The following is a 288,358-nucleotide window of genomic DNA, read 5'->3' as shown; positions in this document are numbered from 1 at the left end:
ATAGCAACATAAAGTGAAAAAAACTACCATTGGATTACTAATTATAGCATTAAATAGCAATGTACAGCACATTAAAGACAGAGAACCTACATAATTTTTTTTTCAAATTAATTAATTTTCTATGCCATTTCCATTTTAACACCAGGTTGTTTTTTTTTTTTTTTCATTTCCAATTCTCTTTGTATACAGAAGATCACTTCAATATATAATTAGTAAAGACCTCATCAGTTTGTGCCCACACAGAAACACAAAGTGTAAAAATACTGTTTCAGTACTAGTTATAGCATCACTTCGCTTTAGACGACACATTAGGGACAGATCCCACATGGGGTGTAAGTACACAGTGACTCCTGTTGCTGATTTAACAATTTGACACTCCTGTTCATGGCGTCAGTAATCTCCCTAGGCTCTAGTCATGAGTTGCCAGGGCTATGGAAGCCTTTAGAGTTCGCTGACTTTGATCTTATTCCAATAGGGTCATAGTCAAAGTGGAAGTTCTCTCCTCCCTTTGGAGAAGGGTACCTCCTTCTTTGATGGCCCCGTTCTTTCCACTGGGATCTCACTCACAGAGATCATTCATTTAGGTCTTTTTTTTTTTTTTTCCATGATATCTTGGCTTTCCATACCTGCTATACTCTCATGGGCTCTTCCGCCAGATCCGAATGCCTTGAGGGCTGATTCTGAGGCCAGAATGTTGTTTAGGACATCTGCCATCCTATGAGTCTGCTGTGTATCCCACTTCCCATGTTGGATCTTTCTCTCCCTTTTTGATTCTATCAGTTAGTATTAGCAGATACTTGTCTTGTTTGTGTGATCTCTTTGACTCTTAGACCTATCAGAGCTATCAATTGTGAGCTGAAATTGATCACTTGGACTAGTGCGATGGCATTGGTACATGCCATCTTGATGGGATTGTGTTGGAATCCCCTGGCACATTTCTAACTCGACCATTTGCGGCCAGTATTCTACATTTCTATATCCAGTCATAAGTTGATAGATGTCTTGGTTGATTCCATATCTTTGCTTTTGTGAATTGGCTGCTATAAACTTGGGAGTGAGACATATATTTCATATGCTGACTTCATTTCCTTTGGATGTATTTCCAGAAATGGGATATGTGGGCCTTGTAGAATTTTCAAAAACAAATTTGGTATACACAAAGATGTCCAGCAGTCAGAACAGAGAACATCAGTTGATCCATTATAAAAAAATAAGGGGTGCCAAGTAAATGAAAAGAAACTCAAAGAAGCATTAAAATTTGCCAGAATTTTTTGTGTGCACAAATATACAGAATATTATTGGTTTTTAAAATCTATTATAAGAGTATCATGTTTTAAAAATCAATCCTTACTGTGTGTATATTAGCCATTAATAGCTATTTTTGTTTTTTCATAATCAAGAAAAATAAAGAATAAACTAATTTTTCCTTAGTGGCTAGGGTGAAAGGAGAATCAAATTACACTTTCATGTCTTTCAAACTTCTCTGTGTGCCGCTGAATGCTTAGCTTTCCATGGAAATCATTTTTAAATGCACAAAAGGAAAAGTTCATGAAGAAAATTACTATAATGTACAATGAAAATGGGAAAAGAAGAAGTAAAACTAGTAAGAGTTAAAATACCAAATGTGATTTTCTTGGCTTAATCATCTCAAATTTCAGATTAAAGCCTGAGATTTATTTAAGTCTCTTTTGTTGAGGCATAAGGATGAAGATCTTGTCAGAAATTTGTTCACTTTTCTTGGCTGTAGTAAAATTATAAATGCCGTACAAATACTGTTTTTTTTTTCCAGAGTCTGCCAAAAAAAGTGGAAATAAAGAGTTAACTAAATATATCCACATTTCAAAAACTTTTTAATTTGAATTTTAGAATAAGAATATGGCTAATTCACTTTTAAATGCTGCAAGCTTTCCTAATTGTAAGAAGTAAAAAAGGAATTTATATCTGAAAACTTCATGGTTTGTTAGAGAGAGAGAGCTCTGACAAGAGAGAAAAATACAGACTCCAGCATTATTGGTAATCTTTTTTTAATCTACTCAAAGGCTAAAGGTGATTTTAAGGATGAAAACCATTGCTGGTTCCATGTTTTGCACTCTACTTTATGCAAACACAAAGGGCAAAAGCAGTGGAATGATCATCATCATCATACTATTCTCTCATGTCATACCATGGTTTGAATTCCAATGACAAATCACATTTGTTGCAACAAAAAAAATACTTCTTGTAATGCCAGTGTTTTTATCTCAAGGAAATATAATTCCTGAACATATACTATTTTTCAGGGAATCAGAATTGTAAATATATAGGCCTATATATAATATTTTATATATTTGCAACATTTCTAAAGTGTCTCTATTCTTCAAAATAGACTTTCAAAGGATCATACAGTAGGTACTCTTTTTCCTAGTTGAAGAACATAGGAGAATATTGAGGAACAATAAAAATGAATGTAATTTTAATTTTTTTTATTTTTTATTTTTTTTTTTATTTTTGACAGGCAGAGTGGACAGAGAGAGAGAGAGACAGAGAGAAAGATCTTCCCTTTGCCGTTGGTTCACCCTCCAATGGCCGCCGTGGTAGCGCGCTGCGGCCGGCGCACCGCGCTGATCCGATGGCAGGAGCCAGGTGCTTCTCCTAGGCTCCCATGGGGTGCAGGGCCCAAGGACTTAGGCCATCCTCCACTGCACTCCCTGGCCACAGCAGAGAGCTGGCCTGGAAGAGGGGCAACCGGGACAGGATCGGTGCCCCGACCGGGACTAGAACCCGGTGTGCCGGCGCCGCAAGGCGGAGGATTAGCCTAGTGAGCCGCGGCGCCGGCCAAAATGAATGTAATTTTAATGTTTGAGAATTAAAAAGTCTAATGATCTTGTGTTACTAGACATGATAGTTGTCTTAATGAGAAAGCCCCAGAGGCCTAAATGGTTAAATACTTGTAAAATCCTACAGGTGCTTTCAAAAATACTGTGAAGTAAGCAAGTGCCTCTTGTTGGTTGATGAGTTTATAATTTTAAACATGGCAACTTAAAGTCTTTTGTCATCCACAGTTAGATATGATTTGCTGCTCATAAAACTAAAGCGTTGTTGGTTCTGTGTTTAGCTCTCCTCCTCTAGGTTCCTATGGACTTTTTCCAGCCACTTCTATTGTATTCAGTACTTTGGGATGGCTCTGTAAACAGATGAAGCCAATAATGTATTAACAGTACCAACTGAGAGAAAGTATGGTTAACTGAGGTTACTAAAAACAAAAAGCAATTCAAATCAATTGGCAATCTACAAAAAGAGTTAAAGATTTTAAAAGCTATTATTAAAATTGCTATATTGGTCTATTATGCTATGTTATATGTGTGTACATATTGTATGTCCACATGGGGAAATTTTATTAAGAGTTTTATTTTAAATGGCTTATAGATAAGATTGTCCATAAATTTAAGCTGCTAAAATTAATCAAAGATACATTTTAATTCGTGTGACCTGAATCTCTGCATCATATGTTTTATACTTGTTGGTAGAAAGAAATAAAAACATTTTATATGTTTGTGCTCAAGTTTACTGGTTAAACAAACTACACCATGTTAGATATTTAAGAGGTGTTTCCAAATACATGATTCTTAAAATTTGTGGAAGGCATTGGACCTTCTGGCAAATGTTTTCTTAAGTTGTTATCTAATGGTTGAAACTATTTGCTAAGTATTCATGTGATATTGCTATTGTCAGCAAGCGATCTAGGACTTGCTCCCTCATTTCTCTATTCTAAGCCCAACTCGTTCTTTCATTTCTCTATTCTCTTCAAGGTAGGAAACTAATTCTATTATGAAGGAATCTGTAGGACGTACAATTTAATCTTTAGACATTATAAAAGAGATGGCTAACATTTTTCTGTAATAGCATAGCCAAAATAAGAGCTTAAATTATAATCTCATAGCTAGATTTACTTTGCCATCAGTGAAGTAAACAGTAAGTAGAAAAAAACCTCCCTTTCAAACCAAAGGGAAAGAAAGTTTTAAAGTGAGAATATAATTTTCCTCATGGGCATTGTCTACCTTAGAAAAACTACTACACCCGGTTGCTCCTCTTCCAGGCCAGCTCTCTGCTGTGGCCAGGGAGTGCAGTGGAGGATGGCCCAAGTGCTTGGGCACTGCACCCCATGGGAGACCAGGAGAAGCACCTGGCTCCTGCCATCGGATCGGCATGGTGCGCCGGCAGCAGTGCACCTACCGCGGCGGCCATTGGAGGGTGAACCAATGGCAAAAAGGAAGACCTTTCTCTCTCTATCTCTCTCTCACTGTCCACTCTGCCTATCAAAAAAAAAAAAAAAAAAAGGGAAAAAAGAAAAACTACTACAGAACATGCATGTGACTATAGACTTGTAGTTCAGGCCACCAAAGATTAGAGATGGGACTTGGGCACTCCCTTAACTTGCATCCTCTGGTCTGCTTTAACAAAAACCAGGAAGAAAAGAAAGCTAGGCATCAGAAACAATGGGTGGCAGGCCTATTAATGGCTGATCTGTACAGTGATCTGCCCTCAAGGAGACCCAACAGGCCAGTCCACTGCAGTGGCTTTCAATGTGGTAAGCCTGGGCTTCAGCAGAAGTCAGCTTGTGAAGAGCCCTGGCAGCTCTGCCAAGAGTTGGATCACTGGAAATGGACCTGCTCTGGAGTCGAAGGATGCCCAGGTCAGAGCCACAGATCTTATTGGCTCTAAGCTGAAAAGCCCTTCACTCAGCCCAACTTCCAAAGTGACCACTGCAGCTGAGGGTATGGCCAAGTAGGGTCAGCAACATTGCAGGCAGAACTGTAAATTTCTTGTTAGAGATGCCCCCTGCCTTTACCTGGTCAGCTCTCCTCCCAGGCCAGCTAAGTAATGAAAGTCAACAGGGTGCCTTCCCCTAGGAGGTTCACACCTCCCTTAGAATGTACCCCATGTGAAGAGATAGATAGGTCTGGGCCTCTTAATTTACAAGGCCTAAAGCCCACCAGATTATTATCAAGCCCCTTCTGTCAGGTTCTATTTGCCTCTGTCAGAAAACTTAATTGTAGCTTAGACAGCACCTTTCTTAGCTCCTCTAATAATGACTCTGTCCTTTGTTCTAGACCCTGTCTAGCACACTTGGGCCTCATTCCTTTGTAATTATAACCTCTACTCTACCACCAATGGCTCTACTCCCAACCTGTGTGTACTGATGGTCCTCTTCCCCACTTAATGCTGTAGAATTGTTCAGACCTGGTTAATGCCACACTTAGGATCATTGGTTACTATCCTCACCCTGTCTTTTATGACCTTGTCTAAATATGATCAGAGTCGGCAAACTTGGAAGGCTTCCATAGCCTTGGCAACTCATGAGAGAGCCTAGGGTGGTTACTGGCGCCATAAACTAGAGTGTCAATTTGTTGGGTCAACAACAGGAGTCACTGTGCACTTGCTCCTCATGTGGGAACTCTGTCCTTAATGTGCTGTACATTGTGATTTAATGCTATAACTAGTACTCAAACAGTATGTTTCACTTTGTGTTGCTATGTGGGTGCAAACTGTTGAACTCTTTACTTAATATATACTAAATTGATCTTCTGTATATAAAGAGAATTTAAAATGAATCTTGATGTGAATGGAAGGGGAGAGGGAGCAGGAGAGGGAAGGGTTGCAGGTGGGAGGGAAGTTATGGGAGGGGGAAACCATTGTAATCCATAAGCTGTACATTGGAAATTTATATTCATTAAATACAAGTTTAAAAAAAAAGAAAATTAAAAAGAAAAAAATGTAATTTTGCCAACTTTGTTGATGTGTAATTGACATAAAATAAAATCCATATACCTTAAAATTTATTTGTGCAATTCAATGAGTTTCAAAAATGTGTATGATTGTGTAACCCATACCACAATAAGTATATAGTCAATTTGTATACTCTACCCACCAACTCCTTGTAGCAATTGATTTGACTTCCATCTGTCTTTTCCAGGATTTCATATAAATAGTATCACAGAGTATGCATTCTTTTGTTTCTGGCTTGTTTTCATTTAGCAAAATGCTTTTGAAATTCAGCTATGTTGTTATGTGTAAATTTTTCTTTTTGTTGTTGAACTCTATCCCATTGTATGAAACAAAATATTCACCAATTGATGGATACTCTCATCTTGAATATTACTAACAAGGCTTTATGAAAGTTTGAAATCAGTCTTATGTGTAAACATATAAGTATACTTCAAAAAGTTCATGGGAATGGCCTTGAAATATGAGTTTATTTTAGTACAAAAGTTTGAAAGTCTGTGTATAGTGTTTCTAGAACACATTTTCCATGATTTTTTTGAAACCTATGGAAATACTTGCACACATGGATTTCAATTTTTTTTGCAATAAGATAAATATCTTTTAAGTTCCATTTCCATGAAGGTTCTTTTGTATGATTTATTTTTCCAGCTGAAAGGCAGAATTTCAGATGGGGACAGACAGATTCTCCATTTGCTGAGCCACTCTCTATAGGGCCACAAGGGCCAGGTTGGGCTGGGCTGAAGCCAGGTGCCAATAGCCCCATCCGGGTCTCCTGTGTGTGCAGCAGGGGCCCAAGCACTTGAGACATCCTCCACTACCCATCCCAGTTCATCAGCAGGGAGCTGGATTGGAAGTAGAGTAGCCATGATGAATTGGCGCCCTTAGGTGGATGCAGCATCCCAAGTGGTGGTCCCACCCACCACACCACAACACTGTCTCCCATGAAGTTTGCAGTAATCTGACATGTTTTCATTTTTCTTGGAGAAATACCTGGAAGGGGTATCACAAACTAAATCACAAAATAAATGTGTGTTTAACATTATATGAGATTCCTGAGTTATTTCCAACATTGTCTTTTACCATTTTGCATTCTCACAATCAATGTAATAGTTTCAGTTGCTCCATATTCTCAACAACACTTGGTATGGTCAGTATCTTTAACATTAGTAATTTGTTGTTGTCCTGCCTTCCATATGATGGGATTGGAAGGTAGGAACTTTGGGAATTAATTAGCTTTTGATGCACTCATGAGAGTAGAGCCTTTGTGACTGATTCATGGACTTACAAGATTAGGAAATGGTGCGGCACTGCAGTGTAGAAGCTTAAGCCTCTGCCTACAATGCCGGCATTCCATATGCATGCCGTTCAAGTCCTGCTGCTCCTCTTCCAATACAGATCCCTGCTGATGCACCTGAGGAAGCAGCAAAACATGCCCCAAGTGCTTGGGTCCTTGCACCCACAGTATGAGGATGGTTCCTGGTGTTGGCCTGGTGCAGCCTCAGCAGTTGCAGCAATCTGAGAAGTGAACCAGCAGATGGACGATTCATTCCCTTTCCCTCCTTCTTTCTCTGTACCTCTGCCTTTCACATAAAAACATAAATCTTTTTTTAAAAAAGTGAAGAGGAAAGGGCTCTCGAGCTTCATCTATCTGTCTTTCATGTCAGGAAAAGGTCCCCTAACCAAGAACTGGACCAACTTGCCTTGGACTTCCTAACCTCTAAAACCGTGAGAAATAAGTGTCTGTTGTCTAAGCCATCTGGTGTATGGTACTTTGTTACAGCAGCCTGCGTTGACCGAGACAGTGCTTATGTAGGAGTGTGATACTGTGATTTGAATTTGCATTTTCCTAATTAACTATGACATTTTATGTGTTTGTTTGTAATCAATTAAATATCAATTTAAATCTTTTGCTCATTTCACTAATTTTTACAGTGATGTTGGCTGTGTTACTATTAGGTTATAAGAATGTTTCACATATTGTGGATCCAGGTTTTCCTTTTTATAAAAAACGTATTTTTTATTTACTTGAAAATGGAGACAGTTCCCATCCATTGGTTTACTCCAAAAACAAATACAATACTTGGAATTGGGTTGGGCAGAAGCTTGGAGTCAACAACTCAACCCAGTTCTTGCACATGAGTGGCAGACACTCAACCATCCAAGTGCTGCTGCTATCTCCCAAGCTCTGCATTAGCAAGGAGCTGGAATCAGGAGCTGCAGCCAGGAATCTAACTTGGGCTCTCTCTTGTGGGACAACAATGTGTCAACCTGAGTTCCAGTTGCTAGGCCAAAAACCACACTATTTTCTCTTTGTGTTAAGAGAGTTAAAGTTTTTCATTGCAAGTGAAGTCCAATGTACCAACTTTTTAATAGATTTAGCTTTTGGAATAAAATGGAAGAAATCTTTGGTTATCCAAAGACCACAAAGTATGTTTATATTTGTGATCTATTTTAAGTGTTTTATGTATTCATTTGAAAGAGAGTGAGAGAAAGAAAGAGAGAGAGGGAGAGAGAGAGAGAGAGAGTCCTTTATCCACTGGTTCTCTCCAAAGCAGCCACAATGGCCAGGCCTGAGCCAGGCCGAAGACAGGAGCCTGCAGCTTCACCAGGTTTTCCCATGTGGGTGGCAGGGACCCAAGCATTGGGATCGTCTTCTGTTACTTTACCCTAGCTATTTGCAGGGAGCTGAATCAGAAGTGGAGCATCCAGGACATGAACCTATACCCATATGGAATGCTGCCATCACAGGTGGCAGCTTTACCCACTATACCACAAAGCTGGCTCCCTGTTATCCATTTTGAACTAAGTTTTGCATTGGTAAGGATCAATATTATTTTTATGTCTTTTTGTGTACAGATATCCACCTGTTCCAAAGCTATTTTTGAAAATATTGATTTTTCCCATTGAGTTACTCCTGACATGTTTCTCAAAGATTAGTTTATAGTACACATTTAGTTATATTTCTGAACACTCTATTCTATTCTATTGTTTTAAATGTCCGGATTTTGCGAAAGCAATAATGTTTTTGTTACTAGAGCTTTATAGTAATTTTTGAAATGACAGTGTAATTCCTCTAATTTTATTCTTATTTTTATATTTTGTTTATTTTTGTCTGCATTTTACATGAACTTTAGAATCAATTTGCAACTTCTACAAAATGTGCTTACTTGGATTTTCAGTGAGGCTGAATAGATAAAAAATTTCCAGCCTTAATATTCTCTCTCTCTCTCTCTCTCACACACACACACACACACACCACACAGCTCCTAGGCTAAGAAGTGAAAATGTTTCTTTATGTCTCTTTATAAGAGGTTTACCAAATACTATCTCTTATTATGGATTATGCATGAGAATTCCATTGTATACCTGTTATTTTTTAATTTTTAAAAAATTTATTTGAGAGTCAGACAGAAAGCTCCCATCCACTGTTTCACTCTCTAAAAGCCCACAATGACTGGAGCTGACCAAGCTAAAGGCAAGAACAAGGAACTTAGTTCAGGTCTCCTATGTGTGTAGCAGGTATTGAATCACTTAAGCCATCACCACCATCTCACAGGGTCAGCATTAGCAGGGAATTGAAGTCAGGAGCTTGATTTGGGGTGTAGACATTTTAAACAGAATCCTACCTACTGGGCCAAATGTTTATCTTAACATGCCTGATCTTAAACAGTCATGGCAAAGGATTCCAGATTGTCTGTTACTAGCCGCCAATTATCCCGACTACCCATTGGGTCAGTGAAATGTTCAGCCTCCTCTTCAGCATGTGATTGCCCTATATTCAACAAACTCGATTCTTTTCACAAGGAACAAATGGGGTGAATGGCTAATGGGAATCAAAAAGTACATTCTACAGAACTCTAGTAATTGTAGGGATGTTTTTATATGCTTTTATTTATATGACAATAGAAGAATGCAATCATTTTAAATTTAACTTATATATATCAGTGCTAGGTGGCAGGGTATTTTACACTATGCATATCAATCATGATAGTCCTAAATCAAATCTTAATAGACAACATAATGGAAGAGCAAATACAAGGTTATAATTTATGCACAGAAGATTTTAGAAAAGCATTTACTTATTTGAAGTTCCTTACATTTAGAAACTTAAGTTTGGTCTTATTTTAGTGAAAAAATGGCAAAGGGAGAATGTCTTGCTCATGTTATTTTGGGGCATTGTAAATAATGGCGAAAATGACCAAGATTATATCTGTAATCTTAAAAAAGGAAAGACATTAAGGTAATCAAAAAGAATCTGGCCAAGTAACACACAGGATGAGACTATAAAATAACAAAGCATAATGTTGAAAAAATGTTCATTCATCTCTTAAAATAGATATTCATATATGAAAATGCTTGAGAAGCCAAAAGGGCCTGCTTAATTAAACATAAATTCAGAATAAGCATTGAGGTGAGAGTCTAGACAGTTCTTTTAGTTATTTTCTTACTAAAATGCACAATATTTTTAGTATATGTGAGCCTACTCATTTAGCCTCCTCTCTCTTAAAAATATCTTATGTCTGAATACTTTTAATATAACTCTGGAGATTTAAAGGTTAAAACTTTAAATTTGAAGGCTAAAAGCATAATATCATTGTTAACAAATTATATCATTCTGCATTCAACTGGCAAATTCTTACAATTGTGCCCAATAACATCTTTAGAGAATCATATTTTCTGATATATATATATATACGTATATACAACACACACACACATATATATATATATATACTATATATACTATACTATATATAGTATAGTTTATATATACTATATATATAAACTATATGCATATAAACTATATATATAGTATATGTACTATATATATAAACAAAATATAAAAATAAGAATAAAATTAGAGTACTTACACTGTCATTTCAAAAATTACTATAAAGCTCTAGTAACTAGTGTATATATATATATATATATACACACACACACATGTATATACCTATAGATACATATTATGTGTATGTGTGTGTGTTTGTGTGTGCATGTGGTGTGTGTATCATTCTGTGACTCCAGCAAACATGTAGGATTTGGCACCAAGGAAAGTAAACATGGATTTGAAAATACCTTATTTTCATAGAATTTGAGAGATTAAAGGAGAGTCTAGATACATTCAATCATGGTTTCTGGGGCAAAACAGCCAATGGAAATCTCAATGCTGCCAGGGTCTGTGGAGGGCCACTATTGCATAAGCAAGGGGACATTTGTTCATTGGAATGTGTATACTGGCACACCCCTTCATCATCTCAGTCTTTTTTGAGGGCTGGTTCTCTGGGTCTAAAAGGCATGGCCACGCATTGGGGTCCCAAGGGTCGCCTGTAGAACTTGTAGAATTTATAGGTGCCAGATACTCTTTTTCAAGAAAGGAAGGTGAGAAGTGGTGATATTAACCAGAACATTGTGTGGTTAGCCATCATTTAAGCCTTTCTCAAATCCTTAGCCATATGTAGTATTTCAATTTTCAGAATGAAACATATCAACCATTAAATACAAACTTGGAAGAGTGAAATTCTTCTGAAAACAACTTGTGCTTATTCTCCAGATCACAGAATTCAGGAAGTGAAGTATCTATCTTGTATGAATTTCTGTGGAAGATGCCAGCCAGAGACACAATGATGAGCAGGACAGGTTTTTATCATCTGCAATCTCTATACTATTAGCCTGCCTCATTTTCTTCAGCTTGTAAGTATACTCTATTACTTCTCCTTTGTAAAGTAAAATAAAATCACACAAAACAATGAGCATAATACCACACTGGCCCTGCAATCACCTTGAACTACCAACCTCTGTCCTTTGTTAGCTAATTCTATAAAAACATTTTCTACCTTCTATCAGTTTATTTACCTCTTTGTTAATTGTTCTGGCAAAAAAAAATGCAAAATGATTTTCCAATTGCAACATCCATTGCTATCTTTTTATATTTGTTTAATTTGCCTCTGAACTGATGGGAATTATTGACTGCTCTCTTCTTCATAGAAATTCCAAGTCTTTTGGCTTCTGTTATTCCATTTTTTTTTTCTTATTTGGCTTGTTTTCTGACTACTTCTTTTCAGTCTTTTCCTTGTCTTCTATGCACTTTTATATGACATCACCAAGTGATCTGATGTTTCCCTCTCACAGAAGGCTTTTACTACCTTAAGGATACTGTTCTCAATTCTGTATGTCCAGACCTGAGATCTCTCGTTTGCTGCTTTGCCTACTGGACGTAAGCAGTCTTAAAGCCCAAATGTGTTTTTGGATGTAACTAATCTATTTACCTAATTTAGATGGCAAGTCTTTTCTGTTGAGACCAATATGTTTTTATAGTACTCCCTTGCCCAAAATGGAACTTGGGGGTCAACTTTAACTTTTACCTCACTTCATTCATGCAGTGACTACCAATTCTAACAGAAGCAGTCTTTCTGGATAGTGATTTTGATGTTAGTTTGATGTAAACTGCCTTTGTTTAGACACTGGCTCTGTTTCCTGCTAGGTCTGTGATGTTCGCAAGTTACCAAATCTCTGTGCTGGCCTTATGGTCTCCAAAACGGGAATGACACACCATGAAGAAAGTCAGGCAAAAGCAAATAACTGTCTGATTTTATTGATTAGCTCAAGGGTGGATGGAAATGAAGCGGTGACGGGATTTTTTCTTTATATACTACTTTCAATATTGAAAAGAGAATGTTTTTCCAGTTTAAGCAATAGATGAAGAAAAAAATTGAAAAAATCCATTTAACTAAAAGACCTTAAATCCAATAGTCATCATTTAAGTAACCAGGACCACTATTCTGATGGAAGTTTTCACAGTGCTACCCTTTCCTAATTTCCTCATGATTACTGATAACTATTATCAGTAATAAGAGCTTCCTAAATCTCTCTTTGGTGCACATTTCTCCTATTTATTTTAGCTCAGTTCTCCTGGAATTGGGAATGGCTTAAAGGTTTGGCAATATTTGAAATCTATCTGCAGCAGACTACTTGCTAAATATAGTGGGAAATGAAATTTTTCTACTAATTTTGGTTTCAGAGAATACCATGAAATACCATGGATCTCAGAAATTGATAGAAGATAATATTTCTTCAGGTTTAATCATTTTAGATTTTCTTCCTATACATATTTATTCTTGAAATTACACAGCATATATAAGATAACTTTGAAAGCTACCAAACAAGAAGATAACAACAGAAATAGAGAAGTAGAAATAACAGTTACAATAGCTCAAGTGAATAAAATAATGATTACACTGTCCCACAGTAGATTTTTCCCTGACAGCAATGTATATCATATTCAGATGGAGCTTTCTTCTGCTCTGACCCTTTTTATAGCTTTATTACAGAAAGTGTTAGCCTATATTAACCACTTACTATATAAATATAGGAAAACTGCCTGTCACTTATCAGTTTATCCATTGTCATCTCAAATAGGGCTGAATAGTCTGATTTCAAAGTGACAGCTGGTGGTGTCTCTTCCTGATACATGCTAATCCAGTTTTTATTATGGAAAAACTGCCTGTGCTTTCAGACAGTGAAAGGAGTTACTAAATGTAATCACTAAGGAGGAACCTTGGGATCGCAAACATAAAAGACTAAAATGAACAGTTTTCTCATTACAGAATGGTTTCCTGATTAAATACAGATTAGGGCAGGGAAAAATCATTTAGAGAGCTCAACAGCATTCTCTATTGTGTATATACACACATCAGCATAAATACACACATATTTAAACAGATATAAGTATGGAAGTTAAATGCACAGAGACATGAAACAGTCGAAGCATGGACTCTTAAGATGGTCATAAAAATAGTTTTAAGTGGATTAATCTTCTAATTACAGGCTTAATTTTGGGGGGATGTAGTATAGAAGAAGTTGTTTAAATCTAGTATGCCTTTTGCATAGGTCATTGCTGTGCTTTTGTAGTCACACTCTAGTGTAGACTGATTTGTATCTGGGAATGGAGAATTGCCCACTCTCTTTTCCTCACAAGAAATAAAAACCTAAGGTAAATCTATCAAAAAGCACTTGGTGGCTGGTGAGTTGTAACTACATGAGAATCACCAGAAATGGCAGCATTTAGTGTGTATAAAGGCAAACCTTCTCCGTACTGTACTTTGGAAGTCTGATGCCATTTGCACTATGTAATAAACAGCTCTCTCGAATTTTAACACCTAGCTGTCAATTCAAAAGGCCACCTAACTATTTCATTATACCTTAATTAATAATATGCTTCAATAAAAATAATTTCTTTTCTCTATAATTGATCAGCATGTTGAATACCTTGCTCACTACTTATTGCTAGAAGAAAACAAGCGTCCTGTGTGGGAGAAGCCAGGGAGACTGTTTAACTGACAAAAAGAAGAGATGTTGAGGCAAATCTAAAAGGAACTGTTCTCTGTCATTGGTCTCTGCAGTTGTTGTGGCCTTAATCATTTTGGACTTCAAATCAGAAATACAAATAACTATGTTGGAGTTAGGTAGTCATGCCAACAGATACCCCATTGCCAGCCCAATTAGCCATCTGACCCCTTTTTCAAAGTATAAGTGCTCACAGTTTCTGTATCCTTGGGATGATTTGTGCCCACTCATAATTCTGGGTGCTGAACTCGTTGGCACAAACAGCATATGTCAAAGGTCTAGTGGAAACGTCTTTCAAAATCTAGCTGTCAGTGTCAACAAACTCTTCCTCAGCCAGTCTGTGAACACGAAAAGCAAAAGATATTCATGTCCAGAAACCAAAATTAATTTAAGAGAAGAGATCTAATGCTACTCCTATTTATAGGAAGCTAGGGGATTAAAACCCAAAGTTGACAGAAATCACAGTCAGTCTAATGGCACACAGTGGAATCCACAAATGGGGCATTTATTTTATATATTAAGATGCCTTCTCATCATCTATAACTAGGGAGAGTCCTTGGAGATCAATGGTATGGCATAATTGATCATATTATTGCTATGGAGGCAATGCTATGATCAAAATCATCACATGATTTCAAATATTTTTGCCTTTATCTCTTCATATAAGGAAGACTGACAACAAATCTGTTCATTAGTATACTCATAGGCTCTGTTGCCACTTACAAAATGGGCATTTTCAATGTGAGTTTTTCTAGTAATAAAACGGCTTAGTTTTTGTTCGAATTTTGCAGTATTGTCCCCTGAAGTGATCAATACTTTTAAATACTATTAAGAAATCAAGGAAATTTTATTTCAAATATTTTAAGTACTGTCAGAAATAGAGGAAAGGGAAAACATATAAAATGGATAAAATTATTTACCTACCACTTTACACTTACTCAATTATGCTGTTGTGAAATAGACTTGAGAATGTTAATGTTTCTGTTTTAAGAATGTTGATACTACGCTCAGGGCAATAATATAGGAAATAATAAAACATAAAAATGTTGAGATTTTCCTTTCCAAAATCACATATTTTTCTTTCACAATTTATGAATAATTTTCAGAGTAAATAAATTAGCCAAGAATTGAAAACTTTGTAAGAGTTAAATTTATATTTTGAAATAGGAAAGAGAAAAATCAATTGCACATGGTTTGAAATAGAAAATTGATTTAAAAGATGAAAGTAACCATTCACAGAGAGTCTTAATTAAAATCTATGTGCAGATATCATTCATTTGGAAAATACTTTATTTGGATAGACTTGACGTAACTTTACAGGGATATCACACACAATTCTGGACAGAGTCAGATACCTGAATTCCAGTACTCAAGGACTTTATTGAACTTCAGTTTCCCTACTGGTAAAATAGATCTTACAATAACATCTTCTTCTGTATAGTATGCATAAGATGATATGTAATACATTTGTATGTAACTTGCCAATCCTTGATTTCAGTTTTGTTCCTGCTGATTTACCACTAAATTTAAGGCTGTAGAAGTTCTATAGAGCCTTGAAATTCAAACAACTGCTTATTAGCACTCTTGGAGGTTCTACTTAAAATTTATTTTTAACACAACATAAAACTAGCTGGACATTTCTATTTCATATCTTTTTATCACTTTAAACTCAAATGTCTTTTTCTCTTCCACTTAATTTGCTTGTCTCTGTTAATAACTAATATTTGCTCAGGCCTGACTTCAGAATCCTCTAAATCTTTTTTCCCTTTGTTTGCCAATATTCAAAGCTAAAAATTCCTACTGATACTTATTTTTAAACCTCTTTTATATGTGTCATTTCTTTCCCAATTTTACATACTGCTCAGACACATGATTATAATAGCAATACCATTAAAAGTATTTTTTTCTTCCTGGAGTTTTAATGTGTGTATCCAATATGAAACATTTAAAGATTCAGGAAAAGGAAATGAAAGAATATCAATCATTTTTTCACCTAAAGTACATTATATTAATAAATTTGTACACATTTTTCAATGCATGATTCTTATATCATTGGCATCCTAACAGTTTTTCAGAAAAGACTTATACAAATTGCAGACTGTCACATTTCATTTAATAAGTGTATTTCGCAGGTCAATTTTAATTATTTTAATAAGTAAAACATGAAGTTTGCTCAAAATCAACACAAGTTATGCTATACATGTCAACTTCCCTCTAAAGTATATCTCCCAGCCACCTAGTGTGCCAAGGAGCAATGGTTTTTGCCAGCTTCTTGTATATTTGTTCAGAGACATCCAGTACATATGTGAATATACATAATGCTATGTTTAAGACTATATTCATCAACTTACTTTAAAAATGTATATTTTTAAATGACACAAAATCACTCAAAAAGTTAATCTATAGTACTATTCTGTTCCTTGCTTTAAAACAAAACAAAACAAAAAAACAAATTTAGCAAAACTAAAGTGAATCGTGAGTGTCACAAGTTTATTCTTATTTTTAATATTTTACACGAGAATTAGTGAAACATCCTCATGATGCTTTTCAGCCTACAGAGTGCTATCTAGGGGTCAGGACTGTGGTGTAAAAGCTAAGACTCTGCCTAAAGCTCCAGCGTCTATATGGGCCCTGTTGATGTCCCAGCTGCTCCTCTTCTGATCCAGCTCTCTGTTTATGGCCTAGGAAAGCAGTGGAAGATGGTCCAAATGCTTGGGACTCTGCATCCATGTGGGAGACCTGGAAGAGGCTCCTGGCTCCCGGCTTCAGATCAGCCTAGCTCCTGCCAGCCCTTGCAGCCGTTTGGGGTTTGAACCAGCAGATGGAAGAAATTTCTCACTGCTTCTCCCTCTGTCATTTTACAAAACAAAATGGACATTTTGAGATTCACTGTTTGTTTATAGCCCTTGTCTCTTCCATTGAGGAACTGTTTTTTTTCTTCATGCTATTTGTTGAACTCTTTTTATTTAGTGTACGGTTAACTATATGATCATTAAAGTAAACTGAAAATAGATCTTTGTAAAAATTAAGAGTGGTAATGTGAGAGGGAGGAGGAGTAGGGTTGGAGCATGGGTGGGAGGGAGGGAAGGGGAGGGAAGTATCACTGTGATCCTAAATCTGTATATATGGAATACATGAAAGTTGTATAACTTAAAATAAAATTAAAAAAAAAATAAAGAGTCCTGACAGTCCTCCAATGAATAATTGGTTAAGCTAAAGTATACCAAGTAAAACTCCAGAAAACATAATGGAGCAATTATTAGATAAAAAGCATTGTAATTGAGCTGTTTTTTGTCAGTGAAAGCTACAGCATATCATGTTTCCTTGTCCACAAATAGGTCATATTTCCAGAATTTTTTGCACCTTCACTGGTATTCTCTTTCGCAACTCTCTAGTTATTATGGAGTTGCACAAACTTTTGTGCATTTTTTTCTGCTCATGTGACTGGTCCTGAAAGTTGTAAGCTAAGTGATTGTGTGCTTCAGAATCTGGTAATAGTTTTTTCTTACATATGTTGAGGCTATGTTTTTATGCTCAAACAGGTTTAGGATTATTATCTTTCTGATGAATTGTTCTTTTATTATAATTTACTGATCATTTTTCTCTAGTCATTTTTTACCTTAAAACCCAATTTGTGACACAAGTGATACCATACCAACTGTTTTTATTATCTTTTGTTATCTGATTGATTTTGGGTCTTATGAAGAACATGTGGAGAGAATTTTATAATTCAATAGAAGCTTTGTTTTAAATAGAAAATGGTATCTTTTTACATTCATTAGGATTATCAATATAATTGGATTATGATTCCATTATCTTATTTTGTGAGTTTTCTTTACAATATTCTTACTTTTCTGTTGTTTTTTTTCATATTTATTGACTTAAAATTTTTATTTTATTCACTTCAGAGGGGAGAGAGAGACAGAGAATGAGCTTGCAGGTTCCCATCTGCTGGTTCACTCCCCAAGTACCTGCAATGACCCAGGTTGATGGAATTAGTGGCAGTGTCAGGCCTTATCTATCCCCAGAACTCCTAGGTATAAAATAAAAAAAAAGACTGTCTGTGAAAGAAAATAAAAATCATAAGCCTGCAATAAAACATGGGTGTGGATTCAAAAATTTTCCCACATTTGTTCCCTCAATAAATATGTATAATATAAAAATAAACAATTGTAATAATGATAGCCATTTTTCAGTTAAAATTTAAACACCTAAGAATAATTGTGTGTTAATTACAGAGTTCAACCAATAGTACTAGAACAAAACAAAACAAAAAAATACTAAAATAGATAAAGTATTGCATTGTACATCAACAGTCAGCACAGGAGCGGATCAGGTCACTGTTTCTCATAGTTTCCATTTCACTTCAACAGGTTTCCCCTTTGGTGCTCAGTTAGTTGTCGACGATCAGGGAGAACATATGATATTTGTCCCTTTGGGACTGGCTTAATTCACTCAGCATGATGTTTTCCAGATTCCTCCATCTTGTTGCAAATGACCGAATTTCATTGTTTTTGACTGCCGTATAGTATTCTACGGAGTACATGTCCCATAATTTCTTTATCCAGTCTACTGTTGATGGGCATTTGGGTTGGTTCCAGGTCTTAGCTATTGTGAATTGAGCTGCAATAAACATTAATGTGCAGACAGCTTTTTTGTTTGCCAATTTAATTTCCTTTGGGTAAATTCCAAGGAGTGGGATGGCTGGGTTGTATGGTAGGGTTATATTCAGGTTTCTTAGGAATCTCCAGACTGACTTCCATAGTGGCCGTACCAGTTTGCATTCCCACCAACAGTGGGTTAGTGTCCCTTTTTCCCCACATCCTCTCCAGCATCTATTGTTGATAGATTTCTGAATGTGAGCCATTCTCACCGGGGTGAGGTGAAACCTCATTGTGGTTTTGATTTGCATTTCTCTGATTGCTAGTGATCCTGAATATTTTTCATGTGTCTGTTGGCCATTTGGATTTCCTCTCTTTTTTTTTTTAAATTAAACTTTTATTTAATGAATATAAATTTCCAAAGTACAGCTTATGGGTTACAATGGCTTCCCCCTCCCAAAACTTCCCTCCCACCCACAACCCTCCCCTTTCCCGTTCCCTCTCCCCTTCCAATCACATCATGATTCATTTTCCATTCTCTTTATATACAGAAGATCAGTTTAGTATATATTAGGTAACGATTTCAACAGTTTGCCGCCATATAGCAACAAATAGTGAAAAAAAAATACTGTCGGAGTACTAGTTATAGCATTAAATAAGAGTGTACAGCACATTAAAGACAGAGATCCTACATAATATTTTTTTAAAAAAATTAATTAATTTTCTATGCCATTTCCAATTTAACACCAGGGTTTTTTTTTTTTCATTTTCAATTATCTTTATATACAGAAGATCGATTCAGTATATAATTAGTAAAGATCACATCAGTTTGTACCCACGCAGAAACACAAAGTGTAAAAATACTGTTTCAGTACTAGTTATAGCATCACTGCACATTAGATAACACATTAAGGACAGATCCCACATGGGATGTAAGGTCCTTGGCCCATCTCTTAAGTGGGTTGTTTGTTTTGTTGTTGTGGATTTTCTTGATTTCTTTGTAGATTCTGGTTATCAACCCTTTATCTGTTGCATAGTTTGCAAATATTTTTTCCCATTCTGTCGGTTGCCTCTTCACTCTCCTGACTGTTTCTTTTGAAGTACAGAAACTTCTCAATTTGATGCAATCCCAATACTTAATTTTGGCTTTGACTGCCTGTGCCTCCAGGGTCTTTTCTAGGATGTCTTTGCCAGTACCTGTATCTTGCAGGGTTTCTCCAATGTTCTCTAATAATTTGATGGTGTCAGGTCATAAATTTAAGTCTTTAATCCATGTTGAGTGAATTTTTGTGTAAGGTGAAAGGTAGGGGTCTTGCTTCATGATTATGCACGTGGAAATCCAATTTTCCCAGCACCATTTATTGAATAGACTGTCCTTACTCCAGGGATTGGTTTTAGATCCTTGATCAAATATAAGTTGGCTGTAGATGTTTGGATTGATTTCTGGTGTTTCTATTCTGTTCCATTGTTCTATGCATCTGTTTCTGTACCAGTACCATGCTGTTTTGATAACAACTGCCCTGTAGTATGTCCTGAAATCTGGTATTGTGATGCCTCTGGCTTTGTTTTTGTTGTACAAGATTGCTTTAGCTATTAGAGGTCTCCAGTGTCTCCATATGAATTTCAGCATCATTTTTTCCAGATCTGAGAAGAATGTCTTCGGTATTTTGATTGGTATTACATTGAATCTATAAATTGCTGGCTCTGGGCAAGGCCAAAGCAAGGAGCCAGGAGTTTCTCCCAGGTATCCCATGTGGATAGAAGGGGCCCAGGTAGTTGGGCCATCTTCATCTGCTTTCCCAGGCCATTATCTGGGATCTGGATTGGAAGTGGAGCAGCCGGGATTCAAACAGGTGCCCACATAGGATGCTGGTGTCACAGGTGGTGGCCTAACCCATTATGTGACAATGTCAGCCCCTATATTTTATTTCCTTATAATAGTTGCTAAAAATGGAATTTAAGGCACAGAACACAGTCATTGTAATGGGATTTTGAAATACATTTCCAAATGCTTAATTTTATATTAATGCTTTCTCTCAATTCCATTGTTTCCCAATGCATTTATTCGTGTGTCTCGCTTCACTTCCCTGCAGTCTTCCTGATGTGGCTTTAGGTGTGCTCAAGGGTGCCTCTTTCCATCTGTACCCGAGGGCTTTTTCTAGTTATCCCAGGGTACTCTGAAAACGCTGCAAGTGAACACCAGCATGAGCGCCTTTCAATCATAAAGTGTGCGAGCAAATAGAGTACCGGCATATTTATGGGAGACTCCATGAGTGGAATGCGATTATTTATGGGAGAAATATGAGATGTGTTCCCAGCTTCTCACAGTCTACTCCATGATGTTGAGCCCTTGTGGCCTGCAGCGACGGACTACTCAATAATGGAACTGCAATGCATTTCTTCCTTCCCTGTCCCACGTCCTCTTCCCATCATTTGCTCTTCCTGGGATTTCTTTCACATAAACAACCAAGCCTTAGTCCCAGCATTTGCTTTTGAGGGACTAGACTAAGATTATGTCTTACATAAACTTCTTCTTCCTAAACTTCTTTAACAGTTAACTCAACAGACTTCCATTGTTCTCACACAACAAGGCACACACAAACTCTCAGGTTTGGAAATGAAGACTCACTATGAACTGTCATTTTTTTGTGGCCTTCATGTTCCCATTCAAAACCATGTTCTTATCTGAATGATTCACTCGTCATTGAAACAAAGTCAACTGTTGTCTTATTCCGTATGTCATTTGTTCACCTCACTGTGTCTGCCCCGAAGGGTATCTCTGGTAAAATCACATTTTCTCCAAGACTTCCTCTTCTCTGTGAAAGTTCTGATTCTGCCCATATCAGGGAGCTATTTGAGCATCTTTCTGAAGCCCAGGCTGCAGTAACTGTTTTCCCAGGTCACTTGATTGGAATGGCCAATATTGGAATGGCGCAAGTTTATGTAATGTCCTAAGTTTAGTCATCTAAGAGATTCTGATTTTAGGTGTCTATGGTGCATATTTATTACAGAAAAAAATAGATCATATTGGAAAGGAAGAAAAAAAGCCTCCTGTTTAAAAATAATCAGTGTCAAGATTTTGGAATTTTTTTTAAGTGTTTGTTCTGTGTCATTTAAATGCTATTTTGAAACATAGTTCTTGCTCCTAACATTTATTGTGAGGAGACACTGTATGCCAGGCATTTTAGTAAATGCTTTATATATACTATGCTGGAAAACAGTGTGAAGCATACTTATAATTGATTATTTTATATATGAGGGGCTTGAGATTTGGGTAGTTTAAACAATTCTTATATCAACACTATTAAGCAGCTAAGTTGAGATTCAAACTCAAAGCTGTCTGGTTGAAAATTGTATGCTCCAACTCAGATGCAGTTCCAGACTCCTGGCTTTTGCCTGGCCCTGCATCTGTATTGTGGTCATTTGTGAGGTGAACCAGTGGATGGAAGATTTCTTTCTCACTCTGTCTCTCCCTCTCTCTCTCTGTCACTCTGTCTTTCAAATAAATAAAATAAAAATGTCAAGAATGAGAGAAAATTTTATGTTCCTAACCACTACAATGTAGAGCCCTTTTCATTTTCACATTCTGTCCCAAGAATTTGGTCCATGAAAGTAGATTATTATAATCTTCAGTAATGCATCCTGTTATTTGCCTCTTATTTTTCTATCCTTTATCTACCTATATCTATCTATCTATTTATCTATCCTATATTTATTTATCATCTTTACCATCTGTCATCTTCATCTTTGTGATCAATCTATGTTACTTAAAAACCCATGAATCTACCACAAAATTAGAAATTTCACAGAATCATTTATCTATGTTTTTCTACATCCTATTATATTGAATTACACATTAATAATGTTTCCTTTTCACATGCTTTTGTTGCATTTGTATGTGGTTTGTGTGTGTGAATCTTAGCTATTTTTAATACAATATAAAGGGTATCGTATTGAACCTAATTATTTCAGTCTTTCTTGCTTAATAGATGTTGAGATTCAAATACATTATTTCACGTCACTGTAAAATGTTTTGACTACTAAATCATGCTAAACTATACCTCTTCTGATAAACATTTGGACCGTTGCCAATGATTCTTTAGTGACGCCCTTAGATATGTCTTTCATTATTTATCATAACTTTGAATTTAATTTTGAAGTTTACCCTAAAACCAAAGCATTTATAACCTTATTAAATAAACATAAAAGTGTTATTTTTGTATTTATATCATTAACTATTAGTGTATTAACTGGATATAGTATGTATTTCACTTATTTAGCTCACCTTTGTGATTTGTATATACTTCCAGTTTATTATCTATTATAAATAATTTTATGGTGAACATCTTTGTACTTAGATTTTCACATGTAGCAAAATCCATTAGCTATTCGATGTGAATTGCTGGTATCTTAATGAAGACAATGGGTGAGAATTTGGTGCAGTGGTTAAGAGTTCTGTTTCTACTCTAGATTCCAGCTTCCTGCTCATGTGTACCTGAGGAAGCAGCAGATGATGGCTCAAGTAGTTGGATCCCTGACACATGTGGGAAACTGGAATTCAGCTCTTGGCTCCTGGGTTTAGCCAGGCTCAACCTCAGCTCTTGTAGGAATTTGGACAATGAACCAGTGGATATGAGAACACTCTAGTCTACCTTTGTCTTTCTCCCTGTCTCTGTCTATAAAAAAGCACAATTTTTTAAAAAATGAAGACAGTAAATAATCCATAAATGATAATACTCTTGAATATGTTATATAAACTTCAGTGTCACAATTAGAATATCATTTGCACAGTTAGAATACCCTTTTGTCAACTGTTGTGATGAAACACACTATGATATTGCAATCATGACAACTAGTACAGCACAATTACAATAATTTGCTTTTAATAAAATATAGATTAAGTTCTGATATCAAAAAGTCCTTTTGACATGATGCTTTTTAAGATGATTTATTTAGTTATTTATTTGAAAGACAGAATACCAGAGAGAGGTACAGATATATTCCATTTGTGAGTTCTCTTCCCAAATGCCCACAACAGTCCAATCCAGTCCAGTCTAGTCAAAGCCCAAAGCCATTAACTCCATCACGGTCTTCCACATAGATGCAGGGTTCCAGGTACTTGGATCATCTTCTGCTGCATTCTTAGTGCATTATCCAGAAGCCACATAGAAAGTAGAGTATCTGGGACTCAAACTAGCACTTTGATGTGGTATACCAGTGTTGCACGAGGTGGCTTAACCCACCACAAAACCAACCCCTAACACAACATTTGATGCAACTCAGTTTGAAAAGCAAAGTTTCCTCCTGTGAAAAAAAAATATAATTTGTTATTTGCAATACATCAAATTTTATGGAGTAGACCTAGTTTAAATGATTATTCAACATGAGATTTGTGTTTGCCTAGGAGGCATAGTAGACAATTTGAAATCAAATAAAATGACATAACTGAATAATTGTTATTGAATAAATATCGTGATAAGTGCCTTTTTGCTAAATTTCAGAGACTTTTCTGCCATTTTTAGGCTGCATATAATGATGTATTGCCATAAAAATGAACATTTATCATAGATCCTCTTACAGATAAACAGTTTGTTTTATTCATTTGACTCTCTTTAAAAGCTAGAGAGATAATCTTTTTCTAAACTTTAAGAGTAGCTTTGTGGATTCCACAAGAAAATGGAGCAAAATGAAGTTGCTCAGAGCAGAAATACTGATCTAATTTACAAAGTTTTCTTAGGAGGGTTTGGTTATTTCTAGATTGCTCCATGTCATTTCTGGTCAAAAGCCATTGGGTGGCTAACAGAGTTAAGCTCTAAAATACCTGGAAAACGTTCTTTAATTAAGGATAAATACCATTTGGTGTAAAAAATTTTAGTGATAAACTGCAATGATGTAATTAAGTAGGCATATTATACTCAAATCACTGAATATCAGAATTCTTATAAATCTGGAAATTGTCTAGTGAAGAACAAACTGTTTGAAATCTATCACCATGTAATAAAGCATATAATCGCATATGAATCAAAACCACAAAGTATTGCAGCAACTGTTTTTTCTTCTATTAAAAATCAAATGTAGATTTTTGTGCTAGAAAGGAATGTTCAAATTTCCATAAGATAATTTTAAAATCACATATTTTAGTGTATTCCAATGTGGAAAAAATAAGTAAATAGAAAACAAGAATTCCAAAACATTCATGATTCTATATAAATTATTTGATTGAGATAATTATTGATAATTATTTAGAATTTTACTGAGAAGGAACCAAATTATAGCACTCAGTTTACAAAAAATAAAGAAAATTATTAACATAAATAAAATTAGGAACAATGTGTCACATAAACATAGAGATGGAAGCTAAAGTTAAGTGCTTTCAATATCTGCAACTATTTTAAAAATGATGAAAATTTAAAGTTACAAGCAATTTTATAAAATCTGAATATAATCCAAAGTTTAAGATTAATTAAAAAGATGTGTTGCCAGTATCTTTGTTTTCAAGGTAAAAATATTTTCTACTTTTTGAAAGAAAGTTGAAATGTTTTAAAGTCATTCAAATATGAAAATAATAGAAAGTGAGAAATTGAGACAGGGAGCCCCTTCATTGTTCATACAGCTCCCGATATGCACACTTGTTCTTACTAGTGTGCTGAGAAATCATGCCATTTCAACTATTCCTAATAATATTCTCATTTTGTGGATTTAAATCAATACCGTAATATTATTTGAGCATAATTTTTGTGGTTATAATACAAAATGATTTTAGGTTAGATTTTGGTAGAAAATAGCCAGGGTCCATTTGGCTGCTACTTTTCTTGGAAGAGAAAAAAATAAAAGCTTTATCTTAATTAAAGTTTAATTAAGGATCACGTTTGGCAGTACTTTTCACACCGATCTACACCAGCAGATTTTCTAGGGCTTAACTTTATCGTGCAGAAAATCCTCTTTTATTACTCCCAACCTGTTGTAAAAGCTGTTGGCACAGAGCGTGGTTGCTTCATTCAGACGCGTTGTTTGCCACTGGAAATATCCCAAGTCTCTAGAGATAGCACCACAGTGGTTCAATTTAATATCTGTCCTATCACTACAAGACTCCAGCTCATTATTAATGATACTATTCATTAATTTCTTGTTGGGCTGATGTTGTTATTTATTAAAATATTAAAGAATACCCCTGAGACACATGCATAATGAGGGACACCTCGGTTTCATGAGCTGAAGGAATGAATGAACACACCACAGATTTACCCACCCTGTGCTGCCCGGTTCCTCCCTCATTAGTCCTGCAACATCTCTGAGTGACACTGTAAATTCATTTTGTGCTCTGTCCAATCAGAGATTAATACAAATGCAGGGCCCCCCTTTTTTTTAATGAGCCATTCCTATGCAAAATGAATTGACTACTGTCTAACTCATCTAACCCGCCTGTATTTTGGGGAAGAACTAAATTGCCTGTGTTTATATAGGAAATAAATAAAAGTTGACAGATTTTTTTTTCCTTTTCAGTCTTGCATTTGGAAAATTTCAACATAATAAATTCTCCATCTTAAGAACCTGCCATCTTAGTTAACTAAATCCCAGCATGACATTTAAACGTGTGATCGTTGTATTTAAAAAAGCCTAAACAAGCAGTTTGTACATGGCAGTGGTCATTTGATGTGTGTTTGCACATGCATTCAGGTGCAGGCTACAGAAATTCTGAGGATGCTTGATGTATTTGCTCACCCTTTTAATACATGACTGTTTAAGGACATTCTTTGAGTGTGCTCAAATGTATATGATAGTATAAAAGAGGAAATATGTGAAGTGCTATTAACCATACTAACTATTTGGGGAATAAGTGATACGAAAATATTTATTAGAAAAGAAATATCTTTCTTATTTTTTATTATCTTGTCATTGCACAAAATTAAATCTGCATAACAATTGAGGTAGCATCTGAAGAAAAGTTTTAATTTGTTCTATATGGTTGTTATTTTCTCTCCCATGCAAATAATTACTCTGATAAAGAAATACCACACTGTTTTGAGGGGATTAACTGGGCATAATTGCAGCCTGTTTTGATCCCTCTTTTAATAATGGATTCTTTCAGTCTATATCTGGTAGAACAGCTTTGTATGGACAGTTTAAAAGTTTTTATAAATGCCTACACAATCTTTATACTGTGAACTTATACCTGCTTGTTTGTGAATGAAAAAAAGGCATTGTATTTATACGCTATCAAAGACACATGACAAAGCTTAACCCACCTTTAATCAAAATCATGAATTGTGGTTATTTTAATCTTTCTATCGGTTTGTATTTCAATGCATATCCCCTATAGATTATAGTCTGTTAAAAGTAGAGTTCACAGAATGGTTTGCTTTGAAATTTATTGACTCATTTCAGGAAGTAACTTTTTCTTACCAGTGTATGGATGTCCAAAAGTCATTTGCAAAAATAGTTTGCTAGATAGGCTACAAAATCTTTCTTTTGTTTAGATTTGCAAATAACAAACTATTAATGATCTGATTTCAATATTTGATTGTTTTTGTTTCACAACAGTGGCTTAGAATGGTACAGTTTTAGGCTATATTTTCTTGAAGTCTTGATTAAGATAGATGATATCATCCTATTTTAATTTATTAGTATTAGCTGCATTCAAAAAGGGCATGAGAGTTTATTTTCTTCAAAGCAACTGGAACCATAATGACCAAATGCTGTTTTAGATCCCCACGACAGTGTATCAAAAATTGTTTAATGAAATTTCAGTTCTAAAAAAATTGAATCATTTTAAAGCAAATATGTAAATATATAGAACACAAGCTGGAAAGATGAAGGCTGAAAAGATAATAATGAAAATATTTTAGCAAAATCATGAGCATACAGGAAGAGGGGATGATTATTTTAAGAGTCTCTGGAGATTAAAACATCCTTTAGAAAGATATTTTCTGTCAAATCAAATGTTTATTACTGTAATTATTCTCAGGAAGTAAGCTATATTCTTTTTGGAAACAAATTTCTTGATACTTTTATACTTGTCCTAAGATCTTGGAACGGAAGGCTGAAAAAAATAGGACCTTCAGTAAGTTGAGAAATGTTTAGTGTGATATTGGGTTGAGGGATGGCCAGTGGTGGGGGCAGGAACAAATATGTGTGTGTGTGTGTGTGTGTGTTTGGAGAGAGAGCAGGTGGGGAAAATATCATGAAAAAGGGGGCTGCAGATGGCTATGCCTTGAACCCTTCCTCCCAAGGTCACTGAAACCTACTATCACCAAATACTTAGTGTAAGATTTGGAGTGGAAATCTGTGAAAAGCTAATACTTGGACAAAGGTACAATGGTTTTTGCAGATATACTGAAATAGAGAGAAACCATGAAATAGGGGGTTGGATCCAAAGCAATAAACTTTTTTTGGAAGGGAAATCCCTAGCCTAAAGCAGAATCACACAGAAATTCTGATAGGTAGAGATGGAAAGACCCATTCCCATAGATAATTTTCTGTCCAAAAAGCCCTCTTATTTACAGATAATGAAAAAGACATTAAGAGATTAAATGCCATACTAATTGGTGTAATTATCTACTATATGATCTTTACATAGAATGTTTACAAGCTCTTAATGTTAAATAGTATAGAAAATTGCAAGATAATTCTGAGCAATAAAGTTACAGATTTGTTTAACAGGTAGGATTAACATGGCAAGTTAGACATGACAAAATTTTCCCTGACTCATCAGCACAGACAAATGTTTTTATACTCTGAGCAGGAGTATGAATGCTTATATTCTTATGTCATTTTGATTATATGCGAAAATATTCATTTACTGCAGCATTTAATTAAATGGTAGCAGAGTTAATAACAGAGGCAAGGTTCTTCCTGAGTTATGAAAAAAAGAATCATAATTTCTCATTGAGATTATTTTGGAAATTTCACATTCAAGTATCTGTTTAGTGGTGTATTATCAACATCAAATGACTGTAGTTAGATGTTGACAGTCATGTCTTAAGATTCACAAATGTGAAATATTTTGAGATTTCTTTTGCAAGACTATAAAACAAGAGACGAATACACTAATTGTTTATGTCAACTAGTCACTAACTTTGGTAATTTTGATAGAATCAATTTAAGTATCTGAGGTTTAAAATATAATACAGAAAGGTAGCATCTTACATGCAATTATTTAATATTATTTTCAATGCAGAGTATGGATAAAACCATTCCTTTTCTCATCAACTTTTATCTTATCTGAAAAGTAGTTTTTGACAACAAATCACTATTGTTTTATTATTGTTCAAGTACTAACTTAATAATTAGAATCTCCAAAATGAATAAGGAATAAGAGCTTAAAATAAAGTGTATTTTTCAGAACTGTTTTTCTAAATTAGTGTTTTTTTTAAATTAAACTTTTATTTAATGAATATAAATTTCCAAAGTACTGCTTATGAGTTACAATGGCTTCCCCCTCCCAAAACTTCCCTCCCACCCGCAACCCTCCCCTTTCCCGCTCCCTCTCCCCTTCCAATCACATCATGATTCATTTTCAATTCTCTTTATATACAGAAGATCAGTTTAGTATATATTAGGTAACGATTTCAACAGTTTCCCACCATATAGCATCACATAGTGAAAAAAAAATACTGTTGGAGTACTAGTTATAGCATTAAATAACAGTGTACAGCACATTAAAGACAGAGATCCTACATAATAGATTTTTTAAAAAAAATTAATTTTCTATGCCATTTCCAATTTAACACTGGGTTTTTTTTTCATTTCCAATTATCTTTATATACAGAAGATCACTTCAGTATATAATTAGTAAAGATCACATCAGTTTGTACCCACGCAGAAACACAAAGTGTAAAAATACTGTTTCAGTACTAGTTATAGCGTCACTGCACATTAGATAACACATTAAGGACAGATCCCACATGGGATGTAAGTACACAGTGACTCCTGTTGCTGACTTAACAATTTGACACTCCTGTTCATGGCGTCAGTAATCTCCCGAGGCTCTAGTCATGAGTTGCCAGGGCTATGGAAGCCTTTAGAGTTCGCTGACTTTGATCTTATTCTGATAGGGTCATAGTCAAAGTGAAAGTTCTCTCCTCCCTTCAGAGAAAGGTACCTCCTTCTTTGATGGCCCCGTTCTTTCCACTGGGATCTCACTCACAGAGATCTTTCATTTAGGTCTTCTTCTTTTTTTTTCTTTTCCATGGTGTCTTGGCTTTCCATGCCTACAATACTCTCATGGGCTCTTTAGCCAGATCCGAATGCCTTAAGGGCTGATTCTGAGGCCAGAGTGTTGTTTAGGACGTCTGCCATTCTATGAGTCTGCTGTGTATCCCATTTCCCATGTTGGATCTTTCTCTCCCTTTTTGATTCTATCAGTTAGTATTAGCAGACACTTGTCTTCTTTGGGTGATCCCTTTGATTCTTAGACCTATCAGAGCCATCGGTTGTGAACTGAAATTAATCACTTGGACTAGTGAGATGGCATTGGTACGTGCCACCTTGATGGGATTGTATTGGAATCCCCTGGTACATTTCTAACTCCATCATTTGCGGCAAGTCAGATTGTGCATGTCCCAAATTGTACATCTCCTCCCTCTCTTATTCCCACTCTTATATTTAAAAGGGATCACTTTTCAGTTAAAATTAAAACACCTAAGAATAATTGTGTGTTAATTACAGAGTTCAACCACTAGTACTAGAACAACAACAACAACAACAACAACAAATACTAAAAAGGATAAAGTATTACATTGTACATCTAGAGCCAGGACAAGAGCTGATCAGGTCATAGTTTCTTATATTGTCCATTTCACTTAACAGGTTTCCCCTTTGGTGCTCAGTTGTCGCCGATCAGGGAAAACAAATGAAATTTGTCTCTTCGGGATTGGCTTAATTCACTCAGCATGATGTTTTCCAGATTCCTCCATCTTGTTGCAAATGACTGGGTTTCATTGTTTCTTACTGCTGTATAGTATTCTATGGAGTACATGTCCCATAATTTCTTTATCCAGTCTACTGTTAATGGGCATTTGGGTTGGTTCCAGGTCTTAGATATTGTGAATTGAGCTGCAATAAACATTAATGTGCAGATGGCTTTTTTATTAGCCAAATTAATTTCCTTTGGGTAAATTCCAAGGAGTGGGATGGCTGGGTTGTATGGTAGGGTTATGTTCAGGTTTCTTAGGAATCTCCAGACTGACTTCCATAGTGGCTTAACCAGTTTGCATTCCCACCAACAGTGGGTTAGTGTCCCTTTTTCCCCACATCCTCTCCAGCATCTGTTGTTGGTTGATTTCTGAATGTGAGCCATTCTCACCGGGGTGAGGTAAAACCTCATTGTGGTTTTGATTTGCATTTCTCTGATTGCTAGTGATCTTGAACATTTTTTCATGTGTCTGTTGGCCATTTGGATTTACTCTTTCAAAAAATGTCTATTGAGGTCCTTGGCCCATCTCTTAAGTGGGTTGTTTGTTTAATTGTTGTGGAGTTTCTTGATTTCTTTGTAGATTCTGGTTATCAACCCTTCATCTGTAGTATAGTTTGCAAATATTTTTTCCCATTCTGTCGGTTGCCTCTTCACTTTCCTGACTGTTTCTTTTGAAGTACAGAAACTTCTCAATTTGATGCAATCCCAATACTTAATTTTGGCTTTGACTGCCTGTGCTCCTGGGGTCTTTTCCAAGAAGTCTTTGCCTGTGCCTATATCTTTCAGGGTTTCTCCAATGCTCTCTAATAATTTGATGGTTTCAGTTCGTAGATTTAAGTCTTTAATCCATGTTGAGTGAATTTTTGTGTAAGGTGAAAGGTAGGGGTCTTGCTTCAAGCTTCTGCACGTGGAAATCCAATTTTCCCAGCACCATTTATTGAATAGACTGTCCTTATTCCATGGATTAGTTTTGAATCTTTGATCAAATATAAGTTGGCTGTAGATGTTTGGGTTGATTTCTGGTGTTTCTATTCTGTTCCATTGGTCTATCCTTCTGTTTCTGTACCAGTACCATGCTGTTTTGATAACAACTGCCCTGTAGTATGTCCTGAAATCTGGTATTGTGATGCCTCCGGCTTTGTTTTTGTTGTACAAGATTGCTTTAGCTATTAGAGGTCTCCAGTGTCTCCATATGAATTTCAGCATCATTTTTTCCAGATCTGAGAAGAAGGTCTTTGGTATCTTGATTGGTATTGCATTGAATGTATAAATTGCTTTTGGGAGAATAGACATTTTGATGACATTGATTCTTCCAATCCATGAGCATGGAAGATTTCTCCATTTTTTGGTATCCTCTTCTATTTCTTTCTGTAAGGTTTTGTAATTTTCATCGTAGAGATCTTTAACATCCTTGGTTAAGTTTATTCCAAGGTATTTGATTGTTTTTGTAGCTATTGTGAATTGGATTGATCTTAGAAGTTCTTCCTCAGCCGTGGCATTGCCTGTGTATACAAAGGCTGTTGATTTTTGTGCATTGATTTTATATCCTGCTACTTTGCCAAACTCTTCGATGGGTTCCAGTAGTCTCTTAGTAGAGTTCTTTGGGTCCCCTAGATAAAGAATCATATCATCTGTAAATTAGTGTTTTGAGTTACATAGTTGATTTTTCAAGTACTGATGTTAAGCTTTCAAAATAATCTTTTTTCCTAGTGATATTTTACCATGCACATTTATAAATGATCTACTATTTCACTATATTTTGTATATATTTCTTATCCAAGCTGAAGAGTTTTTAAAACTTCAATGAAAATTGGTATCTAAAAGTTCTGAATGATAAAGATAACTTATAATACATAATATATATGGAAATATAAATATATAATATAGAATATAAATGAAAAAGAGAAGGAATCTCAGACTGCAAGCTTAGTTATACTTTTCCAACAATTATATTGAATTGAATGATAACTTAAAAGAAAATTTACTTTTAAAATGATCCAAACAATAATTTGTCATAGCCATTTGGAAAAATGTTTTGTTCTTTGGAATACAGAATGGAGAATAACATTTTATAATCCTTTGTCTAGAAAAAGTAAGTGCCTTTGTATGAATACAATGAAAATAATAATTCATCACTAGGCCGGCACCACGGCTCAACAGGCTAATCCTCCAACTTGTGGCGCCGGCACATCGGGTTCTAGTCCCGGTCGGGGCACCGGATTCTGTCCCGGTTGCCTCTCTTCCAGGCCAGCTCTCTGCTATGGCGTGGGAGTGCAGTGGAGGATGGCCCAAGTGCTTGGGCCCTGCACCCGCATGGGAGACCAGGAGGAAGCACCTGGCTCCTGCCATCGGATCAGCGCGGTGTGCCGGTCGCAGCGCGCTGGCCGTGGCAGCCATTGGAGGGTGAGCCAACGGCAAAGGAAGACCTTTCTCTCTGTCTGTCTCTGTCTCTCACTGTCCACTCTGCCTGTCAAAAAATAAAAAATAAAAAAAAAATTCATCACTAACCTACTCATTTGAGGAACTGGAGTTTTCTTGAAAAGTAGATATACATGTACACATACGACTTAGAAAAGAGGTACCCTTCTCCGAAGGGAGGAGAGAACTTCCACTTTGACTATGACCCTATCGGAATAAGATCAAAGTCAGCGAACTCTAAAGGCTTCCATAGCCCTGGCAACTCATGACTAGAGCCTAGGGAGATTACTGACACCATGAACAGGAGTGTCAAATTGTTAAATCAGCAACAGGAGTCACTGTGTACTTACACCCCATGTGGGATCTGTCCCTAATGTGTCGTCTAAAGCCAAGTGATGCTATAACTAGTACTGAAACAGTATTTTTATACTTTGCGTTTCTGTGTGGGCACAAACTGATGAGGTCTTTACTAATTATATACTGAAGTGATCTTCTGTATATAAAGAGAATTGGAAATGAAAAAAAAAAAAAACAACCTGGTGTTAAAATGGAAATGGCATAGAAAATTAATTAATTTGAAAAAAAAAATTATGTAGGATCTCTGTCTTTAATGTGCTGTACATTGCTATTTAATGCTATAATTAGTAATCCAATGGTAGTTTTTTCACTTTATGTTGCTATATGGGCAAAATGTTGAAATCTTTATCTAATATATACTAAACTGATCTTCTGTATACAAAGAGAATTGAAAATGAATCTTTACATGAATGGAAGGGGAAAGGGAGCGGGAAAGGGGAGGGTTGCGGGCGGGAGGGAAGTTATGGGAGGGGGGAAGCCATTGTAACCCATAAGCTATACTTTGGAAATTTATATTCATTAAATAAAAGTTTAATAAAAAAAAAAGAAAGTACAAAACACTGATAAAAGAAATTCAAGAGGACAGCAAAATGGGAAAACATCCTATTTTCATGGACTGGAAGAATAAAAGTTATTAAGATGTCCAAAGTACCCAAACCAATATACAGTATCATAATGTAATACCGCTGTCAAAATGCCAATGACATTCTTTAGAAAACCAGTAAAACACTCGTAAAATCTGTGTGGGACCAAAAAAAAAAAAAAAAAAAAAAGAAAGCAGAAGTCCAACTTTTAGCCTCCAATTAGCATCTAGAGAAGACTTATTTCTTTTTTTTTTTTGAAGATACATTTTTTATTTATTTGAAAGAAAGAGTTATAGAGAGAGGTATAGACAGAGAGAGAGGTCTTCCATCTGCTGGTTCATTCTCCAGATGGCCACAAAGGCCAGAGCTGCACCAATCCGAAGACAGGAGCTTCTTCCAGGTCTCCCACGTGGGTGCAGAGGCCCAAGGACTTGGGCCATCTTCCACTGCTATCTCAGGCCATAGCACAGAGCTGGATTGGAAGAGGAGCAGCCAGGACTAGAACCTGCACCCATATGGGATGCCGGTGCTTCAGGCTGGGGTGTTAACCCGCTGAGCCCCAGAGAAGACTTTTTTCTTTTCTTTTTTTTTTTTTTTTGACAGGCAGAGTTAGACAGCGAGAGAGAGACAGACAGACAGACAGAAAGGTCTTCCTTCCATTGGTTCACCCCCTAAATGGCTGCTACGGCTGGTACTGCGTCGATCCGAAGGCAGGAGCCAGGTGCTTCTCCTGGTCTCCCATGGGGTGCAGGGCCCAAGCACTTGGGCCATCCTCCACTGCACTCCCAGGCCACAGCAGAGAACTGGACTGGAAAAGCAGCAACGGGGACAGAATTTGGCGCCCAGACCGGGACTAGAACCTAGGGTGCCGGGGCCGCAGGCAAGGATTAGCCAAGTGAGCCGCGGTGCCTGCCTACTTATTTCTAAGATTTGTAATTGTAATACTATGTTTCCAGTTTTTAAAAGATTTAATTTATTTATTTGAAATGCAGAGTTAAGGGAGGGGGGAGACAGACAGAAAGGGGGGAGAGAGCGAGCGAGCGAGAGATACTCCCCAAATGGCTTCAAAGTCTTGGGTCGGACCATGCCAAAGCCAAGAGCCAGGAACTACATCAAGTCTCCCACATGCATGGCAGAGGCCCAAGAACTTGGGTCATGTTCTGTTGTTTTTCCAGGCACATTAACATGGAGCCAGACTGGAAGCAGAGCAAAACTGGCCCTTGAATTTGGGATGCTGGCATTTCGAGTGGCTTAACCTGCTGTGCCATGACACATGTCTTATTTTTCCGGTTTTAAAAGAAAATATTTTACTTGGCAATAATTCTGAAATCTTACTGATAAATATTCCTATGTCAATCTCTGTCTACTAAGTCTACTAAGCTAATTCTTATTAGTCTTCTATACAGCTGATTAATTTATTAATTACTTCTGTTTATTTGACTTGCACAGAGGCACACCCAGAAAAATAGAGACAGATAGAGCTATATCTTCTATCTGCTGACTCAATCCTGAAATCCCATCCAGATCTCCCACAAAGTTGCAGGGACACACATACTTGAGCCATCACCTGTTGCCTCCCAGAATGTTCCTTAGTAGGAAGCTGGAATTAGAGGTGGTGCCAGGACTTGATACCAGGCACTCTGAAATGAGAACATGGACATCCCAAGCAATATCTTCATCTATGCACCAAACATTCATCCCTGATTAATTATTCTTGACTTACCTGGGAAAAAGTGAAAAAACTACTTTAAAATTGAAGCTGTATAGTTGCTTTTGAAAAAAATGAAGCGTTATCTTTGCAAATATCAACCGGTAGCAAATATTATTTCTACCATTCAGAAGGACACACATCAACATAAATTGCTGGTTTTAGCATAGAATGGAAGAAGTGTGTTGCCACGCTAAGGTCTGAGTTCCACGTGGGGGTCCAGACAATGCCTGAATGTGATCATTAGAAGGCATGGCTGCCCATGAGCAGGACTTGGTATGTTGCTCTTTTTGTAACTCCACCATTTCCTATAATCTGTTAATTATATTTTCTTTATGATGTATGGGGGTAGACAGGGCACAAATACTGAACTTCTTAAACAATGTAAAGACATGTTTTTGTAAATTTACATCTACAAATGTTAAGGATTTGTATAGCAGCCTGTAACCAGGCTTGTTTTGGCAATATCCATTCAATTTACTGCCTATTCTTCTTCATATTTCATAAGAAACATTAACCTTCTGCGAGTCTCTGAGATGAATGGACACATTATATACAGCAGCCCTGCCCCACCTCCCTCTGCACAGAAAACATCCCAAGATCCTCAGTGGATGCTTGGAATCACTAGTAACACTGAACCATATACATCCTACATTTTTCCCTATTTAACATACCTCTCTTAAAGTTTAATTGATAAATTAGGCATAGTAAGAGTTTAACAGCAATAATCAATAAACAAACAAGACAATTATAATGATGTACTCTAATCAAAGTTGTTTGAGTGTGGTCTCTGTTTTGAAATAAAGACAAATACATTTTTTGATCACAGGTAACTGATGTCATGGGAAATGAAACCGCTTTTATGCAAACAGGCAAGCATCCACATACACATGTATACACACTCACTTACATTTACATATGCTTACTCATTTTGAACTCCTAAAATTATGTTTTAATTATAAGCAAAAATTAAGTCAATTTTTTAGGGTACAGAAAATTTCAGAAAACTTGGATTTTAACAACTAGGAATAAAAAGCATGAGCTGCAATATCACTTATGTTAAAAGGCATAAGAAAGTTCTTATGTGACTCTAAGAAATCTAAGAGAACTAAATTCCATAGAAGGAGTTTTTCCTATATAAATGGTACTGGCAGCTACTGTTTTTGCTACTTAGATTTGTCATGTTAGACACAAATGGCATAAATGGGCAGAAGAAAGGCTTCTCCTTCATGGAGTGTTTATGTATTAGGAGAAACCTGTGAAAGTGGAAATGCAGATCAGGATTACTTACTGGAATCTTAAGAATCCTAAACTCATTGATGGTTACTCCAGGCTTAATCCTCAGTTTCCCCATAAGGACTCTATTGGGGTAAAACACTAAGGAGCTGGGCTGGAAAAACAGAAATAAAAAAAGAAGTCCCACAAATGTCATGATGGTTGGAAGAGAGCTCTTTAAAAAAAATGATGTATGCTATGTATTTGAAAGGCAGTTATAGAGAAAAAGAGAGGGAGTGAGGAAGGGAGAGAGAGAGAGAGAGAGAGAGAGAGAGAGAGAGAGAGAGAGAGAGAGAGAGAGAGAGAGAAACGTGTTAATTTTCATCTGCTGATTCACCCCCAAATGGTCACAATGGCCACAGCTAGGCCAGGCTGATGCCGGGAGCCTGAAATTCTATCCTGGTGTCCCACATGGGTGGCAGGGGCCCAAGTACTTGGGCCACCTTCCCTTCCTTTCCCAGGCACATTAGCAGACAGCTGGATGGGAAGTGGAGTAGCAGGGACTCGAACCAGCACTCATGGGATGCCTGTGTTGCAGGTTGAGGCTTAACCACTGCACCATAAGGCCAGCCCTTGGAAAAGAGTTCTTTTGATGAAGGTGATCAGCAATAAATACAGGAATGTTATTGCCCCAAAGATATTTTTTAATGTTTGTGTATGTGCATATTTATCTATTCTAATTTGAATGGGAGAGAGAGCGAGAGCGAGAGAGAGAGCGAGAGAGAGAGCGAGAGAGAGAGAGAGAGAAAGAGAGCTGGTTTATTTCCAAATACCTGGAAGAGCCAGGCCTGGACCAGCTCCAAGCTGTGAACCCAGAACTCCATCTAGAGCTTCCATACGGTTGGCAGGAACTGAAATAGTACTAGAGCCAGCATCTGTTGCCTTGCAAGGTGCACATTAACACAAACTGGATAAATAATGGAGGCCAGCATTGAATTCCAACATTCCAGTATGGGATGTGAAGATCCCAAGCTACAAGTTGGGTTAGGAAACAAGTGTCAGATCATTTGCTGAGCATGAAAATGCTCCTTACATGTAGTAGGAGCAGGGCCCTGGGAGGAGGCGCATTCACTGTCCAGCCATCTCCATCGTCTCTGGGGATCCCGCGGCTGTCACATGGCACGAGGTGGTTCCCGTAGGTTTCATTACGGACTCCTTCTTCACAGCCCTCACCAAACAGATTCTCTAGGACTGTGAAAGGGCCAGGTGCCATCTCACCCTTAGGTGTTTGTGACATTCACAGACTCACTTTCTTCCCTTTGCTGCCAGAGAAATTTGTTCTTATTTTTGAAGACACAACTATAATTCCTCATTCATTGGGACTATTTCATTATCACCCAAAGTTGTGATAACCTTCTGTGTGTTTTCAAAACACTTCATGCTTACCATAATTCTTATTACTTTATGTTTTATTTTTACCCCGAGTTAAAGCAAACCTTTAAGTTTCGTCTTACCTTGAAAACAGAATGTATATTTGCTGCATTGTAAGTACAAATTCTGTTACAATAAATGCTTTTTGAGTAAACAAAGTGATTAAGAATAATTAAAATCATTTATGAGTATTAACATACACAGGCACTGTTATGAGAAATGAATTTTTATTCTATGTTTTTAGTTAAATCTCTTTGTTATCTTGAGCAGCAATACATTTTCTTTGAAATAATAGAAGGACTTTTTTAAATAAATGATTATGCAGAATACACATACATTCTGGCTCATTTTTATTTGTAGTAGAATGATACTGAAAAATGTAACCCTCCTTCCTTCCATTTGGTCCAGTGTTGATCGAGTGCCTGATGTGTACTAAACGTAGAAGAGTCTGAGGATTAAAAATAAATGAGAGGGGCCAGCACTGTGGCATAGTGGGTAAAGCTACCACCTGCAGTGTCAGGATCCCATATAGGTGTCAATTTGAGACCAAGCTGCTCCACTTCTGATCCTGCTCTCTGCTATTGCCTGAGAAAACAGTAGAATATAGTCTAAGGGCTTGGGCCCCTGCACCCACAGGAAGAACCTCCTGGCTTCTGGCTTTGGATCAGTGCAACTCCAGCCATTGTGGCTATTTGGGGAATAAACTAGCAGATGGAAAACCTCTCTCTCTCTCTCTCTCTCTCTCTCTCTCTCTCTCTCTCCCTTTCTGTCTCCTTCTCTGCCTCTGGCTTGCTTCACTCTATCATCCAAGCAACAGAAAGCTTCCCTTTCACACATCTTGCTTTATCATCTCAGTGCCTTTGCTCAAACAGTTCATCTGCCTTGAAGGTCCTTCCTCCTTATTTCACTGTGCCTAAATCCTTCTCCGCAACAATCACGTGAAATTCATGTGCCTTCACGATACTTTTCCTTGATCACTGAGCACTGAGTAATTGATTATATTGTTCCTTCATTGGAATCCTTTAGCACTTCATGTATACTTAATAGCTCTTAATTATTTTGACATTACTATAAATTTTTATATCCATTATTTTACTATAATCTCTTTCAGGGCACCTAAAATTATTTATTTTTTAAAGATTTATTTAATTTGAAAAGGAGAGTTACAGAAACACAGAGCGAGAGGGAGGTGGGAAGGAGAGAGAGAGAGAGATACAGAGAGAGAGATCTTCCATCCATTGGTTTGTTCCCCAAATGGCTGCAAAATCAGGGGCTGCACCAGGCTGAAGCCAGGAGCCTGGAACTCCACCCGGGTCTCCTTTGTGGGTAGCAAGGGCTCAGACACTTGGGCCATATTGCCCTGCTTTGCCAGATGCATTAGCAGGGAGCTGGCTAGGAATGGGGGCAGCCAGGTCAAGAAGCAGTGTCCATAGGGAATGCCAGTGTCACAGGTGGCATTTTAACACACTGGCTACAATGCTGGACCTAATAGTCTGCATTTTCTAAAACCAAATGCTTTACTTCAGCTTCTTGCATGTTAGAAGAGGAACTGTGGAGACTGATCGTTGCTTCTCTGTAGCATAAAGTTGCCCAGAATAAGCTCCCAAAAGTTCAAACATCAAATTTAAAAACATAACCTTCCAATGAAAGTAATCTGGGGGAGTTGTTTTGAAAGAACGGCACTGGCCTTCTGGGGAGGCATTTCTTCCACTATTCCTGTATGAATTCTGTATGGTATTCTGAGAACATTTCTAGGATCACACTCTTTAAATTCTGAAGTGTACCTTGTAAAAACATTTCCTGAGGGTGGATGTGTACTCCACAGTGTCAATAAAGTAGCAATTTCACATTAAAAACTAGGCAGCTGCAAACTGAATAAATTGTTAATGCTTTTTGACCTGAGTTTGTTTTGCTATGTAAAATCTGGAGGAACTAGTTATATAAGAGAAATAAAGAATGTGATTATTATAATTGAATGTTTTTGAACTGCTACTGTTAAGGTCTCAGGAAATCTGTTGTGAGGGTTAATAACTCTTGGAGAGGGGAAAATTTTTATATCCCCAGCAACCTGCAGAACTGTGAAATGTTTCTCGATGGTAATTTTCTTGAAGTTAAAGTTGGGGTTATTAAGGTTCACTTAGCAGATAAAGTTTGCTACAATTTCCTGGGACTCTATGATAAGATGACAAAATTTCTCATTTATAAAACCAGGACAGAATACTAGAGGGCCATGAACCACAGTCTGGAGACATTTCCAGATTTCTCCTCTTCACACAGAGTTGATTGACAAAGAAATTTGAGACTGCTCAAACTGAATTTTATACAAGTTACACTCTTGGTGTCCTTATTTATTTATTTTTTCTTTGCACATACTTAGATTTTGTTGAGCTCTGTGACACTCATGAAAATGGTGAGATGTGATTAGTAAGTAATTGGCTTATAATTTATATTTATCAAGGTTAATGTTAAGTGATGTACGAATGTTTGGATTAATTATCTACTGTTTTAAAAATCTGCCAAAGCAAATTTGTTTCTTAAAGAACAAAGCTTATTTTTAAAATTTAAAAGAAAATTTAGAAGAAACTTTTCAAAAATTGCTTAAATACGATAATTTTTCAGTTGTTGAAGATTCTTAATGTATGACTAAATTTCTAAAATCTCACTAACTTGCCAACAAAATCAAGATTGGATTTAGAAAGTTTTGTTGAGTTATCTTAATAAAGTGACATATTTTCTCATGAATGGAATAGTGTGCAAGGTAAATGGTTTGCAGTTTCTTATTTCACTTTGACCATTAAAATCATATTAAATGGACAACCACAATATTCTGATGAGCAAACTCACCTTATAAAAGATACATATTATGGCCGGCGCCGCGGCTCAATAGGCTAATCCTCCGCCTTGCGGCGCCGGCACACTGGGTTGTAGTCCCGGTTGGGGTGCCAGATTTGTCCCGGTTGCCCCTCTTTCAGGCCAGCTCTCTGCTGTGGCCCAGGAGTGCAGTGGAGGATGGCCCAAGTGCTTGGGCCCTGCACCCCATGGGAGACCAGGAGAAGCACCTGACTCCTGCCTTCGGATCAGCGCAGTGCGCCGGCCACAGCGTGCTGGCTGCGGCGGCCATTGGAGGGTGAACCAATGGCAAAAGGAAAACCTTTCTCTCTGTCTCTGTCTCTCACTGTCCATTCTGCCTGTCAAAAAAAAAAAAGATACATATTATGTTTTATTCATTTTTATTAAGATATAATTTAAACACAGTAAAATTCACCCTTTGAATAAATAATTTTGTGGTTTTGACAAGCACATAATTTTGTAACCATAAGCATATTAATAAATAGAAGAATTGTATAACCCTGAAAATGTCCCTCACATATTTTAGTCAGTGCTCTCCACTCCCATTCAATCCAATTTCTGACAACCATTGTCTGCTTTTTATCCAATATCATATGGATGAATCACGTTGAATGCAGCTTTTCATTCTGACTTTTTTCATTTAGTGTGAATTATTTGAGATTCACAATATTGTTGTGTGTGTCAATGATTTTTACTTTGTCACTGTTGAGCAATATTCCATTGTTTATTACTTACCTAGTCCTCACTGAAGCATTTTAGTTTTTGGTGCTCATGAAAAAGCCACTATCAATATTTACATTCAAATATTTTTGCGATACATAAAAGAACTCTGTGAGTGAGATCCCAGTGGAAAGAACGGGCCATCAAAGAAGGAGGTACCTTTCTCTGAAGGGAGGAGAGAACTTCCACTTTGACTATGACCTTGTCTAAATAAGATCGGAGTTGGTGACTCAAGAGGCAGCTCATGACAAGAGCCTTCGGTGATTACTGACGCCATAAACAAGAGTGTCAATTATTAAATCAACAACAGGAATCACTGTGCACTTACTCCCCATGTAGGATCTTTTTCCTTAATGTGTTGTACCGTGTGAGTTAACGGTATAACTAGTACTCAAACAGTACTTTACACTTTGTGTTTCTGTGTGGGTGCAAACTGTTGAAATTTTTACTTAGTATATACTAAATTGACCTTCCATATATAAAGATAATTGAAAATGAATCTTCATGAAGAATGGGCTGGGAGAGGGAGTGGGAGATAGGATGGTTACAGGTGGGAGGGAGGTTATGAGGGGGAAAAAGCCGCTAAAATCCAAAAGTTGTACTTTGGAAATTTACATTTATTAAATAAAATTTTTTAAAAAAGCAAAAAAAAATTGTGCAAAGTTTAATTTTTATTTTATTGAGCTAATACCTAGGAATGGAATGACTGGGTGATAAGGTACGAATATGTTCAACTTTATGATAAACTATACTTGATTTCCAAAAAACTCTTCATAAACCTGGACAATACTTCTATATGTGATTGATTTGCCAAGCAAAGTATTGTTCTGTTATTCTGTGAATCCAGTCTGCCCATAGTCCTCTGCCCTCTTGATACTTGGACTTCATTGTAGAAGTAAATTAAGATTATCATTTCCAAGGAGAAATTAGTAACCTATCTAAATGATGGATTATATATATGAATATATTTTCTCTTCCTATTCATAATCTTAACATCTGCTTACTATGCCACTGATTCTTTTTTACTTTCTCAGAGAAACAGGAAGTTTGTACATTTTTTTTCTTTTGAGAAATCCTAGTTCTAAGATAAAATGGTGTGAGAACATCATTACTTATGCCAAGTTGGAACAAAATGGTGTGAAAATATCAGAAGTGTTGAAAGTAAAACAAACTTCTGGAGAACAAATTGACAGTCACAAAAATAGGTCACTTGCAGCTCAGGACTGCAGAAGTAAATAATCAAGATTGAAGAAATTTGGCTGAATATAACAACTAGGAAAATATTTTAAGGGTTTTAAAACATTTTTCCTTCTCATAGAAGATAAAAAAACATATTTTTTCATATTTATATGAACTGAAATCATTATATATTATTTTTCTCTGGAATTAAAACACAAAATAAGTCATATATTTTAAGTAGTACTCTGAAATCCACAATATGATACCCAAAATGCTACTTAAATGTGAAATTTTATATGTTGCCAATAAAACATTTTTCTGTAAAGAAATTTTGTTATATGTCCTTAGAGTATGAATAAATCCACTTACACTCAGGAACAAGTCTTGTATTTCTGGCAAGAAAAACAGCATTAGTTCCTTGTCTTGTACCAGTTTTACCTTAATTTATAATGAAAAATCCTACAAAGAAGTGGGAAGGCTTTTTTTCCCCAAAAAAATGTTGAGTTCTCTAGGTATTTCTTATTGCTTGATGCTTTGAGTTCTACAAGAATTCTTTTAATTTTATTGAAAACTCATCTTCATTTTATTTTAATTTGAGAAGCAGAGGAACAAACAAACAGAAGGATCAAAGTTCCTATCAATGGCAGTGAAGCATGTAGAGGAGAGCTCCTGGAAAGGTGGAAGCCACAGACCCACAAGGGTCAGGCCATGCCTTTTGACAAATAGTGTTCTACATTGGTCCACTTAAAGGACTTGGGGGTGGGGCGGCTGGTTCTGTGTCAAAGCAGGTATAGCCGCCACCTGCAGTACTGGCATCCCAAATGGGCACTGTTTGGAGTCCAGGCTGCTCCACTTCTGATCCAACTCTCTGCTCATGAACATGGGAAAGCAATAGAAGATGGCCCAAGTCCTTGGACCCCTGTTCTAATGTGGGAGACCCAGCTAAAGCTCCTGACTACTAGCTTAGGCCTGGCACAGACCTGGCTGTTGCAGCCATGTGGGGAGTGAACCGGTGTATGGAAAACTTCTCTCTCTCTGCCTCTGCCTCTCTCTCTCTGTAACTCTGAACTTCAAATCAATAAATGCATCTTTAAAAAATTTTTGGGGGATTTTTACATGCTATTTTATTTTCTTCTTTTTAGTTAGTATGGGATAATTGTACATATTATAGACATATATTTGTGGGGTACAATGTGATATTTTAATATTTGTGTATAACTTGTAACACTCAAATAATGTTATTTAGAATTTCTACTTCCTTATCATTGCTTAGTAGTTGGAGACTTGGAGTTCCTCTCTTCTATTTTTTTCATAAAATATATAATTGTTTATTTTGAACTGTAGTCACCCTGGTATGGCATAAAGCATTAGGAAGTTTTTCTCCTATCTAACTATGCATAGAAAACTGTTCTCCAACCTTTGTCTAACCCTCACCTCTCTACCCTTCCTAGACAATAATGATTATTATTCTACTTTCTTCTACTTTAAGATCAACTTCTAAGCTTCCACACATAAGAAAAAAAAATCTAACATAAAAATGGTATTCTAAAAGTAAATACATGCTTTTAAAAGATTGATGTCTGGTTGGCGCCATTGCCTGCAGTGCAAGCATCCCATATTGGTGCCAACATGAGTCCTTGCTGCTTCCACTTCAGATCCACCTGCCTGCTGATGTGCCTGGGAAAGCAGCAGAGGGTGGCCCAAGTGCTTGTATCCCTGTACTTACGTATGAGACCTGGATGAAACTCTTGACTCCTGACTTTGGTCAGGCCCAGCTCTGGCTGTTGCAGCCATTTAGAGAGTGAACCAGTGGATGGGAGATCTCCCTCTACTTCTCCCTTTTTCTCTGTAGCTCTGCCTTTCAATTAAATGAATATATCTTTAAAAAAAGAGAGGAAGAAAGGCTGATGTATGAAGATAGATTTGTAACTCAATTTAAGTTGATTTCAAGTATCCAACTCAGAACAAAATTTCTCTGTAGGGTTTCATCTACCATTCACTTTGCAACACTTTCTAACACAATAACAAACATAAATCAAGGAACTTGTTTCTAAAGATAAAAGATGTGTAACTATATATTTTAAAAGTCATAAATATGTCATTACTTTATTGTACTAGAAAAATATGCATTCCATTAGTGGAATAACATTGGTTTTTACATCAAATTTTACTAGCACTGGGCAGATTACTGAAGCACGGAGGCCTATCCCAATAATTCTAGAAATAATTGCATCAGAGATTTTAAAGGTGAAAGCTTGAAATCACTCCATGATTCTGTTCTAAGAGGCAGAATGAGAAGAGTTTGCAGCTTTTTGGCCCAAGTGTGCTGTCTAATCCTCAAGACTATGGCTGAGGAAAACAGCCTTAGGGAGTCAGAAATTACACTCAGAAACCCACAGATTTACTAAGTAAAGGTGTCAGATTCAGGTACAGAAAAAAAACTTTAAGGGGAAATCCCTAAAAGTGGAAGAACAAAGTGCTGCATCCCTTCAAAAAACGAATCCTTCATGCCCGTGGCTGGCAGATGAGGTTTGTATGTGTAAAAGCAAACACAGGGGACACAATAAAAGGAAGGCAAGATCAGAGAGAAGTCTTAAAATTTGAGTGATATGGAATCAGAAATGTGAATCTCATTTTTTCTTAATTGAATACATTCTCCATTTAAAATATCTTGTCCTACAGTAAACCTGAAGTTGAAGATAAACAGAGTAGCTAGAAATTAGTTGTCTTTAAAGAAAATTTGTCATATTTTATAAGTGAAAGATAATCCCATAGGTAACATATCAAATACAAATGCAGTGATGGGAGAGTGTAAGATCTAACCAGAGCTATAACTAGCTGCAGAACTTGGGATGGAACAAGCTGAGATTTGATTCTAGGCAACATGACTGACAACTGAAATATAGGCTTAATAATTCTCAGAAGAATATGACAGCATTTTTTGCCACTACAGTAAATTATCTAATATATGCAAATATCAAACCAATATCACAAAATGTGACCTAAATCCAGGCAAACTTAAAAAAATTATAAAGGCTGTCAAGGGTCCTGGCACTGTGGTGAAGAAGGTTAAGCCTCTGCCTGTGGCGTTAGCATCTCATATGAGCACCAGATGGAGCTGTGGCTGCTCCACTTCTTATCCAGATCCCTGCTAATGGCCTTGGAGAACAGTGGAAGATGGCCCAAGTGCTAGGGCCCCTGCATCCACATGGGAGACTCAGAAGAACTCTTGGCTTCTGACTTCAGATTAACCTAGCTCTGGCCGTTGTGGCCATTTGGGGAGTGAATAAGTGGATGGAAGACCTCTCTGTTTGTCTCTCCTTCACTCTATCTGTAACTCTGCTTCTCAAATAAATAAATCTTTGAAAAACAGAATGGGCAGTCAATATGGGCCTACTAAGGGTTGTTCCAAGTAATTATTAGAGAAATATTTCAAAGCAGATATTCTCTGCATGTTTTACATAATGGAATATTTGAAGGGTAGATGTTATTTCACACTTTTCAAAAATTTATAGACAATACAACAACAAGAGTGAGCACAAATGTACGTGGCTGACTGTCAGAGATAATACCTCAACGACGGACATATCAATTTCAATGAGTGTACTACTTTGGTGAGGGCTGCTAATAGTGGGTAAGGCTGTGTATGTGAGGGGAAAGAAGATACAGGAGACCTTTTTGTACATTCTGCTCACCTTTTTTGTGAACTAAAAATACTCTTAGAAGGTCTATTAAAGTTATTTCCGATTTCTCATTGCCTAAGTTGCTGGTATTCTTTATAAAGATTTACCACTACATGTGATAATTTAACTCACTTATATTTATTGTTGTTATGTACTTGGTAATATTGGTGTTACTATAATTTACATTTTCTTATTTACTCCTTTTTAGAGCTTACATATCCTTTATTATTAAAAATGAAAAAAAATTGTCTCAGAAACTGGGACAATATAGTATCTTTTGCATCTATAAGCCACAATATACAAAGAAGTAACATCCATATTATTCAACAATTATTTTTGGTGGGAAGGAGCAAAACAATTCAAACAGAGTTATGTTATAATTTGGACACTGTGTTGTTGTTTTCACATGACATTTTTTTAAAAAGATTTATTTATTTATTTATTTGAAAGAGTTACAGAGAGAGAGAGAAAGAGAGATCTTCCATCTGCTGGTTCACTCCCTAAATGACCACAATGGCTGGAGCTTGGCTGATCTGAAGCCAGGAGCCAGGACCTTCTTCCAGGTTCTTTCATTTGTCCTTTCTTCTCTTTTGTTTCATTGGATGCTTTTGACTTCTTTTTTTCTAATTTATTTTTGTAGAAGTTTTGCATTATACTTCCATTCTGTTAGAAGTAGACTTTAGTTTAATAGACATATTAACAATGATCATATATACTTTCTTATTTTTAATATTTTATGTCATTTTAATAGAGTTGGAAAATACTTTGTGATAAATATTTGAGTAATATTTCTTCATTTTTATGTATGCTGAGATGTAGTTACACATGTTTTTATGTAGTACAGTTTACACATTTTTATCATTTTTAAAATTTTCTTCAGTGTGGAGGTTATAATGCATATTGAATATCATGTTTCTTCATGGAAGAAGATTATCATTAAAAGTTGGGAAAACCATAGAAATATGAGTAATATATTACTCACAATTAAAGATACTTCATTATTTGCCTTTGTAATTTAGTAATAGATAGCAATATGGTCAACATTATTGAATTAAAAATAAGCTTTCGACCAAAGTCCCTTAAAAATAAGTAGTTGTGGGACCAGCACTGTGGCATAGTGGGTAAAGCCACCACTTCCAGTGCTGGCATCCCATATTGGCATCTCTTCAAGTCCCAGCTGTTCCACTTCCAATCCAGCTCCCTGCTAATACACTTGGGAATTCAACAGAGGAGGGCCTAAGTTCCTGGGCCCCTGTACCCATATGGGAGACCTGGATGAAGCTTCTGGCTCTTGACTTTGGGCTGACCCAGCTCAGACTACTGTGGTCATTTGGGGAGTGAACCAGAGGATGGAAGACTCTCTCTTTCTCTCTCTCTCTCTCTCTTCTAACTCTCCCTTTCAAATAAGTAAATAAATATAAAAAAGTGGTTGAAAAATGGCATAGAACATTTAATAATTTGTGATATAAATTTGAGTGGAAGGAAATGTGGATTACCATAATATTTTAGAGGCAGTAGTAGAAACATACTCAACTTACAACATAGGGGAAAAGAAAAGGCAATCCATTACAAGACAAAGATAAATGAATGATCTTACTGGCAGTCTTATCTAGTAGGTAGGCATATTGAGACACTATATAATTATAATGATAACTAATTCTACAAAATTAAATGTACATATATATAGTACACAACTTTCTGTAAAATAGCTAACATTCATACATTGCTTTCACAATGGCAGGCATTTTCTTAGCTTTCCACATGTATTATTTTGATAAAATTATTGCTAATCTATAAGGTAGGTACTCTTACTATACAGACCTTTGGAAAAGAAATGTAAACACAAAGACGGCAAATAACTTGCCCAAGACTATGCAGTTGCAGAGCACCCTAGACAAAGCTCCAGATTAAGCCTGATCACTGTATCCTATGCTGTTTCTACTGTGCTTGGCTGGTGTAAGTTGCTCCCAAATTTGAAATTACAGGAAGAAAAGATCATTATCTCCATCACTAAGTGATATAAAACTGGAAAGAAATGCTACAGTCTGTTTCAGAATGACATGTTGGCCAAAGCTGCATGTGATCTAAAGCTAATGAGTATTTCCAAGAACCCTAAGCTTGTTAATTCCATTTATATAGACCTTAAACTGCAGTGAAACAGCAGAGCACAAATTTCTTCATCTTCCTTTTACCAAGCCGCCTGTCAGCATGCATCTATCCCCATATACTTTTAAATGTTGTTATATGGAAATAAATATTCATGACGCTATCCAATGTCAAATTATTTTATTTTCTATTTTGTTCTGTTGTCTATTAAGATCCTATATTTCCATTTAACTGTCTTTCCCTCTACATCCCTTTATAATGGGCTCTCTAACTACCCATCCAAACGTTCTACTTAGAGAAACAGGAGAAACTTTGATAATAATATGTTTAACAACTTTTTTTTTCCATATCTACCTCCCCAGTCCTTTTTTCAGCTAGTGACATTCAACTGATTGTCCCAAATATGTATTTTCTCTCTATCTCATATAAAAGAAAAACCTATCGGTTAGATTTTCAAAATATTCTATCACTCACATTTTTATGCCCTATGTTTTTTTTTAATAGTAGTATTTAAAAATTATAACCCATTGGATAATCTTTCCATTACTATAAAACTACATTCAAACTACTAATTCTCATAATTTTATGTGTTTGCAAGTTTATTGTAAGTCTGCTTTTGAATATAAAATACATTCAATGGGGCAGAGGCTCTAGTACCCTGGTATAGTTTATAATAGCCCTGCACTGAGCAGGAACAAACATTTGTTGAGAAAATAAATAATTGCTGACTTTAAAATCCTTATTGTGCATTGCATACATAGCACCTGTGAGTATAATTACTGAAAGCATCCTTAAAGACCAGCCAATAGAGTTATTAATCTGAGCTACATGGACCTTCAAAGAGAACTGGCTTCCTTTTATATCTACATATATTATTTTATACTGTTAATATTAGACTAAGAAAGGTCTATAAGATGTGAAGGCATCTACAGCACAACATGATTAAGCACACATTCTTGTTGTTTAATTTGCAATTTCATCTATACTTTTATTATTTTCCCCTGAAGCTATCAATGTGGGGGCATTAAATAATCAAACATACTTGTTTTCACCTATTTTGTATATTGTGATTCCAAATAGTAAAACTTGAAAGAATGGGTTCAGTTGTTAAATGAAATTTTGAAAACTGTGGGTGTTATCTAACCCCTTTACTATGCGTTTAAGGAAATGAGAACTCAGGGAGTGTGAATTACCTCTCCTACTGGACTGGGAACTACTGAGGAAAAGCCGTTAAAAACAGAGTGGAGAACCAGCACTCAGGTTTCACTTCAATTCAGTAAAATAAGAATTTATTGAAGGTATTCTATATAAATAGGAAAATTAAAGGGAAAAGCAGTAAAAGATAACCCAGTTTGGGCCCCTGCTACCCATGTGGGAGACCAGGATGAGGCTCTTGACTTTGGGCTTCGACCTGGCCCAGCCTGGCTGTTGTAGCCATCCAGGGAATGAATTAGCAGATGGAAGATAACTCTTTCTATCTCTCTCTCACTCTGTAATCTTTCGAATAAATAAATGAATAAATCTTTTTTAAAAAGAGTAGAATTAAAAGGGAACACACATCTCTGTCCTTTTGTGTTTTACTATGAAACTTAAAAACATTACTGGTCGAACAATACCCTATACCTTGTGCGGTTGTGTGAGTGCAGCCTGTTGAAATCCTTGCTTAGTATATACTAAGTTGATCTTCAGTATATGAAGGTAATTGAAAATGAAACTCAATAAAGGGCGGGATGGGAGAGGGAGAGGGAGAGGGGAGGGCCATGGGAGGGAGGAAGGTTGGGAGGGGAAGCCACAACAATACAAAAGTTGCACTTTGTAAATTCACATTTATGAACTAAAAACTAAAAAAAATTTAAAAAAAATTTAAAAAGAGAGTTCATAACTCAGTGGGCAGATTGTATTTGCAAAGAACAGAGGAAATAGGGTAATTACACCTTATGTGAAAGGAGAAAATTATGCAAGATGCATTGTGTGGTGGTAACAAAGCTACCCATCAGACCAAGTAGACATGAGTTTAAAGCCACGTGTTAGCATTTAATAAGGGAGTGAATTCAGCCTTTTACTTAACCTCTCTAAACCTTGATTGTTGATGTTCTAATCAATAAAATGAGGATAATAATACCCAATATATAGAGGTTTATTTTTTTTATTGGTTGTTTGTTAAGGTTATAGGGGAAATGTTACACACCTTAATGTCTGGCAAATACACTCTGGACATTTAACAGATTATTTCCATCTCATCGCTTTTATCAGTCACAATGAATGAGTTGGCCTACCTTGTGGGACAATACCAAAGAGAATCAAAGAGTTTGGTCTTGACTTTGACAACCTAAAAATGGTGGAGGTGAGAGGGAAAAACAAATCACTTTCATACTTAAATTACCCAATGATGTAATAAATACGACTTAAGAAATAAATCAAATAGTTGACTTATTCTCCAAGCATTAACATTTTATGAAGATATTGCCTCAGTGTTAACTTGCTTTAGGTTGAGTGCCAAACCTTTATTTCATGATTTTTGATAGCATTTCATATTAGATATTTTCAGAAACTTCAAAACAGATTTAGTATTAAAATGTGAATGAGTTTACATAATGTTTCATGTAATCAGTCATTGCTAAACTTTGGGTATATGTTCTAAGAAATGCTTTGTGCTATCATCATTGTGCAGACTTCAGAGTACACCTACATAAGCTAAGTGGGCTGTGATTATTATAAAATTATTGAAAAATATGAGGTCCATCATTGACCAAATGTTACAGAGCAGATTGTTGTTTGTCAATTTAGCCATCTACTGAACAATACTCATAAATATTGCAGAAATTATTTGGAAATGTTATTTAATCTTTGATTAGATAATAAAATCATTAGTGTTTATAAATTTTTAAGTCATCCTTATGGTTTCGTTTTATAACCTGTCCATAATTATGTCAGATACTAAACATAATGTGGATATAAAACTACTGCATTGTGGCTAATCTTAACAAAATAAGGTTTTATTTTTATTAATTTTTTTAACTTTTATTTAACAAATATAAATTTCCAAAGTATAGCTTTTGGATTACAGTGGCTTTTGCTCCCCTATTACTTCCCTCCTACCTACAACCCTCCCATCTCCCCCTCCCTCTCTCATTCCATTCTCATCAAATTTATTTTCAATTACCTTTATTTATCTTAAAGAAGATAAATTTAGTGTATATTAAGTAGATTTCAATAGTTTGCACCCACACAGAAACACAAAGTGTAAAGTACTGTTTGAGTACTAGTTATAGCATTAATTCACATTGGACAACACATTAAGGACAGAAATCCTACATGGGGAGTAAGTGCACAGTGACTCCTATTGTTGATTTAATAATTGACACTCTTGTTTATGGCGTCAGTAATCACCGAAGGCTCTTGTCATGAGTTGCCAAGGCTATGGAAGCCTTTTGAGTTCGCCGACTCCGATCTTCGTTAGACAAGGTCATAGTCAAAGTGGAAGTTCTCTCCTCCCTTCAGAGAAAGGTACCTCCTTCTTTGATGGCCCATTCTTTCCACTGGGATCTCACTTGCAGAGATCTTTCATTTAGGTCTTTTTTTTTTGGCTTTCCATGCCTACAATACTCTCATGGGCTCTTCAGCCAGATCTGAATGCCTTAAGGGCTGATTCCGAGGCCAGAGTGCTATTTAGGACATCTGCCATTCTATGAGTCTGCTGTGTATCCTGCTTCCCATGTTGGATCGTTCTCTCTCTTTTTTATTCTATCGGTTAGTATTAGTAGACACTAGTCTTGTTTATGTGATCTCTTTGACTCTTAGACCTATCAGAGCTATCAATTGTGAACTGAAACTGATCACTTGGACTAGTGAGATGGCATTGGTACATGCCACCTTGATGGCATTGTATTGGAATCCCCTGGCACATTTCTAACTCTACCATTTGAGGAAAGTCCAACTGAGCATGTGCCAAACTGTACATCTCCTCCCTCTCTTATTCCCACTCTTATATTTAACAGGGATCACTTTTCAGTTAAATTTAAACACCTAAGAATAAATGTGTGTTAATTACAGAGTTCAACCAATAGTATTAGGTAGAACAAATAAAATACTAAAAGGAATAAAGTATTAAATTGTTCATCAACAGTCAGGACAAAGGCTGATCAAGTCATTGTTTCTCATAGTGTCCACTTCACTTCAACAGGTTTCCTTTTTGGTGCTCAGTTAGTTGTCACTGATCAGGGGGAACATATGATATTTGTCCCTTTGGGACTGGCTTATTTCACTCAGCATGATGTTTTCCAGATTCCTCCATTTTGTTGCAAATGACCGAATTTCATTTTTTTAAACTGCTATATAGTATTCTATAGAGTACATGTCCCATAATTTCTTTATCCAGTCTACTTTGATGGGCATTTAGGTTGATTCCAGGTCCTAGCTATTGTGAATTGAGCTGCAATAAACATTAATGTGCAGACAGCTTTTTTGTTTGCCAATTTAATTTCCTTTGGGTAAATTCTAAGGAGTGGTATGGCTGGGATGTATGGTAGGGTTATATTCAGGTTTCTGAGGAATCTCCAGACTGATTTACATAGTGGCTTTACCAATTTGCATTTCGACCATCAGTGGGTTAGTGTCCCTTTTTCCCCACATCCTCTCCAGCATCTGTTGTTGGTAGATTTCTAGTGGCCCTGAACATTTTTTCATGTGTGTGTTGGCCATTTGGATTTCCTCTTTTGAAAAATGTCTATTGAGGTCCTTTTAAAAACTGGTCATTCAGTTGGATTATTGAAAAACTCAGAAATGTTTGAAAATTAGTTTACATGAATCAACTTTTTCAACTGTAAATTCTATGAAATCTTAATACAGATTATGTGCTTCCAATGAATATTTAGTGCTCAAATCAGGATATATTTATAAAGTATACACTGAACTTCTAGATTTTATATAAAAAATAAAATATTTCATCAAGCATTTTATATTCATGATATGATGAAATATTTCCATATATACTGGGATATGTAAAACTTTTAAATTAATTTCACATTTTCTTTTACTTTTAAAAATGACTACAAGAAAATTTAAAAGTATACACATATTTTCCTTTATATTGTATTTGTATTAGTTAATGCTTCTCTTCATAGATGATAAGTTACTTTTATTTTAATTTGATTAAATTTTCATCTTTATGCTTTTGGGTAAATATTTGACAATTAAAAATAAAAGTATATTATTTTTATGAATTCCACTTACTCAAAATTCCCATTGTATTCATCAGAACATTTTTTTGGGTGGGAAAAAGTGTTACTTGCTAAAAATAAAACCGTTTTCAGTCTTGAAATTCTATTCAACATTAGCTACTTAATGTTCCTGCAACATCTTGTGAGTAAAAAACAAATAGTTTAGAATCTGATATTTAGTGAATACCTGAGTGAGACTAGAACCATCAGAACTATTTAAAAAAAAAGGTGTGCATTATTTGATTTTGGCTATTTTCCCTTTCTGAAGACTTTCATATATTTTTCTCACTTGGTAGAAGGAATTAAATTGAACTTCTCGCTGAACTGTAATCTTCTGTAGTTGCTCATGACCCAGAGAACACTGCCCTGCTTTTTAGAATATAATAATTCAACCAAAATAGTGTTCTGCATGCTTCTCTTATTTTAATTTGGGGTATATTAAGGTATGAGATTTTGCTTGTGTTAGGTTCATGCAAAAAATGCATGACTACCTCAGGTTTTAAAAGGATGCCAATATATTTGTGTTTTGTTGAATTTGTAGTACTTGCCAGTCATCTAGCATATTTGTATATTATTAAAAAGGATACTGAAAAGGAGAAGTAAATATCATCAAACTTAAGTTTTACTATAGACTTATTGGGTTAATTTTTAAAGTTTGAAGGTTTTAACTCAAATAAAAAGTTGTTAGTGAAGGATTTGCATGCTACATCTTTAATCACTTTTTTCTTTGATGCTAAAGTGAAAGAAAATATACGAGTATATTTTCAAGTTGCTATGTGAGCAGTTATGTGAAATTTATGCTGTGTAATGGATTATGGAAAGTAGCTTTGAACAAACTAAATGCCCATTTCATTTGATCAAAGCATGTTTTTACAAATCCAATAATTATACAAGGTACTGTGTGTTTTTTTTTAAAGTTTTCCAAAGTATGGTAAACAAGCAGTAGGTTTTCCTCATTTGCACAGTAAAATGGACTTGTAGGCTAAGGGTGATTTATGTACTACAGTAATTTAAATTCCATACTTTCAAAGTCACAATGCATATGTTACATGCCCATAATTATGCTCCTCCGGGTGTGCAAGCCAAGAAGGTGGCAGAGTCAGACACAGCAAAGAAAGGAGATTGATGATATGGTATTTTGTTAATACAATGCAAAGGCACTAACAGATTATGAACCCCATTGTTGCCTTTCCAACTAGTACCTTCTAAATTACATTTTCAAACTGATGTCTTCACTGATTTCTGTCATTTACAGAAATCGCCTTCATTATAAAGAAGATTTCTTGGAAAAATTAAAAATAGACAAGCAATAGCATTTTCAATATTGTAATTCAAATCTCTTTAGTTTATAGATAAAAGATTTCCCCATGCCTCCATCACCATCACCAGACACACACTCTGATTTATTAAATTTGAGATACATATGCTTAAGTTTCAAACATTTTCTTTTCTAAATTTGAACTTCTCTGAGGTAGATAAACTGGTTCATTGCAACCAAGATAGTGCATTGTTATCCTAAAAAAAGTTGTGACAAAGGAAGATATGATTATTTTAGATAGCATTAATCATTTCACAACTTTTATTTCACAAATCTTACATACTGCTGTTTCAAAAGGAGTAAAATTGTGGATTTTCTTAGGTTTCTCACAGGTCGCAGGCCTAATTATGCCAATTGAACATTTATAAACAATACAATAAGATAAAGTAAGAAAATTTACGCTAAATCATAATCCTAATTCTTTTTTTTTAAAGAGTTATTTATTTACTTGCAAGTCAGAATTACACAAAGAGAGAAGGAGAGGTAAAGAGAGAGAGGTCTTCCATCCACTGGTTTACTCCCCAGATTGCCGCAACGCCAATCCAATGCCAGGAGCCAGGAGCTTCTTCCAGGTCGCCCACGCGGGTGCAGGGGCCCAAGGACTTGGGCTATCTTCTACTACTTTCCCAGGCCACAGTAGAGAGCTGAGTTGGGAGTGGAGCAGCCAGATTTTGAACCAGTGCCCATAGGGGATGCCGGCACCGCAGGTGGCAGATTTACCTGCTACGTCACAGCACCGGTCCCCATAATCCTAATTATTTTATGCTGATGCCATGATATTTAAGGGCCACTAACAAAAGGGTCTGCTCCACTTTAGGATCTAAAGAGTCCATTTTTTTCTTCAAGCCATTGATGGAATTCAAGGTTTTAAATACATGCTTCTATATTTTCCCCTTAAAAATATGTCATCTCATTGATAGAAAAATACAATGACATACTGTGCCTGTTCAAAAACAGAAGACACAAGTGCTGCTATATATTTGGGGGACAGGGAATGGAGCTATATTTTGTTGCCAAATGCAATATCAGTTTGATTTTGTCTTATTTTTAATCCATTTTTGAAAATTTGAGGTCATGTTTTCCATAGGCCTCTTTTGTACATATGATGGGATGATGAGAAAATGAGACAGACACACACACAAATGTTTGTAGATATGTGTTCTATCTGAAAGAAGGTAACAAATTAAAAATACAGAAAACTTGTTAAACCCTTTAGAAGAAAGAAAATTCTTTTGGGTAATTTGTTAATATTTTCATACGAACATGACTGTTGAGATTGCAAGCTTCTTTTCCAGTGTTCTGAGAACTACAACAGATGTATACAGCTGCCATTTTTTTAAGGTAACCTTCTTTTTTAGCAGATATTCTTTTGATATAGCAGTTAAAAAACAAAATTATAAAGACATCAGATAACCATTAGGGAAGATTACTAATTATTTTGTGTTCTAAGGAGTAGTGGCTATGCAAACAAGTCTTATATGAAATCTTGTGGATTTTTTTTTTTTTTTGACAGGCAGAGTGGACAGTGAGAGAGAGAGACAGAGAGAAAGGTCTTCCTTTTTGCCGTTGGTCCACCCTCCAATGGCCGCTGCGGCCAGCGCATCTCGCTGATCCAAAGCCAGGAGTCAGGTGCTTCTCCTGGTCTCCCATGGGGTGCAGGGCCCAAGCACTTGGGCCGTCCTCCACTGCACTCCCTGGCCACAGCAGAGAGCTGGCCTGGAAGAGGGGCAACCGGGACAGGATCGGTGCCCCAACCGGGACTAGAACCGGTGTGCCTGCGCTGCAAGGCGGAGGATTAGCCTAGTGAGCCGCGGCGCCGGCCTAACTTGTGGATTTTTTTAAAGATTTGTTTATTTATTTGGAATGGGGAGAGACAGAGAGAGAGAAAGAGAGAGATAACCTCCATCTGCAACAGCGGGGGCTAGGCCAGACTGAAACCAGGAAACAGGAACTCCATCTGGGTTTCCCACATGGGTAGCAAGAATCCAAGTACTTGAGCCATTATCTGCTTTATCCCAGGTGCAGTAATAGGAAGTTGGATCAGAAGCACAGAGTGCCTGGGATTCCAACATGGAATGCAGATGTCCCAAGTAGTGGCTTAACCACTGAGCCACAACACCTGCTACTGAAAATTTATCTTAATGCAATCGAGTGTTGCCTTTCTGATCTTTGTGCTATATTCGCATACTGAAGTCAGTGAGACCCATGGAGACCAACAGTGTAGCATTAAGACATATGGTCTATTGCATACATTTAAGAACTAAATCAGGGACAATTTTGGAAAATAATTATTGTATAAGGCTTCTGAGTTATATTCTGGGAATTTAAAATCAGAATACTCTTCACCCACACCATAATGACCACTAAATATGACATTCTTAAAGATAAACAATGATAGTTAAAATTTAGAATTTAATGCACAAATCATTTCCATGAAGCAAAATAAATTCATAAGCTGTTACCTTTTCCTAATAATTTTTATGCCTAAAAATTCTTCAAAAAGTAAAAATATTCTAAGTTAGCACAAATATAGAAGATCATCTAGTACAAAAATGTCTCTTGCATAAAACAATGACTGTTTGGAGTCCATGTTGTAACATAGCGGGGTCAAGTTGCCAGGTGCAATGCTGACATTATGTATCAGTGCTGGATCAGGTACCCGCTGTTCTCTTCTGATCCAGCTGCCTGATAATATGCTTGGGAAAGCAGCAGAGAATGGAGACCCAGATGAAGCTCTTGGCTACTGGCTTTTGCCTGGCCTAGGCCTGATCGTTGCAGCCACTGGTGAGTGAACTGGAGGATGGAAGATTCTCTCTCTCTCTCTCTCCCTCTGTAAGTCTACCTTTCAAATAAAGTAAAATAAATCTTTAAAATAAATAAAAAACAATGAATGCTTAACTATTTTTCCTAAAGACAAAAAATCATGTATTATATATTATTACTATTATGCATTTTATTAAGTAATACTTATTAATTTTCTACTAGTTGATAATTTTTCAACTCACAAATATTATGTGTGATATACTGTTTTATAGAAATAACCACAAAACTAGGATACTTTCTATGCATGAAAAAAATAAAAGTGCAAGCACAATGGGTTAAGCCACTACCAGCTATGTCAGCATTCCATATTGGAATGCCAATTCAACTCCTGTCTGCTCCGCTTCCCCTCTAGCTCCCTGCTAATGTGCCTGGTAAAGCAGCAGATTGTGGCCCAAGTGCTTGAGTCCCTGCCACTGATGTGGCACTCCCTGATGGAGTTTCAAGCTCCCGGCTTCAGCCTGACTCAATCCTGGCCATTGCCACCATTTGGGGTGTGAAACAGAGCACGGAAGTTCTCTGTCTTACCCTCTCTTTGTGTGTCACTCTGCCTTTCAAATAAAATAAAATTAATTTAAAAAATAAGTGGGAACTCAAAACCAGAATCAAGAAAAAAGGTTTACAATATTAGAAGATTTTTAGAGACTGGATAACTAGGTATTTTATAATTTTATTTAAAGGATAAGTTCATCTTAAAATGGATATAAACATTTTGAATTAAGTAAAAAGGAGTACTGTTCTGATAAAGCAATAGGGAAGTGAGATTTGACCACTCTGAAGCTAGGAAAGTACCTGAGAGTGGTATGTTATAGCCAGCTCTTACCAGCTTATGAGACTCATATTGTGTGCATCTCTCTCCAACACTGCATTCAATGGTGGGTAGGTGGTAGTCTGTTAACTTGAGACTTTTTACACCATGGAAACTGAAAAGTGCTACAAAACAAGGATTCTTTTCTATCTGCCAGAAACCCACTGTGCGTATCTCCCAGTCAATCACTGATGACACCATGGTATATGAAAACAATCGAACAAGATAAAACCATCTATTTAGTGCAATACCTTTGTTACACTGTGGGACTCAGAAAAATGTATTCTACAATGGACACTTTGGATCTACCACAAGTGATGCTATTGTGGACTGAATTGTGTCCCCAGCCCCAAAACAGATGTGGAAGCCCTAACCTCTGATACTTCACTATGTGAATCTATTTGCAGACAGGGCCTTTAAAATGTTGAATAAATTAAAATCAAACCACTAAATTGGACCTAATTCAATATGACTGCTGTGGCTATATGAAGAGGAAATTGGGGCACACAAAGAGACAGGAGAAATGTGCCTGCACAGAAAAAGTCAGTGAGACGTCACGGAGGAAAGCAGCTGTCTCCCAGCCAAAGACAGGGCTCAAGGATAAATCAAGGGTGCCTTGATCTTCGACTTCCAGCTTTCACAACTTGAAGAAATAAATGTCTGTGGTTTAAGCCATCCAGTCTGTGGTAGTGTGTTAGGCACAGTAATGAACAGGCAGAGCAGTCATGGAAGATGATAGCGTAGTTTACCCACTGTGTGTCTAGTCACCATTACTCCAATGCCGCTGAAGTTGTGCGAGTCTTGTCTTCATCTGTGTGAGCAGAAAGAATGCTGCTGATATGGAATTGCTAGGTTTAAAATTATTGCACTTCTCCCTGGAATTAATGTATGAAAACAGCTGCTTCTATTGCTTAGCTTTAAGAAAAAAGCCTTCCACTTAAGAAACGTCTCTCTTTTCCAAAATGTTCTTTTATTTACAGATCTAAGTTGTATATCAGAAAATTTTAAAAGATTTATTTTATTTATGTGAAAGTCAGAGTTATGGGGCAGGGGGAGGTGGAGAGAGAAAAAGAGGCCGGGCACTCTCCCATCTGCTGATTCACTCTTCAAATGGCAGCACCAGGTGGGGCTGGGCAAGGCCAAAGTCAGGAACCAAAAACTCCAAGCAGGTCTCCCACAAAGGTGGCAGGAGCCCAAGTCCCTGGGCCATCTTCAGGTGCTTTTCCAGCAGCATTAGCATGGAACTGAATCGGAAGTGGAGCAACCGGGCCTCAAACTGGTATTTACGTGGGTTGCTGGCTTTGCAGGTAGAAGTTTAAACAGCCGTGCCACAACACAAAGCCAGTCCTGAGAAATTTTTGCTTTTTAAATATTTAATGAGTATTCAGATTTTTAACATAATGCCTCTTGTTTTGTTGCTAAATAATAATTTTATAAAAAGTAATATGATTTATATTAAAATTTTCAAAAATTTAAGCTAAAACAATTAGATCAGCATATAACTCAAAAATTAATGTTCTGATACTCTGTGCACTAAATAAGCAATTCTGTGGATTTTCAAATGTAGTATTTATAAAATGTCTTCTTTTGTGGAGTTCCAAGTTACTAACACATGTGATCTTACTAAATCCACACGGGATTACATTATTTTTATTCCAAGAATACATTATGTATGTGGAAAACTGAGGAGATAAAATATTACATGATGAGATTTCATGATATAGTCATTGATGTTTGCAAATTCCTGATTTGTCTTGTCTTTTGAAAATTTTAACTAATATTCTTGGAAGTGAATAAAAGAATTGCAAAAAATCAAAATCAAACACCACTCATCCCCAACACCCAAAAACAAACCAACAAAAATTCTTAATTGTTTTCTTCCATTTTAGTCATTTTGCTGCATAAAATAGCCTTGTGTTAATTAAAGTAAAAACAGAATAATCTTTTCTTGCTATTTGCTAAAAATGCAAAATTCCATAACTTATTTTATGATCATACTCCTATTGAAGAATAAATGGCAAATGTTTAGGGATATGCAAGTATTAAAAAATCTCTAAACACTTTTTTTTACCAAAAAATGCATGCACTTTACAAATTTGACAAGAATTTAGAAGAAAACTAGCAGAATTTTTCTTTATAGATAGCACATAGGTTTGTAAAAAATCGACTTTATTTTTTGCAATTTCTTTAGTTTTACCTTTTAGTTTTGAAATGCATACAATTAAAACAACTCTACAGGGATTTAAAAATTTTTGCACCAAAATAAATGTATCATTTTATTTCATGTTTCAAACTTTTTGAAGTACCCTATTTCATCTCTGTTCTTAAAATCAATCAGGTCACCAGAAATAATGCGTAATGAAATTCTGCCTCCCATCCACGCTTTCTGCACTCTTGGGTTTCCACAATCAAAATTTTGATGTGAATGATGTGAGACATTCTTTCCTCCCATAACCAAATAAAGAATTGAAAAAAAATCACTCTATAAATATTTTTACTGTTTACATTTGAAAAATATAACCATAGATAATACATGTTTTCATTCTATCATATGAAGAGTTACTTCATTCTCTGAAATGACAAACAAACTTCATAATATGAAGTTCATCATTTAATGAACTAAAATCCCTATGATATATGTTTAGGCTTAAACATTTACAATTTTTTTCTCTCTCTAGGAAAGGTTGTAAAATGTGTGCTTTAAATATAAAGCAGAGATTGGGGTCGGTGCTGTGTTGTGATGGGCGCCGGTTTGAGACCTGGCTGCTCCACTTTCAATCCAGCTCTCTGCTGTGGCTTGGGAAAGCAGTAGAAGATGGCCCAGGTCCTTGGGCCCTGCACCTGCATGGGAGACCTGGAGGAAGCTCCTGGCTCCTGGCTACGGCCATTGAGGCCAATTGGGGAGTGAACCATTGGTTGGAAGACCTCTGTCTCTCTCTGCTTCTCCTCTATCTGTGTAACTCTGACATTCAAATAAATAAATAAATCTAAAAAATAAATAAATAAATAAATAAAAAGCAGAGAATTGGTGATTTAAATGAAAACTACTACATCAGCAAATTCTAACTGACTGAACTTAGGATCTAAATATTACTGTTATATTTTTGTCGGTCACTCATCAACTACATGATTACTGTAAAGAGCTATAGGTTTACAGCCAAGACCTGTGTCTTATTTGAACTCTGTCACTTAAACATCATATGACATTAGGCTAAACTGTCTAACTTCTTTGAGCATTGTTTTCCATTTACAAAGCAGTAAGTATGAAGTGAAGTGTCTAGCGTGCATTTGTGAAGAATTTTGAAGTTACCACTGACTAGAGGATGTGAGAATTTCAGAAAATAACAGTTATGGGGCCAGAGCAGTGCTGTGATGTACCAGGTCAAGCTGCTGCTTGCAATGCAGTCATCTCTTATGGGTACTGGTTTCAAGTCCTAGCTGTTCCACTTCTGATCCAGCTCCCTGCTAATGTCCCTGCTAATGAAAATAGCTGTTCAATTCAAGCCTGAGTAGATTTTCCTAATCCTTGGTCAGTCTTGGATTAATCAAGTTCTCTCAAAGTCTTGCTTTTCTGGGTAGATTTATAGTGTTAGAACTGAGTAAGGACTGTTTAGAGGAGCAGTCTGGAGATTCTGTGCATAAGATTACCCTGAGTTGATTCAGGACCCCTAGATATTTAGCTATCTCTCTGTAGCTCAGACATGATTCAAAGACTTACTATTTACTCTGGCCTCCATTACTGGTTTACTGAATGATTTGTTATTGGCTCTGAGTAGTTACATGAATAACAGATAAATCAATCATCTAAAACAGTAACATGGAGGGTGGGCTTTTGGCCTTGCAGTTAAGATGCCACTCATATATGGAGTCTAAAAAAAGATGAACTCATAGACGTTCACTTAGTGGTAACCAGAGGCTGGGGAGGGGAGGGGATGAGGAGGAAAGGTTGATTAATGGGTACTGGGCTATCACTAGATAGGAGTAAGGTCTGAGTGTCTGTTGCACACTAGGGTGACCACAGATAATGTACTCTGTTTTTCTCTGTTAAATGAAAGCCAAGTAGAAGATAGGATTTTGGATATTTTCACCATAAAGAAATAGTAAATGTTTGATGAGATAGATGCATTTACCCTGATTAGAAATTATAAAATATAGGCCGGCGCCGCGGCTCACTAGGCTAATCCTCCGCCTAGCGGCGCCGGCACACCAGGTTCTAGTCCCGGTCGGGGCACGGATCCTGTCCCGGTTGCCCCTCTTCCAGGCCAGCTCTCTGCTGTGGCCAGGGAGTGCAGTGGAGGATGGCCCAAGCCCTTGGGCCCTGCACCCCATGGGAGACCAGGAGAAGCACCTGGCTCCTGGCTTTTGATCAGCTCGGTGCGCCGGCCACAGCGCGCTACTGCGGCGGCCATTGGAGGGTGAACCAACGGCAAAAGGAAGACCTTTCTCTCTGTCTCTCTCTCACTGTCCACTCTGCCTGTCAAAAATTTAAAAAAAAAAAAAGTAAGAAATTATAAAATATATACAGGTAATAACACAGTATATAGCATCCAATTAACATGTATAATTTTTGTATTTCTGTTATTTCTTTTAAAATTAACAGTTAAAAACATCCATCCCCATTCATATTGCAGCCCCTGGTTGGATACCTGGATCTGGCTCCTGATTCTAGTTTCCTCCTAACAGTCACCATGCTAGGCAGTGACAGATGGCTGAAGTTGTTGGGTTCCTGCCATCTACGTGGGGGACCTGTATTGATTGATCTTTTGGTTCCTGGTTCTAGTCCCAGCTATCACGGACATTTGGGGAGTGAACAAGCGGATGGGAATGTTCCCTGTCTCTTAAATAAATATATTTTTTAAATGATAATATAAGAGAGATTCTGATCATTCTGTCGTTTGTCATTTCATTTGATTAAAATTAAAATAGACTTCTTTTGGGGAGTTATTTGGTCATATATCAGACACAACTGAATGGTCTCTGTGTCTCTGTAATAACAAGAAACGTATCAAGAATTTCCTAGACATGTGTGCAAAACACTTGGATGTATGTTATGGCAAGGTTGTACAATTATTAATTATTGTGCCTTTGTTTTTCATTAAATCCAAAATGACTACCTGAGACTAGGCAAAGATGTGAACTGAAGAATGTTCTTTTTTAGCAGTAGACAGGCCACCTACACAAATTTTAAGCACCCAGTGCCCAAGACTATTATTTATGTCCTGAATGGTCTGTGCTTTTATTTGCTTTATGTTGCATTTCCCAACAAAACATACATGAAAACCAATTTTCTTAATGGCAATTCTTACGCAGTGTATTAAATAATGTCATTAATCGCTCTGCTACTAATTATTTCATTACCTTTCTCCTATCAGCAACTGTGAACACCCAACATTATTTATCAGGTGTACAAGTGCCCCCCTCTCCTGGATGTTGATGCTTACTTAGAAAAAGAAATGAACCCTTTTAACAGGAGTTTTGCCTTTCACCACAGAGCCCACTCTCACCTGGGGTGAAGGCCAGCCCTAATTTCTAAAATAATTGCCATAAGCATAGTTTATGTATACAAGGAGCCCAAGAAAACAGCTTCAGTGTTGATCTCCACATTAATCCTGTTTTTCTACTCTCAGAAGAGAAACTAGCATTATCCTTATATAAATAATTTATACAAAGCCATTCAGCAGAGGAATGGGATGGTGGTGGTGGTGGTGGCTTATTTAAGGGTTCTTATAGGCCAAATTACTTATTCTGGTGGGGGCTTGAAGAGGTTGAATGATATTCCTGCAATTGTTTTGATCATTTTCATAATAAATATAGTACAGAAACCCACACTTTCCAAAACATGTGAATTTGAATGAAGAACTTTACATTTCCATGTCAATAAACATGTGAAAGCTTCACAGAATTTTACTCGCTGATAAAAACTAAAAAGACCAAGAGGCACGCATGTTTTAAATGTTTTGCTATTCACCTGCACACAATTTCTTTGGTCTGCCTCCTTTCCTCTTTTGGAGAGTTTAATTTAATGAGTCATTCAAGAAAATTGAAGCTGTTTTTAAAACAAATTGATCTGTTTGCATTTGTTATGTGGTCTAGGAAACATTATATAATTTTTTTAAAAAAAGTCCCATGTGATCATGTGGAACATCACCAGGTGCTTGCGTCCAGTTCTAACTAGGAAGCTATATTTTCAATCTTTTGAGAATCTGGCCATTAATGCAGTTACCACCACCAACTCTGTGTCAGACAGAATGAATCCATTTTCTCAGCAAGATTCAAGCCTTCATGCCCCCTGTTAAGAATCATGCTAAGAGCAGGGCTGGTACTGTTTATGACAGATGCAGATTATTCTCAACATCTTTTGTATTTTACAATTTATAATCAGGCATGCCTCCTCCAAACCCAATTCTTTTCTTTGAAAGCCCAGAATTCTAGACACTTCATAAAGCAAAAAGCTTGCTGCCACCTTCAACCAACTCAAACTATCTGATTTTTTTATTTGCTGCTGCCATTAGATTGAAATGATTTTTCTTCAGTTTGCTCAAAGCCAGATTTAAAGTCAGGTCCCAGAGGTAACAGGAAAGTCGATCCCCTAAGCTACTCAGTCGTTGTTTGCTTTTTTTACATGTAATATCCTACTTCTAAGCCGGAGTATAATTTAAAATACAAAACACACTCTACATAAATATGTCCTTTGGAAATTTTGTAATCTGACATTTAATAGAAGTTAACTAAGTACCTTATATCATGTTTGTGGAGGAAAATGGAGAAATTAAAAACATCCTTCAAGACAATTATTTCTTAATAGCTTTCTACATATCTTTAATGCTACACATTACTTTACTTCTTCGAATCAATAACACTCTGCTCCTTTTGAATACAGACCTGCCAGATCACTCATTTACAATGCACCTAAATAAGCCTAAAAGCATTCCAAACACTTTATACATCATGAGCTTTTGAGAGCCATTCAAAAGGCTCAGGTTTGCAGTCCCTTTCTGTTTGCTGGAGAACAGCAAAGGGTTACTTCAGCCCAGGAGCTGCAAGTGCGAGCAACAGGAATCCATTGGCTTTAATTTGTCCATGTCTTTCATTTGATACTACCAGTATTAATAGCTTTGCAAGGAAATTCTGCAGTCATTAATCATAATAATTAATCAGATCCAATTATATTGCATATAAATGCGAACAAATTGCTGAAAAAATAATGATCTATCACCAACATGTCACAAGGAAAAAGAGACTAAAATAGTAATTAGAGGCAGGGATTTAGTTGTGTACGAGTGCCCGGCTACTGATTTTAACTGTATGATGAACCGATGATGTAATTAGTTGAAAGTCTAGCAGGTCTTTTTAGCAGACCATCTAATGACTGTGCAACTGGAAAACACAAATTCCACTTTTCTAGGTCTTTTTTGCGCTTGCTGTTAACTTTGTATTTCTGGATAAAGGTGATGTGCTGCCCTGGGATATCTGAACTTTTAAAGTCTGTTTTTAACGTATTGTGTCTGTTAACTTATGATTACTCAAGTTAGGAATCAAAATATTCTCTGTGGCATTTTTTTACTCTTATGATCATGAAAATGTTCATGATAGAATGCAAAATGAAATATTTTGGTTATACTCAGTTAACACACTGCGAGTAGCATGCATGTTAGCTATTTTCACCTATCTTCTCCCCCTTTGAACTGAACAGAAAGCATTTCAAAAATTGGAATTAGTTTGTTTTCACTTCAATTAGCATTCTCAGAAGCACTGGAATATTTTATCGGAAACCATTTAAAATATACATGTATGTGTACAAATTCTTCTTTAACAGATTCTTAAACCTGACCAAGGTAAGTTATTCTACAAAATAATTTTAATGTCTCCCTTTTCTTTGTATTTTTACTCCTGTTTCCCAAGATTGAGCTTCTAATACATATTTTGATATGAAAACGTGTGCTACGTACATGCATAATCAGCACTCTTTTATTGTGTGGTCAAATACGTAGTCTTAAACCTTTCAAAACGCCTCCTTGCTCGACTCACACGAAATGGTTAACTAAGGATTGATGAGCAGTTTTTATGATAGGTTTGCGACTTGAAAATAAATGTTAGGTTCATCATAGTTTTCAATACTAAGCACTGCACTTTACTGTCTTTGATCTCAGTGTTGTGACTACTACAAAGAAATAAAACCTTATCTTACCTTTTCCAGCATCTACTGCAGAAGACCTCAATAATGCATAAGAACATCTGGAAGTACGGTAATTTCAGCTATCAGAGATAAGAATTGACACAGAACAGGTAAACCCTACAAAGTCATCATGTTGAAATGAACTGATTAAGGTTTAGTAACATAAAACATCGTGTATAGTATTTCCATGCTTGCTACATCTTGCTATTTTATATTAAAAAAGGAATGTCAATTATATATATTTAATAGGTTGATTAGCTGGTAGCAATATTATATTTTACATAAAGAGACAGAAATGTCTGCAGATCTATTGCCACACACATCTATTTAGAGTTAACTGTGAGTTCATAGAAAATACATGGGCATAGTAAACAGGGTTTTGAAATGACAATTTTTTACTGGTTGCAAGTGCTAATTGCTAGTTTCTCAAGGGTATAGAATTAATCACCTGCTAGATTTACAGTCTCTAGGTTGAGACCTGAGGATGGAGGCAATAAGAAAAGCTCTTGAGGGACATATCATATGGTGAGTCTAAATATCAGTCTCTATGCATATGTAAATTGGTAACAAAGTTTTTTCAAAGCTCAAGTATGCTAATTTCAAACAGGCAAGACTAAAGCTAGCTTTTAGCAGCTGTTTAACGTCTGCCTGTGGGTGGTAGAGAGAGCTTAAAATACAAGCAAACAGTGGTGCATAAGTAATTAAGCAACATTTTGCTGGGCATAAATAATTCTGTTTATATTGCTCTTTTGAAGAGTATAGAATACAAAATAACAGATCAAGTGCACCTTTGGCCACGAGAGGTTAACTGTTCTTCCTCTTTACCTTTTCTTCAGTTTTAAGATTGAAAGAAAGTGAATAACAAAGTCTGCTACATGATCTTTTGTAACTTTATGGAAAATAAAATCATTTAAGGTGGGAGGAAAAAAAATCCTTCTACAGAATCACCGAATTTACAGGCCAACTATATTGTTTTTAGTGCATTCCTCTAGCAATTTATCAGAAGATAAAGTAATATCTAATTGCAAATTTGTTTATTTACATTGTAACTTATAATTATTGAAGTAGGCATACAGTTGTTTGCTAAAATAAAAAAAAATCAAGCTTTTTCAAACTCAGTAAAAGGAAAAGCACTCTATTTTTTGGGACCTACTTTGATTAATCCAATACATTAAAAATAGACAGATACTTGATTCACCTTGAGGTTGTTGCCTAAAACAAGGACTGCTTAAATCAATGTATTGCACATTGGATAATCACCTAATTTGAACAGCTTTTGCTAAGCCAGTAGAAGTGTCTAAAAGCAAAAGAAAAGCTGATATAAAAAAATTGCATTTGATTCAATAAAAACCTTGAAATTGACCAGAAGGAAGATGAAAGATTTAACACGATTTAGAAATACCTAGTCTGGAAAAAAGGATTATAGATACTCACTGTGAAAAGAGTCAGGGGTTTAAACTTTGTTTGCGTTAAATATTCATGGTTTAAGGAGTTAATGGTGAAAGGCAGTACTCAGTTGGGTATCAGATCCTATAAAGGGCTTTATAACATCAGAATGCTAGCAAGACAGGAGTGGCCATTTATGCATAGGATTGCTATTTCCCTTTGCAGTGAAGGGACAGGTAAATGAAATAGGATTTTCAAACCTTCTTTTATCCGTCCTCAATATCCTCAGAAAACAAGTACAATTTAGTGACATAATATCAGTCTTATTTTTTTTCCGACATTTCTGATTTTGTTTTAACCTGCTATGGGGTTGTGTTTTAAAACCACATAACCTAAGTAAAAGAGTGGGTAGGGAAAGGGGTTGTGGGGTTCACATGTGACGTACAGTCAGGAATGATCCATGATCTGTCTTTTTGAAAGATGCTTTGCACCTTGTTCTCTCTCTTTCTCTTTTATACTATGTGAATATTAACATCTGGGCCAGTCTTTTGAACAAAACAAAAGGATGGCATTCATTCAAGGATTTGGAGGACAATCATTTCTTAGAGACGGTATTCTAAATACTCTCAGGCTTCTGAAACATCTTGTTGGTTATTGGTGCAATGCAGTCTCCATGTAACAATAGACATAGACCTCCTTACTTAATTCATGGAGAACAAGTGGAACTAGAACTAGCCAGCAAGTAACATGTCCCCATGTCTACATATCAATACTAAAATCCCTTTTTAAAGTCTGACAAAATTGGACAATAGCTACCATTAGTCAAAGCAGTATAATTGATGGTTTCTTTCTTAATATATATTTCTTTGAACATTGTACTTATTTCCTATACACATACTGAATAAATTTGGTAGTGAAAAGGCTTTGGTTGTATTTGATTAGGTAAGAACTTGCATATTGGTATTTATTATTCATTTTAATAAGCCTTGGTTCTGTATGATTGAGGAATATCTTTAAATAGTGTTTTATGAGATTTGAAATGTTCTCTTTTTTTTGCCATACCATTTCTTTTTTCTCTTTATCTTCAGACATCTGTGTGCTGCTTGGTACTCAGCATCACACTGGAATTGTAGGTGCCCTAATTTGTCACATCAACAAGGGACAGTTACTGAAAAAGAAAGTAACTTTGAAAATGGAATTACTTTTCGTTTTGGCTGCCCAAGATATACCATGAGACCTTTGTCCGACAGCTCCTCACACATTTGTCCATCGAGGTTAACAGTTTAGTTATTCTACTGTAATTCATGAATTCAAATGTTTCTTTTCATTTCTATTACCTGTGAAGGAAAGAAGGTACTCAAGTTTCGACTCTTGACAATCAGGTTAGTTTTTCATTTTTATTTAAAAGTTCTTTAATGCTATTTAGGCAGTAAATAATACTTTTTTTTTTTTTTTTGACAGGCAGAGTGGACAGTGAGAGAGAGACAGAGAGAAAGGTCTTCCTTTGCCGTTGGTTCACCCTCCAATGGCCGCCGCAGCTGGTGCGCTGCGGCCGGTGCACCATGCTGATCCGATGGCAGGAGCCAGGTGCTTCTCCTGGTCTCCTATGGGGTGCAGGGCCCAAGCACTTGGGCCATCCTCCACTGCACTCCCTGGCCACAGCAGAGAGCTGGCCTGGAAGAGGGGCAACCAGGACAGGATCGGTGTCCCGACCGAGACTAGAACCCGGTGTGCCTGCGCCGCAAGGCGGAGGATTAGCCTAGTGAGCCGTGGTGCCGGCCAAATAATACTTTTTTTAAAGGATGGTCAGTCTAATTGATGCAGATTAGGAGTAATGAATTATGCTCATCCCATCTTGTTCTGTAGAGCAAACTAATAGTAACCACCAAGCTATGTGGGAACAGTGTTTAGCTGGTTGGGAAAGTTCAGATGTAGGGGTCCATCTACAAAAAATAATGTGACAGACAAGGAAATACAGACCTTTTTTCCCCAGGGTTTAAGTCTAGCACTAGGAAAGACCTGATAGATAATGTTAATGGATGGCTAACGCCAGAATATTACCATGAACATCACGAGAGCTGGGAAAACAGATAATTCAATTCCCAGAATATAGGTTGATTTTTTTCCAAAAAAACTTTGGTGCTTTTGATAATATATTCATAGGTATATCTATATGCATATATATGTATACAAGTGTAAGCAGGTATACTTTCTCCAGTGTTGGGTAATCACAGGATTTGCTTATGAGGATGAAGATGTGGTCTCAGAAATCCCTGTGATCTATCTCAGTTTGTTAGTGTTTTATTTATCACAAAGAAATGCAGAGGCCACTTGCTCAGTCACGGTTTCCCTCAGCCAGGAACTGTTAGGTGCATCAGTGTGTTAATCTCTGTGCAAAGCTGTAGAAAACACAATAGGACAGGAGGGTAAAATCTGGAAATACCATAAAGTCAGATTCTGGTAGTACTCATCACTGTCACATACCTCTCTCTCTCTCTCTCTGACTTCTTGAGCTAGCATATGATGGATGTTGAGAGATGGGATTGTGTATTAATGGAATATATACAAAATACAGAATATACACTGAATTCAGAATACTTGTACATATGGAATATCTGGTCATAAGTTTTCTATATTCAGCCACTCTGAGAAATCCTGACTACTTTTTCATACCCTTTGGCAATGATTGCATGTTTATAGGCTAATGTATATATTATTAAATTATATTAAACTATATATATATATATTCTGGTGGAAGGAAAATCAGAAATTATGCAATTATAGTTTAAGATTTATTATTAAGTCATTAAAATTTTTGAGTATAGGGAGTATATCCATTCTTATATTCTACCCCATATGCTCACATTCTTTGTTCCCAGTAATAATTCAGAAAACATTTGTAGTGTGTTTATGAAAACTGCTTATATCAGAATGAATCTTTGTCTTATCCTTGTACCAACATACAGATTATTTTGTTTAAATTAATTTAACTGAAATTTCAAAATTCCGATGTTCCAAAACTATTAATTTGTTTAAAGATTTATTTATTTATTTGAAAGGCAGATCTCTAGAGAGGCAGAGGCAGAGAGAGAGAGAGAGAGTGAGAGAGAGAGAGAGAGAGGGAGGTCTTCCATCCTCTGGTTCACGCCCCAGATGGCTGCAACAGCCGGACCTATGCTGATCCAAAGCCAGGAGCTAGGAGCCAGGAGCCAGGAGCTTCTTCCAGGTCTCCCACACAGGTGCAGGGGCCCAAGCATCTGGGCTATCTTCTACTGCTTTCCCAAGCCCTAGCAGAGAGTAGGATTGGAAGTGGAGTAGCGGGGATTCAAACTGGCACCCATATCGGTTACCGACACTGTAGGCAGCGACTTTACCCTCTCCGCCACAGCACTGGCTCTTCAAAACTATTATTTTTAAATGAAGAATGCATAGCTTTCTGTACTCAATAATATAATTTTACCTTATGAATCAGCAATATTTCTCCATTTTAAACTGGCAACCAACAATATGCTGGTTTGCTTTAAAGATGTGCTACTACAAAAAAGCAACAATTACATAGTATTATTGAAGAGTTTATCTAGAAAAAGTGGTGAGATGATAAATTCTGGTGGGAGAGAAGAGAGAAATAACCAGAAAGATATAGTTAAGTGGAAAAGGAGAAATTCTAGTTTCTTAAACCAACTAGCCAACTTTCTGGATGTTATTCAAATTTTTTGAAATGCGAGAGATTTTTTTAAAAAATTTCCTCTAAACATATTTAAGCTCCTCTTTATCTTTTTAAGTGTAGTCTGCTCATGGAATAATGGACACTTGGGCAAAACGTGATAACACTGGTATATCAACTACCAATGCTCTTCCTTTGAGGGAAAAACATTCTTTGTGTTCTTACACAGAATTATATTATGTGTATATTCTTAGGGATCAGAAAATATTTAAGACAAATCTAAAATTTACCTTGCTGTCTTTCCAGTTAGCTCAAATCAATAGCTATAGAAAGACCAGGGGTGGACCAAGGTTAGATTAGAATTTCTCAGAAAGATCCAGAGGCTTGCAAGTTTTGTAGGAAATACTGAACCTGCAATCATTTCTGTCTCCTTCCCCCATTGGAATCAGCCTGAGAAGTGAACATGCACTGGGAAGTGTTCTCCTTGTTTTGCTTTCTGCAGTGAGATTCTCCTTAAATACATCATCAGATCTGCTGGCTACACCTCATAATAAGGGAACATCTAGATAGAACTATTTCAGTGTTTGTCCTTTTCACTTTATTTGTTATTCTTCAAATTTTCTTTTGGAAATGATTGCATAATGTTGAAATCAGCTGCAGCTGAGAAACTTCTCTCATTATATTTACTAATTTATATAGCAACCAAAAGGTAGAAGGAAAATAAAACAAAAACATATTTGTTAGATTTGTGAATTTAAAAACTAGCCCTGAGGGAAAATGCATCACTTTATATTTTGTATCACTGCTGTGTTTAAAAAAAAAACCTAAAAATGGGAATTTCATATTCTCATATTTTGACAAGTACTTTACATTTGCTTGAATAAATATTTTACTATGAAAGGAATATGATTAAAAAGAAAAGAACCCCCACACTATTAACTTCTCAGGAACGTTCAAGCAGTAAAAGTACACATTCCATGAGCCAAGGAATGCAGCAGCATTCAGTTCACTCCAACTGATCCTGGAAAAAGATTTTCTTTTTCTTTCATATTTTTAGGCTCCAAGAAACCCTGTACTAGAAGAAAGGAGAGGTGTACTTCACTGTCATGTTGTTGTAGTGGCAGAATTTAGCTGTTTTCTGAGGAGCTCCCATGTCCCAAGAGCATGAAGACAATAGTACACTGTATAGAGAGCCAATAAATCAATTAGCTTTAACAGTTTGAGTTCAGGAAATGCATTTATTCTCTTTGAACAAAACACAGCTTTTACTTGTAGCTATACTTCATACTGTTAAGGTCAATTTTTCACATGGAAATTATATTCAGTGGCTGAAAAAAATCACTCATAAATTTTGTAAAGCAAAAGAGAAGCACTTACTAATGTAGGAGAACAAGTTTGTTTTATTTGTAATTATCTATCTTTAGAGTAATTGAGATTCTAAACAGCAGCTAATAGCCCCACCATCTCAAATTACTACGGCCTGTAACTTTACCTTGCCAAATATCAAAGAGCTTTTCAATTGCAACACTACTACTAAAACCTGGGTCATTTTCTAGCAATTAATTGGACGAGGTGATTAATAGCTTAATAATGGGTTGCTCTGTGTTTAAAAAGTGCAGGGGATGTGCAATTGGAAAGGAATATGTAATTTTGTATCCCTGAAACATAACCTAATTGAAAAATCAGCAGTTGGTCTTATTTACTTTGGTCTTGTATTTCCAAACCCTCTTTTGATCTACTCTGCGAAAATGTGTAAATCTGGAGAGTATTTTTAATTAACTCCTTGAACATTGAACACGCTATGCATTTAAGGAGCACAGGCTATTCCATGGCACCTGCTGTGCCGCAGTCAACTTCACAGGAATTTGAAGGTAATGCGTGTCAAGTTTCTATCTGGATGTGCAGATGGTACTGCCCATTCACTAAGTCACCCGCTATTGGGCCACCCATGGAGTCACATGATACACTTGACTGAAGAACAGTCTTAGCAACGTGGTGTCTGGAAGCCTATGAACACTTTTCCACTTGGCATTCTTGTTACATTTAGCACAAATTTCGTGCTTATAAAATCTAGCCATGGCCTGTCCCAAAATGCTCCCAGAAACATCATTGAGGCTTTCAGGGCACTTTAGTAAGCTCATTAATTTAAATACTCACTGTTTTGAGATTGGGTTTCAAGGAAATGGGAACTTGGCTAGTCATATGGAGTGTGGTTCAAAGTGGGAGGAAATCATATGATAAAGGTAACAAATAGAAAAGTGATAAAATTAATTTGTCTGAATCATTACCCCATCAGGTTGGTCCAAGGCAAGATGTATGGATATAGGATTTATTCCTTTTTTTTTCATAAACTATTGCCATTGCTACAGATGCTCAGATGTTTCTTATGTTGTTTAAAAAAAAGTAAATAAGGCTGCTGATTTCCCATCATTCCTCTCATATTGTACTTTACTGCTCTTCTTTGATCCTATTTTCAGACCAGGTGAACCTAGAAATATTGGACTTTTTGTTCTTCACTATATTTTCATGATACCTTAAAGGCAGAGAAAATCAGGATTTTAGTAACTAGCTGGCATTCACTGAATGGAACCAAACATAAAATGAAAAAAAAAAAATCACCATCCAATAAAGAAAATTACCAAGAAATAAGCCTACTGCTGATCAATTTATTCTTCAAACATCAAAACATCAGGTGAGGACCCAACTGGCTACAGACTAACTTTTTTTTTTTCAATTTCTTCCACATTTATTACAGAATATACACGGATAAAAAGAAGTTACAGAAACTAAAACGAAAGTGACTTGCTCCTCCACCACTAAAAGGCACAGTGAATTACATCTAGTCTTCTTTGATGACGATGGAACAATATCCCACTGCTGGGGAAAGCCAGTCTACTGAAAACAAAGACAAGAATGGCTGTAGGAGATCCCTATAGGCTCCCATAAGGGCCCGACTTATCCTCAGAAATCAAAGGCTAGACAAGGCCCAAATGAACAGAAAATGGCTTAGATGGAAGGAGGCTGACCTGTACCTTGGACTTGCCTGCTAATCAAGGAGCGTAAAGTTCTTGTCCTTCTGCTTTCAACATGTGGTAAACACCACACACAAACAAATACAGCTGAGGTGGTTCTTTACTTCCATAGTTTTATGTAATGTTCCATCAGACAATGCATTGTTTTCCATTTGCTTAATTTTCTTGATACCAACAACTGAATCTCCCCTGAGTTTCAACACTCAGTATGGTAATCTATCCCTTCAAACTTTTTATCAGTCATTTTCATTTCCTACAGCCTTCTCTCAGAAAACTCCTTTTCTAAAATCTGGTTTGATTGTTTTTAATCGAGGCCTATAAATAAGCTTCAACTACTAATAGTATTATCTCATACTTGCCTTCTAAAATTTTTTCTATTTATCTCTTGCTTTACTTCCTTAGTTTGGTGGAGAAAATCCACCATCAAGACTTCTAATAAAGGGTTCTTGGAAGGTAAATTGCTTGGTGCTCAGTTTGTTTGAAATATCTGTACCCCACCCTTACTTGTTCCAATATTTACTAGCTCCTAGTTTTTCTTTTGAGAAGCCTGTGCACTTCTGATTATAATCCCTTGTAAATTAATTTTTTAAAGAGATGAGTATTTTTTTCTGTTAGGAAGCAGTTATAATATAATTTTAATATGTGATATTTTGAAATTTTGTAATTTTGTACTTTGGTAGGAATCTTTCACTCTTTATAATGAACACACAGCTGGAAATACATATTCTTTCATTTGCAAAGCCTTCCTCACACATTTTTTCTAGTAATTTTCCTAATAGCCCCTATTTTTCCCACTAGTTTAATGTTAGAGCTACTCAACTGGTCCTCTCATTGTTTTATGTTTTCTCATCCAATTTTCCTAAGATATTTACTTGTGATTATATTCCAACTCATTGAGTTTTCAAAATTTTTTTTTTATGTTTTATAGATGCCATGTCATTTCTTACTCTCTGAGTCTTCAGTGGCATTCGGTCTCTGATTCACAATTACGGTATCATCTATAACTTTTCCAAGTAAACTAATAATATTACGTACACCATTGTTTTCTTTCACTTCAACATTATATCAGTTTCTATGGCTATTTCCTATTTCGATTATTCCTTGCCCTAAAGATACTTTATTCATATCTTATGCCACGTATCTGGTGATTATTGGTGGTACTGATTGGAAGCCCATTAGGCAAAAGAAGTGTTGTTTGTTGGTCACTGTACTCTAGAGTGTGCAGCCTGCTGGACAATTTGCTTGTTTTCAAGGATATGGAAGGGTACATAATTCCAGCTGTAGGGACTGAAAGTGGCACAGGAAGAGGGTTGCAGGTCTTATTCTTAAGTTGATAGACTTGTGCTCAGTTTCCTACTTGTAACAGTGCTGTGTGCCTGTCATCTTCTGTGCTTATTGTCTATGAATTCAAAGTTTCTTTGTTTTACTTCCACTTACTTTTCTTCCAGAGATTTAAAGTTTCAGAAGCTGAGGAAAATGCTTGACTATGCAAGTAGGGACTGAGATATTTTCATCCAGATTTGCAGCCAGAGATTTTTTCCATTTCAATTGATTTAATTTAGAGTATTTTTCTTTTCTTATAATACTAAAACATTTGTGATGTCTCTTTTATTTGAAAAATAACAAAGGAAAGGGCCTTTATTTTTTCATTGAATTTCAGAGTAGCTAGGCATAAGAGTGATTTTTTAAACCCTTACAATAATATTAATTAAGCATTATCATCTTTTTACAAATTGAATAATTAGAGCTAAGAGAAGTTTCTAAAGTAGCACAAAATTTTAGAGGGAGTAAATGGCAGAGTAAGTATCTGATTTAGTTTTCAGAGATAATACAGCACATATTACTGAAATACTATCTAATCATCCTTTGACATCTGTAGAGTATTGGTCCAGGAAGCCTCAGGAATACCAAAGTTCATGGATGGTCCAGTCCTTCAAATAAAATGATGTAGTATTGGAATATATAACCTATGCACACCTCCTATGCACTTCATATCAGCATACTCTACTACAGAACCCCATATAATGCAACCCCTATTAAATAGCTGTTGTCCTGTTTTGTTTGGAGAATAAAAACAGGAGAAAAATTTACATATGTTCAGTACAAATGCAATTTTTCTCCAAGTATTTTCTGTCTGTGGATGGCTGAATTGGATACTTAGAGCCTACAGTATTACGATTCCTCCATAACAAGTAAATATTTTAATTAGGTTAGAACAAAAGCTGATTCTAGCAGAGAAAGACTTGATAGCCTACCAAGTTAGCTAAATTAGGAATCATAATGATTTCTCTTGGAAAGTCACAATTTTTCCTGCTTGCAGCCTAGAGCCTCTACTCTCTGACATCTCACCTTCATGTTATTTTAAAAATCTGTTTTCAAAACTCTAAGTTACACTTGGGTATAAATTATTGACAAATTTTTTTTAAAAAATCCTTTTCGGAGTATTTGGGTGTTTTAAAAACCCTTTACTGAAGTTTTAGGAATATTTAAAGAGGTAGAGATAGATGTTGAACAAAATAAATATCTGATGTAATTATGTAGATGGACACTTATGCTATCCATCTACAAGGAAGGTTAGTGATAGAGAAGCAATACAGAATATCTGCTAATCTATTTTCACAATAGGGCAGGGGGAGAGAAAGATCTACTTGGGATGCTGGCATGATAGGTCAGCTATCAAAATTTGGTTCTCCAGGAATGAGCCCAATATGGGCTAAATGTTTCATCTAAGCATCTAGGAATGAGGACAGACAGTTACAATGAAACACAAATGGAAAGTAGGAAATAGATGCAAAGAGTGAGAGTATAGAGTTTTCACAGGTTGTGATCAGGATGTGGCAAGTGTTTTATTGAACTTAAATACACAGTTCATAGAAATCAAAGGGTGATTCTTGCACTTGGAATTTTCAGAGCCAGACCTATGCTTCAAGAGATTTAATCTGGAACAAATGTCTCCCTTATCTTTATCTGCTTTTAAAATGGTTTAATTTATTGATAAGAGTATAAATAGGGTTGAATGAACAATCAACTTCAGAGTCACTATAGATGGGTTGACTATGATTTGTTGTCCAACCAAAATGATTACATGAGTGAAAGTTAGGTATTGCGGCAAAAGGCACAAGTAGGAAATCTCTCAGGCACTCTAGCTACCCTAGAATAGGAACAGTATTAAAGAATTGTCAGAATATTTTTAAGAGGAAGACAAGGCAAGAATAATTTATCATTATGATAAAACTCTGGTTTATAAATTCCATATTCAAAAATTTTAGCATATCTAAATATGACTTCTTGATATATAATAAAGAAAAAGTTTTCAAAGATATTATTTAAAAAGGTGAAGATGTGCTCCGCTGACTTGATCAGCCCTTGTCCTGGCTGTTGATGTACAATTTAATACTTTATCCCTTTTAGTATTTTTTTGTTCTACTTAATACTATTGGTTGAACTCTGTAATTAACACACGTTTATTCTTAGGTGTTTAAATTTAACTGAAAAGTGATCCCTGTTAAATATAAGAGTGGGAATAAGAGAGGGAGGAGATGTACAGTTTGGCATATGCTCAATTGGACTTTCCCCAAATGGTAGAGTTAGAAACATGCCAGGGGATTCCAATACAATCCCATCAAGGTGGCATGTACCAATGCCATCTCACTAGTCCAAGTGATCAGTTTCAGTTCACAATTGATCATAATGATAGGAATAAGAGTCAAAGGGATCACATAAACAAGACTAGTGTCTACTAATACTAACCGATAGAATAAAAAAGAGAGAGAACGATCCAACATGGGAAGTGGGATACACAGCAGACTCATAGAATGGCAGATGTCCTAAATAGCACTCTGGCCTCAGAATCAGCCCTTAAGGCATTTGGATCTGGCTGAAGAGCCCATGAGAGTATTTTAGACATGGAAAGCCAAGACACTCTGGAAAAATAAAAGAGGACCTAAATGAAAGATCTTTGCGAATGAGATCCCAGTAGAAAGAATGGGGCCATCAAGGAAGGAGGTACCTTTCTCTGAAGGGAGGAGAGAACTTCCACTTTGACTATGACCTTGTCTAAATAAGATTGAAGTCAGCGAACTCAAGAAGCTTCCATAGCCTTGGCAACTCATGACTAGAGCCTAGGGAGATTACTGACACCATAAACAAGAGTGTCAAATTGTTAAATCAGCAACAGGAGTCACTGTGTATTTACTCCTCATGTGGGATCTCTGTCCTTAATGTGTTGTCCAATGTGAATTAATGCTATAACTAGTACTGAAACAGTATTTTACACTTTATGCTCTGTGTGGGTGCAAACTGATGAAATCTTTACTTAATATATACTGAATCGTTCCCCTGTATATAAAGATAATTGAAAATGAATCTTAGGCCGGCGCCGCAGTTCAATAGGCTAATCCTCCATTTTGCGGCACCGGCACACCGGGTTCTAGTCCCGGTCGGGGCACCGATCCTGTCCCAGTTGCTCCTCTTCCAGGCCAGCTCTCTGCTGTGGCCAGGGAGTGCAGTGGATGATGGCCCAAGTGCTTGGGCCCTGCACCCCATGGGAGACCAGGAGAAGCACCTGGCTCCTGCCATCGCATCAGCGCTGTGCACCAGCCGCAGCGCGCCAACCGCAGCGGCCATTGGAGGGTGAACCAACGACAAAAAGGAAGACCTTTCTCTCTGTCTCTCTCTCTCACTGTCCACTCTGCCTGTCAAAAAAAAAAAGAAAGAAAGAAAGAAAATGAATCTTGATGTGAATGGAATGGGAGAGGGAGTGGGAGATGGGAGGGGTGTGAGTGGGAGGGAAGTTATGGAGGGGGAAAGCCTTTGTAATCCATAAACTGTACTTTGGAAATTATATTTACTAAATAAAAGTTTTAAAAAAATAAAGGGAGGTCCTCAAAGAAGTTCATAAGAAAATACATATTTTGAGAAATCTATGCCAGGATTTAAAATGTTTTTGTATCAAAGTAAACATTTTTTTTCAATCTCTCCATGAACTTATTGAAGTCTTTCAGATATTCAGGAATTTTAAATAACAACATATTTGCTGATTTAAAAGTTTACTTTTATTTGAGTAGAGAAATATATTTATCTCCTTTAATAATTTGGGCAATGACACTCCTTGTACTTCTTATCTTAAATGCTTTAAGTGCTCAAATAGATGTGGAAGGATTCTTTAGTGATATGAAATACTTTAAAAGCTATGTGGGCTGGCGCCGTGGCTCAACAGGCTAATCCTCTGCCTAGCGGTGCCGGCACTCTGCCTGTCAAAAATAAAAAAATAAAAAAAAGCTATGTGGGATGTAAATGTAATATAATGCATTGTTTGAAGAATCATTTAGCCATTGGGAGACAAAATGCATTCAACATATTCACTTCTTTCTCTTTTGAGCTGGGTCAACATATACATTAGTACCATAAGCACAGTAGTTGGTGTCCATAAAGACATTTTAGTTTATTTTTAAAATCTGAAGGAAAATCTGTGGCGCAGCAGGTTAAGGCCCTGGCCTGAAGCACTGGCATCCAATATGGGCACCGGTTCTAGTCGCGGCTGCTCCACTTCTAATCCAGCTCTCTGCTATGGCCTGGGCAGTAGAAGATGGCCCAAATCCTTAGGCCCCTGCACCTGCGTGAGAGACGAGAGACCCAGAAGAGGCTCCTGGCTCCTGGCTTGGGATCGGCGCAGCTCCGGCCGTTGCGGCCATCTGGAGAGTGAACTATCAGATGGAAGACCTCTCTCTCTCTCTCTCTCTCTCTCCCTCTCTCTCTCTCCCTTTCTCTCTTCCTCTCCTTCTCTCTCTGTGTAGCTCTTTTAAATAAATAAATAAATCTTTTTAAAAAATCTGAAGAAAAATAACGAATTTTTAGATGAAGAAATATTTTTGTACTTGTGCATTATATTAATTTTAATGTCAATTAACAGAGTCAGAAAATACAATTTTTGATAATTTTTATGGCCAAAGAAATCTACAAAACCAAAAGTGCCTAGGGACTACAAAGTTGATTAAATCAGGTGGAATGCAAAAATATGTATTTCTTAAAGAAATAATCTTTTAAAATCATGTGGCAGAGTGCCGGACTGATCTGTTTTGGTCTTACCTAAATTTTTATTTTAATCTAGTATCTGAAGCAGAGAAGAGAGTAACACATTTGCTTTGGGAGTTGAAAGTCTCTAAAGACAATTATTCTCTCTTGTGAAATAGCCTTATTAGTTCTGTTAGAGAGTACCTACTCTCATTTTCTAAAGATTTTTCATCAGTAATGTTGAGGGCCTCCCTGGGGACTATTGAGGGTGTGTCCTTGGGGAAAGGTTGAACAGAGGGCTGAAAGTGTTAGCCAAGCGTTTCTTCTGAAAGGACAGTTGGGGAGGGAAGGTGAGAGAGAGAGGCACAGAGACATCTAAGGGATGTTTACATCTAAGGGATGTTTACATCTCATACATCTCATGGCTATGTGAAATTGATTAGTCCAGCAATGATACAATGCTCAAAGAAATTGAAAATTGTCACTGTGGTTCGAGCATAGTGAATGAGAATGGGCCATGGAATACGCCATCAGATAAGAGACTGCATGGGGCCCGGAAAACAAGTAAATGAAGAGCATGATCTTGCAAGACAGTTCTTCAGGTGGCTGGCCTTGGGCTCACCCAATTCTTTCCTCTTTCTATTTGATAGTTCTCAAGAATAACTGTGCTGGGAATGCAGCACCCTGTTTTAAGAAGGGATTGGCCCTCCCAACCCAGGCTCTGTTCTAGAACCTTTTGGAATCAAGATGTCCTTAAAAACTCAGAGTGAGCTGATCTTTGGAGTCCTTTATCTGTGCATGTGTAGTTGAGACTCCCTGTGCCCAAGCGGCTTTCCTGAGCCCTGGGGAAGCATTGCAGAAAATCCTAGACTCCTGTTTTCCCTTGCTGTCCATCTGTAAGTAGTAAACCAGTAATTTCCAGTGTGTGTGTGTGTGTGTGTTCTGTCTCCTGAAACTCAGAGAAGTAACAAGAAAGCAGAGTGAGCCTGCTTCATTGATTCAGTTCTTAGTGTGCTAGTAACTCATGGAAGAATTGCAGTGATATTGAACAAGAGAAAGACATGAACTTACATATGTGGTTTGAAAAGCTGGGCAGATGGTGGTCATTTTGTCTGAATGAGGAAATCCCAAGCACCTGTAATTTTGGCAACAAAAATAGTTAAAGCTATGTTTTAATTACATACTCTGCTTAATTTGCTCCACTGTCCAGAAGCAGAGGTAAAGTATTAGTTGTGTATGAGTTTTGAGTTTTAGAACAGTAAGGATGGAGGCTTAAAGTTAAAATTATAAGCTAGGAACAGAACGAGGTCACCTGGATGGGAAGTGTAGACAGGAAACAGAAGAAATATAAGTCTGAGGTTGCAGGATTTTAAAATTTAGAAGCTGAGTAGAGTAGGAAGATTCTGCAAAGGATACTGCAAAGTGAGCCTCAGTCCAGCTAGGAAATTGAGAATGTGTGGGTCTCCTGCTGGAAACTCTACATCATTTGCAAGTCTATGCTCCTGTTAAAGACCAAACGCACCCCCACCCTTCCCTGTACAGTCACCTACCTACATATCCTGAACCTGAATTTATTTTTTCATGAAATGTCTTATACCGAAACATTTAATGCTGAACCACATATCATTTTTGATGATAGGCGAGGTCTTCAAAAAGTTCATGGAAAGTCCATGTTATGAAAAAATTAACCACAGGTCCCAGAACTTTTACACTGAAATAAACACCTTTTAATTGCATTTCCTATGAACTTTAAAAAGGATTTATCTATTTATTTTCATTTTATTTGAAAGACAGAGGGGCAGAGAAAGAGAGTCACAGAGATCTCTCAGCTGGTTCACTACAAAATGCTGGCCACAGCCAGGCTGGCCCAGGCCAAAGCCAGAAGCCCAGAACTCTATCCGGGTTGCCCAAGTGGGTGGCAGGGACCTATTACTTGAGCCATCTTCTGGTGCCTTCACAGGTGCACATTAACAGGAAGTTGGATCAGAAGGGGAGGAAGTGGCCACAAACCCATGCCTTCCACTCTGGGATACAGTCCCTCAAGCAGCAACTTAATCACTTGTACCACTCACTCACCCCTCTCCGTGAACATTTTGAAGTATCTTCATATTTACTTTTTCCTTTGTTAAATAAATTTATCAGATAAATTTCTTTCTTTTAAAAATGTATTTATTTATTTGAAAGCCAGTGTTACAGAGAGAGAGGTAGAGACAGATAGACAGACAGACACATACACACACACACACACAAAGAGAGAGAGAGAGAGAGATTTTTCCATCTGCTGGCTGGATCACTCCCCAGGGGAGGAGGGCTGGCTAGGCTGAAACAAGGAGCCTGGAGCTCGCTAGTTGGTGGCAGGGACACAAACACCTGAGCCATTTTGCACTACTTTTCCCAGGCCATTAGCAGGGACTGGATTGGAAGTGGAGCAGCCAGGACTTGAACTGGTGCCCATCTGTATGTCAGCATCACAGGCCATGGCTTTACCCACTATGCCACAACACTAGTCTCTCAGGCAAGTTTCTTTCTTTCTTTCTCTTTCTTTCTTTCTTTCTTTCTCTCTCTCTCTCTCTCTCTCTCTCTCTCTCTCTTTCTTTCTTTCTTTCTTTCTTTTTTTGACAGGCAGAGTGGACAGTGAGAGAGAGACAGAGAGAAAGGTCTTCCTTTTGCTGTTGTTTCACCCTCCAATGGCCACTGCCGCTGGCGCGCTGCGGCTGGCGCATCATGCTGATCTGAAAGCAGGAGCCAGGTGCTTCTCCTGGTCTCCCATGTGGGTGCAGGGCCGGACTTGGGCCATCCTCCACTGCACTCCCTGGCCACAGCAGAGAGCTGGCCTGGAAGAGGGGCAACTGGGACAGAACCGGCGCCCCGACCAGGACTAGAGCTCAGTGTGCCGGCGCCACAAGGCGGAGGATTAGCCTATTGAGCCATGACGCCGGCCTCAGGCAAGTTTCTTAATGTGTTGTAAATACTTTAAGGTCAATGAACTGACTGGTTGCTAATCTCTAACCATAGTGCCTAACCCAGTGCCGCAATATAGCAAATCCTTAATAAATGCTTGTAGAAAATTAGGATCCATCAGCTCCTGTTTCGTTGACGTATGCCTTTTTATGACTTTTTTTAAAAAGTAACATATACAGGAAACTGTTGTAGCACATCAGATTAAGCCGTTCCTGCATCTCATATCAGAGGGCCAGTTTCAACCCCAGCTACTCCATTTCCCATTCAGTTTCCCGCAAATGTACCTGAGATGCAGCAGATGAAGGCTGAAGTATTTGAGTCCCTGTTACCCAACTGGGAGACCTGGAAGGAGTTCCTGGCTCCTGTCTTTGTCCTGGCCCAGTTGGCCATTTGGAGAGTAAACCAGCACAAGGAAGACTCTCCTGGTGAAGTTCATCCTAATCCTTAGTGCTCTGGGCTGGTAGTCAGTTGTCTTTTTCTAGGGTATGTGTGTGTAACAGGGAAAGTTCTCTTTCAGTTGAGAGACTGGTTTATTTTTTTAGCTGCTGTGAAATAATTAAAAATGAATGGATACGGTTGAATTGTAGGGAGCATATTTATTATTTGGAGTAGTTACAAAAATTCCTTGAAATTAAAAATCATACTTTGAACAGGTCGATTAGTCAGATTTAATTTTTCTTTCACTCTCTTATATTGGTGTAAATATTTTCATCTGTTATGCATAACCAAAAAGTATATTAAACTGTCAAAACATAAATGATTTCCTTTTGGCCACCATGGCTTGAGGGATTTATTTCAAGTCTGTTGTGGTACTATTTGCCCCTAGGATGTGTAATCTATATTTTAGGGGAATGTGGCTTACTGTAAGACACCTGTATTATTTATGTGTGATTAATATTTGTGTTATGGTGAATGAGATCTTTTGGCCTTACTTTTCTCTTATAGTGACTTAATCATTTCTCACAATAATGTAGTCATTGTAATAAAACATTCCACACGCTAGTTTGTTTTTCAGCAGTGACAAATGCAATTGTAGTAAAATGTGAATTTTCAGTTATTAAATATGGCATCATGAATGTAATTTACTGGGCTACATCTGCAAGATGCTGTTGTATGTCACTGTTGAACCTGAAACCATGCCAATCCTTATTTATATGAATTTAAATATGAACATTAGTGAACAGCATCTTTAAGTCACAATGCTGAGGCCACCAAACCTAATTTTGTATTTCCTGATATAAATCTTTAAACTATCCAACTACTTGGTTATACGGATACCTATTAAGGTGGTCTCGTCGTAATTTGCAAATTCACAACAAATTATAAGCATCCTTGATCATCTTTGACAGATAATATCATGTGCCAAATTAGGGCATATGTCAAAGTTCCTTTCAGTGGGCCATACAGGACATGAAATTTTTCACAATTTTCTTTTAGGAAAAGCATTTATGTCAGAAAAGTGAGGAATTATTAAGGGTTCCAAAATGTAAAAGATTAACATTAAATGAGTTGTTAGTGTTACCTGCCAGAAGAGTCTCCCTTTGTCATGGTGACAGTAGAACACACTGCTTTTAGCAGTTACTGTACAGATTTGCTGTCATATGGTGTATTAAACATAAACACGTTCATCTTTGTGTGGTCACAATGAGTCTTTTAATCATGTTTTGGCAAGCTGTGCCAAATGGTTAGAAAAAATAGATATAGACATAAAAGATAAGATATATAGGTATACATACATATGATTACACAGCCTCCCTTTGTGAATATAAGCCAGGAGTATCATTTTTGTTGTTGTTTAGTGCCATAGTCTCCAAATTAGAAAGGATTCAAACAACTCTAGAATTAGAATCTTTTGTACATTGTCCATTATAAAAGCTGTGACCCAATTTTTATAATCTAATATTGCAGGTTGTAAATATTTTTGAAAAAGAAACATCTGTCAGTATTTCAGAGAAAGGATTAGATTATGCATCTACTGAAGGTGTGATAGAAGAATCTGCCATGTAAACATTGGCATAGTGATATCTTAAATACCTTTCAGGTATATATTAAGATTGTAAAAGTGCTCAAACGTCCTGAGTTTCGAGAGAAAGTCATCAAGTGTATTAAAGAATGATGTTGATAATTACACTAAATTCACCCAGGATACAGTGGACAAGGGCTTTAAAACTTCAGAAACATCAATTAAAGCCCAAGTTGTGTGCAATAAGCATCAAAAATTGATAAAAACTTAAATTTAGGTTTTTAGATTTAGTGTTTAAATCAATCAACTGCAAACAAGATTTAATTAAAGAATATTATTTCAAAGTGTAATTACCTACTGGGATTAGAATGAACCTCTATTGCCCATAATGTTCTCCTACTGTGATCCCACACTGAAAAATGTTGAGTTTTAGATTAATATGCATCTTGTAAGTACAAGTCCTAATCTCAATCTTAAAGGACATTTAAAACACACTTGGAACCTTCTATGCAATCAAGCCCAGTGTGACTACTCTGTCCACCATGCTAAATTTGTGATTACATTTTTTATGTGCATGATTTAAATCGCTTTAGCAGCAGTCCAGGGAGCATTTTACCCTGCATATTAATTACACAAAGGCTTTGTCATGTGAGGGTCTCAGTGGTCATGGTCTGTAATCCAGCTCATTTGAACTGTGAGTACAGTTTTTGAGCATGCTGTGCACATCAAGCCCAGCTTTAAAGCTAGAATAGGCTGAGATGGTTAACAGGTATGGTTCCTGCTTAAGGAATGAATGCCATTTATTTAGTGACATCTGCAAACTAATTGCTTAAAAATCTGAAGGTGAATATGTGTGCTCAGAAGGGTGTTATTAATACATAAGGATGGAGATTCTATGGCACAGCATTCTAGCTCCTATTGTTCAAGCAGGCATTATCTACATAACCATAGATAGGATTCCTTCATAAAATTCTTCATGTTGCAAGATTTTTCTCTCTCTAGTTTGCAATAATTTTAGCATCATCAGTTCATTTGAATCTTTGAACTGTTTTAAAAATTGTTACACTTTGAAGAGAAGTTAAATGAAATTTTCAATATATTTATGTGTACCTTCAAATATCAAGAAGGAGGAAATCAAGGTAAAAGATGATTAAAACTCATAGCATCTACAAATGTTGCTTTATAAAACAATTTGGTCCTGAAACATCAGAAAATTAATATAATCTTTGTTCATACATTTTAGTGGTTTTGAAATATAGCATTAGTGTGTCATCTATTATTGAAACAAAAATGGCTGATACAACACTGCAAACTTGATGCCATGAAAGCCAGCAATCTTTCAAGTTTGAAGGAAAATACGAATTATTTTTGTGAATGCTGCAAAGAGATATGCAGCACCCATGCCACTACTAAAAAATCAAAACCATTACAGGAGGGAAATGTGCAGGTTGCTTCTGTATTCTGAGAAGAGAAACTAAAAATTCAGAACTATTGATAGTTGAGAAATTTGATAGTAACAATGCTGTGCTAATTTCTGCCCAAAAAATGAAATGACAGAAATATAAAGAAGACTCTATAATAAAAGAATGACAAATAATTCAAGCTTCATTTCACTGGGAAACTCTATTGCATCTCTGCCATTTAATGATGTGGCAGGCAATCTTTTAAACTGACACATCTTAACATACTATCTCACTTTACTGGAAAAGCAGGGTGCAATATTTTTAAATACTAAATTATGTCTTAAGAAGACAAAACATGCTAAACAAGGCTACTGAAATACTTTATAAATCCTAGGTAGAAATAAAATAAAGATTGATTCTTTTTTTAAAATAAAGATTGATTCAGGACCAGCACCGTGGGATAGCAGGTATTGCTGCCACCTGCAGTGCCGGCATCCCATCCGGGTGATGGTTCAAGTCCCAGTCCCAGCTGCTCCACTTCAGATCCAGCTCTCTGCTATGACCTGAAAAGCAGTGGAAGATGGCTCAAGTCTTTGGGACCCTACACCCATTGGGAGACCAGGAAGAGTATCCTGGCTCCTGGATTTGGATCAGCATAGCTCCAGCCATTGTTGCCAATTGGGGAGTGAACCAGTAATGGAAGGCCTCCCTCCCTCCACCTCTCCTTCTCTCTCTCTGAAACTCTGACTTTCAAATAAATAAATAAATATTTAAGAAAATAAAGATTGTTTCTTTTTTGAGTTTAAAAATATGTGGCATATCTATCATGATCATCAATATTTGATGAAGAAATTAATCATCTTTCAGAAAGAATAATCATTTATAATTCTAAAAAACATACATTTTCAATTACTTCTATGTAAATTTTCTTATTCAAAACCACTTACCTTTTATTTCTTTTCTAAAAATCTACGTTGGAGCTGAATTATTTGAAATTATTGCAGGGACTCCTAAAAAGTTCTACTCATTCAACATTCAATACAGACAAAAGAATGTTCTACGTAATGAGAAATATAGATAGTGTTAAGACATATAGACTATGTGAATTCACAATTTACAAAGGCAATGACAAAAGCAAGAGTAAAAAATTTAAAACACAGTGTAGCAATAATGTTATTACAATGAACTTTATTTTTCTGAGTCATCCTGTCTTCTCAGATTCAATTTTTATTATATTACTAATGTTTTGAAAATAATTTATTTCTAATATTATTTGAAGTAAAATTATTTTGGAATGAAAATAGAGGACATTTGTTACCAGCGTTTATAAAAATATACACGTCATAGACATATTTTCATTTAATCGTTGCAAAGTTCATGCTTTAAATATATACATCCATTCTAAAGGTATAGAATTTTAACATGGGTTTTTGCAGCAGGAAGAATTGTGTGTAATTTTAACATTAGGCTACAATATGCAAAGGGTATGTAAAGTTACAGATATTTTTGTGAAATTGGCTCGAAAGCATCTTATGGATTGACTTGCATATTTAAAGGACTTCTTGGTGTGGTATTTGAATAGTCAAATGCTACGTTGACTTACACTTATGCATCATTGTATTATAAAAAGATTCAAGAGAAATTTGGCTATGCCATTTAGCAGGTCTGACAGCCTTTGTGGGAGTGTGAACACTCAAGAGGCCATGTAAAAATGCAGTGTCTACATCTGAGCATTTGTGCTCTCATGCTGTGGGTTTAGGTTACAGAAGACTATGATGTATTTTAAAGGAACAGTATCAGTCCAACCAATTCTAAATATTTGAATATTAATTTCAGTTTTGTTGCAGTGGAATGAAGTTTCAGGATCTATAGCAAACTAATTCAAATTATGTAAGTGGCCATTATAATTATCTCAATATCAGTAAAAGAAGAAGTCTTACCATTCATTAGGTTGAGACTTGCTTATGTTCTTCATTTCTGTTTGGATACATTGATGCCAAAATTGTGAATATTTGGAAACATCCTTGGCAATTGAGTTCTTCACTTTTCTTCCGGATGTTTGGCAACGCATAGTCATAGTCCTCTTTGAATTTTGTACCCTTTACAATGATTCCCTAGCAGAGAATACTATTACATTTCAGGCATATTTAAAGTGCCTATTACTTAAATCCGTTTGACTACTAAGCCTGATGTCATTTGATTTAAATTTTATCAAAGAAACAGAGTTTTCTTAAAATAATCTTCCTTCTGGTAACTGCCAAACATTATTCATAATACAGCGTAACTCTTCCCAGACAAATTCACTGGAAATTATGCTTTTGTGATCATTTATTTGAATTTCCTTCAGCTTAAATAAACCTCTTTCTTTCCTTAGAATTGGTCCAGAAGTCTAGTAATTGGAAGTTAAAATGCCCTTTTAGAGTTGATGACTTTTCTTTAATGTACTTTGTCCTGTTCACTTAACAGAGTTGTACATTAATAAAAATCCATAGATTAAAACCATGTGGTTATTTTTCTAATGAAAAGGCTCCTTTAATAACTGCCATTTGGTATCAAATTTTAATGTTTTCAATTTTGAAATCTCAGCAAAATCCTGTTGATGTGGGTCTCCTTTGATAAATTATAAAGGTAAACTTTAATGAACATTGAATGAGATCACCTTTGCTACTTGGGGTAATAGAATAAAATAAAACAAGCAAACACATTTTTCTTACTGCCACATGCCTCTCCTTAATAATAACTTTTGTCTCTTCTGCAGAAATTGATGCTGTGTAAGTCTCATTAAATTACCTGACTGATGGAATAAATACACAGTCCATAGCTCGGTAGTCCATAGTAAACTGAGCAAGGGTCTTGATACCTCAGAGTTCTGCTTATTTACACATGCCTTGGACTCTTCTCACAGATATGTAAATTATTCTGTTAAAACTAAATGCTAAAGTCTACACCATTAGTCTTCCACTTCATGATCTCCACATGGGGCTGTTAGAGGGATAATGTACCATACAATACACGGTTTACTTTTAATTAATAGAAAAAAATGTGAAATGAATATTAAATGTAGCTTAATATGAAAGAAAGCTCAAAGCAGTTTGGTGGTTATTTATTTATCTAAAAAATATTCGGTCTTGCTTCATGATTGGAAAATAAGTAATGCATTATAGGACTAGAAGCCTTGCTGGAGCCTTTGGAAGAAAAAAAGGAGCTTGGAGAGGCCTTAACAAACTGGCTAGTGGTCCTGGGCCTGACACAAAGAAAGGGTGTTTTAGGGAGAGGTCCATGGAACTCTTCTCTGTGTCTTTCGAATCCTGCCACTCCCTACTGAGATTGTCCCCTGTTCTATGCCACAGGAATTGTAGGATCTAATATTAAGTCTTAGAGTAAAAAAGCACATCAAATGGAGTATTTAATTAAAATACAAGATCTGTTTGTCTGTGTTATAATTCAATGTGTCAAAATTAATGCCTCTGTTTTTAATAAATAGAATTACCAATTCACAAACAGTTTATCACACTGTTCCCAACCACAGAATGGAATTTTAATTAAATAACTTTATTTATGGCAATGAAATGATCATGTTTCATAATATTTGCCAACAGCACAAGTTAGGGTTTAAAAAGAAAAGCTCTATTAAATAATCACTTCCTCCAGCAGATTCCCTTTTGTCTCATTTGGCTCACCTAGGATAAGGTGAGGATCTTGGGAAAAGACAAAGAACGTGAACAATTCCAGTGAGGCTGTAGGACACAACAAAGTCCTCACAGAAGGCACTTATTTGCAAGATTAAAGGGTTTGAAGTAAAGCCTCAAATTAGTAACTTTTCATCTCCTTTTGCCCAGACAGCCAGTGTTTTGTAATAAAATAAAGACCTTACGCTTTCAAACCTTCGTGCCAGACTGTGAAGCTGAATGCTACTCAATTTTAAATCATTCATACATTCTTAATTGTGATGTTATCCTTATAAATGGTAGTAATGGTGCCGTTTAAAACCTAAAAACCAGCAGGCACCTGCCAGTGAAGCGGGTTCATTTAAAGCACAGCCATTGAATCCTTAATATGAGAAGCTATTCGAGAAGACTGAGCTAGGAGAGTCGGTAAGACATTCGATTTTACAGTACGAATTAGGTAGCTTGATGTGATTAGCACAAGGGAAGTGAAATGCCAGTGCTTCATTTACAGACCATTTGGAAAAAATCACCCTGGATTTGGACAGCACTTGCAGAAAATTCTGCTAACTGTCCTTTTTAGGAGCCTTAGCTATAAACAATAGCTTTGTATTATTTATCAGCTTTGTGAGGTCATGAATAAAATGACTGGGCCACGTTAAAAACAGAAAATGTTCTGTGTGCATGTTTCTTTTGTTCATCTATGTGTGAATGTGAATGCTTAAAAGAAAGTTTGTGATAAAGATCAGTAATAATCCAAATAGTACTTTTGAGTACTAGCAGAAGTGAGTTAAGACTCTACAAAAAGTGAATGTCTAACAAGACATACCATACTAGTCATTTTACTTTCTCCAACATTTAAAAAAATGATGTTGCTTTGAATTCATTTTCAGAATCCTTTTAGTGATATCAACACTTGTCATGGTGTTGGGAGAAGAAATGTCTCTTTGAAATGTGGCCATATTCTTTTGGAACACACTTGTTAAAAAAATAGCAACTTTCTGAGGTTGTGTCATTTTTAGATGGACATTTTTACATACATCAATTTCTGTAACCTTTTGAACATTTTTTTTCTTTTTTTTTCTGTTTGTGATTTCACATTAAAAGTCTTTAATGGAAGAAAAGAATTTAGCATTAAATATTTTTTCAGCTATCAGTTTTCATACAGAATATGTGAGTAAGGGGATTAATAACAGATTTATATAGATCTATCTTGGGGTCCCAGATAGGTATCCCCAGGACTGCGGTAACACTGTGGTAGGTATCATTAAAAAAATCTAGCTTACATGTCATTTAACGGCTTAGAAGAGCTACTGTGAGTGAAACACACTTGAATGCTTCAAACCTATTATCTATTCCAGAATGTTTTTCTTGTATACATTCAACAAAGATACTCTTAAATACACAAGTCTAAAAGTTTGCTAATATGAGATTGTACCATAACTTTCTGCAAAGCCACAACCAAAAAGGTAGTTTTTGTTTAATTGTTTGATTTCTTGTGTCTGTTATATGTCCTCATTGAAATGGACTCCTTTCTAAACATATGTGCACTGGCAGGTAATATTTATCTTAAACTAAGATAATAAATGCAATGATCAGATAAGAGTCCTGATATATGATAACATTAAAATGAGGTATCTCAGATTTGAAATATATCCTTTACTTTAAATTTGAGATTGTAAAAGTTTAGAAGATACAGTTTACATGTTTCAAGCATGGGTGCTGGAGTCAACCGGTTAAAATCCAGGATCTGAGGCTTGCTTACCTTTGGTGAATCCTTGGGCTCCATAAAAATGTAGTAAGATAATACAATCAGGAGTTAGACAGGAGATTAATTCCAATTATTTATTCAATAACTTTGAGTTATTTTGAAAAAAAACTTTTTTGGGGGTTGGGGAGTAGCTTTATATATTGTTTTATACAGACTTACTAGCAAATGATTGGGCCATTAGCATACTGAATAATCAGGATGTAATGAGAGGAATTGTTTGCCTCACTATTCTTTTAAATCTTTTGAGGGATATTACCATGCTCCTTGATGAAAATTCTCATAGGTCCCATGATTCCTACTGCTCTTCTTTAAGTATTAAAAAATGATCTATTATTTCCCTAAGTTTGATATACAGTTTTAATTCACTGATTTAAAATATCCAGACCCTCAAATCCATCAACAGTTTTAGCTTAATTTAAAGATATATCTTTGTCCAACTTGTACTTCACGACATACACAAGGGCCAGTACTTGTGGGGGGCGGGGTATGGCAGTCTTCTCCTTCTCAACCAAGAGTTTGCTAACTGGAGTGTCAGGTTCTGTAAAGAGCAAAAGGCACTGGCTAGGAGTTAAGGTACAGGGATAAGAAAGTTTACAGAATGATGCTCATGTGTATATTTTTCTCTAAACTGTCTTCTTTTTACACTTAAGGAACTTTATTTTGCTTTTCAAAAACCAGATAATTCAATGCCTTGTCTTTCATACATGGCTTTCATTAATCTCTGCAGCCAGAATTAACTCTACATGGGCTGGTGTTGTGCAATAGTTTAAGCTGTGCCTTGGAACATCTGCATCCCATACAGGAGTGAAGAGTTCAGGTCCTGGCTACTTCCTGCATCTTCTTGTTAATGTGGGTGATGGCTCAAGGGCTTGGATTCCTGCTACCCCTTTGGGGGACCAAGATAGAATTTCTGACTCTTGGTTTTGAGCTGGCCTAGCCCTGACTGTTGAGGATATTTCAGGAGTGAGCCAGCAGATGGAAAATCTCTTCCTCTCTGTAGAGACAGTCTCTCTCTGTCTCTCTCTCTCTCTCTCTCTCTCTGTGTGTGTGTGTGTGTGTGTGTGTTTTAAATAATAAATACTTAAATAATTGATGTTCCTGTGGCACTTTGGATTTCACTGTTAGGACATTTACCCTTGGTACAACAAGTAAGTGCTTTTCCTTGAGTGACTGAATCACATGAAGGGAAGACCATGTGCTCACCTGCACATACTTTGACTACCAGACTATAATAGTTTCTAGCATGTAGAAGGTAATGATTACAATGAATGCTTAAACCTCATTTAGCAGATTTGACTGATATTACTTTTGGTAGTGTAAAAACTTACACTTAAAATTCCTCTTCTGAGTATATATCCCAAGGGGTAGAAAAATCAGTATTTCAAAGGGATTTCTACATTCCCATAATTATTGCCGCATTGTTCACAATAGCCAAGATATGGAATCAAGCTAAATATCCATGAATAAATCAATGAATCAAAAAAAGTGCTATATCTATTCATTGGGATACTATTCAGCTTTAATAAACAAGGAAATGCTGTCATTGTACTCCATGGATGCACCTGGAGGACATTATGATAAGTGAAATAAGGCACAGAAAGATAAATAGTGCACAACATCACTGCTATGTGGAATCTAAAAAATCAAACTCAAGAAGCAGAGGGTAAAATGGTGGTTACCAGGGGCTAGGAGAGAGAGAGGCTGGGGAGGGAGGCGTTGGTCTTCAAAGGTTACAAAATTCCACTAAGGAATAATAGGTTCAGGAGATCTATTGTACAATGTGGTGCTTATAGTTCAAATTGTATTCTATTCTTGAAACTTGCTGAGTGGATTTTAAATGTTCTGACCACAAAAAAGTGGCAAGCATGTGAGGTAATGGCTTTATTAATTAGCTTTAGTCATTCTACAGTGTATTCATATATCAAAATGTATTTTTATTATGAACCCATGCAAATTTGCCAGTTGAAAAATAAAATTATGAGGCAGGAAGTGTGGTGCAGCCGGTAAAGCCATTGCTTGGAATGCCTGGATCCTGTATCACAGTACCTGTGAGGGAGCCCTGCCTCTCCTTCCAATCCAGGTTCCTGCTGATGGGCATTCTGGAAGGCAGCGGACGACAGCTCAAGTTGTTGAGTACCCACTGTCCATGTGGGAAACCTGTATGGAGTTCTTGTCTACTGGCTTTGGCTTTGCCCAGCCCTGGCTTAGAGCGTGAACCAGAAAATGGAAGATTCTCTCTCTCACTCTCTTTCAAATAAGTAAAAATACATAAAGAAATTTTTAAAAATTTTGAACAGGAAAACAGAAACATCTTTATGCTCAATGTGTAATTCTGTGTACAATGTTTTCAGTTTTGAGGACCTTCCTAATGTATAGAACTATTCTTAAATGGAGAACTTAAATATTTCGTTCTCTGGGGACAGGCATTGGCCTAGTGGTCAAGACACCAGTTAAGATGCCTATGTCCCTCATTGAAGTCCCGAGGTTTGATGCTCCTCTCTGGCTGTTGACTCTAGCTTCCTGCTAACATACATCCTGGGAAGCAATGGTGATAACTCAGATATTTGGGACTCTGCTATCTAGGTGAGACCTGGATTGAGTTCTTGGCTCTCTGCTTCAATCCACGGCCAATGTGGATATTTGGGGAGTGAACTAACAGATGGAAACTTTCTTTGTCTAGGTAAACTGTAAAATGTTTAAATTTTCATTATCTTAATTTTTATTGACAAAAATTCCCATTAGGGAAGTTTTCTTGAAATAAGGAATTTTCTTCATTTGGATAATTCTTTAGTAAGTAATCATATTATAAAAATGGAATATAGAAATTTATACATTGGTAATTAAATTTTCACAAAGGAATGAAAGCCATTTTAATTTATATGTTTGTAATGATGCCAGCACAATGAGTTGAAAAAGATTCTTTAACTAAATCTTACCACAGTACCCCATAATTGATTAATAATATTTGCCAGGGGCCAGTGGCTAGTAAAGCCACTGCCTGAAGTGCCAGCATCCCATATGGGCACTGGTTCTAGTCCCGGCTGCTCCACTTCTGATCCGGCTCTCTGCTATGGCCTAGGAAAGCAGTAGAAGATGGCGTAAGTCCTTGGGCCCGTACACCCACATGGGAGACCCAGAAGAGGCTCCTGGTTGCTGGCTTCGAATCAGCACAGCTCCAGCCATTGCAGCCAACTGCGGAATGAACCAGCTGTTGGAAGACTTCTCTCTCTCTCTCTCTCTCTCTCTCTCTCTCTTTCTCTCTCTCTCTATCTCTCTGCCTCTTCTCTCTCTGTGTAACTCTGAACTTTCAAATAAATAAATAAATCTTAAAAAAAATAATGTTTGCCAAGATGCACAAAGAGTGCCAAGCTGTGGCCCTCCTCATCCTAAAGTTACTACAAATCACTTGATGAGAAATTTTTTCCAAAAAAAAAGAATTCCTTTCCAGTCATTTTTCCTATGTCTGTCATGTATGTAGTTATAATTAACAGTAGTTCCGAAGTGCATGTATCTATATAGCCTGAAGTACAAACATTACCAAATTTTCAGTCCACCCTTACCAGCCTCATTTATGCTTCTGAAGTTACTGAAATTATCAAAGCTTGTGAATCACTCATTCATCTGCTCACAGAATGTGGACAGGAAGGCTCTGTCCATTTAAAAATTCCATGTCAGAGAAAATACACATGGGCAAGAGTGCCATTTGATGAAGTATATTTATTAGGTTAAAGATAATTCATTAATTTTAAGTATTTATTCTGTAATAATGGGTTGAATGGATTAGTATTACACCCCCTTTTCCCTTAAGATTTATTTATTTGAAAAGTAGAGTTAGAGAGAGGAGAGACTGAGAGAGAACTCTTTCATCCACTGGTTCACATCCACTGGCAGACAGCTGGGCCTGGCTGAAGCCACCAGAGTCTAGAAATCCATCCAGGTCTCCCAAATGGATGTAAGGGCCCAAGCACTTGGCCCATCGTCTACTGCTTTCCCAGGCACGTTAGCAGGGAGCTGGATCCGAAGTAGAGCAGCCAAGATTCAAACTGGTGCTCATATGGGATGCTAGCATTGCAGGGGAGTGATTAACCCTGCAGATTAACCCTGCAGTCCCTACACACTTTTTTGCTATTAAAACTACTGCAAGGGGGCCGGTGCTGTGGCGCAGTAGGTTAATCGTCTGCCTGTGGTGCCGGCATCCCAAATGGGCGCTGGTTCTAGTCCTGGCTGCCCATCTTCTGATCCAGCTCTCTGCTATGACTTGGGAAAGCAGTGGAAGATGGCCCAAGTGCTTGGGCCTCTGCACCCACGTGGGAGACCGGGAAGAAGCACCTGGCTCCTGGCTTCAGATCGGCGCAGCTCTGGCCATTGTGGCCATCTGGAGAGTGAACCAAAGGAAGGAAGACCTTTCTCTCTGTCTCTCTGTCTCTGTCTCTGTCTCTGTCTCTCTCTCTCTCTCACTGTCTGTTTCTCTACCTCTCAAATAAATAAATAAAATCTTAAAAAAAAAAAACGATTGGAAGTGATTTTAGTAAAATTCTGGGCAGAACATTTTCCATTGTCACATTTTTCACATGGGTAAAGAAGCGTCTATGTATCATATGGAGTACAAAAGGGGGGTTTTATCAATGTCCAACCTCCTTTTCCCAAAGATATTTTAACACATATAAAAATTCAAATAATTTACGTTGATTAACAACTTTTCCTTACAAATCACCATATAAATAATATATCCTAATGATTACAGGAAGGTTGCATCTTAAAATAAAACCTGAGAAGTATTCATTAATAAGATATGTTCATATATTTTTTCAAACTTTTAGTTTTAGAAAATTTTAGGTTCACACTCAATTGTAAGAAATAATAGAGAAATTCACAATACTCTTTCTTAGCTTTCCCCAAGGGTAATATCTTGCAAAACTACAGTCATATCAATTCAGAGTCCAGATGTTGATGTTGATACTGTCCAGATACAGAACAGTGATCTAGAGGACCCCTCCTGTTGCCATACCCGTTCCTACACTTTGGATTTCAAGCATGGTACAGATGAAAGCATGCAGTATATAACCTTTTGGGATTGATGCTTTCCACTCAGAGTAATTCCTGACCATCCATCCAAGTTGTGTATATGAACAGGTTGTTTTTTGTTGTTACTGTGTAATATCTTATTTACTCATGGAAAGATGTCTGGACTTTTCTTTTTTGAACTGCTAACAGATTTCTATGAATATTAGTGTATAGGTTTTTGTGTGAAAGAAAATTTTCAATACTTTGAGACAAATGCATGAAGTTTCAGTTATTGAGTCACTAGGTCTTTCCAAATTTGGTTTTATAGCAAATTGTTCAGCTGTTGTCAAGAACAGCTGTACCCATTTGCATTCTTGTTACCAATGTATGAGTGGTCCAGCACATCCAAAATCTCACCAATATTTGGTGCTAGCACTATTTTCCTTAGATGCTCTGATTGATAGCTAGTGAAATTATTGTGATTATAATTCATATTTCCCTGCTGGCTAATAGTGTTGAACATTTTTTCACCTTTTTATTTTCCATTTGTCTATTCTTTAGTACTTCACATGTTTGTCATGTTTTCTAGTTGATTTTTTAATTAATGAATTTTAAAAAAATTTGTATAGTCACATAATATGAATCCTTTATCACATATGTAGTGTGAATGTTTTTTTATCACAATTGATAGTTTGTCTTTTCTTCCTTTTCACTTGAACTTTCATACAGCAACATTTTTGTTTTTTATGATGTCTGATTTGTCTATAGTTTCCCTTATGCATTGTGCTTTTTTCGGTCATTCTAAAAACTCTTTGCCTAGCCAGATCTTAAGTTCCTATATTTTTTCTGAAAGATTTTTCCTTTTCTTAACATTTTCTAAAGTCTTGAATCTATGATATGAGTTAATTTTCTAAGATATAAAATATAAATCGAAGTTCTTTTTTTAACTAAAAACATACAATTACTCTAGGCTAATTTGTTGAAAAGGTTGAATTTCCTTCATGGGAGTGCTTTTGTCAAGATCAGTTTAGCATATGTGTGTTGGGCTATTTCTGTGCTCTTTATTTTGCCCCACTGATCTATGTGTCGGCCCCTCTGTCAATACTATATAGTACTGATTATTAGTTATCCAGATTCCCTTTTAATCTAGCAGTTTCTTGCTACATTGTTTTTCTTGTTTTCAGCTATTTTGAATGTGTGCTGTTTTATAGGAATTTTTACAATAACCTTGTCTATGACTACAAAAACATCCTGCTAGGATTTTGATAAAACCTGTGGCATAAGTGACCTCGATACTGTGCTGGGTATTCTGCCCTATGTCAGTGCCATGTATCTCCATCTACTCAGATCCTTTGTTCATCAGCATAAAGTTAATATTCAGCGTATCAATCCTTTACCTATTTTGTTAGGTTTACATATAAATAGTGGTTTTTTTTAGAAACTTTAGATATTGCATGCATTTATAAAATTTATTTTCATAGAGAGAGGTAGAGAGATAGAGGGCTGGCATCTGCTTGTTCATTCCCCACATGCATTAGATAGCCACAGGGCTGCAGCTAGGAGCTGGGAACTCAATCCAGATCTCCACGTGGATGGTCAAAATCCAATCAGATGAGTCACACCACCGCCTCCCAGCATCTGCATCTTCAGGAAGCAGGGGTCAATGGACAGAGCCAGGTATCAAATTCAGGCTCTATACTGGATATGGGTGTCTTAACCAGCATCTTAACTGCTAGGCCAAATGCCCACCATTAATACTGTGGGGTTTTTTTAAATTTATTTTATAGGTAGAGTTACAGATAGTGAGAGAGAGAGAGACAGAGAGAAAGATCTTGCTTCCGTTGGTTCACCCCCCAAATGGCCGCTACATACGGCGCCATGCCTATCCAAAGCCAGGAGCTAGGTGCTTTCTCCTGGTCTCCTATGCGGGTGCAGTGGTTCAAGCACTTGGGCCATCCTCCACTGCCCTCCCAGGCCACAGCAGAGAGCTGGACTGGAAGAGGAGCCACCGGGAGTAGAACCTGGCACCCATATGGGATGTCGGCGCCGCAGGCAGAGGATTAATCAAGTGAGCTACAGTGCCAGCCCCAATATTGTGTTTTTAATATTGCTTCATATTGTTTACAGCTTCCTAATTGTGAGATAGTCTGCCTTTTGTAATCATATTCTCCTTTATCCTAAAGAGTTTATAATGCAAAGCAGAGAGCAAAACCTAGGATGATTATTACTAACAGAAATAGGCTATCTCAATCTATTATTGCAATATTCTTTGAGAGAATAAGGCTAAAGCAAATATGGGCACCATAGACTTATATGTTTGTATTTACATAATAACTTTTCAACTATTTTCTCTATGGGTGCATTTATTCAACACTTCTCAACTTAAAATTGTTTCTACTTTATAATTATGTAAAAGTAAACTCATAGAATCATACAGATTTTTTTCACTTTTAGTATAGTAATCCTTAAAGTGCATGAGATATTCAACACTTCATTATAAAATATACTTTGTGGTAGTTGGCTTTTCCCCTCTATAAACTAATGTTAAGTGTACTCAGCGTGTTTAAGATAGGCATAGTTTTCCATTTTCAGCACAGTTTTATATGTTTTATTAAGTGGATAAAATTATGTAAATGTCACCACTAACAAGATTTAGAACGCTTAAAATTAATACACACATGCATTTCTTTCTCTCTCTCTCTTTTTTAATTTTTTAAAAAATTTCAGCTCCCATGTAAGGGACAACTTATGGATCAGTTTTACTGCAAATACAGCTTTGCCAAATTCTGTTTTAAACCTTTGTTTAATTCTTAAAAATTATATACTACTAGAGTTTTAATGGTTTTGTGACTACTTTATAACTTACTATAATTGTGTGAAGTTGACCATCTTTTCATTTGATTACTGCTTGCAGCCCTTGCTTATTTTATTTCTCAATTGTGTTTTTTTTTAACTTTTATTTGTTGTACTCTTTATTTAGTGGAGCCTTAAGCCTTTGACTATAATGTAAATTAAAAATATTTTATCTGAAAAATAACAAATAAGATATGAAATGATTTAGGACAGTTATTAGGGTGAGTTTTTTAAAAGGAACATCAATTACCTGAAGCATATTGGGAAGAAGATAAAAAATATGGAGTGATTAGAATTTCAGTGTAATGGAGATTGATGGATGAAGTTAGGTGGAAGAAATTGCAGTCGTGTTTTTCAAACATTTGAAAGACCATCACTTGAAAAAGGGATTAGGAGCTGACATCGTGGGGCAGCAGGTTAAGCAGCCAATTGTGACACCAGTATCTCATAACAGAGTGCCTGTCTGAGTCTCAGCTGCTCTACTTGTGATACAGTTCCCTGGTAATGTGCCTGGCAAAGCAGTGAAAGATGAATCAAGTATCTGGGCCTCTACCACCCATGTGGGAGACCTGGATGAAGTTCCTGGATCTCAGCATCAGCTGGCCCCAAAATAAATCTTTTTTGAGTCTTGGCTGCTCTACTTCCAATCCAGCTACCTGCTGATGTGCCTGAACAAGTAGAGGAGGATGGCTCAAGTCCTTGGGAGCCTATACCCATTTGGGAGACCCTAATGGAGCTCCTATCTTTGGGCTGGCCAAGTCCTGGTGCTTGTGGCCATTTGAGGAGTGAAAACAGCAGATGGGAGATATGTCTCTCTCTGTACCTCTGCCTTTCAAATAAATAAAATAAATCTTTAAAAAAATTACAAAATGCTGCTAATGTTGTGGCATAGCAGGTAAAGCTACTGGCTTATTTTGTCTATTAAGATTTGATTTACGACTATCATGATTGATATGCATAGTGTAAAGTACCCTGCCACCTAGCACTGATGTATATAAGTTAAATTTAAAATGATTGTATTCTTCTGTTGTCATATAAATAAAAGCATATAAAAACAATTACTAGCGATCTGGAGAATGTACTTTTTGATTGCCATTAATCACTCACCCCTTTTGTTCCTTATGAAAAGAACTTGAGCTTATTGAATACAGGGCAATCACATGCTTAAGAAGAGTCTGGGGATTTTACTGGCCCAGTGGATAGGTGGGATAACTGAAGGCTAGTAATAAACAATCTGGAACCCTTTACCATGGTTGTTCAAGATCAGACATGCGAGGCCAGTGTTGAGGCATAGCGGGTGAAGTCGCTGCCTGCATAAGAGTGATCGTTCAAGTCCCAGTTGCTCCACTTCTGATCCAGCTTTCCGCTATTGCCTGAGAAAGTTATAGAGGATGGCACAAGTCCTTGGAATGCTGTACCCACATGGGAGACCTGGAAGAAGCTCCTGGATCCTGGGGATTGGCGCAGTTCTGGCCCTTGCAACCATCTGGGGAGTGAACCAGTAGATGGAAGACCTCTCTCTCTCTCTCTCTCTCTCTCTCTCTCTCTCTCTCTCTCCTCTCTCTGTGTAACTCTTCCAAATAAATAAATAAATAAATAAATAAATAAATCTTTTTAAAAAGTATAAAAAGGATTAAATGACCTTGATATGTCCCTAAGAATCAGAATGGGGTCTAGTATGTGATTTTTCAGGCAGGTAGATTTTGGCTTTACTTTGGGGAAGATATTTTAGGAAATGATGTATCACTAAGTTATGAGCTTCTCATAGTTGAGAGGAATTAAACAACTGGTAAGCATGTTGGGAATTTTGTAATAATTTTTTCTAATTTGAATGAATATTAGAGAAAATGATCCCTAAGCAAAATATTTGTTGAATGAATATGATCAAGTGGTGAAGCATTTATAGAAATGATAATTGAGTTGAAGTAGGATGGTTTTGGGTTTTCAGTTATATACAGAGGAAGGAATATTTGGTAACAATAATATAGAGAAGGCAAAGACATGTAATAATACATATTCATTCAGGCTGGATTGTTCTAAACAACCACTTAGATTTTATGGATCACAGACTACTGAAATACAAAGAAAGAGAGTGCTCTCTCACTTGGTTTTGCTGTCCTTCTCTTTATCCCTAAAATGGATTTAAAAGCAAGAAAAGAAAGATTTTTTTTATCTACTTGCACAAATACCCTAGTTTCTTAAGCAGGACTAATGATCTTAAATTTATAAATATCACACAGCTACAAACAAATATATATTTTTCATTTAAAAACACCGAGTAGATTTGCTTTTCTTCCAGGCAGATAATGGACTTTTTTTTCCTCATAGTTCAACTAACAAAGAATTGGTAGATTTTCTCTATAATTTGCTATTATCCTAAAACTCAAAAGCAAACCCAAATGCCATCAGTGATTATAAGCTGTGATGTGTTTGAAAATGGAAATTTGACCACTTCAAATAGCAAAATCTTCATTTCCATTTGAGTTTTATGAACTGTCTGATTGTAGATCAGGATAAAACGTACACTATTCTGTAGCCTGCTTCGATGCACCAGGCACGATGATGAAAACAAAGGCAATTATTTGTACTGGAAATAGCATATTTCATTAAACATTTCATGCATGAATATAGTGACATTGGCACACATTGCCTTTTACTGAATTTATACCCTCAAAGTTATAGAAAGATCTATTTTAGTTCAGGAAATTTGCCCCTGGACATCCTTTTTGTATATATCTGCAATTATGAATTTAAAACACAATATTTTATAAACTACAAACATTCAATTAACTAAACAGTCAATTGATTTGGTAATCATCTTCTCAGTCAATACACAAAAACCACCCATTAAAATGGTTGTTCCTTGTAACTTTAGCAAAGAAAATGAAGATAAAGTTTAAATAAATCATTTCTATAGAAATAAACACAGTTCAATTGCAGAGCTTCATAGATCTTTTAGAATTGACAGCTGTGATGAAATATTTTATTAGAAATAAAATGAGCTGGCCAGCGCCGTGGCTCAGTAGGCTAATCCTCCGCCTTGCGACGCCGGCACACTGGGTTCTAGTCCCAGTCGGGGCACCGATCCTGTCCCGGTTGCCCCTCTTCCAGGCCAGCTCTCTGCTGTGGCCAGGGAGTGCAGTGGAGGATGGCCCAAGTGCTTGGGCCCTGCACCCCATGGGAGACCAGGAGAAGCACCTGGCTCCTGCCATCGGAACAGCATGGTGCACCGGCCGCAGCGCGCCTACCGCTGCGGCCATTGGAGGGTGAACCAGTGACAAAAAGGAAGACCTTTCTCTCTGTCTCCCTCTACTGTCCACTCTGTCTGTCAAAAAAAAAAAAAAAAAAGAAAGAAAGAAATAAAATGAGCTACATTAAATTCTGGAAAGCAATCAGATAAATTCAAACAATTTTCAAACAATGGCAAAAATATAACTTCAAATTTATGATTCTGAATCTCCAAGTTAGACACCGACATAGAGAAATCTAGGCTATTTTTTCTCATTGGGGTAAAATCAGTGTCAATAGAAAGTTTTAGGCTTTTGTTCCTCTTGAGGGAGATGACAACAAATTTTCCTGATCAGAATAGGAGTGTTTGCTAAGATTATTGACATAAATGGAGATTACCAAAATGAGTTTACAGAAACATTTCTGTCTATAATTCAAAACAATAGAATTCTCTCTCCAGATTCAAGGTAGCTCCATCACAGATATAGGGGAATGCTATTAGTGATTCCTTAAATATAAGTATGTATGTATGTATGTATGTATGCATTTATGTATGTATTTTTGGAATGGTAGAGAAACAGTAAAAGAAATTCATCTTCTCCCAACAGTTCTTTCCTTCAATACCCACCCAGCTGAACTCAGAAAGCCAAAACTCATTCTGGGTCTCCCACATAGATGGCAAAGACCCAAGTGCTTGAACCATCACTGGATGTCTACCAGGGTATGCATTAGCAGGAAGCTGGAATTGGAGTTGAGCTGGGACTTGAACCAGGTGCTCCTTTGGGCTGCAGTTGTCCCAAACTGCACTTTAAGTGCTGTACCAAAAAGCTGCCACAGTTTCTTATTGTCTGGGAATAGATTATCTGTATGTTAATCCTCCAGACTTACTATAGGTTTTGCATTATTGTAACTTGAAAAATATTCAATCCCTTGGCACTCTTTTTAATGCAGTGAAATTAGAATATGCTGGTTTAGGAGCATATTTGGAGGTGAGTCTACCATTTGTTAACAATCTTACACTGGAAAGAGTACGTGAATATTCTGAACTCAAGTTTTCTCCGTGAAATCATGGTAATGCTCACCCTTGAAGGGTGGGAAGCACCAAAGAAGAATCAGGCTCACAACACCATAAATAATTGCAAGCTTATATTTATATATATTGCAAGCTTATATTTATATATATTGGAAGAAGAGCAGCCTGGATTTGAGCTGGCACCTATATGGGATGCTGGCATTGAAAAAAATCTGAAGGGTATCAGATTCAATTATTTGGGGAACTTCTGTAGTTTGGGTTCCAGATACTCTTATCCACTTTTGTCATTCAGTTGATAAGAAACTATTGAGCACTCACTATTTCAGGGGTCTATGTTCTAGACCCCTGGTATACAAAGATGAATAGAACCGAGTTCAGTCTAACTCTCCTTGTGCTCCCATCCCTATGGGAGAGATTTATTCAAAAATAAATAAGAATACATGGAATGTGTCTTTATAGAGGCTCAGACAAGATTCTGTGAAAGCTTAAGGTGCAAGAATGGTAGTCACCTTAGAAAAGACTAGGGTAAGGCTAGCATTGTGATATAGCAGGTAAAGACGATGCCGGCATCCCAAATGGGTGCCAATTTGAGTCCTGATGGCTCCACTTTCCATCCAGCTTCCCAATAATCTTCCTGATAAAGCATCAGATGGTGGCCCAAATGCTTGAGTCTCTGTGCACCCATGTGGGAGACCCGGATGAAGTGCCTGGCTCCTGGCTTCAGCCTGGCCTAGCCCTGACCATTGCAGCCAGTTGGGGAGTGAACAAAGAGATGGAAGATTCTGTCTCTGTCTCTCAGTAACTCTGCATTTCAAATAATCGTATTATTGTTTAAAGAAAAGAAGATAAGACATGGTTGTTTGGCACAGGGATACGATTCTGCTTGGCATACCTGTAGCCTATGCTACAGTGCCTGACTCAAGGCTTGACTCTGCTTTTTTTCTTTTTTTTTATGGATTTATTTTATACATGTGAAAGACAGAGTTACAGAGCTCTACCGCCAGAAAGAGAGACAGAGAGAGAGGACTTCCATCCGCTAGTTCATTCCCCAAATGACTGCAATGGCCAGAGCTGAGCTAATTCAAAGCCAGGAGCCAGGAACTTCTTCCAGGTCTTCCACATAGGTATAGGGTCCCAAGGACTTGGGGCATCTTCTATTGCTTTCCCAGGCCACAGCAGAGAGCTGGATCTGAAGAGGAGCAGCCGGTTCTGGAACCAGTGCCCATATGGGATGCTGGCACTTCAAGCCAGGACTTTAACACGCTGACTCTGCTTTCAATTCAAGCTTTCTACTAATACACACCCTGGAAGCAGCAAGTGATGGCTCAAGTACTTGGGTCCTTGGCATTGGGTCCCTGGATTGAGTTCATGACTTCAACCAGGCATACCATTTGCTGATTGGGGCATCTGAAGAGTGACCCACTGAATAGAACTCTGTCTCTGACTTTCAAATAAAATGAAAATGAGTAAACAAAAAATGAAAAGGAAAGTGAATGGAATTTTTAAGTACAGGTGAGATCTGAGCTGAATTTTCAAACACAATTACAGTTTGCCAAGTGGGTAAGGTGAAAAAGGAATTCCTGGAAAAGATTCCAGCATATGCTTGAATCGGAAGTTGAGAAAGAGTGTAGCATGGGAGAAGGATTGTTTGTGGCTGAGTATAATTTTTGTCACACAATAAGAGTTGTAGGGAAAAGGTTTAAAAAGTAGAATCTTGATACCACCACTCTGTGGAAATTAACGTGACCCTGGAGAATTGTTAACAGACTCAGATACCAGATTTGCATTTTAGAGTCACTGGCATCAGTGTTGAGGATGTTATCTGATAGACAGTAAGTGCAGAAATATCAGTTGGCAGTCACAAGAGTACTTTCATTCACAAAATCTATACCTTATCATTCAGTAACTCAAAGTTTGTTAACATCCAATTCAATCCTGAAACATTACTGCTGCATATAACTGCCTACAAATGAAAATAGTCACTGTTGCTTAAAATATTTTTATTATCAACTTCCCATGAATTTTTGTTTTGTGCAGCAAAAACAAATTTGTAACATGGTTTGAAGAGTCAAATATACTTATGATTGTGTATTGATTTAAGCTTTTGTCCCCCAATGAAATCCTTTTTCTTTTTTTTAACATTTAGTTATTTATTTGAAAGGCAGAAATGTAGACAGAGAAGGAGAGAGAGAGAAAGAGAGAGAGAGAGAGAAAGAGAGAGAGATCTTCCTTATGCTAATTCACTCCTGGAATGGCCAAAGCAGCCAGGGCTGGGTCAGATTGAAGCCAGGAGCTAGTAGCTTCTTCTGGGTCTCTCACATGGGTGCAGAGGCCTAAGCACTTGGGCCATCCTCCACTGCTTTCCCAGCACATTAACAGGGATCAGGATCTGAAGTGGAGTAGCCAGAACTCAAATCAGTAACCAAGTGGGGTGCCAGCATCACAGGTGAAAGCTTTACATGGGACACCACAATGACAGCTCCGCATATATGCTTGGTATATATAAATTTAAAAATAATAAGATAAATACTCCTATACCCAGAATCCAGTTCAAGAAATGAAAGTTTCCTAATGCTTTTTAAAGGCATTTGTTTATCTTCCTATCACATTGTCCCAGCACCACTCTATGCCCCTTTATTTATTTTAAAATATTTTTTGAATTTTGTATGCTTCTTTATTGTTTATCAGAGCTCATATAGTCTTGTAATTTCTTTGTTTAAGTTTTCCCCTGCCCCCATGCCAATCTAAGATGGGATTAAGATTTCTAGTGTCTACACTATGTCTGATTGACATACATGAGAATATTTCCCAGTTGGTATTATAGCACAAAGTTGGTGAGGTGAAAGCACATTTTATGTTAGCACAGACTCAAAAATACTTGGAGCATTGGAATGCACATATGCTATCTTTGAATTGCCGCCAAATCATAAGAGAATGTAAAGAAATATGAAAACTACCATATAAGATGAAATATTAGCATTAAGATCATGCATTCTTAAGTGTCATTCATATTTTCTTTGAACCTATTTTGACTAAATTACTGCTCAAAGAATCTAAATACAGCTTTCCAGATTTGAAATTTCTTAAACCATTTTCAATTAGGATGCTTTACATAAAAAAATTTGTACCAGGCTCTTTAAATAGTGCCCAGCACAGAATAAAATATTTATTTATTTGGAAGGCAGTTACAGAACAAAATAAATAGTCAACATATGGCAACTAACAATGTTGCTTCATCATTATTATTACCAAATCTATTCCTCTAGAAGTTTCCTATTTTTCTATTGAGAGAAATATAACGGTAGTATAATCCATATGAAAATTGGGGAAACACTGCTGCATTAATGGTAAAACACCCCTTTCTCTATTTTATTGTGCATATAGGTAAGAAGTCAGTGACCTTAGATATTAAAGTTTTATATAATTTTCTCTATTTTCCTTATATTATCCTGATCATATTATTTAAGCCATAAGAGGAGCTTGTGGTAGACAATTGTTATTCACTTCAGTATTTCTAATCCTCCTGTGCCCACTGAGCCAGCCCAACCTAACTTTCAGTGTGGCCACCTGTCTAATTGGCTAATGAACTATGCCAATTCTAGGTGGAGACAATGAAAAGCTCAATGGGGCAGAATTTTCGAATCTAGTTCCTTCCATACTACTCATGGCAATTCTTCGATGATATGGTGGAGCATCAAGGTTAAACCAGTCTAGACTGTTGTGTTGCCAAAAACAGGACAGCTGCCCAGGAGGGTGAGCTGACTTATAGCACCCTTTGCATGAAGAAGAAGTAAGTGAAGGGGGCTGAGCCACTGAGATCTTGAAGTTGTTTTTACCTTTGACTAACACAGTGTGCTCCTTTATTTTCAGGCACAACTAATACCGGCATTCTAGCCTTACAGAGAAATAGCATATTGCTCATTTTAACGAACTATCACTGTGCTTACACTAAAAGGATGAAAACCTGGGAGATAATACATAGAACTGCTGTAGTTAGCTTGTTTTTGTTTAGTTTTCTAATTACTGTTTTCAGATATTCCAGTACATATAATTAATTGTCATCAGCATTTTACCAATTTAAAAACTAATACTACCTCCACCAAACAAATTTTTTGTAATTAGTTAGTCTGCTATAAATAGACATGGATTATTGAGGTCCAACCCTAATGAAATGTCCTAGATCATGGTCATGATGCCATTGCTCATGAAAATAGGCCTTGGTTTTGTTCCCAGCATCAACCTGAATCAGGTTTGGTTGAGAATGGTAGATGGTTGTGTGTATAAAATTTTATCTAGAACTCAATAAACCATAGCAAACACTAATTGAATAGAGATTGTGTCAGGCAGCTTAAACTAAGTTTTACTATAGTAACCAACAGTGTCAAAACAAGTAAGTTCACTACCCACTTGTACCAGAAATCCATTTTGAATTGGCTATGGCTGTGTTCTCAGTCATATTTGTTATGGACTGGAGGCTGGAAGCAGCTACAGCTACCTATGACTGCACTGCTCTTGCAGCAGGGGGTAAAAGGAATATTAGAATCACATTACAACTCTCTTTGTAGCATCTCATGTGGCCTTCTGTACATTCCGTTGGACAACAGGCTATATGACCAAAACTGATGCCAATGGGCTGTAGATAGAAGAAAAATGGCAAAAAATATTCTAAACAGTAATACTATTTGCATGAGGTTAAGCAGAAGCTTGTGATGTTAGGAGCAGGATCATAAAGGTAAGCTTTTTAGCATTTCCAAGAACACGTGACCAGTGTTAACAATGTCTGTTGGAATTTGGTTGAGAAGAAATGATGGATATCACCAGGGAGTCTCCTGGACAGCCTAATCTATTCCACACTGCAGTAAAAAACAAAAAAGGTAGCAATCCCATATGAGTAGAATAAGTCACCAACTAAACATTGTTGGGATTAATGCCCAAAATTTGGGGCTGGCGCTGTGGCATAGTAAGCTAAGCCTCCGCCTGTGATGTCTGCACTCCGTATAGGCACCGCTTTGTCACCAGATTGCTCCTCTTTGTATCCAGCTCTCTGCTAATGTAAATTGGAAAGCAGTAGAAGATGGCCCAAATGCTTGAACCCCTGTACCATGTAGAAGACTTGGAAGAAGATCCTGGCTCCTGGCTTTGGATCAGCCTGGATCTGGCCACTGTGGCCATTTTCAGGGTGAACTAGTAGATGGAAGACCTCTAACTTTTCCCTCTCTATCTAACTCTGACTTTCAAATAAATAAATGTTTCTTAAAAATTGCTTTACTTGGGTCCAGTGCTATGGCACAGCAGGTTAAAGCCCTGCCTGAAACGCTGGCATCCCATATGGGCGCCATTTCTAGTCGTGACTGCTCCTCTTTTGATCCAGCTCTCTGCTATGGCCTAGGGAAGCAGTAGAAGATGGCCCAAGGCATTGGGCCCCTGCACCCATGTGGGAGACCCCAAAGAAGCTCCTGGCTCCTGGCTTCGGATGGGTGTAGCTCTGGCCATTGCAGCCATCTGGAGAGTGAACCAATGGATAGAAGACCTCTCTCTCTGTTTCTACCTCTCTGTGTAACTCTTTCAAATAAATAAAATAGATCTTTAAAAAAAATTGCTTTACTCATCAAGTATTGAATAAGAATTTCAATCTTCCAGTTATCTTACCTATTTTTCTTTTCTTTTTTAGATTCTTAAATTAGTTTTAACAGATTCATTGTGATTTGCAGATATAATCCTAAGAACATAATGATATTCTTTTCCTCCCTGCCTCACTCACTCCCTCTTTTAATTTTTTTTTTGTTTTTGAAATAACATTTTAAATTTACATTACAATAAAAAGGCTTAATACTTCACCAAATAAGAAGTTTAACAATTCACAAGCAAAAAGAGCCTAGTTTAGTGAGAATATAGTCAAAGCTATAAGCAATAATTGAGTGGAAAAATGATAATTTCACTCACATACTGTACATTTTAAAGTGATCACAGATCATTAAAGCTATAATGGTATAACATTCTTAACCATTAGTTTGAAAAAGGGTATAACAAAAAGTTTTACAAAATTGTGTTTGCAGCAGTATGGATTCACATTAACATTTCTTTTTTTTTAATTTTATCTCCCACATTTAGGGGAGAATATGTGGTATTTGTCTTTCTGGGTCTGACTTATTTCACTCAACATCATGCCCTCCAGTTGTGCCCATTTTGCTGCAAATGGCAGAATTTCATTCTTTTTTATAGCTGAATAATATCCCATTGTGTACATATATGACATTTTCTTTGTCCATTCTTGTGATGATGGACACCTTGGTTGGTTCCAAGTTTTAGCAGTTGTGAACAATGCTGCTATAAATGTCATGATGCAAGTATCTCTTAGACACATTGTGTTCAAATCTTTTGAGTTTATACCCATCAGTGGGATTGCTGGATCAGATTGCAAGTCTATTTCTGGTTTTTAAAGGAATCTCACACTGTTTTTCACAAAGGCTGCACTAATTTATATTCCCCCCAAGAGTGTTTAATTGCTCTGCTTTGTCTACGTACTCATCAGCATTTGTTACACTCTGTGTTTCGGATTTTAGCCATTCTGACAGAATTGGTATCTTATTGCAGTTTTGATTTGCATTTCCTCTATGGCTAGTGATATTGAGCATTTTTTATATATTTGTTGGCTATTTGTATTTCTTCTTTTGAGAATTGTCTGTTGAAATCTACTGCCTGTTTCTCAACTGGATTGGTTGTTTATTTGTTGCTGAGTGTTTTAAGTTGCTGAGGTTTTGATAATTAATCCTTTGTCAGATAGGTGGCTTATGAATCTTTTCCCATCCTGTTGGATGACTCTTCACTCTATTGATCATTTCCTTTGCTCTGCAAAAGTATCTGAGTTTGATTTAGTCCCACTTATTTAGTGTTACTTTTGTTGCCTGTGAATTGGGGGTCTTGCACAAAAAAGTCATTTCCTACACAAATGTTTTGCAGCATTTTCTCCAAATTTTCTTCCAGTAACTTCATAGTCTCAGGTCTTACATTTAGGCCTTTGATCTATCTTGTGTTGATTTTTGTATATGGTGAGAGTTATTGATCTAATTTCATTCTTCTACATATTTGCATCCAGTTTTTTTGGCAGTATTTGTTGAATAGATTATCCTTACTCCACTGTATGGTCCAAGCACTTGTCAAAAATCAGTTGGCTGTATGTACGTGGATTAATTTCTGGACTCTCTATTCAGCTCCATTGTTAATTGTATCAGGTTTTATGCCAGTGCCATGCTGTTTTAATTACTATGGCTTTGTAGTATGCTTTGAAATCAGATATTGTGATGCCTGCAGCTTGATTTTTCTTGTTCAGTATTGCTTTGGCTATTTGGGGCCTTTTGTGATTTCATATCAATTTTAGAGATTTTTTCCCAACTCTGTGAAGAATGTCATTGGTATTTTGATAGGGATTGTATTGACTTACTGGATTGCTTTAGGTAATATAAAGATTTAATGATATTGATTCTTCGAATTCATGAGCAAGGAATACATTTCCATTTTTTGTGTCTCTATGATTTCTTTAATCAATACCTTATGATTTTCATTATAGATGTTCTTTTACTTCTTGGTTAAATATATTCCTAAATACTCGGTCTCTTTTGTGGCTATTGTGAATGGGATTTCTTTTTTTGAGAGTTTATCATTAGCTTACAAAAAACCACTGGTTTTTGTGTGTTTATTTTGTAACCTGCAACTTTACTGATTTTTGTTTATCAATTCTAACAGCTTTTTGGTGGAGTGTTTAGGTTTTTCCATGTACAATATCATGTCATCTGCAAACATGGATAATTTGACTTCCTTTTTTCTATTTTGATGCCCTTTATTTCTGTTTCCTCCCTAATTGCTCTTGCTGAAAATTCCAGTGTTATATTGAATAAGAGTGGTAAAAATGGAAATCTTTGTCTTGTTCCAGATCTATAGGGAAATGCTTTCAGTTTTTGCCCATGCAGTATGATATTGGCTATTTGTTTGTGGTATACTACATTTATAATTTTGAGGAATGTTCCTTCTATGCCTAATTTCTGGAGGGTTTTTATCATGAATCTTATCAAACGCTTTCTCTGTGTCTATTGAGATGACCATATGGCTTTTGTTCTTCATTCTATTGATGTTATTTATGTCATTTGTTGATTTGCAAATATTGAACCATCCCTGAATTTCTGGGGTAAATCCCACTTGAACGTGATAAGTGATCTTATTGGTTTTTATATGTGGTTTTGGATTGATTTGTTAGTATTTTGTTGAGGAAATTTGCATCTATGTTCATTAAGGATAAAGGTCTGTAGTATTGTTTTTGTGTCATGTCTTTGATTTTTGTATCAAAGTAAGGCTGATCTCATAAAAAGTATTTGGCAGAATTCCATCCTGTTCAATGTTTTGGAATACTTTGAAGAGTATTGGAGTTACTTCCTCTTGAATGTTTTGTAATAAAGTCATCAAGTCCTGGATTTTTCTGTGGTGGAAGTCGTTTGATTATTGTTTCAATCTTATTATGTGTTATGGGTTTAGATTGTGTAATCTGTTTAGATTATGTATATCTTCTGGATTTTTTCTTGGTAGATTATATGAATCCATGAATTTACACATTTCTTTGAGGTTTTCCAGTTTATTAGCATATATTTCTTCATAATAGGTTCTTATGATCCTTTGTATTCCAGTGGTATCAGTTGTAATATTTTCTTTTACATCTTTAATTGTATTTATTTGAGCTTTTTTCTCTTTTTTTCTTTGTTAGTCTGGCTAGAGGTTTATTTATTTTATTTATCTTCTCAAAAAAACAACATTTTGATTTGTTGATCATTTGTATTGTTTTTCAGTTTCAATTTCATTTATTTTTGCTCTGATCCTTATTATTTATTCCCTCCTGCTGACTTAAGATTTTGTTTTTTTTCTTGATTTGTAAGTCTTCAAGATGTATCATTAAATCCTTAATTTGAGACATTTCTCTTTTTTAATATAAACACTTAAGGCTGTAAACCTCCCTCTTAATACTGTTTTTGCTGTATCCCACAAGTTTTGATATGCTGTTTTTTTCCTTTTCATTTACTTCAAGAAAGTTTTTGAATTTTTTTTTATTTCTTCAGTGATCCATTCAATAGCATGCTGTTTAATTTCCAAGTATTTATGAGTGTTCGGTTCTTCTTGTTGATTTTAGTTTCATTCCATTATGGTCTGATAAGATACATGGTATAATTTTAATCTTTTTAAATTTGCTGAGACTTGATTTGTGGACTAATATGTGGTCTATCCTAAAAATGTTTCATATGCTGATAAGAATATGTATTCTGTAGTGGTTGGGTGAAAATCTGTTAGGTGCATTTGATTGATAATATGTTTCAACTCTAATGTATCTTTATTGTTTTTCTGTCTGGATGATCTGTATACATTGATGAGAGAGAGTTTTGAAGTTACCTACTATTATTGTATTGAAGTCTCTCTCTCTCTTTAGGTTTAATAATATTTGTTGTATATATTTGTTTGGTGCATATATATTTATGATTGTTATGTCTTCTTGCTGAATTGAACTTTTTATCAAAATATAATGGTCCTTCTTTATCTCTAATTTTTAGTTTTTGATTTCAAGTCTATTTGATCTGGTATCAGGATAGCCATGCCTGCTTACTTTTGGTTTTTCTTTGCCTGACAAATCTTTTTCCAACCCTTAATTTAATCTGTGTATCTTTGTGATTTTTTTTTAATCCATTCAATCAACCTAATTCTTTTGGTTGCTGAATTTAATCCATTTACATTCAAGGTTAATAGTGATACATAAAAACCAAGACTTGTCATTTTGTTGATTGGATAAAGATTGTTCCTGCTCTGTTAGTGAATTTGGTGATGCTAGGTGATTTCATGATGTTCAATTCTAATGCAGGACACCCTTCAGAATTTCTTGTAGGGCTGGTCTGGTTGTCGTGAATTCTCTGTTTTTGTCTATCTGGAAAACACTTTATTTCTTCTTTACTGTTAAAGGATAATTTCCCTCAATATAATTTCCTTGGTTGGAAGTTTCTTCTTTTAAACATTTGAATATATCAGACCACTCTTTTCTGGCCTGTAGGGTTTCCTCTGAGAAGTCTGAAGTTAATCAAGTTGTTTTTCCTTTTTCTGTAACTTGACACTTTGCTCTCACTGTATTTAGGATTCTCTCCTTTGAGAATATAATTTTCCTCATGCGCATTGTCTACCTTAGAAAAACTACTACAGAACATGCCTGTGACTATAGACTTGTAGTCCTTATCTTTAACTTTTAACAATCCAGGGCCTCTCTTGGTGCTGATGGAGACAAGGGTTGTCCTCTTGTCCTGCTGGCAGGGCTGAGTGATGTCAGGACTGTAGCACCAATTGCTGTGGCTACAGGACTGTGTGATGTGGTTGGATCCTTCCTTAGGTCCTGTTATGAGAGTCCAACCGTTGTTGTAACTTGTAATACCAACAGTTCTAGGACTACAACAGTCACTAGTTCTAGGACTAGAGGATGTGAACTGAACCCTGTTCCAGTCCTACAGTAGACTACAAGGATACAGGAGATTTTACTTTAGAAGGTATGAGTCCAGAAAGGTGGGATGCTATAGGTTCTTTCCTATTACCACTGGGTAGATCCCAGTGACACAGAGAAATTTAGAAAGAACTGTTAGTCTTTGTGTTGCAGGGTATAGTGGGGTCATTAGTCAGATCTCCCAGGGTGTAAGCCAATTTTTTTATGGGCTACTTCTGGTATTAGTGCCCAGAGCTAAGGCGAATCCCCCTGTCTCACCCAGAGCACAGGAGCATAGCTTTGGGGATAATGCCCTAAAACTCCCACAGTTACAGGATGCAAGGGATCTGGCCTTTACTCGGCATGTTGCCTTGACTCTGACTATGATGCTGGTAGGAGTAGAAGAGAGGTTTAATGTGTGACTTTTCACTGTGGACTCTGGTGTTCTGTGGGTGTGGGGGAGCAGATGGATGCAAGGTGGAGTCCCTGCTCCAAGTCTAGCAGGTGCTCAGTCCCCAGTCAACTTTCTAGACTCAAGTAGAAGTTGGTAGGTGACTGTGAAATTCCCTCTCAGCTAAAATTGTGAATACGAAGTGATTTCTTCCTACCTTGATGTGGTAACACAGCAGTTCACAGCTAGCAGCTGGCTATGCTGCACAGCTGGCTGCAGAGGAGTCTGTCTTCTCTCCTCTATTTTTTCTTTGAAATTGTTTACTCAAATCAAGGTCCTAGGCATGTCTGTTATCATAGTTTTCATGTCTCCTAAGACTGATAAATGACTGACTCCCCCTTTCTTTTTTTATGAGCCTTTGCTATTTTATTATTTTGTTGATATTATATAAATATTTAAATTTAGAAGATTTGCCCTATGTTCATCAGTGGATGTTGATTCCAGTAAAAGAAAGCAGGTAAAGTCAACAGGAAATATCTAGTTTGCTAAGGAGTTTCAGGAGCCAATTTTCTGAAACAAATGGAAATATGAGACTCATTGATGATGTGCTGAAGAAAATGTACCTTTGAATTTTGCAAATATGTCTTTGGCAGGAAGCAGGAAGCTGGGACAATCAAATTCTGCCTTGCTCTTATTCCCCAAATCCCCAGGTTACCTTGGATTAATCACTAAACAACATTACCAATGAGACTATGGTAAGTTGTAGTTTCAAAAGATGCCTTAATAATATGTTCTGTACTCAATGAAAAAAATGTGGTGGAAGTGACCTCCAACCTATGTCATGATACATCTTCTACCTGTCTTATACCTTGTGAACTCTGAGATGGCATTTAAGAATTCTCTCTACCCTAAAGCCATCATGCTGAAACAACCATATACAGACACAAAAAGATACCTCAGCTTTCGGACCTGTTTTAATTCTATTCACCTCCTTCTAGCTCAGACACCATCTTGTATTGTGAATCTTCAAACGATTCCAGCCACCATGTCTGAGCAACCTCCGTTAACATTAAATGGAATAGAAGTCCCAAGCAAGGTCTGTTGAAATTGTCATTTTTGAGCAAAATAAATATTGTATGGCTTTAACCACTTAAGTTTTAAGATGGTTTGTTACACATAAATTGGTAACTGAAAAATGTATAACTGAAAATTTGATTATACTTTGACTCTGTTGCTTAAAATACCATCAAGTAATCCAGTTCAGTTTACTGCAGCAGACAGCTATAGATTTTCAATTTTTTGTCAGGTTATAGAGACTCAGAAGTAAGTAAGATGTGGTTTATAACATAAAACTTACAAAAAAAATTTAACAAAACCAAATATAAGGGCATGATTTTTAAAGCTCCATTCAAAAGGGCAAGTCAATAAAAATATTCACCATTTATTATATGTTTATCATCTTGGCAGACATTGTACTTGATGTTTTATATAATAATTATTTCACTATGCTTGAAATTAATCCTGTGAATAAGGAGTAAGAGCCTCACTTTGTACTTGTACATCTTAAAATTCAGAGAAATGAAGTAAAGAGCCCAAGTAAACCCAACAAGTAAATGGCAGAACTGGAACTTCTATATAGACATACCTGACTCTTTAAATGAATTTTTTTGTTGTTATTGTTTGCCTGCTGAGTTCAAATACAATGGGCTGTGTTTCTGTCATAGAACCTTTCCAATACCTTGAAGAGTTGTTTTCAGATGAATTGGGAAGTCTTCCTAATTTTTAGGCTAATTCTATCCCTGACACCAAATAGTATTTATAGAAAACTCTCAGTATAGCTTGATAAATGCAAAAACCATATGATTATACATATTATTACATCAGAATATTTTGATTGGGCTGTTTATTTTGCTTTTAATTCTGATACTGACCTATGAATGAAAATAAAGATTATAACCATAGCATTGCTTACTGATAACCAAAACAATGAATTAAAGAAAGTACACTTTGCATAGATGCAGCTTGGTTCTATAGCCCAAGATTTCATTAGTGTTAGATAAACTAGATTTCAGTTCCTACCTTCTCCTTGACCAGTTACTCTTGTGAACAAGTACCCATAGAAGAATCTACCTTCAGAGTGCATTTAGAAATTATAAATGTATTCTAACTTGTGTTGTACTTTGACTCTGTCACTTATAATACCATCAAATAATCCCATTTGGTTTACTTCAGCAGACACATATAGATTTCCAACTTTGCTCTGGGTTATAGAGACCCAGAAGTAAATAAGACATGGTTTATGACATACAACTTATAGTTTAACAAAACCAAATTTGGTCAGTATATTTAGTCTTTTTATCACTTTGTTCTCCAACACACCTCTAAGATGCTGGAGATTGTTTAATCCAATTGGTTGCTGTCCCACCTTCTTCTCAATTCTTTGTAAAATGATTGGAGACCTAGAAGATAAGAGCGGTTCTGTAAGGGAATCCATAACAGAGACTGAGACCAGTGTTGTGGCATAGCAGGTAAAGCCATCTGTGACACCAGTGTCCCAGGGCATAAGATGTCCCAAGCATTGGGCCCTTACTATCAGGTGGGAGACACAGGTAAAGCTCCTGTTTCTTGGGTTTGGCCTGGCCTATCAGTGGCCATTGCAGTCATCTGAGAAGAGAACCAGTGGATGGAAGAGCTTTTTCTCTCAATCTCTTCCTCTCCATTTATAACTCTGATTTTCAAGTGAATAATTAAATCTTCAAAAAATATAGGGATTATTGAGGCACAAAGAAGAAGAAACAAATCTACTTTCTTGGCTGAGTGATTTCTCAGCAAAAGAATGCAAAGTTCTTCCTTTTAAGCCCATCAGTGCAAACATAAGGACAGTATTCTTTAAAGGGGGAGAGCTAAGGTGTGTTCCTTTGTGATCACAGAGGATTTTGGCCTTGGATCTGATGTCCGCTCCTACCTGGGTGCTTCTTAGAGAAAATATGATGCCTGAAAGGGCTTCTCTCAGGTAGGTTTCTGGAAGTGTTTTTCCAGTTGTGAGAAAATCCAGTTTCTAGATGGAAGCAAATTTAGCTCATCCCACTTCTCCTTATCTCTTAAGGTGTAAAGAAGAGAAACTTGCCAAATGTTATGTCTCCTGGTGATGGAGGTGAAATGGTGGAAGGTGAGAGGAAATGCAAATTATATAGGGCAGCCTGTGTAGTTAAGCCTTTCAGGAGAGGCAGTGTGGGATGTGAACAGGTGGTGCTGACGCAGTCCAGAATTGTCCTCCTCTGAGCTCCTTCTCTGTGACAGAGCCTCAGATGAATCCAAACAGCATCATCAGGAAAACCTTCCATCAGTTAAGACAAGGCACATGCTTCACAAAGAACTATAATAAACCCTGTGAGGCTGCATTCTAACACTGACACTCAGCCTCCCTTTTACCAGCCTCTCCTCCTTGCTTGCTGCCTCAGAGGTCCAGACCAAAGAGAAGTAGGCACAACAGAAAAACTCATGCATTAGTACCATTTCTTCAAATTTTTTCATGCCCTTCAAGTAACCAGAAAGGGAAAAAGGGAGATCCTTTAATCAAGTATGAAGCTGAAGTTTTAGGTTAGCCTAAATAAGCATTAATAAGTGAAAGTGGTGAAAAGTCATAAAATCCCAAGATCACTTAGGTCAGTGCTATCTTTTCCCATTGTCATCAATTTTCCTCCTTAAGGATCTCGTCTATCAGCACATAAATATGCAATATTTTTAATGACAAAAGTCTCTCTTAAATTATATTCCTCTTCAATTACTTTCTATTTCCACATCCAACTTTGGCAGAAAATCTTCATTAAAACCATTGACTAGACTTGATCACTAGTTTCCAACATACCCCAGCTGGGCTTTGGCCTCCATAACTCTACTGAGAGTGCCCTTACCAAGGTCAGTCAAGCTATCACTCCATTGTTATTTTCATAACCCCTAACATAACACAGCATAACGAGCCTTTGCTTCTTTCTTGAAATGCTGTTTTGTTTGGCTTCAGGAATATCACAATATCATTACTCCCACTTCATTGGCCTTTCCTTACCAGACTCCTTTGTTTGCTTCTTCTGCTCTACCTGTAACATTGGAAAGCCTTTGGGGCATAGCGCTGCTCCCTTTTACCTTAACTATCTATATAAACTACTGAGGGGAGTTCTTGTAGTCTCATGGCTCCAATAAGTCTCAGATTTATTTCCAGCACTAGCTTTGTATTCTTATAGGCATGACTCAAAGACTCTGTATTAGGGTTCCCCAGATACGCAGAAATGTGTAGATAGATAGATAGACAGAGGAGAGTTTGTTAAGGGAACTGCCTTATACCCTAATGGAAGCTGAGAAGTCCCACAATAGGACATCTCCAACCTCAAGACCCTGGGACACTGGTAAAATAGCTCAGTTCAAACTCAAATGCTTGAAAATCTGGATGACTACTGGTAAAGTCCTGTCCTCCAAAGGCTGGAGCACCTGGAATTCTGATGTCCAAGGGCTAGAGAAGAGTATAGCACAGTTCCAGGAGAGAGGAAAACCAATTTTCCCTTTTTCCTATTTCTGTTCTATGGCCAATTTGATGGTGCATGCCTACACTGAGAACAGATCTTCCTAACCTAAGCCACTTAAACTCGTATGACAATCTCTGAAAACAACCTCATAAATAAACACAAACATACTGCTTACCTGTTCTCTGAGTGTTAATTAATCCAGCCAAGTTGGATTAAAATTAATCACCATAGGCTCTATAAGTCAAAGCATGTCTAAAACAAACTTTTATCCCTTTCCTCAAATAACAAGCCCCAAATCCTGTTTTCCTAATCCCTGAAAATGGACCCACACCTATCTTGATGATCACAAAAAATCATAGGATTCTTCTTTATTACACTTTTTCTATTAGGTGTCTCATTGCCTCTATAAACATGTCGTATAAATTTTACTTCTGGGGCTGGCATTGTGGCATAGTGAGTGAAACTGCTGCCTGCAGTACCGCCAACTCATACGGGCACTGGTTCGAGTCCCTGCTGCTCTACATCCAATCCAGCTCTCTGCTATGGCCTGGAAAGCAGTAGAAGATGGCCCAAGTCCTTGGTCCCCTGTACCCACGTGGGAAACCTGGAAGAAGCTCCAGGCTACTGGCTTTGGAATGGCGCAGCTGCTGCCGTTGCTGCCTTTTGGGGAGTGAACCAGCAGATGCAAGACTTCTCTCTCTGCCTCTGCCTTTCTTTAACTTTGCCTTTCAAATAAGTAAATAAATCTTTTTTAAAAAAGTTTATTTCCAAAATGTATTCTAGATCAATTTAATTCTTCCCATTTCTTTTTATCTCTCCCCATTATCTTTTCTTGTTTGACAATAGCAACAACTAACTAAGAATCCTCTTGCTTATACTCTGCTTAATTGATCCTCCCCATTGAAAACCGAGAGATATTTTAAAATCCTACACTGTACATGTATTTCCAGGATTAAGACCTTCTAGCAGCTTCTAATGGAACTAAGCTTATTTCTGCCTTTTGACCTTTTCACTAACTCTTTCTTTTACTTGAAATGTTCTTCCATAGACTTTATCACAGTTAGCTCCTTTGTGTCATTCAAATCATTGCATAAATATCACATCCTCAGAGATATCTTCTTAAATCCTCAGTCTGAATTTGCATTCACTATTCCATAGCATTCTTAATTTTGTGCCAAATATTTGTAACTACCTGAGAATGTTCTTGCTTATTTGTTTATTGGTTTTCCATCAGTAGTGAAAGCTCAATGATAAATATATGTTTTGCTTATTTTTCTCTATGTCTAATAATTTGTATCTATTCCTGTCACATAGTAGGTTCTCCCTCTCTCTCCATATATATATACATATATACATATATATTTTTAATAAAGATGATCAAGACTTATTAGCAGACATAAAATTTATAAAATAATTTTAGGAAAAATTTGACCCAATCTGTGGAAGCAACCAACATTTAGGAAACTATATCTATAATCTAAAAACTGATGCCACAGAATGAAAAGCAGTCACTAAGTTCTGTGTACTTAAGTCGCTGTGAAGTGTCAGGAAGCTGGAGAAAATTAATCAAGACAAAGAGCTAATCAATTAGAAGATTGGCAGTAAAAAAATCAATGTACACAAAGTTCCTAACTTAAGTAGTTTACTAAAGATTGGAATCTGTTGTGTGAATCACGTAGACAAATTTAGAGGCAACAGTTGTGAGTCACAAATAGAAGTAAATAAAAAGGAATGAAATTAGCCACAGGGTCAACTTCTGTCACTGAAGACAGGACCCTGCTGCACTAGAGTGGCAATGGGAGATCATAAGGTGACATCATCAGAAATACATTATGAGGAGTTTAAGAAGAAAGCAAGATGAATAAAAAATACTACATAAGCAGGAGACAGCTCACACCAGAAGGAAGTAATTGTCATTATTTTTACTCCAAACAGTTGCCTTTGGTAGACAACTTTACAGAATTAAATCCTCTCTACCCAAATAGGAGGCAATTAAATAAATGTTTTTAGTACTACATCATGAAAGTAGAGAAGAAGGAAAGTCTAATCCGGTAATTTGATCAAATTGCTTAATATATTTGGTGTCTGGTACTCAGTTTCAGCAATACCCTGGAAATTTATTGTTTGCCCATACAAAATGCTCAGGGGAGTATTTAAGGATTGATTAATACTCTGCTTGTTAAACATTTTTTGGGTCTATGTAGTCTGTTTGCTCTAGATCTGTCGAATGGCTGCACAAAGAAAGAAGTATTTTGGTTACATAACATGAACTCCATTAATTCCATGCCAGTAAGTTGAAGCTGTGACTAAGCACTGACACCCTTACTTAGCAATGTGCCTACTCTTGAAACAAAAAGGCTAACATGCAGGACCAGGAAAACACAATAAAATGCTAAAACTCATCAACACTCTTCAGATAAAAGGTTGAGTCCTCAATCTTTAATGTGGATAAATAGAATGGTTCTCATGTCAGCTAGTTCTTGACTGTCAGGCCCCTGGAAAAATTGCATGGGATAAAGTAGACAGCGTTGGTGCAGGCAGGGAAGAGAGTCACAGAGTGTGAAGAGAGAAAGGATTGAACTGAATAATGGATATATTTTTGAACTCCTTAGGAATAGTTTGTTGTTTTTGACTGCAGAGCACTGTGGGATTTTTCTGTATCATTCTTCCCTAGGGTCTTATCATGAGATGGTTACTTAAGTAGCACATGGCACATTCTTGCCTATGTTCTATTTGCACTGCAGATGCTTTCATTTCATACATCATTCACAAACTGCAGCAATTACAAAATACTAAACGACCTTATGTGATAATTACACTAATAGATGTATTGTCGCATTTGGAAAAGTTTGTAGAAATGAGGTATCTGAAATGCATAAAGAGTGACTGCAATAATGCTCTTTCTTTAAATCTGGATCATAAAACAAATGAAAGGATAAATTGAATTATAAAAGTTTCATCACATATGCAATCTGAAAAAAATCTAGGGCTTTCTCTTTAGAATACATATAAATTAAAATTCCTGCTAACATTCTAATGTAGTACTTTTTGTATTTGGATTTATCAACTAGAACTGAAATCTTAACAAATCAATAGTATACTTGACTATGAAAAACAGGAAACAAAAGAGGATGATTACTTTTCCCAAAAAACTGCTCTAAAATTAGCCTGACATGCCTAGTTGTAAAAATTTATTGAATAATATATGGTTCTAACATTTAAAGTGAGTGAAATGCAAACCAGTAGCATTTTTCAAGGTAAAGATAAACTCATAAAATATGAATGTTAATACGGAAGAAAATGAAACAAAAAGGTGGTCAGTAATGGTTTTGCCCTCACTTTCCTGCCTTTCTTGCCATAAAGCACTTTAAGAAGTATGGTTGCGCTCACTAGGCTAATCCTCCGCCCGCGGCGCCAGCACCGCTAGTCCCAGTTGGGACGCCGGATTCTGTCCTGGTTGCTCCTCTTCCAGTCCAGCTCTCTGCTGTGGCCCAGGAAGGCAGTGGAGGATGGCCCAAGTGCTTGGGCCCTGCACCCGTATGGGAGACCAGGAGAAGCACCTGGCTCCTGGCTTTGGATTAGCGCAGTGCGGGCAGTAGCAACCATTTGGGGGGTGAAACAACGGAAAAAGGATGGCCCTTCTCTCGGTCTTTCTCTCTCACTGTCTAACTCTGCCTGTCCAAAAAAAAAAAAAAAGTATTCAATGAACCAAATAAAATCATGAGATTAAAAACAAAAAAAAAAAAGAAGTGATACTGTGATTTCTGGTAAGAGGTTGTATCATATGTAAACATCAAGAAAAAGAAAGCTAATGCGTTCCTCTTAGCAGGTAGTATGATCCTTTGTACAGGGGAACCAAAAAAGTCAACTAAGAGACTATTAAAACTCATAAGAGAATTTGGCAAAGTTGTGGGGTACAAAATCAACATACTGAAATCAGTAGCACTCTCATACCAATGATGCTCAGGTTGAGAAAAAACTTATAATATCAGTCCTACTTCCAGTAGCTACAAAAATTTTTTAAAACCATGGGATAAATTTAACCAAGGCTGTTAAAGATCTCTACAATGAAAATTATAAAATATTAATAAGTGTAATAGAAAAAGACACATAAAAATAATATGTTTTCTCTTTTATGTAGTAGGTAATATAAATAGAGAACCATACTACTGTAGTTTTAGTGATCTGTGAGTATCTCAAAATTTATTGTGTGAGAGAAATGGGCATCTTTTTATTTGATCATTATTTATAGCCCTTGTCCATACTCCTGCTGAATTATGGTCTTTTAACTTGTTGAACTCTTTATTTAGTGGAGGATTAAAACTTTGAGTATAATGTAATTATTAATTTGAGTATAATGTAAATTAAAAATGTGTTATATCAAAAATTAAGAAAGACAGAAGTAAGAGGGAGGGAGAGAGGAAGGGAAGTATCATTATATTCTTAGAATTCTAACTATGAACTATATATTTTCTTTCTTTCTAAAGCAAAATCTATTGTTTGTAGACAAGAAATCTTGGCGGGGGGGTGAGGGAGCACCAGCCAAATATTTTGTTTCTATTAGCTAATGTGAAAGCCTTAAGTGACTTAATACATCGTTTTCTTGTTCACTTCACTTCCCTGTCTTTTCTCAGTGAGTCTTTCTGCTATATTTTGAGAATGGTCATCATTGACCATCTGTTTGTTTTCCAGCTGCCTGGCAATATTTTTCTCCCCCTCACCAGTATTTCTCACAAAAATTTTCTACGAGTCTTTCTCACTTAGTCACACAGTGCTTGGGTGACCCATACTCCTACAGGGTAGTTTTAAACTTTACTTCCTTTGTAATTTCAAGGAGGTTTCTTAAAGGATCTGTTATGGTAAAATCATGGGACTTCCATTTTGTTTTTTTTTCCTCTAAACTAGTTGTCATCTGGTGGAGTCAAGAATTACATTATTTCATTCTCTACTCATCATTGCTATTGTTATTTTACAGTATTTTATTTTGAAAAACACACGCATTGTTCTTTTCCTGCTTGAAGCTTGGCATTAGGAACTATGAGTAATATTTCAGACAGGATGAAATGAGGTAGTGAGCCACACTGTGCCAAAGTGAAATGCTTGTCCCTTCTAATCAGCACAGTTAAATAAGACAGACTTTGTTGAATATCTTATTATAAAGCATTCCTAAGTACACATTTTTCATGTAGCTGCATGAGTAAACAATTGGAGTACTGTGAGTTGCTTCACAGCATAAAGCTGAATAACACATTGAAACAACTTCAACTACTATTCTCTTTGAGAGAGCTAATGTGTTTTTCTCTGTTAGAGAGGCTTCCATGGTAGGTTGCATTTCGGGAAGCTGAGACTCTTTCTTTAGGTCTTTTTTTCCTGTTTGATATTCTCTGTCCCTTTGTTTTATCTGCCAATCATTGCAGAGTTAATCAGCTACAGTAACTAAAACAGACTTCTATAAGCCTTGCTAGTAATCACGCAACTACCCCCTTTTGAGAGCACCCCCAACACTGCATTTTAAATTGGAATTCCCACCCCTGCTCCTTATAAAATTGGTAGGAGGGTGGGGAAGAATGACAACTTGAAAGGAAAGCAGCATAAAGGCAGTTTTGATAATCCGGCTCCTTGTGTCCACTGTTGGCTAGTTTCCTGTGTAGGAGGAAAGCCGGACAGGAATGTGATAATCACACATGAACCTGAAGTTCCAACAGATTCCTGCAGTCCCCTCTCTGCCATGTGCTAGATTTGTGATCTGGAATAAGTTCTTTAACTTCTTTAAGCCTCAGGTAGATCTTCTCTGAAATGAGATAAAATCTCCTACTTTTCAAGTTTGAGAAACTCAAATGTTATTTTAGCATTTGCACAAACCAATAAGCCCTTAATGATGCTTATTTTTCATTGTTGCCACAGCTGCTGTGGCTATTGTTTGGAGCTTTAAACACATATGATCAAAAAGAACACATTCAGTTACCCTGCTTCAACCAAGCCCAGTGATCAGGTAGACATTTTACTGTAAAGAAATGCTTTGTTTATGACCTTTGTTTCTTTATGTAGCATCCTCTTTCTTAATCTAGATGATAAATTTCAAAGAACAAATGACTTAACAATACTTTTCTAGCAAAGGTAAACTTATAAGCTGAGACCTGCACATTATGAGAAAGAAGAGCACTTCTTACAATTAAAAGAATATAAAGAACACTGATTTTGACAGATATTTTCATTTTTTGATTTTATTTCAGTTTATTCACTTGAGAAAATAAGCCCAGTTATCTTTTGGTCTATGTTGAAATGTCATAAGTAGAATGGAGCAGCATAATTTTTCCCCACTGGGGTTCAAGAGTTTATTTCTTCTGATATAACAATAAATCAACTGACAAAATGGAATTTCTCTGTAATACATATGCAACAAGTTAGGTTGCATGGACAAGTTGAGCTTCAGTTTATATATAGAACTCTGGAACATTTTATTATAGTACAATAGTCCTGGGAAGCTTCTTAAAGAAGTAACTATAAGATTAAATATACGAAGAAGATGTATAATTAATCTGGTAGAACTTACACAGTGATTTCTGCAGCCTTGGAATCACCTACCCATCAAGCCAAACAGCAATATATATTGGGTGAGTATAGAATAATACTGATTTAATTAAACTTTCTAACACTATCATTTCCTTAAAAAGGAGAGGGTAGAAGAAATGTTGTATGAGTTGGCATAGCTTTGTTTTATTTTCATTGTAAATTGAATATTTGAATCTAAGAATCCATGTTTAGCATCACATGTACTACACTTTTATGTCATCACAGGTTTGGAAAACCCCATAACCAGATCGGTTTCTTCAAGAAACAAAAGCCAACTTTGTAGTTATAGACAAGACACACACGTTAAGCCAGCTCATATTTTCCTATAGCTTCTCTTTCTAGTTAAGTCTGCAAACTAATTTGGATTAAACTAAAACAGACTTTTGCTCCAAGCATTTTTAAAGTTTAAAGAGTTTGGCTAATTTTGGTTGTCTTTTCAAAATATTTCTTATATGGCTTCATGTCTGCATCCTGGAAGGGGACCAATATGTGCTTAAATCTTTCAAGAAGTTGCTCTTTTCTTTTGCCTAGGCTTCTGAGAAGCAGTAAATATGTGGAAGTTATAAGGCTTTCTGTCTACTTCTATCAATGACCTGCTAGACAAAGTTCATTGCCACTAGGATTTAGACTCATTGGGGGGAAAATTGTAATATGTATTTTAAATATGCAAGTGAGCTCATATTTTAAAACTTAATAGGTACTGAAATCATTTTTCAAAGAAAACCCAAAGAGCAGAAATAATGTTCCAATTCCTTTCTCACCTTTGTTTTTCCCCCTTTCATACTCTCTATGATTTTGTTTCTTGCCAGTTGAACCTGAAAGCAGGCTATTTTAATTGCTGGTTTGGATTCTATGCTATCATTGCTTTGTGATACTACACAGTGAGCTGTTTAAATGAAGAAATCTACTCTTCTAAAAAATCTTTGCCACTGATGCCACATACAAATACCGTATGGACTAGCTCTCAGAGCCAAAGCAGGAAAAATCGCCAAAGGGTAAAAATAGTTCTTGATATGATGATATGCTGCTAAAAGCCACATGGTGTTTGGGTGCGGCATTTCACAGTCAAACAATCATAATTTCATGCCTAAAATGTGCATGTTATTTCAGGAAAATACAAAATCTGAGTATTGCACATTTGCTGCAGAATGACCAGTGAGTGTTGCTATAATGATTTGTTTTTCTTTTACAAATGAATATTTCTTGCTGAGCCTTTTCATGCCATATTGCCTGGGGCGGCAATGGGAATAAGGACAGGATGAGGTTAGAGTAGGAGAGAATATTGAGGATATCTGCTTCTTTCTGCTAAATTCCTGTAATTCTACAAACTGGGTACCACAGAAAACAAGTTCCCTTGCAGGTCTTCTTCCTCCTCAGAAGTGTTAAATACTATAGTCTTCATCTCAGAAGAACTGTATTTTTAGAGGCTTGAGGGTAAGACATAGCTTTTTGGTAAAGGGGTGTGTAATTTGCCCCTAAGAGTCCCATAGTGCCCATATAATCTTCAGTAATCTATTTGTGGCATAAAACTTTCCTTCCCTTAAAGTTTTCAATTAGTCTGAGGTCAGGGCATTTGAGATGTAGATACAAAGACATAAATTACAGTTTCTCTGAAACATGAAACAGTCATTGTATTTTATTTAAGCTATACATTGTTCCATCGTCAGGCAGAAGAGGAAGAACTACAGTTAATGGGGGATCTGTAGGGTGCAAAAATTGGAAGCAATAAGGTATTAGGGTATATTTTTGTTTTGTTTTGTTGTTAACAAAAAATTGCTTACTCAAACAGAAAAGGAAGTCCCCAACTTATTAAACAAAGCAGGAAGGTCTGCGGCATCTAGCAAACTAGGACAGCACTTAGAGGCCTGGAAACAAAAAAGCGAGTTAAAAGGTTGTGATACTCATGAGGATGGATGACTAATCCAAAGACCAACCCAAAGTACATGCAAAAGAATATGACACCTTATGATAATAAGAATTGAAAGCATTATAGAAAGCTTACTCTGTGCCAGAGACTTTAAGAAAATCAACTTATTTTATTTGCTATAATAAACACTTTGAACTGTATAGCTTGACTTATGGAACTCTGCATGTTGATAAGTTGGGTGAATCTGAGAAGGCTTCTAACTGAGGCAAAGGGTGCAGAGATATAACCTGTTCAGAGAAGTCATCATGGGACAACATAAAGGAGATTTTGTAAAAGGAAATTGTAACGAAAACTGTTAGTACAACTGAGAATGTTATTTTGTACAATTGTCATCTATCTAGGTGCTACCTAGTTTGTAGCACCAGAAATAATGTATTTTAGAGCTACAGGAGATTTTAAAGATCTGGACAGTGGTATTCAATGTGACTTCTGGATCTGAAGAAGCTGAGGACTAGAGAAAATAGCCCAGGACTTTTCAGGTAATTAATGGCAGAGTGGAACAGCCCCGACTCATCTGTTCTGATTCCCAGATCAAATGATTAGATATGCAATGTGGTAAGAAATTGAGAGGAGAAGACCATTCTGAGGCCAAGCTACTAAAATAGATATTTTGGATATTTATTGACATTCTCTTATGTCTTAAGTGCTGCTTTAATTAGCAAGATATAAATCCAATCTCTGTGGATCCTACAGCTGAAGGAAGAAATTGGTTGGTTGCAATATAATTGTAATAGAATAGGGTCCTCTTGGACCATGGAGACATAGGATGCATATCAAGCACCAAAGATTTGGAGAAGGATTTCTAAGAGATCACTGAAAAAAATGGGTAAGAGATGGCCAAATGAGAAATTGAAGGAATAAAGGATGAAAAGAGGCCTAGAGATCATTTTTAGCAGAGGAAGTAAACATCTGTGTTTTATGTGGATGCAGAGTCTAATGGGAAATAGCAAAGGTGAGACTGGAGGAATAGGAAGGGGAAGGTATTAACAAGCCCTCCATATAATAGTCAGGAGTTTTGAACTCTATCTCAAGAATTGTGAAGGATTTTTAACAAGAAGTCGATAGGCAACAGATATGAATTACAGCAAGTTCACTCAGTCTGCTTTATGAATAAACTTATGACAGAATCCGGTGTAAGTAGGATTTAGCTACAATTCAATGGTGAAGGCAGGTGGTCAGCAGTTTTGGAAGTCCATGCAAATGGAAATAAATGGGAGAGATTTGAAATGCTTAAGTGGCAGGATGGCGAGTTCTGTGCTAATCAAATATGGATGGTGAGAGTTCAAAATGTGAACATGAGAGACAATGCTAAACTTTATAGTTTGTTACTTGTATCCACCCTGGCACATAATAGTGGCATTCACCAATTTTGGAAATAATAGAAGGTGGATTTTAACTGTGGTTTGCAGAGGATGGCTCTGATAAATAGAAATTTAAGAGAAAAATTCTGTAAGAGTAGTCTCATAGAATTCAGGACAAGAAAAGTTATAACAAGGAGTAATCATCAGTGTCAAATACAACTAAATCATTGGATTTATCATCTGCAAGCTCGGTGTGAGTGATTTTTATTGATAGACTAAAACTTTTGATGATTTGGAAGAGGCTGACTATGTTGCTGAGAAAATGCCCCATTCCTGTCTAAATGAAAGCTCCAGGTGTTACACTTCTGAATTCACCAGAAAGGACCTTATTGCCCAAAATAAGCACAGTGATACATGAGCACAGTGATGGGTTATTACAGGTTCATTTTTGAGAAACTTGGCACTCTGTAAGTGTGCAACTCATAGGATTGGCTGAATGCATCTTAGAACTATAAAGCAGCTTGCAACTCTTTTAACCAATCTTTCTTCCTTCAAATGCTCATCACATTCCCGAAGTTTTCTTTACCTTCTCATAACCCTTGTCCTTTCTTGTTTGCAGGCAATTCTCCCAAGATACCTCTCAGGGTTTGTTTGTTTGTTTGTTTGTATCTGCTGCTCTGAAAATACAAATTTTTATGCTGAGGTATCAGTTAAAGGAGAAAATTGAGATTATTATGCTGTAAATGATATTTTATACAAGTGTGGCTATAAGGGAGAGCCCATTAAATGGGTCGAGAAGGTTCTCTGAGAAGCCAGTAAGCACAGAATTTGGAGACCAGCAGAAAAAATAGGCTTGGAAAAAGGAGAACTTCTTCTTTTTCACCCAAAATAGGAAGGACAGAGGATAAAGATCAGGTGATTTTCAAGGTTTTGTGGAAGAATCCTAAAACAATTTTCCTTACTACCTTCTGTGCATTCTGTGAAGTAGGAGGTGAACTATCTCTCTCTCTCTCTCTCTCTCTTTTTTTTATTTTTTTTTTTTTGACAGGCAGAGTTAGACAGTGAGAGAGAGACAGAGAGAAAGGTCTTCCTTTTTCCATTGGTTCACTCCCCAAATGGCTGCTACGGGAGCCAGGTGCTTCCTACATGCGGCTGCAGGGCCCAAACCCTTGGGCGATCCTCCACTGCCTTCGCAGGCCACAGCAGAGAGCTGGACTAGAAGAGGAGCCACCGTGGCGCTGGCCTCTTGAGACTTAGAGGAAGGTTCAAGGTTTGAACAAAGAGGTCTGAAATAGATGCCATGGTCTTTACAATCCAGAGCCATAGAGAGCGAGCAAACTAAGAAACAGCAGGACTTCAAGGCAGCTTCAAGCCATGCTGAATTTGGTTGACTGCTTTTATCTTTCTTAAATGAGCACAGTAATTTTATTTTAAGATAATAGACATCCAAGAGTTGAATTTCAATTTTTTATAAGATTTATTTATTTATTTGAAAGTCAGAGTTACAGATAGAGGGAAAGATGGAGGATGGTGGTTGGGGCGGGGAGGAGAGAGAAAGAGAGAGAAATATCTCCCATCTACTTGTTCACTTCCAAAATGGCCACAAGAGCCAGAAGCCTGTAACTCCATCCAGGTCTCCCACGTGATTGGCAAAGGCCCGAGCACTCAGGCCATCTTCTGCTGCTTTCCCAGGTGCATTTGCAGGGAGCTGGATCACAGCAGCTGAGACTCTAACCTGAGAGCTCTGGTTGTCGGTGTTGCAAGTGTCAGCTTAACCTGATGCACCACAAATCCAGCCCTTGAATTTCAACGTTAATCTCCAAATTTTCAGACATTGCCCTGACTGTATCCCTCTCACTGTCCTCTGCCACTTGGGCAATTTGAGTGAAATCATTTCCCTGATATTTCCAACTAGAGTGATAATTATTTTAAGGTCTCTAGTTTCTTTACACACCCTGGAGAGTCCTTTTGTTCATACTAGAGAGACTGCCTGCCTCTAGTATGAATAGTGGTACAAGATTTCTAACTCTTGATTAACAAATCAAAATACTAACACAATAAAAAGTAATCACCGAGGCTGGCATTGTGACATAGTGGATATGCTGCTGCCTGCATCTCCAGGATCTCATATGGGCACCAGTTCGTGTCCTGGAAGCTCCACTCTGATCTGGCTCTCTGTTAATGGCCTGGGAAAAGCAGTAGAGGGTGGCTCAAATGTCCAGGCTTCTGCCACCCTCATGAGAGACCTGAAGGAGGCTCCTGGCTCCTGGGTTCCGCCTGGTCCAGTCCCAGACATTGTGGTCATCTGGGGAGTGAACCAATGGATGGAAGATCTCTCTCTCTGTATCTCCCTCTCTCTTTGTAACTCTGACTTTCAAATAAACAAGTAAATGTTTTTAAATAAGTAATCATTGATGTCTTCTCACTTAGACTTTGTACTCTTCTGAAGCTTGTTTGCCCTCTGGATGGACTTGTTGCCTCGTGTGTTATACCATCCTCTATTCCCATCTCACATAATAATGGAAAACCCAATGAGAACCCATGAGGGATGATATTTCACCACATTGTTAGCCTGAAGATACATAGTCACATTTGAAACTGGTGTTTCGTAAGACCATATGTGTAGTCTGGGACAAAGGAATAGAAAAGAAGGGAAGCAAGAAACAGCAACCATTAGCAACAAACTAATAGCAAAACTCAGAGATAATTATGAGTTTTATTTTTTAGGAAATAAACAAAAAGACAATGTGACCAATTATGATATTGACATTGGGTATTGCTATGTAGAACACAGCCAAAATTGACCATCAGTTTCTTCATTGTAATTTGTAAAGCCTTATGTCAAAATTGTTGTTAGATTCAGCTACTAATGGAAAGCTTAAGAGTAAAATGTATTTTTAATTGTTAATTATGTGTATCATTTGCTGTAAATTTCTTATGAAGGCATATGCAAATATAAAAACCAGTTTGGCCTGTTCCAACACTGAAAGAGTGGAAGAGGTGGTCCAAAATGAAATAACACAGTAAATTATATTGATTAGGAGATAAATCAATCCTAAATACATTAATTCCATTCTAATAAACGTTAATAGCAAACTATCTTTTGGGCTAGCAATGTGGTAGAATGGCTTAAATCGCTGCAGCAATGCTGGCTTTTGAATGTTGGTACAAGTCCTGGCTGCTGTACTTCTGGTCCAGCACCCTGATAACTTTCACCCTGCCTATGAAAGCAGTTAAAGATAGCCCAAGTATTTGGGCTCCTGCCACCCATTTGAGAGACCTGGCTGGAGTTAAAGTTCCTGACTTTGCCGTGGTCCAGCTGTGGATGTTGCAGCCATCTGAGGGAGTGAACCAACGGATTGATGGCTTATTCTCTCTCTCTCTCTAACTCTGCCTTTCAAATAAGTACTTTTTTTCTTTTTGACAGGCAGAGTGGACAGTGAGAGAGAGAAATAGAGAGAAAGTTCTTCCTTTTTGCCGTTGGTTCACCCTCCAATGGCCACTGCGGCCAGTGCATCTCGCTGATCCGAAGCCAGGAGCCAGGTGCTTCTCCTGGTCTCCCATGGGGTGCAGGTCCCAAGCACTTGGACCATCCTCCACTGCACTCCCGGGCCATAGCAGAGAGCTGGCCTGGAAGAGGGGCAACTGGGATAGAATCCGGCGCCCCAACCAGGACTAGAACCCGGTGTGCCGGAGCCACAAGGCAGAGGAATAGCCTGTTAAGCCACAGTGCGGGCCCAAATAAGTACTTTTTAAAAAGGAAACTATCTTGAATTAATAAATAACAGAATAATTAACAATATAAGAAAAATCTTGCATTAATAAAAATATAAATAACTATTGCTGACTTAACAATTTGACACTCCTGTTCATGGCGTCAGTAATCTCCCTAGGCTCTAGTCATGAGTTGCAAGGGCTATGGAAGCCTTTAGAGTTCGCTGACTTTGGTCTTATTCTGATAGGGTCATAGTCAAAGTGGAAGTTCTCTCCTCCCTTCAGAGAAAGGTACCTCCTTCTTTGATGGCCCCGTTCTTTCCACTGGGATCTCACTCACAGAGATCTTTCATTTAGGTCTTCTTCTTCTTTTTTTTTTTTTTTTTCTTTTCCATGGTATCTTGGCTTTCCATGCCTACAATACTCTCATGGGCTCTTCAGCCAGATCTGAATGCCTTAAGGGCTGATTCTGAGGCAACAGAAGTCACTGTGTACTTATATCCCATGTGGGATCTGTCCTTAACGTGTTGTCTAATGTGCAGTGATGCTATAACTAGTACTGAAACAGTATTTTTACACTTTGTGTTTCTGTGTGGGTACAAACTGGTGAGATCTTTACTAATTATATACTGAATCGATCTTCTGTATATAAAGATAATTGGAAATGAAAAAAAAAAAAAAACCCTGGTGTTAAATTGGAAATGGCATAGAAAATTAATTAATTTAAAAAATATTATGTAGGATCCCTGTCTTTAATGTGCTGTACACTCTTATTTAATGCTATAACTAGTACTCCAACAGTATTTTTTTTTCACTTTGTGTTGCTACATGGGGGCAAACTGTTGAAATCGTTACCTAATATATACTAAACTGATCTTCTGTATATAAAGTGAATGGAAAATGAATCATGATGTGATTGGAAGGGGAGAGGCAGCGGGAAAGGGGAGGGTTGTGGGTGGGAGGGAAGTTTTGGGAGGGGGAAGCCATTGTAACCCATAAGCTGTACTTTGGAAATTTATATTCATTAAATAAAAGTTTAATAAAAAATATAAATAACTAGTAAATAAATATAGAAAGACTATTTGTGGCTGTGTATTCTAGTATGTAAATAGTATTTCTATATTTCTATACTTATTTTACATCCTCCTTCCTCTGGCACAACAATTACTTATTTGGTTACTACTGTTCTCATGAAAATCTACTAAAATATGTAGAGAATTTATGAAAACAGAAATTTACACCTTCTACTTTAAACAAAATGTATATTTTGAGTACACTGACAAATTAAGAACCATCATTGTATAAAGTCCTCATGAAAACACTACTTTCACATTTTATCAAAAGACATTCTTATTGTTTTCAATTTTTATTTTAACAAATTCTTGCATTGTCATTATACAAACATAGGAAAGTGAAGTGAGCAGAGTTTCCGTGAATTGTTGTATGTGTATTGTGTACCTGTGAGCAAGGTTTTTTTAAAAGATTTATTTATTTATTTGAAAGGCAGAGTTACAGAGAGGCAGAGAGAGAAGAGAGAATGAGAGAGAGAGAGAGAGAGAGAGAGAGAGAGAGGGAGGGAGAGAGAAAGTCGTCCATCTGTTGGTTCACTCCCCACAACAGCCAGAGCTGTGCCAATCCAAAGCCAGGAGCCAGGGCCTTCCTCCAGATCTCCCCTGTTGGTGGAAGGGCCCAAGAACTTGGGCCATCGTTTACTGCTTTTCCAGGCCATAACTGAGAGTTGGATGCCAAAACTCGAACTAGTGTCCATGTGGGATGCCAGCACTACAGGCATTGGCTTTACCCACTACACTACAGGGTCAACCCCAAGAAGAGATGTTTTAAAAAGCAATTCCCAAAGTAAAAAGCATGTTTATATTAATCATAAGCCGTCAGTACTTACAATAATTTACATGTTACTGCTCAGAGATTTACATGAGTTTTAGGAGCCATAAGATAATCAAGATTTTTTTAAATAATTGAAAAAAAGATAGACATCATTAATATTTAATACAGATATTGTGGGAAGTATTTTCTACCCCTTTATTAATCACTAATCAAATGTACTGAATCTATATTGATCAGGCAGTAAACTAGAAAAACATATTCAAATTATTTTCTTTAAATGGTGGTTTACCCAACAAATTTTAAGTGATTTTTTTTAATTCACAAAAGAGAAAATAATTTTACTATTTCTCAGGAGTTTTGCCAACTGTGTTTTAGATAATAAACAATATTAAACTTTAGAACTCTGCAAATTCCATATATTTTTATAAAAATCTTTTAGTTATGTAGTTTAAATTGTCAGCTAATCTGTAACTACCAATCATTTAATTATGTTTAAAGCATGCAGATGGATGCTGGTTAGAAAATGTAGTGGCTCATAGCTAGCTTTAATATTCATGTCCTAAATATACATAACTTATTTAACTTTTACAGAGTTCATTCTGATTGCTGTGGTCCTTGACATACCTAATGTTTGTTTATTATGAGTGCATTCAAAATATTTATACCTTACTTTAATGCATGAACTAATTCAGTTCATAGTCAAGTTTAACACAATCATGAATAAATAATGTCAGCACTATCTCAAGCACATCACTATATAGTTACAGTGGAGAGATCAACATTTTGTAGATACATACTTAAGGAATTTTATGGCTATTCTGTTATAATAACTTTGCTGTTATGATAAAAACCAAAACAACAGAACCTGATTAGCAGCAATGCTTTTCCCCAGCAATTTCTGGATAATTGGTTTCTCCTTTGGACTCTAGCACTCTGTAATTTTTATTTTCTTTCCAAAATCATATTTATTGGAACTTTAAAAACATTTGTTCAAAATTCATGAGAAAATAGCTTAAGAGCAAATATTCATATTCAGGTTATTTGTAACTGGGGCCTGAGAGTGACAGACAACTCTGGTGCAGGGACAACCTCAGCAAAGGAGGAAGAGCCCGGCCTTCCACAGCTGAATGCCCCAGGCAATCTGTAACTACAGAACTCAAAGACTTGCCTGTGTAAGATTTTCTTCTTTGCTCGGAGTTTGAATCAAGATGGAGAAATCATTTTGCTATGACATTATTAAAAAAAAAGTTTGCAAGACGTAAGTTGTGAGGAGTATATTGTCCTTTCCGTATGTCCCTAAAACTCACACTGACACTGACGGCTGTTACACAGATGCGTACAAAGAACAAGACTCTTTTAACATGAAACATCAGATGTGGGTGTCTCCAGAGAATGCGAGCTACTGGAGTGCCTGTGCGTGATGCATTCTCATGGGATGCAGTCCTGAATCCCACTTCCTGCCCTTCCGAATTCCTACTGTATCACACATGCCCCAACTCTATTTCAGACTGCACCTAAATACATTTACTAAAACAAGCTTCAAATCATTAAATGTGACTTTTATAATTGTTTTCCTCTGAAGATCCAGAGCCTAATCTGGCTCTGGTTAATCATTTTAATTTGACTTATAATACAGTGTCAGTTTATTTAGTTGGAATTAGTTTTCTATTTCTCTCCTTTTGGTAAGCACTGCCTGTTTACTTAACAATATTTGGCTTTGCCTAATGATATGTACAGAAGACAGTGCTAAGTGGAACATCAGCTGTTTACATCAGCTCTAACAATTAATGCATGTTAATTTTTAATTACACTGATTGTACTAGAGGCAGAATGTATGTTTCTTCACAGAACAGATGTACTAGTCAGCTTGGCTGGTGAGCATGCATATCGATCAGATGTTGATGCTGCCAGCAATTCAGCAAAGTCTGCTGAGAGTGTCGGCTTGCAATGTACGGCTCCGAGTCCTGGTGGAGGCAATGCAGCTTGATGCTATATCCTCTAATGTTTACAGATAATCACAATATGTCTGTTTTGTGGATAACATTCTACAGTGAAAGATTAGAAGACTGAATAGGTATGAAGAGACCCAAAGGTGTCTTCACCTGTGGGCTGCTTTTTCCATTCTTATTTTGCCACACTCTATTCAAAGAATCTTTGTACTAGGAAATTATTTTTTCATCATGTGGTTCTTGTGTTAATTTTGGGTCCCTGACACAAATGACCATTGGCAGTCCAAGGAGAAATCTAAAATAATAATAAAGTTAACTGGCAAAGAAATCCGTCTCTGTTGAATACTGACAGCAAGCTAGATGGGGAATACATGGAAAATACCAGGCAGCAAGACTGCAGATAGGGGACAGGCTCTGAGTCAATGGTCAATCAAGGGGCATTTATCAAGTGTTTCAATACTTTGAGCATTTCACTAAACACTATGATTACGTAACCACGAGGCACAGAAAAAATTCTCAAAGTCCTTTGCCCTTAGGGAACTCATACTTTTATTGGAGAAACAAGACTTTAATGCACAAGACATTTAAGGAAGAGTTGCATGTTGTAGTCAATAACATGTGCTTGATAAAGTATTGTCAATAAAGCTGGTAACATGAACATGGTTTTCAGGGGATGCTTTATGACAGGCTTAAACTGGAGTTGTTGACCCCAAAGTTTGGCTTGAATATATACATATTCCATAGAAGTTTATTTACCAGGTTTGCCAAAATATTTTAAATCATTCCACAGGTAAGAATAACAAATAAAACATCTTTTCCTTTTCTTTAGCATATGCCCAGTTGTTGCCCTATAAATATTCATAAAGGATCCTCTCAGGTGTCTTTACTTATGGAAACAAAAGTAACTGAGCTAATAATTTGACTTACGATTAGACCGTGGGGTTTATTTATGTGTGTGTGCATGCATAAGAATATGCGTCCATATACATAAAAAATGACTCTATATAAAGTTCGACATGCAAAGACCAAAAGTAGCAATGACAAATTTAAGAACAATGATGAGAAACTTATTTTGATAAATCTCAAAATGTGTTGTAAAGCTTTGATAATTAAGACAGTATGGTACTGGTACAGGCAAAGAAAAAAATCACCAAAAAAACTAAGAACCCAACACTAGGTCTGGAGGGGACAAGATGGTCTTTTTACTAAACACTATTGGAATAATGGCACAACCATATGGGTAAAAATTTCCTTTAAAATCTGACATATATTACATACAAATTATAATGCAAATCTCTAAGTGTGACTGTTATTGATTTTCAAAAAATTCTCTAAAATAATGTATTTATGACCTTCTTTGAGATAAAGACCTTTGAGAAAGTGCACAATAATAATCAGCCATAAAAGCAAAGATAGCTACACCAGGATACATTAAAATAAAAAATATTTGTTCATCAGAAGACATCATTAAAAAATGAAGAGGCAGACCATAGATGGAGAAGATATCTCTGAATATCCAATATAATATGTAAAAAATTCCTAAAAATAAAATAGAAAAAGACAGCCAATTCAGTTCTTTTACAGATGGACAAAAAAAAAAAAAAAATCTGGTGACTAACAAACCTATTCAATTGGAAACAAGAAAAGACACTCAGGGCCCATGTCATGGTGTAGTGGATTAAGCAGCTGCCTCCGTTGCTGGCATCCCATAAGTGTGCTGGTTTGAGTTCAGGCTGCTACACTTCAGAACCAACTCCTTCATGATGTGCCTGGGAAAACAGTGAAAGATGGTCCAAGTCCTTGGTGCACTGCACCCACTTGGATGGCTCAGAAGAAGCTCCTAGCTTCAATAGTCGATTTAAACAGGCAGAAGAAGGAGTTGGACATATGAACACAGAAAGATAGAAATTAGGCTATCTGAAGAACAGAGGAAAACAATATTGAAGGAAATGAAACAGCCTCTGAGAAATGTATATGAAGCATCTTCAAAAAGTTTGTGAACAAGTGGAATTAAAAGATAAGTTCATTTAGAAGCAAAACAATTGAAATCCATGCATAGTTTTTGCATAACATGTGTTTTCATGAATTTTTGGAAGACTTTCTTAAAAAATGTACATATATTATTATTGGACATATAACATCTAATAATGTAATATTTGGGCCTACAATAGAAGAAATGGATGAATGCTTAGTTTTGTTGAGATAAGGAAATGATGGAAATAGAAATTTGAACCAGTAATTAATTAAGAGAACAAATGATAAATAAGAGTTCAATAATAATGACAATAATAACAACAATAAATAAATACATAGTCTCGGTCGGGGCGCCGGATTCTGTCCTGGTTGCCCCTCTTCCAGTCCAGCTCTCTGCTGTGGCCTGGGAGTGCAGTGGAGGATGGCCCAAGTCCTTGGACCCTGCACCCGCATGGGAGACCAGGAGAAGCACTGGCTCCTGGCTTCGGATCAGTGCAGCGTGCTGGCCACGGCAACCATGGAGGGGTGAACCAACGGAAAAAGGAAGACCTTTTTTTCTCTGTCTCTATCCACTTTGCCTGTCAAAAAAATAAATAAATAAATAAAGTTAGAGCAGTAAAAAAAAAATCTGCTCTGTTCCACCTTAATTTACAATTAAAAAAAAAAGAAAACTACACACCAATATGAGTCCAAGAGTTCCAACAAAATACTAAGAAACTAAATCTGAAACATACAAAAAATGTATACCATAGATAAGTGAGATATACCTTATGTATGCAAACTTGGCTTCCCATATGAAAATCAGTTGATATAATAACACACCATATCAATAGAATATTGTTTAAAATATTCATCTTAATAGACCCAACACGTGGAAAGGTTTAAAAATGTGAAAAAGCCAAACAACACTGTCTTGAGATAAAACATTCCACAAGGGTCTGGCGCTGTGGTGTAGTGGGTAAAGCCACCGCCTGCAGTGCCAGCATCCCATATGGACACCGGTTCAAGTCCTGGCTGCTCCACTTCCAATCCAGCTCTCACTAGGGCCTGGGAAAGCAGTAGAAGATGGCCCGAGTCCTTAGGCCCCTGCACCTGCATGGGAGACCCAGAAGAAGCTCCTGGCTCCTGGCTTCAGATCAGTGCAGCTCCAGCCATTGTGGCCAATTGGGGAGTGAACCAGCAGATGGAAAACTCTCTCTCTCTTTCTCTCTCTCTCTCTCTCTCTCTCTCTCTCTCTCTCTGATTCTCCTTTTCTCTCTATGTAACTCTGACTTCCAAGTAAATAAAAATAAATTTTAAAAAATCCACAATTCAGGAAGAGAACAAAATTTTCTCAATCTCATAAAGAATGCATACAAAACCCACAGCTAATAGCATAGATAGAGATGAGAGGCTGGATGCTCTCTTTCTGAGATCAAGAGCAGAAGAACCACTCTTACCGTCTCTATTCAATAGTGTGCTAGAGATTCCAGCTGCAACATTGAAGCAGAAAAAATACAAAGTCATCTAGTTTGAAAACAAGAAATATAACTTTTGTTAGTCATAGATGACATGATGTTTTAAATAAACAATTTATTTATTTATTTATTTATATTTATTTATTTATTATGAGATTATTTAATTTTTAATGATTTCAGGAAGGTTGCATGATACAAGATTAATGTAAAGTCAATTGCATTTCTGTATACATGTAAGGAAGAATCTCAAAATTAAAGCAAGAAAATAATTTTATTGAGAATATCATTTCTGAAACATAGGATACATTTAACAAAGTATATATTCTGAAAACTTCCTTGCATTGTCAGAAACCAGCAAAGAGATCCTAAAATTCATATGGAATTGCAAGTGATGCAAAATAGGCAAAACAACCTGGGAAAAGAAACAAAGCAAATTCACACTTCACAATTTCAAAAATTACTACAAACCAACAATAACAGAGTCAGCGTAATATTGGTATATGGAAAGAAACATAGATTAGTGAAACAAACTTGCACATCCAAAAATAAACCATGTCCTGGAAGGTCAACTTATTTTTGAAAGGATGCCAAGATCATTAAGTAGGCAAAATAACTTTTTAAAAATTTTTGAACAAATAATATTAGAAAATTGGATATTCACAGGCAAAAATAAGAACAAAGAAATTGATCTTTATCTTATCATATATAAAATTAACAAGAAATTCAAATACTTAAACTAGAAACAAAACTGTAAGACTCTTAGCAGATATACAGGAGTAATTCTTTATGACCTTAGTTTTATAAAAGATTCATATATATGATATCAAAGTAAGAGTATTATAAAATAAATTGGACTTCATCAAAATTAACAACTTCTACTCTTGAAATGACATTACATGTCTAAGCTATTAGAATCTAGTATATAATGCTCCTGTGTTCAAGCATTTGGGTTTCTGCAAATTTGGTCAAATAATTGAACATAACATAAAGCAAATATAGTAAATGCTGCCATGGAGGACCACAGAACCTCAAAGGCAGAAGATGAGAGATGAGGAAACACAGAAAACAGGATTCTGCCTTAGGAACATTTGTTGTGATCATGAAACAACTCTGGGTTACACATTTCAAAAACATGATTGCCTTTGACTCTTCATATTTCCTGCTTTTCCAGTTCATAACAATGACAGAGAAAGTAATCATCCATAAATTAATAGAACTGGTATAGTTAATATTAGTGAATGGTTTGCTGTGTTTATTGAACTTTAAAATATATTAAGTATACTAGAAAGCAACAGCAGGCGCCATGGCTCAATAGGCTAATCCTCCACCTGTGGCTCCAGCACACTGGGTTCTAGTCCTGGTCAGGGTGCCAGATTCTGTCCTGGTTGCCCCTCTTCCAGGCCAGCTCTCTGCTATGGCCCGGGAGTACAGTGGAGGATGGCCCAAGTCCTTGGACCCTGCACCCGCAAGGGAGATCAGGAGAAGCACCTGGCTCCTGGCTTCGGATCAGCGCGGTGCGCCGGCTGCAGCACACCGGCTGCGGTGGCCATTGGAGGGTGAACCAAGGGCAAAGGAAGACCTTTCTCTCTGTCTTTCTCTCTCACTGTCCACTCTGCATGTCAAAAAAAAAAAAAAAGCAGCAATAATTAGAATACTATTGTATGCTACAAAATTTAGATATGTATCAATGAATTTGAGGTCCAGTAATAAAAAGATTGAGGATCTTCTATCACTGGGTAAAAGATAATTTTTGTGATTTTTTTTTTACTTTATTAAAATACTGAGTTTACTTTTCATGTATATTTTTGTCTCCCCACCATTTCCATGTGTGACCACCACTACTATCCTATATTAACATCCCATCCATATTTAACACCAAGCAAAGGGTGAACTTCGTCTTTAAAAACTGAGCAGACATTTTGGACAACACATCCTTGGCAATGGAACCTGGACAATATTTACCAAACATAGAAAGTTCTCACATTGTGTTGTTAAAAAGGACAGTCAGATATCAACTGTTAACATAAATGAAATATGATAGAAAATTTTCACAAATTGTATAAACTATTATCCTAAAAAGACTTCCTTCACTGCCAAATATCTTGAATAGTCTCCTGGCCAGCCATCTGGAAGCAATTCTTCACATAATCAATGAATCTGGCTTTCACTGTGGGAAGAGAACCACCTTTTTCTATATCCTTGCCTGGGTTTTTGCTTTAATGTTGTCCGTAGAACTAGGTCCTGTCGATTTTTTAGGAGGTTTTTTTCCCCTGTATTTTTTTTTTTCCCAAGAATTATCAGATTTTTTATCTTGGTGTTGATGGTTTTGAGTCTTTTATTCTGATTTGATTTTTGTGCATTTTTGGCTGGGGTATCTGTATAGATTTATTCACTGGAGCTTTTTCTTCAGTTTCTTCATCAGAATTTCCTTCTTTTTCTTCTTCCTCCTCCACTTCCTCTCCCTCCTCCCTCTCCTCTCTCTCCTCCCCTTCTCCTCCTTCCCCTCCTCCTCCCCTTCCCTTCCTCTTCCTCTTCCTCCTTCTTCCTCTGCAGCAAGCTTCACGTTCTTCTGTGGTACCTTGCTGCCACCTCCAGGGACAGATCGGTTTCCAGATACACTTCATAGTCTCACTTCCTCCTATTCACCTTCTGGCTCTGCATCTTCCTCTACAGCTACTAAGTGCTGTCCACTAATATGCACAGACCCTGAACCACACTTCAACCTTAAGACCAAAGAGAAACCATTGGCTGTACTGACATTTTCAAAGTTGCCAGTGTGACTCTAATTGGACTTGCCTTCAGAATTCACTGCCTCTGCTTCAACAATGTGCAATTCATCCTTTGCATCAACACCAACAATGACCATTCTTAAAGACAACTAGTGCTCATTTTCATCATTGTCCACTTTAAAGTGATAATCTTTTTCAGCCTTTAGTTCACAACCAAAAAGATCGCTCTGAGGCATCAGGGGGCTCATGTTACTGTCCATCATATATTCCACGGTGGGATGAACTTAGGTGGGATAGAAGGCAGATGGAGAGAAGATGCCCACTACTAAAAGTACAGCTACCTGGGATGGATTCATACTTGGGAAGGCAATTTTTGTGATCTTAAGAAGTTATTATTTTAATTGGGCATATTTAGAGAGTATAGTGTAATAATTCAATATAAGTATAATGCATAATGGTCAAAATAGGTTAGTAAGCATTTCCTTCTCCTTAGACATTTGAAAATTTTTGCTTAAGCCTTAATACTTGCACATATTTTTGATATTTCTATAAGTATACAACATATGTATTGATCATATGTATTGATCAAATCAGGTCAGTTAACATTTCCATGTCCTTATGATTGCTTTATATTTAGCACCATTGAGACTTTCCTACTTATTCATAAAATATATAGTAGATTATTGAGAACTATAGTCATTCCATTGTGCTGTAGAATACTAGAACCTATTGTTTGTGTCTGTGTTTTGTTACCTGTACCTACATTGTGATCTAGTTAGTTCTGGATAAATACCCAAAAGAAAATCAATAATGAAATAAGTGAAAGAGATACCTGCCTTATCACCTTTATAGCAGCACTACTCACAACAGTATTGATAACCTACATGTTTACTGACAGGTGAATGGATAATGAATGCGTGGTTTATATACATAATGGAATATCAGTCAGCCATAAAAAGAGTGATATTGTGTCAAATGAATGGATATGGAAAACATGTTAATGAAACAATCAGACACAGAAAGATAAATACTCCATGTCCTCTCTCATATACAGAAAGTTAAAAAAATAGGTCAATATGAATATAGAATAATGTTTATTAGGGGAAGTTTGCATACATTTATAAGATAAATCACTGCTACAATAAAAATATTTGGGGAAAATCCTTAAAATTTCTAACTTATCACTTATAAAATAGACTCTTGGCAAAATCAACCCTAACAGTCTCAGAAAAAAGTGTGGATAAATGCAGGGAGAAAAGCAGAAGTACTATTTTATATTTATTTGTTAGTCTAAAATGCATTACACACAATGAAGGATCTAACTTGCATATAACTCTCAAACTAACTTAGAAAACAGATGTAAATTTGATCTTTATATTGTTTTTAAAAAGATTTAATCATTATTTATTTGAAAGGCAAAGTTAAGGAGGTAGAGCGAGTGAGCGAGAGAGAGAGAGAGAGGATCCTCCATCTGTTGATTCACTCCCCAAATGGCCACAACAGTCAGGAGCCTGTAACCCCATCTAGGTCTCTGACTTGAGTGGCAGGGGAACAAATACTTGGAGCATCTTCTGCTGCTTTTCCACATGCATTAGCAGGGAGCTGGATAGGAAGTGGAACCACCAGAACTGGAACCAGTGCTCATATGAGACGCTGGCATCACAGGCCGTGGCTTAAGCTGTTGGCCACAATGTCAGCTCCTAAATTTAGTTTATCTACTCTTAGAGTAATAAACCTTTAATATCATACTATCCAGAAGCTCTTGACATCTCCTACCCTGGATATTGTAATATTCTCATAAATTTTCTCCCTGTTTTCCTCTTGGTTCTCACCTCTTGAAGTCTATTGTGTTATGCATTGCAACCAGAAATTGCAACTTTGAAAATGTAAGTCAGGGAATGTCACCCTTCGCTGGAATCCCCCAGTGACTTTTCACAATGTGGCTACCACTCACTGATTCACTCACTCAGCCTTTGGTCTCTTTGCCATTGCTGTATTCCTGATTAGAAGACACGTTCCTAGGTGGCTCACTCCCTTGCTTCTTCTTGGAGTCCAATTAAATGCCATCTTCTCTGAGAGACATCAGTGCATTATTTACATAGATAGGCAGTCATTCCCTTCTCCAAACACCCTGTGAGTCTCTCCTGCATGACCTCATATTCATACACTTTTTTTCTATTTCCCCCACTAAATCCTAATCATTGAATTTTTAAAATATTTTAAGATTTATTTATTTATTTGAAAGCAAATCAACGAGAACAGGCATTGCTAAATGAGAACATCTGTCAGATCTGGGCCCAACCAAAGCCAGTAGTCAGTATCTCCATCTTGATCTTGCACGTGGGTGCAGGAGATGGCTTACTTGGGCTATCTTTCATTGCTTTCCCAGCACAAAGCTGGAGGAGAAACATAACTCTGATATGGGATACCAGTATCACAATCGGCAGCTTAACCCACTGTGCACAACACCAGCCCTCATAAGCATTGTTGTTGACCCTGTATCCCAATGACTCTTGGGAAAGTGTGGCACAGGGTAGATACCCAGTGATGAAAATATAGAGGATGGCCGGTGCCGCGGCTCAAGGCTAATCCTCCGCCTGCAGCGCCGGCACTCCAGGTTCTAGTCCCAGTTGGGGTGCCGGATTCTGTTCCGGTTGCTCCTCTTCCAGTCCAGCTCTCTGCTGTGGCCCGGGAGTACAGTGGAGGATGGCCCTGGTCCTGGGGCCCTACACCCGCATGGGAGACCAGGAGAAGCACCTGGCTCCTGGCTTCGGATCAGTGTGCGCCGGCCACAGCGGCCATTGGAGGGTGAACCAAAGGCAAAAAGGAAGACCTTTCTCTCTGTCTCTCTCTCTCTCTCTCACTGTCCACTCTGCCTGTCAAAAAAAAAAAAAAAAAGAAAATATAGAAGAAAAATAATTCTTGAATATACAAAAGTTTAAAAAAATTACGAAAAGTCATAAGCAAAGTCAAAAAACCACTGTTAAATGGTATTTTTTTTTTACTATAAAAGAAATTTCACACTGAATTCTTTTTTTTTTATTATTTTTTATTTTTGACAGGCAGAGTGGACAGTGAGAGAGAGACAGAGAGAAAGGTCTTCCTTTTGCCGTTGGTTCACCCTCCAATGGCCGCCGCGGTAGCGCGCTGCGGCCGGCGCACCGCGCTGTTCCGATGGCAGGAGCCAGGTGCTTCTCCTGGTCTCCCATGTGGGTGCAGGGCCGGACTTGGGCCATCCTCCACTGCACTCCCGGGCCACAGCAGAGAGCTGGCCTGGAAGAGGGGCAACCGGGACAGGATCGGTGCCCCGACCGGGACTAGAACCTGGTGTGCCGGCACCGCAAGGCGGAGGATTAGCCTGTTGAGCCACGGCGCCGGCCTGAATTCTTTTTTTGAAATATACTTTTGCTTTATTTATTCTTTTTCTCCCCAGAAACCTTTTATTTAAGGAATACAAACTTCATAGATTTCATAATTACAACTTTAGGAACATGGTGACAATCCTTTTGTAAAAGATCACAATAAACATGTAACTAGGCAATGAAAAGAAAAAGCAATGATAATTTCCAAAAAATATATGATAAGATCTGAAAACTCACAAGTAACCAGGGAAATCGAAGCAGAAATGTCATTTCTCATCAGTAAGTTCAAGGAACATTAAGGAGTGTGACTGCCTATGGGAATGGCAGGAATCAACTAGATAGGAAACATCACAGAGTCTTGGTGGCAGGACACTTTAGTGAGAGTAGTTTGGGTGGTGATACGAAAATATTTTTTGACACTAAAAATGGTATCTGTTGTACTTTAGAAATCCTTGTTGTGGAAAAACTTACACACAAGTAGACAGCACTTACATGGATTAGGCCCATCTTTGGCCCATTTAGTTCCTTGAAACAGTGGACACATGGAAGCAAATTATATGTCCCAATGATAAATTGATTAACTAGGACAGCATGCTGGCATATTTATTCAGGCCTCTGTTCAAATACCCCTTCCTACTTTCTTATCTCCCTATCTAATGTAAGCTCCAGATTTTGTTTTGTTTCACAATGTGTGGAGTGCTCAAATATTTGTTAAAAGAAATCTATCAGTACTGTCATAAAAGGATACTCATAATATGTTGTCAAGAGAAAAAAAGCAAATCATAGAATGATGTGTTTATATTTTAATTTGTAGAAAAATCTGTGTGTATAAATGTATTTGTTTTTATGTGAAGATATCTGCAAGAAATATAAACCAATCTATTAGAAAATGCTTCCTTCAAAAAACTGGAATAGAGGATCTAACCCTTTTGCCTTATATCTTTACATTGCTTGTTTGTTCTAAAAGATTTGCTCATCTATTTGTAAGTAGAGTGATGGGGGCTAAGGGGGAGCAAAGGAGAGAGAGAGAGAGAGAGTGAGCAAGTATGATCTTCCATCCACTGGTTCACTCCCCAAATGCCCACAACAGCCCAGACAGACTGAACCAAGCCAAAGCCAGGAGCCAGGAACTCCATGTGGATCTCCCAAGTGGGTGGCTGGGGCCCAAGTACTTGGGCCATCATGCTGCCTTTTCAGGTGCACTAGCAGGAAACTGGATTGGAAGCAGAGCAGCCAGGACTCACACTGCTGCTCCAATATGGCATAAAGGTGCTGCAAGCTATATAGTTTAACCCACCATATCATGCCACACGACCCAACACTGTTTATTTTTTAACAAAAAGCATGTATTTATTTGAAACAAAAAAAACTAAGAATAATGAAATATTGACTCATTTTTAAAATACATGTTAAAACCTGTCATTATTGATATTCTTTCAACAATTTCAAAATGGGGTTGATGTTTGGAGCTTTAATTTTATTTTAGTCAATTTTCTTTTCAGAGAATAAGTCGCTGATGGAGATTATAGTTGATATATGTGTGAAAATGCACAAAGGTGTATGCATATGAAATGTTGCCTCTTATGCTACCCCTACTTGAGAGATGTGGGACATTTTCTCCCCAAAGTTGGAGGATTTATGGTGTGCATAAGGGAGTGGAGGGCCCTAACTTTTTCATTTTTTATTTCCATAATTAGCATGCTCCCTATCACTGCAAAAGGTGCAATATTAACAGAGAATCTGAATGGCAATAGCATGTTCAGTATCTAATAGGCTGTATTAATTTATGGAACTGATATTATTACCCTTATTTTCTCTATATTGTTATTCTGTGCTTACCTTGAGGAAACTTACTTTATACCAGTGTTTTTAAAAACAGATTAAAATATGAAGGATTTAATGTGAAATTTTTCCTTCTCCTTGATGGATACTTACCACATATTTTCTGTGGGCTCAGTTGTACCAGAAATTTCCAAGAGGCTTACTCATACACTGACTCAATGTATGCATAAAGTATTTAGAAATGTGCTTGAACGCTTACAAGTATTAACTACTAATGTTATATACAATAAGGTAGAGACTGTTGCTATTGTACATAAAAGACCACTGAGACACTGAATTTTAAGCGGCTTTCCCAAGATTACATAATTAACAATTACATTACCAGGATTTGAACAGAGCCCATCTGACTCCTGCTTCCCCACTCATGCAAATTCCACACTTCTTTTCAGTAAAAGAAATTTAACTTATGCTACATTGTGTCATGAAAATGACTCAGATTACTTGTACCTTAAAGGAAGATGAGACCAATAAGAACACACAAAAATCAGCTCGCTTGCTGTATTATGTCAGAAAATCCTGAAGAAGTCCAAGAACTAGCCACTCTATCATTAGAAGAAATTATTCTATCCCAAACTTGAAAAGCATTCTTGTGTGTGATGTAAGAAAGTAGGCTTTAAGTATAAGAGAGTCATGTTGCAAAATAATCTGAGGTTGAAAAGGAAAGGGATTTTTTTAGACTGGTGGATTGTAATTACCCAATTGGAATATTAATTCCATTTGTCTTCCTTTGAAAGTTGTTTCATCTTTTGTTTCACTCCTTAGTGGTACATCCAATTACTGAAAACAGGATGTGCCTATAAAAAAAATCCAATTCCCAGCATTGAGGAGCAAATGCTCATCTACTACTAATTGTTGTCATTGAAACTGTGTACCACAAAAAGCCAAAACAGGGACTGGTAATGTTAATAAGTAACAAAACAAAACTTACTATATTGTGCAACAAGAGAAACAGGGAAGATACATTTCAAAGTTCAGGGTTTTTTTCCCCCAAGAACTGAGACTACTAAATGAAAATAAACTATGAAGAGTTAGTTGTACTTGTCAGCATCATTCCATTTAATTTTGCAAAGTATACAGAGGTGGAACTGGGCTCATATGTTTACTGGATACTGTTCCACTGAAGTACATGACTCCTGCCACCCATTTGACTACAATAGCATCATTCACAATGGACAACTTCTCCCTTTTCAATTTTCAGTGGTGATCACCTACACTCCCTTGTATAGAACTCAGTGCATTACTGCACGCAAATGTCAAAGGAGAAAAAAAGAGAAGTCACCATAGGATTTTAGAATGAAGCACTAGAAAATTAATTAGAAACAAAAAATTCTCCAATGAATCAAAGACAAGAAGAGAGAAACATGCTATATCTGTATAGTAGAAAATATGCCTAATTATTGAATACTTAGAAGTACACACTCTTATCATCAGCAATTTCAATGGTAAGGTGTAAAAGAGACATCCTATTTACTTAATATATTTAATGATGCTCTACACACTGCAGAGAAAATATTTTGCCATACCATTTCTATTGGAATACTGCCTTTTTGAAGTACCCAGTGCTGTCTCTGATGTTTTATTTATTGTTCAAACTCCCAAACAAAACAAACAAAGGCTCTTGTTAAGGAATTCTCTTTGAATTTGCCATGGTTTAAGATTCCATTCTGTGATTCATTAGCTAATGCTTTTTGAAACATTAGAGAATTTAGTTCTTTGCATGTCTACGGACTGTGTATTTAACTATTTCAACTACGTTCATGTCTTAGTGTACATGAGTATCTCAGATGTGAAGCTTCCTATATGTAGGAATTGTGTCTGCTTTTCATACTGTACTTAAGCCAGCAGAGTCCTTAATATAAGTTTTTTAAGCTTTCTTTAATTATTTGAAAGGCAAAGTGATAGTGAGGGAGGGAGAGACAGAGGCAGAGAGATCTTCTATCTTCTGATGCATTCCCCAAATGCTCACAGCAGCTAGGGCTAGATGAGGCTGAAACCAAGAGCCCAAGCAGAGACCCAAAGAAGTAGGCCATCAACCACTGCTTTTCCAGACACAGTAGTAGGAAGCTGGATAGGAAATAGAATAGTTGAAACTCAAACCAGCTCTCTGAAATGGGAAACAGGCTTCCCAAATGGTAGTTTAAATCACTGCAGTTTAAAAACCTGCCCCTGGTTTTTATGATTCTGCTGAGAGAAGGGGACAATCACAAGTTAAATGTAGTCAAATATTCTCAGAATGGAAGATGCTAGCTTTACATTACATGCTTATTATGTGAAGTTTCTCAAACATTTTGTAGCAAATGCAGTTAAAAGGTAAGTTTGGGCCCAGCCCTGGCTGTTGCAGGAATTGGGGAGAGAAACAGTGGGTGGGAGATTTCTGTCTCCCTAACTCTCTCTCTTTCATATGTATATGTATATGTATATATATGTGAATCTTTCAAATAAAGAAAAATCAAGATTTTTTTAAAGATTTATTTACTTATTTCAAAGTCAGAGACACACAGAGAGAGAAGGAGAGGCAGAGAGAGAGATCTTCCATCTGCTGCTTCACTCCCCAAATGGCTGCAATGTCTGGAGCTGAGCCAATCTGAAGCCAGGAGTTGGGAGCTTCTTCTGGGTCTCCCATGCAGGTACGGGGCCCAAGGACATGGGCCATCTTCTACTGCTTTCCAAGACCATAGCAGAGAGCTGGATCAGAAGTGGAGCAGCCAGGACTCAAACTGGTCCCATAGGGGATGCCGGCACTGCAGGCGGCGGCTTTACCCACTACGCCACAGTGCCAACTCCAAGAGAACTTTTTTTAAGGTAGACTTTTCTTGGTACAAAACATTCTGAGATACATGTATGAGGTGTCTTCACAGAAAAAAAATTCATGGAAACATGGATATAACTAAAATCTATGCATGGATTTCCATTAAATTTATCTTTCATTTCCATTTCTCTGTGCATTTTTTGAAGTTCCCCCATACCAGATTGGAAACACAACTATTGAGATCACATTATATCAGTTAAATAGTTGTAAAGTTCATGACTGGAGTTGGTAATAAAGATCTAACGACTTATTTTCTTTTAATTTTTCATAAGATTTATTCTACATAGGTATACTGAGATCCTATTTCTGAAATCATGTGTTTTGGCTGACCCTCTAAACCTTGTGACATCTTGTTTCTTCTTCCCACCACCCAGAGGTAGCATGCCTTCCTCTAGATGTGTGTGATGCCCTCCTGAAAAATGCAGTCTTCTGTACTCACGTTGGTTGTGCTTGCTCAACAGATAATCTATGCCAATGCTTTGACAACCAGTCCCTCTTGCTTCCTTCTAGTTGTTCTAGTGTCAGTTAGTTATAGACTTTTATGCAGTAGTATCAATGGAACACATTTCAGCAGTTGTGTTCCATTTTACAGCTGCCTACAAATTATTGCCAGTCATTGGCTAAAAACAGCACACATTTATTATTTGGCACTTTTAATAAATCAGAAAGCTGAGCACAGCCTACCAGAGACTTCCGCTGAGAATCACACAAACCTGCAAACAAGGTGATGAGCAGGATGTGTCCCCCCCACCATTTTAAAAAATGTATTTATTTATTTGAAAGACAGAGTTACAAAGAGACACAGAAAGAAAGGTCTTCTATCCACTGGTTCACTCCCCAAATAGTCACAACGGCAGGAGCTGAGCCAATCCAAAGCCAGGATCCAGGAGCTTTTTCCAGGTCTCCCACGCAGGTGCAGGGGCCCATGGACTTGGGTCATCTTCTATTTTTTTTCCCAGGCCACAGCAGAGAGCTTGGTAGGAAGTGGAGCAGCCAGGGCTCAAACTGGTGCCCATATAGGATACTGGCACTGCAGGTGGCAGCTTTACCTGCTAAGCCACAGTGCAGGCCCAATGCTGTGTTTCTTTCTACAGATTGGGTTTCTCATCCAAGCTCAGAATTGTTTGTAGAATTCATTTCCTCAAGATTGTAAGACTTAAAAAGTGAACTTTTTGCTAGCTGTTGACTGGGTGATGCCCATCATTTCTTGTCACAGGTTCTTTTCCTTGGGAAGTTCATATAGTAACAGTCTCCTTCTCCAAAATTCCCATGAGAGTCACTGTATAAGACATCAGCCTATTCCTATTCTACTGTCCTCTTACTTTAACCACATTCTGTTGGTAGTTGCAAGTCAGAGTTTCTGCCCTTCCACAATGGGAAGGGAATTTACTCATGGGTAAGCCACCTAAGCATGAGCCTGTCATAGTCATTTAACAAAATGAGGGTTTCTTTTTCTTTAATAGTATTTTATGTATTGATTTCATTTGAAGATCAGAAAGAGATCTTACATGCATGGGTTCACTCTCCAAATGTCCATACCAACTGGGGCTGAGCATGGGCAAAGCCAGAACTCCAGAATTCAATCTGGGTCTCTCTTGTGGGTGGCAGAGATCCAAGCATCTGAGACATCATCTACTTCCCAATGTGTGCATTAGTAGGAATCTGGATCAAAAGCAGTAAAGCCAGAACTAGAAGCAGGAGTTCTGACCTGAGATGAGGACTTCTTTTTTTTTTAATTTTTAAAATTTTTTATATTTATTTATTTATTTTGATAGGCAGAGTGGATAGTGAGAGAGAGAGAGATGGAGAGAAAGGTCTTCCTTTTTGCCGTTGGTTCACCCTCCAGTGGCCGCTGCGGCCGGCGCATCGCGCTGATCCAAAGCCAGGAGCCAGGTGCTTCTCCTGGTCTTCCATGCGGGTGCAGGGCCCAAGGACTTGGGCCATCCTCCACTGCTTTCCCGGGCCATAGCAGAGAGCTGGCCCGGAAGAGGGGCAACCAGGATAGAATCCGGCGCCCCAACCGGGACTAGAACCCCGCCGCAAGGTGGAGGATTAGCCTATTAAGCCACGGCGCCGGCCAGATGAGGACTTCTTTAACTACTGTGCCAAATGCCAGTTTGGAAAGAAATTATTTCTTATGCAGGCCAAGTCTTTCACAGATTTGAATATTCATGTAGGGCAGCTTTCTTCCACTTGAAGACACTTCTCTGGGCTGCCTCAACATTGCGGCACTCCCAACTCGAGATCAGATCACCGGGGCTGGCGCTGTGGTATAGCAGGTAAAGTCACCACCTGCAGTGCTGGTATCCCATATGGCACCATTTCAAGTCCTGGCAGCTCCACTTGCAATCCAGCTCTCTGCCGTGGCCTGGGAAAGCAGTAGAAGATGGCCCAAGTTCTTAGGCCCCTGCATTTGCATGGGAGGCCTGGAGGAAGGCTCCTGGCTCCTGGTTTCAGATCGATGCATTTCTGGCTGTTGCGGCCATCTAGGGAGTGAGCTAGCAAATGGAAGACCTCTCTCTTTCTCTATTTCTCTCTCTCTGCCTCTGCCCTCTGTATCTCTACCTTTCAAATAAAATACTAAATCTTAAAAAAAAAAAAAAAAAAAGACCAGATCACCATGGCAGGGAAATCATGCTGGAGCTCTCGTGTTGAGTTAAAATTGTCATGCATGCTCATAATCAATTGGCCAAAACTACTCACAAATCCTACTTAACTACAAGCGTATGGGAAATCTAATATCAAACATTTGAGAGGACAGAGAGAATTGCATGACTGAGCAGTTTTGGTAACTACCATATTTATCCTAAGAAATAGTCCTTAAATTTTTATTTATTATATAAACACTTGTTATGAACTGAATTATATCACACCACCCAAATTCATAATTTAAAGCCCTTAGTCCCAATGTGACGGAGATGGGGGCCTTTAAAAACGTAGTTGAGGTTAAATGAGGTCATAAGGGTGAGACCCTAATCCAATGACTGGTGTCCTTATTAGAACTGGAGGAGGCACAAGGACATTAGCTCCCAGAAAAAGGGCCGTGTGAGGATAGAGCAGTTGTCTGCAAGCCAAGAGAAGAGGCCTTAGGAAAAAAAAAAGCCAACCTGCTTAAACATTGCTCTTGGACTTACTCCAGAAGTGTGAAGAAATAAATTTCTTTTGTTTTAAGTCATTCAATTGGTGGTAATTTGTTATGGCAGCTCTAGAAAACCAATACAACATTAAAGAAAACTAAATGTAATTCAGTCTAATATTTAAAGCTTTTATGACTCACTTGCCCCTGTTTGCTTATTGATTGTGGAAAACCATACAGTGAGTTACAGGCAGAAATTCAAGAGAAAAAGCAACTTATGCATATTATACAGTTAACATATAGTTAACTAGGATGACTGTCAGAACCCAAATACAGTGTTAACTATACTTTCTGGGGCAATCCAAGTTTTAAATAATGAGTCATCTGAAGCAAAGTCGATCAATTAAATCTATAAACATTGAAACATTGGCCTGTGGCAGTAGAAAGATGTCTGAACTAAACTTTGTATCTTGGCCTACTAGGATTTGCCCCATGTAAACTTCAACTAAATTGAAATTTCCCATGAAGTATTTACATTAGCAATTGTAGCTTGATATTTGACTATGAACTGAGATTTTCTGTGGTTTCAAAAAAAAAAATTAAGGCAACCAATTGCAGCAAATGTGTTTTCTAGTAGTATTATTAGGATACACATCTTAATGACCAGATTTCTATGAGTGGAATATCAAGGGATCCCAGTGTGGGAAGATTATAATAGTAGAAGCATATATAAGACTAGGGGAATAAATTTCTCTTTTTCTGGAATGATAATTAAGTAAATAAAGATATGTCCCCTACATCCAGTCAAGGTTTGTGTCTTGTTAAGTGCATTCTTCCACAATGTGAACACCATTGATTTCCATGGTACAGAATGTAATTAACATATGCATGTATATTTGCAAAGAACTTTCTTCTTTCCTGCTTGTTCATCTCATGAATCTTATTCACATTCGTACTTTCTGCCTTAATGGCAACTTACATCTCCTTTACTATACTTTGGTTGATGGCATGCCTATTCAGGGCACCAAGTTGGCTAAAAAGTAGAGGTCACTCATGCTTCATAAGTAATACGTTCTATATCTTTTTCATATTATCCACAATAGTTCAATCTATTTTGTCCAACATTTTTGTTGGTAAATATTAAAATTCTTGATCATTGTTTCTGTGAGGTGTTCCAATCCTTGCACCTGAATTCTTCTGATACACACTACAGTATGCTAACTCTATTTTCTATAAAATTTGACTTGTGTCTGTTTTGTTTGTGGAAGTTCATTTTCTGTTATGTGCCCCCATCACAATGGACTATTCCAGGACATTTTATTGTGGAATTGAGGATTCAGTGAGCTGTACCCTGCACCAGGACATCTCTGGGGACCCAGGTAGTCTAGCATGGGGGACTCCTATCAACTCCAAGATCATGCTTCAGTCAGAGGGATGCCACTGCACAAATTCAGATGCACCTCATGCTGTCCCACAGAATTCGTGAAAGTGGCGGGTCACTATTTTACAGTGAGGTCTGTGTGCTGGAGGGTGGCTTTAGGTTAACAGACTGCAGCAGTGGTAATGAAAACACATGCAAAACTGCATACACTGTCTTTTTTTTCCCTTAAATAAGTGCCCATTAAAAATAACTATATGATAATTAATGAGGAAGGAAGGTAGTGCTGTGTAGATGGTTTGTCAATATTGTAGTTAGGTCATTCATCTGTGGAGCAGTGATATTCACCTACTTCCTTCTTTGTTGCAGGGATGTAGAGTTAATATTTCACTCCTTATTTTAGACACTCTCTCAAGCATTATTTTAAACAGGCAAACAGGGAGCACTTGCAAGATAAAGAAAGTCGCCATTCTTTGATGATGAATTCATAATGAAGGGAATCCTCATTCCAGATGGACTTCTGCAAGGCGCCATTCCCCTGAAATTAATGTTCCTAAGTATGTGGGGAGAACCAGTTAATGAATGTTAAATTAAGTTGTAACTTAGTTACAGACATAGGCGATGTTTATGTGACACTAGTTTACTTTAAAACACTCCCTATTGACCTTTACAAAAATAATATGATAGCAATTTGAGATGAATATTTACAGTAGGTAGAAATAGTTCTGAAGGGCTAATTCCCAACTCACTGTTTGTGAAATTTCCTGCCTCTTTGATCTACATTTTCATAGGCTTCTTCGGACAGGGATAGGCAAGACTGCCAGTGTCACAAGATAATCTCTTAGTGGATGATGGAAGAGACCTGCAGCTTTTACAAGGGAGGTTACTGGAAAAATTGCTCATTTTGCCACGTGATACAAATACTCACACTTCTCGCTACATTTCCAGCAGCCCTGCAAATATATAAATCCAAAAAGAATACATAATTTCCATGGACAAATCTGTCAACACTAATACTTGGTACTTTTACATTAAAAATGCTCTTTCAAAAATTCATCCTATGCCTTGATGAGCACCATCGTGGCAGCTGAGATCTCTCTACTTGTGTCTTGTGTATTTTTAAGTTACAGGAAAAATATTTGAAATCAAAGCAGTAAAATAAGCATAGTTAGAGAGCTAACATGAGGATTTTTACTTCATTTACATTCATTACATATTATGAGTTTAATTACCTTCCTCAAATAATACCAGTATGAAGGAAAGATGCTGAAGAAGGCGTACTTCTATGATGATTTTATTGATTGTGACTGATGGATGGCATCAACATTTCATAGTGAAGAATCATGGTTTTGTTACATCAGGAAAATTAAATTGGGAGAGTTATTTTCTTTCCCAGTGATAGTGGCAGTTAGAATATTTCACCTGTAATGAGATGTGTGCGTTATGTGCCATCGTGAACCACGGCTCAGCCATTAAATATATGTAAATGAAGAGAAACACAAGAGAGCCGGGGCATAATAACGTGCAGAACAGAGAAATGGATCCTGGAAAGTGATTAATTTATTTGATGATGCCTCAAGTGAGGAATTTTAGGTCACAAATGAAGTGACAGAATGACAAATTACCATTTTAAAGAATTTACTGGGCATCATTACTGAACAATTGTCAGGTAGTTTATGGTGGCTGGGAAGATGGTATAAATATAGATCTTTTCCTTATCTGAGATGAATTATTAATCACCTTTTTAAAAATCTTTGTGAGTGATGGTTGGCTGTCTGATTGGAAATAATGTGTTCTACAATTTTAACTAAATTCTAATATGATGTGTAACAGGAATCTTTACAATTAAAGTCTCAGTGGAGAGTGGTAGGAGGTTTACAGTCAATTGCAGTTTTAATGCGATAGAAGAGGATGAATTCACTAGCATATTTCAATAGATTTCCTTAGGTATATTATCCCTGCTGTGATGTTACTCAAATGTTTACAGTTTATTTTCATTTGAAAAATGACATTCAGATACTTAAATTGTTTTCCTTGGTTTATTAGTTAATGAAAATGAAATTCTAGTAATTACTATAGTTTTGCAGCCTGCCACATTATTTAAAGGGAGGTGACTGGCTTTGTCAGCTGCATTGTAAATGTCGTCTTCCCATGTTTTGTTCAATTTTTGTTTGCTTTATCTGTGGTATGTCCCTTCTCTGTCTGTATGTCATTGTGTTGATACCAGTAACAACCAGAGTGTGGAAGATAAAGTTGGAATTTGAAATAAAGACTTTTTTTGTTTCTTCTTATGTTTTATAATTCAAATACACATAAACCTCCTTTGTAAGCTATACTGAAAATTCTAAAAATGTAAACAAAACTGGCAAACATGACGTGCAGCGAAACAGCTACACATGTTTTAAAATGTTTGCATGGGTCAGACTAGCTTACACCAGAGTTTGTATGTCTAGCTGTGAATGATCTGCAGGAGTCTCTCAGATCAAATATACTTGTGACTATGAAGTTCCTGATTTTTAAGAAGAATGATGCACTGGGGTTGCTTTTCAAACAATGCACTCTAAATTTCTAACACTGCAGAAATGTCTGTTGGAGGACTTTCAACAAGCAGGTTTCTAAAGCAAGCAGATATCTGTTACTATTTGACTTTTTAGAAGCAAAGGCCCTGATGACTAATTTTTTACCTGGAAGAAAGCTCAAGATTTTTCTTCTTTTTTGCTGTTAAGTGCACCTCCTCATTTTAATCTTGATTCATACTGAGAGTATATGAAAAATTTAAATAAGTATTCCCTGTGTTACCCATGACATCTTACATTGCTGAATTGGCAAGAAATTTAAATTTTGGATGTTCATGCTACTTTTAAACTATTTTTGCTTTTACTTTTCCCCCTCAACCTGGGTGGTGGAATTTTACTAAGCCTTTCTGTGATTTAAAGAAAGAAAATAAAAATATCTGGTGTGCTTCTGATTTCAGGGTTCTATGTCTGCATATATGGTGAGTTTAGGGAATGACTGAGGGAACGGTGCTGCCTTGCAGGTGGTACATTCCTTTCCCACAAGGGATTCTTAGATTTCTTCTGATGTCCACAGTGGAATGCATCAGGCTAGTCTACACTTACATTTCTCCATTAAAGATCACTCTCCCCTTTCACCTGTTTCTTATTCTTGTTTACCACCGAAAATATAGACATGCGAACAAATGAATGAGGACATGCCTCTCTAAGGAAAATTCAAGTCCTGTGTAAGATTGTTGTAGAGAATTGGCCGTGTTTAACCTAGCACACTTCCAAGTGATCAAGAGTGTATGTGAGGAGAGAAGACTGCCTTTTGTGAGCGGAGCCCTGCTGCCACACATTAAACGCCTTTCATCTGCTGCCAGCTTGCATCAGCTGTCAGAGGGAATTGCCAAAAGGAAATGAAGATGCATTTGACTCCAAGGCATTGGGCGAGCAAAAGAAAAGATTTCTAAACAGAATAGTAAAGAATAGATTTTAATTAACTTAAAGGCATGGGAAAGGATATGCTTCCTGCAGCTGCAAGATGATGACTGTTGGCCCTTCATATGGTTATGGTATACAAGGAAGGAGGAAGAGGAGCACCCGATTAACTCAAGTGTAAGTGAATGGCCACTAGGTTCCAAGAGGAGAGAGAGAAAAGACTACATGGGCTAGGTCCTCGAGAACCTAACAAACTGAGGAATGGTTAGGCCACAAAAATTGTGCAGACATTTCTTGTAAATCTACCAAAAGATTTTGGAGGAGTTTTATCACAAAGAAATGATTTCGCTCTATCCATTTCTTCTCTTGCTCTCTCAGGGGTTGTTCATACAGCACTTCTCTGACTTCATTTACCCCTTCCAAGCCTTGCAGATGAATCAAACAGCAATCCAGCTGCAGACACCATTTAAAGCTTCCTGTGTCCCCACTGTATTATTATAAAACACTTCACACCAATGGAATGTGAATAGCCATGAAACTGCTACATTCCATTGGTATGTTACTGTATTGTCTTTTCACACAACTATACACTCATTAATCCATATTATAAATTTAAAGTTTTATTTTAAAAATTATTAATTTTAATTTTTTTCTTTGATTACAGACTTTATTAGCAAAAGTTTCAGTGACATTAAACAATACCATTGCACAATTTATGTATTGCTGCAGAATTACTTACTATTGCTTTATTATTTTTTTAAGAGAGAGCAAGAGTGAGAGAGAGAGAGAGAGAGAGTGAGAGAAATGGAGAGACATACACGGAGAAATCTTTTGTCTGCTGGTTCATTCCCTCAAATGCCTACAACAACCAGGACTGGGCCAGGCTGAAGCTACAAGCCCAGACCTCCCTCTGGATCTCCCACACAGGTGGCAGGAACTCAAGTACTTGAGTCTTCACCTGCTGCCTCCCAGGATGCACATTAGCAGGAAGCTGTGGAAATCAGAACAGAAGCAGAGCAAAGGGGACTCACATCAGGCACTCCACTATGCCGTGTGGGGGTCCCAAGCCCCTTTAACTGCTGTGCCAAACACCTGCCTCATATGGTAATTTTTAACCGACTTCCAAGTAAGTTACAGATGTTATACATCCCGTGAATACTTCAGCATGAATTTCAGTAACTATAGGTTAGTATCTGACTACCACTTTTTTTCTCTCAAACTACAATTTGTATTCAACAAAATAGATACTTGATGAGTTTCAATGAATGCAAGCATTTGTATGCCCCAAATCTCTATCAGGATATGTCGTTACCCAAATCTCTGTGTCAGAATATGTCATTGAAGATTTCCTCAGTCCATTCCCAATCAATAATCTTCATCTGCCCCAAACAGAGAAAACAATTGTTTTCATTTTTTTGGCAATATAGATTAGTTCTAATTTTAGAACTTCATATAAAATGGAATAATGTAGTGCAGACTGCATTGTGTGTGGCCTCTTGTACTCTGCAAGATTGTCTTTAAAATTTATCTGCGATGCATACGTCCATGTATGTTTCTTTTTATGAGACATATTCTGAATTCCCTGTATGTGTTTTCCTAGTCTCCTATTGATAGGCAGTGGGCCATTCCTTGTTTTGTTGATTTATGAATAAAGCTGCCATGAACATTCTTGTAAGTGGATATGTGTCTTTCTTTTGGATAAACACCTACTGAAAAACCCGAGGGACCCTTACTCTGGTGTTTGGTGTACTTTATGATGAGTGTGGCTAAGAGCTAATTGCAGATCTCTTGCTTCTGTACACATCAGCTTTGCTTGCTAACACTTGGGGGTAAGAATGTTGCCGAACTAAAACCAAGGAACTGGGCCTGAGAACAAGGAACTGGGCCTGATCCCAGGCAGGTTTCACAGACGCCCTTCCCAGATGTTCCACCGAGATTAACAGGCAGAACATTCCTCGGGTATTCCGAGAAAATAGCCCCCTTACTCCCGCCCGGGGCAGCCACTCCCCATCTAAAAGGACCCAGTGAGTACCCATGGTAACCTTTAAACTAGCCAATCAAGCCAAACCCCGCGAAATATGTTAATCCTGTGGTTTTTGCCTTTAAAAGATGCTTGTAACTGCTGCTCGGGGCTTCTCTTCGCCTCTGGTGACAGGGAGCCCGTTTATGCAAACGCCTAATAAAAATCCTCTTGCTTTTGCATCTACCCTACCGTTCTGGAGTTTGGGTCTTTGGACGACCACCCAAGGGCATTGGAAACCCAAACTTGGGGTCCATCACTACGAGTGAAACTGCTAGATAATTGAGTAGGTGCATGGTTGTCAGTATAAGAAAATCATGGCCATTTTACAAAATAATTGTACTATTTCTGGCAGTAAGTAAAATTCTGGTTGTTTCCCACCCTTGACCACCTCTGGTATCATCAGGCTTTTTATTTTAACCTCCTTTGAATCTTAATTTTTGGAATTTTTCTCATTTCCTTTGTGTCTTCAGCCACATCATTACTCCAGGATTATTTTTATCAGCCTTCAGACATACTCTGGTATTTCACTCCTTTGAAAACTAAGCAAAGCAGAAATGCAATGAAATGTCTTCCACTACCTGCCAAACAATTTTTCACTCTTCCTAACAACAAAGGTCTCAACCTTATGGATGAAGCAGCCTCCAGTTTGTCACTTGAAGTATCTTGAATTCTAGATGCTCAGGTTCTTTCAGCCTTTGTGGGGGCCCTCTTGCATCTCAATTCACCCATTCTCTAGAGAATCACATCAATTCCTGTGGCTTTCAAATCACTCTCTAGGCCAACAATACTAACATTTATAACTCTGGCTGTATTTCCCTCTGAATTTCATCTGCTACTTTACAATTCCACTTGTCTAGGATTCAAATATCTCAAAGTCATCATATCTAATTTTGAACTTAAACTTTTCCAATAACACATTTTCTTCAGGATTCTTAATCTCTGCCAGGATTGTATATTCCTCCCCTTTTGTCTAAAAAAACAAATAATTTTCAGACAATCTAAATTCTTTTCAGGAAAAATAAAAATGACCTTAAAATGAACATCTCAAGTGCCTAATGTCTAAAAGGAAATGACAGTACTTAGAATTAATAAAAAATGCATAAGTCATTACTTGGTAGATGGCTCTAAAGTTGCTCAAAGTGGAAAATTTGCAGTCTTAAGATACTTGTATCACAAAAGAAGAAAGAGTAAGCATGCAAGAATGAATTAAGCAACTAAACTCCAAGGATTCCAGCATGCTCACTAACCTTGTTGTCTTTTGTGTTTATGATAATAGGCAATCTGGAGTGAGGTGATATCAATTGTCATTTTGGTTTGCATTCTCTTGATGATTAGTGATGTTGAGCATTTTGTCAGATGACATACCAGTGTTGAAATATTAATGAAATGCCATGAAAAGTATCATGGGAAAATTGTGAATGAATTTCAAGTTTTTTAAACAAAATAAATTAATCTTTAAACCCACTTTCCACAAGCTATTTAAATTACCTTTGTGTTTATCAATATAACAAGCATATATTAACTACAGGTATACTTATATAAATATATATATATATATATAGAAACTCAACATTTTTACACCTGTATAGCTGTATTAATATTCATGAGAATATACTTAGGAAAAAGGCATTATGTCATGTTTTTAATAATGACTTAGAAGAAGAAAACAACATATTAAGAAAGGAGAAAAGGCATGAACTGGACACTTTACTAAAGATGAAACATGAAAGATGTTCAGTGTTCCAGATAATACCCTAGAAACCTTGCAAATTACACAAGAAGAATGGTCATAGATGTGTTGTTTATACTAACAAAACATGAATGTTTGATCAATATGCGAATGCAGAAATAAATTTAAATATATGCATTTAGTAAAAGATACCATACTAGTAGAGGAATGTACCTCTTCATAGAATACTATAATATAGATAAGATTTAGTAAAATTAACAGATATCAGCATTTTGAATTCAAAATTTTATTCATATAGAGTTAAAAACACTAAGAACATTTGTGCTTAAAATTTATGAATATTTGAATAAAGACATTCACTTAAAGAAGGAAGCATCTTATATTATTTGATATATTCCACATAGACATATTCCCTTAACTTCTTATGGTTATCTATTTTTGATAGGATAGTATGAGTTTATTTTACTTTTTATTTTTAAATTTGAAAGAGAGAGAGAAAGAGAGAGAAATCTTCCATCTGCTGGTTTGCTCACCAAATACAAACAATAGCCAGGACTGGGCTGATACCAGGAGCCTAGAACTCAATTCAAGTCTCTCATGTGGGTAGCAGGAACACAATTATTTGAGCTCACAGCTGCCTCCAAGGATGTACATTAGCAGAAAGCTGAAACTGGAAATAGATCGAGTACTCAAACCCAAACTCCCATATGTGATGTGCGCATCTGAGGTCATATGCTTACTGCTGCATCAAATGCCTGTCCTTCACTTCTCAATTTTAAAGACAAAAAAAATTATGCAAACATATTGAAAGTAAAAATGAAGATACCAAAAAAAATTGTGATGCAGTATACCTGGTTGTAACTAGCTATATTTGGACACTAATATAAGTCGTCTTATTTTGGAGAAAATGTGTAAGAATTCTGTAATTTATCACCATATGTTAGCACAATGAAAAGACATTATAAACCAATAAAGTCTTAGATGGCAAGTTCTTTACCTTTTGAGTGGGAAACATATTAAATTGTCATTATGTAACAGCTATTTTAATGTGATATTTTGTCCTGATAGTCACTGGTTGCAGGCTCTGACAGTGTTAAATTCACAATTCAAGTCCCATTTTTAATTTATCTTATCCTGAAACTCATCCATAGTTGAATATATCCTTCAGGAATTCCTTCTAGTTAGTCTTTGGTCCCTCTTAGACTATATGCTGTAGTTTCAAACTCACTTTGGGGCCAAAGCCGTGGCTCAATTGGCTAATCCTCCTCCTACAGTGCTGGCACCCAGGATTCTAGTCCTGGTTGGGGTGCTGGGTACTAGTCCCGGTTTCTCCTCTTCCAGTCCAGCTCTCTGCTGTGGCCCAGGAGGGCAGCGGAGGATAGCTCAAGTGCTTGGGCTCCTGCACCCCCATGGGAGACTGGGAGGGAGCACCTGGCTCCTGGCTTCAGATTGGCACAGAGCCAGCTGTGGCAGCCATTAGGGCAGTGAACCAACAGAAGGAAGACCTTTCTCACTGTCTATAACAATCTCTCTGTCTCTCTCTCTCTCACTGTCTAATTCTGCCTGGCAAAAATTAAAAAAAAAATCACTTTGGTTGCTTATTAAATACAGATGAATCGTGGTTTCCAAAGTGAAAAACATTCTAAAGTAAGATTTCAATAATCATCAGGTGAGAAGCTATGATCCACTCATTCAAACGAAAGCCTCTGCCTAGGATTCATATGGAAACAAAATGAAATTATGTCAGATTATAAGCCTCAATATTTATGAAGTAAAATCAGTAATTGGGGTGTGTTGAATTTAGAAATCAATTTGCCAATAGAATAGTATTCTCAGTGACTCTGGGGGATTTTACATAAATTAAAAACTGGAATTCAGTTTTAATTCTAAAAGCAATCAAGTGCAATAAAGAAATACAGAGAATTACATAAAATACATTACACTTCTTGAATCTGAATGTTCAACTACTGAAAATATTTTGGAAATTTTTCATTGGCTGCCTTTCAGCATTTATTTCTCAATATCCTTTGCATTTTCTCTTCACATTTTATTGGAGATAAATTCATTTCTGTTGGATGTATATTAGACTTTCTTTCTCTGTCATCCATGATTGTTAACTAGCTCTCTATTATTTAAATTCTTTATTGCTTTTTATGCTTTATGCTGGGTAATTTCTTCAGCTATATCTTCCAGTAAACAAATTCTCTCTTCTCCAATATCTAATCTGCTCTCTAATAAACAGAAGTTTTTAATTTTTTTTATTTTTTGCAAGGCAGAGTTAGATAGTGAGAGAGAGAGAGACAGAGAGAAAGGTCTTCCTTTTTCCATTGGCTCACCCCCCAAGTGGCCGCTATGGTCAGTGCATTGTGGGCTGGCACGCTGCGCTGATCTGAAGCCAGGAGCCAGGTGCTTCATCCTGGTCTCCCATGTGGGTGCAGGGCCCAAGTACTTGGGCCATCCTCTACTGCCTTCCCGGGCCACAGCAGAGAGCTGCACTGGAAGAGGAGTAACCGGGACAGAACCAGTGCCCCAACCAGGACTAGAACCCGGGGTGTGGGTGCCGTAGGCGGAGGATTAGCCTAGTGAGCCGCGGTGCGGGCCAGCTTTTAATTTCTATAATCATACTTTTATCTCTAGAAATTCTATTTGGTTCTTTGTAAGCATGCTTCTTGTTTTTAATTTAGTGTGTATTCTTATTTCTAAATACTTTCTACATATTTATTTATCTGTAATAATTTTATTTTATTTTATTTTATTTTATTTATTTTTTGACAGGCAGAGTGGACAGTGAGAGAGAGAGAGAGAGAGAGAGACAGAGACAGAGACAGAGACAGAGGGAAAGGTCTTCCTTTTCCGTTGGTTCACCCTCCAATCGCCGCCGCAGCCGGCTCGCTGCGGCTGGCGCATCGCACTGATCCGAAGCCAGGAGCCAGGTGCTTCTCCTGGTCTCCCATGCGGGTGCAGGGCCCAAGCACTTGGGCCATCCTCCACTGCACTCCCGGGCCATAGCAGAGAGCTGGCCTGGAAGAGCGGCAACCGGGACAGAATCCGGCGCCTCGACCTGGACTTGAACCTGGGGTGCCGGCGCCACAGGAGGAGGATTAGCCTATTGAGCCACGGCACTGGCCTATCTGTAATAACTTTAAATAGGCTTTATTAATTCCATATTGTACAAAAATATATAGGTACAGGATTGAGTGAAGAGAGTCTTACCCTAATAAAGTAAAATTTATCCTATTTCCATCACTTAGCATTTTTCTGCCTTTAAATTTAGGAAGATTAGGAGGCAAATATTTCTTCTGTATTTGTTGACTCTTCTTGATATTTTAAAATTTCACTTTTCTATTTTGTAATAGCAATTTAAAACCCACTTGGGTTAAATATGAGGCAGTGTTGTGGACTGAAATATTTCCTCCCCCAAATTCATAATTTGACATGCTAATCCCCAATGTCACTGTATATGGAGATAGAATCTGTAAAGAAATAATTAAAGTTAAATGAGGCCACAATAACGGATGTTCTTATAAGAATGGGGACACACACCAGAGCTTTCTCTCTATCCATACATATAAGGAAAAGTTTGTATGAGTACACAGTGAGATGGAAGTCACCTATTAGGAGAAGAGGCCTTAGGATGAAACAGCTTGACGACACCATGATCTTTCACTTCCCAAACTTCAGAACTGTGGAAAATGCTTTTGTTGCTTAAGTCACCCAGTCTATGGTATTTAATTATAACAGCTCACATCTTCCAATATATGGAGGAAAAATGGAGTTATTACAGTATTCCCATGTAAAGAGGGATGATTTGAATGTGAATGATATAACTGTAAGTTGGAGAGAAAATATCAGTAAACATACTGAAATGCTTCTTCCTGTTTAATATCTCTGTCTGGGAAATAACTCAACTGTGTCCTAGAAAATGTCTCTGGAACAAGGAGACCATGGTAAAATTATCTGAAGAAGCTGGTGCTTCATAAATGCAAGAATTACACATTTTGGTTGCAATATTTTTGGGAGGATTTTATAGGGTGTGAGTGGGAGAGTGAATTAAGCATTCATAAATGAGTATCAAGGGATTCTAAGTCAGGAGTCAAGTTTTGTTAGATAAGGAGATACTTAAAATGTATTAAACAATTAAAAGTAGAACTATCTAAGATGTTTACATCCTGGTGCTGAGAGTCTGTTACTGTATATGGCAAAAGAGGCTTTGCAGATGTGATTAAGATTATGGAGCTTGAGAAAGGAGGATTATCCTGGATTATTAGATTGGGCTCAGGCTAATCACATAAATCTTTAAAATGGAGAACTTTTGTGGGCTATAGTCAGTGACAGAATTGAAATGACAGAAGTCCATTAAAGAGGAAGGAATGGACCAAAAATCAAGCAATAGAGGTGAAAAGTTAGAAAAGACAGGAATGGGTTTCTCTTCTTAAATGTCCAGAAAAGAAGACAACCCTGCTGACATCTTGATTTTAGTTCAGTGTCAGCTATGTGGAGATTTTGAGTTACAAACTTGTAAGATAATACATTCACGTTGTTTATACCAGCAAGTTTATGGTGATTTGTTATGATGACAATAAATACCAATATAAATTTGGTTTTACAAATATGGGCTAGAGCATATGAAGGTAGTATAACAGTCAAAATTTTTCACAACACAGAAAGAAAATATTAGTCCTACCAAACAATAATATAAGGATGCTGAATATGAAAGTATCTATTAGTTTATATATATATGCTCATATCTGTACTCATATAATATCACAGCATTAAAGGATAATTTAATAATGGAAAAGATTATCACTTTCGTGTTTATCACAAAAGAATACCCTCACTTAGCACTTTGTATGTGACAGCATGGTTTTCAGTGTTTTACATATATTAACACCTTAGTCTTCACGATAGTCCTGAGAGGGAGGTAGATTTTTAATCATCCTGTTTTCAGACTTGCAAACTTAGTCAAAAAAGAGCAGAAGCAAATTGAACAGCGCACACAAATGGCAAGTGGTGGAGCTGAGATTTAAACCCAGCAACTCTGGCTTCAGAGACAGTGCTGGAGAGGTTGAAATACCAACAGATACTGATGTAGTTCAATGATTTTAAATATGCTTGAGATGTTTTGACCACAAATAAATGTTACATGTTTATATCTACCTGCATAGTTACTTAACCTTATGAAATATTTGTTTACTGTTCTAGGCTTAGGACTTTAAAAATAAATATATGAAAATATGATGACGATCTACCTATGCAAGTTTAGATGTCCAGGAGGAAATTCATTAGGAGAAATAAGAATATTCAAATATTATATGAATTAAATGAAAGTTCAAAGTAGCAAAATATTAATCCTTTTGGTATTATATACAGAAGACAGAAAATCTAAAGCAAACTCAAATGCTTGCTATTAAGATGGTGTGATTGGGGCTGGCATTGTTGGCAGTGCACTAAGCTGCCACCTGCTATGCTGACATTCCATATGTGAGTACCTGCTGCTCCACACCCCATCAAACCCCCTGCTAATCTGCCTGGGAAGGCAGCAGAACATGTTGCTCCCAGCTTCTGGCTTCAGCCAAGACTAATTTTGGCCTTTGTTTTTGCGGGGTGAAACAGTGGATGGAAGATTTATTTCTCCTCTCTCTCTCTCTCCGTCTCTCTCTCCCCACTCCTCACTTCAACTCTGCCTTTCAAATAAATAAATGAAAATTTAAAAGATAATCTTATTTTTCTACTTGATGATAGGCTGTAAAGAAAACTACATGTCCATTTCATTGATGAAATAGACCTACAATCCTAATAGAACAGTGTAAGAGATTATTTAAAATAATCCAAAATGACCAAGTATACTTAATTCAGGAATGTGAGGAATGTTATATTAGGTAAGGGAGATAAACCCTATTGTCTTCTAAGAAAGAGCAAGGTGGTTGTGGACTTATTTAACACACATTCTTCACTTTTCTTTTTTTTTTAAGATTTATTTATTTATTTGAAAGGCAGAGTTACATAGAGAGAAGGAGAGGCAGAGAGAGAAGTCTTGTGTCCGATGGTTTACTCCCCAATTGGCCGCAACGGCTGGAGCTGCGCCGATCCAAAGCCAGGAGCCAGGAGCTTCTTCCTGGTCTCCCACAAGGGTGCAGGGGTCCAAGAACCTGGGCCATCTTCTACTGCTTTCCCAGGCCATAGCAGAGAGCTGAATCAGAAGTGGAGCAGCCAGGACTAGAACTGGTGCCAATATGGGATGCTGGCACTTCAGGCCAGGATGTTAACCCACTGTGCCACAGTGCCAGCCCATGTTCTTCACTTTTCAAAAAGTCATGTGATCATGAAAAATTCCCCCTTCACAAATCACAGGTAAACATTTGCCAGAACACTCATTTGCCTTTTGTTTGGATAGCTTCTTAGTTTCTCCTATTTTATTCACCTTCTTCTAATACTGTAGGTAAAGAAAAGCTTAAAAAATGTACGTGGTTTGTTACTGGTATAAGAACAGTAACAGAACAATATTATACACTAAAATATTTGTGTGTTATCAGGGATATTTAAAATCAATGAACGAAAGGGGAGCTTTTCTAATAAATAGTATGTAGACAGTTGAATCAGGAATTTGGGAAATAATATAGTTACTTTGGCACACCATAGTATTTATCCAAATAAGTCCTAGATATACTAAAAGAATATTAATAACATGAAAATTAGAAAGTCATATCATTAAAAGGAATCATTAGGTAACGTTAGAATGAAAATGTCTCATGCAGAAGAAGCAGTGACCTTATAAAATATCCAAGGATAAGTTAAAACCATAAACAAAATATGAGTAACTCTTATGCTTTAAGCACAGCAAGGAAAGTGCATGTGCATAGTACGTTTTTAAAATCATGATGGGGTCGGCGCCAGGGCTCACTAGGCTAATCCTCCGCCTGCGCTGCCGGCACCCCGGGTTCTAGTCCCGGTCAGGGCGCCGGTTCTGTCCCGGTTGCTCCTCTTCCAGTCCAGCTCTCTGCTGTGGCCCGGGAAGGCAGTGGAGGATGGCCCAAGTGCTTGGGCCCTGCACCCACATGGGAGACCAGGAGGAAGCACCTGGCTCCTGGCTTCGGATCAGTGCAGTGCACTGGCTGTAGCTGCCATTTGGGGGGTGAACCAACGGAAGGAAGACATTTCTCTCTGTTTCTCTCTCTCACTATCTAACTCTGCCTGTCAAAAAAAAAATCATGCTGAGAGAGATTGCAACTCAACTTACACCTAAATGATCAGTAATATAATATTAAAAAAGGTTTTACACCAACACCAAAAGGAGAGTTTTACTACATGTGCGTTATTAACAAAATGTATGGACATATACGTGGTCTACAAACAAGCAAAATGTATTTCAAAAACATTTTTTTTCTCCTCAGATTAGCTAAGTTTAACAAATGGAAAAGCATTACTACTTAGTCAGGTTTGAGCAATTTAGGAAGCAAACGTATGCACCCAAATGATTTGTAAAATACTGCAGTAATATTAAATCATTAATAGGAAAATGGAAAGTATGACTGAAGACTGTTTAGTTGATTGACTAATCTTAATGAAGGGAAAAATGCAACATGTGTTATAATAATTCTAAGGTAAGTGACAACATCCAATTATGAAAATGCTCACCCAAGAATAATTTGAAACAGCTAAAATTATGTTTCTGTTGTCAAAAAGTATGGTATTTGTTAAGTACATTGTGGAAAATCTATTTGGGGATATTATATAATAATTAAACACAGTCATTGTTTTAAAATGTGGGAAAAATTTCAACTTTGTATTTTTGTTAGAAAAAAACCCTAAATAATTAATGACTGAGTTAATTGGAATCAGACAAATATGCATATATTGTGCATACAAGACACTCCTACCTAAAGAAATTCTCTCTCTCCCATTCCATTCTTCAGCAGTTTCTATCTGATCTTTTCTTTATTATGATGCTTGACTTTCTCCTTCCTTTTCTTTCCTCTACATGAAAAGCTCTTTTCCCATTTTCCCTCTATCCATTACTTCTCACCTCACTGCCACTCCTTAATATCTCTGTCAACTATTGGACACAACTTTAGAATCTTTTAATTTTTAAATACGGGACAATTAAGCCCTCTTTTGCCTACTTGCTCCTTTAAGAACTTTTTTTTTTTTTTTTGACAGGCAGAGTGGACAGTGAGAGAGAGAGACAGAGAGTAAGGTCTTCCTTTGCCATTGGTTCACCCCCCAATGGCCGCTGCAGCCGGCACACCACGCTGATCCCAAGGCAGGAGCCAGGCACTTCTCCTGGTCTCCCATGGGGTGCAGGTCCCAAGCATTTGGGCCATCTTCCACTGCACTCCCTGGCCACAGCAGAGAGCTGGCCTGGAAGAGGGGCAACCGGGACAGAATCCAGCGCCCCGACCGGGACTAGAACCCAGTGTGCTGGCGCCGCAGGCTGAGGATTAGCCAAGTGAGCCATGGCGCTGGCTTTAAGAACATTTATCAATGTACAACCTGCCAGAGAATTTTCTCTGTTAACAGGTCAACTTATGTAAATAAACTATATACCCTTCCAAACACAAAAGATAGTTGCAGTATCAGGCTTTCTATAAATCATTCAATTACATATTTTCCTTATTGCTTATACATAGAAATGTTTGCTAAAGCAACATTCATAAATAGAAAAGGATATTTATCTATAAAGGTGTCTACCAGTGCTGTTACAATAGACTTTAAATATGAAGTAATATAAATATCCTTAATAGGTGTTTTGTATGCCATGCCATAAAACATTTATTTCTATTACATGCTAACAATCTAAACAATCTAGTTTAGAGTGGTATAAATGGATATTTTTCATAGTACTTACAACAAGATAGGTGTAAATATAGATGCATACACAAGTGCAGCTACTTAGATAGTAATGGTTGATATGGGTTGATTCAAAAAGATTGGGGTTGGTGCTGTGGTATAGCAGGTTAACTACAGCCTGCAGTACTGGCATCCCATATGGTCACCAGTTGGAGTCGTAGCTGCTCCACTTTTGAACCAGCTCCCTCCTGATGGGCCTGGGAAAGCAACCGAAGATGGCTCAAGTCTCTGGGCCCCTGTCACCCACATGGGAGACCTGGAGGAAGCTCCTGGCTCCTAGGTTGGGCCTGGCCCAGCTCTGGCCATTGCAGCCATTTGGGGAGTGAACCAGTGGATGGAAGATCTCTCTCTCTCTCTCTCTCTCTCTCTCTCTCTGTGTGTGTGTGTGTGGCCCTCTCTGTCTCTCTGTAAACTTTTCCTTTCAAACAAATAAATTAAACTTTAAAAAAAATTCAAATAGATCATTAATTAGTCTAAGAAGGGGGGCTGAGAGTATCTAAAATTTATTGTATGTAGAACCCAGATTGCTATCATCAGTGAAGTTTAAACAACATTCAGCTGGTTTTATAAAATTAACTTATGTCTAATAATTACTGAGCTCAGCTGTTCTTCCACGTTTCTGTATGTAGATAATTTTAGATTCCCAAGGGACTGGGTGAACACACTAGGTACTCAAGAACATAAAGAAAATGGTACTGTGAAGTGAAAAAACGTGCAGAATTGGAGGATCTGTATCGAAGATGCTTTACAAATTTCAATTTCTTTCTCCCCGAATGATATCCAAAAATAGTTTTTTTATTTTACTTTTATCCTGCACTGTCTGTAATGTTCGGACTTCAAACCAGCACAGCATGATTCATAAATTGGTTATATTTTGGTTGAAATAGTCTTCTGCAAGTTATCCTGGTATCTTATCCACAGTCATAAAACCGTTTCATGTAAGGTGTGTCCTAAAGTTGGGAGGGTTCTATCAATACCACCCCTAACTTTATTTTATCATGCAATTTAACTGTACTTCTTTGTTTCTCTAAAAATTGAGAAGTATATACGCTGAAAGTTCTTTAAAATTCAACATATATATATATATATATATTCTCTTAATCACAAGTGTTATAAAATGACATGATGTGTAACAGTATTTCCCTGTCATTACTTTGACAGACAGTGAAGTTATTTGAGTTTAATGTCTCTTTAAATTTTACATTTCCCCAAGGGATGTAATAACTGATTGTAAGGCATTATAAGGCAAAATGGCTAAATTACTAAGAGTGTAACAGAATGTTGGAAAATCTACTGAGGTTTTCAAATTCGGACTTCACACATAAAAGCTAAGTAAGCTCAAAGGCCCAGTGTCAAGATTTGTTGACAACTTATTAAGTGAGCTTTATCCTTCTTTGAAGAAAACATAGAGAGGTCTTTATTCACTTAGATTTCTATGTATTTCTATAGTTAGCACTCACTTTTAGTGATGGGTCTTTTGTCCAGATGGGGCAGTGACACTTGCAACATCTGTAGTCTTGACAATCACTTATTTGCCTCTCTGAAGACCTTCTAATTTTGCTCAGATTACTATATCTGTGTATGAGTTGCAGAGAAGACACTGTCAGTGTTCAGGTGACATATGATCCACAAAAGTCTCCCTGAGATTAGCCTGTGTTTATTTTTTAAAAATTTTACAGCTATCAATGTGTCATACATGGTTAAATCTGTTGCCTGTGCTATAAGCATCCCATGTAAGCTCCTGTTCAATTCCTCACTGTTCTATTCTGATCCAGCTCCCTGATAATGCATTTGGGGAACCAAGCGCTGGTCCTATCACACACACTAGAGACAAGGGTGGGGTACCAAACTCTTGCCTTTGGCCTATCCCAATTCTATCCATTGTGATTATTTTGGGAGTGAACCAGAAAATAGAATCACTTTCTACTTTGTCTCTGTCTCTGTCTCTGTCTCTCTCTCTCTCTCTCTCTCTCTCTCTCTCTCTCTGTGTGTGTGTAGGTCTATCTATTTTTCAAAGAAACAAATCAATCTTTTAAAAACAATTTGTCTCTAAAGGCAAAGTGAGAGTGGAAAATACATACACATAGATATCATCCCTCCAGTGTTTCACTCCCCAGATGGCTGCAAAAGCCAAATCTCCACCAGACCAAAGCCAGGATCCCTGATTTCCATCTGTGTCTCTGACACAATTGTTATTAGAACAATTATGTGATATCTTTCCCAGGTACATTTATAGGGATCAGGCTCATGAAGCCCATTAGCACTCTGATATGGGATTCCAGTATGCATTACAAGTAGGAGCTTAATTTTTTTGGTTATAATTCCTGCCCCATCAGTATTTACTTTCACTTTTGTTCCTTGGACAATTTTCTTTCCACCTTATTATAGTGATTTACTCTTTTTTTGTAACTAAATCCTGATTTGATTGGATTCATTTGGCATGTTTCTGACCTGTTTTATTTCAATGAATTCCTTGGAAATGATATACACAGTTAGCTAGTAGCACCACGAACAGAGGACTTCCATAATCACTTGCATTGCAGCTCCACATTGCTCAAACTCCAGCCCTTCAGTGCATCTCCCAGGATTGTGCCAGCAAGAACTATCTAACACTGCTACAGAGTCATCTCATCCATCAGAAATCTAAGCCTTCCCCTCATAACCAAATGCCATAACAATTTGCAGAATTCAGCATGTGTGTGCTAGCCACAGGTACACAAGATGCCATGATAGTACTGAGAATTTGAAAAAAAGAGAAGAAACTGAAAAAGCATCCATACATTGATTGAAGATTCTTTTTATTACCATTGCCTCTCTTACAGCTAGACATTTCTATTTCTTCTAATTTCTACCTCCATTTTTTTATTCTAATGGCCTATTGATCCATAATCCAGTGACATTATTCAGATTATTGGGGAGAAGTCAAAACAATCTGAAATCTGCTGTGGACATTGGCGATGTCTTAAGTACAATGTCAGACTTATTTTGTTTCTGCCATAATTATTAGTTAAATCCTAAATTCTAGCAGAGGTGAGGCAACATATGGAACTACTAGTGGAGTAATCACATATAGATATGATGTGTGCCAGATGAAGGGAAGAAAAACACACCATGGAAAAATCATTAGGACCTTTTTACTCCTGCCACAAGGGATCCTTTCATCTACCACCTCTGGTGCCAGGCCTCATAGTTCCAACCATTGATTGTGCTGCAGTGTGGTAAGGCATTGTTTTGTGCATCCCAGATGTGTGTGAGTTAGTGCCTGTGCTTGAATCCCCAAACATGTAAGCATGGTGAGTATCACAAGCTCCTGAATTCATCACTTCCTCAAACATACTAGCACAACAGAGGGAGCCTGGAACCCGTCTCCTGCTCCTGAATATGCAGGCACTCTAGGGTATTTGGATTCTAAGGCAAAATAATGTTTTGAACTATCTTTTCTTGTCAATCTTTATATCAGTTATATTAAATAATTAATTTTACATAAGTAGTAAGTTCCTTATATTTCATCTTAATGCAATAGGTAAGTAGGCAAATATGATTTCATAAATGTCCTTTGTAACACTTGTTATGATAAAAACATAAATAAAATAACCTAGTTCACCCTTTCCAACAGTTTATTATATGCTACATATTAATTAAATTTACTTAATATAAAATAATTCCATACACATATTTCTTGGTCCCCTGAATGGTAGTCAATGAATTCCAACTCACTGATTCAATTTCTAAATATTTGCTGATTTTAAAGTTGTGACATTATATTCTACTTTAAAACTTAGCAACCTGTTGTTTGCTAATCTTATACTTTTAATGAAGGAATAAAGCAAGCACACTTCTTTGTACTTGTTTAACCTTAGGTGCTACACATAATTTTATCACTTTTTAAATATTTATTTATTCATTTGAAAGTCAGAGTTACACAGAGAGAGAAGGAGAGGCAGAGAGAGAGAGAGGTCTCCCAACCGATGGTTCACTCCCCAATTGGCCGCAACAGACAAAACTGCGCCGATCTGAAGCCAGGAGCCAGGAGCTTCTTCCTGGTCTCCCACGCTGCTGCAGGGGTCCAAGGACTTGGGGGCCATCTTCTACTGCTTTTCCAGGCCATAGCAGAGAGCTGGATTGGAAGTGGAGCAGCCGTGTCTCAAACCGGCGCCCGTATGGGATACCAGAGTTTCAGGCCAGGGCGTTAACCCACTGAGCCATAACGTCAGCCCCTATTTTTATCATTTTAGAAGGTGAATCATAGATTGTCTTTCAAAACTATTTTTACATCTTACTCTTGAAAAATTTTCTTCTTGAGGCTTTTTTGTAGCAATAGTCAATATTTTTCACTCGTTATTGGTACACAATACTCCTGCTTATATGCTGATTTTCATAGCAAGAAATCTACAAATAAAACATGTTTTTTTTTTTAGAATTCATTCATGAGAATGATGAGAATGCTATTCATTGTCTTCCATCCTCTTTCTCCATTTACATTTTCTATATTTATATAAATTTAAAATATCTTCTGTGTAGCTCATTTCTGTTTTTTAGGTCTGTTATTCCATTCATGTCCATCCCTCAAGCTATGGAAAACAGTATCAATTAGTTAAAAATCACTAAGTTACTCTCAGTAGTTCAGGGTGCTCATTTCATTGAAAATTTTTACTTCTGATTTTTTGTTTCACTGACTAGATTTCTTATTTTGATCTTTTCATGAAAATTTTCCCCTAAATTTCTCAAAAAAAAAAAAAAAAGAAGAAGAAGAAGAAGATCCAGTTTATTTGTAACTTCTCAGTGTGGGCCCCTTATTTGTTATTCTAACTCCTTAGCTTAGGGTCTTCTTCCCCACCTCAATAATTGAAGGTATCAACAAATGACACCTTGATTTTGTAGTGAAAAATTCCCTTTTTCTCATTGTTTTTATTGCATTCTTACAATTGTCTCATCTTCTTTTTAATTGTCACATATGCCACTCTAAAATTTCCCTTCTCCCTCTCTACCCCACCCCATACGCACATCCATGCTTCTCATTAGGAGCCATGTACTTTGTTCTGTAATGTCTTTGTGAGTTTTATCATCTGATTTTGAACATTTTCTACCATCTGTCATTTAGAAAGAGAGCCGGCTGTCTGTCTATTGTGAAAATCTTTCAATTTTTGCTCAATCACAGTGAGACAGGCACAGCCAGTGTCATTACTTCAATTTAACATATGAGGAATGTGATGATTAAACAATTTGCTTCTGGTGATATTTCTTGCTTATTGCAAAGCTGAAAGAAAAACCCAATTCTTATGATTCTCAATTCAGTTATTACTCCCTTATGTCACTAATCTTTTTTATATAAAAATGTTGGAAATGTTTACAGGATATTGAATAAGCCATGTAACTTCTCTGGTTTAGTTTATCTATCTGTGAATGAAATAGTTGTACTGCTTTCACTGTATCTAAAATAGGTGGTTTGATGTGTTTCTTTATTTGGACCTGTATAACTTTCATTGGGCCATTTAATTGAAAACTCATATGACTTCCCTAAGAAAGGTAAAGTATACACAGTAAAAGGAAGAGAAGTGGACAATTGGAGAGTGGTCTGAAACTTCCAGGCAGAGCTCCTCAGGATCTCTCACAACCTTCCAGGACTTGCTTCAAATTCAGGTTAGAAAACATGGACAGTGATGTGATGTTGCTCAGTTTTGAAGGATCTAGGGCACACAATGCCTCACTGGACACAGAGCTAAAGATAGCCTGGGTAACCATTTACAGTCTGAAACACCCATTTATACTTTTAGTAAGAATGAAGACAAACTAGTGCAGTGTCCTTCCAAGGCAGTGTCAAGCTTCAAGAAAATATAAATCGATCACTTGGGCATCTCTCTTATTTTTACCAAGGATCAGGGATAAGACTCCTGGTATCTCTAGAAACAAAGATAGAACTTCCCAATTCAAGGGCAAACTCACTATATTCTCACACGAAGCTTCACCACCCTCACTTCAAAGCCCAGTCTCTTATTGTAGTTATTGCATATGACAAGCAGTACAAACCTTTGGTAAAAGCCATTTCAGTTTGTTCTTTGGAGACCGTATGTACATAGAAGCCATTATTAGTTGGAACCAAAAATGGAAAATAAAACTTACGATGACTCATCGGATACCACATCCATGTCTTTGGCTTACTATTAAAAATGTGAATGGGGAAATAAAGTGATGGCAGAAATACATGTATTTCCTGTACATAATAATTACTAAAAAATCAATAAAAATGAAAACAGATTTCTGGAATTTCTTTTCAAACTAATAAAAATTTCATCCTGAAAATGAGATAATTTTGTAGAGAAAATAAAAAAGATAGGATAACATTCCTGAAGCAGAGTGACAAGGAGCTGAATCAAAACAAAGAACAGAAAGGAAACTCAGGCCCTCTTAGATGGATGTTGGTGTCCAAAGTGGTGGCTTAACTTGCTGTGCCAGGTTTTTTTGCCTCTGGATACTTTTGAGGGCCTAGGTTGAAATGCCTATACCAGGAGAAGTATCAACATTCCTACTTTGAAATATTTTGTAAGCAAATTGAATTTTACTTGTATAAAACTGGGTGTCAAGAATCAAAACTACCACCGGCTCTGTGACATAGTGTGATAGGATGCCCCCAGCTCCTGTATCCCATAAGAGCATCAGCTCAAGACCCGGTTTCTCCTCTTCCAATCCAGCTCCCTGCTAATGTACCTGGGAAATCAATGCAAGATGGCCCAAGTCCTTGGGCCCCTGCACTCATATGGGAGACCTGGAAGAAGCTCCTGGCTCCTTGCTTCTGCCTGGCCCAGCCCTGGCTGTTACCTCCATCTGGGGTGTGAACCAGCAGATGGAAGATCTCTCTGTCTCTCCCCCTCTCTCTTTCTCTGTAACTCTACCTTTCAAATAAATAAAATAATTTTTAAAAAATCAAAACTATCATTAGATTGAAGGAATGTATTTTGTGCTGAGCAGGATAAATAAAAATAATTTCATACTTGGTCTTGTTGTAGAGAATTGCAGAATATCGAAGAAAGTCTTTCCAGTTTACCTGTTCTTGTATTAAGCACATACTTGACTTTTAAAGCTCTTTATGGGCACCATGGCATAGTGGGTAAAGTCACTGACTACAGTGCTGAATTCCCATATGGGCACCAGTTCAAGTCCTGGCTGCTCCACTTCCAATCTAGCTCTCTGCTATGGCCTGGGAATTCAGTAGAAGATGGCCCACATACTAGGCTCTTGTACCCATGTGGGAAACCTAGAAGATGCTACAGGCTCCTAGCTTCAGATTGACCCAGCTCCAGCTGTTGTGGCCATTTGGGGAGTGAACCAGCAGATGGAAGACTCTCTCTCTTTCTGTCTTTCTCTCTCTCTCTCTCTCTCTCTCTCCCCTTGCCTCTGTGACTCTGCATTTCAAATAAATCAATAAATCTTAAAATAAAAAAGCTCTTTAAACATGCATAATAAAAATTTAAAATATTTGTTTTTCATATTAATTTGATGTTTGGGTGGTTATTCTTTCTCCATTATTTTTTAGGAATTGATTTCTCAAATGTTTGACACTGTTTACTAGTTGATCTTCCTCATGAGCAATCATCTAGACTTCTGAGAACAGGCAGCAGTGAGCTTAGCCTGTCTGTGTCAGCTGCACCAATGTTGACAGTGTAACATAGGGTTCACTCTGGTGTGGAAGGTAAGACGGCACCCAAGTCATCAGGGCAGACAAGCAGATCTGCGCTTCCAGAGGCTTACAGTGGCTAAGTTTCAAATGCTTGGGCAGCAAAGACCTATCGCCAGACGAGGAAGCATTTGGGAGCTGTTAAGAGGTCTATGCAGCAGGCACCCTAGCAGCCTAGTAACAACCACGTCAGAGAGTGAGGCAGATGTGGGATCTGAGGTTACATTGAGTGTTCCTTTTCTAGGTGACGTGGTGAATCACATACCTGTGTGTGTTATGCTGGTTTGGGAGGCCTGATTGAACAGAGGAGTTTCCTGGCAGCTGATGTACACAGTGTTACCCTGGAGAAAGCCTGAAATACAAGACATTGATGGAAAAGGTGAGTGGACTTGGAAGCAAAAGGATTCAGCCTCCTCATAGCTCTTTTATGGGTTTTGTTCAGTTTTTACAGTACTCCCCTCAGGTATTCAACTGAGAAATAGCTTCCAATGTGAAAAGGTGGAGATTCTAGTCCCACTAGAAAATAATTTATATTGTAAAGAATGACTTTAAATGTTCTTATTGCATCTTTCTCCTGAATATTCATATATATTTACAATTGCTAAACCTTCTTGATGAATACATACTTTTATCAATATGTAATGTTCTTCTATGTCTTTTTTTATAGTTTTTGACTGAAAGATCACATATCAAAATCAACTGTGATTTATCCTAAAGATGCAAGGATGGTTCAACAGTCACAAACCAATAAATGTCACAAATCACACCAACAGAATGAAGAACAAAAGTGATATGGTCATCTCAAGAGATTCAAGAAAAGCATTTTATAAAATCCAAAATGCCCTCATGATGAGAAAACTCTTAGCAAAATGCACAGTTTTGCAGATAACATGACACTTTACATGGAAAAATATAAACACTCCACCAAAAAGTTGTTAGAATTAACAAGTCAATCCAATAAAGACAAAAGATACATAGTTAGCATACAGAAACCACTAGCATTTTTATAGACCAATAAAGAAATTGCTGAAAGAGAAATCATGAAAGGAATCCTATTCTCAGTTATAAAATTTAAATATTTAGAATATATTTAATCAAAGAAGTGAAACATCTCTACAATGAAAATTATAGAAAAATTGAAAAAACAAACTATCACAGATGCAAAAATGGAAAGATATTTTTTGCTCATAGGTTGGAAGAATTAATATAATTAAAGTATACATACTACCTAAAACAATATACAGATTCAATTTACTCCCTACCAAAATATCAATGATATTTTTGCAGCATTAGAAAATGCAAACCTCGGGCCGGCTCCGCGGCTCAATAGGCTAATCCTCTGCCTTGCGGTGCTGGCACACTGGGTTCTAGTCCAGGTCAGGGCACCGGTTCTGTCCTGGTTGCCCCTCTTCCAGGCCAGCTCTCTGCTGTGGCCAGGGAGTGCAGTGGAGGATGGCCCAAGTGCTTGGGACCTGCACCCCATGGGAGACCAGGAGAAGCACCTGGCTCCTGCCTGCAGATGGGTGCGCCAGCCGCAGTGTGCCGGCCGTGGTGGCTGTTGGAGGGTGAACCAACGGCAAAAGGAAGACCTTTCTCTCTTTCTCTCTCTCTCACTGTCCACTCTGCCTGTCAAAAAAAAAAAAAAAAAAAAAAGAAAGAAAGAAAAAAAATGCAATCCTAAAATTCTTCTGGAATGACAAAAGTCCCAGAATAACCAAAGTGATTCTAAGAAAAAAAAAAAAGTTAGTTATGATGGAGATAATACCTGATTTTCAAGCATACTACAAAGCTATAGTAATTAAAACAGCATGATACTGACATAAAAAATCGACACATAGACCAACAGAACAGTATAGAGAGCCCAAAAACTGATTCAGGTGTTATTGCACAGTGAATTAATACATTGCTTTGGATGCCTATATATCAGTTTCATTTCAAGTACTGGCTGTTCCACATTTCTGATCCATCTTCCTGCTAATGAACTTGAGAGGCAGTGCTTGGTCCAAGTATTTAGGTTCTGGTCTGTCTTATGGACGATCTTGGCTTTTGGCTCCTGCCTGCCCAGCCATGACTGTTATGGACATTTAGGGGAGTAACCAGTGAGTGGATGGTCAATCTCAATTTCTCTCTCTCTCTCTCTCTCTCTCACACACACGCACACACACACACACAAACACACACACAGAATGCTTTTGAAACAAACAAGCAAATAAATAAATCTAAAACAAAAAGATTAATCTGTGTACATGTAGTCAACGGATTTTAGACAATGTTGCCAAGACCATATATCAGAGAAAAGAAAGCATTTTCAACAAACAGTTCTGACAAAACTGGACATACACATGTAGAAGAATGAATTAGATCCTTACCTTCCCCTTACTCAAGATGGATCAAAGACCTAAGTCTAAGACCTGAAATTATAAAACTTCTTGAAGAAAACATAGTGGAAATACTCCATGACATTGGCACAAAGATTTTGTGTATGAGATCTCACAAGCACATGCAACAAAAGTAAAACTAGACAACTGAGATTATATCATGGATATAAGTATCTGTACTGCAAACAATCAATAGAGTGAAGAGATATCTGACAGAATAGGAGAAAATATATTTAAGCTATTTACCTGAAAAAGGATTGGTATCAACAACATAAGAATCAAAAAAGCAAAAAATCAGCAAAAATTAGCCAATCCAGTTCAGAAATGAGCACAGGAGCTTAATATACAGTTCTCCAAGAAGAAATACAAACAGCTAACAAATGTATGAAAAATATTTACTATCATTAGTCTTAGGAAAATGTAATTCAAGGCCACACTGAGATATCATTAAGTATCAGAATGGCAATTATCAAAAAGACAGAAAGTAACAAATGCTGGTGAGAATGTGGGAAAAAAAGATCTTTTGTACACCGTTGGGAAGGTAAATTAGAGCACCTAGTGTGCAAAACAGTATGGAGAGCTCTTTAAAAGCTGAAAGACTGACTATCGTATGATTCAGCAATCCTACTGCTGGATATATATGCAAAAGACAGGATATCATTGTATCAATTTTTTTTAAAACATTTATTTAATGAATATAAATTTTCAGTGTACACCTTATGGATTACAATGGCTTCCCCCTCCCATAACTTCCCTCCCACCCGCAACCCTCCCCTCTCCCGCTCCCTCTCCCCTTCTATTTGCATCAAGATTCATTTTCAATTCTCTTTATATAAAGAAGATCAATTTAGTATAAAGATTTCAACAGTTTGCACCCACACAGAAACACAAAGTGAAACATACTGTTTGAGTACTAGTTAGAGCATTAAATCACAATGTACAGCACATTAAGGACAGAGATCCCACATGAGAAGCAAGTGCACAGTGGCTCCTGTTGTTGACCCAACAAATTGACACTCTAGTTTATGGCGCCAGTAACCACCCTAGGCTGTCGTCATGAGTTGCCAAGGCTATGGAAGCCTTCCAAGTTTGCCGACTCTGATCATATTTAGACAAGGTCATAAAAGACAGAGTGAGGACAGTAACCAATGATCCTAAGAGTGGTATTTACCAGGTTTGAACAATTATACAGCATTAAGTGGGGAAGAGGACCATCAGTACACACAGGTTGGGAGTAGAGCCATTGGTGGTAGAGTAGAGGTTATGATTACGAAGGAATGAGGCCCAAGTACACGAGACAGGGTCTAGAACAAAGGACAGAGTCATTATTAGAGGAGCTAAGAAAGGTGCTGTCTAAGCTACAATTAAGTTTTCTGATTGAGAGGCAAATAGAACCTGATAGAAGGGGCTTGATAATAATCTGTTGGGCTTTGGTCCTTGTAAGTTAAGAGGCCCAGACCTATCTATCTCTTCACATGGGGTACATCCTAAGGGAGGTGTGAACCTCCTAGGAGAAGGCACTCTGTTGACTTTCATTACTTGGCTGGCCTGGGAGGAGAGCTGGCCAGGTAAAGGCAGGTGGCATCTCTAACAAGAAATTTACAGTTCTGCCTGCAATGCTGCTGACCCAACTTGACCATCCCCTCAGCTGCAGTGGTCACTTTGGAAGTTGGGCTGAGTGAAGGGCTTTTCAGCTTAGAGCCAATAAGATCTGTGGTTCTGACCTGGGCATCCTTCGACTCCAGGGCAGGTCCATTTCCAGTGATCCAACTCTTGGCAGAGCTGCCAGGGCTCTTCACAAGCTGACTTCTGCTGAAGCCCAGGATTACCACATTGAAAGCCACTGCAGTGGACTGGCCTGTTGGGTCCCCTTGAGGGCAGAGCACTGTACAGATCAGCCATTAACAGGCCTGCCACCCATTGCTTCTGATGCCTAGCTTTCTTTTCTTCCTGGTTTTTGTTAAAGCAGACCAGAGGATGCAAGTCAAGGGAGTGCCCATGTCCCATCTCTAATCTTCGGTGGCCTGAACTACAAGTCTATATTCACAGGCATGGTCTGTAGTAGTTTTTCTAAGGTAGACAATGCCCATGAGGAAAATTCTATTCTCACTTAAAAACTTTCTTTCCCTTTGGTCTGAAAGGGAGGTTTTTTCTACTTACTGTATACTTCGCTGGTGGCAAAGTAAATCTAGCTATGAGATTATTATTTAAGTTCTTATTTTGGCTATGCTATTACAGAAAAATGTTAGCCATCTCTTTTATAAGGTCTAAAGATTAAATTGTGCGTCCTACAGATTCCTTCATAATAGAATTAGTCACCTACCTTGAAGAGAATAGAGAAATGAAAGAACAAGTTGGGCTTAGAATAGAGAAATGAGGGAGCAAGTCCTAGATCGCTTGCTGACAATAGCAATATCACATGAATACTTAGCAAACCGTTTCAACCATTAGATAACAACTTAAGAAAACATTTACCAGAAGGTCCAATGCCTTCTATAAATTTTAAGAATCATGTATTTGAAAACCCCTCTTAAATATCTAACATGGTGTAGTTTGTTTAACCAGTAAACTTAAGCACAACCATCTAAAATGTTTTTAGTTTCTTTCTACCAACAAGTTTAAAACATATGATACACAGATTCAGGTCACTCAAATTAAAATGTATCTTTGATTGATTTTAGCAGCTTAAATTTATGGACAATCTTATCCATAAGCCATTTAAAACAAAACTCTTAATAAAATTTCCCCATGTGGACATACATATGTACACACATATAACATAACATAATAGACCAATATAGCAATTTTAATAATAGCTTTTAAAATCTTTAACTCTTTTTGTAGATTGCCAATTGATTTGAATTGCTTTTTGTTTTTAGTAACCTCAGTTAACCATACTTTCTCTCAGTTGGTACTGTTAATACATTATTGGCTTCATCTGTTTACAGAGCCATCCCAAAGTACTGAATACAATAGAAGTGGCTGGAAAAAGTCCATAGGAACCTATAGGAGGTCAGCTAAACACAGAACCAACAACGCTTTAGTTTTATGAGCAGCAGATCATATATAACTGTGGATGACAAAAGACTTTAAGTCGCCATGTTTAAAATTATAAACTCATCAACCAACAAGAGGCACTTGCTTACTTCACAGTATTTTTGAAAGCACCTGTAGGATTTTACAAGTATTTAACCCTTTAGGCCTCTGGGGCTTTCTCATTAAGATAACTATCATGTCTAGTAACACAAGATCATTAGACTTTTTAATTCTCAAACATTTGTATTAATAGCATTTTCCATTATAGAAACTTAATATTTAGTACCACGTCACATCTTGACAGTCCTTCTAATATAATCCAAATAGCCTGATTGGTTGGTGTCTCTATAAGATGAGAGACATAGGTCCTTCGATTTTTTCAGTTGGGCCCAAACTGGAAAAACAAAAGTCCTGGATTTACTGGAAATTTTAGAGTCCAGATTGTTTGAAACTTTGATTTTTTGAATGCCTGTCAAGAATGCCAAGAAGGCTCAAAATCCAAAATATCTGGTTGAGATAAGATTCCTTAAAATTATGACATAACATAGACCCAATTTGATCATTGTTACAAGGTGATTATTCAAATCTTTGAAAATAAGCACATATTTAAATAACCCATAGCTCTTAATAAAAATTCAGCTCTTTTTGAACAATTAGAATTTGAGAACATAATAGATTACTTTCACACATTGATTTAACAGAGCATCAGAGTTTAATTCTATGTCAAAGAGAGAAATTGAGCTTCCTGTGATCTTTTGCTGTGAGGTTTCCTTCCTTTACCTTCTTTCATATTGGTGACCATGTTTCTGTGTTTCTGTGTGTAACACATCTTTAAGCATCTTTTGCAGGGCAGGATGAGTGGCAACAAATTCTTTCAGTTTCTGTTTGCTATGAAAAGTCTTAATTTCACCTTCATTCACAAATGAGAGCTTTGCAGGATATAATATTCTGGGCTGGCAGTTTTTCTCTCTTAGTACCTGGGCTATGTCTCATCATTCCCTTCTAGCTTGTAGGGTTTCTGATGAGAAGTCTGCTGTGTGTCTAATTGGAGATCCTCTGAGAGTAATCTGACGTTTCTCTCTTGCACCTTTTAGGATCTTTTCTTTGTGTTTCACTGTGGTGAGTTTGATTACAACATGTCGTGGTGAGGATCTCTTTTGGTCATGTTTATTAGGGGTTCTATAAGCTTCCTGTACTAAGATGTCTCTGTCCTTCTCCAAACCTGGGAAATTTTCTGCTAGTATCTCACTGAAAATGCCTTCTAATCCGTTCTCCCTCTCCATGCCTTCAGGAACTCCTAGAACCCGAATGTTGGTTTTTTTAATAGTATCCTGTAGATGCCCGACAATATTTTATAGATTTCTAATTTCTTCTTCTTTTCTTTGGTTTGCCTGTTTCCTTTCCTGTTCTCTGTCTTCTAAGTCTGATATTCTCTCTTCTGCTTCGCCCATTCTGTTTTTAAGGCTCTCTAATGTGTTTGTCATTTGATCTATTGAGTTCTTCATTTCATTATGATTTCTCGTCACTATCACAGTTTCTTGTTCCACTAGTTGTTTCATTTCATTTTGATTTCTCCTTAATATTTCATTTTCACGAGAGAGATTTTCTATCTTTCCATTAAGGATTTCTGTAGTTCAAGAATTTGTTTTTGAGAACTTCTTAATGTTCTTATCAATTTTTTGAGATCTGCTTCTTGCATTTCTTCTATCTCATCATCTTCATAATCTTGAATTGGGGTGTCTTTTTCATTTGGGGGCATCATAGTGTCTTCCTTGTTCTTGTTTGCTTGGTTTTTGCGTTTGTTGTTTGGCATGTTGGAGATATTTGGTTTCTTCACTGTGGTGTTTTTTCTTGTTACACTATGGCTATATATTAAGTGGACTGTCTGTTTTCGGTGGAGCCTTAGAGGCTTGAGATGAGTGTGGACTGAGAGCTGTGTTTGGTTCCTCAGGGTTGAGGGTGTGTCAAAGATGACACTCCCAGGTTAGGTGTGGTAAATCTCTCTTTCTTTCTTTCTTTTTTTGATTCAAAAGGGAAGTAATTCCGCACAGCTGAATGTAATTGGAGGTAGTTAGCAGGCAAATGATATACCCACTGGAGCCAGAGATTGGAAGCTCTTTCCCAAGGACCACACAGGGAATCTGTGCTGCCCTCAGTGTGGGCTCCAATTCTCCTGCAATCTCCCACTGGGTTGCCAAGTTAGATGCTAATCTCCTGTTATTTCACCCCTCCCCCCAGAGTCAGGAGTTTCTGCTAGCCTCAGGGCCGGTGCAGACCTGAGGTCGCCCTGCTTATGACGTATGTCAAAATGGCGCCTGCTCTTTTCTTGCTCGCCTTTGAGAGGTGAGTGGAGAGAAAGAAACTTGTGTCCGTATCGGTCACTTTTTTTTTTTCCTCTCTCTCTTCTAGTTAGCCTGGTGAACTTTTCCCCACAGGGTTTCAAGCCTCGTTCCCTCTAGTCTCCTCTTTCCACTTGCCCGCTAGTGTCTCGGGCTATTGATGTTCGGCTCACCTCGCATTCCAGCGCTGGTGTGTTGAGTCTGCCGCTGGTGTCCCGAACTTGGGCTCCCACGCTCTCCATGCAGGTCCACTGTGAATCACTAGTTCCGGAAGAGTTTCCTCTGCTGTTTCTTCCCCTACTCTTCCTTGACCCGGCAGTATCTCCACTTTTATTAAAGTGTCTCTCCCCTGGACTAATAGTGTGCTACCTTCCTATTCCGCCATCTTGCCGCTCTCCTCCATTGTATCAATTTGTATCAAAGGTATACATATGCCACCCCATTAATTGTTCACAATAGCCAAAGGATTTGTCATCAGGTGAATAGATAAAGAACATATAATAAATATGCACACTGGAAAACTATTTAACCATGAAAAATCAGATTCTGTATTTTCAGCAAAATGGATGGAAGTGGAGGACATTATGTTTGTTGAAGTTAGCCAGACACAGGAAAACAAATACTGTATGTTCTTCATGTGTGGGAACTAAAAAAAAATACTTAATTTGAACACAGAATGGTGAGTACCAGAGACTATGGAGTGGGGAGAATAGAAGGAGTTTGGACAAAGTAAATAGGAGAAGCAGTGCAGGGGCCAAAGACTTGTGCCATTCTCTACAGCTTTTCCAGGCCATGGCAGAGAGCTGGATCAGAAGTGGAGCAGCCAGGACTCGAACCTGCACCCATATGGGATGCTGGCACTGCAGGAGGCGGCTTTATCCACTGTGCCACAGTGCCAGCCCCCAATATTTTGAATTTAATATTTTGGAAATAATGCAAATATATGTTTACATACAATTCAAGTGTTGAAGAAAAGGTATTAAAGTAATTTATAACCTATTATCTGTCTATTAAAAAGTGGATTTGGAAATAGTGAATCCTAGTCAAGAAGTTATTAAAATTATCCAGGTACAAAGTATTGAAAGATTTCTATTTCTAAAGTATTAGAAGTAGAAAGAGAGAGATGTGGTTGATTGGACATAACCGAAGATACAAGTTAAGCCTGCAGGTCTTTTCACTGCATGATTTGGAAAACAGAAAAGTGATCAAACACTGGAGGAATCTTAAGGAACTCACCGTTGTTTTTGCCTTATCCTATTGGGTGGATTGTAACACCATTCACTGAAAATTGTATGCAAAATGAGGAAGGCTTCAAGAGTGATACACACACATAACATACATACACACATTTATATATGCAAAACTATAATCAGACAACATTGATGCATTTTAAAATGAGGTAGAAAATGAAAGCATTAATATGGTGAGAAAAACATGCATAAAAAGAACTAACTATAAAAGTGCAGAAATAATGACCAGAGAAAGACATGAGTAATTTAAATTTATGATACTAGTTTAAAAATTGAAAAAGAGATGGAGGATTGGATTTTGGTATCAAGAAGAATGAAATTAACACTAGTTAGAAGGTAGGAATCGTGTACACAGATGGAGAGTAAGGAATATATGTGGAGAATATAATGGATTGAGTGTCTGTGTCCCTGTAAAATTTTAAGTCCTAACTCCCAATATGATGGTTCTAGAAAGTAGCTAATTTGGGGATTAATTACTCCATACAGATGGAGTTCTCATGTTCTCATGAGTGAAATTAGTGCCTTTGCATACAGACTCCAGAGCCTTCCTTAGCTTTCTTTTCTTTTTTTTTTCCCCCCAAGGTTTGTTTATTTACTTATTTGAAAGGCGGAGTTACAGAGAAAGAGAGAGGGAGAGACAGAGAGAGAGAAAGAGAGAAAGGTCTTCCATCCTCTGGTTAACTTCCCAATGGCTCCAGTGGCCAGGGCTGGACTGGACTGAAGCGGAGAGCCAGGAGCTTCTTCCAGGTCTCCCATGTATGTTCTAGCGCTCAAGGACTTGGAACCATCTACTGCTGCTTTGCCAGGCCATCAGCAAGGAGATAGATAGGAATTGGAGAAACCAGAACTCAAACCAATGCCCATATGGGATGCTGACTTCATAGGTGGCGGCTTAACCCCCAATGCCACAGTGCCGATTTCTCTAGCTTTATTTCTGCCATGTGAGGCTACAATCAAAAATTCACAGCCTGCAACCCAGAAAGAAGGGGTCTCTTACCAGAATGTGACCATTCTGGCTTCCTAATCTGACTTCCATCTTCCAAAACTGAAAAATAATTTCTGCTATGGATAAATCTAGCAGTTTATATTTTTGCTATGGCAGCCCAAGATAAGATAGGAAGGAATTATAAATACTTCCTAGTGTAAGCCGGCCCCCTGGCTCACTAGGCTAATCCTCCGCCTTGTGGCGCCGGCACACGGGGTTCTAGTCCCGGTCGGGGCACCGATCCTGTCCCAGTTGCCCCTCTTCCAGGCCAGCTCTCTGCTGTGGCCAGGGAGTGCAGTGGAGGATGGCCCAAGTGCTTGGGACCTGCACCCCATGGGAGACCAGGAGAAGCACCTGGCTCCTGCCTGCAGATCAGCACGGTGCGCCAGCCGCAGCACACCTACCGCTGCAGCCATTGGAGGGTGAACCAACGGTAAAGGAAGACCTTTCTCTCTGTCTCTCTCTCTCACTGTCCACTCTGCCTGTCAAAAAAAAAAAAAAAAAAAAAGCAAAACAACAACAACAAAAAAACAACTTCCTAGTGTTGGAACAGGATTGATGAAGAAGATAAAATGAATGTTAATCTCAATTATAGAATGTAAAGCTTTGAACAGCATATTGAAATATCCAGGCATTTTTTTTTTAGCTAGAGGGGAATGCTTGAAGTTAAGCATGCTGATTCATATGAATGTGACAAAAAATAAATCTTCAGGCAGTTCAAAAACTGAATTGGATAAGAGAAAGTTGATTAAATAAATTATGAGATAGAGAAAAGAATGGATAAAAACAATATATTATTTATTCAGTTGACTAGTATCATGATAAAAGCAAGGAGAAAAAGAACAATACAAGAAATTCACGTATTTGTAATATAACTTGGTGTTCCCGGTTGACACTTTTAGCAGGCATTTGAAGAGACAGATTGAAAGCTCAGAGAAAAGTCAGTTTTAAAGGCTTAAACTTAGGTAAAGTAGGTTTTGAAACTAGATGAGTGGACTTAGTGCCGATAAAATTATTATAGATCAAGAGAAGAAGATAACTCAATTCAAAACCTTGAGGAATTCCTAATATATAAGAGAAAAACTATGAAAGATCAATCAGAAAGGTGTAAGGTGAACCAGTACAGTAGAACATTATTCAAACCAAATAAAAGACTCCAAAAAAGAGAAAGTGATCAATAGGAAGTGGGGGAAGAGGGTGTCTGTTGCAAAATATGTTAAGATGACCTCATTTCTCAGGGCTGCTGTTTCCTCCCTTCTCACTGCTGCAAGGGCATCCTTCCCTAGGCTTCATTCCTACTGAGAAGGACAGCCTTCCTAGAAATATAAGGAATTCTGTAAGTATGAAATCCACTTCACAACCACAGGACAGTGTCAGATAGAATAAGAAGCTTTTAGGTGTGATAATCTTTGAGAAAAAATTTGAAATGCAAAGAAGAGCTAATCATTGAGAAAAGGTTAAATGCAACGTGAGGTGAAGAAACCAATAGGAGTATTAATTCCCCAGGAGGACTAAGATGAAAAGGTATCAACAAATGTGTATAGAAAATGCCTATGAAAGCTGTTGTGTAGCATTTCCTGAGAGAAAGAAAAAGAATAAATAAAGCTGAATAGAAATGCTAAAAGCATCAAAGAAAACACAAGTAGAGCTCCTTGAAAATATATTATATTTTCGGTTGAGTGCTGGATATTTAGATTTGGCAATCATCAATATTTAGAATCTAAATATAATAGTTGAAACTATGGATATGAAGGACAGTTTACATACAGTATATGTAGAATGAAAAAAAGGAAGGTGGGGGCTGGCGCCGCGGCTCACTAGGCTAATCCTCCGCCTAGCGGCGCCGGCACACCAGGTTCTAGTCCCGGTCGGGGCACCGATCCTGTCCCGGTTGCTCCTCTTCCAGGCCTGCTCTCTGCTGTGGCCAGGGAGTGCAGTGGAGGATGGCCCAAGTCCTTGGGCCCTGCACCCCATGGGAGACCAGGAGAAGCACCTGGCTCCTGGCTTCGGATTAGCGAGATGCGCCAGCCGCAGCGGCCATTGGAGGGTGAACCAACGGCAAAGGAAGACCTTTCTCTCTCTCTCTCTCTCTCGCTGTCCACTCTGCCTGTCAAAAAAAAAAAAAAAAAAAGGCAGGTGGAAAAGTAAACTCTCTTATGAAAGGAGATGGAGGTGTGGGAACGCACAGTTGCTTGCTATCACTAGAATAGAAATACTGTAGTGGATGACATTATAAAGTAGATGACACACTACTCCAATTTTCCTTTTTGCTCAATTACTTCTTCTGAATTAAAATAAATAATAACGTAAGAAATATTCAAATTTTATGTTAATTTTTAAAAATAGCCTGGCTTTATTTATGGCATGATAGAAGTATCTGTTATACTATAGAAAACAGTATATTAAACTAATGAACTGGGCAAGTTTAAGAAGAGAGCAAAATAAAAACGTCATAATATACATATATATGTGCCTATATTGTTTTGAAATATTAAAAATAACCACTTCATATTTCCAGTAAGGCATTCAGTTTCATAGTTTATATAGTTTCTTATCTCCCAACAGGTAAAATGCAACATTGCCAAAAGTTACTTGTTCAGTCTTTGAAAATTTATTTAACTTCTCTTAATTTTAGTATATGTTGGAGAAAGTTTTTGAATGCTAATGGTCAAAACTAGTCGCTCTTGGAATATTTTGTGACATAGACATATTCTGAGCTAGAAAGGAAAGAATAAGAAATACATAACTATTTTTCTACTTTTTCAAATTATGTAAAATGCTTAGGGACTTCAGTTGTATTTTTTCTTTGTTTTTGCTTGAGTCAGCTCATCACAAAGCAGATGAACAACATGAATAGATAGTATAAGTTAGTTTGGGGCCAACGCTGTGGCACAGAATGTTAAGCCTCTGCCTGTGACACCAGCATCCCATGTGGGTGCCAGTTCAAGTCCTGGCTGTTCCACTTCCCATCCAGCTCTCTGCTATGGCCTGGGAAAGCAGTAGAAGATGGTCCAAGTGCTTGGGCCCCTGCACCAACGTGAAAGACCTGGAAGAAGCTCCTGACTTTGTATTGGCTCTGGCCATTGCAGTCATTTGAGGATTGAACTAGGTGGAAAATCTCTCTTTTTTCCTCTTTCTGTCTGTAACTCTGCCTCTCAAGTGAATAGATAAATCTTAAAAAAAAAAATGCAAGTTAGTTAGCAAGACAATTTTCTGTTAAATCATTTCCCTGCAGAACTTTAGGTAGTAAAGGTATCCATGTTATTGTATTATGAAATACTTATTAACTTGACCTTAATTTTTGATGGCTGTTTACAAATTTCTATGTACTATGCCTACTGAAGGCTATGAATTGTACAGTGAGGAGAAGGATCTGAAACCAAAAAAATTTTTAGATCAAATTCCATCTAATACCTAATCTCTGTGAAAGTCAGCTCTTCAGGTGTATGAAGAGCATAACATTCACATAATTGTAGAATTTATGCAAGCCCTCTGCTCAAAATTTACATGTTATATACACTCAACAAAATTTAGTCTTTTTTCTCACCTAGGAAATGGCTGTGGATGTAACATAATAAACTAATTCAAGAACTAAACTCTGCATTTGATATTATTCAAGAGCAGAATGAGAATGAAAAAGTAAAATGGGTTGAAATATGCATACATACACACACACATATAACTCACCAGGTGTTAATTAAATTTAAAGCTAATTAACTTACTCCATATGTTTGAGGGCAGAGTTAAAAGTCAATATTCATATTAACAATGAAAATAAAAATAGAAAACATAGTATCATTTACTAGTAACCACAAAATGAACCAGTTAGAAATTTCACAAACTATGCACAAAATAAATACAATATCTCTGTGAGAAAAATTTCAAAACTGTGATGAAAAATATCAAAGAATAGAGATATTCTGGACAAAGGAACAATTGATATCACAGGGAAAATGTTATTAGAAGATGCAAGATTTCATAATACTACTCAGAACGGATTACAGTTTAAAAAACTAATGAATTCAGCTGGCGCCATGGCTCAACAGGCTAATCCTCCGCCTTGTGGTGCTGGCACACCGGGTTCTAGTCCTGGTCAGGGCGCCGGATTCTGTCCCGGTTGCCCCTCTTCCAGGCCAGCTCTCTGCTGTGGCCAGGGAGTGCAGTGGAGGATGGCCCAAGTGCTTGGGACCTGCACCCCATGGGAGACCAGGATAAGCACCTGGCTCCTTGCCTTTGGATCAGTGTGGTGCGCCGTCTGCGGTGGCCATTGGAGGGTGAACAACGGCAAAGGAAGACCTTTCTCTTTGTCTCTCTCTCTCTCACTATCCACTCTGCCTGTCAAAAAGGAAAAAAAAAAAAAAACCTAATGAATTATATGTTTCTGGAATTTTCCATTTAATATGAAGTTGACCACAGGTAACTGTAGCCACAGTAAGAAAAACTGTGTTCAAGTGGAGTCTAATGTATTATGTAGCTTTCCTAGAGGTTGCCTGAAGGAGACGGGTAACTAAAAAGCAGGGAATTTTGACAAATTTGAGAAAAAAGAACTGGCAATGGCTCTTCGAGACATGATGGTCCATATGGCTAGTACTGTGATGCATCATGTTATTAAGAATTCAACTAATTTTTCTTGTAAAGCCTTGAATGGCTTTGCAAGTTTTACCGTGGATTACTTTTCCTCTTTCTCTATTTTCCTCTCCCTTTACTTTTATTTTCTTTGTTCTGGGATTGCAGATTTTCCTCATCGTCTTGCTCCATGCACAAAAAGTCTTAGTATTTGAATTTTGCTTCTTAAAAAATGTATTTATTTATCTATTTGATAGGTAGTTAGAAGAGGGAGAGATAGAGAGAGAGAGAGAGAGAGAGAGAGAGAGAGAGAGAATCTCCCATTACCTACATACTTCCCAAATGGCTGCAAGGGCTGGGCTAAGCTGAAGCCAGGAGCCTGGAAGTCTGGGTCTCCCATGTGAATTGCAGGTGCCCAAGCACTCATGCCACCTTCCATTGCTTTCCCAGGCTCACTAACAGGGAGCTGGCTCAGAACTGGAGAATCTGGAACATGAATGGACTCCTGTATAGGATCCCAGTGTCACATGCATTGGCTTTATTAACTGATCCACAACTTTGGCCCCTTGAACTTTGCTTTAAGACAAGTCATGCATTTTTAGTAGGTAAGGATACTTAAATTGCTAAGATAAATATTTAGTGTGTATTGTAGACTGCCAGCTCAGTTACATATTAAAATGGGCTACTCATTAAAAGGCTCTGCAGCTGATGGAATCTGATAGAAATGTTAGGTAAACAAGTTTTTTTTTTGGTCTTCTTTGTGTTTGTGTTTCCATTTCATCTGGAAATGTGTTCATATCCAGACACAGCATGAAAAGTCATTTTAGAAAGGAGAAATGGTAGAAAATTCAAATTTCCATAGAATTCGGGAGGAAATGTAAATACGCAAGGCACTGTGCTAGTATATACTACTAAACTGAAGAGTGCTTGCCCCGTCTGGGCTGGCATAGCTTCAGTGGGAGGTAAAGAACACAAATCTTTTGTTATTGGACATTCCAACTTTTCCTAATAAATCAAGAAGACTAGATTTGTTCAGAACTGGTTATCTAAGGTTATGCACATTGGTACTGGATACCAGGTTTTTAGAGTTTTTGTATGGTCCAAAGGAAATAATTGTAAGGTCTGAACCAGTAACAAGGATTAATTACAATACTTAGATTATTTGCTAATGAACTGACTGTTCTACGCACTGAAGGCTAGAGAAAAAAAGGAGTCAAAGAAACATTTTTTTTGTCTTCAAGTACTTCACAATCTATTTTGGAAAGTTAGTCATGTCACATGCATTTCAATTTGAGGAGTTCCATTTAGCATCACTATATTTGGAATCTAACGAATGACAGGTAGTGAATATTGCCTTTGATGAGCTCACAAAATGGTAGAGGCAATGGGCACATAAGCATGTGATGAGATATTAGTTTAAAAAGTACTCTAAATTAAATCTGTACAATATGCTATAAAATATACAAGGAAAAAATTCTGCCCTTAGAAGCATATGATATTTTATGGCTCTCATGAACATTTTTTGAATTTAATATAAGCTTACATATAAATTAAATTTTATATACTTGTATAGACCTGCTTGCAAACAGGGATGAAGCTAGTAAGATAATAAAATATCTTTTTTGAAGAGTCATAACTCTTCTTATTATTCCCACTCGACAATGTCTTTCATTAGCCTTTAAAAACTTTGATTTAGTTTCTATAGAAAGTTCACTGCCTATTTGAGCACTGAAGGAGAAGGCAGTGATACAAGCTATATTAGGAAAAAGGAAACCTTACTTGTTATAGAAATGTATTCTTATTTATCTTAAAAATACTCAAAATGTTTACTACATTAATAAATTTAGATAATTTTCAATTATACATAAAATTTTCTAAAGTTTCAAAAATCACAAATAATTTTGGCTCTAAATGTTAGATTCTAATATTAATTGAACTAAAAATGATGTGATGTGTGGTACTGCAAACAAACAGATCATGGTTTCACTAATTTGTCTTTCACCCCACACTGCCTTAATACAAAGAAATGGGGGATAATGACATATTTAAAATGTTCAGGATTAAGAGTAAATTAGTAAATTAGACATTTATCTTCTACAGCTGTAAGTCTCATTCCAGACCTGTTCTAAGTCTCAATGGAGTCCTGGATAAAAGTAAACCTCATCATATTTCACACTGCTTCCCCAGTTCACAGCATTCTGTACTTAAGCCTGCACACTAAACTACCATATTTCTCAAGAGGCCTCCTTCTGATCAAGGTCAGTATTAGGAATGCTAGCAAAAATATTTCTTAACATTTTGTGTCTGATTTGTGGAGATCCATGCAGCGCCTTTTCTCTGACCATCTCATAATGGGTATCTTTCTTAAAATAACTGATGTCCTTGATCAATCTGAAGACACATTTCTATAATACATAGATTCTACTTTTTGGCACTTTAAACTACTGGTGGCTTCCTTCTTTTTATCCTACGATTTTGAAATTACTGTGAAGATTAGACAACCATTTATACTTATTTTTATACCTAAATATGCATTTTTATGCAACTGAATTAAATCTTAGGTAGATGGTGTTGTTTTGTGGAAAGATTTTTTCTTCTGAAGTTGAGTTGAAAAGATCATTTCACCAACTTTTATAACCTAGAGAAATGCAACAAAGGTGACAATGATGATGACAATTTATGCCTCTCAAAATACATCCACTCTGACATGATGATAACTGTACAACACCAGAGTTAAACTATGGGTCTTTTAAAGATTTTTAATATATCTTTAACTTTTTAAAATACAAGTTTCATGTATTTCATATATACAGATGTAAGAATGTAGTGGTATTTCCATCCTACCGTCCCTCACAGCCATGCTCCAACCCCTGATCCTCCTTAATTTCCCATTCCCACTCCTGATTTTAAAATATCTGTTAATCCTGTACTCATGAGTTACCTCGGGCTATGGGTGTTTTGAAAGTACTGTTAGCCCAGTCATTAATTCATTATTAGTGCAAATAAAATGTTTTTGTGAAATAATAACAAACACTATGCTTTTACTAGTTATTGGTTTAACATGATTGACAATGGTAAGGGTAGTGTTGTAGACAGAATTTGTTGTTACTGTCATGTTTACGTTAATGTGAAAAGGAGTTTGCAGATGCAACTGAGATTGTTAATCTGATGACATTAAGATAGAGAATTTATTCCAATAAGCCTGAATTTACCATCTGAGCTCTCTGGGACCAAAGAATTTTTATTAACTATCAGCAGAAGGGAAAAGAGAGTCAAATTGTAAGAGGAATTTGCTGTGAAGGAAGTTCTCTGTTGCTGAAATGGATATGCTCCAGAGTGGCCTTTTGGATCTAGTAGTCAGCAAGAAAACAGAATGTTACCACACAGCCATAAGGAACTGAATTCTACCACTTACAGAAATGAATTTGGAAGTAACACATTGACTTCAGCCCTTTGAGACCCTGAGCAGAAAACCTGGCCATGTCATCTTGGATTTCGATCTTTAGAACTGAAAGATAATAAATGAATATTGCTTGGAGCAATACATTTGTGGGACTTTATTAGACATCAGTAGAAACTAATATAAGTAATTAGTCTCTAGACTGGGAGTTTAAGAGATCCACAGAAATGCTCTGGTGAAAAGATTTTGCTAAATAAAATGAATGAATTTAACCAAAAAATTGAAAAAAAAAATGGAGATTCAAATAGATTTAAAACATGGAGCCCCTGCTTCCTGCTCACTATAAAGACAAATGTATAATTAAAGGAAAAAAAAAAATAGGACTGATTGGGAAGCATAAAAATAGGAACAGATTTTACATGAGGAAAAAAGTACTAATTCTACTTGTTTTTTAATATAAATTTTAACTAAATAAAGTGACCTGTTGTCCTTTTGATACCTAAAATTATTTTTTATGATAGATGTTACTAAGTACCTATGAAAGTATAAAGCTTGCCGGCGCCGCAGCTCAATAGGCTAATCCTCTGATGCGGCGCCTGCACCCTGGGGTTCTAGTCCCGGTCGGGGCTCTGGATTCTGTCCTGGTTGCTCCTCTTCCAGTCCAGCTCTCTGCTGTGGCCCAGAAAGGCAGAGGAGGATTGCCCAAGTCCTTGGGTCCTGCACCCGCATGGGAGACTAGGAGAAGGCTCCTGGCTTCGGATCGGTGTGGTGCACCAGCCGCAGCGGCCATTAGGGGTGAACCAACGGTAAAAGGAAGACCTTTTTTTCTGTCTCTCTCTCTGTCAAATAAATAAATAATAAAAAAAAGAAAGTATAAAGCTAAAATTCTGAATACCTGAATTTGCCTTGCCATAAAGAAAAACTCAAGAATATTGGAGCTAAAATTATTTTCATAATAAAAAACCACTAATTCATTTATGTAAGAAATGTCAAGCATATATGATAAGGAAGAAAGAAGAAAACTAGTAAATTCAGATTTATTATGTAAAGCTTTAAGATAGGAATATTTATCAAAATTATAATAGCAACATAGAAAACATATCAGTCTACCTTCATTGGACAAACACAGATAAAAACTAATGCAAGCAGGCATCTGGCCAAATAGTTAAGATGCCTATAACCCAAATGGAGTGCTGCATTTGATGTCTGTCTTGACTCCTGACTACAGATCCATCGAGCCAGGGGTAACTGGGCTAATGTTACCCAGGTGGGAAGCTCAGATTGAGTTCCAAGCTCCTCATTTTTCCTCAACCCAGCCCTTGCTGTCATGTCCTTCTGGGCAGTGAATGAGCATGTGGGAGCTCTCTGGAACTGAAATAAATAAGTTTTCAAGATTTAATGTCTATACTTACCAATAATAAACATGGAGATGTACTGAAGGATGCACTGATTCATGGGAATTACTTTAAAATATTTACTTTTAAAATTGTTTTAAATCAATTTGGGAGTGTGATAGGTCTAAAACAAGAAGTCTTTTCAACCACCAAAATGAGCTCTAGAGGTGGGTATTTGGGTTGAGACACCTGCATCCCATATCAGAGTCCCTGCTCCAGCCCAATTCCAGTTTCCTGATAATGGGCAACCTGAGAGGCAACCAGATGATGGCTCAATTGCTTGTGTCCTTGCCACCTATGTGGGAGAACTAGATGGAATTCTAGGCTCCTGGTTTCAGCCTGGACCAATCCTGGCTGTCATGGGTATTTGAAGAGTGAATCAGTTTATGGGAATTCTCTTTTTGTCTCTCTCTAGCTCTCAAATAAATAAATGGCAAGGGAGCAATAAAGATCTTAGAAAAATTAAAAAAAAAAAAGAAAGAAAGAAAAACTAAGAGAATCCATTACCAGCCAACCTTCCCCAAAAGAAATGTAAAAAGTTTCTCAGGGGATAGGTTTTGATATACTTCACAAACTCAGATTTACATAAAGAAAGGAAGAATGTTAAAGAAGGAATAAAGTTGAAATACATATTTTATTTCTCTTACCCTTAACTGATATAACAGGTAATGGATAAAAAAAATAATAATGGCCATAAAATGTGTGGCTATAGGATATAGTGAAATAAGTAAATGTGATGTTATAAAGGACAGGAAGTAGGGACTGAGAATCCTCTCTTAAACAGTACCTGTAATATACATGAACCGGTAGTGGTATTTGAAAATAAGATTACTTGTCTTTGAAAATAAGATTACTTTTATACATATGTTGGAGACTCTAGGGCAACCAAAAAATTCAAATGTATGCTAAGAAGGAAAAGGAAGAGGGATCATAAAAAATGCTCAATTAAAAACAAAGGAGGCAAGAAAATAAAAAAAAAACACATAAAAGTAAGCACAAAATATAAAAAGAAAATTTACAGACATAGTGGATTTTTTTTTGACAGGCAGAGTTAGACAGTGAGAGAGAGAGAGAAACAGAGAGAAAGGTCTTCTTTCCGTTGGTTCACCCCCCAAATGGCAGCTAGCCAGGTGCTTCCTCCTGGTCTCCCATGCAGGTGCAGGGCCCAAGCATTTGGGCCATCCTCCATTGCCCTCCCGGGCCACAGCAGAGAGCTGAACTGGAAGAGGAATAACCGGGACAGAGCCAGTGCCCCAACCGGGACTAGAACCCAGGTGCCGGCGTCGCAGGTGGAGGATTAGCTTAGTGAGCTGCGGCGCTGGCCAAGCATAGTAGATATTAATTCAGTACCAATGGTTCCTGATTCATTATGATGATGAAAAAATGATATAAATACAGTATAAATAATTTCAAAGTTTGATCTTTTCCAGGCTAGCAATACACAGTATTCTATTTTAAATATGTATTGGACAAGCTGCAGCTCCAGTTCAGTCAGCCACATGATCCTGAGAGAAAACAACTGATATTCTACAGTGTGTTGTAATGCTAAGCTATTATGTTAGTAGACTTAAATACATTTAAGACATATTTTCAGCTTATGATGAATTTGTCAGGATAATATACATTGGATCAATAATAATTTTAAATGCATATGGTTTAAAAAACGTGAATTTGATATCTAAATGCACTAAAGTGAGTTAAAAAAAATCTAAGAGGGTCAGACCAAGCATAGAGGAAATCAGTAAGGATATATTTGAACTGACTAGCACCATCAATCAACTGGATCTAATTGACATTTCTAGAATGCTTCATCTGACAACAGCAGAATATACATTTTTCTGATGCTCACTTCAGATGTTCATCAAGATAGACCTCATTTTGGACCACAAAACAAACTCTAAAAATTTTAAAAGAATAGACTTGTTTTTAGACTATATGGGAATTAAACTAAAAATCAATGTATTATATTATACTACATCACATTATGCAACATACCTTTAAATAATGCATGATCAAAGAAGTTCAGGAAAAAGGACAATATTTTGAGGTAAATGAACATGAAAATACAACCTAACAAAATTTGCATGATGCAACAAAATTACTTGGAGTAATGAATGTATATACTAGAAAAGAAGTATCTAGTATTAATAAATTTATTTCCACCTTAAGAAAATGAAGAAGAGCAATTCAAAGTTAAAGTAAGGAGAAAAGCATAAATAAAAACTTCAGTAGAAATTTATTAAATTGAAAATAGAAAATCAATAAAAATATAATGTAAATAAAAATTGGTTCTTTGAAAAGATCATTATAATGCAACCTCCAGTCAAGCTATCTCAGAAAAAAAGAGAGAAAATACACATTAGAATAGGAAGAGTGATAATAGGTACTGATCTCATGAACACCAAAGGATAATATTTTATACTTTGAATATATAAATATATGTATATGTATACTCATAATTTTAACAAGTTAGCTAAAATTGATTATTTGAAACACAAACTACCAAAATGTGCACATGGAAATGTAGTTTTTCAGAATAGACCTTAAGTATTAACATAACTGAACCTTTAATGAATTCTCTTCCAAAACAGAAGGCATCATGCCTAGATAGTTTCATGTGCCATTTCATCAAAGATATAAGGAAGAATTTACTACATCTTCCAGATAACAGAATCTAGGAGAATATTTTATATCTATTTCCATGAGGTGAGCATTATTCTAATACCAAAATCTGATACTGACATTACAAGAATGGAAAGCTAGTCTTATGGACTTAAATACAAAATGCTTTAATAAAATACTATCAAGTTAAATCTGGCAATGTAAAGAAGAAATAACTCACCATAACCAAGAGAGACTTTTTAGATTTGTAAAACAGGTTCAACAGGTTTAAGAATAAGAATATTATAACATCAACTAAGGAAGTACACATCTTACAAAATTTTATACACATTCACTCTAACAATTTTTACTAGATTAGAAATGGAGAGAAACTTCCTTAACTTGGTAAAGCAACAATAGTAACAAGCAAGCAAGTAAGCACATAAACAAACAAAAATCTACCAAAAAATTGCAGTTGCATTGTACTTGGTGGTGAGAATCTGGTACTTTTTTTCAAAGGCCAGAAATGAGTCAATGATGTTCATCACCATCATGGTTTATTATTATTATTATTATTATTATTTATTTATTTATTTGACATGTAGAGTTACAGACAGAGAGAGAGAGAGAGAGAGAGAGAGAGAAAGGTCTTCCTTCCATTGGTTCACTCCCCAAATGGCTGCTGTGCCTATCTGAAGCCAGGAGCCAGGTGCTTCTTCCTGCTCTCCCATGCAGGTGCAGGGGCCCAAGCACTTTGGTCATCCTCCACTGCTCTCCAGGGCCATAGCACCAGAGCTGGACTGGAAGAAGAGCAACCGGGACTAGAACCGGCGCCTACATGGGATGCCAGCACCTCAGGCGGAGGATTAACCAAGTGAGCCACTGGGCTAGCCTCCGACCATCATGGTTTTAAACCCTATGATAGAAGCCCTAGCAATTGCAATAAGATAAGAAAAAAAATAAAATGTTTATTGATGTGGAAAGAAGTAAGACTGTATTTACTCAAAGATAGCATGAGAGGCAGGGTGCTGTAGCATAGTAGCCTAAGCTGCCATCTGTGGCATGGCATCCATCCCTTATAGATGCTGATTTGTGTCTAGCTGCTCCTCTTCCGATCCAGCTTTCTGCTATGGCCTGGGAAAGCAATGGAAAATGGCCCAAGGGTTTGGGCCCCTGCACCTGCATGGGAGGCCTGGAAGAAGCTCCTGGATCCTGGCTTCAGATCAGCCCAGCTCTGACTATAACAGCCATTTGGGGAGTGAACCAGTGGATGGAAGACCTTTCTCTCTGTCTCTCCCTTTCTCTGTCTGTAACTCCACCTCTCAAATAAATAAATAAAATCTTAAAAAGAAGATAATGTGAATTTCTATGTAGAAACCACTCCTCCAAAATTTACAAATTGAAGAAGCGCACAAACTATTGGAAAAACAAAATATTATAGTGAGGTCACATGGTATGGATTAATAAGCAAAATGTAGACCAGGGCTCCCCCAACCCTTACTCTCACACTCCACCCTTGATTTTCAGGCCTTTGGGTTCAGACTAAATTAGACCACTGATTTTCACAGTTCTGGATCTTAAGGATGAGCCTGGTGCATCTTGTGGTGCCAAAAGTAAGAAATTATTCAAAACAAAACAAAGAAAAACACATCCCCATGTGATATAATCTCACAGAGAAGCAAGAGCCTACTGAAAGACATCTTATGGCCAAAGCTAGAAAATGTGAGGAAAAAAAAAAGTTGCATTAGATCAAGACCCAAAGATAAAACAAATAACTGATTTTGAACTGATATACATAAGTGATTGAAAAAAAATTAATAAAAAGGGTAGGCAAGGCAAATATCTTATGGGAAATAATTCAAAATAATTTAGTTAGATAATCTCCCCCCCCCTTTTTTTTTTTGGTATGGGTTGCCCATATGACTTCATTCCAAAGGCAACAATATGGAAACTGGGAAGAAGACAATGTGAAGAAACCCAAAAAACTCTAACTCTTCAAGGGGATCAATATCAAAAGTGCTAAATCATAGTGATAGTATGTACCTTGATAAGATATGTTGAAAATTTCACTTTAGAGTTGTGATCTTCCCCTGAGAAACTTGTAACACAAGTTTAATCATCAGAAAAACAGAAGAATTGGCATAGAGAGGCATTGTATAAAATACTTGATCAGTATATCTCAAAAGCTGCTATGGTAATCAAAATAAGAAAACTGAGAAAATCTCACAACCAAAAAACTAAGGAAACATGACAATTAATATAATGGGGTATACTGAAGAGGATCCTTAAAAGATATAGGGCACTGAGTGAAAACAAAGGAGATCTCTAGAAAGTACTGATGAATGTGAATAGTAACATACCCATATTGATTCATCAACTGTAACAAATCTACCTTACTAGTTTATTGTATATAGTATTGTGATGCCTCCAGTATTGTTTTAGTTGTATAAGATTGCTTTAGCAATGTCTTTGGTATTTTGATTGATATTGCATTGAATCTATGAGTTACTTTTAGAAGAATGGACATTTTGATGATACTAATTCTTCCAATCCATGAACATGGAAGAATTATCCATTTTTTTGTATCTTTTTCTATTTCTTTCTTTAATGTTGTACTTCTCATCATAGAGATCTTTGACATCCTTGGTTAAATTTATTTCAAGGTGTTTGATTTTTTTTGTAGCTATTGTGAATGGGATTGTTCTTAGAAAATCTTTATAAGCCATGGCATTGCCTGTGTATACAAAGGTTGTTGATTTTTGTGTATTGACTTTATATGCTGCTACTTTACCAAACTCTTCTATGAATTCCAAAGTTCTCTTTGGGGAGTCATTTGGATCCCCTTTATGTAGAAGCATGACATTTGCAAACAGGGATAATTTGACTTCCTCTTTTTGAATTTGTATTCCTTTGATTTATTTTCTTGCCTAATAGCTCTGGCTAAAACATCCAGGATGATATTGAATAGCAATGGTGAAAGTGGGCATCCCTGTCTGATACCAGATCTCAGTGGGAATGCTTCCAACATTTCCCCATTCAATAGGATGCTGTCCATAGGTTTGTCATAAATTGCCTTGATTGTGTTGAGGGATGTTCCTTCTATTCCCAATTTGCTTAGAGTTTTCATCATGAAACGGTGTTGTATTTTATCAAATGCTTTCTATGCATGTATTGAGATAATCACATGTTTTTTGTTCTTCAGCCTTTAAATAAATAAATAAATCTTTAAAAAAAGAAATTGAGCATGATAAGTTATATGATCCTGAGGACATTGTATATAAAATGTAAATACATTCATATCAGTAAAACAATAAATATTAGAGATGTGAGAATAAAATGTTAAGATGATGTGTCATGTTGATTGATTTGTGAATGTTGAACCACCCCCGCATACCAGGGATAAATCCCACTCGGTCCACATGTATGGTCTTCCTGATGTGTTGTTGGATTCGAGTGGCCAGAATCTTGTTGAGGATTTTGTGTGTGTGTTCATCATGGAAATTTGTCTGTAATTCTCTTTCTCTGTTGCATCTTTTTCAGGTTTAGGAATTAAGGTGATGCTGGCTTCATAGAAAGAATTTGGGAGGATTCCCTCCCTTTCAATTGTTTTAAATAACTTGAGAATAATTGGAGTTAGTTTTTCTTTAAATATCTGGTAGAATTTAGTGGTAAAGCCATCCAGTCCTGGGGTTTTCTTTATTGGAAGGGTCTTTATTAATGATTCAATTTTAATCTTGGTAAAGGGTCTGTTTTCTATGTCTTCGTGGATCAATACAGGTAGGTAATATTTGTCCAGGAATCTATCCATTTCTTCTAGGTTTGTTGGCCTACAGCTCGTTGTAGTAGTTTCTGATGATTCTTTTTATTTATGCAGTGTTTGTTGTTACATTTTCTTTTTCATCTCTAAATTTATTGATTTTGATCTTCTCTCTTTTGGCTAATTGGGCTGATGGTGGGTCAATTTTGTTTATTTTTTCAAAAAAAAACCTGCCCTTCATTTTGCTAATCTTTGTATTGTCCTTGTGGTTTCAATTTTTTTTATTTCTCTTTAATTTTAATTATTTCTTTTCTCCTATTAGTTTTTTTAACTCTTATTTAATGAATATAAATTTACAAAGTACAGCTTATGGATTACAATGGCTTTTTCCCCCCCATAACTTCCCTCCCACCCGCAACCTCCCGTCTCCCACTCCCTCTCCCCTTGCATTCACATCAAGATTCATTTTCAATAACCGTTATATACAGAAGATCAATTTAGCATACATTAAGTAAATATTTCAACAGTTTGCAACCACACAGAAACACAAAGTGTAAAGTACTGTTTGAGTACTAGTTATAGCACCAAATCACAATGTACAGTTTGCTGTTGTTTTTCTAGCTCCTTAAGGTACATAGATAGTTCATTTATTTGGTGCCTTTCCAATTTATTGATGTGGGCAATAAATTGCTGTATCCCATAAGTTTTTTTTTTCCATTTTTTAAACTTTTATTTAATGAATATAAATTTCCAATGTACAGCTTATGGATTACAATGGCTTCCCCCCCATAACTTCCCTCCCAACCGCAACCCTCCCCTCTCCCGCTCCCTCTGCACTTCCATTCACATCAAGATTCCTTTTCAATTCTCTTTATATATAGAAGATCAATTTAGTATATATTAAGTAAAGATTTCAACAGTTTGCACCCACATAGAAACACAAAGTGAAACATACTGTTTGAGTACTAGTTAGAGCATTAAATCACAATGTACAGCACATTAAGGACAGAGATCCCACATGAGAAGCAAGTGCACAGTGGCTCCTGTTGTTGACCCAACAAATTGACACTCTAGTTGATGGCGCCAGTAACCACCCTAGGCTGTCGTCATGAGTTGCCAAGGCTATGGAAGCCTTCCAAGTTTGCCGACTCTGATCATATTTAGACAAGGTCATAAAAAACAGGGTGAGGATAGTAACCAATGATCCCAAAAGTGGCGTTAACCACGTCTGAACAATTATACAGCATTAAGTGGGGAAGAGGACCATCAGTACACACAGGTTGGGAGTAGAGCCATTGGTGGTAGAGTAGAGGTTATGATTACAAAGGAATGAGGCCCAAGTGGACTAGACAGGGTCTAGAACAAAGGACAGAGTCATTATTAGAGGAGCTAAGAAAGGTGCTGTCTAAGCTACAAGTAAGTTTTCTGATTGAGAGGTAAATAGAACCTGACAGAAGGGAGCTGGTAATAATCTGGTGGACTTTAGGCCTTGAAAGTTAAGAGGCCCAGACCTATCTATCTCTTCGCATGGGGTACATCCTAAGGGAGGTGTGAACCACCTGGGGGAAGGCACTCTGTTGACTTTCATTACTTAGTTGGCCTGGGAGGAGAGCTGGCCAGGTAAAGGCAGGGGGCATCTCTAACAAGAAATTTACAGTTCTGCCTGCAATGTTGCTGACCCTGCTTGGCCGTCCCCTCAGCTGCAGTGGTCACTTTGGAAGTTGGGCTGAGTGAAGGGCTTTTCAGCTTAGAGCCAATAAGATCTGTGGCTCTGACTTGGGCATCCTTCGACTCCAGGGCAGGTCCATTTCCAGTGATCCAACTCTTGGCGGAGCTGCCAGGGCTCTTCACAAGTTGACTTCTGCTGAAGCCCAGGATTACCACATTGAAAGCCATTGCAGTGGACTGGCCTGTTGGGTCTCCTTGAGGGCAGAGCACTGTACAGATCAGCCATTAACAGGCCTGCCACCCATTGCTTCTGATGCCTAGCTTTCTTTTCTTCCTGGTTTTTGTTAAAGCAGACCAGAGGATGCAAGTCAAGGGAGTGCCCATGTCCCATCTCTAATCATCGGTGGCCTTAACTACAAGTCTATAGTCACAGGCATGTTCTGTAGTAGTTTTTCTAAGGTAGACAATGCCCATGAGGAAAATTCTATTCTCACTTAAAAACTTTCTTTCCCTTTGGTCTGAAAGGGAGGTTTTTTCTACTTACTGTTTACTTCGCTGGTGGCAAAGTAAATCTAGCTATGAGATTATTATTTAAATTCTTATTTTGGCTATGCTATTACAGAAAAATGTTAGCCATCTCTTTTATAAGGTCTAAAGATTAAATTGTGCATCCTACAGATTCCTTCATAATAGAATTAGTCACCTACCTTGAAGAGAATAGAGAAATGAAAGAACAAGTTGGGCTTAGAATAGAGAAATGAGGGAGCAAGTCCTAGATCGCTTGCTGACAATAGCAATATTACATGAATACTTAGCAAACCGTTTCAACCATTAGATAACAACTTAAGAAAACATTTACCAGAAGGTCCAATGCCTTCTATCAATTTTAAGAATCATGTATTTGAAAACACCTCTTAAATATCTAACATGGTGTAGTTTAACCATAAGCACAAACATATAAAATTTTTTTAGTTTCTACCAACAAGTATAAAACATATGATACAGAGATTCAGGTCACATGAATTAAAATGTATCTTTGATTAAATTTAGCAGCTTAAATTTATGGACAATCTTATCTATAAGCCAATTAAAATAAAATTCTTAATAAAATTTTCCCATGTGGACATACATATGTACACACATATAACATAACATAATAGACCAATATAGCAATTTTAATAATAGCTTTTAAAATCTTTAACTCTTTTTGTAGATTGCCAATTGATTTGAATTGCTTTTTGTTTTTAGTAACCTCAGTTAACCATACTTTCTCTCAGTTGGTACTGTTAATACATTATTGGCTTCATCTGTTTACAGAGCCATCCCAAAGTACTGAATACAATAGAAGTGGCTGGAAAAAGTCCATAGGAACCTATAGGAGGACAGCTAAACACAGAACAAACAGCGCTTTAGTTTTATGAGCAGCAAATCATATATAATTGTGGATGACAAAAACTTTAAGTCTCCATGTTTAAAATTATAAACTCATCAACCAACAAGAGGCACTTGCTTACTTCACAGTATTTTTGAAAGCACCTGTAGGATTTTACAAGTATTTAACCCTTTAGGCCTCTGGGGCTTTCTCATTAAGATAACTATCATGTCTAGTAACACAAGATCATTAGACTTTTTAATTCTCAAACATTTGTATTAATAGCATTTTCCATTATAGAAACTTAATATTTAGTACCACATCACATCTTGACAGTCCTTCTAATATAATCCAAATAGCCTGATTGGTTGGTGTCTCTATAAGATGAGAGACATAAGTCCTTTGATTTTTTCAGTTGGGCCCAAACTGGAAAAACCAAAATCTAAGATTTACTGAAAATTTTAAAGTCCAGATTGTTTGAAACTTTGATTTTTTGAATGCCTGTCAAGAATGCCAAGAAGGCTCAAAATCCAAAATATCTGGTAAAATAAGATTCCTTAAAATCATGACATAATATAGACCAAATTTGATCGTTGTTACAAGGTAATTATTCAAATCTTTGAAAATAAGCACATATTTAAATAACCCATAGCTCTTAATAAAAATTCAGCTGTTTTTGAACAATTAGAATTTAACAGACATCAAGAGAACATAATAGGTTATTTTAACACATTGCTTTAACAGAGCATCAGAGTTTAATTCTATGTCAAAGAGAAATTGAGCTTCCTGTGATCTTTTGCTGTGAGGTTTCCTTCCTTTACCTTCTTTCATATTGATGACCATGTTTCTGTGTTTCTGTGTGTAACACATCTTTAAGCATCTTTTGCAGGGCAGGATGAGTGGCAACAAATTCTTTCAGTTTCTGTTTGCTATGAAAAGTCTTAATTTCACCTTCATTCACAAATGAGAGCTTTGCAGGATATAATATTCTGGGCTGGCAGTTTTTCTCTCTTAGTACCTGGGCTATGTCTCGCCATTCCCTTCTAGCTTGTAGGGTTTCTGATGAGAAGTCTGCTGTGAGTCTAATTGGAGATACTCTAAGAGTAATCTGACGTTTCTCTCTTGCACATTTTAGGATCTTTTCTTTGTGTTTCACTGTGGTGAGTTTGATTACAACATGTCGTGGTGAGGACCTCTTTTGGTCATGTTTACTAGGGGTTCTATGAGCTTCCTGTACTAGGCTTTCTCTGTCCTTCTCCAGACTCGGGAAGTTCTCTGCAAGTATCTCACTAAAAAGGCCTTCTAATCCTTTCTCTCTCTCCATGCCTTCAGGAACTCCTAGAACCCGAATGTTGGGTTTTTTAATAGTATCCTGTAGATTCCCAACAATATTTTCTAGATTTCTAATTTCCTCTTCTTTTCTTTGGTTTGCCTGTTTCCTTTCCTGTTCTCTGTCTTCTAAGTCTGATATTCTCTCTTCTGCTTCACCCATTCTGTTTTTAAGGCTCTCTAATGTGTTTGTCATTTGATCTATTGAGATCTTCATTTCATGAGATTTCTCGTCACTATCACAGTTTCTTGTTCTACTAGTTGTTTCATTTCATTTTGATTTCTCCTAAATATTTCATTTTCACGAGAGAGATTTTCTATCTTGTCCATTAAGGATTTCTGTAGTTCAAGAATTTGTTTTTGAGAACTTCTTAATGTTCTTATCAATTTTTTGAGATCTGCTTCTTGCATTTCTTCTTTTTTTTTTTTTTTGGACAGGCAGAGTGGACAGTAGAGGGAGACAGAGAGAAAGGTCTTCCTTTTTGCCTTTGGTTCACCCTCCAATGGCCGCCGCAGTAGCCGCACTGTGGCCGGCGCACCGCACTGTTCCAATGGCAGGAGCCAGGTGCTTATCCTGGTCTCCCATGGGGTGCAGGGCCCAAGCACTTGGGCCATCCTCCACTGCACTCCTGGGCCACAGCAGAGAGCTGGCCTGGAAGAGGGGCAACCGGGACAGGATCGGTGCCCCGATGGGGACTAGAACCTGGTGTGCTGGCGCCGCAAGGCGGAGGATTAGCCTGTTAAGCCACGGTGCTGGCCTTGCATTTCTTCTATCTCATCATCTTCATAATCTCGAATTGGGGTGTCTTTTTCATTTGGGGGCGTCATAGTGTCTTCCTTGTTCTTGTTACCTCAGTTTTTGCGTTTGTTGTTTGACATATTGGAGATATTCTTTGATTTCTTCACTGCAGTGTTTTTTCTTTTTATAATATGACTCTAGAATAAGTGGACTGTCTGCTTTCGATGGAGCCTTAGAGACTTGAGATGGGTGTGGCCTGAGAGCTCTGTTTAGTTCCTCAGGGTTGAGGGTGTGTAAAAGGCGACACTCCCAGGTTAGGCGTGGTAAATCTCTCTCTCTCTCTCTCTTTCTTTTTTTCTTTCTTTCTTTCTTTTTTTTTTTTTTTTGATTTAAAAGGGAAGTAATTCTGCACAGCTGAACGTAATTGGAGGTAGTTAGCAGGCAAATGATATACCCACAGGATCTAGAGATCGGATGCTCTTTCCCAAGGATCACACAGAGGATCTGTGCTTCCCTCAGTGTGGGCTCCAATTCTCCTGCAGACTAACACTGGGTTGCCATGTTACCAAATTGTAGCATCTCTGGAGAGTACGCACGTGAATTTCATGAGTTCTCTCCCCCACCATCTCTTTTCTCACAGTCTCAGTTCTTTAGCAACACACATTCACTAGGTCCCAATCTCCTGTTATTTCACCCCCCCACCCAGAGTCAGGTGTTTCTGCTAGGCTCAGGGCTGGTGCAGACCTGAGGTCGCCCTGCTTATGTCGTATGTCCAAAATCGCGTCTGCTCTTTGTCTTTCTCGCCTTTGAGAGGTGAGTGGAGAGAGAGAAACTCGTGCCTGTGTTGGTTACTTTTTTTTTCCTCTCTCTTCTAGATAGCCTGGTGAACTTTTCCCCACAGGGTTTCAAGCCTCGTTCCCTCTAGTCTCCTCTTTCCGCTTTCCCGCTGGTGTCTCGGGCTATTGAGGTTCGGCTCACCTCGCGTTCCAGTGCTGGTGTGTTGTGTCTGCCGCTGGTGTCCCGAACTGTGGGCTTCCATGCTCTCCACGCAGGTCCACTGTGAATCATTAGTTCTGGAAGAATTTCCTCTGCTGTTTCTTCCCCTACTCTTCCTTGAACCTGCAGTAACTCCACTTTTATTAAACTGTCTCTCCCCGGACTATCAGTGTGCTCCCTTCCTATTCCACCATCTTGCCACTCTCCCATAAGTTTTGAAATGTTGTATTGTCATCTCCATTTGTTTCCAGAAAGTTTTTAATTTCTCTTTTAATTTCTTCTATGACGCACTGTTCATTCAGTAGCATGTTGTTCCATATCCATATGTTTACATATGTCCTAGAGATTCCAGAGTAGTTGCTGATTTCCAGCTTCAATGCATTGTGTTCCAAGAAGATGTGTGGTATGATTTTGATTTTTTTGAATTTTTTGGACTTGCTTTTGACCAGCATGTGGTCAATCTTAGAGAAAGTTCAATGCACTGATGAGAAAAATGTGTGTTCTGTGGCTGAAGGGTAGAAAGCTCTGCAGACATCTGCTAGTTCCATTTGATCTACAGTGTTGATGAGCTCTGTTGTTTTCTTGTTGATTTTCTGTCTGGTTGATTTATCCATTGCTGAAAATGGGGTATTGAAGTCCCCCAATTCTATTGTATTTTAGCCTATATTTCTCTTTAAACCCATTAACACATCTTTTAGATAGCCAGATGTCCTGTAATTAGGTGCATGTACATTTGTAATAGTCACATCTTCCTGCTGAATTGATCTTTTAATCATTGTATAATGTCTTATTTTTCTCTTTTAATAGTTTTTGTGTTAAAGTCTATTTTGCCTGATAGGATGGCTACACCAGCTTTTTTTTGGTTTCTGTTAACATGGATTATCTTTTTACATCCTTTCACTTTCAGTCGTTGTGCATCTTTGTTGTTAAGATGTGTTTCTTTCAGGCAGCAAATAGATGGGTTTTGTTTTATAACCCATTCAGCCAGTGTGTGTCTTTTTTTAACTAGAGAATTAAGACCATTTACATTGAGGGTGATTTTTGTTAAGTACCAACTTTGCCCTGCTATATTTCCATAAATAGTCCTAATTTTGTATTTTTGGTTTCCTTTGTGCTTTTACTGGGTGATTTTCTGGATTCATCATCTTTTGTATTGATGTTCCTTTTTCTGTGTTGCTGTGTGTAGCCTATCCTTGGCATCTTTTGTAGGGCTAATAGAGTAGTTGCAAATAGGGAAGCTTTTTCTTGAACTCAGAAAAGCATCTTGACTGGAAGTCTCATATGCAATCATTTTATTCTCATTTCTCTAATATTCATTGTTTTACTGATATGAACATGTTTACATTTTATATACAATGTCCTCAGGATTATATAGCTTACCATGCTCATTTTCTTTTCTTTTTTTAAAGATTTATTTATTTATTTGAAAGTCAGAGTTACACAGAGAGAGGAGGGACAGAGAGATAGAGAGGTCTTCCATCTGCTGATTCACTCCCCAGAGGGCCGAGAGCAGTCTTCCATCCTATGGTTCACTCCCCAATTGGCCGCAATGGCCGGAGCTGTGCTGATCCTAAGCCAGGAGCCAGGAGCTTCTTCTGGGTCTCCCATGTGAGTGCAGGGGCCCAAGAACTTGGGCCATCTTCTACTGCTTTCCCAGGCCTTAGCAGAGAGCTGGATCAGAAGTGGAGCAGCTGGATCTTGAACTGGTGCCCATATCAATGTCAATGCTTCAGGCCATGGCATTAACCTGCTGCGCCAAAGTGCTGGCCCCCAGCATGCTCATTTCCAACGTGAGACTACTCAAGCCCACCAAGGTGAAGGTACTTTGTTACTTTGTTGATGATAAGGGATTAACTTTATTTTACACACTTAGCCTTCAATTTTGGTCCTTAATTCATGGTCAAATCTGAGGAACTTCCCACTATTCTATGCTCATGTTCTGTGAAGGTGTACCAATGAAAGATGGGAGGGGATGTCATATGACAAGTTATAAGACTTAATATAGGCCGGCGCTGTGGCTCAATAGGCTAATCCTCCGCCTTGCGGCGCCGGCACACCGGGTTCTAGTCCCGGTCGGGGCACCGATCCTGTCCCGGTTGCCCCTCTTCCAGGCCAGCTCTCTGCTGTGGCCAGGGAGTGCAGTGGAGGATGGCCCAAGTCCTTGGGCCCTGCACCCCATGGGAGACCAGGAGAAGCACCTGGCTCCTGCCATCGGATCAGCGCGGTGCGCCGGCCGCAGCGCGCCTACCGCGGCGGCCATTGGAGGGTGAACCAACGGCAAAAAGGAAGACCTTTCTCTCTGTCTCTCTCTCACTGTCCACTCTGCCTGTCAAAAAAAAAAAATTTAAAAAAAAAGACTTAATATAGCACATAAATTTAGCTATTTTCTTTTGTTTCCAAAATACATAATATTATAAGTAGCTTGAATGGAGTAAGATGTTTGGTAGAAGAAGGTAAAGCTGTTATGTTTACTGGAAAGTTAGCAGATAAAACCAATCATTCCCTTCCACTGTGTTGTAATAGATTCATTACCAGAGAGAAAAGGATCAGCTGAAACTTGGACTTTAGCTGGTATTATATAACCAGGTTAATGAATTTGCCTTAGTGGCTATCTTTTGTCATTTATTTTCCTAAAAGGGACTATTAAATTTTAATATGTTTTATTTAAGAGAAAAATGTGATAATTTGAAAAAGATGAGAAGAAAACAAGGGAAAAAGAGGGATTATATGCAAAAATAATTAATGCAAATTATAATAAGGAAGCTATATCAGCTATATTTTGAGTATCCTATTATCAATTGTATTATGAGACAATGATAAAATCTTGACATGCTGACGTTTGAAATGAAATTGACTGACAGGAAGTCATGCATTTTGGTGTTTGGAAATATATTAGGAGAGAAATTACAAAAATTAGTTATATTTTGCTCTTTATGATCACTGCAACAAGAAGCAAGCATTACTATTTCCTGGTTTGATGAGAAGTGAATATGTGATAGCAGTTCATCCAGAATCGTTCATATGCAATCAGTAGGCATGTTGCCTTATGTGACAGCTCTTCATTTAGTTTAATTTACAGTAACTCACGTGTATTAATGTCCTAGTAAGCTCCCTAGTGTACCATTTCTGGCAGTGTATGTGTCTCATTTTCTCTGTATGAGATTCCCTTGTGAAATATTTGGGAACTCCATCATGGCAAGCATTGGGAAGAGAAAAATCCTGTTTAGAGGAGCAGAATTTTTATTTAATATGGTTGACTAGGTAATATATTACTCAAAAGGTGATAAAGACATGTGGTTTGGATAAATTGTTTCAATATTTATTTCAAAATGTATAATGATATATTGAGTTGAAAATAAGACCAATGAATGGGTATAATGTCATTTGCTTTGCTCACTATATTTCACTCCCTGACCTCACAGGTATTTATTTTAACTTTTAATATATATTTGACATCAGAGAGGTAAATACAGACAGGCAGGCAGACTGAGACAGAGACTTCCCTGATTCACTTCCTCAAATGTTTTGCAACAGCTGGGGCAAAGCTGGCTGAAACCAGATGCTGAGAGGTCTCCCATGTATGCAGCAGTGGCACAATTACTTGAGTCATCATCACTTGCCTCCCAGGGTATGCATTAGCAGGAAGCTGGAATGGACAGCAGAGTTATGACTTGAACCCAGGCACTCTGATCCACAAGGGAAATCTGCTTAACTGCTGCATCATATGCCAGTCCTGCAGGTATTTATTAAGTTTATACTAAATACACGCCACAGTGATCCAAGTTGATTGGGGGAAATTTCATTTTCACCAGTATGAAGAAATAAATACTTCCCGCTAAAAACAACTTAATGCTTACAAACTATGAAGAGTTGTCTATTTATTTATTTATATTATGGTGGCTTATGAATTGCTTTTCTGTGTTATGGACTATTTCATTAACATTATTATTGTGCTATATATATATATATATATATATATATATATGATTTTTCCAGTGGGACTGTCTTAAATCTGGCCTTTGAATCTTTGATTTATCTCTTTAATTCTTTGAGTACTTTGTTATTAAGCACAATCAAATGCATTTGAGACTGATATAATAATTTCTACATCCCAATGCCTTGTGTCAACTTTTTCTCTGAAGACTCCATAACCTTTAGTAGAAAATGGTATTTAGAAACCAAAACTGGGATATTGTTAGGTGTTACAGCTGACTTGTGTCATTTTTGAAAATAATTTATTAAAGACAAAGAGATAGAGAGAGAGAGATCTTCTATACCACTGTTCACTCCCCAAATGTCTGCAGCAGCCAGGTCAAAGCTAGGCCAAAGTCAGGAGCCAGGAACTCCAGTTTGGTCTTGCACATGGATAGCAGGGGCCCAAGTACTTGGGCCATCCTCTGCTGCCTTCCCAGGCATACTAGCAGGAAACTGGATCAGATGTAGAGCAGCTGGGACTTGAACCAGCACTTTAATATGGGTTGTCAACTTTGTAAGTATTGGCTTAGCCCACTAGGCTACAATGCCAGCCCCTACTTTTGTCACTTTTAGGTTCCCTTAGCACACAGAGAAAGGGAATATGACATATATCATTTTCACACACATATGTTTATTTCTCTCCTTCTTAAAAACCATGTGTTTATTATATTTCAAATTCACAAAAATGAAAAATGAAGCTCTCATTTTTAATTCTTCTTTACTCATTTGCTCAAGTATTGAATAGATAGAAATTAGTTTCAAAATTGTTAACATGTTGTTGTAAGAAAACAAATCGGTATTTATTTTTCTCTTTCTTGTTTAGGTAAAATTTAAACAATGAAATATATAAATCTTAAAGCTTCAGTTCAATTGTTTTTTCCAAATGCATATATCCATGTAAGCCCATACCTATTAATATATAGGACATTTTTTTGCTTCATAAAGTTTGTTCTTGCTCTTCCGTAGTGGTTATCCTGTCATTCCAAACAACTTTCCTGACTTTTTTTTCCATTTTGGATATGAATATACTATAATCTGATTATTCAATCTCCTGTTGGAGAACTTCTGTACTATATCCAATTTTTATCTATGAATGTGCAGCGTGGGAGGCAGCAGTGACGGTTCAGGTAGTTGAGTCCTTGCTATCCATCCACATGGGAAACTTGGATTCAGTTTGGTTCCTGGCTTCAGCCTGGCCCAGCCTCAGCTGTTTGCAGTTATTTGAGAAGTGAATGACGTGACAGAGCTCTCTCTTTCTACTTCTCTTTGACTTTCAAGTAAATAAGCCAAATAAACTAAACTTTCAAAAGAACAAAGCATAATGATAACAAGTAAGAAGTATAGTAAAGACACCTATTTTAATTTTTCATTAAATAAAAGAGATAAAATTTGCTTAGTACTGAAAAACAAGGAAATGATAATTAAACCTAGCAATCTGAATTCTAGATTGGCCTCTTACATCCAATAGGAATGTATTTTCAGAAAAATCACTTAAAAGTTTAAACTCAATTTGTAACATACAGATACTGATACCTTTTCATTATCCCTTACATTACTGTGAGAATCAGATTAAATAATGTTATACTTGAAAGTACTTTTCAAAAGTACCAAGCAATATGTTAATTTATATTTGTAGGTGTAGTAATTTTGTCATAATCCTTTATTTTGTGCTCTTTTTATTACATTTAAAGTGACTTTCTGTTTTCTTTTTTCCTTTTCCTTTGTCTAAACTTCACAGAGTATGAAGGAAGTTTCAAAGGCTTGCCATATTGAGAGTTCCATTGGGAAAATGTGTGATGTAAATTTCAATCATCAAAGACAAAGCAACAGAAGAAAGCTGTCTCCCTATACCATAGGACTCACTTCTTTATAAATCAATCACGAGTTTATTGTCTGGTATGTGCCCATCAAAAGACTTTAGCCACTTTTTGTGGTAGATTGAAAAGTAGTCACAATATTTTGCCACTTCAAAAGATGCAGTCTATTCTCTAACCCCTTAAATCTGGTCTAGCCTTTTACCAATATAATGTGGGATTCACATTGTGTACGTTACCAAGAGTAGTTCTTAAGAGGTCATGGGATTTCTGCTTTCACCCTTTTGAACTGCTGCCTTATGACTGTCATGTAAAAAGGCCAATCTAGCCTAGAGGAGAATCAGGGGTCACATGGAGAAAAACTGAGTCAGAACCAATTTTCAAATTAGGCAATAAAGGTTGTCTCAAATATTCCATCCCTGCTGTTCCTTCAGTGACAGAAAATCCTGTGGCAACTATTTTATGCCTTTGAACTTTGAAGTGCTCTGCCATACAGCAATAGATATCTGACCCAATTTTCCAAAAGCATGTAACAGCTTGAAAATGTCTTACTATTTTTACTCCATCTTTTTGTAGCTTTTTAAAAAATTATCTTTACTTAAAAGGCCAGAGCAAGAGAGAGAGAGAGTATCTTCCATCTGTTGATTCACTCCCCAGATGACTGGAACAGCTAGGGCTGGGCCAGGCTGATGCCAAGGACCCAGAACTCGATTCTGGTATGCATGTAGGTAGCAGGGGCAAAAGCGCTTGGGCCATCTTCTGCTGCTTTCCCAGGCACATTAGCAGGGAACTGGATTGGTAGTGGAGCAGCTGGGACTTGAACCTGTGCTCTGATATGGGATGCCAGCATTGCAAATGGTGGCTTAATCTACTGCTCCACAATGTTGGTGCCTACTTGTAGTTTTGACTAGGCTCTAACTAATGCAAAATCTCTTTAAATACTAAAACTCTGATAGTGTTCAGTTCATTTTTGGTTCCTAACTAAGTGGTGCAAATTGCTAGTGATTGAATATTAATCATCAGTAGTTGCCTAATTCTGTGTTTTATTTTCACCTTGAATCCTGCTGATAAAATAGGTATTTCTATTTCTCCCTTCAGAAGCAATAAGGAACATTGTAGGTATGTACTTCCCTCATCCAAACTGTTGCTATACCATTACGGCAGTAGTTCATGAGGTATTCAAATTTATGAGTATAGTAGGAGAAGAATCTTAACTTCCTCATCCTTGGAAGCTAATAAATTCTTTAAGCAATTTTTTTCTACTTTTATTTGATATTTCTGAAATAAACTAATGTTGATTTATTTAAAAATTTTTTTTTTTTTTCGAGAAAGAGAGGGCTATCCCATCCACTGGCTTACTTCCAAATACATTGAACAGCCCCCAGCTTAGGCAGAAGGCGTGAGCCAGGAATACAACTCAGATCTCCCACATTGCTAGTAGGAATCCAGTCACTAGAGTAATCACTGCTTCTCCCCAGTGTCTGTGTTGACAAGAAATTGGAGCCTGGAGCCTGGTATTGAACCCAGACGCTCCGACATGGGACACAGGCATCTTAACCACTTCGTCAAATGCCTGCCCTCTTGTATTTTTTTCAACAGTCACATTAAGACAGATAGACTTGCTTAGTAATTTATTAATATTTGATGCAATATGACCCTATTAATCAAAAATATCACCAGAATTGAGGAAGTTTCAAAGTGCCTCAGTTTGTGTTTCATTCTACAATATTTAAACTGAAGCAATGAAGCCTTCATTTTGTAAAAAAGAAAAACTACCTAATACCTAATACAAATAAAAAATTAAATGTACAAACACTATCAAACTTTTAAACATTTAAACTATTTTCTAGGTGAAGCAGTCCACCAAAGGACTACTATTGGGTGAATAACGGCATTAAGTAGCAATACTGCTGTGTGGCATTTCCAGATAGATTACTTGTGCTTAAATCTTAATAATATGTCTTAATTACTAAGAGAAGTTGGAATCGCATACTAATATTGCTCCCTGGCTTTCATGTCATTTAAAGTCAACCATTTCTGAACATTTCATTTCCACAATACCAAACACACCACAGATAGGTCTCTGTATTTTCTGCTTTCCATATTTGTCTTGGTTTAGATGATCATTTTTTGTTTATTCCAAAAATTTATGGCTTTAATGTAATTCAAAATTTCCCTTCATACACAGTACATGTTCCAAATACTTAAAATTATTTTCTTAAATCTTGAATTGTTATGGAATTCTTTACTCTTTCCTAGTTTGTTTTGATGAAATTCTGGAGGTTCTGCTTGTTCCTTGAAAAGTTTTCGAGAAGAACTTGAATTTTTTTTCTGATTCTCTCTCTGTCCTGTCTTATTCCTCACAGCACCCCATCTCATACTCTCTTTTTCCTCAATATGTGTTGGGAGTGGTGTCCTACATGAATAACTCCTTCACACTTTTTAAATAATGTGAAGATCTTATAAAGATCCTAACCACAAGGGAGAAAGCAGTGTGAAAAAAAAAAAGCTGCAATTATCAAACATTACAGATAGAAGCAAATATTTCTTTTCATTTCACTATTTAAAATCACTGTTTTGTATTTTTTTCAGAATTCCAGTCAGTACATCTGGAATATGTAACAACTGAAGCAATTCAGAATGTTATATAGATTTGAAGCCAATTTCTATTAGGTTATCCCTGTCAACACAAAGACCTCTATTAAAATAAAGCTATATTTCTTGAAATTAACTTACTTTTAAGATAGAAATAGTAAACTATTAAGTTAGATTTTTAGTGTAAATAAATTTAGGAAAAAAATGAGTTAAATGCATGAACTAGTTTTTATACGATCACTCTAATAAGTTGTGCTTCTATATTTTGCAATTAAATTTTGTTATGTGGCTACTATGGACAGCAGCCAGTGAATCTCATTCGGCATTGTTAAACCAGAGGCTGGCAGTTCTTCATGTAAAGAACTGGATTGAGAAATATCTTTGCCTGATGAACCGACAGAGCACAAGTTGATTGGACTTCAGGCCTGGGATCTTGGGTCAGGCCTTTGTTAAAGTTCAGTGGCTAAGAAAGAGGTCACTGATTACTATTTATAATTTGTTTTCTGATAAATTTATCCTGCACATATACTCAGAGGTCATGGGCTACAGTTCATAAATTGAAACAAATGAATAAAATTTGTAAAACGAATCCTGTCAATTTTCCAGGTACTAAGATATTTGTTATGTTCATCTAAATTAGTTTGAATTTACACATTAACTATTAAGTAGAGGTAGAAAATAACAAACTATCATCTTGTGTGTAGCCCTTTCTGAGTTTTTAAATATGAGTATTTATAAACATAATTTAGTGCAGAATTACAGATATCATAACAACATATAAAGGGTGTTTATTTTCATGTGAATTGAATTTATAATGAATTGCTTTATTTCTTAATTTCTCTTCACTTTGGACAATTATTTTATCTGTTTGAGATGCATCATATTAATGTTCTACCTAAAACATATTTTCTTGAGGCAGGCTTTGGCACAGCAGTTAAGATGCCTCTCGGGACACCAACATCCCAGATTGAAGTTCTTGGAATTGAATAGTGGCTATGATTCCCGATTCCAGCTTCCTGTTTGTGTACACCTTTCAAGGTAGCAAGTGATGACCCCAATTCTTGGGTCCCTGCCACCCACGTGGGAGACCTAGATTGAATTTTTTCCTGATCTAGCATGGATAGTGTAGGCATTTGGTGATGGAACCAGTGGATGGAAGATATCTCTCTCTAAGCAGTACAAACTTAAGTGTTGTGTGATGCAAGGGATGAGCCAGAGACTGAGAGGGCTCAGCCATTACTTTCTCATATGATTAAAACAAACAACCAAACAACAGCAACAACAAAAAACAAAAGTAAAAACGGAACCTGTTCAGCTCCATTAGAGAACCAGTAGTGTAATCTCTCTTCACAATGTTATCTCCCTGTGCTTGCACATCAGCCCCCAATAAACTTTGTCTGGATTGAATATTGGGTTCTTGTCAATTTCTATCACCAAGTGAGTCAAAGAATGTTGAGTTGGTAGCAGGAGCTCTTGAAACCATTGCAAAATAAGAAATTAATTTAATTCTGAAAATATTTGAAATATTTACATTTTCCTTTCACTTAATGTCTATGAGATGCTGTATGAATAGGGAATATGAGGTCATTTCAAAAGGAGATCATTGCATAATCTAAGTCAAACCAAAATGAGAACAAAAAAAGTTTATCTGTTTCTGAGGACAACCAGGTTAGGGGGTGCTTAGGTAAGAAGGTGGTAGGCTGGGGCTGGAGCTGCATTGGGTCCAATTAAGTGAGAGACTTTTTTTTTTATTTTTTAAATATTTATTTATTTCTTTATTTGAATGACAATTACAGAGATAGAGACAGAGAGAAGTCTTCCATCCACTGGTTCACTCCCCAAATGGCTGCCATGGCCGAAACTGAGCTGATCCAGATTTAGGAACCAAGAGCTTCTTCTAGGTCTCCTATGTGGGTGCAGGGATCCAACAACTTGGGCCATCTTCCACTGCTTTCCCAGGCACATTAGAAGGGAGCTGGATCAAAAGTGGAGCAGCCAGGAGTTGAACTGGCATTCATATAGGATACTGGTGCTGCAGCCTGGGGCTTTAACCTGCTGTACCACAGTGCCTGCCAGAAGTGTATCTATTTCTAACGTAGCTCTTCCACGTGGAGGATGTGGGAAATAAGGTTACCCTCAGAATTTTACTTTCAAAAGCTGATACACCATCAATAATATTCAATCTTCCTGATGTTTATGTGACAATGTAGGTCAATATTTAATGTAAAATCTTGGTGAAACAGGACAGCTATTATTGGAAATCTTTCTTTGGCATTCTCCAAAATTTTCATAATGATAACTCTGTATATGCCTTAAATAAATGTGATGTGTTTAAATGACCAAAGCTTTTCAAATGCAGTTTTAAAGCACTTCTAATATGCAACATGAAAAAATTCTTAAAAAATATTTAAATAATGGGCAAGCAAAATAATCTCACAGTTACAAATGAAAGCAATGCATTGAACTCTGCGTGCTATCCAATTTTGTCTCTTAACCATTGGAGCTGTGTACTCACTATGACAAAGTTACTTACCTTCTCCAAAGCAAGTCTCCTCATATGTAAATTTGGGTTAATAAAGCAATTTGTGTGAGAATTAAAACAGATTGGGCATGTAAAACATTTAACACAATAGCTGGCACATATATTCCATAGATGTCAGTTACTCATGTTAAATGAGATTTCAACTGTTAATATGCTCACTGTGAGGAAGACATTTTATAGATATTAGTTGAAAATTAATGTTAGTTGTGTCTCCAAGCCTAATTTTTCTCTCAAGGGGAAACAATATTTCTGATGGACTTTAGTATTAACTATTATGTCTGTCAAGTGATCTAGCAGCCTATAAACTGAACCATGATGTTAGTTGCTAGGTTTCCTCAGCACTTTTCTATAGATTAAACCAATGAAGAGACAAGCCCAAATGAATCCACAAGGTTTATTGCTTACATAGCAGTTTTATGGGTTCAATGAAACCTGCAGCTGTAACCCTAAAAGAAGGGAAAACTAGACATAAAACTCATCTGGAACCAAGAATATGGAAAAGAAATGGCATTGTTGGCACTCCTGAAAGATGTAGATGCAGAAATGTATTCAAGAGCCATTTAGCAGGATATCTACCTGTGCTCCAGGAAGAATTTCAGGGCAATCCATCAAAGCTTGCATTAAGCCATGGCAGAACATTATCTACATGGTCTACTTAATGATGGCAGGTGACCATGGCAGAGCTGTTTCCTTACAAAGCCAGTGGGAATAATGAGGAAACACAAAAACTGGGGTATATTCTTGATCTGTTCCAATTTCCTTAAGGGCTTCCAAAGTTAGCTATCCACTGTTATAGTGAGAGTGTTAAGACATGGTGAAGACCAGTAATTGATGAGGGTTTTTGGATGGTCTTTCTTCACTCACATGTATCATATCTCTTCTCTCTAGAAGATGGTATGATATGAAAACTAGACAAGGACCAATGTGGGACTTGAAAAGCCACCCAGAGTCATTGGCTTAGACAATCTGTTTAAAAATTTAGCGAAAAAGACCTTATGTAATTTTCTCTTGATTTTGTGCTTCTTTGAGTCTTTATTATTATTTTATTGGAAAAATCTTATATTTTAGATTAGAAGTGTACCAGAGTCTTAAATTATTTTTTTGATACAATGTAGTTTGTCAGAAAACTTAAAGCTATAGATAATCCAATTTTGCTGCGCATGGCCCCTCTGCAAATCTTTCTCTAGCAATTTGAGGTAGCATATAAAGAGAAAAGACTCCATGGACATCCTCGTTGGGAACGTGAGCACAGCAGGATAGGCGGGCTACCTCAGAAATTGAAAAAAGACTCACTAAAATTGAGTGCTTTTCTTTCTTCTCCTCATAGTACATTTCATCACTACTAAGATTCTACAGCTTTCCGACACACAAATTCCCATAAACTTTTGGGCATGTTAATATTTCTGCACAGAATTAACCTCTCACAGTTTCTCATAAATCTGATGAACTCATATTTATCATTTAGAATTACATTAAGTTCATAAAAAAATTTCCCTTTCATGTTTTCTCCATCAGGTACTTCAGACATTTCTATGTTTTGAGCATATTTCTGTTGTCATGTTTATTACTCTAAACTCCATTATTTTTCTTTGTAAATTGTATTGTCATTGATCCCCAATGGTTCATGTTTTTGTAATTTTGAAATAGAACATATATACCTTACATTTGTTGAGTTAAATTATGTTGTTCAAATTTAATTAAATAGTTGTATGGCTTTTCTATGAAATCATCATACTCTTTCTTTGTTTATGTTCTGACCACGGACAGGTATTTAAGAGATGGACAGGTTAAAAGGCATAGGATCTTTTTATGTGTGTTTTAAGAGTTATTTATTCATCTGAAAGTCAGACCTACAGAGAGAGGAACACAGACACAGAGAGAAGGAGATCTTCCATCTGCTGGTTCACTCTTGAGATGACCGCAATGACTGGGGCTGAGCCAGGCTGAAACCAGGAGCCAGGAGCCAGGAATCAGGAGCTAAGAGCTTCTTACAGTCTCCCAAGTGGGTAGCAGGGGCCCAGTTACTTGGGCCGTCTTCCACTTCTTTCCCAGGCCATCAGCAGGGAGCTGGATCAGAAGTGGAGCAGCCAAGACACAAACTGGTGCCCATATGGGATGCCGGCATTGCAGGTGGTAGCTTTACCTGCTATGCCACAGCGTCGGCCTCAAGAATCCATTTCTTTAACATGGAGTACAGAGAATTCTTATTTTTCAGCATACTGGGAAAATTGTATTCTGATACTACATTATGATTGCAGAGTTTAGAAACTTTGCAGGTTCTGTGGTCATTAATTACACCCCTTCCCTTGAAATTTCTGCCTTCCTTTTTGGTTCCATTTCTCACCACTAATCTGTTTGCCATCTAAGCATTCGTCGTGTTGAGCTAACTGCACTCTTTCTCCTTTGCTGGCTGTTTCCTGTGCTTCACATTCTGGGGTCCGTTCGTGTGGCTCACATACCTGCCATCGAAGACTGACATCTAGTGTCACCTCTTCCTGGAAACATTGCTTAACTTCCTGTGCATGAGGGAGCTCTCCCTGACTGTACCCTAAATCACCTGTGCCTTCTAGCGGTTGTGGTACTCGACTTTCTTCATCATTCACTTTTCTTCAATGTTATGTTTCCCCAAGTAGACCAAAAGACTCTAGTGAGTGGGCACACTTTGAATGACACTTCATGTTCCCAGCCTATGGATAAGATCTAAGGAACAATGAAGTCTAATAAATGTTTACTAAAGGAATGAATGGCACAAAATGTTGGGGTTCTATCTTAATTAATATTCCAGATGTATAATATTTTCAAGTAATGTACCTTTTTCCCACAAAATGTACCTTCCATCTACATAAGCAACCATATAAGACACTTAGTCTTATACACAGTTTTTTAAACATTGAAAAAATTATTTTCAAAGTCATACATGTATATGCAAGTAATGCAAGCTGAATTAAATGCTAACTAAACTTTCTTTACCATCTCCAATCAGATAATTGCTATTACTTTGTTTGTATTTCTAGGAATAATAATATATAAAGCATATCTATGTGTGTATTTTATACATATTCACACATCTACCAACATCCATACATTTTATATATGACTTTATATAACTAGATAATATTATAATTATTTCTTAGAGATATTTTCAAGTCATTTTATGCTAATCCATCTCACTCTTTTTATTGGCTACATATTATTCTATTTTAGGTATGCATTATAAAGCTCTTATTGGATATTTTGGTTGTTTTAATTCTTTTCTCATTACAGACAGCACCACAGTAAATGTTCTTCTTTATAAAACTTTGCACAGTGAAGAATTTTTTGGATTAAATATGGATTTTCAATAGATATTTTTGAACTAGGCTCAGGAAGATTATTATAATTTATACTTCCATGAAAAAGTAGAGAATTCCATTTCTCCACATCCTAATTTTGTTATGCAATTTATATTTGGTAATCTCTAATGCATTTAAAGCTAGCACTTATTCTCATAAAAATGAACAGGGACATCTTTTCCTGTGCTTTAAGGATATCTGTTTCTCTGTGCTCTAAATCACTCCTAAAGTTTCTTTTACACTTTTGATCTCTGGTTCTCTTTCATTTCTAAAACCCTGGATCCTATGTCCTATTTACCTTTTAATAATACCAAGCTGTTTTCCAACAGTTTGTCTTTTTGAAACAGATTTATGCTTTATATATTGTCAGGCTTCCAGTTTTGCCATTATACTCACTCCACTAAAAAGCATCTAAAGTTGACATGGACTTCATATTTCTGATAGAAGGTTTATCTATACCATAATAGTTTATGTCTGTGTGCATGTGTGTGCTCTATTACTGTACTTAATTTGTTTTACTCCTACCTAATTTCTTTACCTATTCAGGGACTCTACTTAAAAGTGCTAAAATAGTAGATGTAGGTTTTGCATACGATATAAGTGTTCAGAATACTTTATCTATCTTTACCCAGTGCTAAATTAATAAGATTATGCTGGAGATAGCCTTTAATTATCCTGGGATTTTTGATCATTTTTATTCTCAAACATTAGAATATTTGTTGTTAGGTATCTCTGTTTTAAAGTTTAGCATCTTGTTTTTACAACCAATTTTTTTTATCTTAAATCGTTTGCACTCATCTATCAGATCTCTATAAACTGCAATTAAAAGGAAATATTTGTTACATTTTTACACAACTGTCTCTCATTGTAAATCTATCTCTCTCCCCCTCCCCTTTCCTGTCTCTTTCTCTTTCCCTCTCCCTAAAGAAGGTGAGGCCAGAGGCAAGAGCAGAAAGGTAATTGACCTCTTGACCACGTTGTTCTGTTTGGGGACGTTGTACCACATTGCCCTGGTGAGGTTTACAGTAGAAGCCAAGCGGAGGTCTGGAGTAGAGGGACTAACAGTGTTAGGATCAAAGGCCTAATTGTCTGCTTTCTTGAAGTTACGGTTATTGGCAGCTGCCATTATACCATCCATGCTGCTGTCACCCAGCACAGCCAACCAGCATGCACTAATTGCAGTGGCCTTTTCATCAAGTAAGATCATCCCACTAAACACAAAGAGCTGTCTTTCCATTAGCACAGACAGTAGCCAGCTAGATCAGCTGGGCTCCTTGAGTATGATTGGACTGTCATATTGTTATGATTTGTTCAAGTTTAGAGCATTTAGCAGATAGCCTTTGCACCTCTCTTTGTACCTGAATACTATAACCTGACTGCCCCTATCATTTAAGAGGGTACTATAGCTTTTCAAAGTTCAGCAGCGCACAATTGCAGGCAGGCAACTGGTTTCTGACAAGAGATCAATACTGTCCTTCCAAACGCTGGAGTCAAGCTGCTGGGTCTGTCAGAGGGATGTGTGCTGTAATTGGATCATGGATGCTGCGAGTCATCTGAGTTTCCCTTCAGCACTGTCACAGCTGTCAGATGTCATCCCTTTGTACAGCTGTCACTGCGGGAGGGTTGGGGCTCTTTTTCCGTTCTAACCCAATGCAAATGTCCACTTAGCAGATGAATATTGAAGATATTAGACACTTCTTTATGCCTTTATGCAAAATAAAGATCTGTGTCATCTGTGAATTTCATGGAAATAAGTTGCAATTTATTCACTGTGAGAAAAGTGAAGTGAAGCCTGTAAAAATGAGAAATTATTTGGTTCAGGCTATTAAAAAAGGAATATTTTACAGAATAAACAACAATATGCAGATATTTTTTCCTTGATATGGAAAAACTATTCAATATTGGGCAGTATTTAGAATGGTGATCTTATTGTTTGGATGATATTTAAATATACATGTATCTTTTTCTTCATCAATATTCTTAGAAAAGGAACAAATCTTAAGTTCATGTCCCTTTCAATCACTAAACTTTATTGAAAAATATAAACCTATCATATGATTTAAAGTAGCAATACCATGAGATTTAAGGAGCACTGCTAGAGACGGAATCAGTTCAAGGACTCTCAAAAAAGTTTTTCAGATCAGAACAACAGTTGCAATAATGTTTTGGTCATAGATTTGTTTTTCTTCTAAATTTTTAGAAATGGAATAGAAAGATGTCCTAAAGTGGGCAAAATAATTATATAATCATTTGTATACTTCTGTGAATTTTGGGCCATTCTTTGGGCTTTTGTCTAAATTAAAATGATAAAATTCAAATGTAAATATATTTTGTATTGTACTTAAGCTTTTATTATAACATTGTAATGCTTGATTTTGTATTTATGCTTATCACATGATACTTTTGCAAACGGCCAATGGTTAACTGCTAGAACTGTACAGCTGAGTCATGAATACTTACTACATCTGGTAAAAATAAAGAGATGTCACCAATATGGCTTTACTGATTATATTCTTAATAAAGGAACTCTCCTTGCTTTGAGATAGATCTATAAATTTCCCTTGGCAATCTCAGAAAAAAAGTATAATTTTTCATTGTTTTTTTTTTTTCTTTTTTGCAATTTTCTTGGTCTCTCCCTAAGCTGATGTCAGAATCATTTTTGGATGACCGACAGGGTAATTTTTGATCTGGGTGGCTGACTTCCTTTTTCTTGAGGTCCAGACCACACACCGCCTTCTCTGTCAAACAGGCAGCTTGCTTGGGCCCCACTGACAGGGTAGCGTGAACCTTATTTTCCAATATCTGACCTTAGCATCCTGTCAGCCTCCCTGGGACTCACTGGGTCAGTCCCTCAAATATCCAAACTTTCTGCTTCCATTTGGCATTCTGTGTTTGCCTCACCTCATTTGTGGTGGCTCAAGTTTTTTGGAGCCTAAAATTAGTGTCTGCCAAAATTAAAACACTGAAACTTGGTTCACTTTGTGGGATAGGGTAGTGATAGGGTAGTGAGAAGGGAGGAAGAAAAGAGCAAACATACCTAATACTTTCATTTAAGAGTTGATGTTTTTGAAATGACTATTATATATCTATGTATGATAATCAGAGTGCTGCATTTCCTTTGCCTAACTTAGCATTCTTCTCTCAATATGATTTCACTTTTGCAAAATTCAGGATAAAAATCCTAAGAAAACTAAAAAAAAAAAATCCTAAGAAAAAGTGTTTAATTCCTATAAGACTAATTATTTAGAAATCAAATTCTATTGACTATCAATGATACAGTAAAATGGTCACCAATAGTTACTTGTGCAGAAATACAGGAAGGAATAAAATTAAAAAATTAATTTCTTAAGGTTATTCTTCTGTGATGAAACTATGAACTTTATATGCAACTCCAGTGACTCAAGTATGCACTTTTTAAAAATATGGTTTATGGCTAATTACATCAGAGATCCCAAACAGTCTTTTTTACATTTGCATTAATAAGAGTGTCACATGACCAATGGGAAGTAGAAGTCTACATCAAAGGGAGATTAAAGGTTGGTTAAGGATCAAACCATGTACCATATGTAAATTTATAGCAGTGATGTGCTGTAGAAAGATAGCTTACCCTCTATTTCTCTGCTACTAAATAAAATTAAAAATTCACAACTCTGGTTTATGGGATTTTAAATGAATTTGATCTCTCTTTTGGGCAGGGCAAATAAGTGTTTTGTGATGTATTATTTTATAAAGAAAAAAAAGACCACGTTCTGGCTCATTTAATTTTGCGAGTGAATGATCTAAGATTAACTACAGACTAGTCAGTGCAGTTTAAAAGCTGAAAGCAATTTTCAGCCATAGATGGTAATGCCACATTCAGTCCACAACCGAATGACTCTAAATGACTAAGCTGCGAGGTCTTTGTATATGACCACAGGGCCTGATAAAGCCATAGGAACACAGTAAAAGCACAAAAATAGTTCCAATTTATTTGGTGCTATCACCTTAATGAGATTAATACAGACGTGTTCATGTGCCTAATTGGTGATTTTGTTTTAACTGGTAATGAAGGATTCAAACTTCAGGCAACAGGCTGCTTGCTGAAAAGGGAATGTAAGGGGAAAGAAGTTTTTAATTATGAGAGGGATCAGTACACTACACCACTAGAAAGTTAATAACAGTTCTTCTTTAAAGCATGGACTGATGCAAGCGTGTTCCGAGATTGTTCTTACCTTTTTGTGAGAAGCAGTGATTTTATGAGCAGGACTGCATATTGTGTCTACTAAACAGTAGGCCCTTTGGCAAACACATAGGGTGAGTACTGCTGTTAAAACCAGTTAAAATTGACAGGCAGTGGCTCTCAGGCTCCTGTGTAACTTAGAGTAGGAGGTTTTTATCTTAATGTATTTTTTTTCAGAGTTACTATAACTGGATGACCTGTGGTGAGCTATCCCCCCAGCTCACCCGAGCATCCCAGCAAACCAGAGCATCTTTGGAGAAACTTCGTTACTACTTGCTTCCCTCAAAGCCGAGCTGTAACTGCTTAAATGCTAACACTATTAAGGATGCTGCCAAAACAGAAACACTCAGCCTAAGTCATTAAAATTTAATTATAAGGGGGCAGCTGAGCCCAGTTGGAGTTTTGAATCTGAAAAATCTTGTTTAAAAAAAAAAAAACTAATAAAAACACAGTCACCCACCCAAACCTATCAGCATCTGTGTATCCTGGCCCAGTGAACTATATTTAAATAAAATTGCAGGTTTTTACTGGAGTTCAATATGCTCACAGCAGCCTCACATTAAAACCTATTTTGATTGTTTTTCGGCTATCAAGACCGTAAAATGGGCAATTGTTTTTATCTCATCATTGTTGGTATTTATTTGTATAACCTCTGCCTTGTATATTCGAGGCAGTATGTCAATTTAGCCTTCCAGGACAAATAGTAAAATAAAGGAGCGATATCCTTACACCATTAACTGAATAAAGCAGTGTTATGAAGGATGTTATTCCCTCCCCCCAAGAAACTTTGCCAGAGCTGAGGTGTCTTTTTTGATTGGGGAGTGGGAACCCTGAAAGGCAAGAATTTGATCTTTGACGTTCTATTAGGAACCCCTTTAAAAGCACGCTGGGTAGTGAAAGTGTGCAGCGTAAGATGCTACCTTCCCAGCGAATGAAGACAGAAATATATTTTACATTTCTTGTCAGATTGAACTTTAAGACATCCTGACTGCTTTCTCTATAATTTAAACATCACAGCCAAAATGGCAACATGCTTTGTTCAGTTCCAGTTGTGTGGAGTTTTAGTGCTTCATTGATTCAGAGGAAGCCGGGCACCCGGAGCAGGGCGACGGAATCACACTCTCACTGCAGCATGTCAAGCCATTATATCTGGGACCAGAATGTCACTGTGGTCTCAATGGTTCGTCAGCTGAAGGATATGGTTAACAAATGTAAAACCAAACTTCAGAGGGGCTGGTTTTCTGTGCTAAGTGATCTGTATTCCCTCTGAATTTACTTTCCCCTAACCCCGTGAAATTAACAGTACTTTCTGACATTCGACCCCCTGACCTCACACATAATAAGAATTTAAAAAGCACCATGCATGAGTGTGTCTCCGTAATGCAAAACTGGAAAAAATGACCATGTCACAGTTTTATTATACAAAACCTTCTCCATCTCCATTGCATGCTTCATATATGAGCGCTCAGTTTAAAGTTATTATAAAGAAAAACACAATTTTTCCAGTAATAATTCACTGTTCATGACTTTTATAGACAATAAATTGTAGCAAATACATATTGCTACCAAAAAGCTTTGTACTCCATTAATGCAGATATTTACCGAGATAAGTGTTAAAAATAGTCCGCTAGAACTCTCGGAGGGTTCAAAGGAAGGGGCTTGCGGGGGGCCGGTTGCCAAGGGTGCAAGTGCATGCACAATGTGTAGGTCTCAGGGTTTAAGAGGCAGAAGCAGGAAAGTGTTATGTGGAAATGATTTTGTGTTATCAGGCTCAGGGGATGACAGCATACAAGAGTAAGAACAAGGTGCTATGTGGCTTTTTCTTCACTGTGAAGTAAAGATTGGCAGCTGGAAGTAAGGCTTACAGACAGACCTGCACACAGGACCTCTTCACCCAGGACTCATAATCACTACTCAAAGGAAAACGCATTTACCAGGGAAAAGCGGCTGTAGCCATCAGAAGTGTGCTTAAAACACCACTTAAATATCACTTTATACGCTATTACTTGCAAACTGTGGCTTCGTATTAAATTATACTTGCATAGGCTTTTGCTTAGGTGCTGATAATGCTTTTGAGGTTGCATTGGTGAAGAAGAATTTAGGCTGCTTTGCAAGAGACGTGACCAGAATATTCCATGCCGCTGACAGTGACAGGGTGAAAAATTGCAGAACTGTACTTTCTTTCCCCATATAGATTGTAATTTTAATTGTCATTGTGGCCCTTCTGTTTTAATTATGGGACTTCTTTGATATATACCAGGACATCGTATTGAATGAAAATATGGTGCTATAATAGTCTCTTTATAATTAATGACCACATGTAGATCTTGGTGCATAAAAGGGAAGGAATAAATGAACAATTTATTTAACTAGGTTTTGGATTTCTTTCTGTCTTCCAGTGAATATAAAATGATCCCAGGGCTTCTGAGCATGTTTGATGTAAGAAGTGCACAGAATATCTAATAAAATTACTCTAGGGTAGATTACAAAACATATTATGCTTTAAAACGTTCTACTCACAACTGATAAAATTTTTCTATTTACCACATTATTCTTTTAACATTTTATCTTAAATAAAGGGTTTTTTCAATGTATTTCCAGGTATATTTTAAGTGTATCTTCTTAAAGAGACTTTTATTTGCGAGATAACTAATTTTCACAGGTACAGGGAGGATTCAGGGAGGAGACTTTCAACACTTGGTTTACCAACTCAGAACAAACTGCACAGAAAAATTTTTTCCCTCAACTTTTGCTTTCACACACCATCAATCTGTGCTGCTTTTTTTTCTCTCTCTCTAAAGGAAGAATACATTTTTTCTTAGTTGCAGCTACTAAACAGAAGCCATTTTCTTTCTACAAACCAAAAATAAGTAGCCTATTCACATGCATTTTAAAGCCCCTGAAAACTGTGAGGAGGAAACGGAGACTACAGAGCAAAAGCTTAACACTGTTCTCCAACTCTCACATAACAGGCTTACCATATAGAACACTGTGACATAAACAGGCTGGGCTCATATACATTTCAAGAGAGCCAGACCTCTATGGATTTCTGGAAAGCAGACCTATTTGTCCATGGTCCATAACTGTAAAACAGAAAAATGCCCCTTGACAAGCTTCTGCTAATTTTATTGTTCACGGAGTCCTGTGCATACATCCTCTCCAGTATGACTGCAGTTCAATTGCAGAGCACGATGAAATTGGATCGGCAGAGACAGGGACTACCCTGGGGTCAGCTGTGACCATGCCACTTCCATGTGATGTCTAGTTGGGGTGATGGTGTGTAAATAAACGTAGAGAATTGCAAATCTTGTCATGGCCACGCAGAGCAGCTCAAGCATTTAAAGATGGTTGCCCGCAAACCTAACTGGAAGGTGGTTGCTGTGTGTGGTGGCTGAGGAAATACTCAATTCCTTGCCGGAGTCCTCTTGTTCCTGACATATCTGAGAGCACTGACCCAGCAGTATGTTGCTGAAGGGATTAATCACTAAATTGTTTTTCATTGTAGTGGAAACTAGAGAAACAAACTAATCATATTTGAATACTGTGCTTTTAACGCTATTGTGCTGATGCCAAAGACACTTTTTATTTATATTATCATTTGATTTATTTGTTTTCTTAAAGGAGGTGAAGCATCTTAATGTCCTACTGTTTATTGAATTCAGCACATTAAAGTTCTATGAGTTCTTGTCAGTATTATGAACTTTTCTAATGTTAGAAAATAAAATATTATAGAATTCACATTTTCTGCTTATGGATCTAATTTTATTTAAATACTACTTAAAGGACTCATTAAAACACACTTAGGTTTTTCCTACCTACAACCAATAAGATGTATTTTTTAACCAGTTTTACATTTACACATATCTGTTTTTCTGTTACTTTTCCCACATGACAATTACCTTTCATTACAAATTTATAAAATCATTTACATTTTAGCAGTTTAAATGTTTCTGCTGACATTTTGTAACTATTACCCTCTTGTAGAATGGCATATGTTCAGGCAGTTAATAAAAAATTAAATGGAATAGCACTAGACAAGGTGAAGCTTTGTATCAGAGTGTTCTCCACATTTCTGAAAATACCATCTTTGTGTTGCAAACTGTGAAGTGAGGTTAGGGCTGTGCCAATATGAGTATTTGTCACAACTGTCACAGAGACCGTGAACTAGCCAATCACACAGCCCTTAATTAGACAGTTATATTTTGCTTTTTAGAAATTGTCCTCATGTAAAATGGTGTCGAAGACTCAAGAAAGGTGCTGAGAGCAAAGAGGGCAAAGAATGCCAGCAGGAAAAAAACACACTTTAATTTTTCTGAAGATTTATTAACTGCTGCACAATTTCTTAGGTATAGATATTAAATATGCAACATAAAATAAATTTTATAAATTTAGCAGCAAAGAAGGTATTTTAAGGATAACTGAAGCAGCAATAGACTGGATTAAACCTGACTGTAACGTTGTATAATTTCACTTAGACTTTGAAATTATTAATTAAAAAATCCACAGAGAGCATTCTAATAGTAAAGATATGCTTTAAAAACATTTATCTATATTCACAATTTAGATATTGGTTTCATTTGAACATTCCACTTAAATTATATTTTTATCAAAGATCACTTATGCTTTTAGCTTATTTTAGTAACAAATCTAGACACATAATTCTATACATTTTTAAGAATGAATTCCAGATAGTTCACACTTCAGTTAAAACATGTTGGAACACCTTGTATATTTGACAGTGCTTTAACGGTTAGCATGTTTATACAAAATTGAAAAGTTTCATGGAAAATAAAGTTGACAAAAAGAAAAAATAAAATATTATCTAGATGATGTACTGTTCCTGCTTATGAAAAGACACATAAATTTAACCAATATTACCGCCATACATTTTTTTTCAGTTTGAGAATTGGAAATTAAAATTGTATTTACCTTTTAAGTAATAATTCATCAATTTTACCCATATGATAATGAATGCCTGCAGTATTACCTTTGGATAAAAATATGGTTGACTTTTTAATTTTACATATAACTAAAAGAAAATCAGTATGCTTTAAGAATATTTTAAAACTTCTAACCTTGTTTCTTTGTATTTGATTTTTGAACTGTTAAAGTTCCTAATGGAGCAGCACATTTTGGATTCCAGGAACATGGGGGGCAAGTAGTCCTAAAACTCATAATGAATAAAAAAAAGTTTACAACATCACCCAGATCTGTTTTTAAGATATTAATAGTAAATTATAACTCAAGTGGAAGAAATTTGGTTTCTTTGTTTAACAGTGGAAATTCCATGTATTTTATGAACAACAACAACAAAAAGAACTAATTTGGAGTAACTTGCATGGTTCATCCCATTTAAAATCTTTATTCCATAGGCATATCATAGAAGTTTTAACAGTCATAGAAGATTAACCTTGCCTGTGCATGTGGAGGCTAGTCATCTGATGAATTTACATGCAGCCGGATGAAAACGCTATTTGGAGAGAGATTGAGAGTTTATTTGATTAAATCCCTTTCTCCACTACCTTGACCTCTTTCTTGTGAAATAATCAGAACTGTTTAGCAAGAATATTCAGGCATTAATAATGAATTGCTTTGGAGCTGGTTTCTTCTGCACTGCAACAAACCCATTTGTGTTTCTGCTTTTTCCTTTTTGTAAATAATACTTTATTTAATAAATACTGTGATTAGAATCAGTAAGAAACATATCTTTGTGGAGTTTTGATTTATGATTTGTACACCATTTTGATATTTGTGGTACTAATGGATATAGTTTCACCTTCCTCTTCTTCCAAAGACACAAATCTGTGTGAAGATAGGATGTGTTAGGCAGGGTCGAATCCTTCAATGTGATGGAAGGCAATTACATAATTATCCTCACCAACAAGAAGAGTGGCTTTGAGAGTTTCCAGAATCCTATAATCTCAAGTATGGCCATTGTTCCTGATCCCATTGTTTGTGTATCTGTATGCTTTTATCCCATAGTAACTTGGTTTCTAACACTTGTCTTATTGAATTTAATCAGCTCATAGTTATTTTTTTCTGAGCAATTATGTGACCATGTTTCTTAACATCTTTGATTTTTATGAGACTTTAGGAATCGCCTGTTGCAACCTAGTTTTTAGAGGAGGAAAATTATCTGAGAGGAGATTAAATTAATTCTCAATTTTGTACAGCTAGTTACAGATAGATTGGAGATGATCCTGAATCCACTCTGCTCTAAGATTCTGTGCTAGAAAAACGTAGTGCATGGTATGGCTTTTGTTCTCAGCACTTGAAACACAGTTGAAGAGACAAGGTATGCACATGCAAAGTATAAATAGCAATTAATACCAGTTAACAAACAAATGAAACATGGACTTTTTACACCAAGAGTTGAAAGGCAGAATTTACTTTCGCCACATGTCTCTGAGGAATTTATTGGATGAGTTGCAGGCTTTATTTGGTGAAGAATTTTTGGTTAAAGTTTGGAAGCTAAAACAATTTTCAACTGTAACTCTGACATGAAGTAATGGGAGCAGGTGGAAATCTTTAGAAATACGGTTTTGTCACTCCTGGCATATTTAATGTTCTTGATAGTTGAATACTTCTTTTGATGGCATTTATTATCATCCATTACAAAGCTATAGTCTCTTTTCTTCAAACTACATTATGCTTCATTATGATTTGTTTCTTAATAATATGTACTTCACTAAAATATGTAAAATGCTTGGCTTTCATAAACAACTCTGTGGAAAAGCTGAATAATATATCATTTGCATTTAATAATTATATTATAGTAGATGCAGAAAATATAATCTAACATCATAATTTAAAATTTACAAGTGAGATACAAGTTGGGTTCTAATAACATATTGCACTGTATCTCTGTTGAGTAAAAACAGAATTGGCTTCATTTTTTTTTTCTCAAAATATTAAAAAAAGATTTAGTTCTTTAATAATGAGAATAGTACATGGAGAGGAAAAAAACTATTTATATTGTTTGTAGGTAAATAAAATGTGTGTTATGTGGTCTTAAATTAGTCATGTTTTCTTTTAGCTAATCACTTAATCAATATGATAAGTTTAGGAAAGAGATTTTGAGAAACTCAAGTGACCTGACACCAATCATATCAAAACTATAAAGTATCTTATTTTCAAAATGTTTATTTTAAGAAATAGTAGTAATGCATATTCAAAAATAAAATAAACCATATAAAACAAAATAAAAATGTAGTGACATTTAAATATACTTACCCTCTAATTTTGTTTAAGAGTTTTGATGCCTAGGATCTTGTACAGAAATCATATATTTTAAATTTGTTGCTAAATTTGACCATATTCATTCGGAGGTATAATTTTAAAAATAGTTATGAATGTGTATTTCAAAATTTCTAGAAAATATATAATTTATTTAACAAATATTTGGGCACCTGTGACATGCAAATTGACAGTAAAAGGCATCAAGAACCAATTTTCTTGTCATACAATATTTCATGATGTATATTGGAGTGAAGTTTTTGCACAGTTAGTACAATACAAGAAAAAGTTAGTGGCACAAAAGACTTTAAACCACAGCACTTAAAGAAAGAATTCATATTTAATAGGGGATCAGAAAATGTTTCATGGAGAAAGTTTTATTTGAGATGAGGCTGAAGTTCAATTCAGTTAAACCCAGGTAGTGTTTATTATCATCAAACATGATTTGATCTCTTCTCCAAAGGAGCTTATAATGTAGTTACGTAAGGATGTATTAAACAGACTTGACCCTGTTTTTGATTAAATAGGACACAGTAAAGAGATTGAGTGAGACATTCTGGGATAAATGAGAAGTATAAGAAGAGTAGGAGAGTGTGAACAGGTACGTATCTGTCTTCTGGAAAGAGATTTACCAGTGTGACTGTGTCAGGGTAAGGTGGAACTGTGTGACAGACGATGAGACAAGAGTGGGGATAGAGCAGGAAGCACTCATAAGTCTGAGCAGACTGTCGACATCATCTCTCCTCATTTCTTTTCCTTTCTCATTTTTACTCTTCTTTTTCTTTTAAGGAAACAGCCATTGAAGGTTTGTGAAGGAATAAACAGAGTGGAAAAGAAGAGAGAAATGCAGAAATTTCACTTCAAATTGGGGCAAAATCAACTACTAGAGACAGGCTAGGGACACCTGAGCTTCTGAAAGAACATGATGTCTCTTACAATGATCAGGATTAAAAATTTTGGGCATCCCTTCATTGTTTTCATTTATAAGACTATATTGCAAAGTGGAGAACAAAAGTCATACATTTAGACAATGATTCTTGTAATTATGAAAAAACAAAAATTTTCCTTTCCTGAATTATGAAAATTAACTCTAGGAGGAGTTAAATTTTCAGGTTATTACTCAGCCTTCTCTTTATTTTATCACGTAAACAAGCTTTTCTTGAGTAGGAAGTAATGGTTTTCCTTTCTGAGAGCTTTCTTAAATCCTTTCACTCTTTGTAATTCTGAACAGTCCAGAAAATCATTATCAACTGCTGTCACTTTACTGTGCATCAACATGGAGAAATCATAATTAGTGAAACTGATTTTATTCACTTGTGCTCTTGAATAAAACTATGTCTATTTTTTGTTTAATTTTTGTCTCATTTGCAAATAAAAATTCCTTTATTTCAATTATAAAAATCAGTAAGTATGTGCCAAAAGTTTCAAATATTTTAGAAATACTGTTTTGCCTACTTGTTTTGTATTACTCCATTCTTGATGAAAATGGTTCATGAATCTTCTATGAATAATCTGCAAGTACAATACTGGAAGTTTATAGCTTCAGGAACTAGTATGAAAGAAAAAATGAGAGACAAGATAAACCATGCATACTACTAAAAAATGCCAATTTGTTTCCTGCTTCTAAATAGTAAATGATGAGTCAACTTTTAATTTAAGACTGAATTGTAATGAAGGCTAAAATTGTAAGAATACCTGCATCAGCAATAACATAAAGTAGGTCATTTGGCTAATGGTGGAATACACCAAGTTCTCTGCAGCACAAAGTATTTAAATGTTGAGACTGTTTAATTTATGTTATACATAATAAGAATGAGGTCGACTGATCATCTTGGTGCCTTCTTTTAACTAAAAACTGGACTATATATATCCTAGAGTTTAACTATTTTTCTAAAAATGAAAATCTTAAAATTAAAAATGCCATTAATTTCACCAGCCATTCTACTATACATCAGTTTTTACATCATCTAATGCAAATCCTTCCAGCTAAAAAAAATTCAAGTCCAGTTGTACATATTTTGATTTGTAATATTAGGTAGATAACACAGCCAGTAACTATATAGACAGAAGCTCAGATGCTGACATGAACATTAGAGGTGAAGGAGAAAAACTGTTTGCCTCCACAAAGATGTCACATTACTAAGCATATGAGTTTATTAGTTCTTAGTGCATCCGTTACTTCTCATAGAAAGCCTTCATTGTACATGGCAAAATGGGATATCTGGTTTCTATTTGTCGTAGTTTCCATTTGAACAAGAAGGGCTCTGTTCCTCTCTGCTTATGGCCTGTGAAAGCAGTGGAGGATCGCCCAAATGCTTGTACCCTTGCTCCTGCTTGAGAGATCCAGAGGAAACCCCTGGCTCCTGACTTCAGATCAGCCCACCTCAGCTGTTGGGGACCATTTGGGGAGTAAACCAGCAGATGGAAGACCCCTCTCTGCCTCTCCCTCTCTCTGTAACTTTACCTTTCAAATAAATAAATAATATTGTAAAAACAAGGAGGGCTGTTTTCTTAGTTTATGCTGCCTTCTAATACGTTTCAATACCTTTAACAATTTTAGAGTCCATTCTGGACTGCCCCCTCGTAGTACTTACAGTTTGTATCTAGGGTTTCCTGTGCATCCCTCAGGACACCGAACTCATTCCACAATGCAAAGAGGTGGAAGCTTCTGATCTTGGCAATAGGTTTGTCACTGGACTGGCCAAGGAAGGGGATGTAAGGGAGAATGACGGCCCCGAGGTCAATCTTAGTGAATGGGAAGACGGTGAGGCTATGAAGAGAATTAGGAAATCAAGAAGAAAATGTTTGATGGAACTGATAACAAAATGAAAGCCCATTTTATTTTGGAACTTACAGTGGGATAATTGCTAAACTTCATGAAAGTAGTTCTGGCACAGTGACAAGAAGAAATCCACATTCCAGGTGACAGAAAACTGGCCAAGGTTAAGGGGTAAAGCAAAGACACTAGATGATAGTTGTAGTCCTATTTGGGCACAATGAGGAAATTTGCAATAAAGTTAGGTTTTGAGAAGAAAAAGGAGGATAATTTTTGATGTGCAAGGGTGTCATGGTGAGGTTTGAATAGTCCAGGAAGGTAAAGCATAAGCTTAGATACAGGAAATACCAGTTTTTGATTAAAGAAACTAAAGGCAAGGAGAGTAAAGTTGAGGTGCAAGAGAATAAAGCAGTACCTACAGCAAAAAATTCCATCTTCTTATGAAAATATACCAAGGCAATTTGTACAAAGGAAGTGAGCTGAGGCAAGTCCCATCAATTTGATAAAGGTAGAGATTGTTCGAGAGAGTCCACCTGAAAAAACAGTAAAGTTGGGGCTGGTGCTGTGGTGCAGCACGTTGAGCCTGCATTGTTGGCATCCTGTATGGGCACTGGTTCTAGTCCAGGCTGCTCCAATTCAGATCCAGCTCCTTTCTGCTGTGCCTGGGAAAGCAGTGGAGGATGGCCCACATCTTTGGACCCTTTCGCCCATGTGGGAGAGCCAGAAGAAACTCTTGGCTCTTGGCTTTGGCCTGGCCCAACCCTGTTCATTGCAGCCATTTGAGAAGTGAACCAGCAGATGGAAGATCTCTCCCTCTCTCTGTCTCTCCTCTCTTTGACTTTGTGCAACAATTTCAAATAAATGAATAAATCTTAAAAAAAAAAAACAGTGAAGTCAAAAAAATTGTAAAAAGAATTCTGAGAATTAATGAGAGCTTTACTGGGGTTTTGAATTTTCTTTTGCATTTATATTTCCAAAATACACTCATTATGAGTGGGATTAAAATTTCTAATTTCTTCCTCTATTTATAGATGTTCATAAGTGAAAACGAGAAAAATGTACACACTATGCTTAAATTAATGATTCAAAAACCAATCTGTGCCATCTTTCTAAATTTTTCATGTGATGAACTGGAACCTCCTTTTCAAAATTAACCTAATCCCTTTTCATGAGTCCATATCAAAATCTAGCTTAATGTTACTCTTTCAAGATTTCAGACTAACCATCTTCATTTGCTAAAAAATTTCTAGAATAATTGAATTTCATTATCAAAGATAAAAATATGCATTACTCTAGCAGAGAATTATATATACATATATTACAAATAACTCAAATAAAATATGAATTATTATAGGTAAATAACTACTGCTTGACTTACCTTCTATTTCATATATACTAATATGAAAGGTTTTTCATTTTGATGGAACCCTTATTCAATCAATTTAGATAAGTCCACACTAGCATTTCTGCTGATATGATCTCATGAAGAGAGCATGGAGGCAAGGAAGCAGGAAAAAGATTTATTAAAGAACTTGAGAAAATCATTAAACAATTTTTACTGTTTAGAATTTTTATTTTTGATGCTATGATGAAATTGATTGGGTATTAATCTATGAATAGATTTCTTTCTGGAATGGATTGGAGTGCTTTAGCACAAATGGGCACATCTGCCATGACTGTGATTTCCAGAAGACAGGCAAAATATTCTATGTATATTGTTTATGATTGGTATTTTGACTTCATCTTCATTTTCTCAATGTGGTACAGTAAGTCTGCATTTTGATCATTTCCTCTATTATAAGGGCCTATATCAATGAAAAAGAGGATATTTGGGGCTGCACTGTATTGTAGTAGGCTAAACCTCCGTCTGCAGCACTGGCATCCCATATGGGCACCAGTTTCTGTCCTGGCTGCTCCTCTTCCAATCCAGTTCTCTGCTATAGCTTGGGAAAGCAGTAGAAGATGGCCCAAGTGCTTAGGCCCCTGCACCCCAGTGGGAGACCTTGGCTCCTGGCTTCTGATCAGCCCAGTTCTAGCCATTGTAGCCACTTCGGGAATGAACAGGTGGATGGAAGACCTTTCTCTTTGTCTTTCCTTCTCTGTCTATAACTCTACCTCTCAAATAAATAAATATTTAAAAAAGAGAAAGAATATTCTTCATCAAGATATACTCTCATACCATGTTTTTAAAAAGTTAATAATTACACTAAATGAAAATGTTATTCTTCTTATATTTCTTTCTCTGTTGATTACCAATTAGATTAATCAGTTACTTATATATCTTATAAAAAGTGGGAAGATTCCAATAGATTGTAACATTGGTTTTATCTGAAATTTAATGCAACTCAGAAAGTATTCTTCAGATAATATAAATAATATTATGTATATAAATCATTTTATATAATATTAGCTATGAAATCACTGCTAGAAATACTGGTAGAATTACACAACCACCCATTGGTCGAGTCAATAAAATAGTTTATACCCAGTCTTTAGTCGATTTTCTACATTAAAGTTAGTCTAAATATTATTGAAAATTGCAACAGAGAAAATTGCATTATTTTCTGACATGATTATAGACCGCATAAGAAAATTTATAATCACTTGTCACATCCTAGGCCAATTCAGAATCCAGAGAGCCTCTGTCTTGTCAAGGGTTTTACCTTAGGCCATTTATACCCTTCCCACCTGCCACATTTGCCGTAGGAATCTTCAGAATAGATTTATTAATCCTCCAAAAGCTTCCACACTAGTATAGTCTGTACTGATTACCTAAAATGTTTCAACCCTTAGTAAAATTATCCATTGCTAGGTGTTTTCTCTCCTTCCTCTCCCTTCCCCTGCAGAGGATGAATGTAATCTTTTACTTCTTCCCTTTCTAAAAAATCAAATTAGAATGTTCAGAAACTTTAGCTGACTCTAGAAAAATAATATTAGGATGTGTCTTACTTAGTTTCAGAAATACAAACCTAATCTGAGTTTTCCTCTTCTTTAGAGTACTGGGAATTTAATGCATATGTAAGTGTCTGTGATTAATTCTCAATAATGGGTTATCCCTATTTCAATTATTCACTTGAATGATATTCTGTCACATTTCTATCTTTTTCTATATATTTCTTCTCCACTTGTGCTTTCAATGGTCTTTTTGATACAATCCACTCAAAATTAAGATTCTAAAACTCTACACAGCAATTCTACTTCAGTTTATGGATTTCTTATGTTTCTGAGATGTGTTACTGAAACTGTTGTTACATTATTAAAATGGAAGGTTGGCATTGCTTATATTGAACTGATATTACACATACTATCTACTAAGTGTTGTACCAAATTATCTGTATATCCATTTACTTTAGCAACTTTATAAATTATTATCATTATATTTGTACAGATGGGAAGCTGACGAAGAGAAACTAAATAATTTGCTGAGATCAAACAGCTGGTTGATAGTAGAGATATTAAATTTTCTAAAGATTTATTTTGTATATGAAAATCAGAGCTACAGAAAAAGAAAGAGAGAAAGGGAGGGGGGGAGAGAGAGAGAGAGAAAGATCATCCAAAAATTGGTTTACTCCCCAAATCTCTATCCAGGTCTCCGGCATAGGTGGTAGAGGCCCAAGTACTTAGACCAACTTCCACTGCCTTCCCAGATGCATTAGTAGGAAGCTGGGTTGGAAGCCAAGCAGCCAGGATTCAAATGGGCACTCCAACTTGAGATGTTGTATCACAAGCAGTGGATTAACCTACTGCTCCACCACTCCAGGACCAATAGAGATAAAAATTATAAGCCACATATCAGTATCCATGCTATGTCACTACTGATTTTCCATAAAGCAGTAGTTTCTAAGGTCAGGAATAAAACTTTATTGCATTAGGCCAATTATTAGTCTTGTACAATTCATTATTATGTATGATGGTTATAGCATTTTTATATAAAATGGATGTAAAGTTTGATTCTCACACTTCAATTAGAATGTTGTGTGGTTGATGTTGAGTATTTTTCTAAGTTTCCAATCCCATTTTTCATTACTATGAGGAATAATTTTATATATAAAGTGAATATATATCTAGAACAATATATGTATAGAACAATATATAATTCAGTTTATAGATTTCTCTTGTTTCTTCCTATAACAAGCATAATATCATCTATCTTCTTTTTTCTTTGCTTTGTACAGCTGAAGTCTGAAGGAGAAGATGATGAAAATGCTTTGCCCTAGACTGAAAAATAAATGCAGTTTTATGCACTGATTTGCAATTTTTAATATGTGATTTTTCTACCTGTAAATTAGTTAACTCGTGCCATGGTAGAAACACTTCCATCACTAATTCACATGTTTTACTTTATCCTTCTTTCTTGAGCAATAAGCTCTTTATTTTTCAAATTTCTCCAGAACCACGTATAAGGGAAGGAGAAACAGTCTCCAACATTTTGCAGACTACCACTTATCCTCATACCATATTTTGTGGAAGTTAGGTCTTTTTTTTTTTTTTTTTTTGTAGACTCTAAGCAGCTATATCAAGTTCCTTGTATTTTGTGAAATAATCAAATGAATTCATTTAAAACAGGAGATTATATCTATTGGTAAAGCACTCTTCTGACTATTTCATTACAGCCTGGATTATTGTTTTTTCCTAACACATAGCCCTTTCAAGTAGACCAAAAAGGAGACCTATGGAACTTCTGAGAAAGGGGAAAGTCATGTTGGATATTTATAGTACATTTTCAAGTACTAATCAACTTTCAGAGATTTCATATCTATTGTTTATCTGGATTTGTTTTTTGTGTCAATTTAAGTTACTATCATTATGGTCAGAGTACAAGATGCTAACTTGTATTATTAACAATAATATTCATTGTATGAAAGATATTTGCTATCTAATTGATATAATAGACAATTCAGAAAAAAAATGAACCAATTGTCAGTAAAAATAGATAAATGGAAAAAATAACTGTGAGTTAAAAGGTGAATGACTTTTACTTAAAACTTTCTAAAAACCTTGTAAAAAATGCGATGTGCCTAGAATGCAAATGTGCATTGCTCAACATTTGTACGTCGTCTTGAAGCTATTCAAATATTGGTCTGCATTTTGGAAATATTTAAATTGTGTGTTGAAAAATTAAATTAATTGTGTGTGAAGAAAGCAAGAAATACTAGTGAGAACCATGGAAGGACAGACATTACACCTGCCTCTTATGTTCTTCTTGTATCTCTTTTTATCACATAAACTCTAAAGAAGTCTCAAAATCACCAAAATGTTTCAAACAAGATATATAATTAGCAAGAAATATCTGAGCTTATGTAAGTTAAAACAGACCTAGAGATTTTCCTTCTGACAAATTCACATACTAATTCAATACTTGGGGCTAAGGCTAAGGCAGATTTTAAAAATTAGTGGCAATATCGATTATTTACTATTACCATGTTTGGATTTGCTTTATATAAAAAATTCCCAAAATAACTCCTCTGAATTCTAAAGTTAATTGCCATTCACGATATTTGAAAATGAGTTATTTTTAGCAAGTATTCTCCCCCCACACACACACACCGATATTTTATTTTACATTTCATTCACCGAGTTTCACTGTCTGGATGATGATCATCTATGTAATATATGTTAGAAATTTTCACTTGAAGGACCATGTATCTTTAAATGTCTTCTTTTTATTCATCCTAGTTCTAACACATGTAATTTCCCCTTTAATTTGACATCATTTAACGGCACATTACACGTCAATGATGTGATCTGTGAATATTTACAATGTTCATGTCATTTTTATTTTCTAATCCAATTTAAGTAGCTCTGCTTTTTATGACATCATGAATTCTTCAGTCTTTTTGGTCTTTTTGGGACTAATTATTCCATTAGTTCCTTTGAACTGGCTCTGTGTTGTCAGTCATTTCTTCCCATTTGATCATAAGACCTTTGCTGCCCTGCTTTGCATGTACAACCAGTCTTAGGCCTATGCAACCAACCCAATAAGTATGCAGAGTTCTCATCCTTGCAAACTGCTATTTGCAATCATTTTTGTCCTGAGGATAACTTGCAGGGTACTCTTTCAATTGTAAAATCATAACTTCTAAAATTTTTACCGACTGAAAACACATTTGGATACATTTTAAGAATAGCATGTGTTCTATAATAACAAATGTTTTATATAAAGTAGTTTCACTTGCTAAGCTAGGAATTTAAGAAGAAAACAATAAATAAGTATGAGTAAGAAAAATAGCAAGAAAAATGGACCACGGCAATATTGTGTGACACATTCTCTATGTTTATTGTTAAATGCTGATTTTGGCATAACTACAAAATGTCATAGTCTCAATTTTTGAAAACATCCAGTCTTTCCTGGTACTTTTCATATCCTTTTTCTGCTAAGTTCTGTGAAAGTTTATAGATATAATTAATTTTAAGCAGCATACAGACAATAGAAAATTTAGTGTGATTAAAGCATGGTTCTTGTTTACTAGGAACTTTTACCATTTCCTCTGTGATGCTGAGCTGTGTTGTCTGTTGCTGCCCTCTGTAGTGATGAGAAAGAGAGCACAAGATCAGTTTTGTTAAATGAAATACAATATGATTCTAATTTTCTTTCCAGACTAGCAATGGAGCTTATTTGAGAGTCACATATCCTCAAAAACAAATGAAAAAGACCCAATAAGATTTATTTGTTGCATTTGAGGCACTCTTCCACAGTAATAGTCAAGGAACACATAACCAAACTGTCTTTTTAGGGTATCATTTAAAATATTGTGACACTATTAATTTGGCATAATAGACAGTAGAAACAAGAATATTTAGGGTTGGGCCTGGTGCTGTGGCATGGCAGGTAAAGCCACTGCCTGCAGTGCTGGCATCCCATATGGGCACTGGTTTGAGTCCCAGCTGCTCCACTTCCGATCCAGCTCCCTGCTGTGGCCTGGGAAAGCAGTAGAAGATGGCCCAAGTCCTTGGGCCCCTGCATCCATGTGGGAGACCTGGAAGAAGCTCTTGGCTCCTGGCTTTGGAATAGCATAGCTCCAACCACTTCTCTCTCTCTCTGTCTCTGTCTCTCTCTCTCCGCCTCTGCATCTCTGTAACTCTGCCTTTCAGATAAACAAATAAATCTTAAAAAATAATATTTAGGGGAAAAATCCCTAAAATTAAAATATTTTATTTAAAAAGGATGTTTATGTTGCTTTCAGATTGGGTGGTAATACCTAAATATGGTTCAAAATTTCTGCCTTCCTAAGCAAATAGTCCTGAATAAGTCATTAATTTAGACTGAGGCAAAATTTCCTTATCTATCAAATGGAGACTTTTTTTATAAAGCTAATCTCCTAAAAGGAATATGCCCCATAAACTATAAGGTCCTACCCAAATAGCAACTTTTTTTAAATTTCTTTACCCAGATTTGATCTGACTTCCCTTTGTAAGACTCTATCTTTTGCTTGAATTTTTTAGACATTTCTCTCATCACTCTGACTTCTAGGAATGGGATTTGAAAGGTGTAGTCCATGTGAGCAGCAGTTCCTGAAATGAGATGGATTTAAAGGACTTGTGTGGCATCTAATAAGAGAGACATCAGAAAAGTGCCCTCCAAAAGAGTGCTAGCAGAAGGTATACAAAGCTTAGGGTATGAGATAAATGTGCTGAGGTTCAAGGCAAGTGATTTGGAGAAGAAAAACTGAAAATGATGCCTCATTGTAAAAATAAGGGTGTCCTTGTGTGGTTAGAATCAGTATGGTAGACTTTGAGAAGCATCACTAATTTCAAACTTCCCCAGCAATTAATACAGTTTTCCCTCTGTATCCAGTGATTGGTTCTGCATCCATGGTTTCCATCAACCACAGATCAAAAATGTTTAGAAAAAAATACTGTGTATTGAACATGTACAGAATTTTTTTAAGGGAAAGGGTTTATTGGGGGAAACCCAACAGACTGGAGGGAAGGAGCGAAGAAGGAAAAGAGGGAAAAGGAGAGTGTAAGAGTGAGATTGAGAGAGAGAGATGGGGAGAAAAGAGAGAGAGATTGAGAGAGAGAGACAGAGAAAGGGAGAGAGATCAGGAGATGGAGAGAAAGAGAGAGTGAGAAAAAATGAGACACGTGTTCAGGAACAGGTCCTCTTAAAACACTTCCAGGAGGCGGGCAGGGAAGAAGGAGCAGCAAATCACATTAGGAGGGGAGTGGAGCTGACACCGGTGGTTGTGCCATGTAGCCACCTGGCGTCCAGCAATGGCGGCGGGGATTAGAGCCTAGGATGGTGTTGGGGTGTAGATCGAACCATAGATAAGACTGTGCCATTTTACTAACATTCCCCTCATTGTTTTTTATAAAGCAGGAGTTGTATGTGATTACATCAGCCCCAAAAGTCCGGGAGGGGTGGAGGAACAATGATCTGCCTTTAGAGCTACTTTCTGCTGACATCAAGTGACGAGGTATTCTTCACTGGCATGGGGTGATGTCTCAAGCTGCTGTCTCCTGGGTGTGGAGCCAATTATATCCCTGTAATAGCATTTGGTTGACCTTAGTTCGTTCCATTATCACCTCCTGTATACACTTAAGCAGACATGGTAGTATAAAGACAGGGTGAGAATAGCAACCAATGATTCTAAGGGTGGTATTAACCAAATAATGAGAGGATTTCATAGAAGAGAGGAAATGAGGAGGGTCTCTGGACCCTTGTGAAGACTGTTTAATGGATGTGGTTTAAACCAAGACTGAGAGAAAAACCACTCACCTTTTGCGGGTAGAGGGGTTTGTCTGTAGAGAAATTCTGAACAATCATACAACATTAAGTGAGGGAGAGGACCATCAGTATACATGGGTCGGGAGGAGAGACTATGATTCCAAAGGAATGAGGCCCCAAATGGGCTAGACAGGGTCTAGAACAAAGGACAGTCATTATAAAGGACCTAAGAAAGGTGCTGTCTAGGACACAAATAAGTTCTCTGATTGAGAGGCAAATAGAACCTGACAGAAGGGGCCCGATAATGATCTGGTGGGCTTTAAGGCCTTGTCAGTTATGAGGCCCAGACCTACCTATCTCTTCACATGGGGTATATCCTAAGGGAGATGTGAACCTCCTTGGGGAAGGCACCCTGTTGACTTCCATTACTTAGCTGGCTAGGAGAAGAGCTGGGCAGGTAAAGGCAGGTGGCATCTCTAACAGTTCTGCCTGCAAAAACATGTACAGAATTTTCTTCTGCAACTATGTCTTAAATTATACAATATTACAGTATAAGTGTGTATATTTTATTGAGTATTATATGTAATCACAAAATGTGTATATTTTATTGAGTATTATATGTAATCAAGAGATTTAAAATATAAGGCAGGATGTGTGTGTGTGTGTGTGTTATAAGCAAGTACTATACCACTTTATATGAAACTTGAGAATCCTTGGATCTTGGTAGAAGCAGTATTCCTAAAACCAATCTCTCACAAATACTGAGGAATGGCTGTACTTAAAACTTTATTGTTCTGTTATCAAAAAGTCAACAAATGTGAGTTTGAATAGTAGCGCCACTCTTACTGTCTGGGTGGATAAACCATAGCTATTTCTGAACCTTGATTTCCTTACTTATAAAATTGGGGATAATAGTGAAATAGCATGTATGAGACTCCTGACCCTTTGCCTATTATTAAAATAACTAATTCAATTGAGTAAAAGTTAATTGATTTTAAATCTGATCAGAATGAAAGCAAGAATTGGATATGTCAACCTGTCAGAGACACCAATGACTTCATCTCAGAGGAGGCAATAGAGGCTGGGAAACTCTTCTCTGAAATCCTGAAATTTTATGATGTATATGGCTTCCTGTTCTACAGATTTCCCTGGTAGTAATTCTAGACCTTATTGTAGGACATTGATGTTGATATTTGGTCACAGGTCCCTTGGTTCTTACAGCATACTTTCAATAAGTCAGTCGTCATGTTTGTGCTTGTATAGTTCCCAGGTATGTTAGTTCTTCCTTGTGTGAATTTCAGAAATTCCTGTGCTTTTTGATGTTTAAGCTTTCTCTACTTTAAATGATATTAGTTACAGCACTCACAGCACTTTGTTGTGAGGGGTAAACAGATCTGCACATGTGAGATATTTAACCTATAGTTCTATGTTTACCCAAAAGTGGTATAATGAAATGTAAACCATGGTGTAGATAACAGTTATAGTAAAACAAAACAATATGCAGGTTTAAAAGATAATGTCCAATTAGATAAACTTTACTTAGAACAATTATAATAAGGATATTAGGAAAAATAGAATTATATGTTAATTAAAAATCTCTGAGTTTCTCAAGCAAAATATTGAGACACAGAATATAGGCAGCACACCTCATTTCTTTGAGATCAGGGTTGTTCTTTGGCTGATTGTTTTTTCTTCAGATAAATCATGCAGTAGTTTTCTGGAGAGTGTCTCATTTTCCTAGGTGCATTTGGTAAAATATGTGTTTGGAAATCCTGTGCAAGCATTTTATTGGTGACAAGATGCTTGTGAAAAGTTTCAGTGGTTGTTGGTAGTTAGACTTCCTGGCCATACTTCCTATTTTTAGTGCGCTCTTTTGTAGTGTGCAATGTAATCAATGTTTTAACTGTGAGTCAAAAGCACATATTTTATGAATTCTCCTTAAAGGTTTACGATTTTTTCTTTTACTACTAATATACAAAATGACCATTTTATGTCTCTAATGATTGTGTCTCAATAGCCCAATGCAATTACTAATAGAGAACTACATGGTCTAAAATGAGCTCTAATATGATTATTTCTATCCCTGGATTGTGGGTAATTCAATCTGCAGTACTCATGTGCTTGGTTAAATATGGTGGATTTATATAACTAGAGTAATAGGTATGTATCTGAAGAGGCCAACTTGTATTGTGAATGATAATTATTTCATTTTACTACTTATCTAGTGAAAATCTGGATTCTGGAAGCCTTATACTATTTTTTCAGATGCTTAATATTAATGAAAGAGAAAAATGCATATGAATTGCTTCAGCTTATAGATAACTGAAACAATCTGCCACTAGTGAAAAGGGAACTTTGTGGCCGGCGCTGTGGCTTAACAGGCTAATCCTCCGCCTTGCGGCGCCGGCACACTGGGTTCTAGTCCCGGTCGGGGCGCCAGATTCTATCCCAGTTGCCCCTCTTCCAGGCCAGCTCTCTGCTATGGCCCAGGAAGGCAGTGGAGGATGGCCCAAGTCCTTGGGCCCTGCACCCCATGGGAGACCAGGAGAAGCACCTGGCTCCTGGCTTCGGATCAGCGAGATGCGCCGGCCGCAGCGGCCATTGGAGGGTGAACCAACGGCAAAAAGGAAGACCTTTCTCTCTGTCTCTCTGTCTCACTATCCACTCTGTCAAAAAAAAAAAAAAAAAAAAAAAAAAAAAAGAAAAGGGAACTTTGAAGATCATATTTCAAAACAAATAGATTTATTGAACAATCTATTTTTCAAATTCTTACAAGCAACTGATGTTTACTCTTTACAGCATTGAATTGTATACTACTTTATATATTCTTGAGATGTCAGGAAACCCCAAATGCTACATAAATAGTGACTGAAAAAGAATAATGCTGATGTGCTTTGTCCTTGTCTAAGGGGTTTTTCTGTGATTTCAATAGCTTTCTCTTGCTTCTTATAGTACTCTATAATTCCAAGAATTTAGAATATTAAACTGTCTTGCAGCTAAAGAAAAATTTTGGACTTATTGCTATCATTTGTTTAGTGACCAGAGTACTAAACAAGGGCTAACACAAGCATAGAAAGAATCACGAAGAATATTAATTGAGCTTTTGCAACCAAATATTACCTATTCAGTTAATATAGCCCAAAGTGCATACAGATCCAATGAGCTTAGAGTAATTTTTTCTACTGTCTACCTTGGTTCCTACAATGTCTATAATTAGAGACACTCCTTTGCATTCAGGAATTACCACAGTTGTTACCCGGGAGATTAAGCTGTTAATGCACAAAAACCTGGGAACACGAATAGTTCTACCAAGTTATGCAGCTTAGGCAGTTCTCTGAAACAAACAAGTTAGTAAATTGGAATGGAAAAGACACAGTTCATGGATTATCCTGGAAGGATCATTTTAGATAGGATAAGTCAATGTAAGATTTAGCTCTGATATAGTGATTATGATTGTAATTTTCTGCTCATTGAGCTCAAGTATTCAATCTTTACATAAAACAATTAATGGAGATATTCCTCAAACTAAAGATAAAAATACAGAGATTCTTTTAGGTTTCATTGTTATACCCTCTTCATGATTTCAAGATTGTTTATGTAATTTTCTCACATTGCAATTTTGGGCCTAATCTTTGAAAACTTTCGTATTTAGGAAAATGGCTGCTTTCTCAAGTCCTGAATAGTTATCCATTTATGATCAGGTACAGAGTGAATCAGAAACATATTATTTGAGGTATTTTGTTTTTCTCCTGCACACTTATCTGATAATAGTCTATTCTAATTTTCTTTGTGACTAATTAAAAGTTTATGAAGTGGCATGACCAATGACAATAGAGTGCATCAAGAAATTAGGCAACCGACTTTCCTTTAATTTTGGATTGATTTTTCAAAAAGAATGTTTATATTTTATGTACCAACTATGTTGGCACTAGAGTTTTGTTGGTATTCATCATTTTGATTAAGTGATCTATTAAATATTTATAAACATCTCAGATACAGTCTGCATACAAGTTTACTATAAAAATTGTTGGTGAAGAATTAGGGTGGGCCGGCACCGCAGCTCAATAGGCTAATCCTCCACCTGAACCAGTTGGGGCACCGGATTCTGTCCGGGTTGCCCCTCTTCCAGGCCAGCTCTCTGCTGTGGCCCGGGAGTGCAGTGGAGGATGGCCCAAGTCCTTGGACCCTACACCTGCATGGGAGACCAGGAGAGGCACCTGGCTCCTGGCTTCAGATCAGCCATAGCGCGCTGGCCGTGGTGGCCATTGGAGAGTGAACTAACGGTAAAAGGAAGATCTTTCTCTCTCTCTCTCTCTCACTGTCCACTCTGCCTGTCAAAAAAAAAAAAAAAGAATTAGGGTGAACATGGAGATCAATAGCACAGGGCTTCTATTCTTTATGACAGTTTCAGTTTAAACGAAGAGAGAGATTTGTAGACACATGGCAATGTGAAATAAATAAAAAATAAATAAAAGGGAATGAGGCTGTTGATGAAGAATGTTCAGCCTACAATTTAAATAAGACCCTTTGATCATTTTTATTATAAAATGGACATTTACAATAATAAAATATTGTGATGCAGCGAATTTAGCCACCTGTGACACTGGCATTTCATTTGAGTGCCAGTTTGAGTCCTGGCTGCTCCACTTATAATAAACTCAATGCTAATTTTCTGAGACAAAACAGCAGAGGATAGCCCAAGTGTTTGAGCCCCTGCCACCTATGTGGGAAACCTGGATGAAATTACTGGCTCCTGGCTTTGATGTGGCTCAGCCCTGGCCACTGAGGCCACTAGGGGGATGAACCAACTAATAGAAAATACCTCTATCCCCTCACTCTCTTCTCTCTCCCCCCCCGCCCCCTTTCCCTCTCTTGCTGTAATTCTTTCAAATAAATGAATATCTTTAAAAATAAAATACAATTAAATGAGGGAAAGGAACATAATCCCATTATGTAAACAACTAAATTATTGAATACTTGTTCTTCCATCCCCTCTCTTATACTATAAAACATACTTTTTGTAATTTTTATGTTAAGTGCATATATCATGAATTGCTTGCTACATTAATAATCTTATTACATAAGATTTATACATTTGTCAATTGTTTATACATTAAAAAACTTTTAGAGAATTCACTATATTCAATCTATAGTCATTGCCCAGAGATACAATGATGTGTACCAATGATATTTGTTGATAATGGTAGCAAACCATACTAGAATTTGGAACACAAGAACATATTGAATAGAAGAGAAAGGAAAAATACTTCTTTACCTCCTCTCTAGTAAGTCATTGTTGAGAATATTAAGTAAGCATTTGACTAACACATGAGTTCTGCAAGTTTTATTATTTAACTGAAGAACAAAGTACTGAGAATTGCAAGGCTTATTCTACTCAAATATATATATATATATATATATATTCAATATATAAAGTGATATCTATTAACTTTAAAAAAGTTCGTGGAAAATACAAATTATAAAAATTATGCAGTGATTTCTACAACTTTTGCACCAAAATACATATATTTCCTAGTTCCATTTCCCACGAACTTACTGAAGTACTTTTGTGCACTTATAATATTTTAAAAATATGACTTTGCATTTGGAATAGGAAGTTATACAGCTATGGGTCCAAGCCCACTGCATAATCCTAAAGCTATGTGAAATTGGTTGGAAACATACTACTGACCACTTGTCTGATCCTCAAGGTTCAAAGGAATGTAGAATAGATAAGCAAATCCTTCTTTTCTTCTGCCCACATGATTCTGATCTTCTAAAATTGGAAAGCAAAAATAGAACACTGGTGAAACCTACAGAGGACTAATCTTTACACGTTTTCAACCTACAATTGCCATATTTGCTATATTTTTATATTATATCTATGTATCTACTATATCTCCACTTACCTTCTATCATCCGTATCTCATCAGCAATAAGATCCATTTCCCTTCAATGGAAATGGATTTCTAATATATTGCAGAAAGAGATAGAGAAAGGGAATTCACCTTTTCATAAATGAAGAGGCAACTGTGTACTAAAAGACATGAATATATGTAAGTAAATGCATGTCTATATGTGTTTACATACATATCTATTCCCAGCTTTTCCAAATTTTGTCCTATACAAGTCTTGTGCAATTCATTCGAACTTTTCCTCTGTGCAACCAAATGTAAATATGCCAGGAAGCTCTTTTAGTGAAAGAGGGTGTGATTTCCAATTGTGTGGGATTGGTCTACATGAATAAAAATCTAAAAGAAATACAGAGCTCTCCACTTAAAAGTTAGCGCTCAAAACATAGAGTAATTAGGTTTAGAATAAAACTGTTAAAGTTGTTATGTGACTACACTATTAGAATTAAGAGGTAACGGAGATTTCCCAAGTGATAACAGATAATTTGCCATTTAGCTGGTAATGAGGTTTGGAAAAAAAAAAAAAAGCTCAAGATATCAACAGTAACTAGAAAGGCATTTCTTTGAACATCTACCCAGTGTTCCTTTATTTCTTTATGTGTATAGAAGAGACAACTTTTCTAAAGCAATGTATTCTCAATCTCATCATTTGTGACCCCCAAAAGATTTGTATTGACCCTTGCCATCTCCACTGACTATTTCCACCCCTTGGATTTTCCTAGCTTTCTGCTGAGCTATTTGGTCACAAGCCATCTGGGTCAGGTGTGGTGGGATTGCACAGTGAAATAGAAATCATAACTTCAGTGTTGTAGTAATTATATTTTTACTGGAAATATCCAGAGAAATGTGATGCAATCTTTAAATACATATGCAAATCATATGTAAATCATATGCTAATGCATGTGTGGCCCGCCTAACTATTACATATAACTCAATGCAGCCCTTGGGAAAATCTTATTGGAGATCATTGGTCTAATGAAAATTGCTGCTGCACACTAATTATAGTGACATGTGTGCTGCTGTATTGCCCCTTAGTGGTGAGGGGGATGACAGAGGTTAGTTGAAGTTAGATGACTGACTGACAGGCATTATGTCTGTGATTGTGGGAGTAAATAGCAAAATGTCTCTATTTCCCAAAATAAAATTTTATGACTTGACTTTGGAATTAAAATGCAATCTTGGATGACTACAATGTCTTCAGGAGTCTGAGACAAAACACAGACTATCCCTTGACTGGTCAGTTTAATCTTTCTTTGCCTTTGTATTTTCCCAATTTTTCCATTTCTTATTACTTGATTATCCCACTGGAAATATAAAGACTATATAAATGTATTATTTATTTTTATAGTAGCAATATCACACTTATCATTTAAAAATAAACCAAGTTCTCAAAGGATTTAATGCTTCTTTTGAAACTCACAAAACTAGGCTTCACTATACTCTGTTGTATGACCTTAGACAAGTCCCTTAACCTCTCTGAGTCCTGAGTTACCTAATTATGAAAATATAATAATTATATACACCTCTTGATTCCTTGAAAAGATAGAGTATCACATGAAATACTGTTTTGCAGAGCCAAAGATATGAAAGGATGATGAACCTATTATATTTCATGAACCTATTTATTTCAATTGAGTGATTTTTTAAAAAATATTATTTACATCTAAACATCATCTCTATTTTGGACTAATTTTTAATTTATGATACTGCAATTTTCTTACTAGAGCCATAAGCTGAGAGATTCCTGAAAGAAAATTAGTCTTGATTGTGGTACAGAATATTAAACACAAGCATATTTTGTGATTGTATTCAGGAATCCTAATACCACTATTTGAGACTTATCACACAGTTAAGAGATAGAATTGTGAGGAAAGAGTGAATTATCTTAATTATTCATTAGCTTAATTAGATTAATTAATTTAAGCAGTTCCTCTGCTTGAAAGAAGTACTTTCCTGAACTTCAAAAATCACATCTACCTTCAATAAAGCAAAAATAGATATAAAATGTGTAGTGGTTAGTTTATGACAAAATACAGGAATCAAAGGACTCGCAAGTAGTGTTGGTCAGGAAATAGCCCCAGAAACTATCCCTTGATTTCCAGGATTCTTTGGTTCTTGCCAGGCTTTTCTTATAACTTATTAAAAGACATTATTTTGTTATATCTAGAATTACTACAAACTGGGAATTTCAGCACATTCAAAAGCTTCTTGGAGTTTGGACTAAAACCAAAGTTGGGATCTGTATAGGAAAAATCCACTGTATTCCTAACTCTATGGATAGGGTGGTGGCTTTAAGTTTTAAGAAGGAAGCACTGTTGGTCATGTTGCATTAAACAGCAATATATTGAAATAACTGTGTATGCTTGCCTTATGATAGGCATAAAATTAAATAACTGAATGTTCCTTTGCTCTTGATCACTTAGACATGTGGTGGTGGATAAAGGGACATAAGGGATCTTCAGCTCATTATACATACTTAGAAAGAAAGATTTTAGAAAAAGCATATGTTTCGCCTTGATCCATAGAAAGAACTATTTTATATATACAAGGTGTATTTATTATTCACATTTAATATTTACAATCTTATCTTCTGTATTGGGCAGTTCTGTTGCTATACAAGTAACACTAAGAACAGTGCTACATGCTTTTCCATTATGAAGATAATGAAAGAAAATGATTGCTTTTGCAATATTCTTTTCTTGATTTTGTCTTATTTAACTTCTTAAAAATTAAATATAGGTTTTTATCATGATGGATACTAAGTTGTTCCTTAAAACTAATGTCATATTTTCCCCAGAAAAGATGACTTTATTGCTAGAAATGAAGTCACTGCCTAGTTCTTAATGACATAATTATTTGGAAAAAAATGATTTATCCTTTTTATTTCACTAAATTCCTTACTTTCTGGGTTAAACAGAAGGAGAAAGTATGTTATGAAATAAAATTGAAGGTTTAAATATGTTTGATCACAGTTTTCTCTTAGTATAAAATGTGTGAAATCAACAGATTCAACACTTTTAGCTTTGGGAAATGCTTGCTTCTCCAAAAGGCATATAATTGAGTGTACCTGTGGTACAGGGCTATGTCTAATCAGTCGACTGTGTAGCTGGGTAGAGTCAAGTGTCATTCATCTGCTCCCCTGGGATTTGTGGAAACAAGAAGGAGGAGCAGGCATAAGACAAAGATATATAACCATGTTGACCACTGAAGTTCATGGTTAACAACTTAATTATCTAAGTTCAGCTGTCACTCAAAAACAAACCTGTGTAGTTCAGGCACATTTTATATTTTACAGTAGAAATAGCATAATGCTAAGGACAGTACTGCTAGAATTAGAATCTACATTAAGTGTATTCAATTTTTCTGATTATAATAGGTTAAATATATGCACTGATAAAATGGTTAGCCACTTGCATTTAAACACCACCTGATGCATTTATTTTGGAACAGTTAACATGATAGTATAATTTGAGCTTGAGTTCTTCAGAAAAATCTTCCATTAGTGGATCCTAAATTAATCTTTGCACCTGACCTGTAAATGATGTTATACAGCAACAATCATTGTAAAAATTGCCACTACTTTATACCATCCTTTTTCTCTTAGCTCAAATTTGGATTACATTAAAAATAGAAATCTGCATTGGCATTTCCATTTTCCTATGGAGCTTCAATGTTGGAATAGTGCCTGGTTTAAAAAAAATCAATTCAGTGAAATGTTTGCATAGCACTATGTGAGGAAGGTTAGGTGAATATGCACTACATCTACTGTACCAAGAGAGCAAACATATGCAGAATGCCCCTATTTTCATATAGTTTATATCTGTTCTATGTATTTGGGGCAGTGATATTACAATGAAACTTAATTATTCACGCAAGTAATAAGAAGGCTAGCCTTTTGACAATCTGATGAATTATATAGATTGTTTCCTCTCTATAAGGAAATGTGAGAGAGAGAGAGAGAGAGAGAGAGAGAGAGAGAGAAGAAAGGACAGAATGAAGGTATCAGCATTTTATCAAGACAGTCAAATGAGAATATTCTATTTTTTGTTGTTGTTGTTGTTTAGAAATAACATAGTCCTGGTAAAGCTCATGGTAGTGAAAAAATCAAATAGGTCATTTTATCCATCCTGAAACACACAGTTATATGTGGAAAACCTTAAGTATTAACATTCTAAAAGTAAAGGATTCCAAAACTCTGATGCTAATGATACCACTCTCTCACTGAACCAGTGCATAGTCCATGCCCAAAATACTATGTTATTCAAGGAAGCATGATATAATACAACCAAGAGAAATTATGTGGGGGTCCCACAGAAGTTCTAACATTTAGCAGAAGTATGGTTTCAATTATAAATGATAATAATACTAATGATTATTGTGATATCATAATTTTCTTAGTTCTGTACAATACAGAAGAGATGAGGGAATCATGAGTTTCAACGTTGGTTTTACTTCTTATAAAAATTTGTGTGACCTTGATTAAGTCATTGAATCAAACATGGCACAGTTTCTACATTGTACAATGGTGGAGGTTAAACCTAATGCTCTTTATGTATAAATCTTCTGGACTGGACACAGCACTATGAAGGGAACACAGTATGACTTTTGGAGTCCACAAGAGCCAGCATTAGAATTTAGGCCCTGCCACTTATTATTTATGCAACTTCGTTTAGGAACAACCTTTCCTATTATCATTTGTCTTTTGAGTACAGTTGAGATTTAAAAAATAAATTAAAAAAACTAAGATAGAGCTGAGGTCAAGTTTAAAGGATATCAGTTCTTGGGGCCAGCACCATGGCTCGCTTGGTTAATCCTCTGCCTGTGGCACCGGCATCCCATATGGGTGTCAGGTTCTAGTCCTGGTTGCTCCTCTTCTAGTCCAGCTCTCTGCTGTGGCCCGGGAGAGCAGTGGAGGATGGCCCAAGTCCTTGGGCCCTGCACCCGCATGGGAGACCAGGAGGAAGTGCCTGGCTCCTGGCTTCGGATCTGTGTAGTTCCAGCCGTTGCGGCCATTTGGGGGGGTGAATCAATGGGAGGGAGACCTTTCTCTCTGTCTGTCTCTCTCACTGTCTAACTCTACCTGTCAAATTAAAAAATGAAAAAAAAAAAAAGAAAAAACAACAAAAAAATAAAGGGTACCAGTTCTTGGCTCCAAGTAGATACTCACATATTTGTTTATTTCATTATGACTACATTTTGCATGACTACAGATGTGGCAGAGGGGACAGAAAGCATGTCAGTAAGCAGTGATAATGTGACCAGAAAAATACACATGGTTTATAGTAACTATTCCTCATGGCACAGTTTCTACATTGTACAATGGTGGGGGTTAAACCTAATGTTCTTTATGTATAAATCTTCTGGACTGGACACAGCACTATGAAGGGAACACAGTATGACTTTTGGAGTCCACAAGAGCCAGCATTAGAATTTAGACCCTGCCACTTATTATTTATTATATTATATTATTATAGTATTATTTATTATAATTCCTCATGGCATTGTCACATTAGTCTTTGTCACATAGGTAGCAGAGTGAATTAACTATGTAGTTCTGAAACTTAAATGCTTAATTTGGATGTTTATCCTCTATGCTAGATAGTCTATGAAGACACTGCAGGAGACAAATCCAATGGTTCTTCTCTGGGAAATTCAATAGTACTGTTCTACTTGCTGTATTCACAGTGATTTTTAAAAAAAAAAAAAAAACATGTTACAACAAGTTCTTATTTTAGTACTCTGGATTGCTAGGTGGAACAAGCAACTTAATTTATAATCTATCAGAAAATGTAAAGGGGCAGGAGACTCACTTTTCCTAGGTCGTTTTGAATTCCTTCCTCTTTTTATTGGGGATATTTGAACCCAGTATGATTTCTGAAATATACAAATATGTAAACCATGTTTCAGATTGACACTAGAGATGGAAATGGCTACTTGATTTCTGTTTGGACAGAAATAACTATTGGAGAAGATGTCAACCCTGAATGACACTGAAGAGCGGGATAATGAAGCATTAACTGACAGGTGATGGGATAGATCTAAATGTTGAAGGGCTCTGTAATAAAATGAGTGAAAGAGGTTGACTCGATCAAGGGACATTTTGGGAAATTATGTCATTACTGTACTATTTGTTTCTGTGATAAATGAAGAACTCAATTTCCTTGACTCTGGTTTGAAATCTTTTCTATTCATAATTTCTTCCAAATCCACTTTGAAAAAAAAAAGAGAGATTCATTTGTAAAGTATTATTATATTTGTCTCCTGGTCCAAATTGTGTATGTCATTTTGTGCTACCCAAGATGAATATTGTGGTAATAATGGTATTATTTTCTTTCCCTGGTTTTAAAGGAAACAATTCCAGGTAGTAGTCAGTTTTGAGATAAGCAAAAACAGCCAGTACATATCAAGAATATGTTTGTGAAAATCACTCTAAAATCTTCTTAGTGATAAATAAGGCAGAACAAATATGCCAATTTGGAGTCTTAACATTAAGCAGACATGATTATTTTTCTTTATTCTTTATGAAAAATTTTAATGTCCTGGTCAGACTAGCCTAGACTTGTGTGTGTCTTGTCCTGTGTAAAGATTACTCACTCTTCTAGGCGGAGAATTCGCTTTTTAAAAAGCTTCTAAAAGCCTTACTGTTGCTGAGTAGGAGGAGAACAGCAGTGGAGAGGTAGAGAGATCTGAGGCACATGAGCTACTGAGACAAAAGTACCCAATTGGACAGAAGATTGACTGTACTCCCACTCACTCTCCTCTACCAGCTGTGAATAACCCGCATCTCTAACCCAGGGGCATAAGTTTTTAGGTAATAGGTCTACCTGCTTAGATTTCAAGATTGACTGATACAAGCAACTTCTGTGCAAGTAGTTCTACAGGAAAGGTGATCTGTTGGCTCTGCTTAATTGTGTTAAAATAAAAGCAGTGATTTAAATAGCGTACCATTAAAAGTACCCTGAAGTGATGTTCCTACGATTAGGGAAAGCACACGACTGAAATCATGAAATCCATTCCAAATTTTAACAGCATTGAAATCACCATGTCTGCTAAACCTGTGCTTCATTCCCTATTCATTGCTCTCAGATGATAAAATCTGAATTTTCAGTGATTCCCCCATCTGGAACAATTCATTCCCAAGCTGGGTCACACCAGCTATCATTTCTCATTCACAGGTATCTCACACACCTGGCTGCTTCTTTCTCTTCCCTCCCCAGCTATCTGGGTTCAAAATCTTAGCAATGGCCTCCTGGAACAGCCTCCTAAGGTTCTCAGTGTCTTCATTTCTGCGTGAAGGCATCTTTCATTTTGATTCTGTTTTCTCCTGTAAGGAACCCTGCTGTCAGGACACTGCTCTCCTGGGTTCAATCAGGATGAGAAAGAGGGAGTGAGGCTCTGGAACAAGTAAGTTTTCAGGGATGAATCAAGTTGGAGGTGAGAAAAGAAGTTAAAGTGATTAAAGTGTCAAAGAATGTATTCGTCTATAAGTATGAATTCACTGTTTGTGCTACACATGTGAAGAAAGAACCAGTGATCATGTATGGTGATCATGCAAAACCTTCTGCACAAAGGTCCTGGCTTACACTGCCAGGGAAGAGGCTCAGAGATATCGTAAAAGATCCTTATAATTGAGGCCAGTGCCTGCAGTGCTGGCATCCCATGTGGGCGCCGGTTTGAGTCCCTTCTCTCTGCTATGGCCTGGGAAGGCAGTGGAAGATGGCCTAACTCCTTGGGCCTCTGCACCCGCGTGGGAGACCTGGAAGAAGCTCCTGACTCCTGGCTTCGGATCAGCGCAGCTCCGGCTGTTGCCGCCAACTAGGGAGTGAACCAGCTGATGGAAGACCTCTCTCTCTCTCATCCTCCTTCTCTCTCTATGTGTAGCTCTTTCAAATAAATAAATAAATCATCTTAAAAAAAGTTCTTATAGTAAATCTGATACAACTCCTCAGAGAAGTTCTGTTCCATGCAGAAAAGGTACTTTAAAATCATTCATTGAGAGAAGTAGGTCACGTTAAAGAAATTCCTATTTTATAAAGTGAAGAGTTTTCTTCCAAGTTAAAGAACTGTATCTTGGTGCAGAAGGTCAGTATACATAATGGAAACAGGAATCAGAAGTTGGGTTTAGAGTATATAATTATAGTTGGGTTGATAACTACATAGGTTCCACTTTGAAAGCAGGTCCTTGGGACACTAAAAAGAACAAGCAAAACCCCAGGAAATAAAGAATGGAAGACAAGGGAAGGAGAGCGAAGGGAGGAAGGAAAAAAAAAGAGAGAGAAAATATGAAAACCATCTGCAAACTTCTCATTTTGCACCAAATTGTGGCAAGTAAGGGATTGTATTCCTTCACTTCTCAGGGCAACATTTTTGAAGGCCTCTGTGGCAAGGAACGCCACAACAAAGGAGACATAAGCAAGTTCAAGAAAACTAAATCAGTATTTAATTACTAAATATTCTACCTCTAAAATTAAAGAAAAAAGCTTAAATAATTCAGTTTGATTTGATCTCATTAGTCTGATTTCCTAGTATTTAGCCTTAATTATCTGATACATAAGCCCTAATTATGTGGTACATATACAGTGTGCTCTCTAAAGTTAAAGATCAGAACGGATACAGACTTAAATGATAAAATATGTTAAATTATTAATGATAATTAATTGTACAAAATAGGCATAATTAGTTTAAGTGCTTTAGATATTATTCTTAATAGCATTACAAATAATATGACACAGTTTGATAATTTTCAAAATAATTTATTGGGAAGAAAGGCTGTGCAAGCAATGTTTTTTACTCAGGAGGGCTAACCGATTTCTTGGTGCTGTCAAAATATATCTAGCTGCCCTTGTTGAAAAGGTGAGTTTGCTTTAACCCATTAAACACTGTGTCCTAAGCAAAATGGTAATATCATTTTTAAATAATGCATTTATTATTGTTTATTTAATATTTTAAAGAACACTTTTTCATGGAAATAATCCTCTGTAGTAACAGTACTAATGTCATTGAATGTTTTTGTATATTCTTTTGTTAAATTCATTTTGGTTATTATGTTATGAATTATTCAGTACTGTTCAACTTACTGTTGTCTTTCTCATATTTTTATTTTTTTTTTGTCTTCTACTGCTGTCAATTTAAAATTTTCTTATTTAATTTTGATGCCATAGACCAAACTGTCCTGATATCTCATCCTTAACCCTAAATAAATCTGCTTTTGTCAAATTTATCTGATGTGGGGTTAAATTCTGAAAAGTTCTATAGGAATATAAAAAGAACAATTTTTCTTTAAAGTTAAATTCTGTAATCAATGTACTCTTAAATGGCACCATTATGGATTGGAAATATTTTCAACTCTTCTATTTGAAATCTAGTTATGAAGAATAAGATAGTAAACTACACTACAGAAATTATAGTATTTGCTCTCTGGGTTTTACTACAGTTTTCCTAGCCCAGGTTTAAAAATATACTGGCTGAGAACCATTGAGGGAAGCTCTTAACTAGAGTCATTTCTCTTAATAGGAGTTAAAAGAATCATCAGAAATAAGATCTTATTTAGTGAAATCCTGATTTGATAACATTTGCCCATTCCATATGACTTAATCTTGGACCTTGATAATTGTTAAAAATGGGTTCAGAACACTAAGGAGCATCTCTCTCTAAAGTCACGCAGAAATAATTTCTTGTATTAGGGTTTTGGTAAACTGATTTCCTTCAGCAATGCTCAATGAAAGCTGCATGCTATCTATAAGGCAGTAGTCTTTAAATAACATTTCCCCTTCATGCCATTTCCTCCCACTTTACAAAGCCTCTGGTTATTACCATTATATTCTCACCTTCTTTTCAAGATTCCACATGTGAGTGAGATTATATGATACCTGAGCTTCTATGGTTGCCTTACTTAAGACAGTGACCTTCAGTCCCACCCATGCTGTAACATATGTTTAATCCTGTTTATGACCGAATAGTATTCTATTGTATATATCTATTAAATTTTTTAGCCATTCATCACATAATGTATGCTTAAGTTGTATACATTTCTTGGCTATTGTAAATGGTACTACACTAAACATGGGAGTGTAGAAGTTGCCTAGACAGACAGATTTTAATTACTTATACACAAGTACAAATTTCTCACATTATAATGCATAGCAGAGTGATTGTAGATCATGAACCATACTGTTTATTTTTCTTCAAAAAAAAAGCTAGGAAAAGAATTTTCAATATTTTAGCCCTAAAGAACTGTAAGTAAGTGTTAAGCAGTTAAGACAACAGTTGATATGCCGGCATCCCATGTTGGAGTACCTACCTTTGAGTTATGGCTCTGCTGTGATTCCAGCTTCTGGCTAATGGGTACCCTGGGAAGCACTTGTGCTTTTTCAAGTGTTTATTTCTTGCCACCATGTTGAATTTCTGGCTCCTGGCTTAGCCTTGGCCCAGCACCAGCCACTGTGGGCATTTGGGAATTGAGCCATTGGATGGGAGTTCAATCTGTCTGTCTCTCTCTCTCTCTCTCTCTCTGCCCTTCAAATAAAAAATAAAATTTCAAAAATGAAGTATAAGGCTATATCCAAATTATTGTATCACAAACTTAGAATTGTATCTACAATCTAAAGGATAAACCATAGAAAATTGTTGAATTAATTAAATTACTCAAAATTCTGTATTGTATTACTACGTCCTTGCTTAAAATCCCATTACTACCTATCTACTTACTTACTACTAACAAAAATATATGCTAAAGACTTACAATAACATGTTTCTTTCTTTCTTTCTTTTTTTTTTTTTTTTTTTTTTACTTTTTAAACTTGGCCTTGGGAAATTTAAGCATACATACCATGTAATATTTGGTGATTGTGCTGTGTATGCAATAATTCTTACACTGTTTTTTTGTCCAGGAATGTTTTTCCCTATTTAGTCAGTTTTTCCCAAATTATCACTTCCTCTTGAAATGCTTTTCAATCTCTGTCAGAAGTGTTGTTGGGGCCAGCGCCGTGGCTCACTTGGTTTATCCCCCGCCTGCATTGCCGGCTTCCCATCTGGGAGTCAGGTTCTAGTCCAGATTGCTCCTCTTCCAGTCCAGCTCTCTGCTGTGGCCGGGAGGGCAGGAGGATGGCCCAAGTGCTTGGGCTCCTGCACCCACATGGAAGACCGGGAAGAAGCACCTAGCTCTTGGCTTCGGATCGGCTCAGTACCAGCTGTAGCGGCCATTTGGGGAATGAACCAACAGAAGGAAGACTTTTCTCTCTGTCTCTCTCCCTCTCACTGTCTATAACTCTACCTGTCAAAATAAAAAAATGAAAATAAAAAATATATATTGTTCATAATAAATGAATGTATGATGTATATAATTTTAAAAAAAGAAGTGTTGTTAATCATCTCCCCTTTAATTTTTACAATAACATGCTCAAAACCTAAAATAAGCAACTTATAAAATGTATCTTTAATTATCTGTTAATACTTCTATTTATCCTGAAAGTCTGTGATTTCTTTTAGGACAAATAACCAGTCTTTTTCATCTTTGCATCTGAATGTGTGATAATTTTTACTAGGCATATGATGTTAAAGAAACTACAAACAATAACTATCAATTCATAGAATTTTCATTGAATACCTTGATTTTAAAATATTCCATATGATTGGTGTTAGTCACTAAATTTGACTAATTCTACTTTATTTTTGCTAGTATGGATGACTTTTTAAAATATTTGTGGCTCTTTTCCTACATGTTGGGATAAATAGTGTTCATAAATTCAATGTTTCTGAAGTTTTTGAAAAAGTTACTAAACATTTTTAGGAGTTAAAGGTCTTGTCAACATAAAACTAAATACAAATACATATACATATATTAGATGATTAAACAGGAAAACAATGAACTGTATGATATTTTAAATTATGCATATAAAACTAAAATTTGACTTTGTGCTGGTGTTGTAAAATACATGGAATTGGAATATTTAGTAACTGTTACCTCTGTATAATTTGACTTCTGGGGGTGGAGATAATTAGCATGGACTGAAATATGAAAAATGGCAATGATTTTTGGTTACTCTTATAAAACTAAAGAATACTTTGGTATGCATTTTTGCACTGAGTGACTGCTTTCATTTAAGAACAAATAGAAAAAGTAGTGTTAGTTTTATAAGTTTCATGTAATTGCAACATGTATTTTCACTCAATTAGGGCAATACAAAGTACTTCCAAAAGTTCGTGGAAAATGCATTTTATGAAAATGCTATGTGTAGATTTCAAAAATTTTTTGCACTGAATTAAACATCTTTGAAATCCATCTTTTATGTTTTTTAAATACTTTCATCTTATACTATAAAGTGGGAAGCTAATTTTTCTATATTTTTTTTAGTCACCCAATCACACATTCACTGGATATGTGCTTATTGATGACTAAATATTTTCTTTGCTTGGAATAGAATTAATTAATTATTCAAGCTAAAATTTATGATGAGAAATTCTTAGTTTTTAAATTAGCCTTGTTTTATTTTTGGGGAGTCTGAAAAAGTTTAGTCACAATTAGATAATTTTATAATGTTAAAGTTGTAGCAGTAGTAGCTTTAAATTACATGTAGAAGGAATTTGCACATGATGAGAGAATTTGCAGCAAATAGACATTAAAACTGTTTAGCTGCAGAACACATTTACATTAACAATCATGTTTCAACAATATTTAATTGCTATGATGTTGATAATAATCCTGATATTATATTATAATCAAGGAAAGTAATGGCACTAATTTGCATCATTTAATTGAATAATCATAATATCAAAAGTTAAAAAGTTAGGTTTATGAGAAAACCTAGCTACAGGGCATTGAGTGGAAAAAGATTAAATATCTTTCATAAAGATGGGAGGAGCCAGTGGAAGTAAGAACACTAAAGAATGGCAAATACACCAACCTATCCTAGGCAACCAATTTGGCATTGATGAAAACTTAGCGTGAATATGCAAGGGTACTTCAAAAGTTTGTGGAACATAAAATTTAAAAATGTTTACTTTGGTGTAGATTTCTTTCAACCTATGCAAATTTTTTCATAGAAAACCGTTTATAGAAGATATGAATTATGAGAATGTGAAGCACTTACTGCAAAATATTTTTGCACCAATATAAATTTACCTTTAAATTCCATTTTTCTGTGAGTGTTCTGAAGTTCCTTCGTATAACTAGCCAAGCTTCAATCAATCCTAAGTCAGCTTCTTCTCTGCTAACCAGATCACACCAAGATCTTCATTATTCCTTGCACTGGGTGATGAATGTGTTTCGAATGTATTCCATCAGCGGGAAAAGGAGGAAAACCTGCTGTCTGCCTATACCAATCAGGTTAAGTATTAGAGTTAGAGTGACAGACTTGCACAAAGAAGGACAGAAGAGCATGGTTTTCCCACATGTCTTGGATACTCCAGGTCAGGAGAGCAGAATGCATTGCTCAAGACAGGTAAGGGATCATTAAGGAAGGTTGTCTAAGTTTGAAATCCTTAGTAAGAATTTGAAAAGTGACACAGAAGTCGTTTTATAGAAAGAAATTCACAGAAGTGAAATGTAATAATATTGAAGTGAGTCACAATATTTTAGGTTGTTTAGACAGAGAGAAATCTGAAGAGGAAGTTAAAATAGAGTATAACAAGACTGGAATCCAAGATGGCTGAATAGGGAATAGCCACACTAACTTACACTGCTCTGAAGTATGAAAAGAGCAAAGGAAGGCCTACATTTCCAGGGGTCTGACTGACAGAAATTTTCAGCAAAAATGTGAAGGAAAGGAGAGAGAGAGAGAGAGAGAGAGAGAGAGAGAGAGAGAGAGAGTGAGAGAGGCTCCATGGGAAAAGAGGAGAGAAGACATCAATGCAGCCAGCCACATGGTGCAGCCAGCTGCAGGCCGTGAGCCACCATCTTACCACATTAAGATGGGGAAGAATCGGTGTGTACCCCACCACTCAGTTTTAGCTGAGAGGTAATTCTACTGTTACTCAATGATTTTATTTCAGCCTGGGGAGCTGACTGGTATCTGAGGAGGAAATTGGAGCACGGAAGGTGCCTTGCTTTCCTCCCCTCTCCACCCATGCAAAGCACCATAGTTGGCAACAAAAAGACAGGCAGAACCTCTATTCTGCTTGTACCAGCATCATAGTCAGTGTCAGGGCAACATATGAGGCAAGGGACAGACTCCCTGCATCCTGCAACTGTGGAAGTTTTGGGGCTATGCTCATGCAATCTACATGAGACAGGGGATACACTTTAGTTTCTTGGAGCTAACACCGGAAGCAGCCCTAAAATCTTTTTTCTCCCACTCTGGAAGATCTGGATAATGACCTACTATACCCTGCAACAACAGGGTGGTAACAATTCATTCTAAATTTCTTGTGCCACTGGAATCCATTTCATGGACATAGGGAAGAACCTTACTGTTTCCCAACTCTCTACAATCATGTCCTCCCTAGTAAAATCTCCTGCATATCATTTAGTCAACATGTAGGACTGGAACAAAGTTCAGTTCACATCCTCTAGTCCTAGGATAAGAGGTTTTGGTATTCTAATCCACAGCACTGGTTAGACTCTCTTAGCAGGATCTGAGGAACAGTCCATCTGTATCATACAGTCCTAGAATCATAGCAGTTGGTGCAAGAAACCACAGCATCATACAGGCTTGCCAATTGGACAAGGAAGCTGCCACCTTTTCTCCCTTAGCACTAAGAACAAGGCACTGGTTATAACATTTACCAGAGAGACTGATGCCAAAATCTCTTTGGATCAAGAGCTAAGGAAACCCAGATTCATAACAAAGCTACACTTCTGTTCCTACAAACTGCGGCAGTCTAGACCACAATGTCACTTACAGACACATTTCACATTGTTTAAGACAAAATAAATCACTTAGAGACTACACTCCTGGGCTCAGCTACAACCAAATTCAAAGCAATAAAAGCCAATGAGACCCTGCATTCCAGCAAAACCATAAACTCTATTCCAATAAAACCTAATCCATAAAGAAGAAGGGAAGAGTACACCAGATGTGCAGATTTCAGCATAGGCACACAGGAGACACGAAGAAGCAAGGTAGCATGAAACCTCCAAAAGAACACAATAATCCTCCAGAACTAAATTGTGAACTGAAGAAAATCTATGAAATAGCAGATATAGAATTAAAGGAAACTCAATGAGATGCAAGAGAATACAGATAAATATTACAGAAATGAGCAAATCAATGAGTGGCATGAATGACAATACTACTAAGCAGATGGAACTCATGAAAAAGAACCATTGTAAGAACAGAACAAACCAAGTGGAAGAAAGAATTTCTGACCTCGGTAATAAGAATTTTGAAATAACTCAGACAATAAAGAAAAAAAAAGAATTAAAAAATGAAAAAAGTCTACATGAAATACAGACTACCATTAAACAGCCAAATATCCATATTTTATATATTTGTGAAGAAGAAAAGGCAAAAGACATTGAGAAACTGCTAAATGAAATAATAGTTGAAAATTTCTCAGGTCTTGAAAGAGGCCTGGACATTCAGATATATGAAACTCAAACAACCCCAAGCAGATTCAACCAAAAAAAGATCCTCCCCAAAGCATAGTGCTGTCAAATTGTTAAAGTTAAAGATAAGGAGAGAATCCTAAAAACAATAAGAGAAAAATGTCAAGTTACATATAAAGGAAATCCAATCAGATTAATATCCAGCTTTCAGTACTGGCCAGAAGAGAGTGAGATGATATATTCCATGTCTTAAAAGAAAAAAAAAATCTTTCCCCAAGAATGTGATATCCAGTGAAGATATCTTCTAAAAGTGAAGAAGAAATAAAGTATTTTCCAGATAAGCAAACACCGAGAGAATTCACCACCAGCACAGCATCCTAAAAAGAAATTCTGAAGGCTGTTCTGCATTAGAAACCAACATGAAAACACATGTCACCACTAAATTCACTAGCAGAACAGGTAGAATCATTATCCCATCAACAAAGTGACATGTCTTAGTTCTTACCCATCAATACCAAACTTGAATACAAATGGATTAATTCCACTAACCAAAAGACTGAATGGACTGAAAAACCACTATCCCACTTCCTACAGCCTACAAGAAACTCACTTCAAAATCAAAGATACACACAACTGAAAGTGAAGGATTGGAAAAAGGCATATCAGGGAAATGGAAACCAAAAGGGAGCAGGCATAGCTAACCTGATATCAGAAAAAAACAGAATTTAAATAAAAAAACTATCAAAAGAGATAATTACATTATCTTTTAATAAAAGTTTGAAGTCATCAAGAAGGCATAACAATCATGAATATATATGTATCCAACACAAGACCACCCAGATAAATACAGCAAATACTGTTAGAACTAAAAGGAGATACAAACTCCAATACAATAGTAGTGGGTGACTTCACTACCTCACTTTCATCAATGTACAGATCATCCATACAGAAAATCAATAAGTTGAAACACACTATCGAACAAATGGACATAAAGACATTTAAAGGAGATTTCACCCAACAGCTACAGAATGCATAGCCTTCTCATCAGTTCATGGAACATTTTCTAGGAGACATCACATATTCGGCCACAAATCAAGTCTGCAAATTTAAAGATTGAAATCATACCAAATGTCTTCTTATCATAAAGGAATAAAGTTAGAAATTACCAAGAACAATTGATCAATCATAAGTATTTGGATATTGAACAACATGCTACTGAATGATCAATGGGTCATTGAAGAAATTACAAAAGGAATCAAAAACTTCCTTGAAATAAGTACATAAAAATACAACATATTAAAACCTGTGGGATACAGCAAAAGCAGTATTAATGGGGAAGTTTATGACATAAAGTACTTACATTAAAAAAGAGAAATGTCTCAAATTAAAGATCTAATGATACATCTTGAATACTTAGAAAAACAAGAACAATCAAAACCCCAAATCTGCAGGTGGTTAGACATAATAAAGGAGCAGAAATAAATGAAATTGAAACTAAAAAAAAATTACAAAAGATCAACAAAACAGTTTTTGAGCAGACAAACAAAACAGATAAACTTCTATCCAAACTAACAAAGAAAAGAGAAAAAACTGAAATAAATAAAATTAGAGATGAAAAACGAGACATTAAAACTGACATCACTGAAATACAAAGGATCATAAGAAACTATTATGAAAAACTTTACTCTAATAAATTTGCAACTTTGAAGAAATGGATAAATTTCTGGATTCATATAACCTACCAAGATTAAATCAAGAAGATGTAGATAACCTAAACAGACTGATTAAAAAAAAACGAGATTGAAGCAGTAATCAAGTCTTTCATCAAGGAAAAGTCCAGAACCTGTTTGCTTTACTACTAAATCCTACAAAATATTCAAAGAGGAAGTAATTCCAATACTCTTCAAACTATTCCAAAATATTGAATAGGATGGAACTCTGCCAAACTCTTTTTATGAGGCCAGCAAATTTCGATACCAAAATCAAAGATATGACACAAGAAGAAAACTACAGATCTGTATCCTTAATGAACATATATGCAAAGATACTCAAAGTCTACGAGCAAATCAAATCCAAAACCACATCAAAACAATGATACATCACTATGAAGTGAGATTTATTCCAGAAATGCAAACATAGTTCAACATTCACAAATCAATAAACATCATAAATCATATCAATAGGATGAAGAACAAAAACCTATGGACATCTCAAAAGACGTATAGACTTAACATACCTCAAATTTTAAAGGCTATGTATCACAAACCAACAGCCAATGTCATACTGAACAAGAAAAAAAATACTGAAAGCATTTCCTCTTACATATGGAACAAGACAAGGATGTAAACTTTCAGCACTATTCAATATAGTGCTGGAAGTTAGCAGCTGTTAGGGAGAAGAAAGAAAGAAAAGGAATCAAAATTGGAAAAGAGGAAGTCAAATTATCCATGTTTGCAGGTGACATGATGTTGTACAAGAAAAAACCTAACTACTCTACCCAAAAAGCTGTTTGAATTGGTAAAACAATTCAGTAAAGTTTCAGGTTACAAAATAAACATACAAAAATGGGTTTTTGGTATGCTAATGATGAACTCATAGAAAGAGAAAATTTAAAAAAAAATCACAATCACAATAGCCACCAAAAAATAAGATATTTAGGAATAAATTTAACCAAAGAAGAGAAAGATTTTTACAATGAAAATTATCAAACATTTTGGCTGAAATAATCAAGGACCCAAAAATGGAGAAAGATTCTTTGTTCATTAATCAGAAGAATCAATATCATTGAAATGTCTATAGCATTTATATCAATCTATAAATTCAATGCAATCCCCATCAAAACACTAAGTACATTCGCTACAGAATTAGGAAAAGCAATCCTGAAGTTCATATGGAATCACAGAAGACCCAGGATAGCCAAAGCAATCCTGAGCTGGAGGCATCACAATATCTGAATTCAAAGCATACCACAAGGCTGTAGTAATCAAAATAGCATGGTACTGGTATAAAAACCTATACATAGATCAATGGAAGAGAATAGAAAGCCCAGAAATTACTCCACATACATACAGCCAATTGATTTTTGACAAAATTGCTCAGACCATACAGTGGAGTAAGGTTAATCTCTTCAACAAACAGTTCTGGCAAAACTGGACGTATATATTTAGATCTAGATCTAGATCTAGATCTATGAAAGAAATTAGATGCATACCTCTCCTCATATACAAAAAATCAACTCAAAATGGATCAAAAACAAATTTAAGACCTGAGACTAAAAAGTTGCTGGAAGAAAACCTAGGGGAAACACTCCAGAACATTGGTGTAGGGGATGATTTCTTGGATAAGACCCCCAAAGCACAGACAACAAAAGCAAAACCAAACAAAAGGGACTATATCAAACTTAGAAGTTTCTGGAAGCAAAGGAAATGGTCAAGAGTGAAGAGATATGCCACATAACAGGAAAAAATATTTTCAAACCACTTAGCCAACAAAATGTTAATGTTCTGAATATATCAACAACTTTAAAAAGCCCAACAATAATAAAAAAGCAATCCAGTTGAGAAATGAGCAAAGGACTTCAATAGACAGTTCTCAAAACAATATAAATAGCCAACAAATATAAAAAAAAGTGCTCGACATCACTAGCCATCAGGAAAATGCCAATCAAAACCACCATGAGATATCAGCTCACTCCTATCAGGATGGATAAAATCCAAAACAGAGAGTAACAAAAGCTGGTGAGGATGTGGACAAAGGGAGACATTTATACACGATCAGTGAGAATGTAATTTAGTGCAGCACTGTGGAAAACAGTGTGGAAATTTCTTAAAAAAACTAGAAATAGACTTGCCACATGATCCAGCAATCTCACTAAGGGGTATATACCCAAAAGTCTTGACCGCAGTGCATCAAAGAGATACCTGCATCACCATGTTTATTACAGCACTGTTCACAATAGCCAAAATTTGGAATCTACCATTCATCAGATGAATGGATAAAGAAAATGTGGTATATAAACACAATGGAATATTATTCAGCTATAAAAAAGAATGAAATTCTATCATTCACAGCAAAATGGACACAGCTGGAGGAAATGATGTTGAGTGAAATAAGCTGGACCAGAAAGACAAATATGGTATGTTTTCCCTTAGACGTGGGAGCTAAAAAAAAGAAAGAAATGTCTAAATGTTTGTATCAGTTTTGCTACAAATACAGTTTTGTAAAACTTTATTTTATATTTTTACCAAGCCAATGATTAAAAATTATATAGTACTATAGTTTTAAAGATCTATGCTTAGCTTAAAATTTACTGTATATGGATGAAATGGTTATTTTTCCATTCAATTGCCTTTTAGAGACATTGTATTCTCACTGAACTAGGATCTTTTTGTTTTTTACTTGTTAAACATCCTATTCAGTGAAGTAGCAAGCCTTTACACTGTAATGTAAACTTAAAATGTGTTATCGCTAAAGCTAAAAAAATGGTGGGGGGAGGGCTGGTGTTGTGATGTAGCAAGGAAAGTCGCCGCCTGCAGTGTCAGCATTCCATAAGGGCGCCAGTTCAAGTCCTTGCTGCTACACTTCCAATCCAGCTCTCTGCTATAGCCTAGGAAAGCATTGGAAGATGGCCAAAGTGCTCGGGCCCCTGAACCTACATTGGAGACCTGGAAGAAGCTCCTGGTTCCTGGCTTTGGATTGGCGCAGCTCTGGCATTTGTGGCCATCTGCAGAGTGAACCAATGAATGGAAGACATCTCTCTCTCTCTGCCTCTCCTTTTTCTATGTAACTCTGATTTTCAAATTAATTAATTAATTAAAAAAACTAAAAATAAAACATGAAGAAAGGGAAAAGGAAGGAAGGTGGGAGGAAAGAGAGGGGGAGGGATGGAGGAAAAGGATAACATTATGTTCTTAGAATTGTATCTATAAATCTCATTGAATCTGTTAAAAATGAACTTGAAACATTTTAAAATTTAAAAAAAGAATACTAAAAAGAGAATATAGCAAGCCTGGGATGGAGCACTCAAAGTGGGCAATCAAGCAGAACAATGTATCATAAATGCTCTTAAAGATGATCAATTTATGTTTTTAAAGATTTTGTTTATTATTTATTTGAGAGTAAAGTTACAGGCAGAGAGAGGGAGAGGCAGAGAGAAAGGTCTTCCATCCGCTGGTTCACTCCCCAAATGGCTGCAATGGCTGGAGCTGAGCCTATCCGAAGCCAGGAGCCAGGGTCTTCTTCTGGGTCTCCCACACAGATATAGGGGCCCAAGCACTTGGCCCATCACTCACTGCTTTCCCAGGCCATATCAGAATTGGATCAGAAGAGGAGCAGCTGGGACTAGAATGGCACCCATATGGGAAGCTGGAGCCGCAGGTGGAGGGTTAACATACTGTGCCACAGTACCGGCCACTATTTTATTTTTATTTAACAGGCTCAGTAAATGGTTATTGTCTTAAATAGTTATCTTATAAATATTAATTCACTTAATTTGTAAAATATGTTTCTAAATGTATGGATAAAGTGTGAAAGGATTTTAAGATAACTCCCTATTTGTATGATCAATGAAATTCTAATAGAAATACAATTTAAAACAACTTTTGCTTTGTGAGTGATGTGGTTGATATGTTTAATGACAATCTGTGTGTGTGTGTATATATATATATATATATATATGATAGATGTATAAATTATGTATATTAAGCTATATATATTTTAGCCCTGCAAATGGATATATATAAATTAAAGCCTTGAAAAATGCAGTATTCTAATTGTTGAAAATTGGCTAAAATTTTTAAAAGCAAATCAAACTTGCTTAAAACTAGAGCCACACAATATATTACCAGAAGTAAAAAGGGACTAGTTAACATATGGTGCTTGCATCTAGGCAACAGTGGAGAAAAAATGCTCGCATGATAGCAGAGCTATAGGGCCATTATTTGGAAACTGTTATGTAATTATTTTCCATGTACTTCTTAACATTTTTTTTGAGATGGAAAATCCATGGAATGCTCCAATTTTTTTTCATTAAGAAGGCTTTCATAAGAAACTCATTGTGCCAGAATGATAATTTTGCATAGTTTAATAGTTCTCATGAATCATGGAACTACTTTCAACCCACACATCATTTAACCCTTATCTAGTTTTACACACTAACCCCAAGAGAGGGAATTTGGATAAAATAAAGAAGTGTCAATCACAAAAAAAATATTGTGGATTAAGGACAAAGATGCCGGACTTATTTTGATTGTGATATAAATGTTCTTTATAGCATGCAAAATTGAGTGATGCAACACAAAAGGACACATTGGTTTGGAAAGATAAAGTCAGAAAATAAAGCTATATGGATCCAGTGATGGTTAATGCTGTGATTGTTATATTGAGTATCCATGCTAACTTCATTTGAGCTAGTGTGTGAGTTGGTTTTCGAATTTACTAGTTACAAGGTCCAGGAAATAATATGGTGCTGATTTTTTTGGGGAAAAATAATTAGCATCTTCTTTGAAATTTTAACTATTCTTCTGATTTTAAATAGTATTTATAAGCTTTATATTATCAAATATTTTCCTGAGGCCTGACGGTTACCAGACTTCCAGAGCATGCACTTAAATAACTACTTGAATCTGCCTCCTGAGTGCTCCATACATACCTCAAACTTAACACATGTAGAAATGAATTGATGATCTGCTGTGTTCACTCACTCCACATATACCAACTCCAAAATCTCCTTTTTTTCTCTTTTGTCTGTGATTTAGGAAAGCCTGACGACTGGGAACTTTCCCTTATTCTAATTCATTCTATGTCTTCAATGACAAGATGTTGACTTTCTCTCCTAAGTATCTCAAATACGCTTCGTTCCTTCCTGGCCCAAACTCATCCACAAACTTACCATCTCACTTCATGCTACTGCAGTAGCCTCAGAGTTGATCACTCTGACCCTAGTCTTTTCTTTATTCTATCAATGTTTACACTTTGATCACAGTAATAATCACAGTAGTGTGCAAACCTGGTTGTACACCCCCTAAACATTCCCAGTTGTTTCCTCACAACTAAATTCTTGTAAATCTAAATTCATATTTTGATGCTCTCCAACACAAAGTTCATCTCTTACCTTTTAGTAGCACTTAGGCTGAAATGTTGTGATGTACCAGGCTGAGCCGTAGCTTGGGATGCCTGCATTCCATATCACTGTGCTGGTTCAAGTCCTGGCTACTCTCTCTCTCTTCCTTTCTCTGTCACTGCACCTTGCGAATAAATAAATAAATAAATCTTTACAAAAAGGGAGGAAAAAAAGTAATACTCACAAGTGTGTTTGATAAAGAGGGTCATGATAGGGCTAGCTGAGTCTGTCCAAAATGGATAGTAGGAAAAGGTGTTCTGAAAAGTGAAGTGAAAACAGGAAGAGAGGCAAAGATGCATTCATTCATTCCTTCATTCATTTGCATATATTTAATAAGCAGTTAGGGCAGCAGGGTAAGCCTCTGCACTGATTTCAGCATTCATATGAGCATAGGCTCATGTCCTGGCTCCGCCACTTCCAACTGAGCTCCTCTGTTAATGTAAGTAGGCAAAGCAGCAGAAGATGGCCCAAGTACTTGGATTGCTGTTAACCACATGGAAGATCCAGATAGAGTTCCAGGCTCATGGTTTCCCATTTGCTTAGCCCGGGCCTTGCAGCCATTTGGGGAGTGAAACAGCAGATGGAACTTTTCTCTCTCTCCTTCTCTCTCTCTCTCTTTCTCTCACTAACTCTGCCTTTTAAATAAATAAATCTTTAAAATAAAATAACGATTAGTAGACAAAAATTGCACAGAGTCTAGCAAAAGGCATTGTATTTGCCTTTCAGTTACATTTGGACTTCCATGAGAGACATTTAAGCTGCCATTAAAACTTGTGAATTATTTTTGATAAGGGTAGGAGGTGGCCCTCAGCGGAATCCTAAGAAACAATTAGATGTTATTCAAGAAAAGAAAGGAATAAAGGTTTTTCACTCAGAAGAAGTTGTGTACCAAAGACCCAGAGGCAAACAAGTGCTTATCACATAACAAAAACTGCAAAAAAAAAAAGAAAGAAAGAAAGAAAAGAAAGAAAGAAAGAAAGAAAGAAAGAAAGAAAGAAAGAAAGAAAGAAAGAAAGAAAGAAAGAAAGAAAGAAAGAAAAAGAAAAAGAAAGTTTAGGCTAGATAGTCAGAAGAGGCAGAATCATAAAATTCTTGATTATCATTGTGAGTGAGTGATTGAACTTCATAAGACAGGTGGTGGAACAATAAAGCATGTGTTTTCTTTTTGAGGATGTACAGGTAGAAAAATTTAAAGTATACAAAACATCATAAATAAGAATGTCAATTGTTAAATCAACAACAGGAGTCACTGTGCACTTACTCCCCATGTAGGATCTCTGTCCTTAAGTGTTGTACTATGTGAATTAATGGTAAAACTACTACTAAAACAGTACTGTATACTTTGTGTGTCTGTGTGGGTGCAAACTGTTGAAATCTTTACTTAGTATATACTAAATTGATCTTCTGTATATAAAGATAATTGAAAATTAATCTTGATGAAGAATGGGATGGGAGAAGGAGTGGGAGATGAGATGGTTGCAGGTGAGAAGGAGGTTATGAGGGAAAAAGCCGCTATAATCCAAAAGCTGTACTTTGGAAATTTATATTTATTAAATATAAATTTAAAAATTTTAAAAGCATAAAAAAGTATAAATTAATAACGTCACATTACTAGTATCTTTAAAGTATGATAAACAAGGGACAAGTTTTTGGCTGAGCAAACTACTCTATAACATCTGCATCCCATATTGTAGTCATCAAGTTTGAGTCCCAACTCCACTCTTGATTCTAGCTTCCTGCTAATGCACATTGTGATAGGATTTAAGTGCTGGCTCAAGAACTTGGGTCCCTACAACCCACATGGGAGACTTCGAGCACTGAGATCCTGGTTTCCGCATGGCCCAGCTTCAACTATTGCAGTCATTTCTGGAGTGATTCAGTGGACAGTATATTATCTCTATCTCTATCTCTATCTCTATCTCTCTCTATCTTTCCCTCTCTTCGCCTTTCAAATAAACAATTAATAAATATATATTTTCTTCAGAAAAGTATAATAGCCAGAAATGACTTGATCACCTTCAGATTTGAAAGATTCTTCCAGTCTAAACAACAAATAGATGGGAATCAATTCATGAAGAAAGAACACACATTTGGGACATATTGCTATATTCTAACCAAGAAGTAATCGGAATGTCATGGAATGGAGAAAAGTACATAAGTTTGGGCATATTTAAGAGGTACACTATTTGGTGTGGATTTGAACAAGGAAGTTACATGAGTAGGAAACACAGACAAGACTATCAAAACAAGGAAAACAAAAGCAAACACAGACATTTCTCTACTTAAAATGGGGTTACATTGGGTAAACCCATTTGAAATTGAAAATATAACAAGTTGAAAATGCATTTAATGTTCTTAACCTATGGAACATCAGAGTTTAGCAACACAGTCACTGTGGAGTGTTATTATCAAGGAGCTGCCTAGGAGCTGCAGGTTGCTGCTGCTACCAGAATCACGACATAGTGCCACACAGCTATGGCTGACTTGGGTAAAGATGAAAACTCAGAATTCAAACTGTATGGCCGGCGCCGCGGCTCAATAGGCTAATCCTCCGCCTGTGGCACCGGCACACTGGGTTCTAGTCCCAGTTGGAGTGTCGGATTCTGTCCCGGTCGGTCCTCTTACTGTCCAGCTCTCTGCTGTGGCCCGGGAGTGCAGTGGAGGATGGCCCAAGTCCTTAGGCCCTGCACCCGCATGGGAGACCAGGAGGAAGCACCTGGCTCCTGGCTTTGAATCAGCGCAGTGTGCCGGCCACAGCGGCCACTGAGGGGTGAACCAACGGAAAAGGAAGACCTTCCTCTCTGTCTCTCTCTCCCACTGTCCACTCTGCCTGTCAAAAAAAAAAAAAAAAAAGAATTCAAAGTGTGGTTTGCACTGTGTTTCCCTTTCATCTCATCATGCATTCAAGAATCATGAATTCAAATCATAGCAAATCGGGGACTGACAGAACTTTCTGCAATGATGCAAAGCAGAAGTGTTCCAGATAAACTGCAGAAATGAATAACATTAACCATGAATGTGGATACACTTAATAAATGCTTTCTTGGGGTGGGTCAGATCCATTTACAGTGGCTAGGGTATAGTAAAGTGATTATTCCAGTGATGGGCTTATAAGAAATCACAACAGCAACACCTGAAATGGAGAGACAGCATTCAGCTTTCAGGAATTTCAGTATCACCTGAAATTATGCTTCTTCTGATGTGAGGCAAAAGAAATTATAAAATATATAGCAATTCTTTATTTTTCTGTATATAAATATTATATTCCTATGAAAGTGATAAGCCATATACTACATTATGGATATTGAATCTGAATTCCTATACATTTTCTTTTTTTTTAAATGATTTTATTTATTTATTTGAGAGAGTTACAGACAGTGATTGGGAAAGACAGAAAAAAGGGTCTTCCGTCTGTTGGTTCACTCCCCAGATGGCCGCAATGGCCAGAGCTATGCTGATCAGAAGCCAGGAGCCAGGTGCTTCTTCCTGATCTCCCATGCAGGTGCAGAGTCCCAAGCACTTAGGCCATCTTCCACTGCTTTCCCAGGCCACAGCAGAGAGCTGGGTTGGAAGAGGGGCAGCCGGAACATGAATTGGCACCCATCTGGATGCTGGCACCGCAGGCGGAGGATTAACCTACTGCGCCACGGCGCCGGCTCCTCCTATACATTTTCAATTACTATACCATTGTCATCTCAGTCTACTATATATGAACAGAAGGATTCAGTAAAAGCAAAGCAATAATAAAAGGAAAAGGAGGGAAGAGGAAAAAAGAAAGGTATAATGGACATTGAAATCTACTGAGATATTGCAAAATTGTTGAATTTGATAAAAATCTTCAAACTAATTTAAAAACGTGGCTTTCTTCATCATTCCAAGATCAAGCCCTCAACATCACTAAAGCTTTATATTAAGGTTTAGAGGGATAATTTCTAGGTTTTCTTTTTCTAATTCTGCATTTTTCCATTTTATTTTTCCATTTAGAATTTCAGTTGCTTTAACTTACAACTTGAGTTACTGTATTTTAACCAAAAGAGTATAGTGGTTGAGTATCCAAATTTTCTATTCTATTTTTCTTTAATCTTTTATTGCCAATAAGTCAGACAACTAAGTTGTTAAATATTCATCTTCTCTTTGTTCTTTGGTGAAATAAACAGGGGAAAATTAGAGTTGGATTCATTTTATAGAAAAGATAAGATTCCTAATGAATTCCCAAAACTCAAGAAGTTGATTTGTGAAGGATGTAGATGTGCGTGAGAGATGTACAGATATAATCCAGTGAGGAAATTTGAATCATGCCTCAAGGCACAGAATGCCTGTGAAGAAATCATTACATAAAGACTTTTTTGTTGCCCCATGCCTTTGGCCTCTTAGTGAGGTTATTTTTTTGGCAAATGATCTATCTTTATATAACACAAGGAGCCTTTGTAAGGACAGTGCATAATCAGAGTTCTCTTGCTCGATAATAATGTAAGCAAAAAAGTGTGCAATATCAAACACTATAGTCTGGAATAAAAACAGTATACCTTTGTTAAATAAATGTAAAACTAGTAGTGAAAAATAATCTATTACAAAGAACATAGAAATTCTGGAAACTTAACATCTTCAGAAGATCATTTGATTGATTTAAAGAATTTGATTCTTCAGATTATATAGTCACATCACCAATGAAAATATTAAAAGAAGTTAATACATATTAAATGCCAGGAATAGCACTAAATTACTTTTGTTGACTAGCTCACCTACTCCTTATGTTAATAAATATATTGGCTTAGTTTTCATTATCAATGAAGGAATTGAGGTTCAGATAGTTCTGTTACACTTGTAGATCCTGTATTTCAATCAAGTAAATTGATTTTAGAAGTGGTATTCACAGCCACCAGCCACTATCTCTTTCTAACAGTGATAAAAACTGTGGTCCTTTAGGAAATACTTAACGTGATGAAATAACATGTTTTGTTTACTATTACATTAAATTAGATATACGACATAATATGGGTATTATATGCTGAAGGAAAAATTGAAAGCATGTTTGTCTATTCCTGTTTTTTTTCTTTTTTAAGATATATTTATTTTATTTGAAAGTTGGAGTTACACAGAGAGAGGAGAGGAAGATATATATATATATATATATATATATATATGTATAGATAGATAGATAGATATCTATATCTATCTATCTATCTATCTATCTATAGGCTTAGTTTTCATTACCAATGAAGGAATTGAGGTTCAGATAGTTCTGTTACACTTGTAGTAGATCCTATATATATATATATATATATAGAGAGAGAGAGAGAGAGAGAGAGAGAGACTCTTCCATCCACTGGTTCACTCCGCATTTGGCTGCAACGGGGCCGGAGCTATGCCATTCCGAAGCTAGGAGCCAAGAGCTTCTTTCAGGTCTCCCACGTGGCTGCAGGGGCCCAAGGACTTGGGCCATCATCTACTGCTTTCCCAGGCCATAGCAGAGAGCTGGATCGGAAGTGGAGCAGCCAGGAGTCCAATTGGCTCCCATATGGGATGCTGGCACTGCAGGCAGCAGCTTTTACCCACTATGCAACAGCACCAACCCCTCTCTTATTTTCATTATTTCTGAATTGTATTTTAATCATGGATTATTATCTTAGAGTTCTTAGATCCCTAGGCAATATACAGATGTGTTTTTAGATTACTAATGATCTTATGAAATTATATCTTAAACTTCATGTACATACAATTTGTTTTCATGTACATGCAGCATTTTTTTCTGGAAGTAAGAACAATTCTTTGGATTTTAAAACAGAATTTGATTCAAGTTTAGAAATCACTGGTAAATATTTCATACTCTGAAAGCATGATATCTGAAAGCAATACTTTACCAAAAAGTAAAAATGTGTATAATCTTTGAATTTTAATACAAATGGTAACAGAATCCTAAATGCATACAGGGTAAAAATAAATGTCACCAAGGAATTTAAGAAGTGATCTTTATGATACTGAAGTGTTAATATCTGTGTGATTTTTTAAACTCACTTTTACTCTTGCAAGTCCAGTTATAATTCTGTACATTAGATTTATTTATGTCAAATATGATTATTTCAAATCCTCATAATATAAACTTATCAAGTATATTTAGTGTGTAGTGGTCTGGATTAACTTTTCCTTAAAACTAACATTTTAATTTAAAAACAAAACTTTGATAAATGTCTACTTAATTTTGTTAAGAGAATAACCAGACTGCATTCTCAAATGTGTGCTTAATTTTATATATTCTTCAGAAATACAGAACAGTTATAGGTTCTCCACATCCTCATCAACACTTGGTATTTTCGGTTTTTAAAATTGTAAATCTTTTACTGGATTTTTAGAAAGATGTCATTGTGGTTTTAATGTGAATTTCCCTGTTTGCTAATGGTGTTGAGTACTCTTTCCCATAATAATCATTCATGAATATGTCATTGTTTATGAAGCATTTGTTATTTTAAATTTTTATTTTATTTGAAAGAGTTATATATAGAGAGAGGGAGACACACACACACACACACACAGAGAGAGAGAGAGAGAGGAGGAGAGAGGGAGAGAGAGAGAGAGAGGGGTCTTCCATCTGCTGATTAACTCTTTAGACGGTGGATACGTCCAGGGCTAGGCCAGACCAAAGCCAGGAGCCAGGAGCATCTTCTGGGTCTCCCACGTGGGTGCAGGGGCCAAATGACTTGGGCCATCTTCTGCAGGGAGCTGGGTCAGAAGTGAAGCAGCCAGGACACAAACCGGTGCACATACAGGATTCAGGAGCTGCAGGTGGTGGCTTTTAGTTGCTATGCCACAGTGCTGGCCCCTAAAGGTATCTAATAGAGGAAGATTTTGATTTTGATGAAATATAACTTATTGATTATTTTTATTTTATAGCTCCTTTTTTTGTGCCCTAAGATATCCTTGTCTATTACAAGACTATTTTTAAAACTTGTATCAATTTCAAAGACAGAGATAGAATGTAACAGAGACAGAAAAAGAGAAGTCTTCTATTCACTGGTTGACTACTCAAATACCATAATTGCCAGGGCTGGGCTAGGCCAAAACTAAGAGCCTGAAACTCAATCCACATCTCCTACATTGGAGGCAGAAAAACTAAGAACTTGAGTCATCATTTGCTGCTGCCTCCCAGGGTACACATTAACAGGCATCTAGAAATGAGAGCAGAGCCAGGGTTCAAACCCATATACTCTTACGTGGGCTGTGGCAGTCCCAAAAATCTCGTTAATATTGTACCAAAGGCCACCCCACAGCTGTCTCTCCTTGATTGAATTACTCTGTGATTTTTGTCAAAAATGTCATAACTATGGTTTTTTTTTTTTTTCAAGGCTCCATTTGTTGTATTGACACATACGTCTATCCTAACGGTAACGCACTGTTGTGACTCCTGTAGCTTTATAAAAATGCTCTAGCATTGCTCTCTTTCAAAGTTGGCTTTGACATTTCCAGGTTACTTGCATTTCCTTACAATTTTTAAATCTACTTAATAAATTCTACAAAACATATTCTGGATTTTTAATTCATATTGTAGTGAATTTAGAGAGTGATTTGGAAATGCTATCTTAACAATGTCAAGTCACATAGTACATGAATCTGGTATAATTTCCCTTTACTTAGGTCTTTACTTTCTTGCATGATAAAAACTTTTAAGAGCTTAACACAACAATTGTTTCTTTAGACCATTCAATTAGTGGCACTTTTAGTTCTTTACATGTCAATATTTGTCTACCTCTAAATTTAAAAGATCTCAGCGCATTCTATCTCCACTGCAAAAGAGAAAAAAGGCTATATTGGGGTTGGGGAAATTGAAGCTTTCATAATTATAGTTTTACTTTCAACTCCCACATCTCACTTATTCCCACCCACTCAGCAAGATGGAAACTCTGCTCCAGGTAGGCGCAGCCAAGAGGAAGTTCCCTTTCGTGCCATTCTGGTCCCTACTTGTAGTGCAGATTGCAGAGTGGCCCTAATGTCACTGCCAGGGTTCTCTCACAGAGCCATGGGTTCCAGGATGTGACAGGCAGGATGAGAAGGCAGGGACTACTGCCCCCTTCCAGTGAACCACTGCTATAGCAGGCTTTCAACTGGAGAGAAACTGCTGCTGCCTACCCTAGATCCAGAGCAATGATGCAGAAATACTATTCAGGTAAAACGTCAGGGGAAATAATGGACAATTCCATAACTCTCTCTTAAGAGATTAACTTCATTTGCAGCAGATTACAAGAAGTTCAAATCCTATAGGCATTTTCCAAAACAGTGGAGATTTGAGACAATAATTAAGAGGATGATTTCATGGGAGTGACAGGGAAAGCAGTATGCAAGTTAGAAGTTTAATAAAAAGAAAGAAGAAAAGAGACAGATAAAAAGATTCCTCATGAGAACAGCCACCCAAAAATTTGCACAGCAACATTCATTACAGCATAACTCAGAGTAGGCAAAAATTGGAAACAACCCAAATGCTCAACAAGTGATAAATTGATAAATAGAAGTGGTATGTCCATACAATGGAATTTTATTCAACAATGAGAGAGAATTATGGATAATATAATGGATGCATGAATAAATCTTGAAAATATTATTCTAAGAAAATAATCAGTCACACATGTCTCGTAATTCCATTTGTACGATGTGCCCCCCCAATTCTTCAGAAAACCAAATCTAAGAGACAGAAAATAGGTTTGTTACTGCCTTGATCTTGGAATATTGGTGTGGTGATGGTGGGGGGATTACTGATGTGTGTGGGGTTCTTTCTTGAGTGAGGAGGATATACCTGTAATGATAGTCGAATATGATCACGATGATAGTTGCACAATTCTGTGAATATACTGAAAACCATTGGAATATACACTTTAAATCTGTGAATTTTATTGTATGTGAATAACTTCATTTAAAAAAAAACACTTCAAAAAGTCAAACTGTAACATTGTAATAGAGAATGGAAATTTTAGAAGAAAGGAAAAAGTGGCCAAAAAGTTTTCTTCACATATGTGGTTTCAATAAAATTCTCTCCTAATCACAGCTCTGCTGCACTTAGGAGAGGCTTTAGGGAGGCCATTCAAGCCCTCATCTTCAGATTAGGATTTAACCTATTCAGAAGAGAGGCTGACTTACCCAGCCTCAGTTGACAAAGTACAAGTTCATAGTTCTAGCTATGTTTTTTAAATCACATTTTGCCTTAAAACTTTGGAGCATTGATCTTTATCTAATGAGAAATGGGCAAATAATCAGTGGCTGGTAGGGACTTAGGGAGCTTGCAAAGATTTTTCTTTTAGCAATGACTAAAGAATATTGAATAATCTTATTTTAATATAAATAAGCACTTAATTAAAAGAAAAGTCTCAATTAAAAGTTAATACCTTCTCCATTTAATAGGAAATCACCCCCAAATGCTATCCAACTTCCCCCTCTCAACTGCCACTCTTAAATTCTTGTAGCTGGCATCATTTTCCTAAAACTTTAGCTATATGTATAACAAACATATTTTTAAAACAGATTTATTCATTTATTTGAAAGAGTTACAGAGAGAGAAGCAGACACAGAAAGAGATCTGCTAGTTCACTCCCCAAATGGCTACAACAGACAGGGTTGGGTCAGGCCAAAGTTAGGAGTTTGGAACTCCTTTGGGATCTCCCATGTAGGTGACAGGGGCCTCAGGATGTGGGCAGGGAGCTGGATTGGAAGTGGAGCATCCAGGACAGGACCTGGTATCCATATGGGATGCCAGAGCTGCAGGTGGCAGCCTACCCCCTGACCCACACTGCTAGCCCCATATCAAACTTATACAAGTTGATCTGCCCTTCTTCTATTCAACCTTATATGGTGTTAAAGCAAAACTGACTTTCATTAAAACATTTATCGTCTCTTTGACTATGACCCTGTTGGAATAAGATCAAAGTCAGCGAACTCTAATGGCTTCCATAGCCTTGGCAACTCATGACTAGAGCCTAGGGAGATTACTGACGCCATAAACAAGAGTGTCAAATTGTTAAGTCAACAACAGGAGTCACTGTGTACTTACATCCCATGTGGGATCTGTCCTTAATGTGTTGTCCAATGTGAAGTGATGCTATAACTAGTACTGAAACAGTATTTTTACACTTTGTGTTTCTGTGTGGGTGCAAACTGATGAAATCTTTACTTAGTATATACTGAATCAATCTTCTGTATATAAAGATAATTGAAAATGAAAAAAAAAACTTGGTGTTAAATTGGAAATTGCATAGAAAATTAATCAATTTTTTAAAAATATCATGTAGGATCTCTGTCTTTAATGTGCTGTACACTGTTATTTAATGCTATAACTAGTACTCCAATAGTATTTTCCACTTTGTGTTGCTATGTGGGGGCAAACTGGTGAAATCTTTGCTTAATATATACTGAACTGATCTTCTGTATATAAAGAGAATTGAAAATGAATCTTGATGTGAATGGAAGGGGAGAGGGAGCGGGGAAGGGGAGGGTTGTGGGTGGGAGGGAAGTTATGGTGGGGGAAGCCATTGTAATCCATAAGCTGTACTTTGGAAATCTATATTCATTAAATAAAAGTTAAAAAAAAAAACATTTATCTTCTCAAGCTATGCCAGCTCTCACATGATTTCATTAGCTGTCTGTTGTCACAGAGCAGTGGTGTATAAACTAAAATTTATACAACACTGAGCTAA

The 288,358-nt window shown here is 36.8% G+C and overlaps 1 pseudogene; it reads right to left on the bottom strand.

The window, feature by feature from the left end:
* Positions 1 to 143,409: 143,409 nt before the first annotated feature.
* Positions 143,410 to 255,115, bottom strand: LOC133762994 (nucleophosmin-like; annotated as a pseudogene).
* Positions 255,116 to 288,358: the final 33,243 nt, after the last annotated feature.

The sequence above is a fragment of the Lepus europaeus genome, chromosome 1 (genome assembly GCF_033115175.1).
Source record: "Lepus europaeus isolate LE1 chromosome 1, mLepTim1.pri, whole genome shotgun sequence".
Taxonomy (NCBI): domain Eukaryota; kingdom Metazoa; phylum Chordata; class Mammalia; order Lagomorpha; family Leporidae; genus Lepus; species Lepus europaeus.
Note: the sequence above shows the minus strand (reverse complement) of the source record. Positions and strands in the feature narration are given on the sequence as shown.